This window comes from Mirounga leonina, unplaced genomic scaffold, assembly GCF_011800145.1.
Source record: "Mirounga leonina isolate KUSES-001 unplaced genomic scaffold, KU_Mleo_1.0 Mir_96, whole genome shotgun sequence".
NCBI lineage: Eukaryota > Metazoa > Chordata > Mammalia > Carnivora > Phocidae > Mirounga > Mirounga leonina.
The window spans coordinates 4,167,024-4,455,381 of NW_023270871.1; the positions used below are offsets into that span (position 1 = coordinate 4,167,024).

General features: G+C 37.9%; 3 protein-coding genes across 10 annotated transcripts in view; 1 reads left to right on the forward strand and 2 right to left on the reverse strand.

Moving 5' to 3' along the window:
* The first annotated feature begins 14,196 nt into the window (after positions 1-14,196).
* LOC118006407 (oncostatin-M-specific receptor subunit beta-like) lies at positions 14,197-64,069 on the forward strand. 3 transcript variants are annotated; one of them, XM_034999055.1, is made up of 18 exons: positions 23,895-24,086; positions 27,771-27,856; positions 32,858-33,030; positions 38,037-38,208; positions 40,632-40,907; positions 42,404-42,533; positions 43,317-43,468; positions 46,999-47,138; positions 47,697-47,847; positions 50,669-50,745; positions 51,676-51,898; positions 54,410-54,589; positions 55,683-55,787; positions 57,151-57,324; positions 58,097-58,264; positions 60,925-61,006; positions 61,488-61,560; positions 61,888-64,069. In XM_034999055.1, the coding sequence occupies exons 1-18, from the start codon at positions 24,055-24,057 to the stop codon at positions 62,440-62,442; spliced, it is 2,949 nt and encodes a 982-aa protein (XP_034854946.1). In that variant the 5' UTR covers positions 23,895-24,054; the 3' UTR covers positions 62,443-64,069. The 3 variants fall into 3 exon arrangements, with proteins under 3 accessions (XP_034854944.1, XP_034854945.1, XP_034854946.1); XM_034999053.1 differs by lacking the exons at positions 23,895-24,086; positions 57,151-57,324; positions 58,097-58,264; ... (1 more) ...; positions 61,488-61,560; positions 61,888-64,069 and adding an exon at positions 14,197-14,447 and having other exon boundaries at positions 55,683-56,359; XM_034999054.1 differs by lacking the exons at positions 23,895-24,086; positions 57,151-57,324; positions 58,097-58,264; ... (1 more) ...; positions 61,488-61,560; positions 61,888-64,069 and adding an exon at positions 15,183-15,268 and having other exon boundaries at positions 55,683-56,359.
* Positions 64,070-66,805: 2,736 nt separating this feature from the next.
* LOC118006405 (rapamycin-insensitive companion of mTOR) lies at positions 66,806-188,721 on the reverse strand. Of its 5 annotated transcripts, none has more exons than XM_034999048.1 (39): positions 188,628-188,721; positions 188,409-188,456; positions 147,336-147,433; positions 134,188-134,252; positions 133,222-133,353; positions 127,078-127,141; positions 122,928-123,054; positions 120,313-120,482; positions 114,410-114,477; positions 110,892-110,959; positions 109,868-109,950; positions 108,642-108,729; positions 107,293-107,383; positions 107,117-107,183; positions 106,900-106,980; positions 104,581-104,681; positions 102,434-102,599; positions 102,028-102,129; positions 101,865-101,911; positions 100,281-100,416; positions 99,686-99,885; positions 99,317-99,443; positions 98,573-98,737; positions 98,291-98,367; positions 97,542-97,620; positions 91,681-91,790; positions 91,140-91,227; positions 89,917-90,009; positions 89,458-89,564; positions 88,529-88,758; positions 86,006-87,014; positions 85,653-85,724; positions 82,132-82,309; positions 81,277-81,361; positions 80,027-80,146; positions 73,336-73,491; positions 72,916-73,039; positions 71,369-71,507; positions 66,806-71,259 (listed from the first exon to the last, which is right to left on the reverse strand). In XM_034999048.1, exons 1-39 carry the CDS (start codon positions 188,674-188,676, stop codon positions 71,185-71,187), a joined length of 5,085 nt encoding a protein of 1,694 aa, XP_034854939.1. In that variant the 5' UTR covers positions 188,677-188,721; the 3' UTR covers positions 66,806-71,184. The 5 variants fall into 5 exon arrangements, with proteins under 5 accessions (XP_034854939.1, XP_034854937.1, XP_034854943.1 ...); XM_034999046.1 differs by having other exon boundaries at positions 80,027-80,260; XM_034999052.1 differs by lacking the exon at positions 85,653-85,724.
* Positions 188,722-210,573: 21,852 nt separating this feature from the next.
* LOC118006343 (FYN-binding protein 1-like) overlaps positions 210,574-288,358 on the reverse strand; it is a 150,726-nt gene continuing 72,941 nt past the window's right edge. The window contains exons 3-19 of one of the 2 annotated variants that reach the window (XM_034998961.1): positions 258,128-258,254; positions 246,926-246,972; positions 244,475-244,494; positions 243,995-244,029; positions 242,910-243,030; positions 239,484-239,643; positions 238,838-238,982; positions 234,160-234,182; positions 232,855-232,921; positions 231,532-231,669; positions 230,048-230,073; positions 227,548-227,614; positions 224,949-225,039; positions 223,582-223,744; positions 214,542-214,575; positions 212,226-212,257; positions 210,574-211,436 (exon numbers count right to left, since the gene is read on the reverse strand). In XM_034998961.1, the coding sequence (XP_034854852.1) occupies positions 211,414-211,436; positions 212,226-212,257; positions 214,542-214,575; positions 223,582-223,744; positions 224,949-225,039; positions 227,548-227,614; positions 230,048-230,073; positions 231,532-231,669; positions 232,855-232,921; positions 234,160-234,182; positions 238,838-238,982; positions 239,484-239,643; positions 242,910-243,030; positions 243,995-244,029; positions 244,475-244,494; positions 246,926-246,972; positions 258,128-258,254 (1,319 nt within the window). In that variant the 3' untranslated portion in view covers positions 210,574-211,413. The remainder of the gene's footprint in view (positions 211,437-212,225; positions 212,258-214,541; positions 214,576-223,581; positions 223,745-224,948; positions 225,040-227,547; positions 227,615-230,047; positions 230,074-231,531; positions 231,670-232,854; positions 232,922-234,159; positions 234,183-238,837; positions 238,983-239,483; positions 239,644-242,909; positions 243,031-243,994; positions 244,030-244,474; positions 244,495-246,925; positions 246,973-258,127; positions 258,255-288,358) is intronic. The other variant, XM_034998962.1, reaches the window with a different exon arrangement.

Below are 288,358 nucleotides of genomic sequence, written 5' to 3' on the forward strand. Positions count from 1 at the left end.
CTTCACAGTCTTCCAAGTCAAACCATGGCCTCGGGGCATTGGTACGCACAGCCAATGATCTCCCAATATCCATCTTCCCTTCTTCCTTTTAGTGAAAAAACCTCCGATTTTTACCTGTGCCTAAAGAGAGACTAATTTCTTGGCTTCTCAAGCAGGTAGATAGGCAATTACATCTGAACCCAAGGGAGTCTCTCTCCCCCTTCCACCCGGTGGAGAAAGGGGTTAGCTGGAATGTTCTTGGAAGTTGGGTATTTCCCATGTCAGGGCTGCCCTCCCTACCCAGACCGCTCACCTCTAGACTGTAAATGAGAAGGAGATAAATGTAGGTTTTAAGTAAACCTCAGCAGTTTGTCTTAGGCTGCCCCTTATACCATACATATCGCTCTCCTTGGTGACAAAGGCTGTGTGGTCCAGCTGCAGCAGGACGTGCAGGACTGGCTTCACGATGACCACTGTGTCTGCTGCTCTGACCTCCATGATTTGTTCTCTCCTCTTATCGGCTCCTCTGACTAGAACAACATCTAAAGATGTTTCACATCTATTATGACATTTGGAGATTTGGGGGCAAGAATGAACAGGACTTGGTAGGATTCTTCTGGAAGCTTTGTCGCCTTGGAAACAATATACACGTTGTCCATGAGTTTCTGACATTGGCCTCAGTTAGCTTGCAACGATTCCAGGCTCTACCACTTAATAGTAATGCTATCTAACCTTTTTGTGTCTCCGTTATAAAATAGGTATTAGCATCACTGTACCTGTCTCCAAAAGTGGCTATGACAATAGTTTTAAGTGAATGCAGTTACATTATCTTACTTTTGCCTGGTTTAGGACAAAATATAGCCATTTGAACCTCTCCCTGGGTCTTGGAAAAGTCTGTGCCATTAGCTTCCCAGTAAACTGATCTCTGTCTACCTTACAGGGTCATGACAGGGTGACACAAGATAGACCCGGGGCCACTAGCCCATAATGCACATTTTGACCCCCTCCTCCCCAGACTGACAGAGAGCTTGACTTGGCCAGCTGAGCAAGGCTAGATTTCAGCCCTCACTCTTGCCCTTGGCTGGGAGCCTTCAGCATTGCAAAAACTCAAGGCTGGTTGACACACTGCAAGGTGGTGCGCTCCACCAAGTGTCCAGCCAACGGGGTGGAGTAGGTGGGAGCGAAATTCAAGTCGCCTTCTCTCACCAACTTGTGTGTCTCAGCATGCAGGAACTCATGCCTGAGAAGAGGGCAATTTTGGCTTCACACAAAGGCTCTGGCTCCCTGCCAAGTCCTGCACCCACTTTTCGCTAATAAGCACAGAAGTAGCTTAGAGTTGCAGGTGGCCCAGCAGATGACACAGGGGCATGTGGTGGCAATCCTGACAGCTGGCTCACACGCAGCCCTCTGCAATACGAAGGGTCTCTTCTGGGCCCCCTAGTCTTTCCTCCCAGGGTAACCTTCTGCTTACTTGCTCAATCTTGTAGAACCCACGGCCATTTCAAAGGTTGATCTGCACAGTTTCAAGGAAGTAGTTAGAAACCTAAGTTGCTCCAGGGAATTGCTTTACCAGTGTGTCCCTGTGCTCTATGGAGGGTCTGCACAAGACACCACTTTGGGGGATTTGGTCAGCTTCCGTGGCTGTCTGCATTGGCACACTGCTGGGAAGGAATGCCGGGCTGCACCACCTCGGGAACACCCTGACTTCATTTATGGCCAAGATGAGCTAGAGGGCTGTTCCTGGCCAGTACCAGAGCCTGGGGGTGGGGAGTGGGTGGCCAAGCATCAGTATCTGTGAGGTCAGACCTGTCTTTTGGCGCCAAGGTGGGAAGACAACAAATTCCTTAAGGAGCCTGTTCTCTAGACAGCTGGTGGCCACTAGAGGGCTCTACAGGGGTTGTGTCTCTGTCTCTGTCTCTCTCTCTCTCACCCCAGCGTGTCCGCTATGAGCTGAGAGGTTTACTGAGCCGCTTTGGACCTTACCGGGCCTGCTAAGGGATTAAGAGGGATGGTTATCTTTTACAGGTTAGGTTATGAAAGCAGAAGCGGGAGAGCAGATGCCTGGCTCACCACTACCACAACCCCCCCCCCACTTTATTTCTGCTGAGGGAGTTACCTGAGGCAAAGGGACTTCTTAGAAGCTCAGTTTCTCCAAAGTAAACATGTATTTAAATTTTTGATAATATAAAGGTTGACCAACTTATACTCCCACCAACAGCATTTGAGAATTAACTGTTGCCCCACACTCTCATTAACACTGGACATGATCAATCTTGTAAATTTTCCAACACAATGGGTTAAAAATACACATTGAGCAAATTTCCTTGTTTTTTAATGAACATCTATATTTTGTCTTATTTCTATTCTCTTAATGTTCCTTGCCTTGTATGGATAATAAAAAATAATATTTATTTTTTAATCCACAAGATCTCCCTGCTCAAAGGAAAAATGACTTTCATGTAGTCCTTTCCTACCAAAACATCCAACCATCTTGGCCTAGCCCTCATTCTCTCCCGAATATACTGTGGCTGTCTTCCTACAAGGACAATGCTCACCATGTAGATTGCTCTGTTCTCATAGTTTTGTGACTGAGCCTATCAATATGTGAATACTGTCCACTTTAGATTAAAACCACCTAAAGGGCAGACCTGGTTTGCTGATTTGCTCGGTTCAGCAAAATGTATACTATGTGGTAAGCGTTGTAATTGGCAAAGATAGGTTTCAGACTTGGCTTCTCCTTCCCAACACAATAAATCTAATATGCGATTCTGGTCACAGTTAATGTGTTAAACGGGATTTGGCTAGCATCTATGCTATGAGGAAAACTAAACACTAAAGCAGAGAGCTGCCCTCTGCTGATTCAAGGGAAAAAAAAAGGCTTACTAGCATCATGAGTTCAAATTCATAGTCTGTAGCAACTTATAAAGGAATCTGAAGTGTCAGCTCTGGTTTCAGATGCTCTGAGGATTTCTTCTCCACTTAGGAAAAAAAAAAGCCCTTTTTTTTAGATTATACAATTTTTTAGATTATACATATTCCTTTTCTTTCATATGATAACTGAGGAAAATCAGTCATTTCTTCAAAAGTATAAGAAAAATGACTGATAACCCTACCGTGTAAAGATAACCACAAATAACCTATTTTATATTTCCTTCTCATCTGTATAAGCATGCATACACATATATAAATATTATGTTTTCCGAAGTTAGTAACATAAGATTCTGTATCTTGCTCGCTTCACTGAACACTAGCATTTTCCTGTCATTAAATACTCTTTGAAACCTCATGTCTCATGGCTGAATACTTCACTATAAAGGTACGTCGTTAATTTATTAACCAAGTTCCTTCTGTGCCCAGACAATGTCTTCATGCCTTCCTGCTCCTGCTTCCTCTTCTTGGACACAGGATGCCTCCCTTGCGGTTCGGTTGGCACCATGTGGCTGAGGTCTAGCCAATGGAATATGGGAGAAAGTGGCCCTGGTCTTGCCTTCAAGCCAGTCTGCATCATCGTCCCTCCCTCTCTTCTCCTACTGCAGCAGTTCGGGCAGCCCCGCGTCCACGAGGCATGGCTATCACCGGGAAGCAGCCTCCATCCTAGAGGCACCACTTGTAAGAGGGGAGAACATCAACTGGCATCAGATAGGACCTGAGTGAAAATCAAACCTGTGTGTGCTCTTGCACACAGCCTAGGGGGGCCTTAGGTGAAGATAACGTAAGACCTGTAAGTTGTTCCCAACTTTCCAGTATTGTAAGTAAATAGCAACATCTTGGTTATTGCCAATTGTGTTGCTATAATAAGTAAGACCTGGTAGGATTTTCCCCCTATTTTAAATAAGCAAATAGTTATGATTAGAAACTCAGGTCTGTCTGTTCGTGATGGATAAAGCCCACAGTTGCCAAGCGTGGCCCAATTACACACTACATTCAGATCAGTGTGTCCCATTTTTGGGAGGGAGTCATCATAGCATTTTAAATTTTAATTTTTCTTGGGCGCCCGGGTGGCTCGGTCAGTTAAGCGTCTGCCTTCAGCTCAGGTCATGATCCCGGGGTCCTGGGATCGAGTCCTGCATCAGGCTCCCCGCTCGGTGGGGAGCCTGCTTCTTCCTCTCGTACTCCCTGCTCGTACTCTCTCTCGCTACCTTTGTCGCTATCTCTCTCTCAAATAAATAAATAAAAATCTTTTAAAAAATTTTAATTTTTCTTACTAAATAATATATTTATGTACACACAAATTCAAAAGATACAAAAGGGTAGAGTCAAAACTCTCCCCTCTGTTCCTCAGTCACCTAGTTCTCTTCCCCAGAGGCAATTAATTTGGTTTCTTCTATGTCCTTAGAGAGATTATAATTAATTACAACTTGCATGTAACAACCAAAATAAATAACAAATAAGGTCCCTTCTCAGTCAAGTAGGGCATTCTTTGATTTTTAAAATTATTACTTTTTATGGTGGATATTCCTGCTATAAACATTGGGGTGCAGGTGCCCCTTCAGATCACTACGTTTTGTATCCCTTGGGTAAATACTTAGTAGTGCAATTGCTAGGTGGTAGGGTAGCTCTATTTTAAATTTCTTGAGGAACCTCCATACTGTTTTCCAGAGTGGCTGCACCAGCTTGCATTCCCACCAACAGTGTAAGAGGAGGTTCCCCTTTCTCCGCATCCTCACCAACATCTGTCATTTCCTAAATGGTAATTTTAGCTATTCTGACTGGCGTGAGGTGGTATCTCGTGGTTTTGATTTGTATTTCCATGATGCCAAGTGATGCGTAGCATTTTTTCATGTGTCTCTTGGCCATTTGTATGTCTTCTTTGGAGAAGTGTCTGTTCAGGTCTTCTGCCCATTTCTTGACTGGATTATTTGGAGGGTATTATACTAAGTGAAATAAGTCAATCAGAGAAAGACAATTATCATATGTTTTCACTCATATGTGGAATATAAGAAATAGCACAGAGGATCATAGGGGAAGGGAGGAAAAACTGAACGGGAAGAAATCAGAGAGGAAGTCAAACCCTGAGAAACTCATGACTCCAGAAAACAAACTGAAGGTTGTGAAAAGGGAGGTGGGTGGAAGAATGGGGTAACTGGGTGGTGGGCATTAAGGAGGGCACGTGATGTGATGAGCACTGGGTGTTATACGCAACTAATGAATAATTGAACACTACACCAAAAACTAATGATGTACTACTATATATTGGTTAACCTGAACTTAAATAAAATAAATAAAAATAAAATTATTACTTTTTAAAAATAAAAACATTCATGACAAAAAGCCAGGCTACACAGACAGGTCTAAAATGAAAGCACAAGACTCCCTTACACACCACACCTCATTCTTAGACCTTCTCCCCAAGAAAAACCACAGTTACCGATTTCTTATAATCCTACTCAAACATTCTTATGTATCTATCTCAAAAACGTTAACAAATTAAATAGGTGCATAGACATACCAAATACACATTTCTGACTTTTATTTTTTTCACGTAAGTATATATCTTGAGTGTTATTTCCGTAGCAATACCTACAGATAGATTTCTTTCTTTTGAAAGGATAAATCATAAAGTTTTCCATCTTCTATTGGAACATCTTTAGGCTGTTGCTGGTTTGCTGCTATTACAATGTCCTATTTTCCCCCTAGAATCCCCCCATTTTCCCCACAATGTTTTTTTAATGAGTGTTGGAGTGTGTATGTTTGCGTGTGTGTATTACAATTCTGCAACTATGAACATTTGTAAGCCTAAATTTCCAGTCGCATAGAACATTCTGTCTTTCTAAGAACAGGGGAGAGCTTCAAAAGAAATTGTCATTCTTTTTCAGAAAGTTTACACCTTCATCTTTAGGCATCATTTTCCAAAAATTTTGAGGAAGACAAGTTCTTATTTTTATTTTTGCTACAAGATTTAATAACATTGCCTGAATAACATTTCTCTCCTTTTTGGGTGTTTCATCTTATTCTAGTCTAGCACGGTTATTTTGTATTGAATTTCAGCGAACATTTCTCCTAAAATGCCTTGGGTGTGTGGAAAGTACCTGAGCATTATTCCAAAGTGACTAAGCATCATCTGATATTTGGTAATGGACAAAATAATTGCTGTTGTGTTAGAACTGGATGAAGATGGTGACATTTGAGAAGCTGAGAAGCTTGAATACAGAAGTGAGTGCCTTTGGGAAGTTTTCATTTCAATCTAGGTGAAATTAAACACAATGGAATCATGAAGATGAAGATATGGCTTACTGTAACTCCCTCAAATAAATTTGTTTTTGGCATTTGAACAAAGTTTAGAGGAAATACAAAGGTAAGTTTGACCATTCCTCTTTGTTGCTTAAAACTCTGTCCTTTATATTATAGTGCTATTGATACGTATAAATCTTCATTCTAAAGTGATGTTTAAGACAACAGATTGACCTTACATGATTTCAGTAGGTTCTCATCAATTTCCAGATTGAAGTCAGAGGCAAGTATATTTCAATTGTTTTAAAAACTAGACTATTTCCAGAATATTTTATTGGAAAGAAATCTAACATGGCAAAGGAAAGGAGTTCACACAACTTTCCCTCAACAAGCTAGTCACTCAGCAGGTGAAAATACAACTACAGGAGTGCCACTTTTAGTCATTGATGGGTAACTCCTTCTTAAACGGACCCTCCTTCACATAACAATATAAAGCACGAGAAAAAGTATTTTTATTTTTTATTATTTTTTTTTAGAAAAAGTAACTTAAAAAACCCACATCTAAATCAAGTGGAGAATAACCAACAGCAGAAAGATTTTCGGGGTGGAGAGGGGTGGGTGTCAACACTTGGAGGAAGGGAAAGAGTCGGTTTCCTACATTTTATAACCTTTAGTCTGAGACTGACCCAAGTCTGTGTAGTCAGGGGGGTGTCTAAAAACTCTGTTAGAAAATACACAATATTTCTGGCTTAAAGAACCAGAGGTCAGAGTTTGGGGCAACCATACCTTTTGGAAAGTGACGGAGGAAATTGCAGAAAAGAGAGAGCTAGAGAGTTTAAAGTCTACATCATGCATAATATCTGAAACGTGCTTATGCAAGAGAAACTCAAAGCAGCCCAGCTAAGCCCCAAAAAACTGAACTCGGACTAGAGCTACTATTTACTGAAAGCAACATCAAGTTTGCAGCTTTCGTTTAACCATGTGAATTGTCCATTTAAAAAGAAAACCAATGCCATTGGCAGAATATAACAGAATCCAGTCTTCATAACATTAGCTTTACAATGTTCAGGTTACAATCCAAAATTACTTGGTAACACTTCAATAAATAAATAAGTAAACAAACAAACAAACCAGGAAAATGTGATCTGTTCTCATAAGAGAAACAATCAATGGAGACTGACTCCATAATTATCTAAATACTGGAATAATCAAGCAATGCTTTAAAAAAGCAGCAAGTATAACAACGCTCAATGAGGTAAAAGAAATATGCCCACAGGAACTAAAAAATAGGACGTATCAGTAAGGAAATAGAAAATATTTTAAAAAGAATAAATAAATAAAAATTCTAGAACTGAAATATACATCTTTTTTTTTAAAGATTTTATTTATTTATTTGAGAGAGAGAGAATGAGAGAGAGCACATGAGAGCGGGGAGGGTCAGAGGGAGAAGCAGACTCCCTGCCGAGCAGGGAGCCCGATGCGGGACTCGATGCGGGACTTGATCCTGGGACTCCAGGATCATGACCTGAGCCGAAGGCAGTCGCTTAACCGACTGAGCCACCCAGGCGCCCTGAAATATACATCTTTTAAACAAAACTTGCTGGATAGAATTAATAACAGAATGAAGATGGTGGGAGAGAAGTCAGCAAACTTAAAGATAATTCAATAGAAATTATCTAGTGTGAAAAACACAGAGGGAAAAGATTTAAAACAATAGAGGGGCACCTGGCTGGCTCAGTTGGCAGAGCATGTGACTCTTGATCTCAGAGTCATGAGTTAGAGTCCCACACTGGGTGTGGAGCTCACTTAAAAAAAATTAATAGAGCCACATGTGTATTTGTGACTATATGAAGAGATCTAGCATATTTGTAACTAGAGTCTCAGAAAGAGATGAGAAAGACAGTGGGGCAGAAAAAACATTTCAAGAAGTACTGAAAATTGCTCACATATGGTAAAGGACAAATTTGCAAATTCAAGAAGATTTGCAAATGCCAGGCAGGATGAATAATGACAAACAACACATTATATATACACAGTGATCTGAATAACTGATGATATATCAGAAACAATGGAGGCCAGAAAACCATAGAACAACGTCTTTAAATTGTGGAGTTAAAAACATCATCAACCCCAAATCCTATATCCAACAAAAATATCCCTCACGGATGAAATGAAATAGACATTTTAAAATAAAACCAAGAGAATGTACTCCAATGGATCTGCACTAAAACAAAAATGCTAAAGGCAGTTCTTAAGGAAATGAGATCAAGTGGAAAAGTAGATCTTTGAGAAGGACTGAAGAATACTGAGCAAGGTAAATATGTGGGTAAATATAAAAGACCATTTGTCCTTTTAATTTCTTTAAAATACATATCACATTGCAGGTTTTATTTTGTTGTGGATATAATACATTTTACAACTATAATGTAAAGGACAGGTGGTGCGGTTAAATGCACGTATTAGGTGAAATAGTACAATATTATCTAAAGTAGACACTGAAAATTAGTCTATATATTGTAATTCACAGAGCAAACACTAAAAAATCGTACAGAGGAATAACAAAAACCAAAGACAAATTAAAATAGAATTCTAAAATATATTCACATAAACCAGAGGGAACAAAAAAGAAAACATATAGTAAAATGGTAGGCTAAACCCAACCATATCAATAAATGCCTTAAACAAAAGTGTGCTACACACTCTCTATCAAATTAAAATGTAGAGACTATCAGATTGAAGTTTTTTAAGAGTCCCAACTACATATTGTCTGTAAGAGATGCTATTTAAAATATAGATAGGAATGTAGACTTATTTCAGATTAGGTTTGGCAAATAGCTTTCAAAAGTCCCAAAAGTTCCCATCAAATTCTCTCCAAGTACTATCCCCATTGTATTAATGCTCTATCCTTTAGCATTAACTACGTCACTCATATTTGCTAATTCTCATAAATGCGAGCCAAGAGAATAAAAGCAGTGATCTAAACAAACACATATTCAACATTCTCCCTAAGCCCATGGGGGGGAAAAGTAAAAGATCCAGAAAGTTCTCTCACTGTCTGGTTTCTGATGATTTCTAGAACACAGTGTGAATACAATTAGAATATCCAGGAGAGGGTAGGAGGTGTAAAATTGATCAATTAATCCATCAATCAATCGATCAATATCTAGTTCAAACAAAAAACTCTTTTAGAGCTAGTAAGGATAATGTTATCCCTCACTGAAATTCACTTAGCAGGCACTGAAAGGAAAGCAATTCATAATTAAGTAATTATAAGGAATCCCCTGAAATTATAAAATGTGAACGTTCCATGTGGTTCTCTAACACTCAACATCTTGCTTCGCCATTGCTGGGTCCATTTTATATATATGAAGCTGGAAGTGATAGATGTCTCTTAACTAACCAAGCTTTATGATGTATCAGACTAAAAAATTTTCTGGAGTCCTATTTAGTTTTTCACGAGAATACATTTACAAAATAGTATTTTCATTTCCATTAAGTTTTCTTAGAAACAATGCCAGTATCACCCACAATCATACTTTAAGCAGCAACATCATAGCAGCATACTTTATGACCTAAAAGTGAATCTTTAAAATATCAAATGTGATATATTGCCCCCCAAATAGAGAATTCTTATCCATGAGGGCAATTATGGATCAGCATCTCCTACTTACCTGATGAAGCCCCTTTCTTCAGGAAACTCCCAGTTCCTTCCAACTCCATCAGGGTGGTTACCAAACACTGCCAAACATGTAATTTTAGATATTTGTAGTAGTTGAACAAACAGAATCGTGATTATATTTCACAATTCACATAACTGATTTCTATACCCATACCCAGATCTATAGCTAGTGTCCCTGACAGTTACGGAGCTGTTTTTCTTCCAAGAAGTTGGATAGGGTAGGGGTACATCCCACTCGTGCCTTTCTATAATAGTTCCACAGATGAGACCTTCTGGTGGTTGATGGATGATGAGGGAGGATAGATCAAGGATCATTTCCTAGGTCTTTTGATTAGGTGTCTAAATTAAAGTCTGGGCCATTCACTTAATATAAAAGAATCACATGGGGGAAAGTGAAGTGTTTGAACTTGGACATATTGATTTTGATGTACAAATAAGGTAGCCTGGAATTCACATGAAATAACTGCAATCAAAGGAAGATTCGGGGTCATCAGTGCACAAGTGATCACTGAATTCAGGAGCATGGATATGTTCATCCAGGAGACTGTGGATTCAGAGAAGAATATCAAGGATGGAGCCCTGGACACAGCAATGTCTAACGGAAAACAAGAAGGCCAAGAAGGTGATGGGGAAGAAAGTCAGGGAAAGGGGGTTAGTGGCAAGAGTTGTGCTACTGAATTCAAAAGGAAGAGAGAACAGTGGGCAGGAGGGTCAAATGGAGCAGAATGAATATGCATTTTCCCAACATAATCTTGTGAATGCTAAACAAGGAAAGGTATTTCCCCTCTTAGCTTAATGCCTCTGGTATCTTTGTCTTTTTCATTTCAGCTATTTTCGGGCTAATTTTTAAAACTAACCTTCAGAATACGTATGTCATGCATGCTTATGTATCAGTTTGCTAGGGCTGCTATAATAAATTACCACAAATTTGGTGGCTTAAAAAATTTTGTTCTCTCATAGTTCTAGAGCCCAGAAGTCTGAAGTCAAGGTGTTGGCAGGGTGAACTCCTTCTTATTGAGTAAGGAAAGGGTTAAGTACAGGCAGGGCGAGACAGGAGGCCCCTGACTAGGCTCTGAAACTATTCCTGGCTGGCAGAGAGGCTAACGTAGAGTGGAACAAGAGATAAGTGAACAGGGGCGCCTGGGTGGCTCAGTTTGTTACACGTCTGCCTTTGGCTCATGTCATGATCTTGCAGGGTGGGGTGTCTTGGATGGAGCCCTGCATTGGACTCCCTGCTCAGCGGGGAGCCTGCTTCTGCCTCTCCCCCTACTCATGCACTTTCTCTCTCTGTCAAATAAATAAATAAAGTCTTTAAAAAATATATCTTAAAAAGAGAGAGAGAGAGATAACAAACCAGACCAGCTGGCTCTGGATGTTAGCGGGGTTTTTTTGTTTGTTTGTTGGCAACTACATTGTAACCACAGAAAATGACCAGACCTCAAAGAAAAAGTAAGCCATTAGGGATGCTATCTATAGTCTTTGCTCAAAGCAAGATGGCACAAGCATCTCAAGGCCACAGGCTTCCTGGTCAGTTCTTAATAAAAGACTGTCAGTAAAAGCCCACAGTGGCAACCCATTCGGGACCCCTCTCACTCTAGAGAGCTGTTTTCCTTTCCTTTCTATTCTCACCTTCACTTAATAGAAGTTCACTTCACTTCACTCTTTCGTGTCCGTGAGATTCATTCTTCCACTCCAGCGAGAACCCTGCGATCCTGCAACATTAGGGTCTCAGAGGGAGAATCTGTTCTGCACCTTGCTCCTGGCTTCTGTGGGTGGCCAGCAATTCTTGGCATTCTTTGGCTTGAGGCAGGATAACTCCAATCTCTGCCTCAGTATTCAGACAGCATTCTTCCTGGGTGTGTGCGTCCAAATTTCCCTCTTCCTATAAAGACAGCAGCCATTGGATTAATATAGTAGGACCTCATCTTAACTTGATTAAATCTACAAACATATTTCCAAATAGGGTCATATTCTGAGGTTCTGGCTCGACATGAATTTTTGGAGGACATTATTCAACCGAGTAGAATCACAAACTTACAGGTGCTATAGCTACTAGACTTTAGAAAGAGGGATAAATTTAAGCTATTAGAATGGCACACAAAATAAAGAAATTGTATGTGGGCACCTGTTGGAGGAGGTCATTGAGAGGACATGACCTCCCATTGACCTATGAATTGGACCTGGGGAAGCAGAGGTTCCTCACCACCTTCTCTGTCCTTGGAATGTATGTTCTGCCCACAGTGGAACCACTGCAAGGACACTACCTTAACAGAATACTGTGTTATTGAGACCATCTGGACTCTACGCTGACTGAACCCAGGTAAGGCTTCTACAGAAACTCTCAAGATTCTGGCCGGCAGGGGCAGAGATCTATTCATCTTGCTGCTGCCCAAGACAAGCCTTGTATGTGAGCTCCCTTGCTTATTAAACCTGATACCAATCTGGAGTGGTCTGCCTCTTTCTTTGGTCTTTCCTTCCCTCCCAGCATGGGGTCAGTTTTGAAAGTCACAGCAGGCGTTCCCAAGGTTGGAACCAACAGCATGGAATTTTTTGCAACTTAGTTTCCTTCCGTTGTAGTAGGAGCTCAAAGTAAGTTAAGACTCACTTTGTAAAAATTCTTCACACTCAATATTTTTTAATTTGGCATCACATCTGCTCTGAGACACATCCCCCAGAACTGTTTCTATAAAGAAGAAATTAAAATTTTTTTCACTCACTAAAACATAGAATCAGAAAGCTTTTCCAACCCTTTGGGATCTGGCCTGGTAGTTTCCATAGCCGAGCAGATGGCTAAACTAATGGACACTTTAAAACTCTGGAAGTAATGAGGTGTGGCAAAGGACCATACGTTTCTTTAGACAAAAGTACCTTCTCTTCATTTTCACCAAATATTTACACTGTACCATGGTCTTTGTGGCACCATTAGGTAGTAAATGTATTGAGGCCTAAAACAAAATTCTCTCCCTGGGGTGACACTGGAAGGAGAAAAACTGCACAACCCAGAAGTAACATTTGGGCTGATTCTGACATATTTTGAGCCATTCGGTCAATTCAAGAAGTGATTCTAAGATAGGATATGATTCACGAGCAATCCTTCTTAATCACTCCTGGGTTCCTTCCCCTCCTACAGTGCTTGGCTTTCATGATACTGTCCAGGGTCCCCAAACCGGACCAGAACAGGTCTAGCAAAGCTCCATGAATAATCCTCCAAACTATCAGGCATCCCAGTCCTCCAGACACCAGAACACCACCCTCTCTTCTCTGGCCCCTATCTGTCCTCCACTCTCTTGGGAGTTTCCCACCTGAAATCTGAAACTGGCCAGTACTTGGAGGGCAGGGAGCGACCTGGCAGAGACACTGGCAACTCCGGGGTGTAGGTGCAGTTTTAATAAGCAAAGGGAACTTAGGGAGGAGGCTCATCTTCAGTGCCAACAAGGTGAGCGCATCCCTGCATCCCTCTGCCAAAGCTTACAAGTTGATGCAGAGGCCTGAACTAGGCTTGCTCAGGTATACCCTGTAGGTGTTCTCAACACTAGGACACTACCTCAAGGCTATGACCGTGGTGCAGCCCCTGGGAGCCCAACGGGCAAGCAGAACCCACTTTCCAAGGACAGGGGAAGGGGTGAGGAGCCTCAGATTGTCCAGGTGCAGCTCAAGGGTCAACTGGAGGTCATGTCTTTTCCATGACTTCCCCCAGCAGAGCAGTATTAGGATGGTCTCCATTCCAGCTCAAGTCCACAGGGCCCTCCATAGTCCAACTCGTAATTATAAAGAGGCGCCAATACGTATTTCAAAGGCTCTGTATTTGAAATACGAGTTTCAAAGACTGGATGGCATTTTTTGAGAGGAAAGGCAAGTAGTAGCCTACATGACTCTTTTGTGAAACAAATGCTTTAGGACTGTTGCTACAGATGAAACTGTGAGACAGAAGCGTTTCTAGATAGGAGCGAGAACCAGGGTCTTAGAACTGTTCAAACACCTTTTAACTGCTCTGGCCGCCTAATGGACACACAGTCCGAAGTTTGGCAGGAGCGCTTGTCTCCTGCCCGAAGATTTTCTGCCAGGGAGCCCAGGGTTCTGTCTCTCGCTTGGGATCACAAGTGGCCGCGCGCGGTCACCGCAGCTCCTGGGTCCCGCGGCTGCCCTCAGCGTCCCGCCGCCTCGGGGCCCGCTAGCCCCGGCAGGAGAGGCTGGCGCGCGATGCTTCCCTCGGCCCCGCAGAGACTTCGGTTCCACTTTTCCTTTCCAGGCCTCTCCCACTTCCTTTCCCACCGCTCCCCGCCCGTCCGACCGCCAAGCCCGGGCCGCACCTCCGCGGTGTCGTCCGCCTCCCGCAAGGTCCCAGCCGATTCCCCCCGGGGACTCAAAGGGGGAGAATTCCTGTGGGTCCCAGGAGTGCCAAGAGTGCGCAGCAGGACGGGAAATTGCAAAAGTCCTCAGCCCTCTGCCCTCCCCCGCGGTTTTCCCGTAATGCCCGCCCCTCGGCGCTCGCCCCGCGGCTGATTCATAGCCTGGGCGCGGGGCCGCCCCTGCACGTCCACACCGGCGTCCGCACCCGCGGCCCCGCGCCGCCCAGGACCCGGCCCGGCCCGCGGAGCCCTCCGCCCGCCCGCGCGGGGTGAGTACCGCGGCCGCCCGCCCGCCCTCTTCCGCGCTCCGCCGCAGCCTTCCCCGCGACCCGCCAGCTTTTCCCCGCGCGCGGCCCTGGCGCGGCGCCCGGAGGGATCCCACAGCTCGGTAGCCCCTTCCCGGGGTCTGCCCGGCCGGACGCGGCGCGGCGCACGGCCGCCCGCCCGCCCTGCGCGGCGCCGCCTCTGCTCCGCGTTTGCTTTGGCTCGCGGTTCGACCTGCTCCGGGACGGTGTTCGGAGGGGTCCCCGCCTCTGGCCGGCCGACCCGCCCGGCGAGTAACACCGAAAGAGCTCATTCTTCCCGGAGCGCACGCTGCCGGGCCCGCCGCGGCGTTTGTACCCGGCGGGAAGTTCACGGTCCCGTCGCTGCTTCCTCAGTAGTCGGGGATGTTTATTGAGTTAAAATTCCCAAGTAACCCACTTTTGCCTCTCTCCCAACACATCGCCACGGGAGTTAATTGTCCCCAACCACCCCCGCGCCCCCTGAACGCCCCCCTAACGTTGCCTCCGCTGCGCGCTGTCCGTGATGTCCTTCCTTCCCGTCTGCGTTTACACCTGGAAGTGGGCGGCGCTCACACCGGGGTGCCGCCTGGAGATCCCGGGGGCGCGGTGCTGCGGGCAGGCACCTAGTCTCCTCTGCCACGAGAATGCAAGGAGCACCGAGCTGGCCTGTTGAGCAGCGGGAGACGCGGAAATGCAAGCGCCCCACCCCTCACCCGCATAGAGCGGTTCAGGAACTTTCCAAGACCTGGAGCGGGCCGCGGTGATTCCGAAAACGCCGCGTGGCCCAGGGCTTTGCCCCTGACACCGTGAGTCTTTTATTGATACTCCTGGGCCTGTCCTTCTCAGCCCGTCCGTGCCTGCCCGCATGCATCCTGCCTGCCTGCCCCGTGGTGGGAAGCGCGCGTTTGGGTGCCACTGAGCAAGGCCACTTGGTAACCGACAGGCTGGAAGACACTCTGTGAATAAGCTTATGCTCCAACTCAAGAGGGGTAAATGTGGGGGTCACTGTAGAGGATGCGATCGGAGTGAGTGTGGTATATTTGATTTGAGCTGGAAGGAAAGAAGCTTGGGGTATTGTGCCCGAGTCTAACGCTGACTTTGGGACTGGGCTGGAGTTACTCCTCTGGTCAGCCTTGCGCCGAATAATGATGGTTCACACTTAGATGTGGCCCAGGTGCTGTTCTAAGTACTTTACACATGCCAGCTCACATAAGCTTCACCAGTGAGCTAGGTAGTAGTTTTGTCATTCTCCTTTTCTCAGTGAGGATACCAGGGCCTAGAGAAGTTCAGTAACTTGTCTGTGGTCACACAGCAAACAGGTGAGAGTCAGGAATTGGCTCAGGCTTCTGCTTATAAGCACTATGCTGTGCCTTCCAACTCTAGGACCCTCTTTGGAGTGGTCCTGGAAGTGGTGCTCCATTACTGCCCTCCTTTGTCTCTCTCCTGGGCTGCTTTAAACTGCACCCAGACACCCTTGGGACTGAAGGGCCCCAGACTGAGCTGCGCCTCAGAATCTATCTTTTTAAAGCACTGGACTCCCACTTTCCTATCTAGAATCTTCAGGTCATGCCCAGTTTGTGTCTGCCCTGGTGGCATTCAGAAGTATTAGAAGCCAATAGTGGCGAGCTCACCGCTTGATATTTGATTGCTGGACAAGGTTAATTCGCAGCTGTAACTTGCCCCCTGGTGACTTACATCTTTGTCGCAGTTCTGCCTCTTGTTGTCCCAGCTAATGTGTCTGAGCGTTTTTGTGTCAAAGGCCAGCTTGACAGTGTCCAACAGGACTCAGGCCACGTGGGGGAAAATACTTTCTTACACACTGGGTCTCTTCCTTCTAGCCCTTTCTTTAACCTGAAAGACCAGGAGCACCTACACAGGTAGTGCGTGGAGGTGTACCAGACTCTCTGATGTTCCTTGTAACCCTTTTGTCCTGAAAAAGGAACCAAGTCAGGAAAACGACGATGGTTTTGAAAGAGAGATCAGTGGTAATATGCTTCCATAAGAGGGAGGACTATGTTTTCCTTGTGGGAACTGGGCTGGGGCATTGTTGGCTCCCTTAGAAGGAAATCCGAGTGAGTGTCCTCTTGCTCACTTACAGGAACAGTGAGACCTGGCCCTCCTTTCCCTGGAGAGGGAAACTCTCCTTGATTTCAAAAAAAAAAAGTGAAATGGGGAAAAATAAAACACATACAATATTGTGAGAAATATGCCTCCCTCCAAGCAGGCTTCTTTGTAGTTACATAAGGTGAGCGTTTCTTCCCCAGCAGCTGTCATTGGCTTCACAGCCTTCCTCCCCTTCTCATTTTAGTTCTCCAGTTGGCGCCGGAGCAACGCGGGGTTGGGGTGCCTAAAACCCCGCGTGTAACTTTGGTCTCCCCCAAAACTTAACTACTAGTAATCTACCGCTGACCAGAAGCCTTACTGATAACACAAACAGTTGATGAACACATTTTGTATGTTATATGTATGATATACTCTGTGTTTACAATGAAGTAAGCTAGAGAGAATGGGAGATGTTATTAAGAACATCATAAGGAAGAGAAAAGACACTTACAGTTCCATATTGCATTTATTGAAAAAAATCCGTGTATAAGTGGACCTGTGCAGTTTAAACCCACGTTGTTCAAGGGTCAAGGGTGCTGGTTTTTCAGCATTTATTTATTCCAGGTTGTCCGAATTTCATTTTTATGTTTTAAAAGTAATACAAATAATAACTGAATATGTTCTCATTCAGAAAAATAGAGAAGCATATAGAATGAAGTGTAGAACTACCATGGTCACTCCTACTCCCACTCAGAAGAGGAAAGATGAAGTTTGGTAAATAGCATTCTGAGATTTTATTTTGTTTTCTATGCATTTGCATAATAATGTATCCATACATATATCTTAATATATATAAATGAGATCTTACTATACATTGTGCAGCTTACTTTTTCATTTTCCAAGTCTTAGAGATTTTCCCATGTCAGTACAAACCCTTTTGTTAAAGGCTGCATGTTATTCTAAATTAGAAATATAATTTATCCATTTTTTTCCCTTATTGGACATTTGGATGGTTTAAAATTAGTCAGCATTGGCAACAGGACTTCAGGAAAGACTGTGCATTCATCTTTGTGTGTCGGCCTGAGTATTTCTGTGAAATAGAGTTCTAGGGTCAAAGGGTTGGTCCATTTTTCCACTTGAATCCTTCAAATCATAACACTGCGCCACCCCAGTCCTAATTTAAAATCAGTGCATGAGAATCTGTTTCTGTCATCCTTCCCATCAGCCATTATCTTTTTTTGTTTATTTAAATTTTCAAATCTGGTAAATGAGTGAAACCCAATATGGCATTTTAATTTGCGTTTTGCTGATTACTACTGCAATTTAATGTCTCTTAATGTTTATGGGTCATGCGTGTCTTCTGTGAATTACCTGTTCCTGTCTTTTGCTCGTCTTTCTATTGAGTTGCTTTTTCTGATTCCTGTTTATTGCCGAAGCTCTGTACCTATTCAGGATCTTAATCCTTTGTCTGTTGTAGATGATTTAAATATTTCTTCTAGTATGATGTTCTTTTTTTTCCCACCAGTGTTTTTTGTGGTAAAATACATAATATAAAATTTGCCATTTTAATCATTTTTAAGTATACAGGTCAGTGTTTTAAATACACTCATAGTATTGTGCACCCATTGCCAACATTCGTCTCTAGAACTCTTTCCATCTTGTAAAACTGACACTCTGTGCCCATTCAACATAACTCCCCATTTCCCCCGGGCCCCAGCCCCTGGCAGCTGGCATTGTACTTTCTGTCTCTCTCAATTTGACTACTCCAGGTGCCTCCTGAATGGATGAATCATATAGCACTTTTCGTTTTGTGACTGACTTATTTCACTTAGCAAAATGTCCTCAAGACCATCCATGTTGTAGCTGGTGTCAGAACTTTTTTCCTTTTAAAAAATGAATAATATTCCATTGTATGCATATACCACATTTTGCTTATCCATTCATAGTGCTTTTGTTTTAAACTATCTTTTGCTTCACAGACGTTTTAAATATTTGTGTAATCAACTCTGCAATCTTATGATTTTTTTACAAGATTTTATTTATTTATTTTTACTTTAGAGAGAGAGAGCTCGAGCGAGCAGTGGGAAGGACAGAGAGGGAGGGAGAGTATCTCAAGTCAGACGCTGCGCTGAGCTCAGAGCCCTCCACGGGGCTCAATCTCATGACCCTGAGATCATGACCTGAGCCGAAACCAAGGGTTGGTCGCTTAACTGATGAGCCACCCAGGTGCCCTGCAATCTTATGATTTTTGTGCTTCATCTGGCTTAGGGAGATCTTTTGCACCTAAAAATTATTTTGAAAATTATCTTATTTTCTTCTAATACTTTTATTGTTTTGATGTATACGGTTAGCTCTTTACAGTACCAGATTTTTGTATGAAATAAAAGGTAAGGATGTAACTTAATTTCTTTCTAAAGTTTTAGGCAGTTCACCCAACACCATTTCTTTAAGTATCCGTCTTTTTTCCAACTCACTTGAAATTCTGTTTTTATAGTAAAATAAATTCCTATTCATACAAGAGTCTATTTTAGGACTCTGTTTGGTTCCATTGATCTGTTTTGTCTCTTCTTAGCCCAGTACCACCCTGTGTTAAATGCTACAGCTTTGTTTTTATATCTAGTCATATATATTTGTTTTTTTTCCCAAAAAATTCTTTTAGAAATGATTCTCGTACATTTTCTCTTTTGTATAAGCTTTACAAATTGTCAAATTTTGAAAAATCCTTTTGGAATTTTTGTTAGGCTTTCTTGGGTTTATTTTATTTTATTTTATTTTTAAGATTTTATTTATTTATTTGACAGAGAGAGACAGCAAGAGAAGGAGCACAAGCAGGGGGAGTGGGAGAGGGAGAAGCAGGCTTCCTGTGGAGTAGGGAGCCTAATGCGGGGCTCAATCCCAGGACCCTGGGATCATGACCTGAGCTGAAGGCAGACACTTAACGACTGAGCCACCCAGGTGCCCCAGGATTTCTTGGGTTTATAATTGTCAAAAATTCTTTGTGCCTTAAAGTCCATTGTGGTATGAGCTCCAAGGATGGAGGAAGCAGTGTGAGATAGAAAAGTGCTGTGCTTTGGGGAATGACTCACCTGGTTTCAAGTTCTGGATTAACTATGTCAACCTATGTCAAAGTCACTTTTAAACTTCTTAGCCTTCATTTCCTCATCTATGTGCATTCTATAATAATAGAATTCTCTGTATTAGAATTCTATATATTAGAAATTCTATAATAATAGAATTTCTTCCATAAGACTCTTGTGAGGACTCAATTAACAAATTCATGTAAATTGCATCGCAAAGCCCCCAGCAGAGAGTTAGCATCCAATTTGTGCTAACTAGGGTCATTTTCATATTTATTTTCATATCTGACTATGGCCTCTGCAGTACACCTCGTCATAGAAGGAATTGGTAGATCTTTCCTTTATGTATCAATAGTATCCTAGGAGACAAAAATATGTAATAGATATCAAATATAGTAGTGCTTCTCAAACTTCAGTGAGCCTATGAAATCACCTGCGGATCTTGTTTAAATGCAAATTTTTGTTCAGTAGATCAAAGGTGTGATCTTAGATTTTGCATTTCTACCAATCTCTTGGGTGATGTCTTCATCCACACTTTGAGTGTCTATAGTCTTTCTCTGGTATTTAAATTATGCTGCTAGTGATACCACTTCCTGTTGGATTAAATGTGGTTGACAGGACTTGTAAAGTGCTTTCTTTTAATATTACATGCTAAAGAACTAAATTATAGTTGTGTTGTTTCCTCTCCTCTCCTCTTTCCTCTCCTCCTCCTCCTCCTCCTCCTCCTTCTCTTCAGACGCAAGAGGGTTAGTGAGAGCACTAAAAATGATACCAAAGTTCTAGTCTTAGATCTGAAATCATTGAGGCAACTAACTATCTGGATTATTTAAAACTTGTTTTAAGATGAAGCCAGCCACATAAAATCTATCCAGTCGGAGTATAAAATCTAAAGCCGACTAAAAGAAAAGCCATAATTTCAAGTGTCTTACCAAATAGAAAAATGTAAGGCATAAGGAACACTTGGGAAAAGGTAAGATAAGAAGAACCCTTAGAAAACGTGGAATCCGGTCCCACTGTGTGAGAAGTGGTAAATGAGCAGAAGTTGTGCCATCATGAGTAAATGTTTCACACCTCATATGATCTCTTGCTCACCTCTTTCTACTCCCAGGCTTCCCAATGGGGGACTTTGAACAAGGTAGCTTCACATACCTTAGTATGTTGGTCTATCAGAAGGGAATGGCAGTATGTTTTTCTACCCAGGACATTGATTACTTTCTGTATTTGAAAATGCTTTTTTTGGGGGGGGGGGATTAGCAGAGGGAGAGGGAAAGGGAGGGAATTTTAAGCAGGCTCCACGCCTAGTGCAGAGCCTGACTGGGACTCAATCTCATGACCCTGAGATCATGACATGAGCCAAAACCAAGAGTTGGATACTTAACTAACGGAGCCACCCAGAGCCCCTGAAAATGCAGTTTTCAAGTGCCTGTATTCTCTCAGGACCTGAGAGATCACATTTTTGTACAGACACACATGACGTGCTCATAGGCTGGTCCAGTACCTAAAAAATTCCACCCGTTTTTTAGGCCTGTTGGACAGCTTTGGGTTGGATTTGAATCACAAAATACTGTCAGCTAGTTTAGCCCTGTTGGGGTATATGGTTCAAATATGAAAATAATGGAATTGCAACTACTTGCATTCGTAAATGTATGTAAAACACACACATGTTTTAAAGAACTCTATATGTTGCAGAATTACATAACATGAGAGAGTTAACTGTAATTTCCCTCATCCTGCTCACCTCCTTTATCCCATCCCAGCTCTACATTTATAAGAGTTTGTAGTTGGGTGTGTCTTTTGGGGCCAGTTTGGATCCTTGAAGTAGAAGACAGCAAGGCAGAAATAGATATGCAAGAGATTTGGGGAGAAAGCCCTGGGGAAGGATGAACGGACAAGGGAGCGGGAGGAGGCAAACCCAATGCAAGGTGACAGGGAAGAGGGAAGACTGGGAAAGAAGAGCTTCCATCTGCAATGCAGTTCTGAGAATGTTTTGCCCAAGCCAATGGGGAGACTTCAATCAAATGGTGCCTATTAGAGGAGTCCCATATTGGGCAGAAAAGGTTTGGTTTGATCTTTGGCTGGGAGCAGCCTGCAGGGACCATGGGCTCGGGTGTGGATGTGCAGTGGAAGCTGTCAGGCAGCTACGTTCCTGCAGCAGATCCTTCTAAAGAGAGTACTAAGTGGCACGGTTGCACAGTTCTCAGTTGCACGGTTGCACACTTCTCTCCCAGAGGTGTTTGTGTGCATATGCTGTTCTGGAACTTGCTTTTTCACTCCGTATTTTTTGGATATTCTTCCACAGCAGCCCATAGATGTGTTTCATCCTTTTGACCGTCTCATAGTTTTCCTTTGTGGAAATGCACCATAATTAAATTTTCAGATTCTTTTTCAAGATATTTGGATTGTTTTCATTTTCCCTAAATATTAATAATACTACAATGAATATTCTTTAAAATACATAATTTTTGTGTATGGACACACATATATGAGCGTATTATCTATAGGACAAAATTCCAGAAGTAGGATTTCTGGATCAAAGGGAATGCACCCTGAAATTTTAATAGGTATTGCCAAATGATCTTGATAAAGTCGTGCTTTTTGACCTTGATAAAGTTGTGCTTTTCGACCATCAGTGAGTAACAATGCTTGCTTCTTCAAACTCTTATCAGTGCTAGGCAATAAAACCTTTTTAGGCTTTGCCAGTTGGACACCACATAGACACACATGCAGACATACAAACTACTGTTATAATTTACATTTATTTAATTATTAGTGATATTGTCTAGTTTTTCCTTATTCCCTTCTGGTTACTGATATTTCCTTTTTTGTGAATTACATATTCATATCATCTGCCGGGCTTTCTATGGGGTTGCTTATCTGTTTTTGATTGATTTCTAATTTCTAAGAGCTCTTTGTATTTTAGGGGATAGTAACCCTTTGCCATAAGTATTGAAACTATTGTTCCCAGTTTCTTTTTGGGCCAATTATAGCACTAAAATTTTTGCAATGTTCATTTAATCGTTGTACGATCTTTATTGCTTCTAGGTTTCATATCATGCTAAAACAGATTATACAAATATTCTAGTAATTTTAATGATCCTTTTACTTGTATTTATACCTTTGTTCATCTGGAATTTATTTTGTTGAGGGGAGTTGGGCAATAGCAATAATGATAAAAATTAACAATAATTGGATTTTCTAGGTATAGGTTCTCATAATCTCATTTAATCCTCATGCCAGTCCTATGAGGTAGGTTCTTTATTCTCATTTTACAGGAAAAGAAACTGAAGCCTAAGTGGGTAAAGTGCCTTGTCCATGTTGATAAGATTATTAAGTGCCAGAGTAGTGATTTGACCCTCAGCAGTCTTAACATCAGAACCCCGGGGAACTTGACTATTATGGCTTCCTTTTCCCACAAATGTCCAGATTATTGTTCCAGGGAATAATCTGTCTCTTCTCCAGTGATTTAAAATATTATTTTTTTAAAGATTTTGTTTATTTATTTGACAGAGGGAGACATTGCGAGAGAGGGAACACAAGCAGGGGGAGTGGAAAAAGGAGAAGCAGGCTTCCCGCGGAACAGGGAGCCCGATGCGGGGCTCCATCCCAGGACCCTGAGATCATGACCTAAGTCGAAGGCAGACGCTTAACGACTGAGCCACCCAGGCGCCCCATATTATTGTTAGCATATACTAAATTCCTACATATTCTTTGGGTCCAGAATATTCCTCAGATCGAGGTTTTCTCTTCCTTTCTTTGGTTTCCCTGACCACTGAGAGACTCAGCTTAAATGCTAGCTGGAGTCACAAGGTCCGGGAATCTTTAACTGAATACTGCTTAAGAAAAAGAAAGTGAGCTGTGCATAAGCCAATTCAGCCCCAGAAATAAGGGATGACCTTACAAAACTGGTAGAAGCACTTACCCGGGTAGTTTTAGACAGAGGGGGAGGTGTGCTTGAACCTTCCTTTAGGAGGAAGGGGGTGGTGGATTGGAGTGAAGCCCAACAGGTGGTTCATCCCATGCTATAATGGCAGGAAGGGCCCCCAAAGACAAATAGCAGTGCTCATAAAAAACAAATAAAAATAGATGGATCTGGGAAATGTGGGGAACATGCAGACCTTTGTACTGCCACACAGAAGTCTCACACAGGGAGCACACACCCCAGCACACGTCCCCGGATGAACAGCTTCTTTCTTTAAGCTAGTATTTGCATATGATGTCATGCAGCACCTAGCCAATTCTGCAACGTCTGGCAACACACCCATGTTCTTGGGAAGCAAATGACTGGTCATGTTGCTTCTCAAGGGGGTTATTTATGGTGAGGAAACTTCCCAGGAATAAATATTTTAGGAGTGACGGCACGAGAAGTGCTAGTGAAGAAGGGCAGGCTTATACCCGTGGCAAAGGTTGTCTTTGGTCGTGCGTGTGGTGTTTGCACCGAGGGACATTCGACTGTGTCTTCGTTTTGCGCAGAGATGAGATTTGAATGGGAAGTTCTACAAAACGAGTGGGTAATTTTTCTTTTCTCACCTCCCTTTTTCTCCCCAGAGAAGACATGTCAATGAAACACTATGAATTAGGCAGTATTTGGCAACAGAAAAAGTGGAAGGGCCTGAAAAGGAATCTATTTAATAAAATAAAATTGAAAGCAAAAAAGAAAGAATGTGAGAAAATTTGGTACAAATTTTTATTCATTTACGAGATACTTAACTGGGTAGCAACTATGTGCTGGGACGGTGATGGACAGTGGGGACTGAGATCCAGGCCTGTCCTCAAGCAGCTCGTCGTCCGGTTGGGAATGATGGAGATCTGAAAAATAGAAATAAAGAACCGAGTTGGGCTCAGGACTGGGAAGTGTGGGCGAGGCGGGAAGGTAGTTTGGCCTTTCTGAATCCTGCCACTTCATCCTCCCCTGCCTTCCTTTTCCCACTGGACCGCGGAAGTGGCGATGCTCGTTAGGGACAGCTGTGGAGAGAGAGCCTGACGACAGAGGGAGAGGGCGCGGTGGCCGAGCTGTGGAGGAAGAGTGGCCCCCGCCTGGAGCCCCTAAGTTCCCTGGGAGACCGGCCCAAGGAGCTCACAGCGCCTCCGGCACTGGGCCCTTGTCCTCCAGGTGCTGTAGGAAAGCCTAGCCTGGGGACGCCTGGGTGGCTCAGTCGGTTAAGCATCTGCCTTCAGCTCAGGTCACGATCCCGGGGTCCTGGGATCGAGTCCCGCATCGGGCTCCTTGTTCCGCGGGGAGCCTGCTTCTCCCTCTGCCTCTCTCTATCTCTCATGAATAAATAAATAAAATCCTTAAAAAAAAAAAAAGGAAAGCCTAGCCTGGTCCCGAATGTCATGGATTTGCAGAGCGGGGCGCAAATCGGCTGCGGACCCCGCGCATCTATCTGCGCTGCCTCTCCAGGCCATCATCTGGTCCCTGCGGCTTATTTATTTTTTTTAAAGATTTTATTTATTTATTTGAGAGAGCGAGAGCATGGTGGGGGGGGAGGGTCAGAGGGAGAAGCCGACTCCCTGCTGAGCAGGGAGCCGGATGCGGGACTCGATCCCGGGACCCTGGGATCATGACCTGAGCCGAAGGCGGACGCTTAACTAACTGAACCCCCCAGGCGCCCCGTGTTGCCTGCGGTTTAAAGGCTCTGTGTATGCAGCCAGGATGATTTAAACCCCTCCCAGGACCCCTCCCAGGGACTCCCAAGTGTGTGTCCGGCTCCCTAGCTCCCTTGGACATCAAATCAGTATCTCAAATTGAGCTTGCTGCAAACAGTCTAGCCCTCTCTAGAGCCCACGATGTCTGTTCTTCTACTTTCCTATGAAGGGTAATTTCCATTCTGCCAAGGGCTCAGGCCATTTTGGGGGCCATCTGTGATGGCTTCGTCTGTCACCCCCTGTCACGTCCTGCCGGCTCTGTCAGATCTCTCCTGAATTCCACCACTGTTCCCACTTCCAGTGCCATCACCTCCTTGCCCCCTGCAACACCAGTTCCTGTTGTTCCTTGAATAGGCCCCGCACTCTCCCGCTTTGCCTCGGGGCCTTGGCACAACTTGCTCCCTCACCCCCAGGTCCTTCACTGTGCTAGTGGGGAGCTCACCAGCAAAGAGCTGGTACCCTCGGAATAGGGCGCGGGGTAATGAGAGGCCCATTTACAGGGGAGGGGAGGAGGGGGTCCACACGGGCCATGCGGTCAGTCTCCTGGGCCTTGAAAGCAGCTGGTTCAGAGCCGTTGGTGGCTGTGTTCTCCCAAAGCATCAGGCTCGGGGTCATCAGGAGAACTGTTCATGCAGCATTTCCCAAAGGCTGACACGCGTGTCTCCAGACGTTCTTCCAGCTGCTGACTCATTCTGAAGCTAACCTCCTCAGATTCACAACCTGCTGAGTGGGAGGAGGTGGGGAAGGTTGGGACTTCCAGACAAGACTGTCCCCATGCTTCTCAGGGACTCTCCTGTGATCCCCAGACCATAGAAACAAGTCCTTTGTAAAGACTCCTATTTTTCGATTTTGTTACGTGACAACTTTTATTCTTTAATTTCTGGTTACCCTTAATTCATAGGTGGCTTCTAACTTGTAGTTTTAAGTTTCTCTGTCCCTATACATTTGTTTAAAGTTTGCGACATGTGAGATTTACTTAAACTCCAAAATTTGAAAAACATTTTAAGTAGCCCTTTCCTACAGAGAACACGAGGCCCCCTACATCACTCCCCAAGTCATCTGCTTTTCAATTTACAGGATGAGATTTCCTTACAGAGAGGCACCTTGCGCTCCTCAAGATAAGTCGGTGTTAGGATAGGATCCTGTACCCACAGACTAGGATTGGAAGGACGGGTCACTTGCACGCGGAGAGTCACCCCCTTCATGTTGGCATTTCCTTTGCCTTGCCTTTGGTTCTGAGCAGAAACGATTTTCTCTTGAATTCATTTTCTCCCTGGCTTCGATATTTCGTTGTAATAGGAGCCTATCTGAAGTTGTAAGTAGAGATTTTAGAGAGGTATGAGGGGCCTGTTTGGCAAAAATGGAGGTAGTGGAAAGCAGGCTTAAAGGGCTATGAGTAAAATGTCGTTTGCAGACTTTTGCTTCTGCTGGCAATTGGGCCCGTGTGTAAGCAGATTTGACTACTGCAGGATAATTTAATGGCTGGGTGTATTCTTTTTCTGTCTTCACTGTTGTTCCCAGTTAGTGGTGGGCAGTGAAAAGGGATGATCTGGTTCACTGAATTTCTGGCTTTTGATGAAGTCCGGGTGGCCGGACAGAGGCAAAATGGACTCTGAATGGTTTCATTGCCTGTCAATGGGATGAGTCAGACTTTGAAGTAGAAAAGTGAAACTCAGGGCTTCCCTTGACTAACATACTTAGTATTGAATTAAGAACGAATTAGCCTCCTTGAGGTCATCTAGGTTCACTCTTTGTGCCCTCAGATTGTCCGGTGGTCAAAAAACCCGATGAATCAGTGAAGCTCTTTGACCTGCCGTTTACAACCCTCCTCTAAAGTGAGGAAAACCGGAAATTATCTTGAACAATGAAACACTGCCTATCTCTTTAGGTGGAATGTGCTGGGTTTTCCTCGGTGAAATTTTAATGAGGGAGACGGAAGAGTGAGGGTGACTCCTCTATAAGTAATTCATTCAGATTTATCTCTTCTGAGACCATGGTCCACTTTTTTATGTTTCACTTCTGTTTCTTTGCTTTATCTTTCTTTACCAACCTTCGCTTGGTTTGAAGAAATTGGTAGGCCACTTCTCTGTTGCCCCACGGCCTCCGCAGCACGCAGCAGTGGGCATTCATGGCTCCCACATCTGGTATTGGGCGCTCTTGGCCGGCTGCTGGCTGACCTAGGCTGCCCCCAGGGGGGCAGCCATGGTGACTCAGTCACCATGTTGACTGTTGCTCCTTTTCCTCCTGGAGGGTAGCCCAGAAATGCTCTTTTCATGCCAAAGGTGGAAACACAAAGGAGCAAGCAGAATTATACAGGGTCCTTTGAGGCCTAGGCTCCAAGTGGGTACACCATGGCTTCTGCCTCTGCAAGTCACCTGGAGCAGGGAGATATACTCTTAGTTTGGGAGGCAGGAGGGGACGAAGAAGAAGGAGAGAAGAATGGGAGCCCTTAATACCATTGTCTACCACAATGGGGTCAAAGACACCTGCTCAGAGCTAAAATTAAATAAAATGTTCCTTCTGTGTAATTTATCTTTTTCAGAAATCCAGAACCTATGGCTCTCTTTTCAGTCTTTCAGACAACATTCCTCTTGGCATTGCTGTCCTTGAGAACTTACCAGAGTGAAGGTGAGTAGTGGGAAGAACAGTAAAGAAAAAAAATCACACAGGGGAAAAAATACAAGGTGATTGGTGCTTTGGGAGGAAAGTTGCACAAGTCTTTTCTTTGGAAATTACTTGGAATTGGTGAGTAGCAATGGCTTCCTTAGTTTTGACTTCTTGATAGCTCATTGTAATAAAGCCAAACCTTAGCTCTCATTTCCTGGCCAGTGCCCTGGTCATCAGGGCACCCGTGAGTGGATCTAATCCCGCAGAACTTCGTGGTAGATATGTTGTGAGTGGCCGTCTCCAGAGGAGTTCAGTCTGCATCTTGCCGTGTAGGGTTGAGGAATACCAGACCAGAGTTGGCCACTAGGTTTGAACAAGTTGTGATGTCCTTCAACGACATTCATTGAGAAGCGATTTGCTCTAAGACAATATGCCAAGTACTGAAATGCTGTTTATGGAAAAAAGAAATAGTATTTGTCACTTAGCTACTCTCCCAGTGAGGGTATTTTTCAATAAGTCATCTTTGTAAATACTGTCAATAAGAACACTTGTAAAATGTTTATAATGACTTTGTGTATTACTTTGAACCAGTTTGAAGGTACTCAGGCTGGAGTCTATTGGTTTATAAAGTTTGTGTTGCTCTCACCTGTGTTTAACAAAGCTTTACATTTTCCTCATTCTGTGTTGATTCTTTGCTGTACTTCCTTTGTAACAGAGAGTGTGGGCATATGCTCTCATAATTCTTCTCACAATTCCTTTCTATGGATTCATGAAAGTGATGTTTACAAGAAATACCCATAGAATTTTTCTGCTCCCCTTAAAACTCTGTGAAAAGATACTTGGAAATAAAAAGGAGATTTTGTTCTGTTAATAGCTCAGTTCTCTGCCTGGTGTTCTTTAAGTCTGGGTCTGTTTCTTTTAGGTTCCGGGCACATGAGATGATGCTACTTTTTTGGCTTCTTAAAATTTGTAGTTTGTTGATAACCTTCCATAATCTGGAGCTGAAAGATGGGAATTAGGACTTCTCATCTGTAGTATGTGTACCCCCCACCCTATCTATCTTACTTGCTAAACGTGACCCAGCTGGGCTGAGGGGGTGGTCCGTACCATAGGAAGGTTAGGTCCAGCTAGAGCCCCTGATTCTCAGACGCATTCCCCCAGCTCCAGGCTCTCCAGAAGACCCTAGGCATTACTGCCAAGCTTTTAGCACAGCTCACTTCCCTAGTAAAGTCTCATTATCTGACCCAATGACGATTGATTGTGTACCTTCTACATACAAGACACTCTGTTCTCAGAAGTTCCAGTGAAGAATGTACCCATTCAGCTTCTTTTATTTAGATCAGACATTCATTACCTGCTTCTCTCTCTACCAGTCTTTGTTTTTGCTTCCAGTTTTCTCAGCTAAGCATGGCTGCTTTGCCAAGTAATCCTGTCTTTGTCCTCACACCACTTGGATCTCTTGTCTCAATGTTTGCTGTATCTGCCAAATACCTGCTAAACCTCCACTCAAAAGAGTGGGCCCCTCACCTGATGACCCAGCCAGGCTCAGGGCTGAGACTCAGATTCAGATGTCCTGGCTTCTCCCGACCAATGAGACAGAGTCCAGACTCACTTTCAGTTAGCACTGGGCTCATAACTGCTTTCATCAGAGATCGTGACTATAGCATTTGGTTGTGTTTTCTTCCATTTTCTTGTGTAAGTACATGCAGACCAAGACAGAGATGTAAATAGGCAGATTTTTTTATAGAAGTGGAAGTATACTATATATACTGGGAATATTTATACTGTATATGTACCTATTAAACTATATATAGTTTAAAGTATGTATGTTGTATATAGTGTAAATATATATACTGGGAAATTATACTATAATATGTAAATATAAAACTATATGCAGGTGAAGTATGCATATTTTAGTATGTATACTTTAATATATACTTTTTAAAACAATACAACATATGGCGAAGGTTTTTACCTTTGATCTCAAATGTTCTTTTAGAAATAACCTTCTATTTAATGGCTGTGTGATGTCCCAACTTATAAATGAACTGCGGTTTATTTTTTTAAGTAGCGTTGGGGCCCGACAGAAAGCCTGGGTGAGGAAAGTGGGAAGAGAGTCTGTGATTAAACCCCGGGCTGTCTGATCACCCACTCCTCCCTATAAAAAGAGAGCTGGGCCAGGGCCAAGAACCCGGGGTTCTGGTCTGGTTGTGTGCACTTGGGAAAGTCACTTCCTTTTTTTTAAACTCCGTTTCCTCATCTGAAAACTGATGGGGTTGGACTTAAGAATCTGTGAGGTCCCTTAATCTCTCTGACTTTACCTTGACATTTCTCACTATTTCCCAAGGAAGTCCTCAAAGGAAGTCCTTTGCTTTTGAGCAAATTATTTCTGAGTGATGTCTCTCCCAACTACCTGAGTCACTCAACACTCGCTGATAGCATACGTCAATATAGAATTCCTCTTTTACCTAAAGCATCACACGGTAGCTTTCCCGAGCTTCCAGAAATAAAGTCGATTCTGGTAGTTGACTCATCCATTTAGCAAGCAGTCACTGGGTGTCTACACTGTGACAGGTGTGTTATTGGACTTGGTTTCACCCTTGTTTAGCTCACAGTCCTCCTGGAGACAAACCCAGACCAGGTTATTACAACACGCTGTGATCAGTGCTCAAACAGAGCTTAGAAAAGCAGCCCTGGGGAGAAGAGAATGCGAAGGATGAGGAGAGATGTTAGTGAGCTATTGCTTGTCGTGTTCTTGAGAACTTGTGGAGATCCTGGGTCCGTGTAATTTGAGGTCAACATCTGCTGTGGGGAAGTGTTGTGCCAAGTGCTGGGGACAAGAGTCCTTTCAAAGCTGTCTCTGCCTCAGCCTCTGCCCTCCAGGAAGTTTTTCATCTAGAGTGTAAGACCGACTGCGTCAAATTACTATCTAGACAAAATGGAATGAGGGCAAGGAGAGCCGGCATGATTTTGCAGGCACTTGGCCTTCTCTGTGCTGTTGGTTCTTATTAGTTATTAAAAACATTTCCTCCTATTCCATAAAGGATCTGCTCTTTCATTTCCCTAAACCTCCTTTAGTTAACTTTACATTTCCCTAAACCTCCTTTAGTTAACTTACATCTTAGGCTTGGAAGACTCACCCAAACCTCCTGACTGGTTTAAGGAGAGGATGAATAATGGCTATTGTCTTTATCCAAAGAGTTGAGAAATTTTATTCACAAAGGAGAAGAAAAATCTCTAACCAAATAATAATAGAAAGTGACTACCATGTTTTGGGCTTTGAGTGTTCAGAAATTCCAACTTCATTTAACTTTGTATGAACGGTGTCTGATAAATGATTCACTCTGCCAAAGCGCATTAAGAATCAGAATGCCAAAAAAAACAAAACAAAACAAAGAACAAAAAAAACAGGACTCAGTATGCCAATTGATTAAGTTTCAGTGGGAAATAAAACTGGAAAAATAACTGGTCCTCAGCCTTTTGGTGCAAATTGACCCCGAAAACTAAATTATGCATTTTGAAGTATCATCACAGTGGAGTGCACCAGGTATCTTAGAAGACTATTTCTTATAAAATCTAGCATATCATAGGGTTCTGAAAATAATGCATTGTTTCTGAAGAACATTTACAAAATACAGAAAAGTATAAGAAAAGTATAAAAGTATAAAAAAGTATTTTAAAAAGTATAAAAAAACTCAGCCTCGCCACCCAGAAATAATGAGTAGTAACATTTTAGTTTTACTTCCCTGTATAGCTTTCTTAAAAATAACCTAAGTACTTTAAAAAATATAAAATGGAATGCACAGTCTAGTGTGGTTTTTTTTTTTTTTTTAAAGATTTTTTATTTATTTATTTGAGAGAGAGAATGAGATAGAGAGAGAGAGAGCATGAAACAGGGGAGGGTCAGAGGGAGAAGCAGACTCCCTGCTGAGCAGGGAGCCCGATGCGGGACTCGATCCAGGGACTCCAGGATCATGACCCGAGCCGAAGGCAGTCGCTTAACCAACTGAGCCACCCAGGCGCCCCTGTTTTTTTTTTTTTAAGTGTATGGAAAACGTCGAGAAAAACATGTGATTTAAACTTGGCAATGGAGAGAGAATGAGTTGGTAGGATGATGGGTTCTCAATTTCTGTATCATTTGAACATTTTGATCATGATCATGTATATGTAAAAAAAATTTTTATTGAGGGGAAATTCACATAACATAAAATTAATCATTTTATGATTAAAATGAACAAATCAATGACATTTGGTATATTCAGAATATGCAACCAGCACTTCTGTGTACTTCCAAAGCATTTTTATCACCCCAAAAGGAAACCCTGTAATCATGAAGCACTTCCTCCCAATTGTTCCTCTCCTCAGCCCCCAGCAATCACCAATTTTCTTTATCCCTCTATGGATTTACCTATTCTGAGCCCCTGTGTCTCTCCAGCTGGGGTTCTTCCTTGAGCTAAGAACATCATCACAATTATTTTATTTCACACTAAGTGCCTTGTTGGTCTCATCCACAGACTTCAGTAAATTCTCGCCAGAGGCCTTTTAAGTTTAGTGCATTGAGATATTAGCAATCATGTCTAGAGATAGGGTATGCTCCCACTTTATAGTTATTTAGTATACTATGAAATATTGACTTTTAAGCAGAAAACTCATTTTCGATTTCCAGAAATATGAAGTTTATAGGCAAGAATCATCTTTATATAGCCTTACTAGAAATTTCTAAACCAGTTAGATCATCCAATAAAGTATCTTTTTGTTTTATTTTACTGTTTATCAGTTTATTAATAGCAACAATACACAGTGTATTGTTGAGCAAGTCATTTCACTTATTTAGGCCTTAATTTATCTACCAAGTGATTTCTGAATTTCCTTGCAGACTTCCAAGATGTCTAATTCTAAGACGCACATGTGAGCATTATTTTCCAAAACTAAACAGTGGTGATATTGACCAGTTTATTATCTGTGACTATTCAGTTGTGTTCCTATTAAATGTTATTTCATATCTTGTTTTTGGTCTTTCAGTCTTGTCTGAACCTTTGCCATGGGCCCCTGAATCCCTGAAAGTTTTTATCAATTCTACACATCAGTGTTTGCATTTACAGTGGAGTGTCCACAACCTTGCTCATCATCAGGAATTAAAAATGGTTTTTCAGATAGAAATCAGTAGAATTAAAACATCGAATGTCATCTGGGTGGTAAGTTTTTTTTTTTTTTTTTTTTGGCTCAACATTTAAAAATCCTTTTCTGACACCATGATTTTTCTTTTATAACATCCACAAAAATCCCAATATAGAAACATTTTAGCAACTCAAAATGGTTTTCCAAAACAATTACATTCCTGTGTTTTTATGGGACCAAGTAACATGACAGCTTTGGTTCAGTAGGTTGGATGAGATGTGTTAAGGAAATAGATCATTTCCTCATTTCTGCTCTATCCTCTAAGCAGGCAACTGGGCCTGTCCTTGAGTCCTAGATTCCCAAAATCCATGAACACCAACCTTATTTTTTCTCTTCCCTCTTTCTTCCCTGTCCACCAGACATTTTCCTAATAAATAAGATGTAATTGTTTGGCAACATTCTTCTTGCTGGTGTGGCTCCTGTCCGTTTCTTACCTTGTGTTTCATACCATGCTGAAATACAAGGAAGGTTGCATCTAAGCACTGTGGGTTCTGTCCAGCAAAGAGGTTCTTCCTGGCCCCACCATGGTGGGGAGTAAATTCAGATGTCCTTTGCTGCCTCACTTGTGGCTTTTTCTACAGCAAATTAAATAATGAAAATCCTTCATTTCCCAATCATTTTGCCTTTGAATTCTTCAGGATAGATTTTCAGGATAGATAGTTCAGGATAGAACTTTCAGGATAGATAGTTCAAACCACGGTTGTGTCCATTTAGTTGATGCTTCTCCATCTCATGCATTGAGACACTGTGGTGGTTTCTTTCAATTTCCATCTTATGGTCTGGGGAGCCTTAATAATCTACCCACACATCACGTTCATTCATTATCACGGGCTGTTGCAGGACAACACTGTGGAATGTTTTCTCATTGAAGGGGAACAGAGAATTTGTCTGGTGTGAAGGAAACATGGGGATGTGTCACTGCTGGGGACCTCCATTTGTTCAACCAAAGACCACTTTTCTCTCAGGCACTGGAAGCGTGGGCACAGGGATTCAGAATGGTTAGTTCCTTTAGTAAAGTATAAATGCTACTCATTTGGAAGCCTCCAGTTACTTTCCATATTCATGATTGCATTTGAGATCTGAGTGAGAGGCCTAAAGTAAGTATAAGTCTGACTCTGTCAATTTAGGATTGATGCCAGATCTACCATTCCACTCAGCCAAGAGTCGTTTGCCACAGTGAGAGTTGTTTAGTGTTCTGATTTTAAGCAATAGCATTGCTCGTGTACAGCTGTTCACTTTCCACCACCAGCACATCTACCCACTACTGGAACTCACACTAATCATTTTGTACTTACATTTTTTTTTTTTTTTTTAAGAGAAGAGACAGAGAGAGTACATGCAAGTGAGCAGGGGCGGGGCAGAGGGAGAGAGAGAGTCCCAAGCAGACTACATGCCCAGTGCGGAGCCTGATGCAGGGCTCAATCTCATGACCCTGAGATCATGACCGGAGCTGAAATCAAGAGTCAGACACTTAACCAACTGAGCCACCCAGGTGCCCCCATATTTTGATATTTTTGATGGATGCACTCACTGGTTGTTGATTTGGACCCAATAAAATATTGCACAAAGGTCATATTGAGGCTAGTTGTCTAAGAAAAAGAAGTTTGAGAAAAATGCTGGAAGAATTCATGAAAAACTAGTACTTAACACCGTTAGCAGAAGTAACGCTAACCCTAGACCAAGTGGATCCCATTGTTTATTTTTCTAACAGGCAGTTGTTCGTATCTGTTTTCACCTTTGATTCATGTAAGAGTTCTTTTTTCAGGGTGGAGCAGCTTGAGAAACCTGCTTCTGTAACCTCCTAAGGTTCGAGATCTTTGTGACTCGAGTTTTGCCTTGTCCAGTGTATTGTCCCCATATCACCTGGCCCAGCCTGACTGGGGAGAGGAGAAACGCAAGGCACAGAGAGGTGGGTTGTGCTAGTCAAGGTCGCCAACCAGGACGGTATCCTCCTTCACCCACATGCCCAGACAGGGTTGACGGCCACAGGTCATCAGTGGCCATGCCTCCCAGAGAAGCCCTTGTCTGACCTTCCCAGGCCTAAAGTCAAGGAGAGACGTGAGATCCCCCTCCAGTTAAGGGGAAGAAAACCAGCCAAGGGGGACTGCTTCTGTCTAGAGCACAATGTCCCTGTCACAAGGCAGTTCCCCGTAATGCAAAGCTGACAGTGCACTTTCATGCATGCTGAGAAGGGGCAGCTTTCAGGACTCCTGCCTCAGATGATCATGTGCCTAAACAAGCCAAGGAGGAGCATCCTGGTCCGAGTGCTTGCAGCCAGGCTGGGGACCCTGAGCCACCTCCCAGACGGCACGGGCCACGCAGAGGCCTGCTGGTAGCCCCCCGCCTGCCCACCTGCCCGCCTGCCCGCACCACATGGCCTCACCTGGGCCCGGTTCTGCCCTCGGCCTGTCCAGCCACTTGCTTCCTCATCCTGTTTGTGGCTGGAGGAGGCAGAGTGGAGTAATATCTCAGGCCCGGAAGGAGGCCAGGAGCCGAGTCTGCCAGGGATCTGTGCTCGCCTGAGGAACGAATCAGTGACCTCACTTGGACTTCTGTAGAGATGGAGGTGCCAACTTCTTGTGACTTACTAGTGTCTGCCAAATGAAACTTGCCACTTCAGTGAATGAAAACAGCCCAAACATAATTCATCACATTAAAAAAAAATCACTGAATTGATGCATTCAAGGAAAGTTTTATCTCCTCCATGACAAGGCTGTGAACAGCACAAAGCACAAGTTTGTGGTTAGACAGAAAACACACAAGTAGTGTCTGAGAAAAATAGAGCCCGCTGCCTATTAATGAACTGATGGAATCATTGAGCGCATAGTTTGAAACTGGGAGCCTGGGTGCAGCCATTATTCAAGGCGTAGGTCTGTCAGTGCTGAGCAGGAATGAGGAGATGCAACACACAGATGAGAGTGTCCCAAATGTGGGACGTGCAGTGCTGGTTGCTGACAAGGTGTTGTGGGCTTGCGATAAGGTTGGACCTTCTCCAGCAACTTAAGAAGAAGCACTGTTTGAGCCAAAATAAGAAAGAGGATTAGAAGCTAATTTAGAAGGGAGGGTGGAGAAGAATATTCTGGGAAGAGCCCACAGATGTGAGCTGAGGCCCCGAGGGAAGGGCTGTGAGCTCCCAGGCCTAAAAGTCTGGAGTACAGAGAGGCAGGCATGGCCCCAGGATGGACCACACAGGATGCCGGAGGTCATGCTCAGTTTTCTGTTTTATCCTGAGAGCCATAAAAAGAAGAGGAAGGACAGGATCTGGTTGGAAGTGTTTGAAAAGTCCCCTCTGGCTCACAGTGGAGAACAGGTGGGGAAGTTGGAGAAGGCAAATCATTACCAGTATGAAGGGGGCTATGGGGTGGGTCCAGTGGAGAGGGGCCCGGAGTGGCTGGTGACACTGGGGGATGACAAAAGTGGCTAAATTCCAGAGAGATGCAAGAGATAAAACCCAGACTGTGGCTTGTTGACAGTAAGGTTGCCATTATTGATATAGTTTCTGGGTTGGTTGGTTGGTTGGTTGGTTGGTATTTCTGCCCCCAGCAGTGCAGGCAGAAAGCACATGTCCTGGAGGGGCCCACCAAGGAGCCTGAGTGCCTGGAGCCAGGCAGGACGTGAAGAAGAATGAAGCCCAGTCCCCGTTCTTTTGGGGCCATGCTCCAGCCAGGGACACACCCCAACCACAGATGAAATGCCAACGACTACGCCCAGTGTGCAGGAGGCGGAGATGGGTGTGGCCTGGACGAATTCCCAGTGCAGAGGAAGTGTGGGGACACTAAGCCAGGGACACTGTGTGAGTCAACACTGAGGTGTAAAGGCGTAAAGCTATTCCCCAAGTGCAAGGTAGACCACTGTGTCCAGAGAGGAGATTGCTGTGAGTGAGAGGTGGGTTGGAGTCAGAATGTAGATGGCTGACAGGGTAAGGTATAAAGGAGCCATTGAAGCCTACTGAATTCGAGAAAGAAAATACCAGAACTTTAGAAAGATCAAGATGAAAGGCTGTGTGGAAGGGTGCCTGGGTGGCTCAGTTGATTAAGCATCTGACTCTTGATTTAGGCTCGGGTCATGATCTCATGGTCTTGAGATCGAGCCCCCCAGGTTGGGCTCCACACTGAGCATGGAGCCTGCTTAAGATTCTCTCTCTCCTTCTGCCCCTCCCCTACTCGCACACTCTGTCCTTCTCTCTCTCTAAAGTAAATCTTAAAAAAAAAAAAAAAATGCTGTGAGGGAAGACCAGTTGCAGTCCAACTTGGACAAGCTTCCCAAGAGCACAGTGTAAGACGTTCTTGTGTGCTTGACCTCTTTTGGGACTATAGATTCTAACAGGTGGAGCTCAAAGAAGAGAATATGGCCCCTTGGCCACCATATCTGCAAAGATAAGAGACCAAACCAACCAAACAGAAAACAAAGCCCAAGGGCCTCATGGAATCCTTCTACTGGCTTCTGAGAGCCACCGGTCCTCCTGGGTACCATGAAGGACTGCCCTCTCTACTGAGATTTGACCAACTTGATCTGACCATGGCTAAAAATGATTATTAAGAAAATACTCCTCAGTCGACCCTCCCCCCCGCTCATGCTATCTCTCTCTCATAAAAAAAAAAAAAAAAGGAAAAAAAAACACTCCTCAGTCTTGCTTATTTTTAAAGAATGACTCAATTAATTATCTAGTTTGCAGAAATTTTCTTAGCAGGCTCTATGTGACGAGTCCTGTGCCTACCTTCTGACTCTGATTTCTTCCCCCCAAGACTTGAGTAGCTTCAGTTTTCTCTCACTTGCTCCCCACAAGCCCCCTGGAATCAGAGAGCCGTAGGGGTGGGAGATGAGCTTTCAAAAGGCAGGAGGCCGTGGCAGGTCCTGCTGCGACATCAAACCGGGGGGAACTGGCTGGTTAGGGATGCACCGCACTTGCTCATATTTGGGAGCTGCAGTGGGCTCCCAGGTGTGTGCTTTGGAGTAACTCTAGTCAAGCCATTTTTCAGGATGGCATGGCTCCATGTTTCCAAGTTTTTCTCTTTCTTTCTAGGAGAACTATAGCACCACTGTGAAGTGGAACCAAGTTCTGCACTGGAGCTGGGAATCCAAGCTCCCCTTGGAATGTGCGAGACATTTTATAAGAATGAGGAGTGCGGAGGATGATGCCAAAACCCCCGAGCAGAGTTTCTGGAGCAATTGGAGCTCGTGGGAGGAAGTAGATGGTAAGAAGGGAGGTGATAAAAGAGTTAAAAGGTTGAATATTTAATATTATTTGGGGATCAATAGTCAAATCGTAGAAGTCTCTTTTGAGGAGACTGAGTAGAAACCGACATTATTTTTCTTTGTCTTCCCTTGGAACTAAAAAGTATGGGTGTGAAACTTGCCACCAGGAGATAGACGTCTATGGTTTTGCCTCAGAATTTATTCTTAGAGACAATATGCAAATTCAGACCATTTTGTATTTATTTTCCAAACAGGGGACCTGTGTTTATTATAGAATGCTAAGAGAACAGAGCAGGACATAAATTGTACATATGTTTTTATTAGAATAAGACAAAATGTGTCTTCATCTAGGGCAGAGGTTAGGAAGCTTTTGTGTAAAGGGCAAGATAGGAAATATTTTAGGCCCTACAGACCCTATTGGTCTCAGTCATGACTATTCAGCTCTGCCATTGTAACAGGAAAGCAGTCCTAAGCAATATGTAAACTAATGAGAATTGTTGTGTTCTAATAAAACTTTATCTACAAAAACAGATGGCAAGCTAGAAATGGTCCCTGGGCCATAGCCTGCCAACCCCTAGTGTAGAGAGAAGGGGTGAAATACGGAAAAACGAAATCAGGTCTTCATTTGAGTAATGAGATTATGGATAAATATGTTTTACGTATCTCTTAATTTCAATAATTTAATTTTGTGATAATTAAAGTCTAGAGTGGATTTTGCCACAGTTTATTATGCTTCATTTAAACTATAGGCTGGTTCCAAAGCAATGGCATTTGGCTCTCTCAGTTTATATGCCCTGCCAGATAATTGGAAATTCCTGCCGATAGAACCATTCCCTTGTTAAGTGTTTATACACCTCGGTTAAGTAAAACCGATAGCACATTAACCCGTGAGTAGCCTAGTGATTAGCTTAATACTGCTAATAGAATTAAATCTGCATTTTAGTCATGTTCTAAGCACTCTACATATTAATTTAGCCCTCAAATCAGCCCTTGGAAATATGTATTATTCTTGTCCCCACTTCACAGGTGAGGAAACTGAGGTACAGTTAGCTTAAAGAACCCATGCAAAGCCATCAAGCCACTAAGGGGTAGAGCCAGAATTCTAGCCCGGACCAACCTGGCTCCAGAGGGCCCCCCTCTTCACATTACATCCTACTGCTGACAGAAGAACACACAGGAAAAAAAAAAAAAAACAGAGACTGAAAAGACAGTAAGAGAGAGAACAACATTATAAACAGCTTTGATAAAATGGACTAGATTTCTCAAATCTATAACCTCCAAACTAACTCAGTAATGAATGGAAAACCTGACTGTTTATTCCTGGCCCCCAAACACTGGTTCTCAGCCATGGTTGCACATTAGAATCACCTGGGACCTTTAAAAAAGCCCCCCCCCCCTGCCCAGGCCACGCAGCAGGGGTGACGTCGGGGGGTGGGTGGCAGTTTCGGTGACCACGGCCGGCTGAATGAGCAGGAGCGATGCAGCCGAGGAGTAAGAGCAGGCCGCTCCTTCAGGGAGGCCGACGGTGGAGGAGCAGGTCCCCAGGGGGCGGGAGGGAGGCTTGGGGAGGGCGGTGAGTTGGCCTGAAATGGGAGACCCCTGAGGATTTTTATACACTGATGGTCATACATAAGGAGAGACGAGAGAAAAGGAGATATTTGAGTGACTGGCATTTCCGAGAAGGTGGGCAGAGATGTGGTCAATAGTACAGTTTAAAGATTAAGAGGGACGCGTGGGGGCACCTGGCCGGCTCAGCGGGTTGAACGTCCGAATCTTGCTTTCAGCTCAGGTCATGATCTCAGGGTTGTGGGATCGAGTCCCGAGTGGGGCTCTGCAGTCAGCGCAGAGTCTGCTTGTGATTCTCTTTCTCCCTCTCCCTCTGCCCCTCCTGCTCACGTTCTTTCTCTCTCTCTCTAAAATAAATTAATTAATTAATTAATTTAAAAAGCCCTAAAAAAGTGGGGGGAGTGGAGGGGACACATGGCTGCGCAGATAGGCAGACCTGGCCGATGGGAATGTGGCTTTGCCACCTGCTGGGTGAGTGAACTTGGGCTCAGTCAGTCCTACCTGTGTGGGTGACGTCAGGTGGAAAGAGATAACACAGAGCCTCCGTCGGGACTGCGGCCCGAGACAGCAGCTGTCGCCGTGTCGTAAGCAAAGGAGTAGTGACGCCTAATCCCAGGGTGACAGGACGCGCTGTCTTTGCAGTAAGAGCCCCAGCAGCATTTCGCCTAACAAAAGGAGCCCTTACAGGAAGGCGTGTTTGGGCAGGCACCGAGCTTTATAGGTTTGCCTAGAAATTTAGGCTCCTCTTTTCCCCAGCAGGTAGAAGAGGCTGAAACTATCATTGAGAGGGAGACCAGAGGGGCTGGTTTGAAATTTGAGTGAAGTTCTGACTGAGCTGTCTTTTTGTCTTTTTTAGTACAGAATTCTCTTGGACACGACCCATTGTTTGTTTTCCCTAAAGATAAGCTGGTGGAGGAAGGCTCCAATGTCACCGTTTGTTACGTTTCCAGGAGCCAGCAAAGTAACATATCCTGTTATTTGGAAGGCGTGCAGATGCAGGGAGAAGAGCTCGAGCCAAACGTCTCCGTGTTCAACTTGAATCATGTTGCTTTCATTAGGGAAACTGGGACAAATATCTACTGTAAGGGGGACCAAGGAGACAGTATAAAGGGCATCGTTCTCTTTGTGTCAAGTAAGTGTGCACATGCTCTGTGCTCTTCTCTTCTCGTTTCCTAGAATAGATGGAATTTCCTTTCCCAGAAGACAAGTAAACATTTCCATCCATGGTCTGGGTGTTCTTTTGTCTCCTGAGTCTTCTAGGAGAGACTCTGGAAGAGATACCCTGAAGCAATACTTGCAGGATTTCCTGTTGTTGTCTTGTCCTTATTGACAATTTTATTTCTAGAAACCAAGGTTATTAAAGGGGAGAAAGTTCGGGTCATTTCCTGGACCACTGGGAAGGGCCCTGTCTCGCCTCAGCCATGCTGGCAGGACTGCAAGATGGCAGAGCGGGGGGTGGGGGAGAGATGGCAGAGCAGGGGTGGGGGGGGGGGGGGGATGGGGGAGAGATGGCAGGGCGGGGGTTGAGGGGGGATGGGGGAGAGATGGCAGGGCGGCCGACCCCAGGGAGGCAGCCAGTGTTGTGCCCAGAAGACCTGGGTTCGAATCTTCTTCCCGTGCCCGGGCGTGCCAACTTGGCCAAGTTTCCCGGCCTCTCGGAGCCCGTTTCCTTCTCTGTGAAGCGGGCCGGGGACTGGCTGTTTGAGGGTGAATGAACAGCGACAGGCCTGGCCCCGACACGGGCGCCGCACATGCTAGCAATCCAGCAGATGGATCCCCGCTCTGAAGTGGGCGAGGAAAACGTCGGGTGCCTCGGTGGCTGGCGACAGGGGAGGGGGAGCGTTTTACCTTTTACGGAGGACTGCGTGCCCGTGCCCAGGGCCCTCCTGCGTGTGGTCAGGAGACCTGCCTTCCCCTGCACTGTAGGTAGGGCAACATCTGAGCCTGCTCCCTCCTGTCCCTCCTGCTTCTCGGCCCGAGGCGGGCTCCGGGCTCCCGCACCCTGCCGCCATGGCCCCCGGGCGTGGCCTCTGACCTCTGAGAGCCACGGGGACGCCGAGGGCTCGGCGGCGCTGCACGTTCCTTGGAACTCTCAGCGCCCTGCTGCCCAGCTTAGCAGTCCCCCAGTTCGGACTTCCTGGCATCCCAAGCCGAATGGCCCCGAGGCTGGCTGCGAGCCCCAGCTTCCATGCTGAAACAGCGGGCAACACTGACGTCGTTCGTTTGTTCGTTCATTCATTCACTCACTCACTCATTCATTCACTCACTCACTCACTCATTCATTCATTCATTCATTCATTCATTCATTCATTCTTCCGCTCGCCCGTCTGACAGTCAGAGATAGGTGTTGAGTGCCCCTAGCAGGCCCTGGGGGTACAACTCCCGGGCCGCACTGCAGACCACTGCACAGCTCCCGCCACCTGGCAGGTGAGGCCTCAGAAAAGAACAAGGGAAGGGAGAAGGGATGAGGTGCCTGAACTGAGACTTTCTGGTGGTGCGGGTGTGATGTTTTTATCATTCAGAGGGACTCTGTGGCCTCAGACCCAAAAGGAGCTTCCCGTTTTCCCTGTCTTTCAATAAAGGGATTTAACTCGGTCTTTCGTCTGTTTTTTTTCTTTGTACGGACAGAAGTCCTTGAGGAGCCCAAGGAATTTTCTTGTGAAACCCAGGACCTCACGACACTGAACTGTACTTGGGATCCCGGGAGTGACACTGGCTTGCTCAAACAGCTTTCCCAAAGCTATACTTTATTTGAATCGTAAGTTCGCTCCGGTTGCCTTCGTGGCAGATTCCTCCTTGTTTAAGGCGCTTGTGACGACAACAAGAGCCGCATTTAGAGGCTGGGGAAAATGTGAACAGATAGTTTACAACCACCCGGCCACAGTCAGGAGGAAATCTCCCCGTGGTCACAGCTGTACACAGTACAATACTTTCCACCTGAGTTTTGTGAAAAGAAAACGTCACATAAAAATGATAAGAAAGCCCGTTAATGGTGAATCTTGATGTGAACATGGTTACATCTGGTGATCTGGGTCTACCTAATTTCTAACTTTTTAAGAATATTTAAAATAAGGAGTTGGGCGCCTGGGTGGCTCAGTTGGTTAAGCGACTGCCTTCGGCTCAGGTCATGATCCTGGAGTCCAAGGATCGAGTCCCGCATCGGGCTCTCTGCTCGGCAGGGAGTCTGCTTCTCCCTCTGACCCTCCCCCCCCTCATGTGCTCTCTCTCATTATCTCTCTCTCAGATAAATAAATAAAATCTTTAAAAAAAATGAAATAAAATAAAATAAGGAGTAGTCTCACCCCCTCCCACGTTGGTGGAGGGGCACAGTCAGTGATTCATCGTTGTTACACATTTCGCCACAGAAATCGAAACTGTTGCAACAATATTTTCAGTACAGCATTTGTTGATGACGGGGGATCGACGCCCTCATGTGGCACGTAGGTAGAAAGCCACTGAGTGTGCCCTGAGTGTAGGGATACATCTCTGCGTTGACAGTGTAAACCCTGAAACTGTTGTTTTGTGTTTTATTTTTTTTAAGATTCTCCGGGAAAAAAACACTTTGTAAACACAAAAGCTGGTGTAGTTGGGAAGTAGCTCCAGAGTCCCAAGAGATGTATAACTTCACACTCACGGCTGAAAACTACTTAAGAAAGAGAAGTGTTCACCTTCTTTTTAACCTGACTCATCGAGGTGAGACCAGGGTCAGAGCCCGCTGTGGTTGCGACCTCATTGATGTGTGACACACTTGTGTGATCAAGGAAATGTTGTAGATTTTTGCCTAATTCACATCCTAAGTGAAAGTTTTAATACAGGGGCGCCTGGGTGGTTCAGTCCGTTAAGTGTCTGCTTTCAGCTCGGGTCATGAACCAGGGGTCTAGGGCTCCCTGCTCAGCAGAGAGTCTGCTTCTCCCTCTGCCCCTACCCCCTGCTCATGTGTGCATGCGCTTCTCTCTCTCTCTCCGCCTCTCTCAAATAAATAAATCAATCATTTTTTTAAAAGTTTTAATTTATAACTCCGTTGATGCCATACTTCTCTTCATGGATGCATGCATGGCCCACGGTCCCCTGTTATTTGTTTGTTTTGATAATGTAATAAGCACCTGCATGCTTACGACTCACCTTCAGACTAGACCTCTGACAGTAACTCACTTCATCTCCCATCCCACAGCCCCCCCACCCTGCTCCTTCCGCCAAGATAATTGCAGATTTAAATCTCGAATGTGTGTGTGTATATATAGGTGCATGTGTTCTCATTTCTAATGTCATCCTAAAAATACTATGTTTTTATTTTGATTGGTTTTAATGTATATAAAAGACATCAAGCCATATGTGATAATTTAGTAATTACTGTTTATGTGATATTAAATTACTGATATTGACCCTTATTATTGAGTATTGTTGTAGTCCGTTGATTTTCACTGCCGTGAAGTATTTCATTGTGTAAATCTATGGTATTCTGGTCAGGCATCTCCTTTGATGGTTTCTCAGGTTGTATCAAGGTTTTTTGCTCTTGGGTACAGTGCTAATATGAGCATTATGGATGCAGGACTGGCCTACATTTGTTTTCTGGAGTGTATACCCCAGAGTGGAATTGGTGAGGACATAGAGAATGTGAATGTGCAACTTTAGACACAAAGCCAGATAGTTTTCCAAAGGGGCTGTACTGGTCGTACCCCGGCCCTTGAATTCATACAGCCTCTCCACGCTGGTATGGTTGCCCTTTTCATTCTGTCCGTTTCCTGGGTCTACCATGGTATCTGTGATGGTTTTGATCTACACATCCCTAAAGCTGAATATCTCTTCCTGTGCTTTGACCACATGTTTTCTCTCTTATGAAATGCAGAATCTTTACATATGTTCCCTTTTTCTAGAATGGTCATCTTTCACCTTCTACATTCTTAATTCCTACACATCTTTTAGATTTCAGCTTAATCGCCATTCAGTCAGCCAGATAATGACAGAGGGCCTCCTACTGTAGCAGGCACTGGGGACGCGGCAGTGAGCAAAACTGGGTAACTGCCCCGCATGAGCTTGTATGTGAGAGTGTGTTGGGGGAGGGGAGGAGAGTGGGGAGTGGACACATACAGTATTTCAAGTACTGATATGTGCTATGGAGAAGGTCAACTCAGGTAATGTGGTAGAGAATGCCAGATGCCGCTTCAGTTAGGATGAGGCAGTTGTAGACTGAGACAGAAGCAGAAAACATCTAGGGGAAGAGCATTTGAAGCAAAAAGAATAGGATTTGAAAAGGTCATCAGATGGGAACAAGCTCTGGGTTGTTTCATAGTGCCCATACTGTGAGAGAAAGGAGATTGGAGAGTCCTGGACGGTCGTGCAGTAACTGGAACGAATGGGATGGTCTTAACTGGTTGTCTTAGCAGGTGTTCATCGGGACAGATGAGTGATGTGACTTACGCTACAGGAAAAGATCGCTCAGGCTGGGCTGTCAGGGCCGAGGGTGGAGACAGGGAGATGGTTGGGCGGCTGTTGCAGTCATCAGGCAGAGACTTCGCACCAGATGGCGTGATGCAGTTGGTGGGAAGTGGTCATATTCTGAATTCACTTTGGGATAGAGTTGGTAGGACGGACTTAGGGAAGGCATGTGCATTATAAGGGGAAGAGGAATTTAGGATGGTTCCTAGGGTTTTGGCCTAAACAATTGAGCTAATATTGGAACTATTTCCGGAGTGGGGAGGATATTGGGGAGGAGCAGCTCTGAGTCGGGGCATAGAGTTCTGTTTTGGCCGTGTCAAGTTTGAGATGTCCTTTAGATATCTCAATGGAGATGTTGAGGAGACAGTTGCATATAGAGTTTTGAGAGCGTGGAAGAAGTCTGGGAAAGAGAATTAGAATTCTGAGTCATCAGCTTGTGGATAGTGAGATAAAGATGAAGGCTCAGGATAGGGACTTCTAGAACTCCATCTTTTAGGTCAAAAAGGCCTTTTATAACTTCAGTGTGGTCACCCCACCTTCAATGTCACATTTAGTTCTGTGGTTATTGATTCATGTTTGCTCCCCTGTTGTTGCACTCTGAAGGCAGGTCCATGACTGGTTTCGTTTTCTCTCCCAAGTGACAATTTCTCTTTTTATCAGTGTGTTTGGAACATCTATATTTGACAAAATTATTAATATGGCTGGACTCAAGCCTACCATTTTATTATTTGTTTTCCATTTGTTTCCTCTGTTTTTTGTTCCTCTGATCTTCCCATACTGCCCCCTTTGGGATTATTTGAATTTTTTTTTTAGTATTGCACTTCAATTTATCTACTGACTTTTGCCTACACCTCTTTGTATTCCTGTTTTTTTCCTCTGGAGATTACAATATATTACTAATCTTTCACAGTTTTCTTAGAGTTAATATTTTCCACTTTAAGTAAAATGCAGAAGTTTTATAACCCATATGTCTTCCTTTACCCTCCAACTGCCTGCACAGCGATACTTCACATTCTGGTCTTCTCCAATCTGCCTGCTGATGTCTACCTTTCAGAGTTCACAAATAGAATATTTGAGAATGCTCCATGCACTGTATTGACTGGATTCAGGGAGACAGACAGAATGGGAGGTGCTTACTTTGTCTTTTCAAGACCTGAACCTCATCCAGTCCATTTTTCATTTTAGATATTATATTTTTTGGTTCCAAATTTTCATTTGATTTAAAAAAAAATAGTGTCTGTTTTTCTGCTGAGAAGTGTTTCTTTTCTATTCATTTCAAATGTGTTTACTGTTATGACCTGGATCTCTCTTAAAGTCATATGCGTCATCTTGATTGATTGCCTGTTGATTGTCTTTTCCCTTGGAAATTGGTGACATGTTCTGGGTTTTTGTATGTAGAATAATTTGGCGTTGTACCTTTGACATTGTTGATGTTATTTTGTTTAGACTCTGGGTTCTGCTATACTCTCCCCATGAGCCACTTCTCCAAGTTTTGATTCCCCTTCACAATCTGCCTTCTTTTGTTGAATTTTTAAGAATCCTTGGTAGTTTCTTCTTATGTTTTGTTCAGAATTTCTCATATAATTCGGTGAGAGAGAAAACTTTAGTCGGCTTACTCCATCTTAGCTATAAGTCTCATTTCATTTGCCATTTTTTCAAAAATAAACAAGAAAAAAATACCACTGAATAAATAAATGAAGACATGAACTGCTGTTTGCCAAAGTCTTTTTGGATTTATGCTTGAATTTCTTTTTACTTTGTTTCCCTCTTTTTTTTTTTTTTGACAGTGCACCCAATGGCTCCCTTTAGTCTGTTTACAGATGTAAGCACCACAAATGCCACCATGACCTGGAAGGTTCACTCCACTGGTAATTATTATACACTGCTGTGCCAGGTTGAACTCTATGGTGAAGGAGAAGTAACACAAGTAAGAATGCTGCTTATTTTTCTATTTTCAAAAATCTCTTTATGTCCTGAACAGAGAGACTAATGAATAAAACCTCTTTAAAATCTTATTTCTGGGAGAGGTGGGCGGGGGCAGGGATAACTGGGTGACGGGCATTAAGGAAGACACTTGATGTAATGAGCACTGGGTGTTATAGGCAACTGATGAATCACTAAATTCTACCTCTGAAACTAATACAAAATTAATTAACTAATTAATTAAAAATAAGAAAATCCTATTTCTGTGTGGGTTCAAATGGTAAGGGTAATCTGTTTAAAAATTACGGTTCATGAAATTAATCACAAACTTCAGAGTTGGGCAGAGGGCCTTAGAGATTTTCTTTTCCCAAAGAAGAAGTAGTCTTACCTCAAATCAGAATGTACCATGCTATGATTTGACTTTGCTATGAAGTATGCTCCTCACTACACCTGTCTTCTCTGTTCCTTCTTCTGCTTCTTTCTTCTTGGTTCCTTTTTTCTTTTCGTCTCTTCTTTTCCTTCCTTCCTCCCTCCCTCCCCCCCCTTCCTTTCTTTGAAAAAGCACAATGTTTCCGTCGAGGTGGATGGCGAGCAGCTCTTCAGTGGCCTGGAGCCGGACACAGAGTACAGGGCCCAAGTACGCTGTGCGAATGCCAACCACTTCTGGAAATGGAGTGAATGGACTCATCAGAACTTCACCACAGCAGAAGCTGGTATGTTCAGCTCCCTGCTCTTTAACTCAAGGATCTAAACTGACTCATGGGAGGTGGCTTGGTTTCCCTGAGAGCTTTTGATTGTACCCCAAATTAAGTGGAACATATTGCAACAGAGGCTGAATACCATCTTTTTAAAAAGAACTGAATTAAACGCTTAACGACATGTGAATGGGAAGACAAACACATCAAACATGCATCAATCAGTGTCCTTTCTTTTATACATTTCCTCTCTCATCTTTGATTTTGCCAAAATGGTTTATAAGCTACTGGTATTGCTGGATCCCCATTGGCTCCGGGGCTGTGTAAATTAGTGTAGACTTTTAAAATTAAGGACTAGGGGCAAACAGTAGTGTCCATGCCAAGGAAAGCATTGATCTCATACCAAACAACCTCAGGCTATGTGTGGACATGTAATGATATTTGGAAACTTCATTTTTATTGATATGTCGTTCATTCACCAACAGCGAACCGTTGAGTCCTCTCGATCATTCCTGCAGTGGGACTTTCCTCACCACTGGCTGAAACATGAGTTTTTCTGACAAATCACTAATAACCACAGCTTACAGCTCCAACAGGCCTCCAGAGATGAGCTGGCCCAGCCCTGCTTTCATCTCCTTCCAGTTCAAAACAACAAATTATCATTGTTGCCCAGTTGACAGAGGAGGCGAGTTGCGCCCGTAGATCGGAGAGACCTGCCTGGTCTGCAGAGTGCCTGAGGGGCAGAGACACCAGTCATGACAGTTATGGCGGCTGGCCCTCACTGAGCACCTCACATGGCTCACAGAGCTCGCTGTGTTTTTCTCTTTGACGCCTCACGGCAGGCAGGAGGCACACTGGGTAATCATCCTCGCTTTGTAGATGAGGACACGGAGGCACACAGGGGATCAGTGATTTCATTGGCCTCGCCAGTAAGTGACAGAGCTGTTGACGGTGACCCCCCACCCAGGGCCCCTGACTCCAGAGCTCCTCCCTTAACCAGAACCGGATTCTGTGTGTTCTGTCTCTCCATGATGTTATTACAGCCTTGAGATCTTGTTCATTCAAGTCCTGGCTCTTTTACTGCCAAAGGAAAACACAAAGTCTATGTGTTTACTTTATTCCACCTTCTCTTCGTGTGTGGTAGGCTGGCAGGACTCTTTCTGTTTCTCTTCATGAGGACTGGAGCTGAGGGGTGACGAGGACAGCTCATCCAAGCCTACACGTGGGTTGGTCACTGGTTGTGCTCAGCAGCTTTTTCCTCTCCGTGTCTGGTGTTCCCACCCAACCTCACGCCCCCCCTCTGCTCCCCGGGGCCTCCAGTAATTTTTTTCTAGAGGCATAGACTCCTCAAGAATCCCTGCTGTAGAAAAACTCTGTTCCTGACAGTAATGTAGTATCCTCCTCAGTTGTGTTTTATTAAAGAATTTTTACTTTAATGATACTGCTCTGCTTTTTTTTTTTCAAATTTATTCCAACATTATTACAATTAAGTGCAAAAGGAAAATGGCAGAAGGATAGAGTTTTTAGTAAATTGCATTTCTTTCAGTGCAAAAAATCTGAAAATAATAAATTTTGCTTTGGATAATAACAAGAGAATGAGATGAAGCTACTGGTGGTGAATCTGTATATGTGTGTGTTTATATATATATATATATAAATAAAATATATAATACGTATATATACATTTTACCTCTGACAACACTTTGCTGGATGCTGGAAAGGTCAATGTGTATGTGGATTAGAACCGTACTGCAGTGTAATCATAGTGAGCAGACAGAAATGGCACCAGTAGAAATACAGTAGAAACTGTATTGACCCAAATACAGAACACTCTTCTCACAAAGAAAGACTTACAAGCCAGCTGAAGATTTTGCATTGAGCTTAGAGTCCCGTGTCGTTTCTGAGTATTTCAGTAGGTTTTTGATTGATTATTGGCTTCTCCAGTGGATTATTTAGCAAATTGAAATCTGCTTCAATACATTTTTAGAAATATACGGTCATCTTTAAGTTGAGGAGAAAGTGTCAGCAACTAAAAAGGGACTTCCTTAAATTTCAATTATTGGGCACAGTAACTATATTTTTATAAACCAGCTAAATCTTTGTGTTATGGTCCAAAACAATTCTTCTTGCATTGAGATGTTTTGAATCAAATCACAAATCACTTGTCTTACAGTTTGCTGGTGATAAATACAGACTTTTCTAGAACAGTGTAGTCAAGGAATGAGCAGGTGCCCTGAGGGCCTACCAGGCAGGCAGCTTCCCCAGGCAGGCCGGGAGCTGGCAGAGAAAGGAGCATGAGGAGGAGGGGGTGTGGCCTTCCCTGTGGAGGGGATCAAGGAGGGGTGCCCAGGCGAGGGGACTGGTGAGAGGACCAGCCACTGCGAAATCATGAACACACATCAGAGTACCACCAGCCCCTAGGGCTCCCCGTTAGCGCAGCTCCATTGCAACATTCGCAAATGAAGCGAGGAAGTAGCAATGGTCTGCTGCTCCTAGACATTCAGCAAATGAGAAATTTACCTAACTAACCTCCTACCATGGGTCTAACTGATGAATGATTCCAAAATTTTCTGGTGGCTTCCAGAAGCTCAGGCTTGATGTTCGTAAGAGCTTTCGGTTTGAGGCAACAGACCTTTTGTCAAGCACCTACTATGTGCACTTAGTGAGGAGTGAACAGTGTGGCTGGGGACAAGTGGGGAGAAGTCACAGAGAGTGAAAGAGCGAGAAGCAAGCCTCAGGTAGCACGGGTCATCCTCACTTCGTTTGACCCAACTAGAAACAGGTTGTATTGTCCTGCATACATAGCGTGACCCATGAGCTTTCCTTTCGTTCATTTCAGCTCCCTCAGAGGCTCCTGACGTCTGGAGAAATGTGAAGTCAGTGCAGGGACATTCTGTTGTGACTTTATTCTGGAAGGTAATACGCACAGATTCCTCAAGCCGGATTTGCTTGGCACGGTCTTTCAGTGTGACACCGGATGCTGGTGCAGTCTGCGTTGGGGGTGGGGGATCTTAACGTGAGTCCAGTAGAACGTCTTACCCAGGGGAGGAGTCCCCACCCACACCCATCTCCCTGATGCTTGGACTGCTCCCCCTTGACCTCTCAGCCCGCAGGTGGCCAGCTCTGCATCTCTGAAACTTCTCTTCCGGCCTGCTCTAACTTTTGCAGGGCCCGGGGCATGAGTGTAAGTGGAGAAGCGTATACCATATTTAAAAGTTATTAATATTTAGATACTCACAATATTTACATATAGGAGTTATGAGTCAAGCTAAATTTAACGTAAATATATTTGGGGAAAAAAAGTAAAATCTATTTTGTCATTCTACCTTGCCCATTAAAGCCTTCATGGCAACCTGGAAGTCCAGGTTTGTGTTTGGAACTCTCAGAACCTCAGCTCATGTTTTCAAACCATATACAATAGTCCTGGGAGAGTTGGCCCCCAGCCATGCCCTCCCTGCCCCCCCCCTCCTTCCCACCTGCAGGCTGGCTGTCTCTGCAGGGAGCCCGGCACTCACACGAGGGCACAGTCCGTGTGTCCAGGCTCTGGCTACACCCGGGCAAACAACTGTTCGCAGTCCATTCTCAGGCCTGGGGGCGCACGCACCAGGGCCACCACCGTCTGCCCTTGAGGGGGCTGACTGGAGGGACAGGTCCTGGCAGTGGGCTTGGGATGGTGTGGGCAGGGAATTCTCTTGGACCTGGAGGATGGTCTAGAGGTGGCTGTGGGCTCCATGAATGGCTCAGAGCACAGCTGTGCAGGGACAGAAAAGATAAAAAAGTAATTATTCATGCAAACTCCTTTCAAAGGAAAGCCCATTTTGAAATGATGATCCTTATTTGTTTCAGCCACTATCAAAATTGCAGGCCAATGGGAAGATTCTGTTCTATAATATAGTTATAGAAAATCTAGACAGATCATCCAGCTCGAAGTTCCTCTCCATTCCTGCTCCGGCCAATGGCACCGAACTAAACCTTGACCAGTGTTCGTACCAAATCCACGTCACAGCTCATAACAGTGTGGGCACGTCCCCTGCTTCGGTCATCATAGTCTCTGGAGATCCTGGAAACAGTGAGTTTTGTTTTGATTCTCAGGGAAAGCATCGGTGATGTTATTAAGTAGGGATGGACAAACTGGAAAGGCAGTAACCCGGGGAGACAAAATGTCTAGCTGCCAAACACTGTTCGTCCTTTTCTTTCGGTCTCAGCACGGCTCCAGGTGTCCTGGGACAGCCCTCCTCGGTGTGGGAAGAGTGAGTGTTCAGCCGCAGCCCAGCACAGGGCTGCCCCGAGATTCTTCAGCAAATTCGGAGAATTCTCTCACGTTTACTCAAGTAAATGCAACACCAATAAGCCGTCTCCACCAAGAGCTGGAGTCGCTCTAAGCGTGCTTTGTAGCTTATGAAATGTGGGTTGCATTTATTGTAAAATATTTTGTCAGTCTTTGTCACCCGGAAAGAGCCCATGAGCATTGCCAGAGGTGATGAAAGGAGAACCGACTGGCATCATCCTTCCAGGAGGCTTTGCAGAAGCTGCAGAATGACAGATGGTGACTGGCTAGTCCCGTAGCCTGTGGGGCCCTGCTCGAGGGGCTGCGGCAGGCTGGGTGGCTGTGGTCTTCCAGGTTAGGCTTACATTTGGGTTACGTGGGCTAGATCGGAGGGCGGTGATGGTTTATTTATTTTTAGAACTATCCCGTGTGTCAAGTAAGAAAAAGAAATCCGAATCGTGGCGCCGAAGGAAAACTAAGCAGTTACTTCACGTGACCTTTGCTTGTCAAAAACTGCATTAGAAAAGAAAGTGAACTGATAGTACACCATATGCTAATTAATTGAATTTAAATAAAAAATGAATTAATAATAATAAAAGAAAGTGAAAAGTTATAATCTGTCCTCATCAGGACAAGATGAGGAAAAGTGGGCGTTTCTTTCACCCTGGGGGAGCTGACTGATAAAAGAAAGACTGCCTTGCATGAGGCCCAATCCAAACAACACTGCTGAGCACTTGGCTGTTGGGGGTCTTCTCTATCAAGCGTACTTTCCTTCCGCATACCCTGCCCTCAGACCTCCATACCTTCCCTTGTGAGGCTCTATCCGGCCTTCCTTAAGTGGCCCACATTCTTAAATCACCACGGTGGATAAAGGCACTGATGTGCCATGAGGCCGACTGTTAAGGTTAAACCAACTCATGCTAGAGTGTGAATGACTGAAGAAAAAGATTTCCTTTCTCCTTCCCTCCTCTGTCTCTACTTCTCAAAACATAATTTGCAATTTTCAAAAAGCAGCTTGATAAGAGTTATGATTGAGTGTGGGATGAAACTTCAGCCAGTGTGAATGAGTAAGGTGAAAAAATGTCAGCGTTGATGCGAAAGAGATTTATTTCTCTAAGGGAAGAAGACAAGGAAGACTTGTCGGTGGTATATACAGAGGCCTTCACAGAGAACCCTTTGTCTTACACCTAGAGCTACACGTTCCTTTGGGTATCCCCTAGTTATTATCTAGAACAATTAATAACACTGTGCTTTCACACCGATGTCCAGCTGTAATTAGGAGTGCCAAAGGAAATACAGGAGGCCCAGTTAAATTTAAATTGCAGATGAATAATGAGTAAATGTTTAGTTAAGTCTATGCCATGCAGTATTTGCTTCTCCTCGATTGCTTTTCTGCTGCCTGCAGGCCCCCTCCTTGGTCTGGCTCTGCTCTCATGCGAGTGACCAGCTGGGACCACTGCCCTATGAACAGTGGCAGGCTGTGAGGGCAGCCTCGGGAAGTAGGAGAAATTCTCGTCCCCCAAGGTATAGGGTGACTCTGCCTGAAATCAGTAGAACCGGGAGTCCACTGAGATCGTATCACTTGTTTCCAGCTGGAAACTACCCTGGCATATGAAATAGGTCGAGGTGGGTAGCCTGGGTCATGAGGACTGGGCACATCCCTACATAATCCAACTTAGTACATAGCCGAACTTCCTTTCTTTTGTCGTTCTCACTCAATTTCTACCCCTAACATCAAAGAAGTAGTGGTCCATGCAGGAGCAGCCGGCGTTATGTGGGGGAATTTAGACGCAATTATTCATTTGTTCAACAGAGATTTTTGGAAAGTACCAAGTACCAGACATGGGGGCAGCAACTTGTTGGGCAAAGGGAAAGATAGCCTGAAATATTTTAGGCTTCACAGATCACACGGCCTCTGTTCTATATCCTATATGCTTTGTTTTTTTGTACCTCTTTAAAAATCTTAAAACCCTGCTTAGCTCAAGGGTCATAAAGCAAGCTTTGGAGGCTGGATTTGTGCTGCGGGAAGTAGTTTGCTGACCCTTGTTTTAGGGCCTGAAGTCTGGTTGGGTCTCAGAAGATTAGCACAAGGGGCATCCAAAGGGCAGAAGTGAATATCTGCTGGGAAGTGAGAGGCAGGAAAACACCCATGAAAACGTTACCCCGCCCCCAAGCTTCTGTAGCCACGGAAGGGATAGGGCTCTTAACTGTTGGAGATAGTGCATGCTCAACCTGATTTTCTTCTTTAAACACTTTTTTTTAAAAACGTACAATTAATTCTATCTGAAGCATGGCTCTATTTGTAATGTATAGAAGAAGTTGAAGAAGAAAGAGTTAAAGGCACGGAGGATGGATTCTCTCTGTCGTGGAAACCCCAACCTGGAAACGTCACGGGCTACATTGTGGAGTGGTGTGACCGTCCCCGGGGCCCGCTCTGTGATCTCCAGTGGAAGAGCGTCGGTCCCACTACCACAAGCACAGTTGTTAGCTCAGGTAAGAAGAACCCTGCATGTTACCAGCTTCTTCCATCCACCTCTCAGCAAGTCAGCTAGGACCTCTGGACCATCTCACAGCTAATTTGTGCTAAATAATAATTTTGAAATGACAAATCCAGCATGGGTGCTAGGAGTTCATTTTACAGTGATGTGGCCTAAGATTTGGCCTTCAGTCTACTTTTACAGAGATTATCTGGACCTAAGCCTGTGATAGGTTTTCATGATTTTTATGAACTTATACCTCGAAATCAGTGGTCTCGAATGAACGGCAAAGGGGCATTATAACCCCAACTGTTTGGGTGCTTTTACAAAAGCAAAGAAATGTAGGGATTTGGGAGACATTTAGGACATAAAGTTGTAGGAGTCAGTCAACTCCTTCACTTTCAGTGGAAAATGTAGAACCTGACCTCTTACCTCACACACTGGAGTTGTAACTTCAAGATTGCTAGTTTAGCAAAGTCAAAGAAGCCTAGGTTCATGGCTTGAGTAGAGGGGGTCAGCAGCGCCATCTGCTGGGCGCAGGATAAAGGTGTGGGACTTAGCGTCCAGAGGGCGCCGGAGGCCAGGGAAGGCGTTCACTTGCTGTTGGGGAGTGAGGAAGTGAGGTGGCCCTTGGCTTGAGCAGTGGGCTGCGTGGCGGGGGCTGAAGGTGGATTGCAGAGGTGCAGGTGTGGGTGGGTGGGGGGAGTGAGGAAGTGCCAGCAAAGCCTTCCAGATGCTCAGCTTTCGTGGGGGCAAGAGAAGACAAGTTGCTGGGGGGGGGGGGGGGGGGGGGCGGCGCTTGGAGTCACAAGAAACTTCAAAATGGTTTTCTGTGTCTGGTTGAATTCCGCCCCGGGTTTCCTGCACGTGGGCATCCGAGAGCTAATGCTGGCGAGCATGGTGTAGAGGACAGTCCCTGCAGGATTCGCTGGAGACAGTGGAGGACTCCAAGGCCAACGGAAGCAGGGAAGATGGTGGAGATAAAGTGCAGAAACCCTAAGGAGGAAATTATTTAGGAGACACCAATTCATTTCTTATTCTGTTCCTTTTCAGAAATAAAGAGAATGTCACACTGTGTTACTGAAAATCTGTTGACCTTTCTTCCCTAGATGCTTTCAGACCAGGGGTCCAGTACAACTTCAGAATTTATGGAATTTCTACAGAAAGGGTTCCTTATTTATTAGAGAAAAAAACAGGATACTCCCAGGAACTGGGTAAGTTTACAGCATGTAATATGTCCATGGGCAGACTTGTTCAGAATGATCCAGAGATCCTAGCTGTAGATTTAGGTATATTTCAACACCTTTCCTAATTTTCAGCGTCCCATTTATTCTGGTAATTAGGTCTTAAAAAATATTTTTAATCATAAACTATAAACCATTTTCATTAAAGACAATTTATAAAATGTTATGCAAAAGAAGAAAACAAACTCATTGCTAATTTTACCACCCAAAGGCAAATATCCAGAGTTAATATTTAATGTATATCCAGGTATTCCTTTCTCTGTACAGATATACATTTTTAAATAAAAGTGGGATCTTACTCTATGCAGTTTTTGACTCATGTCACTAAATATTATTTAACTGCATCATTGCAAAGTGTTTATTTGCATGTGTCAAATCACCTGTTGGTGGACACTTAGCATGATTACGGTGTTTCTCAACTATAAACTATAAAATTCATCTTCAGGTGTCTTTCCATCTGCAATGCTCAGTCTCCTTTATCCTTAGCCCAATCTCTTATGCCGTCTGAGTCCCCATCATTTTAGTGAAATCTTCATCCATATCCACAATAATGGTTTTTAAATGAAGTGTTAGAATACTTGAGTCAAAAGGCTTTAGTTTCTCATTTCTTTTACAATTTTTTAGAATTTTGACCCATATTGTGAAATCACCCCCCCCCCCCGAAATTTCACTGTGATTCCACCAGCAACAGAAGGCAATTTGATCCCACTGAAATCTGGGCACCTGGGACCTCCCCTGCCTTGCAGAGATCAGGTCATGTCTCCCACAGCTCCATCTGTGGGGGCCATCTGAGGCCCGCCGGAGGTGTGTCGCTGGTGTGCATGTCTGTGCACACAGACTGGGTACACACACGCATGTGTGGGAAACAGGCTCAGGAAGCCTTCAGAATAAACACCCTCGGAGTATTGCAGTGACACTTGGATGGCTTGGCATTGTCACCACCCAGGAACTAGAGTCTCGAATACCCCCTTCGGTCTGTTCTCTGGCAGGGTCTTCTGTCAAACACTATTTAGAATTCAAGAGCACGGGGAAGTCTAAGAAACCCTTTATTCACTTTTCCTCTGGGTGACCTCGTGCAAGCTGTTGAGTGTCTCTGGCTGTCCCTTTCTTCACTTGTGAAAGGCCAGACTTGGACAGGAAGGTGGCTCAACTCCTTCCCAGCCCTCACAAACCATGTCAAGGCATGAATGCCCCAGAGAAAAAGAGAAAACCCCTGAACTTGGCATAAGTGCCTCCAGGTCCCAGACTTGGCTGTAGCTCTACTTTTAGTTTACGTGAGTGCTCGCAGCTACTTCCAGGTGACGACTCTCCTTACCCCGACTTCCTTTCCTAGCTCCATCAGACAACCCTCAAGTGGTCATGAGTAACCTGACCTCCCGCTCCTTCACTCTGAGTTGGAAGGATTATTCCATTGAATCCCAACCCAGTTTTATACAAGGGTACCACGTCTACCTGAAATCCAAGGCGGGGCAGTGCCACTCAGGATCTGAAAAGGCAGTTCTTTCAGGTGACGGTTTTGTTTGTTTACTCTTTCAAGACCTCACTATGCAAGACCACTATTAGAAAGGTGGCCAGGGGGGCGCCTGGGTGGCTCAGTCGCTTAAGTGTCTGCCTTTGGCTCAGGTCATGATCCCAGGGTCCTCGGGCTCCCTGCTCAGCTCAGCCTGCTTCTCCCTCTCCCTCTGCTGCTTCCCCTGCTTGTGCTCTGTAGAATAAATAAAAATCTTTAATAAAAAAACAAAACAAAACAAAGAAAGGTGGCCGTGTGTGACCATGGCCAGGCTGAATTCTGTTCTTGCATGCTTTTATGGTCCGACGTGCTCTTCAACAAATTAGTGGGCAAGATGGCGGGGGGCAGTACTGTAACTTACTTAAAACAAAGTGCTTGGTATTTTTGGAAGCATTTGAGTACCATCAGCTCCTTAACCTGCCAATTATGAAACTTTCTTGCTAACTCCTTTTTCTTTTTTTCTTTTGACCTTGTTAAAGGTTGTTACAATGTATTTTTCAGTCTCTCTCAAGCTCTTACTGTGTCTCGCAGATTCGTGGGCTCTTTCTGGATCACCAGCATCCCTTGTTTCGTGGTTGCTCTGCTTTGCTTGCCATCTCCTAAAAATTTTACCAGTGACCCAGAGTGATGGAATCATGAGTCCATTTTTGATTGGTTTAAGATGTTGACAGCGCTGAGTCAATATTATCAGTGCCCATCCCTGTCACAAGATCTCTCTCTCACTCTTTAATAATTATTTTTCCTGAAAATAATTTTTTTTGAATACCAGATGACACACTGTGTTGCAAATACAAAATTGACAACCCAAAACAAAAGACACTTGTCGTGGAAAACCTACAGCCGGAATCCTTCTATGAGTTTTTGGTCACCCCGTACAGCAGTGTTGGCGAGGGCCCCCATGGCGCTTTCACAAAGGTCACAACTCCGGATGAATACTGTGAGTTTTTGAATCAAAACTCTTCCCCTAGATGTTGCTGGGAAACTAACAGATTACACACACACTGCCCTGGGCTCTGTCGAGATCAGGAGTTTTTAAACCTTTCTTCTCGTTCTGTCTCACTCTCCAGATGAGATTGTTTCAGAAAAAAATGTTATACAGAATCCCACTACATTAACCAGAAAACAGTGGGGCCAATCTGACTGACTGACGACCTGGAACCTTCCTCTGGCCTGTCTCGGTGGCCCTGAGGCATGCCCTGGAACTCAGTCCCAAAATGGTTTGAAAGTCCCAGAAGGCATGGTTTCGTGTCCACTTCGGAAGAGCCCCAGACCCTCCGTCTAGAGGAGGGCGGGTGTTTTCTGCAGCCGACCTTCTGGCTGGTTTCCCTCGGTGGCGAGCCAACTGCTTCCTGACTTGGCCTTTCTGGGGGCAGTTGAGAGAGGTGTGGTAGGGTCGGCTGGGGATCGGGCAGGGCCAAGAGGTGTTCCTTCACCAGCCTGGTGTTTGCCGATTGGGGGGGAAATGTGAGATAGAGAGATCCATTTTTCCAACTGCGTTTGGCTTGGAAGAAGGAGAAAGGAGAAGGCAGGGAGGACAGCCCTGACGGTAAAGGCAGACCTCCAGCCAACAGGAAGGTGGTGGGGGAAGCAGATGGTGATGGAGGAAGAAGGGGAGAAGCGGGTATCACATAGCAGATGGTGGAAGACCGTCCTGCCTGAGAAACAGACCGGCTGAAGAGTCTGCTGCAGGTACCAGCGGGCCTCGGGCCCAGGGCGGGCTCCCTCCGGCGGCGGTGGGGCCGCGGGCGACGGGATGGCGGCGGAGGGTAGAGCTGCTGGCCTGGCACGCTGGCCACGACCCTGCCGGCGGCCTGGGGCCCTCGGTGCTGCTCGCTCCTCAGGTTTCCCAGGCCAAGGTCAGAACTCTTGGAGTCAGATTAAGATTTCAGTCATCGATTTCCATTATTTGAGCACTCCTGCTGTTTGGGGGTAGATTTTAAAACTTTAAATTGATTTCCAGCTGTTTTTATTCCAGCTTTGGTATTCATTTAGCTGGTAGGAGAGAGAGAGGGAGAGGGAGAGAGAGAGAGTGTGTGTGTGTGTGTGTGTGTGTACATATATATAATACAAATAACTATCTTTACCCCGAGTGTATTTTCTAGCTTTCATTTATCCCCCTTATTCATGCTAAACCTCCCTTAGCATTGGCTGTGTCCCTCTGTGGGTTATATTGGTTACTGTTAAAGAGGAGAATCCGCTGCTACATAATTGCAGCCATGACACGACACCCCGCAGTCGCAGTAACAACGTGGGCGGACCTCACAAATGCCGCGCACTGTGACAGAGCCAGGCCTGACGGCTGCTGCGAGCTCCCGCTACAGAGAGAGGCAAACGCCATTCTTGTTGTGAGCGCTAAGGCAAGGCAGTGGTGACCTTGGGACGGGACCATGATTGGATGGGGACCCCAGGCGGGCTCTCTGGGGAGCTGAGGATGGTTGTCGTCTTGACCGGGGTGCTGGTCACGTGGCTGTGTTCGGCTTGTGAGATTCTTCGAGCTTACTTTATGAGCACTTTTCTGAACGCAAGTATTGCATTTCAATAAAAAGCTTAGCAAAACCAGCCTGAAACTTGGAAACTATCATGGTTAGGTCCCCAGGCTTGTTCTCAAGTTATAAGTGCATAACTTAACCAAATCTTCAAAGCAATTGTAGTGGTCAAAAGTAGGGATCTGAGAGCCAGGTATTGTCTAGTCGGGTCAGGAGGAGAGCTTCTTTCCCCTCCCCACGGCTAGGGTTAACTGTGAGCCGGGTGTTGAGGTGCCTGCTTTGGCGCCCCGTTCCCGTTCTGCGTGTCCTTGCCTCCAGACCCTGTGCTGCCTCCTGGCTCTGCACTGGGCATCTACCCAGGCCTGCCCTCCCTCGCAAAAGGCCAACATTATCCACCACATCCCCATCCCCAAATCAAACCCCACTCCTGTGCAAGGGCACTTAAAGCAGCTACTAGGATTACAACTAATGCCAGCCCATTGGCCAAATACAGTCATGTGGCTGAGCCCCCAGTCAAGGGACAAAGTACACTCCACCCACCATGAAGCTTTGGCAAAGGTGGGGAGTATAATTCTAATACAAGGAGGGAGTGAAGAATTGGAAGTAGTGATCCAGTTTGTCAGAAGAGGGAACGAGGGGCGCCTGGGTGGCTCAGTCGGTTAAGTGTCTACCTTGGGCTCAGGCCATGGTCCCGGGGTCCTGGGACCGAGCCCCGCATCGGGCTCCCTGCTCAGCGGGAAGCCTGCTTCTCCAACTCTCCCTCTTACCCTCCCCCCACTTGTGCTCTTGCTCTCTCTCTCTCTCCCTCTGACCCTCCCTCCTGCTCGTGCTCTTGCTTGCTCTCTCTCAAATGAATAAGTAAAAAAATCTTAAAAAAAAAAAGAGGGAACGAATCCAAGTCATAAGGTGTTGACAGCAGATGGTCCCTGTGTTGGTTGGTTGGTAGAACCCCCACCCCCACCCCATCAGCCAGAATTCAGATTGAATCTTGCATAAGTAGACTTTTGAAGAAGAATAACTCCGTAAGATTAACTTCAGTCTTAAACTTACTTTTGTGTCTTTGAGGGGGGGAAAGTACTCATTAAAAATACCACTTTGTTTTCTTCTCCAGCCCCTATACTGATACGTGTCATACTCCCTATGGTTTTCTGCATTTTGCTCATCATGATCATATGCTACTTGAAAAGTCAGTGGTAAGTGTGTGGGGAAGATTTTTATCCAAGAAGTCAGAGAAAAAAAAAAATCTACAAAGGAGTGTAAGAAGCTAGAAATCACATTGAATAATGAGAGAAGGTGCTGAAAAGGCAAGGGACAGAGACTTAGATGAAAATTGTTAAACAGTTTTGCTTTCCAGGTCGATATATAAGGAAAACAATAGCCATTTGCAAACGACTGCAAAGCCTGTTCAATAACCATAGCTAATACTGGTAGTTCACGTACTGTGTGCTTGGCAGTATTCTAAGTGCTTTACATACAGCTCATTCAGTCCTCACACCACCACCCTGGGCACCGTCATCATCTCCACTGAATCAGCAAGTTTAGATATAAACATAGCCTGCCCAAGGTCACAGAGTTAGTAAGTGATAGAGCAAGGTTTAGAGCCCAGGAATCTGGCTCCAGAGTTCTCTTGGTCACTATATTGCAAAATTCAGTCCAATTTTCACTGTTTTCTAGGATGAAGGAGAAGTGTTATCCTGACATTCCAGATCCTTACAAGAGTAGTGTTCTGTCATTAATAAAATCCAAGGTAAATGCTGGGAAATTGTATGTATGCCATAATATCTATTAAAGACTAATCCAGGGTTGGGGCTCTAATCATACCTTTTGAGAACTCCTCAGGAAGATGCAACAAAGCAACAGCCACCGTGGCTCCCATAGCCATGAAATGGGTGAATGGAGCCTTGAGAGTTCTTCCATCAGGGGAAATCCTTTGGTTTACAACACCACCTCCTGTTAACTTATGACTAGGATGAAACACACACAAAAAACTGAAGCCTTGAGTGCATTTCACATACTTTGTATACTCTGACATACACACACACTTCATATTCACATGTTTTTTTGTTTGTTCCAGGAGAATCCTCGCCTAACAATAATGAATATCAAAGACTGTGTTCCAGACTCTATTGAAGTTCTAAACAAGCAGGAAGGCACTAGGAAGTCACTCACAGAAACTGAGTCTTCCAAGCCCACCTACCTTTACCTCCTTCCAACAGAGAAGAGCTACTCCGGCCCTGGGCCCTGCATCTGTTTTGAGAACTTTACCTATAATCAGGCAGCTTCGGACTCTGCTTCTTGTGGCCATGTCCCAGTAGCCCCTAAAGCCCCACCAAGTCAGCTGGCACTGTTGACATCACCTGAAAATTTACTAAAGGCACTAGAAAAAAACTACATGAACTCCCTGGGAGAAATTCCAGCCGGAGAAACTAGTTTAAATTATGTGTCCCAGTTGGCTTCAGCCATGTCTGGAGACAAGTTCAGTCCCCCCACAAATCCACCAGAGCCAGCACTGTGTTCAGAGTATAAAATGCAAATGGCCATACCCTTGGGTCTTGCCTCTCCTCCCTCGAGTGGGAGTAGCAGCCTCTCTTCCTTTACCCTTTTAGATGAAGGTGAACACTACCACTAATCAGTATACCCAGTTCATGCCTTTATGCTACATAGATGCAAAAAAGGAGCATCGCCGCACCATTCCATCACCTGATGCCTCGGCACGTAATTCCAGTGAGCGGTCACCGTTGGCACACGAGACCACTACAGTCTGGCTTGGTTTCAAAGGGCAGGAGCTATGGAACTTAACATCCCTTCTTGGAGCAGGCTTGCCGTAGAAATGGCGGGATCGTGGCAATAGGCTTACCTTGCTGCTGTCTGTTCAGGCTCACCTTTAGAACAGTAGACCTGGCACTTGACATGGGGATAGACCCTGCCCACTCAGTACTGGACAGGGTGCCTATGGTCCTAGAAGTTCAGTTTTTAGCAAGGAAATATTTCCATTAAGTTTTACCCGTATGTCTTATATTAAGGGTAAAGGAACTAGATTTAAGGTTTTAGTAAAGGCCACAGAAGATTCATTACCAGACCATAAATTGTCAATTTATTCTGGGTGTGTTTAATGAAAAAGTCACATGATGTTTGAGAGTAAAACAGATTTTAGACTTGCCTTGAAGTGAGAACAATTTGTAGTTCATTGATGCAGTAGAATGAACTCTTCTGGGCACACAGACCTTATCTGATAGGTAAAGCATGTGAATGATCAATAAGATCCCCACGACTGCCTTTCCATTTAGCTTACTACAGTTAAAGAGTGGGACTGCCAAGGAACTCTTGACTTAGCGTCAAGACAACAGCACTCCTACTTGGTGGACATCAGTCTTTGACCATAATTTTTGACAACTACCTCAGAATAGAAAAAAGAAAATGTTATTAATTCCATTCACATTTTATGGTTCCTCTTTTTTTCAAGAACTACTATATATAAGTGACCTGTTTTCATTTAGTACCTTTTGGTCTTTGCCATTGTCTGGGTCAAGAAAATACCCTGTCTCATTTATATTCCTATTATGCTAACAATGAATAAAAGGAAACTTCATTGTTGGACATGGTTTAGACATAATTGTAAAAAGCTATAGAGTGGGAAATGCTGTATCTGCTCAGCAGCAGCTTTGTCTCATTGAATCAATATATACAAATGCACCTGATGCATAACAGGTGTTCAGTACGTGCCCGTTCCTTTCTCTTCCTTCTACCTATCAAAGCTTTATGTTTATTTATCACATTTCTAAGCAAGTATCAGGAGTTTCTTGTTTGCTGTGCTGGAAATGACACCATCTAGGTCTCTGGTGCCAAATGCCTTGCACTGTGTCATCAACACCACACAACCAAGAGACCAAAAGATCCACATCTCAAGTAAGGTGGCTGCCAACTGGCCTAAATATACCAACACAAACCAGGGCTCCTGTTCAGACTTTTCAACTTTTTCCTTATGTAGAACTAAACCTTTTGCTGGAAAAACTGGTTATGTACTCCTAACATAGTACAAATGAATATCTCGATTAGTCTGATAGTTTTGAGAAGATTTTGGGGGCCAGTATTGTCATCATTTAGCCTCTTTGTTGCTTTCTCATGATATGTCAATGGCTGTGAAGACTGATTTGTAAATAGTATCTTTCATATAGATTTTCTTTTAAAAATAACCCATGAAAACTTGGAAGTCATTTTTGTTGCAAAAAGCCTAATTAAAATATTTCACCACTGCATTTTGTGTTTTCTCTACCTCAATGAAATGAGAATCTAACAGTGAGTATAGCCAATAAATCACCTTGTGAGCTTACTAAAAATGTAAATTTCTGGGTACCGCTCCACACCTCCTTATCAGAATTTCCATGACATGAGGCCTGAAGTCTATATATTTCATCAGCTCCCTCCCAGGTATTTGGATGCACACTCAACTTTGAGACTCACTGTCCTAAGTCAAATGATGTCTTTCTGAAATATAGCAACATACCAATAGGAAATGCTGGCCTACGTAACTTTATGCTTACAATATCACTATGACTACAGTTTTGGCTATAAACATCCCTCTCCCATGCCCATGACATCAAATACATTCATGTTTAAAACCTTAATTGTCAATACTATATGCCATCTTAACAGCATTGCTTTAAGAAGTGTTCTTCAGAAACTGAAATTTGTGGGGCCTCTGGGTGGCTCAGTTGTTAAGCGTCTGCCTTCGGCTCAGGTCATGATCCCAGGGTCCTGGGATCGAGTCCCACATCGGGCTCCCTGCTCCGCGGGAAGCCTGCTTCTCCCTCTCCCACTCCCCCTGCTTGGGTTCCCTCTCTCGCTGTGTCTCTGTCAAATAAATAAAATCTTTGAAAAAAAAAAAAGAAACTTTGGAATTTGTATTCATGTCAGCAGAACTATTAGGATTAAAAATACATTCCTGGAAAATTTCAAATGATACCAAAGTATAACAGTTTAACAAACCGTTACGTTTATCATCAGCTCCAACAGCTGCTAACTCATGGCTGTTTCAGCCCATCTATACCCTTTTCCACTCTCCCTCCTGATACTATTTGGAAGCAAATCCTACGATTTCACCTGCAAATATTTGTGTTTCTCTAAGCTCTACTTTTCCTAATATGACCATAATATACCTTTAAAAAGAATTTTACCTAGGGGCGCCTAGGTGGCTCAGTTGGTTAAATGTCTAATTCTTGATTTTAGGTCAGGTCTCAATCTCAGCGTCATGAGTTTAAGCCCCACATTGGGCTCCATGCTGGGCATGAAGTCTACTTTAAAAAAAAAAAAAGTCCCTAAAGCTAAATTAGTAATAGTTCTTTAAAAATATCAGGGTATTTTGATGGTGTGCAGGACTGGCATTAATGACCTACAAAGACCGCATCAACCTGGAGAGTGGTCCTTGGCATGCGGGGTACGGCGATCGCTCAGGCTGGGAGCAGGGACGTAGCCACACTGCAGAACCATGCACTTGCCAAAGGAGCTTGCTTCCATTCTAGCACCTACCTGACTCAACGCTGATTCTAGCGAAACTGATTCTCCACTAGAAGGTGTATTTATTGAGAAACTCAAGTTGAATTAGTCAAAATCTAGTATTTCTTCTAAGATCGCTGTGGAAAAGCTGGCTTTCATCTTAAAGAATCTACAAAACATATTAAACATTTTGCATTAAGTAGAACTTTAGAAACCCTTGAAGAGATACAACAGAAAAAGCCTTTAGAATTAGCAGTTAAAGGATTTACAACACAGTAACTAAGCACATTCCATTTAAAGTACCAAGCAAATGCAGTTGTCTTTATCCTCTAAGATAAGCCATTAAAGAAACAAACTTTTAGTGTATTTTGTTTTTTTTCTGAAGTAGTTGCTATGGTCTCAATGATTGTCCCCCTCAAAATTTGTATGTTGAAATCCTAACCCCCAAAGATGACGGTATTAGGAGATGGGGCCTTTGGGAGGTGATTAGGTCACGAGGCTGGAGCCCTCATGTACTTGGGATTAATGCTCTTAGGAGGCAGACCCTGCAAGTCTCCTTATTCCTTCTGCCATGTAAGGACACAACGAGGACTCTGAGACCGAGGAGAGGGCCCTCTCTCAACTGTGCTAGCCCTCTGGCCTCAGACTTCTGGCCTCCAGAACTGAAGAAATAGGTTTCTGTTGTTTGTAAGCTACCCAGTCTGGGGTGTTTTATTATAGTAGCCTGAATGGGCTAAGACAGTACTCTATTTTTGAGAACTTTTATATACCAAAGAGTCGGGTTTTTTCAAATGAAACAAACTTGCTGAAGTTTAGGTCCACATTTTTCAAAGATCAGCTGTCTGATGATGATTAAGTGTGCTTTTAGTTTATTTTGGGGCCAACTATGTTTTGTTGAAAAACATATAGAAGGCAATGGGAAAATGATATACAGAATTGTGCCTAAAGACAAATCTATCCAAACAAATCTATTTCTGAAAGTGAGACATATATTTTACCACATTTAGTCAACTATAACCTAGCTTTGACCTGGCTTTGATACTGAATTTTATTCTCCAGCCTTGGTAATTTCCCTTGTGGTATTTTCTTTTGCCACTAGGTGGCTGTAACGATAGCCTATCTGATCAGGACAGCTTCTTGCCTGAGAAATCAAATACCTTCCACAGAAACATCATCATCATATCATCATCACTTATATTGTATATTATTTCCTCAAAAAATTCAGAACTATTTTGTCTAAAGACAGATCCATTTTTTTCAAACACTTTATAATGATCTGAAGTTAAAAATAAAACCTGTAAAGCTATGTGTTTGATTAGATTATGAAGAATGTTTAAGGATATTTAAAAAACATCTGGAATAGCCACTAATGTATTACGAACTAGACTCTTATCTGTGGTACCTAAAAATCATTTTTACTGGGAGTCACATGTATCAATCTCTGTGGTACATAATTCAAATTAACACTGATTGTTTTAAAATTTCAAACAGAACACAAGTTTTAAGAATTTTAAGTACATTTTATTAACAATGTATCCCTTTGATAAGATTATGCTTCAGGAGGCTTTTAATGCCCTTGACATAAACTGTACACATTATACAAAAACAAGAAAACCACACACAAAAAAAATCAAGGTGAGCAAAACCATTTGGGGACAAACCTTCTTTAAATTATACACAACTCAATGAAATATTCTTACGGAAAATATATAAATACTTTTTCTTTCTATGTTACAGTTATACAATATAAATCAGATTTCAATGTCTGTTCAGTGACCTACAAACACCAGAACCTCCAAATATGTAGCAGCTTATTACTAAATAAAAAAAGAAGGATATCATGTGGCTAGGGAGCATTAAGTCTGAGATTTTTTTCACAATCCCTTACCACTTTTCAAAACTAATTTACACCATTTGTTTTACAATGCAGCTTCAGGGTTTCTGCCAGGCCGGTAATGGAACATTTTTCAACTATTATCTATGAAAAATTTTTATCGCCACCCCCCCTGCCCCAAGACTTTGTATTTTGTGCTAAATCAACCTATTTAGTGGCAAAATTACAAGGTATACTTTTTTGGCATAAATTATATTTTTCAAATTAAATGTTTTGTAAAGAAAATCAAACAAGATGTGCAATTAATGCATGTTGTGGCATAGCTATCCACCTACATTATAAAAATACTCAAGGGGGGGATCCACATTCCGTGTGAGTCATAAAAACCTACTATGAATGAAAAATACTTTGGGAACCTGGAACTAAAAGAAAAAAAGAATGTTCCTAGAAAGATTCTCAACAGATTTCAATATTGTCTGATAAGCACTGCTATCCATTTCACTAGCACGCTTTTATAATGAAACTCTCACTGTAGTGATACTCTTGAAATTAAGCTGGTGATAATGGATTTCCTGAATGGGGAGGCAAGGGAGACCTTTCCCAACGTACATTTTTGAAAACCTGAAATGTTCTTTTATTCCATCAGCTCTTCTCATAAAACTCTGTTAGTTCTATCTTTTCTTTTTTCCCATGTTTAATGGATTGTGAATTTTAGACACTGGAAGCATAAAACAAAAGGGGAAAACCTTAATTCCAAAGGACTTTTTCCCAAGGTAGTTTACAAAGCTGATCTCACACAAAATTAGCACCTCACTCTTACCATGCAAAAACAATTGCAGTTATAATTTGGATGACAATTTGATTAGTTTTTATTGCTCAATGATCTGTGCTTTAATGTGGGGATAAAAGGCATCCTCTGAATGGAATGAAAAAAAAATTTATAAAGAGCAGTAGACAAATCTAAGTAAGCACTGACACCTCACTGTTGAACACTTTACTACTGTAATATGCCCTGAAAAACTCAGCTTTAATTATCTCAAGCTCTGGATAAAAGAGCTGAAAACTATTAAAGCTACCATTTCAAAAGAACTTGTACACATGATGTTAGAATAACTAGTGTAAGAATGTATATCCCTCCAAAGAGCCTCTTTTATTAATGTTGCTGTCTTACAGAATGGACTTATGCTACTAATCTTTATTAGAAAAATTTTTATTAGGGAGACATCCCCCCTTCAAATCTACCTAGGCATAAATAGGAAATAAATGTATAAGAAATTTTAGACCATATTTAATTATTAACACTAATTTCTAATTTCCTTATTATTTATCAGTATTTACTTAGTATCGTGAAGCTGAAATCTGTTCTTGAAAAAAAATTTCAATTAGAAATGACAATTCACTTTACAATTAGATATTCACAGTTTACAACCAGCAAAACTGCCCAAATTCCTCCAATTATTCAATAATTACCAATAGTACAAATTTATAAGGACTAAGATTAATTCTAAAATCTTGAAAAACTACAGTATTGACATTATTTTGGTATTTTATAGTCTTGTAGTATCTATTATTTATAGATGACTTTCTCAATTATTTCTATTACCACTGACACCATTCCTAATCTTTTCTGCTATAATTTAGTATTTTTAAACACTAAGTTAATCACTTGGCACTGCATGTGAGCATTTTTCATCATAAAAGTCTACTTTTATACAGATGAGTACTTGAAAACGTATTAGACCTGTCAGTGAAACATGGATAAACCAAATAGCACTATACATTTAAGTATAGACATTTTTCTTAGATTACTGATAACCACAAAACTCTCTCTCTCCAAACTAAGTGCTATAGGCAATTATTACAATGTATACATACATGTCTTTCAAAGTAATAGTCAAAAAAATTGTTCAGGCTAATAGTAACAAAGACTTCATTTCAGGATGGATGAGTGAAGTGGGGTCCGGGATGGGGACAGTTGTGTGTGTGTGTGTGTGTGTGACAAAAAAGAACTGTTAACTTTTGAGGGATTAAACCACAGATTTTATATTCTATATTAACTGAGGTAGTGTTTAAAATCAATGTCTAAAATATGTCAACCTCATTATGAATAAGATTACTAAATTACCTCCTTTGGAGTTTTTAACCACTATTTGGTTCTCTGGAAGGCATTTTAATCATCCAAGACCAAAGACCAAGGTGACAGGCAACGTTCTTAAAAGTACTGTTAACATTTAAATAAACACTTGGGTTCAGTGATAAATTAAAGTTAAAAAAAATATTTTATTTTCACTTGGATTTTATGAGAGAAAATCTGAAGAACCACTTTTTAACATAAGCAGCAGCTTACAGCCCTTATCTGCTTTGTTATAATGTAAGTTGCTACACAGTGCATGTAAGAACAATTCACTGAAGTGCAGTCAAAGAGGTGTTATGAAGTGAGATGAAATGCTTCATCCCAATTGGAACTTTCAGTGCCAGTAAATTAAAAAACAAAACAAAACAAAACAAAAACAAAAAAACCTATCTCTGTGAGTTACGTTTTCTAGTTCACAGGGTTCTTTACAGAGATCTCAAAGAACAAGCCCGTTATAAAAAGGATCTGTACTATGGGAAAATATTAATCAAGATACTAGGACTGTGTCAAAGCTGATGTGCAACTGTAAAAATGGTATAAACAAATGAATTAAAAAAAGGGTCCTAATCAGTCCAGCTGGATTTTTTTTCTATTTATATATAGACCTCAAAAAAGATAATCCTTTCATTTACAAGCATTCTAATGGTGATGGCCATGCTATTTTTATATACAAATTTGCATATATGTTTAATTCCTGTAAAGATTTCCAAATATCTTTAAACATATACAAATTAAACACACAAATAAACAAAACCTTGCCCTCATCAACTTAACAACTTCACAAATATGATAAAGGCAATGACTGTACTGATAAACTCACCTATCACTGCATTTAGTTTGTGCAAAACAAGAACACTGATATAAAAAAATTAAATTACTGCTGCTTTAAAATTTGGTACTTAAGGCTTTTCACTACAATTTTTAATCGTAATTCAAGTTGCATTGATGATTTTTTAAAAAGGAAGTATGGCTCTTCTTTTCCCATGGAATGTGTAAATCGGAGGCAAACTTCTCTCTTCCTCAGGAGATCCAAAGTGTTGTTTACGTTCTTTTGCTTTAGGTCTCAATTAATAGTGCTTGTTCAAGTTCCTGTTTCAAATGGTGATATGGGAAGTTGATGAAAATGAGAAGTCCACTGAAAACATGTGCATTCTACAAATGGGAAATACTCTGAATTATAAAATGACGTTCTGATCTGAGTCAAGAACTGTAGTGAAAAACCTTAACTGGTTCAAATAGCCTCTAAGAACACATTGCCACAAAACTGAAGAGACAGAAAACAAACTGTTTGCAAGTCTAGTAACATAAAAATAACTTATAAGTCCTGGGTTGTTGAGGCTCTTCTTTTGCTTTGAGGTTACAAACCTCTGAAGTAGTGTTACAAATATTAAGAAAAATGTGGAAGGGCCAAAGTTCCTCCTCTAATACCAGCAGTTACAGCACACCCCACTGTGGGGCAGGGTGCAGCCTCAGAAACACTGATTCCTGGTTTCCACAAGTTAGTTAACAAACAAGGCATCTTTAGATTTACCCTAAAAAAAAGAATTCAGAAATAACTGTGAAGGGTGCTTCTGCATATCCTATTATTGTTCCACTGCTATTATGCTCTTAACATGAAAAAATAGAAAACCTATGTAGGTATTCAGTGCTTGGCTCTTGCATATAATGGTAACTAAAACTCTCAGAACTGTGGTAATGAGCAATGAACCCCCAGAGGGCTCAACAGGGAAAAGAGGAAGTTGTTTTGGTTAGGGAAGTCTGCAGCTCCAACTGTGCATGTACCAGTAATTGCTGGAACAGAAGATACTCCTGTCCTTGCTGCTCAGTCAGTCAGCATTTTCTGAGGCTTTTAGGAAATCCACAAATATGAATATATATAGTATTCATCTACAGACATCATAAATATGAGGTCAGGATTCAGCAGACGTATCAACTATAGGTTGCTTTGGTGGGATCGCCAGCACAGCCTCTGCTTCTTCATGCATCTAGGAGAGAAGTGGTAAACTGTGAACGACTTTCTAGTGTCTCCATAGACAGAATCTCTCTTTTAACTTAACACCAAACACAGAATTACTCTTGACAAATCTTACTTACTTGTAAAAACTGTACGTCTTGAAATAATTCTTGTATGAACCTCCGACACGGAAGTCTAAATGTGCAGTGTGAGAGCAAATGGGAAACCTCAGAGTAAAGGCAGATGTCATCGAACGTTTGAGGATACTTCTCCTTAATTCTAAAACCAAAGAAAAGACGATAGTGTGATTAACAACTATTAATAATGACTCACCTATTTTTCCATCCAAAATACACTTTTAAAATATTTTTTCCCTCCAGATACTGATCAGATGGCATATTTGGAATGATGGCATAAGAATATAAAATATTAAATATTCCTACCTCACACTTAAAACTAGATATTTTAAAGTTTGGGGTTATCTCTTAAAATGGGTAAAGCCCAAAAGCTTCTTAGAGAGTCAGAAATATTCTTTTTCACTAGCATGAGAAATTGCAAAATCTATTTATCAGCCTAGGATGACTCAACTATTTTCAAAATTAAGTTTGAAATATCCTTGACTGGGCTCTTTGTACCCTTCCACCTTCTAACAGTGGCTTTTAGCTAAGAGAGCATCAGGGGTGGGGTGCAGTGGGGTAATACACAGGCTAAGGACCCACTACTGCTGGAGCATCTGGCCAGGAGGTCTGCAGGGGGACCCTGCCATCTGTGTCACTGTTTTTTTAAAAGGTCCACAGGAGACTCTGAGCTGCATTTCTTTTAAGGGCTACACTACTTTTAATAGTGCAGATCAACGATGGTCATAGTTCAATGTGAATTTTCCTTTATCATGTTGCTATGATTTAGAAAAAAAATTAAAATTTTGCAACTTTTATTACAAGAAAGAGGAAAACAGGGGAAAAATGAAACCAAGAAAATACCACTTGTTTTTTGTGTAGGCCTGCTTTTCTCAAACTGTTCAGTCTCAGGATTCCCATACTTTCTTAAAAATTATAGAAGACCCCCAAAAGCTTATTTTTTGTGGTCTATAGCCATTGATAATTACCATATTAGAAATTAAAATTGAGAAAACTTAAGAATATATTTTATTTCATTTAAAAAACAAAACCCAGTACTTGTTAACATAAATATATACCTTTTTTTTTTCCTGAGAGACAGAGCTTGAGCATGGGGGGGGGGGGGGGGGGGGGGGGGGGGGGGGAGGTGGATCCCAAGCACTCTGCCCTGAGTGCAGAACCCAACACATGGGGCTCGATCTCATGACCCTGAGATCATGACCTGAGCCAGATGCCTAACTGCCTGAGTCACCCAGGCACCCCATAAATATTTGCATTTTAATGAAAAATATTTTCTAAAACTAAAAAAGCGAGAAGAGTGGTATTTTACATTTTTAAAGATCTCTTTAAAGTCCAGCTTAATAGAAGATTGGCTGGATTCACATACCTACTTCTGCGTTCACTCTTTGACCATATGCTATTTTGGTTGAAGTACGTGAAGAAAATCTAGCCTCACACAGCTATACCATGCAGAACTACTGATGTAAGCTAGTCTAACTTTTGAAGTATTTCAAGGATCTTTTCACCCTAAAAAGCAGAACAAAGAATACTCACGTTTATAGTTTACTTACGTTAAAAGCCCAGTTTCATGACATTTAGTTGAAACTGAACTACTCAAATTAATGACTAATCTCAGAACTTCTTTGCGAAGGAGTATACGGCACATTGGTGTATCATCTGGAATTGTTTTAACACCTAAAAAAAAGATGAAAATATTTTATCTTTATCACAATAGGAAATGATTACAACTCATGAGATTTGTTTTTAAATCTTACTTAAAGATCTCACATAATCTGCACATAATCTGCCAATCATTTTGGGAACAAAATTCTAATGGAAGAGGACAACAACAGTTGCAAGAGTTGGCTAAGTATACCTGACTAAAACGGACTTGTAGTTTTGAGACAATATCTATTAACGTTATCTATCAACAACAACAAAACTAAGTATAGTTTTATTAACAATGCTTGGATATAAATCTGAAAGCTTACCTAGCAGCAGTTCTGTGCTTTTGGTGCTGCTGGCTGAGCCTTCTTGAGACACTCCATCGCTGCATCCAGAAATCCCCGAAAACTTAGAAGGAACCACTTCTAAGGGGTTATGGATAGTCTGCTCACACCAATCAGAGTATGGAATGTCTTGAAGGTCTGAAGAAAAAAATCAATTATTTCTATTAAAGTATCATAATGGTTTAATTCCTATGCTTCATTATATACCATAGACGAAATGATTTCTTGTGATTTCTTTCCAGTTTTCAACAATTATTTTCCACGATGATCTTTAAATTTGGACTGCTCAGATAGCGAAATCTGTTGAATTCTAGAGACATTTATAAATTTTATTTTCTTAAATTACAAAAATAATATATGATTAAAGAATTCAAATAAAGATGTATATAGAATAAAACAGGAAGTTAGCGTATCTACCCCGCCCCATTACTCCCACCCCCACACTAAATACCTCTCCAAAGGGAAATACGATTAAAAGTTTGACATTTATCTTTTTTTTTTTTTTTTTAAGATTTTATTTATTTATTTGACAGAGAGAGAGCACAGAGGGAGAGTGACAGGGAGAAGCAGATTCCCTGATGAGCAGAGAGCTCAATGCAGGGCTTGATCCCAGTACCCTGAGATCATGACCTGAGCTGCAGGCAGACATTTAACCAACTGAGCCACCCAGGTGCCCCTGACATATGTATCTTTTAAGATGTTCTGCTACGTTAAATTTGTTTTTCTAGTTCTTTGGGTGTGTAAGTGGGATTATGCTATATTATTATTCTATGACTTGCTTTTCTCCCCATTTAATAATTATCAATATAAGAATTACACTTTCCTGAGCTTATCAGTTCATTCCTTAGAATTAAATTTACTACACTACCCAGGCACTGCTAAGGTACTCCTAGACGGGATTTTGAAATCAACCAAACATCAGTGTTGCTAAAGTGACATTAACTTTTTTTGATTTAAAATTTTCTTGAGCACTTACAGTGATCACAGCAAATGGGACATCACTGGGAAGTCTTTGGCTATCCTTTTAGGGAGTAACACTGGGCAACCTATAAAATCATACAACCTTAGTACTATAAGAAATATTGGAAATTAATTAAAGTTTTCATCTCATGAAAGAAAAGAGATTCAGAGAGAGGAGACACAACTCAGCCAGAAGATATGAGCTCTTGACAGATGGTCCAGTACTCTACTATAGCACGTTGTCACAGTAGAGAAAAAAAAAAAGCTCTATTTTTAAAACCCAGGAAACCAAACCAATGTCAATCTCTCCCTATGTTGTTTTCCACAGAATAGATATGATCCCTTCATCTTATCTCTAAACACTTCCTAGGATTACAATTTTCAAAATACTAAGTAGATAATACTTTGGTTCCTTGGAAAAGAAGATCTATAAATTTGGCATAGTTTTAAAATTTTGGTTATTAAGGAAATCATGTGCCTTTCAGGGACTTAAAAGTAACACATGCTACTTAATCATTCATTGACTTAAAAAAAAAAAAACTGCCAAAGATCTGAGAACTGAAGATGTACTTAAGAAACAGTAATGCTGAATAACCAGATAAGAGATGAATATGTTATTTTAGAATCAGTAGATAAGCTACCCAGAGACTATGATGACAAAGTATTTTCAGCACAAGGAGCAGTAAGAAAGTTATACCTCATTCAGTCAACATGTTTCTGAAAAGTTATAAACTACTGCAGCCTCACCTTTAACTTATGATGACTCCTAACATTTCTAACCTGTTAGAATCAGGTCCTATCTCTGAACATGTTAAGCGTTCTCATTAGGGAAAAAAACAAAAATCATTCCTCTAAGCACACTAGAACCATACAATGCATAAAAATCTGTGAAGGTGGCAGATGCAGAATAAAATGTTACCAGATATCTTATTCCAATAGCCTTTCCTCTGAGCTTTACATTTTTGAACCATTACCACCAGACCAGAAGTTTTAGAGAAAGAAACATCTTGTGTTCAAGTGTTGATGTTCCTTTAAAATGATCATTAAATAGCACAGGGATTATTTTTTAGTCATCTGCCATGAACAATATGGAAGTCTTTCTGATACACAAAATCCTCAATATGGTCTACAGGAATGCTTCTCAAACTTTATTGTGCACATGAACAACCTGAGAGTCTCATGGAAGCGCAGATTCTGATTCTGTGTGTAGGGTGGAGTTTGAGATTCTGTATTTCTGACAAGCTCTCAGGTGATGCTGATGCTGCTGGTCCATTGACCATACTTTGGGTAGCAAGAGTTCTGCAGGATCTGGTTTCTGCGTATCTCTCTAGGCTGATCATGTATCTCCTTCCCTCTTACTGTCTGAGCTCTACTCACACAGGTGTCTTTTTAGACCCTACCACTCCCCATGCATGCTCCCCTGAGAGAAGACCTTTGCTCAGGCTGTTCACTCTCTCTTCAAATTTTCTATACTCCATCTTCACTTTTTTAGCTTCTAGTCATTCTTTAGATCATAGCTCAATAGTAACTTCTTTAGAAATCTCTTTTTTGACCTGCCTACTTGGTTCTATTCCTTTGCTAATACCATGTACCTATTCTTGCTGGCACTTGTTACAAATGCGGTTATTATATTCACATAATCAACTGATCAAGTGATCAATCAATCCATTCTTCCATTGCTTTCCCCACTGACTGAAGCTCAAAGAGTTTAAGAACAGTGTTTTTTTTTCTCCCCCTCTCATAAATGTTTTTCTGGCATCTAGTTTAATGCCTGACCCACGGTAGCAGCGTAATAAATATTATGTTGAGGACATGAATGAATGAATGAAGGTTTGGCAACTTTTTAACCATTTGGCCTTCCTCCCCTCACACTTCTAGGATGGGCATCAGTAGTAAACTGTAATCATTTCCCAATTCAGAGCTCTTCTTCCCTGCTGCTTCTTACTCTAACACTTCACATCACTGGCCAGCCAGCCGAGAGGCTCTGACGGCTCTGCTAAGGTGAGCACCTTTCTGCCTATAGCACGTCTTTCACAAGTCCCAAACCTCCTGATGCTCTGCCTGATCACTCTCCCAGCTACAGGTCACAGATGGGTTAGAATTAGCTGTGACTGTCTTGTGACTAGGTACTTGAGGGGCTGGTTTCCCTATTTCTTGTTTGATAAAATAAGTAGAAAACAGTAAAGTAAAATCCATAGTAAGTACTTCATAAGTATTTGATGAATAAGGATACAAATGAAGAAGCAGAACTTGCAGAAACTAAAATATCATAAATGATGTAGAGCTAAATGATTTAAAACAGAATATTCTCTACTGTGTGCAATACATCAGAACAATACTGCCCAAACCTCTCACTCGCAGGAAATGACAATAATTACAACATGATGGGGCCCTGGACAGAGCTGTTCACAGTGGGAAGTGCCTAGTCCAAGGGTCTGTCCAAACCCAGGCCCCAGAGGCATGGAAACATTGAAGGAATTAATGATCTCAGCACACCCATATCCTATCTGTGGTGTATCAGCATGCTACAACTCATCAGTTGGAAAGCTCTGAATCAGAACACCAAGGAGAAATTTAGAAGAGTGACTCAGAGAACTTTGATATCACTAGATTTTTGAGTGTGGCTAGGTGATACCAAGAAAAAGTATCTACGGAAACACTTTACACACATATACAAACACATTATCAGTTTGAAGTTGCTAATATACATGGTCCCCAACTTATGATGCTTGGACTTTACGATGGTGCAAAAATGGTACACATTCAGTAGAAACTCTCTTGCTTCAAATTTTGAACCTAGAAATTTCCCTGGGCTAGCGATTTGCAGTACAATCCTCTCTTTGACACCGGACAGTGACAGCTGTCACTGCTCCCAGTCAGCCATGTGGTCATCAGGGTAAACAGCCAATACACACACATTCTGTTCCCAGAGAGCCATTCTGTTTTTCACTTTCAGTACAGTATTTAATCAATTACATGAGAAAATCAACACTTATAAAATAGACTTTGTGCTGATGATTTTGCCCAGTGTTCTGAGCACGTTTAAGATAGGCTAGACTAATCTATGTATATATTATATATATTATATATTATATATTACATATTAAATGCATTTTGACTTCAGATTTTTTTCAACTTAGGATGGGTTTATCGGGATATAACTCCATCATGAGTTGGGGAAGACCTGCATATGTCATTTGTTGAATCATACAAGAAAGCTGAATCTGAATCTGCTCTCACCAAAAACATATTGTCTACTACACAAAGCAGTATGCAGCTAGGTATTAGAAATACAAAAATGAAAAGACATGATAGTCCACACACTGAAGGAACTTAATGAGTGGAAGGGAAAAAAATAACCAACCAATAATGATTATAAGAGATCTACAAAAGGCAATGAGAGTAAAGAGGAAGGAATGTCAACATCTGACTTAGTGAGGGACAGCTTCACAGGTAAAATACTGACATTTAGGATGAGGTGGACCGGCCAAAGAGACTGACTGTGTGTGAATTTGTGTGTGAGGAGGGAGGAAGGGAAAGAGGGAACAGCAGGGAAAACTCATTTTTCATGCCTGGAATTATGAAATATAAAGAAATCTGTTGCATTCCTATACACTAATGAGGTAGCAGAAAGAGAAATTTAAGAAAACAATTCCATTTACGATTATACCAAAAATAAAATATCTAGGGAAAAACTTAACCAAGGAGGCAAAAGACCTGTATTCTGAAAACTATAAAACACTGATGAAAGAAACGGAAGATGACACAAACAAATGGAAAGATAATCCATACTCATGGATTAGAAGAACCACTATTGATAAAATACCCATACTACCCAAAACAATCTACAGATTTAATGCTATCCCTATCAAAATAGCAACAATATTTTTTACAGAACTAGAACAAATACTAAAATTTGTATGGAATGGCGAAAGACCTCAAATAGCCAAGTAATCTTAAAAATTTCAAGATACAGTACAAAGCTGAAGTAATCAAAACAGTATGGTACTGGCACAAAAACAGACTCAGAGATCACTGGAACAGAACAGAGAGGCCAGAAATAAACCCACACTTATATGGTCAATAAACCTATGGCAAATTATACAAGGGGGCAAGATTATACAAGAGGGGAAAGACAGTTTCTTTAACAAGTGGCACTGGAAATACTGGACAGCTACATGCAAAAGAAAGAAACTGGACCACTTCCTTGCACCATACACAAAAATAAATTCAAAATGGATTAAAGGCCTAAAGGTAAGACCTGAAACCATAAAACTGTTAGAGAAAATAATAGGTACTAATTTCTTTGACATTAACTATGGGAACATTTCTCTAGATGTCTCCTAAGGCAAGGGAAACAAAAGCAAAACTAAAAAATTATTAGGACTACACTAAATAAAAAGACTTTGCACAGCAAAGGAAACCATCAACAAAATAGTAAGATAACCTGAATGGGAGAAGATATTTGCAAATGACATATGCAATAATGGCTTAAAATCCAAAATATATAGAGAACTTACACAACTCAAACACCAAAAAACCAAGTAATCCAATTAAAAATGAGCAGAGGACCTGAACATTTTTTCAAAGAAGGCATACAGATGGCCAACAGACACATGAAAAGATGCTAAACATCATTCATCATCGGGGAAGTGCAAATCAAAACCACACTGAGATACCATCTCACATCTGTCAGAATGGCTAAAATCAAAACACAAGAACTAACGAGTGCTGGTGAGGATGTGGAGAAAAAGAAACCCTCATGCACTATTGATGGGAATGCCCTTTGGTACAGCCATTGTCGAAAACAGTATGGAGGTTCCTGAAAAAAATTAAAAACGGAAATACCATATGATCCAGTAATTCCACTTCTGGGTATTTACCCAAAGAAAACGAAAACACTAATTTGAAAAGATATATGCACTCCTGTGTTTATTGCAGCATTATTTATAATAACCAAGATATGGAAAGACCCAAGTGCGTATTCATAGTGACTGGCTAAAGATGTGTGTGTAGACACACACACACACACCGGAGTATTACTTGGCCATAAAAAAGAATGAGATCTTGCCATTTGCAATAAAGCTAACTGAAGTCATCAGAAAAAAACAAATACCATATGATTTCACTCATATGTAGAATTTAACAAAACAAACAAAGAAAAAAGACACAAATAAACAAAACAGACTCTAAAACACAGCAAACAAAACGGTAACTGCCAGAAGAGAGGTGGGAGGGGCCAGGATGAAAGAGATAAAGAGGATCAAGAACAGATTTATCTTGATGAACATACAGAATTGTTGAACAACTATATTGTCCACCTGAAATATAACACTGTATGTTAACTATGTTAGAATTAAAAAATAATTTAAAAAGCAAAACAGAATTGTTGTATCATTATATTGTACATCCAAAACTAATGTAACATTCTATGTTAATAATAGTGCAATTAAAGAAAAAAAAGACAACAGATCACACGAAGAATCTTGTGTGCTAGGCATGAATAGCCAGTAAAGAACTGTCAACAGACTAATCCCAGGGAATAGTATGAAAGATGAACTGGCAGGGGCCAAACTTGGAGACGAAACACTACCTCCAACCCTCCAATAGGGAAATGCTGAAGGACCGAACTAAGGCTGAGGTAGTGAGAATGGAGTAAGAGGGATGGTCAACAGAGGTGGGACAAGATTTGGAGATGGACATAATCACTTACCTGAATGACTACATATTGCACTTAGTTGATTACTGGGCTGGAAACCCAGAATTTCGATACAGACACAATAAAGGCAGTTATCATCTGTATGCTCCTGTAATCCAGTGTCTTCTGTACTTTCTAAAAACAGAGAAGCATCTGAATGGATTGAATTCATTATTTCCGTAAGACTCATCTGCTGTCGTAGCAAGTGAAAAGAGTTTTTTACAAGACCTCCAGTTCCAGATGGAAGACCTGTGCATAAGTAAATATGAAACAAAATCCGATAAAGATAGTATCAATGATACCTCTTTTCAAGATGTCTCAAACTATGTGAATTTTTAAATTAGGAAAATTAGAGAAGAAAACCAGAACTCTTTTTATGACTCGAAATCTTAACCTTAACTGAGGAGAAAAGAGAGTAATTTGCTTAAAATTAGGAAAATAAAGTTAGCAGATAAGCTTGTATTACTTCAATATAAAATTTTAAATGCAAAATGGAAAATTAAAATTATACAATTAAGACATAATTTCAATTATTCTCAGTATTTCCATAAAGAAACGTAATAATTCTGAGTCTATCTAAAGAGGTACTTGTTAGAAGAAAAAAAAAAAAGATTATGAAGCTTTAAACCTATGGCTGACATGCATATATTCATTAAAATCTTACTGTTCATAACAAAGAGAGATCATGTAATGCATAAGTACGTTTTTATCTCTCTCCTCTCCCCACACATCTGTTTCTTAGACCTTTGAGAATCAGCATTATAAATTTTTCATGCATTAGTTTTTAAAAACAGAATCAAATGATCTAGTTTTTGTCTTCTTGAGAGGCTGGGTAGAACATTTTCTTAAGACCCTCACAAAAATATATTGTGGTTTAGTTTTAAATGGGCTCAAACAATTATTTTGGCATAATTTTTAAATTGACCCAAAAGTAAGTATATCTGAATTTTTAATGTCATCCTACTGAAAAAAATTTTTTAATCAACTTTGTTTTAAAAAGAATTTTCTGGGGCGCCTGGGTGGCTCAGTTGGTTAAGCGGCTGCCTTCAGCTCAGGTCATGATCCCAGAGTCCTGGGATCGAGCCCCGCGTCGGGCTCCCTGCTCGGCGGGGAGCCTGCTTCTCCCTCTCCCTCTGCCTGCCTCTCTGCCTACTTGTTCTCTCTCTCTCTCTGTCAAAAAAAATAAATAAATAAAATCTTTAAAAAGAATTTTCTTTTTAATATAAAGAAGAGTCAGTCTCATGAGAACAGAAACCATGCATTACCTCCTGCCTCATGGGCAAACACTCTGGCACCTCGATCATCGTGTGGAGGTATGTTTTTTGTCTGAAAATAGGGAATATCCTTTACCTAAAACAGATAAATTACAAAGAAGTTCACTTTATGAATATTAGCAAGATTAAATGAAATGCAATTTAAATAGAATTACTATAGCACATGAACGTACAACAAAAAGTTCATGAAAGAAGGTTAAATTACCAAAATTTGATAAAATAACAAATAATCCTTAAGTTCTTATCTACTCTTGGTAATTTAAATATTAAAATAATTATTTTTAGAATTTATTTAAAATGTCTTTAGACTCCTGAGCAAATGCGGATTCTTTAGTACTATCTATCATGTAGGTATTTGTATCTCATGGGATTAGGACCACCTTATATGACTGGGCACATGTGGCTGTCCTGTGCAGGATAAATAGGTTCAAGGATTATTTAAAAAAAAAAGGAATATACTGTATACCTCAAACTTACACAACTTTGTGTTCAATGTCAAAAAAACAAAAAATAAATATTAAAAAACAAGGATAAGTCAAATGTGATTAAAAAGCAAAGTTAAAAATTCACTAAACTTCTAGAGAGAATATACCGATAAGAAATCAAACAAGATGCTGATTTAGTATGGGAAGAGAAGGAAGCATAATGTTCTGGGGACTTGGAAATACTAAATAAAAAAGTACAGAATAAAGTGAGAAAGGTGAAATAATTTTCATCATAAAATGTTTTTAAACAAAACTGCTTTAAAAAAAATTATCTTCTCCCAAAATAGTATTCACTCTAAATTGTAATTTCTAGTAAGCAGTTGTACAACATGAAATAATAGGAAAATAGAATTTATGATACCTGGAATATATCATTGATGTCTACTGGAAGAGCAAGACCAATATAGTCATCTGAACTACCATACGTTGCACTGGACACCATGGACCTCACTGAGGAGGATCGCTGCAGGGTATTTTGATTAATAGGACTTAATAAATCTTCTTTATCTAATGAAGCATAACTTAAAGCTTTCATGAACCTATAAAACCATAAAAAAAAATCCCACTTGCATTAGTTTCTTGATTTGTAATATTTATCATATAGAGGAATTACAATTTATTTTTTTAACTTCAAAAAGATAAGTAGCTAGCCAAGTACTAAACAGTGCCATCTTGTTTATTAATAGCATATAAACACTTGAAATCATTTAGCTGTTATAAAATGATATACAAAAGACCATCCATAATGAGACTGTTTGGAAAAACAACTACTATGGCCTCCCAGGTAAAAGTGAAAAGGTGGGCAATTAAGGTAACTTTCAATACCTAGAATTTAAAAAAAGTGTCCTCAGAAGTCACAGGTATGATCCAAGGACTATCTTCACAATCATTTCAAACTAGTAAATTTGCTATCATACAACTAAGGGCATGTCTATTAACTCCATTTAACATTATTTTTATGAAAAATAAGAATACTTATCATCCTTTGTGTGGTAATTAATGCTTTAGCAACAAGATTTATGTAACACAGAAGACACAAAACAGCAATGTTATCATTTGTAAATATTACAAGACAGTTTTATTTAAAGCACTGATATGTCTGCAATACACTCCTTACTAGTGACTCCATAATAAATATGGTATACTGATATTTCCTTAAGATAAAGGTTTCTTATTCATGCAACATACATGCTAAAATATTGACTAGGCACCTGCTTTGTATATACAAGGCACTACACAAGGCTCCACAGTTAAGGTACACTGGCATTTAGAAACCCAAGTCATTTAAAATGTAACAATGTAGCCTGATATTTAAAAAAGGAGTTATTTTATAATGCACACAAAATCCTTCAAAATTGTAGCTATTAAGATTATCATAGTTGGGGCGCCTGGGTGGCTCAGTCGGTTAAGCATCTGCTTTCAGCTCAGGTCATGATCCCAGGGTCCCGCATCCGGCTCCTTGCTCAGCGGAGAGCCTGCTTCTCCCTCTGCCTGCTCTGCCTGCCGCTCCCCCTGCTTGTGTTCTCTCTCTGACAAATAAATAAAATCTTAAAAAAAAAAAAAATTATCATAGTAAAAACCACTCCTAATTTCTGCTTAAAAGACTCCTAACTGAAATTGACAAATTTCATAAAATAGGTCAGTGGTTTTAAAATTAAATTGTTAAGCCTCTCTTATTTCATAAAACTCTTAAAGGAGTATTGGAGGTGGAGGAGGTGGTGGATACTTGCCTTCCCAATCCCTATTTCAACTGACTAGCTCCATTTTAATCTATTCCACATATTGGGTTTCCACAGAAATGTTTTTGCGAAGAGAGATTCTCTACTTAAAAAGCAACATTCAAAAAGCTTAAAACCACTGATCTAGTCCAAATTCTATTAGATGAGGCAACTGAGGCCTAGATATTTCAAAATTCATGAACTTTCCCACACAGATTCATAATAGTGAGCAAATGAGGTCTGCTTGGTTTTGTCCTGGATTGATGAAGTTTTGCAAAGCTACTGAAGTCTAGGCAGATGAGACATTACAGCATAATTTATGAAACCTTCTTCAAGTTCATTCACTCAGTGCCAGGATTAGAATTTAGGATTAAGGATTCCTATTTCAGTGTTTGTTCTACCATGTCCCAAGGAAATATCTCAGTGAGATACGATTTTTAAGACTGCTGGACTCATGCTATCCATTATACCATAGGTATGTATCTGCATGCCTACCCTTTTAATTTTATAAGAAAACAAAACAAATAATAATAATAGTCCTTCTCAGACTGGATTCCAAACTGTTATTTTGAAGTAAATTTGTAGTTAGCTTCCATCACTTTCATTTTCTCTGAACTAACCAAAGGTAAGAAGTAGGAATAGAAAGACTAATGCCGACACGGTTTTTCCTCCATGGAACCTGGTACACACACAGTAAGTACTAAATGCAATTTGAAAAACAAATGAAAGATTTGATGAACATAAAGTTCTGTTATGCCGTCACACCTTTGTACAAGCTGTTCCTGTCTCTTGACTGTTATTTCTTGTTTTTATTTTTTTCCCTCCCAGAAATTAAAACATCTATTCATCCTTTATGTAATGCCAATAACTTGGCATTTTACTCCAGGAGTAAAATTTCCAAATAACTTTCTTCTGGTCTAACAGAGAATATAGGAAATAAGATTCTAAGAACCCAGATTGGTTAGGAAATAAGTGATTTGGGGTAGCTGTCTTTTCTGGTCTATTCTTATGAATATTTAAACAGTACAACTCTTTAATCTATGCCTTCATCAATTTGGATAGAAACGGCCTGCTTCGATGGGATATAATCAACCAAATCGTGTGAAATCTTAACAGCTCTCTGGTGACGTTGCACTGAGCTGTACGATGGTGCAACTCCTACTGCTTACTTCGCTCGGCTACATTCCTTACTGCTCTGGCTGCTGCGGTGGTCTCGAATTTTCAAATACTTTGTTGTAATACAAAAGTTTCCTCCTTTGCTACCAGTTTTATCAGCTGTCCTTTCCTGTTATAGTGTTCCTACCAATCAGAAGCTTCTAATTGTTGCTCCCATAGGCCTGAAAACGTGACATCAAAGCTTGTTAGGATAAGTATCAACTTTGAATGTGGGTCAGAGGTATCTCTTCTGAATACAATTCATGAACCTTACTGCATAGATTGAGACTAGTGAGCTATTAACAGATTTGCCTTTGTTCTGAATCGATGAGGTTGCCAAAGATGGGTGAGTTCCTGTATGAGACATCACTGCATAATTTATAAAATTCTATCAAATGGGATATAATTTATTATCTGCTACAAAGGAACCCCTTCTACTAAATGCATTAGCATTACTGAAATAAAACTGCTTAATAACTTTTTAATGTTATTAAGAATTTGGTTCTGTAAAAGCCAAATGGGTTACATAAGGAAATAACTACCCATAATGCTAATGATGATGATATGTGTCAAGCACTATTCTCAGTATTTGACAAATACTAATCCATTTAAATAAATGGGAATTAATAACAAAAACTAAGTAAATTTTTAGAAGTATTTGGCCCAACAGTAACAACAACAACAACAACAAAAAAACAGGTACAGAACCTTTGCAACAACCAAATTTTACATTGCATATATTTTAAAGGTAAAATCAAAATTGTTTATTTTGATCAACCTGGTCACAATCTTTAGATATGGCATAGAAATTCCCTAAAAGTTCTTGAGCACAGGCAAATTGCTACTGCTGAATCCTGCAGGCCAATTAATTCACTTAATGTTCATTAGGTTCCTACTAAATAATCACAGCTACTTAAGACAAACTGAAAAGAATTTTACTAAAATTTGTAGTTACTTAAAAAATATAGTAATAATAAAGGTCAACTTTTGGAGCCTTAAATTGACCTACCTGAAAAGGTTGTTTGTTATTGTAGGTCTTAAGCTCCTGATTCCCCCGACATGCTTCTTTTTAAAATCGATCCTTGCAGAAGCGAGAAATAAAAAAAAACTTGTGACTTGTGTGTCCTTGCAAACCATAGATGTTTATTTCAGGGCCTAAAAGAATTTCTTTTCCCCCCTCGCAGCTGCAAGAATCCATTTCAAATCATATCGGGTAACTAGGAGCTTAGAGCCTACCATAGTAAACAATTACAATTGGTCAGTTCTGAGGCTTATGTAGATGTAAAACCTGTCTAGTGCTTTCCAGTTAAGTCTGTTAAAATGCAACCACTATTGTTCATTTTTAAATGTTCATTTGCTCACCTGCTTGGTGTTAACCTGGACTCAAAGCTGCTGGCCTTCATGGTGATGGTGTCGGTAAACAGCACATCTTTTGCTGGGGATGCCAAAGCCTCAGAATGAGATAAGGACGGATGCATTCTTTGTTGCTGCAATCTTTTCAGCGTAGCATAGCCAAAGGCGTCTCTAGAACTCGTGTAACTAAAGTTACAATCTGCTAGACTTTTAATCGTAGCAATAGAGGGTGCTTTAAGGGACTGTGCTCTTCTAGGAAGTGTGTGAGAAGAACCTGGAGGCACCAGGGACACGGAGTTTGATTTGGAGAGAGACAGATGGTTAGACTGTGGCGTCAAATAGTGGCTTGTCTTAACAGTTTTAGTACTTACCACAGTACTCATACTTCCACAGTCTGTGTCCACAGTCGTAGCATCGATACCTACTGTTTCTCGTGAAGGACTTGAACTCATTGAACTTATGCCACTTGTTGTAGTGTCTGTATTAAAACTTTGGCTACGTATCTTCATATGTGAGCTTGTTGAACTTTCTACGACTAATCTCTCTCGGCTTGTGTTTTCTCTGTGATTCTCTGTACCAAGACTCTTCGTGAATTTTAAGTCATTCTCTCCAATACTTGGAGTACTACCAGTGTCTTCAATGTGCTTATTCCCAACAAATGAAGTTTCTAATTGTAATGTCTTCTGTACTGTGGATATGGGTGTGAAATCATCACTATGATTAAAGTCAACACTGGGCTCCGTAAGTGTTCTGATCCGCCTGTTGTTTGTCTTATTTTCGGATGACAGTTTCCCTCCTTTCGGATCACTGCTACTACGATGTTTTTTATTAGGCAAAGTAAGCGAATTTAAGATACGATTCTTCACAAGTTTACTAGAAGCAAAGAAAGGGAATGAATTTTTATCCTTTATAGGTCCAGGTCGATCATAAAATGCTGGCTCTGTATCTTCATTGATGTCAAGAAAAAACGTACTGGTAGAGCTGCTGCCGAACCGGTCATCCTCCATTATGAACATACCTATGATCAAAGGATTGTTAATAAAAGCACATAAAAAAATGACGAAACAAAATCATGGCAACTGTTAGTGACATATTTCAAGAATATTTTGTTGAATAGTCATCTGGGAAAAAATTTTTTCAAAAATAAAGGGTTAAATTGCTGAGAAGCCACATAAAAAAAAAAAAGAACTTCCTGAGACCAAGTGTTTGAACTTAAATAAAATGTGAAATTATGTCATTATAAGGAACTTCTGTTATTTCCCAAGAAAAACTAAAGGATTCATTATGGCACAGTTTACATGAAGTGTTGTTTTTTTTTTTTTTGCTTGACTGTTTTAATGGCAGGGAGTTTCCAAAACCTCTAAATATTCAGCATACAATTAAAGGAAAAGGGAGATTTGACCATGGATGTTCACTCAGTTGGTACAGATTCTTGTTAATTTTTCAAATCACAATAGTGGGAGAAATTAATCTTATAAGAAATGAATTCTTAGTCTTAAAATATCTTTTATAGAACCAAGTCAGAGCATTTTAAATTCATGTTTAAATCAGTTAGGCTTATTTATTTTCCTTTAGGTACTAAGTAACTCATCTAAATTCAGTGTCTAACTCTAATAAAGAAAAAAGACTCAATCTGGGTGTCCAATGACATCTATGAGCTTTTATCCTATTTTTATTTTTAGCTTTTTGTTCAATAGTTATAAACTACTTCAAATTTATTTTGAAAGAAAGCAAAATAAAATCCCAAATAAACCTGCATAATGTATTTTCAGATTTTGTCAATTCTAAGATGCACGTTTTTCACAAGTAATTCTCTAAAATCAGAATGCATCTTGTAATCAGTGGTATGTCCTAGTTTAATAGGCAGTATTTTTTTCTTCTTTTTTAGTGATACATAAAATACTGGTGCATCTTATAATTCACAGCATCTTAGGCCTGGTAAAATATGGTTTGAAAAATGTTGCACTATCTTCTTAAAAAGAACCATGTCTTAAGTTTTGTACGACTAACAATATTTAGCACAGGGCTTAAAACCACAAACTGTTTTTTATTTAATTGATTTTTGATACTCTATCTTTTAACAGTTTCAATATTTAGTTTTAAAATTTAGCTCTTCTCTCAAAAATGAATATGTAAATATAGTATCTCTTAATAAATACATTCTGGTTCAACAATCTCTGTATCTGAAAAATGAGTGAAAAAGTATGTAAATGAAGGTAAGCAAATATTTACTTTTAGATTTTATGATAAGCAAAAAGGGGAACAGGTTCTTCTGGCACATGGCTTATTTTTTAACTCTGTCAGTAAGACTTTTCCGAAGGCTATTTAGAAAAGCAAGGAGAGAGAACAATGTAGTTTGGTGGCTATTACTCTCTGTTGTGAAAAGATAACACATTCTCCAAGACCACATTATTGCCAAATTATCTTAGAAAAAAGTAAATTAGGAATGTAACAAATACATTTAAATTGTGACATTACAAATACAAATGTTAATTTCAGCTAACTTTATATGATCTTGTCAACAATACTCACTTGATGGTGCAGATTCACTTTCACTATTATGTCTAGAGCTGGTTGACTCTGAGTTCAAACTCAGGGTGCTTGGGATAGATGAAAGTTCATTACAGAGTTGTTCTACATCATCTGGAACCACAGGCCACAGATGTTTGCGACTGTGCCTTACAGAATCCCAGCTGTGACATTTCAGAATATCACAGCCCTGTTTGGTTTTGGCTATGAGCCCAAGCACATATACACAGGTCCTATATGTAAAAGATGTAGTAATGACAGTTTATAATTCCAAACTGAGATTTCTTAAAGCAACCAAAATATTAGTTTGCTATATGTACATTTGAATTTTCTTTAAAAGTCATTAAAAATTGTTTAGCTTGTAGAAAAATGTATTAAAATGAGTTAGGGGTAACTTAGAAGCCATAAGTAACATGAACACCTTCCTAATATAGATAGTAATTACAAAGAAGTAGTTTAAAAGAACATAATGCAATCTTAGGGGGAAAATGACATATATTAACTTTCCTGGGATAAATCTGGAATATATGGGCTATTGGACTACTGCATATACACTATACTTTCACTGTTTACCAGTTACTAAACTTCAACATTATAATGATAAAAATGAAACAGTAACATTAAGCAAGGAGTTCCTTAAGATGTTTACTTTAGTGCATCTAAAAAAAAAAATTTTTTTTTTTTTTTTTTTTTTAAGTAAACTCTACTCCCAGTGTGGGGCTTGAAATCATGGCCCCAAGATCAAGAGTCGCATGCTCTACTGAGCCAGCCAGGTGAGCACCCCACCCTTTTCTTTTTAAATCTTATCTCATTAGGATTTTCAGTGAATTAATAGTTCTATTGGACTACTGAATCATAAAATACTCTTCCCTCACAGCCATTTGTGAACAAGAATATATACATTAGAAAGATTTGTGAGTAAAATAACATACCCTCTGATTGAAAGAACCTCACACTGCTTTGCAAGTTTTAGTATATCTGGAATCACATTTTCTTCCTGTAGCAAATTGAGACCCCAATTTGATGAGCCAATATTTCCCTGAAAGAAAAGAAATAACTTGTATCAAATATATTTATAAGAGTAACTCTTTCAAGAAATTTGGAGAGCTATCAAAAAATTTAACCCCATCTATGAGAGAGAAAAAAATGTGAAAAAAACCCTTAAATATGGAACTTTAGAAATTAATGCTCCATTTGTCTTAGAAAGAAAACTAATAGCTTAATCATTTATTTTTCAGTCTAAAAATATATTTAAAATGGGCAGAAACAATCTTGGTCTTAGAATATTAATCTGAGAACAAGTTCTAAATAAAATGATTTTTATTATTAATGGGAAAATTTTTAAAAAATCTAAAAATGATGAAGATTTTATAGAAGTGTTTATTACAAACCAAGGCCCAAAGAGATGCTTTCAGTTTTTTAATTTCTTCCCATTTATCCAAATCTGGTGTACGAACATTGTGACAGAGTTCGGTAATAATATTCTGGAGAAAGAAAAAAAAAAGAAAAACAAAGCATGAGTAACAATATGCTTTCAATGCATCTTAAAACCAAATTTTTAAGGTTTGCATTTAGTAATGTTTGCATATTTAAAATTCTAAAATAATTTTATGTAAACTTTCTTAAGCAGCATTAGCGCAGGGGCTCTGAGTTCCTATTCTGGAGTTAGCACTTTCTAGCTATGTGGTTTTGAGCAAGTTAGTTAATCCCCCATGCCTTGATTTCCAATCTCTAAAATAAGGATCTGTTTCATAAGGTGTAATGATCTAATCATTACATACAAAGTGCTTAACAAAGTACTTAGTACCTAACATTATAAAAATGTTAGTCACATTATCAGTTTTTTAAATAGAACATAATACTAGTGAATTAAAAAAACTAGTATGAAAGATATATGCTCCAAAAGTCTTCACAGGTTTAATATAAAAATAGGACACTATAGAGTACGTTTATGCAAAACTTTGGCTCCTGGGATGAACACTGATACAAAAATGAACTAAACTGCCAGATTACTAGAGTTCAAAAGACACACATGCAAATACTTCCATTTCTAAAATCAGAAGAAAGTCGCATTTATTGAAAACACTTAGTAGCAAGACATATTCACAGCCATACATTTGGTGTGCATATAATCAAAGAATAACTGCTTGACACTAAGCCTGTTATATTCCATGAGGTTTAAGGGAATAGTACAGACAGCAACTACACTTCCAGTTTGTTGCTCACCAAAGATAACTGAATCTGTATCAGGTTCAGTTTAACTTCCCAACAGGAACAATGAAGAAATTCAGTTTTTCGTATGTTTCTACTAACAAGATGAACTTCCCAATAAACTATAAAGGACAGAACTCAGACTTAAAGTGGCTTACTTTACGTAACAAATTAGCTATGCAAAAGTTGACACAGGGAAGTCAGGGAAAGGCATGCAAACCAGTGATCTATCAGGATTACGAACAAAGAATGCCTAAGTCGGTTATAAGATAGAGGGCTTTAAAAGCAATTATGCTGCTAACTTTAAGGCTTTTGAGTAGTTTTTGCAAAGGTAATACTTTAGCAATATTGAGATTTTTTTCTATAATTGTAGTTATTTAAAACAAGTTAATTATGTTTTTACCTGTACTTCCAACAAATGACAGCCTGTTTTGTGGTGTACCAGTTGTCCATAGAGGTGTACAGGCAGGTAGACATGAGGACGCTGTAATCTAGTATAATAAAGATGATTGATATACCTATTGCCTCATTTACAATATGCTAATTAAAACAAGGACTACTAATAAAGTACTAGGTAAAGATGTAATCTCTCGGCATACATAAAAATATGGAAGTGGAAAAGCGTGAGGATTTCTCTAGAAAAATAACAGTTTAGCTGGCCTCAAAGTAGTGAGTAATAGTAAGAGAGCTGAGACCAGAAAAACAGACTAGGGTAAAAGCATGGAAGGTATATAAATTATATTAGTAAGGGTATTCAGCATGTTATGAGTGCCACTGGAATTCTTGAGTGGTCAATGATATGCTTTAAGATTTTTTTCTTATGTCAGTGAAGGGAATAAAATCTCTAAGTACTCAGAAAATTTCAAAAAATAAAGATTATGAACTGGTTTTGAATTTTATATTAGAGGACAAGTTAATAAATTATTCCATTAACTAGACTCTACCTTTGGTTACTCCGACGAACATAGTTATCACCATCAATTGGCTTTCGGTAAGTAGTAAGTGCTTCATTAAGTTGTTCCTCAATCAAGTCAACATATTTTGAATTATATTCCTGGAAGATAATACTATCTTAATTGTATACAGTATCATATTGTTCATTAAATTCATAACATATTAGGTACCTACCAAATCTTAAAAGCATAAATATGAGAAAAATGAACATCTGTACAGAAAATTTAAAACATTTTTAAAAATGGTAGAACAAGGTATTATGAATGCAAATGCTCTATCATACCCAAAAGCTGCCTGCTTATACTCTTATCCCCATTTTCAATTATTATTTTAGAGTCCATATAAGTAATAGTTTTGTTTTTCATCTTAATTAAATCCCTTTCCCTATTAAATATGAACAAAAACTAGCCTCTTAATATTAAACCATAAACATATTCACTAGAAATTTAAAAAGGAAAATTAAATGAATTGTATCATTTTAGCACCTTCCGACATCTCTTTCCCCACTGATTTGAATCACCTCAAATGTAAAAAATGTTTCCAACTAAAACTTGAAAAACTAGCTAAATTCTTTAAACTGAAAGTCAGTCATACTGCCATCTTCATTGCAAAACATCTCCACTTTACTTTTTCCCTTTTATTTTTTAACATTTTTTAATTTAAATTCAATTAATTAACATATAACGTATTATTGGTTTCAGAGGTACAGGCCTGTGATTCATCATCAGTAATTATACTACCCAGTGCTCATTATATCACATGCCCTCCTTAACGCCCATCACCCAGTTACCCCACCCCTCCACCCACTTCCCCTCCAACAACCCTCAGTTCGGTTCCTATGATTAAGAGTCTCTTATGGTTTGTCTCCCTTTCTGGTTTCATCTTGTTTTAATTTTTCCTCCCTTCCCTTATGATCCTCTGTTTTATTTCTTAAATTTCACATATCAGTGACATCATATGATAATTGTCTTTTCTCTGATTGACTTATTTCGCTTAGCATAATACCCTCTAATTCCATCCACATCATTGCAAATGGCAAGATTTCGTTTTTTGATGGCTGTGTAATATTCATGTGTATGTGTGTGTGTGTATGTGTGTGTGCATACCACATCTTCTTTATCCATTCATCTGTCGATGGACATCTGGGCGCTTTCCATAGTTTGGCTATTGTGGACATTGCTGCTATAAACATTGGGGTGCAGGTGCCCCTTCAGATCACATTTCTATCTTTGGGGTAAATGCTAAAAGATCTCCACTTTAAACTGTTTAGAAGGAATTGGTAGAACCTCTTTGGAAAGCAATTTGGCAGTATGTATCAAAAATGTTACTTCACATACTTTTTTTTTTTTGAAGATTTTATTTATTTATTTGACAGAGAGAGACACAGTGAGAAGGGAACACAAGCAGGGGGAGTGAGAGAGGCAGAAGCAGGCTTCCCGCTGAGCAGGGAGCCCAATGTGGAGCTCGATCCCAGGACTCTGGGACCATGACCTGAGCTGAAGGCAGACACTTAACGACTGAGCCACCCAGGCGTCCCGTTACTTCTCATACTTTTTGGCTCAACAACTACACTTTTAGAAATTTATTCTATAGAAGTATATGTACAAGCATGCAAAGACATATGGAAGAATATCCAGCAAACACTGTTTACTAAACAAAAAAAGTTGGAAACAATGTAAATACAGGAGTGGTTATAAAAATTAAGGTACATTCACATAATGTACTATGCAGCCATCAAAAAGAACAAGTTAGATTTAAATGTATAGCTCTGAAAAGATCCCTCATATATACTGCTAAATGAAAAACTTATCTACACTTGAAAATAGAACTCATTTGTATTTTTAAATAAAGAGTATGTACATATAGGGGACTCAGTCGTTAAGTGTCTGCCTTCCGCTCAGGTCATGATCCCAGGGCCCTGGGATCCAGCCCCCCATCGGGCTCCCTGCTCAGCAGGAAGCCTGCTTCTCCCTCTCCCACTCCCCCTGCTTGTGTTCCCTCTCTCGCTGTCTCTGTGTCAAATCAATAAATAAAATCTTAAAAAAAAAAAAAAAGAGTATGTACATATAGATGGATAGAACATCTCTGAATGCTCACAAATAAACTATTACAGATATTACCTTCAGAAAAGACAGATTAAGGACACAGGGAGACATTTTTCATTCAAAACCATTTTAGACAACTTGAATTTGGTTAGTTACCTTAACTCCCTACTTCAAGCCTCTAAAAACGTACTTTTCCTTTTTTCCTTTAGGTTCCACATTTACTTTGTAATAGCAATATGAGGTTTTACTATTATCAGTGTACCATAATTATTACTACTGCTACTATTACCACTACACTACTACCAAACTCTCCTCTCTATATGAAAATCTTAGTGCAAAAAAGGCATATATTCTGAGCTTTATACAGGAGTAGTTATATTCCTGTGGCTAATCTTTTGACCAGGGGCATTCATTTGGAAAACACTAGCCAAAGGTCAGGGGTATGGTTTATAGCTGTGAAATGCACTGAGTTTCTAATGTGGGTTATCTTGAGGATTCTGCCCAAAAGGACCAATCTGGAGGGGTAAGAAAACCCCAACTGAGGGGTGGACCTCTACCTCCCTCTGCCTACCTAGGAGGCAATATAAGTAGGCAAGCAGAGGAGCCGCTGCCCTAGTCAAAGGAACTGAAAATAAAGAGATCCACAGTGGTGAGGTCTTTGAGAAACCCATGACAGTAACCCTAAAATAGAAGAATTAACATTTGAAATCTGCCACACTCAAAGCTAAATAGCCCAGGTAACAACTGTACCAACTGAGTAAGTCTGTTCTTGCCCCCCATGCCTCTTCCTCTTCCTGCTCCAAAGCTGAAGAAGCCCTAAACTGGCAGGCAGCTAGTAAATGGAGAGGAGATGAGCACAGAGCGTGATGAGATTAACCGAATCCTCCCTCCACTGTAGTGTTTCTATGTCTGTATCAGGCCTGGGTGCTCGGGTGAAGTTTTAAACTGAATGAGTGAGAATTTTTAATATTGTACTGGCCTGGATGTTTTATTACCTTGAAACAGAGACAGTCTCAGTTCATGCTGGCATGCCATAAGCTAGTGGGAGGAAACTGAATACAGTGAGCATGGGCTTTGGAATCAAAAAGCACCCCTGCTCTATTTTTAAGCTCTGTGACCTAGGATAAATTACTCCTCTAGGATAAAGCTTACTCTCCTTAGCCTCAAAATTTTCATTCACAAAATAGAAATAACAGAATATATTTCATAGGGTTGCCCTGAGGATTCAATGAAGTAAGACTTGAAATGGTAGACAATCAGTAAGTTAGTTCTCTTCCCTTTCTCCTTTTCTCTAATTCAAGAGGACTATGTTGTCTTTATTTTTTTACACCTTCCATTTACTGCCTAACTAACTGTAACTACAATTCAGCATCTGTTTGTAACTTTCTACTGAAAATGCTCTAGCAAAATTCACCAATGACCAAACTGTCAAATTCAACAGTTTATTTTCTATTGCTCATTTTATGTGACCTCTTTAACAAATATATATCACTGGCCTCTCCTTCCTGAAGCATCCTTTAGTGACACCATTCTCTCTGGCAATTTTCTCAGTGTCTTTGTCCTTCTATTCCCCTCATTAAACCAGAATGTTCTATAGGGAGGAATTTCCAGTTTTCTTTCTTTTTTTGTTCCTTATATCTTCCCTGGTGATCTCACTCATTTCAGGTTTCAGCTACTACTATATACTGAGGACTCCCAAACTGCGATCTTCAGCACATATCTGAGCTCCAGATCCACAATTCCAAGTATTTTCTGGATACCATCACTTGGTCATCCCACAGAGCAATACAATTCAACATATTCAAAACTCATTAACCTCATCCTGCAAACCACTTTTTATAATCACAATCTCTTTTTTTTAAGATTTTTAAAAATTTATTTATTTGAGATAGAGTGAGCACCCGTGAATGAACATCAGTTGGGGGAGGGGCAAAGGGAGAGGAGAAGCAGACTCCCCACTGAGCAGGGAGCCCGACCTTGGCCTCAATCCCAGGACCCCAGGATCACGACCCGAACAGAAGGCAGATGCTTAACCACCTGAGCCACCCAGGCGCCCCTGTAATCACAATCTCTTCATGGTGATCCACTGCATGCTCAGTCAATGATATCAGAAACTTTAAGAGTCAAGATGGACTCTTCATTCATTATATCCAATCTATCCACACCTCCTGTCCATCTTATTTCAAAGATGCCCAGAAAATGTATCCCTGCCTATCCAATCTCAGCACCATTGAAGTTCACATTCTTATCAATTCTTGCTTAACTGGTCTCAATATTCCTAGGCTTTACCTTTGATGACCAAATATCCATTCCTACACTCTGATCTGTCATGTTTCTAAAGCACAGCTCTGATTATGACTAGTCTTTGAACACCTATCATTCCCCCACTTCCGATAAAATTGAAATCCCTTGATGACATAATGTGGTTTATAACGCCTTCTATAATCTAGTTCTAACTTACCATTCTAGTCCCATCTTGCCACTCCTCACTTATCCTAGCCCCAACTACACTGGAATATAGCTTTCTTCACAAGTCTGAAGTTCCAATAATCTATACAGATTTATTATTCTGCACCCTCAGCCTTAAATACCCTTCTTCCAATTTATTTACTTACTCCTCAAGACTATTTCAAATATCATATCCTTTCCTGATCACACCTAACATTTCTTTTGCTAATTCTAATCCCTAAGGTAGAATCATTAACCCTTCCTTTGTGTTTCTTTATACACTGCACATGCCTTTGTTATAGCAGTTACATTTTGTACCTACTATGTGAAAGTACTGTACCAGATATGCTAAGCAACTTCCTAATATAATTTGTATAATAAGGTGACCGATTTTACCATGGTAATTTAAATAACTTCTATTTATGAAATAAAACTATTACATCTTATTTCAAGTCCCCAATTCATTAATTATTGAAAGACTTCATGCCTAAATTATGTTTTTGTTTTTAAAGATTTTATTTATTTGACAGAGAGAGAGAGAGAGCAAGCACAAACAGGGGGAGCAGCAGAGGGAGAAGCAGGCTCCCCATCGAGCAGGGAGCCGGACGTGGGGCTCGATAGCAGGATCTGAGCTGAAGGCAGACGTTAACCGACTGAGCCACCCAGACACTGCCTAAAGTATGTTTTATAGTTACAGTATTTTTAAAAGGTGAGAATTTCTTGTGAAATATGGTTCAGTATAGACAATATCATGATTGAAATGATGAAGAACCCAAAAATTATTTGCATTAGAATTGATTACCCATGGGTTTCTAAGATGCTTTGACAATTTATAATGCTTCAAACAAAATAAAATCACAGTGATGACCAACTAAAGAAAAGCTAGGAAGTTAACTAATAACAAGAAGTTTGTTCTCAGGTTTATGTCAAGAAGCATCCTAAAAATAAAGTTTAAAATATTTTATCTGCTTGGTACAGTTGTTTTACAATCTTCCTTCATTTAGGAAAATTGTTTTAGTTACAGCTTAAAAGGGCTATCATAAGGGACCCAAGAATAAGAATAAAAGAAATGATAGTAAACACGGTTAATAAATTATACCAGTAGATTATATCAATTAAACTGAAAGCAAAATTTCAATAGAATATACACAAAATCAATAGTTTGCTCTAAAATAATGTGGTTTAAAAAATGGATAAATATAAACACAAATACATAGAATTTAAGACTGGACTTCATATGAATGTTTAAATATTTAACCTCTTTAGCTTCAAGACACCAATATAAAAAATCCTCTAAATTCATAGATCTATTTCCTAAGATAAAAACATAAACTGAAGCTTACTCAACAGAAAGTTACCTTGTGCCATTTTTCCAATTGTTTTGCTACATAACCCCTTTCATTCAGATAGGAAAATCCTTTTGGAATGGAAAGAAATCTGTAAATTAAAACAAACAATAGTTTAACACAGAGTCTGACCACAACTGTTTAAGGAGTTAAACTATCTTAAGCAATACTATGTTTAAAGAGCTTAAAGACTTTAGGAATAGCTTCTTCCTGAGAGTAAAAGGTCAACTATTATTTACTGTAATTTCAAATACAAATAAATTTTCATAATCTTGCAAAAACACATGAATCCAATCACAGTAAAGAAAATGTCATGAAAATCATAAGGACACACAGAAATGTAAAGGAAACATTAAGGAAAACAATGAAAAACAATGAAACAACATTAAGGAAAACAATGAGTTTCAGTATTAAAGGATATCTAAGATTCTAAAATAGACCTCTTTCAGAAGTTAACACTAAACTTTTTTTTTTTTTAAGATTTTATTTATTTATTTGAGACAGAGAGAATGAGAGAGAGAGAGCACATGAGAGGGGGGAGGGTCAGAGGGAGAAGCAGGCTCCCTGCCAGGGACTCCAGGATCATGACCTGAGCCGAAGGCAGTCGCTTAACCAACTGAGCCACCCAGGCACCCAGAAGTTAACACTAAACTCTAAATTTAAAGTGTTTCCTATTTGGATTTGAATCCAACTTTAAAACACACTGCTAAAGAGAACACAACAAAAAACACAACTATAAGAAAAATTTACTTAACATTTACCTCAGGAGGAGAAGCAAACCCTTGTCTCCAAGGTGGGATAAAGCTGGCTTCATCTGAATAAGAGCATGAAGATTGGCCTAAAAAAGGTAATTATTAGGCAAATTAACAATTGCAAAATGATAGTAAATTATGTTTCCAAAACATCTGTATTAAGTACATTATAATTTCACATAATTTTCTATTAAAATTGAGTACTTTAATAATTAAAATTAATTTAATAATTAAAATACTTAAATAAAAATTCATGTCTAAGTATTTTATTATAAAATAATAAACCTTCACCTTGTCTTCACATGCTTCATCAAGAATATCAAGAGCTTCAGAAGAAATAGTTTTGTTTTTATCATGTAGCTGGGTCACTAGTAATTCAATTCCCCAATTATTGAAGAATTCAACATTAGCTCTCAATAATACTCTTAAATGTTTTGTTGCATACAGCCTGCAGGCCTACAAAGATAAAGGAAAATATAAAAACAAACAAAAAAACCCCAAACTTAATGGATAGCCTATTTGGACTTTTTTGGGGGACAGTTTTGCTACTTGAAAATGGCAGAAAAATTGGAATTGAGGGTCTAGCCCCTGATACATTTTCTTAGTACTAGTAAATATTTCTGTTTCAATCTAGCTGCTTCTTCCCCTTCATAGAAAGATATGGGTACTGTATACAGTTCCTTGGAGGAACTACTTTTATTTTTATTTTTTTTAAAGATTTTATTTGACAGAGAGAGAGAACAGGAGAGCACAGGCAGGGGGAGCAGCAGAGGGAGAGGGAGAAGCAGGCCTCCCGCTGAGCAGGGAGCCTGATGCAGGGTTCGATCCCAGGACCCTGGGATCCTGACCTGAGCAGAAGGCAGACGCTTAACCGACTGAACCACCAGGAGCCCCATGGAATAACTACTGTTTTAGAGTAAACTCAAATTCCATCCCATATTCTTAGAATTAATAATTAATTTTGCTTGGCTAAATTTTATGAAGTATTGAACTAACTGGCTATAAAAAATATAGTTTTGTTGATGTTATACTCACATCAGTGGCTGCTGTAAGAATTTTGGAAAGGATGACTCTTGCCAATCCATCTCTGCTGTAGTCCAAGCTAGAAACAGTCAGTTTCAGTAAGTGATCTTGGTTTTTCAAGGAACAGAGATTAAGGAGACTAAAAAGAAAAAAAAGAAAAAAGAAACAAAAAGGATGGAAATATAAACAAGCATTTCTGAAAGAAAGCATTTAGTGACAAATATCACATAAAAAAGAGTCACAAAGCCATCAAGATAACTAATTTTTTTGTATTTTAATAAAATTTACCAAATACATGTACACAGAATAAAAAGCATACCATTTCAGACTACATTAAAAATAAAGTTCAGGAATATACTGAGACAACCTAGGGATACTTACCATTGAAATACGCTGCATTTTTCCAGCATTTTGACTCCATGAGGGTGGCAAGAAAGTGTTCCAATAAATAAAAAGTAGTGTTGACTAAGGGTAGTCAATAAACCATTATTTTGAAGACTTCTTTCAGGTTTCATGCCAGATGAGGCATTGAGCCACTGAACAATATCTTTTACTAGATCTTCTAAGTATCCTTGCCCATCCTATAAGCAAATACATTGTAGTATTACTGGAAAAGCACTTAGTGACTATAATTAGAAAATTAACTTTAATCAAATCCAAAAAACGTAATGATAATGATGAAGTTACTAATAACAGATACCAATCACTGAGTATGTTTTTTTAAATCTCATTCAACACAATGCTGCATGAAGATTATATTATCTTCCATTTTACAAAGAGAAAAACAGGTCTTCTATAAGGCACATACGTTGTCCAAAGTCACATAACTAGCTAGTGACAAGAGTTAGGATTCAAATCTAGGTCTGGGCTCACTCCCTATGTTTCTAAATACAACTATGCATACTCAGAAATAAAAGGAAGGGGGCAAGTTCAATGAGAAACATTTGCTCTGGAAAATATTCAAAGTGCTTATTACCTCTTCGGACTCAAGAAGAAATTCTGTAAATTGGCAACCCACAACTGTGAGCTGCTTGGACTTGGCAAAATCCAGATCCAGGTTGGCATATAATTTACTGCTGGGCTTGTAAAAGTAAAGTAGTCTTCGTACAAACCTAAGAGCAAAATAAAATTAGCAACAAAGTAAGAAATCAAAATTACTTTAAAATCTTAACCATAGCTTAAGATATATAATATGGTTTTGAATGTTTTGGATTTAAGCCATTGGAGTAAATAGCAAGGAATAAACACATCTGGTACATTACACACACACACACACGCACACACACACGCATGCAAAAACAACAAAATAGCAAAAATCAATAAAACACCTTAATTGTCAAGAATAGCTTGTGAAATAAGAACTTTATGGTGAGATGCCTGAAAGAAATAGTAGAGAACAAAGATACTAGCTAGAAAAACGCAGATATACAACATAGCCAGAATTAAGTTTGGATAAATATGAAGACACCTGAACATAAATTTTCTTTTACTGTATTTTGTGATAATCTTTGTCCCATGACTCTATACAATAATCCTATACTGGATAATTGTAAGCAAAATAAATCATACTACAATTCTGTCCGTTTTTCACAATTAGGCAAAAAGCCAAGCACAAAAGCTGCAGGTAAAATTTAGGCAACTGAATTCATGAGTACTGAACACAATTTATATTTCAATGTTATAGCTTTCAACATTATGGGCTAAGCTTCCATTTAACTTAGTTCAGTTTAATTTCATGCACTACAATCCAATCCAATAATGGTGCCAATTCTAGGATGTGGAGAAACAAAGTTGAATGAGACTTCATCTGTTTTCAAGCAGTATGAAAAGTTGATGCTATGCTTCTTTATTCCAGTTTAAGTTTATATATGTTCCGTATAAACTTAATACAGATATTAAGTTAAATACCATGAGTAGATGAATACAACCAAATAATAATGTCAAGGACATAAAATTTTTCAGAAACATGAAGGCCCTCTTATTGAAGGAGATCAGTACTGGTAGTGGATTAGTCTAAACTCAGGATGAGGAAAAATGCACTGGGTACTAGAGAACTACACAGTAGCTTGAAGTACTGTGTATGCCATGAACCTTTGTATGTTTTATGAAAGGTATGGAGAACATCAACTTGGTTAAGGGAAATGTAAAGAGGAGGAAAAATGGCTAACCCTCCAAAGTCAGATGTAAATGCAAGTAGAAGCAGAATAGTAAAAATGGCCATCATTTTGGGAGGGAAACACTATGACCTTATTATGTCATCCTCATACCTTAGGGCTAAGATTACAACATGGTTGACATTACCCCAATTTGAGAAACTTTTATCTGAATTACTTCATTTGTTCCAAACTAAAACCAGAATATAGATAACTAGGAAAAGAATTAGTGGATGCTTTTAGGTTATAAGAGTATACACAAAAATGTATACATGTACCTACTGAATACTATTAAAATGTTATGCATGTATCTTTAAAATACCAATTATTACTTTTCACAGGTATTAGGCATAATATAATTCAAATCTAAGTTCTTTCAATTTAAATGCAAAACAGTTGTTACGTACCTGTGCAACTGTTCATCTTTATAGTTTCTTAGATTTACATTTGGCCACTAGAAAAACATAATATGTTATATCATATATGTATTTATCAATTCCCAAAATATAATTATGATGAATTACAATGAATAATAAAATGAAGCCATAACCAAGAAGTATCTTTTCATACCTTAAGAATGGTCCCTATAAGATTCCAATTCCATTCAAGATTCTCTTTATGTTGAAGGACTTGGCTATCTCTAAGGTTCATTAAAAGAGCTTCCTCTGTATCCTAAAATCATCAGAAAGTAATAAGGAAAATTAAGGCAAATTATCTTCACATTCAGAAGACTAAGTTCAAATTTTAAAAATACAAAGATTTTTCATTTAAGGATGAATTAGCAAGGCTTTTTAACTTTAACAAGTTATAAAAACATAGCTCTAAACTGCCTAGTCATTATAAAACTAGAAAGCCATCTGAAAATCCATAAGCATGAATAATAAAACTGCTAACTCAAACATGTAGATGCATATTAAAATCCATCAGTTAAAAATTAGGAAACTAAGTTAAAAATTGCGACGTTTCATGTCAGTACCTTAAGAACAAATATATCTTTCTGAACTCGGAGATACTGATCCCGTTTCTGGTGGGTTGCAATTGCTTTCTGAATAATGTGATCTAAATGAAGGCTGTAAGGTTTAGGTCCTCGTTTCTTCATTTCATGGAAGCGTTTTAAACAATTCAAGGCTGCACTGGCTCGCCTAATTAAAAAAAACTGAATTAATTCTGTAGCAAAGCTAGCATAATTTTAAAGAGATCACTTTGGTAAATTACTCCAGTAAAATATATAAATTCAAGGCTAGAGATTGTTATTAAAAAGTAAATTATTTAATCAAATTTGGAACCATAAAGGAAAAAAAATCAAGAACACTGCTGATTTGTATGAAGAAACACTAATTATGTAGATCCAACTAAATATGTATTTACTAATCTTGTCTTCTGTGTGGTGGGCACTTTTTGTATACTGGTTTTAAGAACTCCCAGAAAGTCAGAAACCTAGTTTTCTCTATTTTCTTATAGAACTTGTTTTTCACATTTAAATCCTTAAACCAGCTGAAACCGATTTTTGTTTATGATATAAGGCTGGCATATTTCATTTCCCCCCCACCATGTGGATAACTGATTCCAGTATCAATTTGTACAATCTCTATTTTCCCCCACTGATCTGCAACTGTTAATGGTATCCTTTTAAAACTTATTTTTAATTCCTTGTTCGTGGTCCATAAAAGCACAGTTTTCAACAATCTGGTAGCAATCAAGTCTCAACTCCAGAACTTCTAGTAAAAACAAATCAGATTTAAAATTTTAAAACCTTGAGATGCTCTCATACTGGCAAGTACTGAAAGTAAAGAGAGCTTGCTGAGCTAAAAAAACAAAACCAAAAAACCATTATAAGATTATTATTGCTGAAATTTTGAAGGTAAATTTGAATTCTTGATGAACCCTGAAATTCACGGCCATAATCTGACCCAGAGAGGTTAGGTCTACCAGGCTTTGGGAAATCCATTTTTCCATCATGAAACTACTAAAATAAAAACTGAAAGGGGACCTGGCTGGCTTAGTCAGTAGGGCATGCAGCTCTTGATCTCAGGGTTGTCAGTCTGAGCCGCACACTGAATATAGAGATAGGTTGCTTAAATAAATAAACTTAAAAAAAAAAAAAAAAAAAAGCTGAAAGCTATCATTACTAATGGAAGCCTAGAGTTAGAACTGAGATAATCCCTAGTAACTCTTGGTTTCGAATACAACTTCATTCTATTAAATAATAGTATATTTAATGGTAGAGTTAGAATTAATAGAATATTATTTACTTACAGTGAGGCCCATATGTGTACTTCTGAATTAATAAAGCTAACTAAACTTTTAAGAAATGTATACCTGTCAATAAAAATTCACAGTTCTGAATAGCTAATGAACTACATTTCACTAATATTACCAAAAAGAAGTCCAAATATAGATTTCTTTGATTATAATAGTTAGAATTAAAAAAAGAAAAAAAAAAAAAAAAAAAAGGAAGGAAGGAAAGGAAAAAAACACCCTGGCTTAGACATAATCTTAACCAAATGAAAAAGATTCCTATGAGGGTTTTCCAATCAAGCTTCTCCATCTTTACCTTGTAAATTATATTTTATTATTAGTACTGAAATTCCAGCAGACCTACAGCTGTATTACCATTCCTTTGTTTATAAATTCTGTTTGCAATATCTCCTTCAGATTTAAGAGGTTAGCTTACTTCAATGCCTATAGTATGGGTTACTAAACTCTAAAATTTTTAATCACACATACAAAAGAATACATTGCTACTTTGTGCTTTATTAACTTGAAATAGTTTAGACATTAAAAAGCCTGAGTTGCTACTCAAAACATAAAATAGTCCAAAAAATTCTCAAACAACATTTTTAATGATGTGGTAGAAAGTTTATGTCCTTATCCAGAAAAATGCTAGAAAAACTTGATTTTTCTAAGCTATAATACTCTGTAGCCTATATTAAATAATACTATCAAATTCTCCTCTCCTCTGTAAGGCATCCCAAAAGAATTTCCAAAAAAAAAAAGAATTTCCAAGCATAATCTATACACACACACACACACACACACACAGAATTTTAAAAAGAAGAGAAGGTCATCAAAATGGGTATTAAATATACCAGGCACAGTCTTTGCTAGAGCTCTGATACTTACAGTCTCTTTTCCTTGGGGATATCAAAAGATGCAGCCATATTCATTAGGGTTGGTAGGCAGTGTAAATGATGGCTATGTGAATGAGGAAGAATTGTATTTGCCTAAAATGAAACATAATATTTTTTAAGAGTTGACAAATAGAAATATTTTGTTATAGATTATCCATAGATAAAATATTAAAGGTTTTACTCATGAAATGATTCCCTTTCAAATACAAACTTATTTATCATAATTTATCTTACCTACTTTCAACAAGGATGAGACAGAATGAAGATACAGACTCATATTACATTAATAAAACTCTGAATTTTACAGATCCTTTATTATAACATTAAATTATAATTTAAGTGGTAACTTAAAATTAATTTAATTACAATTAAACTCAATTCTTAAATGATCTCAAAGGATTACATATCAAAACTTAGATCCAGTGCTATAATGTTACATTAATCCTGCTTTCCAAGCAAAATCCACCACTCAATCTGCTTTCTACCAATGAAGATAAGTAAATTAATTAAATGTGGAAGCCAGAAAATGAAAGCATAATAAGCAATGAACTAATACCACTATACTCAAAATGACCAGCTTTTATATTTCAAGGGAATCAAGAATTCTGGTCATGGAGGAAGGGAAAAATGAAATTTATAAAAAAGATTACTTCATAAAGAGCAAATAATTCTAGATATTGATAACCCTACAGGAAATGATATATCAAGAATTAAAATAAAAGGGACGCTTGGGTGGCTCAGTCAGTTAAACGTCTACGTTCAGCTCAGGTCGTGATCCCAGGGTCCTAGAATTGAGTCCCATATCGGGCTCCTTGCTTGGCAAAGAGCCTGCTTCTCCCTCTGCTTGTGCTTGCACACACGCATGCGCTCTGACAAGTAAATAAAAATCTTAAAAAAAATTAATTCATTAAAAAAAAAATCAGATCTGAAGGGATGTCTGGGTGGCTCAGTCGGTTAAGCATCTGTCTGCCTTCGGCTCAGGTCATGATCCTACTACGGTCCTGGGATCAAGTCCTGCATCGGGCTCCTTGCTCAGTGGGGAGCCTGCTTCTCCCTCTGCGTGCCTCTCCCCCTCCTTGTGCCCTCTTCCTCTCTCTGACCAAATAAATAAAATCTTAAAAAAATAAAAAAAATCAGATCTGAAAATCTGCAGTATTACTTAATTCTTCCATGGATGGACTGAAGGAGAACAGAGGATATGGCTAAATAATTCAATGGTAAACAAGACAGTTATCATTAAACTCTGTTTAATTCTCTTTACCTCACTGAGACCAGCTGTTATGTGGAAAAACAAAACAAAACAAAACAAAATAGTAGGGGTGGGGAGGCTGAAACAACAAAAAGTACTCTGTCAGTAAGAGAAAATCATAAAATAATTTTAAAAGATCTGCCACAAGGTTATTTCTTCCTTAATCAGTTAAAATGGTTTTTTTTTAGTATTCTATTAACGAACGGGTGATCTAGAAATAGGAATTCTATCCTGCAATCAGTTCTCCCATTGCTTGATTTGTTGGGAGTAGAGAATGGTCGGATCACTTTCTTAGCTCCTTGTTTCCAGAAGTTACTGATGTCATAAAATCAAGGCAAACCCCCCAAAAACAAAAAAACGAAAAAAAAAACAAAACAAAAAGAACTCACCTTCTAAACCTCAACTCACAAGTTTGCAGAGAATGTTTTCAAACAAGGAAGTTAAACTTCCAATTTTTTTCAGTTTTCTAAAATTCAGGCACTGATTGCCGTATCAATTCCACTGCTACCTGACTGAATATCTAGTTTTGTAATTTCTTGCTTATTAGGCAGCAGGTCTTTCTGAGATATATTAAGATTTATAGGACTCAAAACGTCAACATAAAAGTGAGTATAAAAATATTCAGTACTTTTTAATTTTTACATGTTCCATTTATAAAACTAGCTATACCATATATACGCACATACTATATATACATATATGTATAGATAGATACAAGGCATCAAGGGCTCTTTGCAATACAAACACTCAAAAAAAAGCAAATTTACTTTTTTTTTTTTTAAAGATTTTATTTATTTATTTGACAGAGAGAGACACAGTGAGAGAGGAAACACAAGCAGGGGGAGTGGGAGAGGGAGAAGCGGGCTTCCCGCGGAGCAGGGAGCCCGATGCGGGGCTCGATCCCAGGACCCTGGGATCATGACCTGAGCCGAAGGCAGACGCTTAACGACTGAGCCACCCAGGCGCCCCGCAAATTTACTTTTTGAGATACTACAAAGTAACATTATTTTATAAATTAAAACATTAATGGTATGAAACATAATCACAAGTTGCTCAACTTACCATATGTAAAAGCTCTCCTAAAAGGATGGTAGCTCTAACTGAGATATGGTCATCACTGTTTGTTATCACTTCAACCAAACCCTTTGAAAATAAAAAGAAAATATTATTCTTGCAAAATAGTAAGTAGGAACACATTTACGCATCATATATGCTTGTTGCTCTGAAAGAACTTTGTCAGAGAAAATTTAAAAAATAAAATAAGGTTTATAAGTCTTACCTCTAGAAGTCCATTACGAATAAATGCAGAGAGTATCAGTGCCAAATAATTATCCATGAGGTCTGGCCTAGAAATAAACACAGCACAGAAAAAGTTTAGATAGTGTTCAATATGTTACATAATTTAACATAAAAACAGCAATTGTAATAAATTTGAACTATTCCTCTAAATCCTACCTGGATCTGGCACGATGAGGAAGAATAGTTTTTGCCTCAGCTGCTACAAAGCCATCTGAAAGTCTCCAACTGTCTTGGAATCTGCCTGGATCTAAAATAGTTAAAATTAGGTAGTTAGAAGAAAATGAGAAATCACTAAAACACATCAGTTACCATCAGCTAGTCAGGCTATAAATAATGTTGTAAAATGTTGGTTAAAAAAACAGACTGAGGGGCGCCTAGGTGGCTAAGTCGGTTTAAGTGTCCGACTGTTGATTTTGGCTCAGGTCATGATCTAGGGGTTGTGGGACTGAGCCCCACATAGGGCTCCTGGCTTAGCAGGGCGTCTGCTGGAGATTCTCTCTCTCCCTCTGCACTGCCCCTACCCCCACTAAAAAAAATAAATAAATCTTAAAACAATGTTTACAAAAAAGACTAAAAAGGCATACAGAAAATAAATGATTTACCGATGTACACAGATCTAAACTTCTTTCATTTTGGGACTTAGGAGTCATTGGCTAAAATAAAATTACAGCGAGAATTAGATAATCTAATTTCTGTCTTTGTCCATTTTTCTACTAATTTCACAGCTCATTTGCAATACCTAGGTGATGATATGAGGTTTTACTTTTATATTAATTTAATGTTATGATGATGCAGTAAGAAAATGGTATGCAGCCATCAAAGAAAACGAAATCTTGCCATTTGCAATGACGTGGATGGAACTAGAGGGTATTATGCTGAGCGAAATAAGTCAATCAGAGAAAGACATGTATCATATGATCTCACTGATATGAGGAATTCTTAATCTCAGGAAACAAACTGAGGGCTGCTGGAGAGGTAGGAGGTAGGAGGGATGGGGTGGCTGGGTAATAGACATTGGGGAGGGTATGTGCTATGATGAGCGCTGTGAATTGTGTAAGACTGATGAATCACAGACCTGTACCTCTGAAACATATAATACGTTATATGTTAAAAAAAAAGGAAGATAGTAGGAAGGGAAAAACGAAGGGGGGGAAATCAGAGGGGGAGACGAACCATGAGACACTATGGACTCTGAGAAACAAACTGAAGGTTCTAGAGGGAAGGGAGGTGGGGGATGGGTTAGCCTGGTGATAGGTATTAAAGAGGGCACATATTGAATGGAGCACTGGGTGTTATATGCAAACAATAAATCATGGAACACTGTATCAAAAACTAATGATGTAATGTATGGTGATTAACATAACATAATAAAATAAAATTAAAAAAAAAGAGAATGGTATTTAATATTTAGTTTAGTACTTTGCCTTTGAGGGATTCTGTGTATTAGCTAAACCATCTTAAAAATCACAGTATATGAGTAGATACAAATGGGCTTCAGTACTTACCTACACTGAGCAGTGCTTCTATGAATTCTTCAGTCACAACAGGTAGAGGAAGACGAAATATATCATAGAGCACTTCAAGCAGACCTCGCTGCAAGTGCAAATAAATACACTTCATTTATTTTTATGGAATGAATCTTCCTTTAAATTTAAAGATTTAAAACAGATGTTTTAAATGTCCTATTCACAGAAGAAAAACTGATAAAAACAGAACTCTGTATTTCTGAAACTTGCCATCTCAGGCCTACACTCAAGAAGAGATAACTACGGCGTGCTTACTACATACATGATTTAATCTTTTCAATTAATCTCTTATTATCCCCATTGTAGTACATATGGAGAAATAGATTTACAGGTTAAACGTAACTTGCCCAAGGTCATGGAGCTATGAAGACTAAAATCAGGAGTCAAAGCTCAGTGGGCCAGACTCCAAAAACCATGTTCTTTCACCATCTGTGAAGTAAGCAGTCAAGTGAATTGCCCCAACCTTTAGTTCCCTGCTTATAGATCCTTCCATCTATAATCATGTCCTTCCATTTCCATGGTCTAAAGGCCTTTTCAGTTCACATTTTAAGCAAGGTACTCCTAGCTAGTATTTTCTTAATATTTTTCAACTCCAGGTCTGGTTCAAATAAAAAAAACAAGAAAAGTACAAACTATTTTTTTGAACACAAAACAAAAACATTTAAGTGGAAAAGAACCACTGAAGAGTTCATTTTTTCTCTCCAATTTCAATTTGTTTTAGCTATTTAATATAAATTGCTATGTACTAATAATTTAGGACTATATCTAATAAATAAGCATATAAATATTAACAACTCAATTTTAAAGAAAACCATCACTCATATTAGAAAAACATAAGTTAGAAAGCATAAGATACATAAATACTGTATTTACTTTTTACTAAATATATTTCTCTATTGCTTCAACCTTTTACAATGAGAATGCCCTTTTCTGTTTGCATTTTTTAATGAATAAAACATAATTTCATATTTTAATCCAGTTTTTAATTCAGCCATAGTTCCTAACAACATCACTATTTCAAATTATTTCTATTAGCCTCAGGGTTCAACTAAGTAGTAAATATTCATTAACGTATTTTTTTCAATGCTCTATGATACAGATGAATAATTCATGAGGAAAAAGCAACACCTAAAATAACTTTTTTTACAATTAATTTCCTCTCTTAAAAGTCTGGGAATGAAACAATTAGAGTAACTTTTGCCTACCCTTATTTCCATATTTGGTATACAAAGTACTCCAATTAGAGACTGGATCCCAGAGTTGCCAGGTTTACATAAATTAATAATACCTAAAGAGGATAAAAAAGAAAAAATCACTGATTTAAATTTCAAAAAAAAAATCTATAGCAATGTATTCATAATATAAAATCTGTGGTATTTCTCCAGATAACTCCAAAATTATGCTCTTATCTGGTTATAAAGTAACATTTCCCTACTGGCTAGAGATTATCAGTAATTTTATCATTTAAATTGCTTCTTCTGCTTGTTGCATACCCAAAAAAGTTCATCAATATGACTGCCTACTACTCCTGCTTGCTGATGTCTCAGGGTCAGAATACTGGAGAGAGTAGGACAACGTTCTGTCTCTCTTACCTAATACCTTCTTAACCTAAAATGAAGTGAAAAAATCTGCTTGGCATTTGTCTTTTGAAATTTTAAGTGGGAGAATTAAGTCAAACAATTTAAAGCACATTAATATCATGTCACAAAAGAAGATATGTGAATAGCCAATAAACACATACAAAATATTCAGTATCATTAGTCATTGGGTAAATCTAAGTAACATTCACAATCAGATACCATCACACACCCACCAGTATGGCTAAAATGTAAGAGGACATGAAATGCTGGCAAGGATGCAGAGCAACTGGAACTCATATACACTGATGATGGGAGAATAAAATATGTAGGTATTTTGATAAAAAGTCTGGCAGTTTCTTATAAAACTAAATATATATCCACCTTGTGACTCAGCAATTCCATTTGGGTATTTACCCAAGGCAAATGGAAAGCTCATGTCCACAGAAAGACTTTTTAATCACCCAGGTAAATCATTAGCACATTGACTTACAAATAGTAAATTTTAGTAATTTTGTACAAATCCCTCTCACTCTAATAATAACATACAAAGTTAAAACTAGGTTAACATCTAAATTAGATGCTGCAAGAGTAATTTAACATTTGAAAAAATAATCAAGTTTTTCTTATTAAGCAGCACAGAATAACTTACCTGCCCATGACCGGAATGTTGCTATGATTCCCATTTTACTAGCTAGAAACCTCGCTTCTCTGTCTTCTCTGGGGGGACGCGCACAAGGGGCAGAGATCAAAGAAATTAAATGTGAAAATAAAAAGTGAGATATTCCTCTACTGTATCAGGAAAAAAAACTATCATTAGTTAACATTTAAATATTTGCATAGGAAATAAAACATGTTAAAAGAAGAAAAAAGGTCAGATCTACCTCAAAGAAAATTACCCAATTATATGCTGACCCCCACCCCAATTTAAAATTCCCAACATAGTTTGGAGCGCCTGGCTGGTTCAGTCGGTAGAGCATGTGCCTCCTGATTTCAGGGTTGAATTCGAGCCCCACACTGGATGTAGAGATTACTTAGAAAAAGAAAGTAAAAATCTAAAATCCCCAACATAGTTTAAAATAAGTTATAAATTCCACTTTTCAATTTAGTTCTACTTTTCCTGCTCTTTCTGAAAACTATTCTTAGATACCTCATTAACACCTTTAATTGAGCACTACAGACAGCACCGCCCTATTTATCAATAAGCATCCTTGTCAAAAGGCTACCCCTTAGCAAAGAAAATTACCTCTTACTTTTACCACATGTATTCTTTTTTTTTTTAAGCTTATTTGTTATCTACATATGTAATCTCTACATCCAATGTAGGGCTTGAACTCATGACCGCAAGATCAAGAGTCACATTCTCTTCTCACTGAGCCAGCCAGGTGCCCTACCACATGTATTCTCTTGACTTGAAAATTCTTGCCCCAAACTTATTTCAGCATTTCTTTTTTCTTTTTTTATTTCAGCATTTCTAACACGCAAGCTCAACAATCCATATATTCACTGATATTATTAAATAACTAGATATTATCATCACCAGCTATTTTTTTCTAATTGTGTATCCAAATATCTCACCGTTCTTTCTTATGCAATAGTTTATGACCATTAATCAAGCAATAGAACTATTTATATTCATTAAGTATTTTCCACTGGCTTATGGCCAGTATCAATACTTAATAGCAATCTTATACTATTTATGCCACCTCCACCACCTCCATTCTCTCAACTGTCTTTTTCTGTGCTAGCTTTTTGTCTTCTCTAATAAAGTCCTTAACAATTGTGAGAATACAGAAATCCAGAGAACTGGGAAAGAAAAAACAAGAGGGGGTGGATTAAAAAAAAAAAAAAGAAAGAAAATCAAGTTAAAGAACAGTGAGCAATCAGTCTGCAAAAGAAAAATTAAACACTTAAAAGGACATACTAACAAGCCACACTAAGCTCTACAGCATCAAAAAAGTGAGAATATAAGAGAAACTAAAATGAGGAGATGGGGTGGTAGAAGAAATGAGCATTGGACAATTATGGGATAAAGCTTTCAGTGCTCCTTCTCTTAAAAATATTAGTGACAGGGGCACCTGGGTGGCTCAGATGGTTGGGTGTCTAAGGCGCAGGTCATGATCTCCAGGTCCTGGGATCGAGCCCCACATCGGGCTCCCAGCTCAGCAGGGAGTCTACTTCTCCCTCTCTCTCTCTTTGCCTCTCCCCCTGCTTGTACTCTCTCTCTCAAATAAAGGAATAAATCTTAAAAAAAAAAAATGTTAGTGACAGGAGTGCCTGGGTGGCTCAGTCGGTTAAGTGCCCAACTCTTGATTTCAGCTCAGGTCATGATCTAGGGTCATGAGATAGAGCCCCGCAACAGGATCCAGGTTGAGCATGGAGCCTGCTTAAGATTCTTTCTCTCTTCCTCTGCTCCTCCCCCCTGCTCATGCTCACTCTCTCTCAAAGGAAAAAAAAGAAAAGAAAAGAAAGTGTTAGTGACATACTTACAGTAACTGCCTGGTAATCCATTCTCTAACCTATTTAATAAATTTGTAGTATTTTTAAAAAATCACTCCATTTTCCCTTGTTCCCTGGCCATAATGTACCCATGCTCCAGAAACTACCCATACTCTAGGAACTAAATGAAAGTAAAGTACAGAACCAAACAGATAAGGAAGGATTTTGGTGGAATGTACCTTCCCCCTCCAACTCTAAAAAATAGCCAGGCTCATCTCTCACTCATCCTGGTAGGCAGAATTCTAAAAATGTCCGCCATCCTCTCAAGATTCCATGCCCTAATCCCTGGGTCCTGTGAATATGGTATCACTGCCATGATTGTGACTAATTTAATGTTATATAGCCTGGCAGACCTTAAAAGGGAGATCATCTGGTAGGCTTGATCTAATTGGAGCTTTCACTAGCTAGTGGCAGAAGAGAAAGAGAGATTCAAAGCGAAGGATTTGAGGAATTTCTGTTCTGTTTGAAGACAGAGGGAGCCACGTGCCAAGGAAAGAGGGTGGCCTCTGGAAGCTGAGAGTAGACCCTAGATGACAGCAAGGAAACAGAGACCTCAGTTTTACAATAGCAATAAAGTAAATTCTGCCAACAACCTGAATGAGCTTAGAAATGGATTTTTCATCAGAACTTCCAGATAAGAGCTATGCCAGACTTCTGACCTACTGAACTGTGAGCTAATAAATTGATGTTATTTTAAGCTGCTACATTCATAGTAATTTGTCATGTAACAGTGGAAAGTGCATTTCTCCCATCAATAAGGAGAACGTTAAGCGTCATCAGGAAAGCCAAGACAGGGGCCTAAGAATCCCAAATCACAACTTAGTAGGGGTAAGATTTGAGAAGTCTAAAACAAAGAACATCTATTTTGATTTCTTAGCTCAGGTCATGGAATGTTAGGGTATGATCAGTCCACAGTGATATAGAAATGATTAAAGATATAAAACCACTATTTTCCATAAAAATGAAAAACAACAAAAATATCCCCATTTCACAATATTCTAAAACTTAAGAATTTTAAATTATATACTATCTATCAAATAAGTGCTTATGTCTGCAATCCAACAATCCTACTAGAAAAACACTTCACAGCACATTTATTTTAATAGCACCATCTGCAAAATCTTCACAGATACTACATTAATACATTGATCCCTGAATCAATCTATAGTTACCAGAATACCTCATGAACATGTGCTTTTCTCTCCAAAAAGATACTGAAAATTACCCTGCTTCATTTCTGGAAAACAACCTTTACCCCATCTCCTTTTATTTCCCCACTAACCTCCAAAATTCTACAGAATATATCTTTCTGCTTACTCAGTTTAAGGCAGCTCTTTATTCTACTCCCTGTTGTTATTTCATTCTTTTAGTCTCTCAATGTAATTATGCTAAAAATACATACAATAGAAAAATAATTAAAGATCTAGGTTTCTACTGCAGCCTATCTTACATTATTTTAAATAAGCTTAATTCTGAGTCTTTCAATTTCTCATAACTTATTTTTAATTTTTTAAACCACAGCTAATTATGAGAACCACAACATAACTATGAAATAGGAAATTTGCTTAAACTCACATTGCTCTGACTCTACATGCCATCAGGCAAATCTAAAAGCTTGAACAGCAACATACACACCTCCTTATAAAATTACTAGGAACAAATGGTACTTACTTGAGTTGTCCTTCAGCTGTATCTGGACTGTGTCTGTAGTGAAAATCAGTATAGGGTGCTAAAATTCGCTAATAAAAAAAAGGAGGAAAAGAAGAAGGAAAAAAAAGAGTCCTTATTATAAAACACATTCTTCCTGTAACAAGCTAAAATTAATTTCTCTATATCTTTATTGGGTATGCTGTTTGAAAATTTAGTTCTTCAAACTCTTCATCAAGGAATATATGAGTGATTTTTTATTTTATTTTAAGATTTTATTTATTTGACACAGAGAGAGAGAGAGAGAAAGAGCATGAGCAGGGGGGAGGAGCAAGGGGAGAGGGAGAAGCAGGCTCCCCACTGAGCAGGGAGCCAGATGCAGCCTCAATGCCAGGACCCCCGATCATGACCTGAACTGAAGGCAGACCAGACTGAGCCACCCAGGCGCCCAATTTGAGTGATTTTTTTAATGTACAAATTGAATTTCTGAACTTTTAAATTGAGGTATAACATGCATATAAAACAGTGCACAAACCATGAATGTAAGGTTTGGTGTATTTTCTCAAACTAAGCCCATTCCTGTAACTAGCACCAGATGAAGAAAACATCAGCATCCTTAAAGCCTCCTTATTCCCTCTTTAGATTCAGTCACTACCTACCCCAAGATTATTATCCTGACTTTTAAAACTATGACTCAGTTTTGCTTGCTTTTGAACATTACTAAGTGGTTCTATTTTATAAATTACCTTCTCCTTTCAGTGCTAGTATAAAAAAATCCAAGTTATTTGGTGTATTGTCCTTGTATTCAGCAATCTTGCTAATAAAGTCACTCATTTTAAACTTTTAACTACTAAATCTCATTTGCCAACTCTCCCGCCGTGCCTACTGCATTACTGTGGTCTAATTTTTAATATTAAATATAATTTAAAATACATAAGACATTATTAAAATTGCTTTTGACAATCAGTATTCTTTTATATTTAATCATATATTTGCCTTTTCTGTCATTATTCATTCCTTCCTGCATTTCCTTGTCTGTCTTAGATCATTTTCCCTCTGACTGAGGACTCCCTTTACTCTTTTATTCTTTGTGTGTCTCATTTTTTAAACAACAATAAATATTTATTATCTCATATGGTTCCTGTGAGTCAGGAATCTATGAAACAATATTTTCTAAGTAACCGATGTAAGATATTACAAAATCATGCATAGGTAAAAGATCCTACAAAATCATGCATAGGTAAAAGATCCCTCACAGGAATCCTGTGAGGCTTAGCTAGGCAGTTATGGTTTAGGGGCCCTCATTAAGATTGCAGTCAAAATACTGGTCATGGCTACAGTCACCTGAAGACTTGACTGGAGCTAGAGGACCTGTTTCAAGATGGTTCACTCACAATGTGCTAATTGTCAGCAAGAGTTTAGCTCCTCCTCACAGGTACCTCCCCTTGGGCCATTTTAGTGTCTTCCTGACATAAGGACAAGTAATCCAGGAAAGAGTAGTGTGTGTTTGTTTTTTAAGATTATTTATTTATTTATTTGACAGAGAGTGAGTGATACAGCGAGAGAGGGAACACAAGCAGGGGGAGTGTGAGAGGCAGAAGGAGGCTTCCCGCAGAGCAGAGAGCCCTATGTGGGGCTCAATCCCAGGACCCTGGGATCATGACCTGAGCTGAAGGCAGACGCTTAACAACTGAGTCACCCAGGCTTCCCAAGAGTAGTGTTTCTTTACATTCTGTTTGGTCTTTTTTTTTCTTAGTCTCAAGAAAGCTTTTATTTTACCTTTGTTTTTGAAAGACATTTTCTCTGGGTTAGGCTGGCATTTTTTCCTTTCCGTGCTCTAAAGATGCCACTTTACTATGTTCTAGTTTCCATGATTTCTGCTGGGCATCAGCTATCAGACATGTTCCTTTGAAAGTAATATGGTTCCCCCCCCCCGCCGAGCTGTTTTCAAGGTTTTTATTTATCTTGGTTTTCAACAATCTTACCATGATGTGCCTGTATGTTTTCTTTGTATTATCTTATTTGGAGTTTTGTGAGCTTTGGGAGCATGAAGTCTCATCAGTTTTAGAAACAAAAGTTCTGGCCATTGTCTCTTTGGGTATTTGCAACCATTTTCTCTTTCTTCTCCAAAGACAAAATTATGTTTCATCACCTTTGTTGTGTTCTATTCATCCCTTTCTTTTTCCTCTCTGTGCTTTACCCTGGATATTATTATTGACTTTTCCTCTAATGTATTAATATCTTCTTGTCCAAGATTAATTTTTCATTGAGTTCAGAATTTCATGTATTATATTTTTCAGTACTGGAACTTCCATTGAAATCATCTGTGTATTTTTTTTTTAATTAATTAATTTATTTGACAGAGAGAGAGACACAGCGAGAGAGGGAACACAAGCAGGGGGAGTGGGAGAGGGAGAAGCAGGCTTCCCTCAGAGCAGGGACCCCGATGTGGGACTCGATCCCAGGACCCTGGGATCATGACCTGAGCTGAAGGCAGATGCTTAACGACTGAGCCACCCAGGCGCCCCATCATCTGTGTATTTCAATTATCTAGTCAAATTCTCCATTATTTTCTTTTTTTCTTCATTTTCCTAAACAAATTAAGCATGGTTGTTTTATTTATTTTTTTTAAAGATTTATTTGAGAGTGAGAGAAAAAGAGAGTATGTGAGCAAGCACAGGACGGGAAGGGCAGAGAGAGAGAGTGAGACAGTCCTAAGCAGACTTTGTGCTGTGGGGCTTGATCCCACAACCCTGAGATCATGATCTGAGCTGAAACCAAGAGTGGGATGCTTAACCGCCTGTGTCACCTGGGCACCCTGCATGGTTGTTTTAAAGTCTTTCTCTCTAACTGCACTATCTGGATTACCTGTGGGCATGCTTCTATAGAAGGTTTTTCTTTTGGGTGTTTAGTCAAATGGTCATATCTTTTTGCATGACATTCAATCAAATTAATAAGTGAATGTCGGACACTGTGAATATTATAAAAGGTTCCAAATGATGTTACCTCCATCAGAAATGGTTTATCCTTTCCTCTGTTAGGTAGAATGGGGGGGGGGGCTGATCATCTTATCCTTATCACCAACTGTGTTAAATTGAGACTACATTGTAATTTTGAGAAGACTGAGTATACCTTTGGTTTTCCCGTGTTCTCATGTATAGTCTTCCAGGGCTTTCAATAGAGAGCTTAGCAAATATTTTTCTCTTAGCAATGAGAAACTGGTAATCTTTTCTACATATTTCTTAAGTTTTGAATTTAAATCTTAGCTACCCATCCAGAAAAGCTTCAGAATTTGGGATATGTCAAGAACAAGAAATCAGCTATGAAATACCCAGTTTTGTCATTTTAGTACCATACAAATGCCAAAAGCTCCTTTGGTTTTTCTGATCCCAGCAAAGGCCTGCCGGGATTTTCAGTTTTTCCAATTATATATTGATCAATAAATGGCCCCGAGGAAAAAAGAAATTGCATATAACCAGTGTAAATTCACTACTTCTTTCGGGCCTTTCAATTGCTGCCCATGGCCCCTCCTAGAAGGCCTTTGCATTCTATGAACTGGGGACTACAGCATATTCCACTGTGCTTTCCTCAGGTTTTGACATCTTGGCTTTTGCCCTGCACAGTCTTGTTTCAGCAAATACCTAAACGGGTACATCAGACTTAGTCTAGGGACTTTTCTTATCTCTAGGCTTACCATACCTGCATGACTGCCAAATACTCTGGTCTACTAGGCCCACATCATGTTCTTAGCCTTTAGCCTGTGCCCCAAATCTGCAAATGCCCCCAAGGGCATCTGTAGATATTCAGGGCAACTCTCAAAGAATCTTCCCTCTAACAAATTTCACTCTCTCTGGCCCTTACTGCTTTCACAGCTCTATACTGCTTTAAATATATGACTTTCATAATTATCCTGCTTTTCTAGCTTCCATAGCAGATGCTATGAACTACCTTATTCTACTCTGAAGTGTAATTTTAAAAGATAATAGTTTTTAAAAATTAGTATAAAAAATTACAATTGATTTACAACCCTTACAGACTGTCTATTCTGGTAACATTATATTATATCCACACATTTTCCTGTCTGAGGTCAAAACATATTACAGATAGCAGAAATAAAAGCCAGGGTAAATTTAAAAAGGGATTTTTAAGAGGAGGAAGATTTGGGCCTAACAACAGATACAGCAGCACTGAAAATAGTTCCTTTGTATGGAGAAATGGAAATCATAGTATGAATTTGGAATCAAAATTTGTAAAATATAATTAATAAAAATGAGGACAATGTTCTCTTAGCAGACTATATAATAAAGATGATGATATTAAAGTTGATGATGAAGAATAATATCCAAGGTAACCAGTATTTGCTGAATATTTACTATGTGCTAGGTACTGAAGTACCTAGATTAGAATTTTATGTAGATTAGAATTAACATATGTAAAGAACCTGGAAATACTCACTCATTATAAGCATTACATGAGTGTTAGCTGGTGGTATTACTACTACTATTATTATTATTACTTATTGTTCACAATAATTCTTTAAGGTGAAAACCATGACCTTCATTTTACCTAAGGAAAAAATGGGTCCAAGAGAGTCTCCTAACTTGTCCAAGTCATAAAGCTAGTATGTCATAGCGCAAAAAAATCAAAACCAGATCTGTATAGCCCAAAGTCTTTGCTCTAAATCACTATGCTATTCTGGGGGGATCCTGTTAAAGGAGAAAAGAACAAACATTTGTGGTTTTAAAGAAATAGATATAAGCAAAGACACTACTGTATTTAAATGCCTACCATATTCTTTTGAGTTTTTTTTTTACTTAATAAAGGCTTTGCTAATCTGCTTTATAATTACATAGGAATAAAAAACAGGCCTACACATATTATCTTCCTTTATTGTAGTCATCTCACCAATCCTAAAATTATAGTTCTACTTGATTAAAAGAAAAAAAAAACTTACACTAAACATATGATAAAATATCAAAAATGCTAGTTTATTCCCAATGGACTCCCATAAATAATGACTGTATTTGAAATCACTTATTGAGGAGAAAATTGTACTTATTTATTAGTTAATGATAAAAGCTGTCACTTTTATAATCTCAAATACTTCTACTGGCCCTAATAAAACCAGAACTATAAGATTTAAGACAAATTTCATAAAATGATTTAGACATACACGCTAGAGAACAATACTATACTTTATACTTTGCATAATTTCATACCCAAATATAAACAAAACCTTGGTTTAATCTTACTCTGAATGGCATCTACAATGGACAACAATGTAGTACATTCACACAGAAAAACTGTAAGATCAGTTTGCGGTAATTCTGTTCCAACCTCTACTCCACACTTTATTATAAAAAAGAGTACGTAGCAGTCTTATTATTTCAGACTAACTGTAAAAAAACACTGAATTAGTAAAAAAAAAAAAAAAAAATTAAACTGTAGTGTATTTTAAAAAGAAAGATCTGTATTCTGTTTCTTTCAAGTATATATGGTCATTAGTTGCTAACAAGTGCTTCTAGGTTCAGAGACTTTTAGCATGGGTTAATAAATAAATAGTATATAATGAGCGGGAGCTATTCACCCAACGTACTAAAGTTCTTAAAAAGAAATGGTTCTCTTAAATAAGTAGGTAAATGTATATGCAACCTCACTTGTACTTTAACTGGCTTAATAAAGTTTTCACAGATAATAAAAAAAATAAACTTCACTTTACATGTTGATGAACGATTCTTGAGAATAATATTTTCAATTCAGTCCAAACTGAATAAGCCATAAAATATTGCTGGGGATAAGTCAGTCTTAATTAAATTGTTTGATAATTAACGTTGTGCTGCATCTATTAACTTAAAAATTTCAAAGTAAGACTATGTATGTATTTAAAGCCATCCTGTAAAACTAGAAAAGGATATTAAAGTTCCTACCTCTAATTCTACATCAGCTCGCACATACTGTCGGGTCTTTGGATGATTAAGGAGGTGCAAAATTGTAGTAATGAGGGCTTCATTTATTCGACTTAATTGGCAATCGATCACATTTTTCAGGATGGTGTTTAGTCCACCTCGAAGGGCCACCACCTCTGGATTCTGAAGTGCTAAAACAAAAAAGAAAAACTTAATAAAGTATATAGGGGATAAATAATAAAAAGTAATCCAGAAATCTGGGATTTTATCTTGAAACAATTTCCTTTCTGACTTGAAAAACTTTCTAGTCAAAGACATTTAAAACGTGGATAAAATGTATCTAATAAGAGTCATTGAATATACTCTTCCCAAAACCCAAATTTTTTTTTTAATGTCACTGAATTGCTTTTTTATATCCTTTGTCCATATTTTACTGAAATGGCTCTTCTTTCCTATCAATTGCAAGAAGTTGCTCATTTAATGTGGCTATATTAGCCGTTCGTCTATTTCAAATCTTTTATCTGCTTTGCAATTTAACTTTAGATTTTAATCTCGGATTTTAAACTCAGAAATTCCTCCCTTACTTCAAAGATCAGGCATTTTCTGATCATGCCCGCACATACAACTGTGTGCTTTAAATGAGTTCATGATTATACATTCCAGTTTTCAATCTGTCGGGAAAGTGAGTTTAATCAATTTAATTTAATGTTTAATCAATTATCCCAGCATGCTTCCCAAACTGATTTTATCCTTCTGGTATACTAAAGTTTTCTATATACCAGAGTCTGCAACTCAATTCCTTTCCATTTTTCTCTCTTAATAACCTAGCTTAATAGTTTTTGTAAAAATACATTAAAAAAAAAAAACCCTTTCCCTTCCCTTCCATTATTGTTTCTCAAAAATGTTTTCATGGTTGGATCTCTCGTGTTTATTCTAGCCTAACTTTAGAATTAGGTTTCTTCTGTTTTTTTCTAAATTGAGGTATATATAGAAATTTATGTAGATTAGAATTAACATATGTAAAGAACCGGGAAATACTCACTCATTATAAGCATTACATGAGTGTTAGCTGGTGGTATTACTACTACTATTATTATTATTACTTATTGTTCACAATAATTCTTTAAGGTGAAAACCATGACCTTCATTTTACCTAAGGAAAAAATGGGTCCAAGAGAGTCTCCTAACTTGTCCAAGTCATAAAGCTAGTATGTCATAGAGCAAAAAAATCAAAACCAGATCTGTATAGCCCAAAGTCTTTGCTCTAAATCACTATGGATCACTAATCCATATCACTAATGTCTAAAATACAGACATTAGTGTATGGTAGTGTACCTGTGTATGTTTCTCTCCAAGTAACATAGATTATTTTAAATAATCAATCTTGTTCTCTAATTAGGACTCTTAATTTCATTGTTGCTTTCCTCCTGCTTACCTTAAAATTGATTTTTTTTCCTTCTTTTTCTATTTCTTGGGCTTATACACTTATTTTCACTGTTTTTTGCTTAAGTATAAAAGCATTTTATGATAAGAAGTTAACTCCGAGTATAGCTTTCCAAGCATCCTATACACTGACATGTCAAATTTATATTACTTTCAAAATGTTCTTAACTTTCCGACTTTGTCTATAAATCAATATGTACTGTGAACAGTACCTTTAAATCTTCAATAATAAGGTTTGATTCTCTGAAATTTAGTTTATGATTTTGTTATTGTTTATTATATCAAGAGTGAATGTAACCTACATCAGCTCTACTTTTGATGGGAAAAAAAAATCTTCTCTTGTCATTTAAAATTATATTTTTTGGTTTTAAGTGAGGTTGAACTTTTCAAATTTGTTGATTAGCCATATATTTCTTGAGAATTATTTATTTTTCCTATTTATCTGTATATAAATAAGTTATTTACCTATCATGTTTGTACATTTATTTTTTGTTTGTTCCAGCACTGCATGTTTTTTTGTCTCCTTATAATAGAATCTATAGCTGCTGAAATCTGTTTATTTCTTTTGATAATTCAAGACTCCTTTTTCTTACAGTGATCAGATAAATGCTCATCCATTTTTTTCCGTTTTTCCCCATTTAACTCTAATCCTTTTGCATTTAGATTTTTTTTTAATGTATGAGTTTGTTTTTTTTTTTTAAAGATTTTATTTATTAATTCATGAGAGACAGAGAGAGAGAGAGAGAGGCAGAGGGAGAAGCAGGCTCCCAAGGAACAGGGAGCCTGATGCGGGACTCAATCCCAGGACGCTGGGATCATGACCTGGGCCGAAGGCAGACGTTTAACCATCTGAGCCACCCAGGCGCCCTGATAGATTGTTTTTTAACCGACATTAAGATATTGTGTGGTTAACTAATGTCTGAGAACCAGACTTAAAGCAATTTTATTCTAAACACTGGAATTTGGACAATTTCTATATTCCTATAAACAAAATTTTTCATATCTTTGTAGCAATAACTAAGAATTCATTCATGAAAGGCATTTTAAAATGTCATATTCTTATATTCTTTCTAAAACATTGTATTTTTATTACTTGGAGAAAATTCTGACCCAGTTCACATTAAAAAATGTTACATTCTTATATATACACTTCCTAAAATGCTTCATTTTTATTACTTGAAGAAAATTCTGACCTAGTTCACATATAATGGCAATGCATGCTCGGACCATTCTGTCTCTTTCCTGAAGTCCATCATTTCCAACTGCTATTAATGAGTTGGCCACCGAGCTAGGAAACAAGGAAGCATTCACAGTAATCATCTGTAACAGGGAGGAATCAGAAAAAGAAGTTATTTACTTCATAATACATGTTTAAAAGCTATTTTGTTCAGATTGAGGTGTTTATAACCATAGAACATTTATAAGATCCAGGCATCAAATTTAATCTTCTTCTTCATATGAACATTTCAAAGGGTTACTATAATGAATAACTGATGCAATAAATGTTAATACTTGTTACTATGGAAAAATGTTGGCTTCTTTTTCTAATAGTTCAGACTATAAATCAATTAAATGACAAGATTTAATGTTTCTGAGAGTCTAAGCTCCTCTCAAATAGGAACTATATTTTATACAACTTTTCAGTACCTAGACAAAGGAAATCAGTGGTAAAAACAGCTGTCAACACGCTTACTGTACTATTCCATTCCGGACTCTTACCCATATAATCGCCACCAAGTCCTGTCCTACCAATTTACCTCACTATCCATATTCTCTCTCCCATCAAACTCTAACTTGGGTCCTCATTCTTTCTCACTTTACTGCAACAGATGCCTAATAATCTCCCTATCTCCTACCACCACTTGTTGCTATGCCAAAAGGTAAAGTTAGTAATCCATAATCTATTTTTAATACTTCAAAAAGTATGATGCAAATAGTGTATTTCTGGTGACAAAACTTTGGATGAATCTTACTTTAAATGAAAAGTTTAATTGGCAATAATATATTTGGAATACTGAAAATAGCTAACATATCTTCAGTGTGGAAATTAGAAAGAAAACAAATTACATAGTTAATGACTAATAAAGACTGGTAGATGAACAATGTCAAAATAACAGGTCTCTCGAGTAGGGATAATTAATTTGTATTGGATGTTACTGGATTTATAATCCTATGTATCAAGGGCAAGTGATTCCCTAAATGAATCCCTTTCAACTATAAAAAATCTGTGTTATGTTAATCTCTTACTACATGAATAAAGAAATAATATATGAGGAAAATTGATGGTTAAATTAGGCAGGCAGTAAGTATAATTTCAATTGGATAGAGTAGTAACAGCTGAAAAGTGGGAAAATTATATAGAAAACGAGAGAGACAAAAACCAAGAAGGATTCCCTGGATTGGAGAGAAAGGGAAAAAAAAAAATCAGAGACACTGAAAATGAGCACACAAACAAAAAATCTTCCAAATGAATGAGACAGGAGAAAGAGAAGGAAAAATAACATGAATTTCCTTAATTACTCATCGAGTAAGTTATCCTAAAGCAACAAATGTTTCTTCCTTTTCTTTAAAATAAAGAAGATTAATACTTTAATAGAAAAATTTAAAACTTTTAAAATGCATACAAAAAACCCCCACAAAAACACAGTGACCTAGCCATTATAATATTAACATTAATTTCTACTAGCTCCGTTGCCAAGATGTTGCTGAAAAAAAGAAATATGTGCTTTGGTTGTTAAAAATACTACTGAAATTACAGTTCCTCTAACCAATAGAGGCCGCTATTCATTCAGCAAGTATGCTTCCCTTTTAACTCTATCTGCTTTTAGCTAAACCAAGGAGGAACCCTGCACCACAATTCCTCTGAGTCTACATCCTACCATCAGGTATAAGCAATTTTCCTGCTCTTGGATTCACAAATGATATCTGTCTCAAATTAGTCTGTATTTTAGAAGATAACAGAAGAAAACAATATTTTTGTAATAGCATTACTAAATTGTTAAGGGTCTGTTTACTTTTACTGGGCTATTTTATAAACTAAATTGTATCATGCCAAAACATTTTACAAAACTGAAATAAAATATTTACTGAATAACTCAAAGAAGCTGAATTTAATTGCTTGAATCTATCTGGAATAATGCAATTTTTAGGGCAGCAATTTTCAAAGTTTGGTCCAGGAAACAAGGGTCTCTAGGATATTTTCAGAGATTCTGTGAAGTTAAAATTATTTTAATAAAATACAAAGACATTATTTGTCTTTTTTACTCTCAGTCTCTCAGAAGTATATACTGAAGTATACCAGAGGCTCTACTGAACATGAAATCACAACAGATTGAATGAAGAAGCAACTATGACAATCCAGCTCCTACCTTCCATCAAGACAAACACTAAAGACATTTGCAAAGATCTAAAATAATGCCATTCTGTTAAGTTTCTTTCGGAAAATATATTTTTACAAAAATATGTTTATATGTGATGGGTTGTTATTTTTAATATGCTAATATATATTTTAATTGCTCACTTATAATTCCTAGTATGATAAATATTGACATATATACACCTCAAATAGCCAGAAAGTTATTCTAGGTTCTTCAGAAACAAATTTTATTTTCTTATCTTGAATTCTCAAAATCATGGCAGTAGGAGAGACTATGAATAAGTAAAAACCATAAATCTAATTTTTAAATTTAAATTTGAGGAGTCAAATCACAGTCCCAATATGACACTTTACCTACCACAAAAATATTGTAATCTATCTTCAATATCACTCTTACTAGAATTGTAGATTTCTTTTAAGACACTCATCCATTTACCTCTTCCTTACTATGCTCACCTGTGGGTATTATTACTAACCCCAAGCTGGACAATTGGAAGAAAAAAGAAAAAGAGGAGATCTAGTTAATGTACAAATTCAACACTCTACCATTCTGAAGAATGCACTGAGCTCAAAGATGGGTAAAGAGGAGAAGGGTTAAAATTTTTTTTTAAATACTTTAATTTTAGATGTTTTTACATTAAAACAACTATATACTGCATACGTCTCATAAATGGTTAGGATGAAACATGAAAATATTCTTACATAACTGTGTCCTAACCAAGTTAACTCTTAGTTAATTGTTTTGCCATTAGGGCATCACATTAAATAACAACAAAAAATTCCCTGAAAACCTATCATTGGAAGCATTAATGGGTTATCCCTAACACCCTTTATTGCAGAATTTAGATTCTGACCTGTCCTGTACAACAGTCTGAACTGCTTATTGAAACTGCCTATGGACTATATCTAAATTCGTCTTCAAAACAACCAGCTTGTAACTCTTTGCCACGTCCATTTAATGGCATTAACTCCAAGCATGCAAATAAGAGAAAAGTAGAGTGGGGAACAAGTAATCCTTTTTCTCTAATAACATATCAAAAAAGCAGTAATTTCATTTACATGATTACTAAGGGAAGAAATACAGTAGTTCTTCCCTACTCCTTTATCCATGGGGGATATGTTCCAAGACCCCCAGTGGATACTGAAACCACAGACAGTACTGAACTCTATATATAAACTATACTAAAAGTCCTGAAAGTCTTACCAGGAACATAAACAATTAACATATATTTTGTATATGTTTTATATACTATGTTCTTACAATAAAGGAAGCTAAAGAAAATCGTAAGAGATAATACATTTACAGTTCTGTACTCTATTTACTGAAAAAAATCTATATAAGTAGACCCATCAAGTTCAAAGGTCAAGTATACTATTTTTTACTGTACATACAGATCTACGATAGAGTTTAATTCATAAGTTAGGCACAGCAAGAGATTAATAATAAAATAGAACAATTATACTATAATAAAATGTATATGAATGGGGTCTCTCTCTCTCTCAAAATAGCTTAATGTACTGTACTCACCCTTCTTGTGGTGATGTGAGACGATAAAATGCCTATGTGATGAGATGAGTGAGGTGATGATGTAGGTATTGTGACATAACATTACAGATCTTCTAACCATATGGCAGAAGGAAAACCACGGTAACCAAAACTCTGGGTAAGAGGTGAGGGTGAAGGGGGAGGGGGGAAACTACTGTATTCTTTACAGTGAATATTTTATTAAAAAATATTGTCCTAGCTGTACCCAGTCGCATAGAATAATTACACAAAATATTTATGCTCACCTCTAAGCTTAACAGACCTATTTACCTCATATAATTTTATCAAACAAAAATGTTTAACGAAAATTTAGCCTTTAAATTTTAATATAAAGATTTCACAAAACAGTCTAAATCTAAAAATGTAAAATACTTAACATAAAAACCAAAAATCTACCTTCTCCCTCAGGCATAGATCGTACCTTTCTGACTAATCGAAGTGCTTGTGTCCTCTCTACCTCGTTGCTCTGCTGTATGTCAATGCACCTAAATAATACACAAAATATTAAGTTATTGATAAAAATCTTATTAAACAATTTCTTTGTATAATACCACCAGATCAGACCTATCTTCATAATGTTAATATGGTACTTTAAAATTTTAACATGATTTTAACACCAGCAGACATTTATTTAATTAACTTACATCCAGTTCTGATAAATATTTGCTATAATAAAGCATTTCAAAACTATTTCATTTAAAACTCCAGAAAAGAATATATTTACAGAATTATATATATCAATAGAGAAATAATAAACATATTTATAAAGCCAAGTATCAGAAATCTACTGAAAAAAGAATTCACCTATCTTTGATAAAAATCTGCAATTTTATAAAAATTGTGAAGAAAACATTTCCAGCTTATATTTTAGTTTAAATGTGATTTTTAGGGGCATATGGGCGTCTCTGTCGGTTGAGCAACTGGCTCTTGATATCAGCTCAGGTCTTGATCTCAGGGTTATGAATTCAAGCCCCGTGCTGGGCTTCACACTGAGCATGGAGCCTACTTAAAAAAAGTGATTTTAACCAGGGCCTACATTTTATATATTATGACTATGTTAAAAGTCTCATATACTAGCCACAATAATTCTATTTTATGAAATATAATTTAATATGTAAATGCACGTCAAAAATTAATGCTCAGATACCACTTAACTGACATTTTTCTGTAAAACTTATTAAATTACCAATTTCTTAAGTCTTTGGTTTATGTAGCCGAATAATTAATTTTTACTTATGTTTAGGTAGTTCACTATTCTAATCAATTCATATAGTTTGCTACTCAAAAAGCATTTCTTCTATCTGAATACAATTAAATCTAAAACAATTTTATTAAGAAATGAACAATTCAATTTGTGGCCACATCAGAGAGGCTGGATCACACCACCCCTCTAGCCAAAAACAACTGTAAAGGGTAAGCAAAATATATTTTTTTAAATTTTTATTTTTCTTAAGATTTTATTTATTTGACAGAGCGAGACCCAATGAGAGAGGGAACACAAGCAGGGGGAGTGGGAGAGGGAGAAGCAGGCTTCCCACTGAGCAGGGAGGCTGATTCAGGGCTCGATCCCAGGACCCCGGGATCATGACCTGAGCCGAAGGCAGACACTTAACGACTGAGCCACCCCGGCGGCCCACAAAAGACTTTTTAAAAACTGTTAAAAGGGCAATGGATAATAATCCCTGGAAAGAGATGCACAAGCTTCACATCCAACCAGGCTTTGTCCCTAGGGGCACTTGTCAACAGTTTTAGGGGAACAGAGTCCCAACAGAAAGCAAAAGTCTTTCTGGACTGGAGAGACAGGTTGAACTTTAGTGCAGCCAATGTGGCTGTGACTTGAGGGGAAAAAATTCCAGAGAAAAGGAAACATGGGAAAGTGAATGCAAATCTTCATGCAAGCTCCTCTCCAAGGCACTTGCCAATCTCTATGTTGTGCAAAAACAAAGTAAAAATCCAAGGAACCAAACAAAAAGTTAATGCCAAGAAGCTAAGGAAGTAAGCAGAAATTTGAGCAGGTACGTAACTCTCTAGATAGATGTTATAGCTCAAGGCTCGTCAAGCTGAAGAGGTTCTGCTAAACATTTACAACTGTCATTTGAGATCCCAAAGAACCACTCCGTAGATCAAAGAAAAAGCTAAAACTAAACTTTTTAACAAAATCAGTGTGATAAGCCAACTTTCTAGAATAAATAAACCTTAACTCTCTTAAGAGGAAAACAGCATGATCCAGAGCCAAAGATTTTGAATATGCAATATTCACATCCAATCATGTAATAATATGAGGTATGCTTTAAAATAAACAAAGGGTCAAGTAACTAAAAACCAAGAAAAGAAAAAGACAACAGAAATAGAACACAGGTGATTCACATATTGGTGTTGTCTTAAGAAGGCTATAAATCACTATGATAAATATGATCAAGTAAATAGAAGGAAACATGGTGAAATAAAGCAGCGACCTAGAATCTTTAAATAAGAGTAAAACAAATGATAGAAATACAGTAACTGAAATTAAAAATTGAAGAGAATGATTTAATAGCAGGATGGAAGAAAAAAACAGGTGAGTAGAAAGTAAACACATTAAAGCACAAAGATTAACAACAAAAACTGAAAATACAGTAAGAACATCAGAGACATGTGGAAGAGTGAACAGATTCAACACTATATAGCTATATAGCTGGAGTATGAGAGGATATGAGAGAAGAATGAATGAATAGAACAGAAGAAAAACTTTAAAGTAGCCAGAAAAGAAAAAGATACATCACTTCAAAGAAGCAATAAGAAGAGACTACTTACTGTTCACCAGGTTAAAAAAAAAAAAAGTCCAGAAGACAATAACCTATTTAAAGCATTAAAAAATAGGAACTAGTCATAAAAACAGCCTTCAAATATGAAGGCAAAACAGAGGCATTTACAGACAAAAAAAAAAGATGATAGAATTCATCTTGAGTATACCATCACTAAAAGAAACAGTAAAGGAAATTTATTAAACAGAAAGTGATGCAAGATGAATAAAAATGTATAAATGCAAGAAGGAAGGATATTGGAACGGGTAAATAATGTAGGTAAATATCAACAGTTCCAGTTTAGGGGTACCTGGGTACCTCAGCAGGTTAAGTGTCTGACTCTTGGTTTCGGCTCAGGTCATGATCTCATGGGTTGTGAGATGGAGTCCTGCATGGGGCTCCACACTCAGCAGGGTGCCTGCTTAAGATTCTCTCCCTCTGCCCCTCCCCCCATGCTCTCTCTCTCTCTCAAATAAATAAATAAAGCTTTAAAAATATATAACAATAGTTCCAGTTTAAAACAATAACAAAACTATCTTGTAGGGCTACAAATATATGTAGAAATAAAAACTATAGCAATAATACAAAAAACAGAGGGAAAATGATATAAACTATAAGAGTTTTCCTAGATTGTTCTGGTTGTAATAAAATACTAAACCTTAGTATCAAGGATATGAGTTGTAATCTCTAGGGCAACTACTAAAAGAAGAGAAGACCTTATAACCAAGATATTAATAGAAGAGGAAAAGAAATTCTTGACTATTCCAGAAGAAACAGGAGATACATAAGAACAAAGAACAGATACGACAAATCTCAAGATACAAACTCAAATACATGAGAAAATTAACCACAAGATGAACAGACTCATAAACATACAAATCATTACACTGCATAAAGCCCACAGACCATGCATATAAAAATCCACTAGACAGTCTAAATATTCTACTTAGAGGACAAAGACAGTCAAACTAGATTTAAAAACAAACAAAAAACCTTATGATGTTTTTAGGCCAGAAACTTTAACGTAAGGACAAAAACAACAGAAAGTAAAAGGATGGTAAAAGATCTATCCTGCAAGCCCTAAATCAAAGTGAGTATAGCCATATGAATATAAGATAATATGAACACTCATAATAAGAGAAGTATTACTAGGAATAAAAAGGGACATTTCATAACTATAAAAAGATTAGCCCAATGTGAAGGTTTAACAATTCTAAATATGAACGTAGTAACAAAGCTTCAAAATATATAATGACTAAAAGGAGAAAATCTGAATAGTACTATATCTGCTGAAGAAATAGAATCCATAATCTTAAAACTTCCTTAAAAAGGGATGGCTGGGTGGCTCAGTAGGTTAAGCATCTGCCTTCGGCCCAGGTCATGATCCCAGGGTCCTGGGATTGAGTCCCACATCAGGCTCCTTGCTCAATGGGGAGCCTGTCCCTCTGCCTGCTGTTCCCCCTGCTTGTGCTCTCTCTCTCTCTGACAAATAAACAAATAAAATCTTAAAAAACAAAACAAAACAAAAAAAATTCCTAAAAAAGAAAACCCTATGCTCAGACAGATTCACTAGTGAATTCTACTAATCATGTAGGAAAAAAAACAATACCCATCTTACATAAATTCTTCCAGAAAATATAAAAATAGGGCAACATTTCCCTAGTTGTTTTACAAAGCAAAAAAAATCCTGATACCACAACTAAACAAGGACATTAGAAGAATGGATAAATATAGGCCAATACCTCTCACGAACTTAGCTACAAAAATCTTCAACAAAATATTAACAAACCAAATTCAATTAATATTTAAAAAGGACAAAACACACAGTTAACATGGGGTGTTTACTTTAGGAATGCAAACAAGGAACATAAATCCACAAAAAGCCTACAGCAAGTATCATAAATAACACCAAAGTACTGAATACTTTTAACCCGAGTTCAAGAGCAAAACAAAGTTGTCCACTATCACTATTTCTAGTCAGTGTAATATTCTAACCAGTGCAATACGGCAAGAAAAAGAAAGATACAAGGATTGGAAAGGAAGAAATAAAACAGTCATCATTTGCAATTAATGCTATGTACACAGAAACTCTAAAATAATTTTTAAACAATTAGAATTGAAAAGTGAATCTAGCAAGATCACTAGGTAAGAGTTTAGTATCCAAACCCAAAACCAAAAATAAAAACCCACAATTCTTTTTCTATATATTAACAGCAAAAAATATGAAAAAGAAAAAATTTAACTTACATTAATACTCTCATAAAAAATATCTTAGAATGAACAATAGCAAGTATGTGCAAGACCTCTGCACAGAAAACTACAAAATACTGTGGAAATTAAAGTTCCAAATAAATAAAGGCTTAGAATAGTCAATGTTATTAAGATATCAATTCACCCCAAATTAATCTTGAACTTCAATGCAATTACTACTAAAATCCCAGAATGTTTTAAGGAAATGGATAAGTTGATTCTAAAATTTATATGAAAATGTAGAACATAAAATAGCCAACAGTCTTAAGGAAGAAAAATTGGAAGACTTATACCAACAGATATTAACATTTACTATCAAGTTGCAGTCATTAAAACAGTGAGAAACGGGCAAGAATAGACAAACTAAAAATAATAGGGAACACAAAAACAGATCCATACTTATCAGTTATCTAGTTTACAACAGAAGTGTCACTAATCTAGACACAGAGGATAATCTTTTCAATAAATCCTGCTAAAATGTACTGCATATCCATAAAAATAAAAATTATCATGACCTAACACCTAATTAAACATATATAGAGGAATAAAACCTTTTAGAAGAAAACACAGAATAGTATCTTCCAAAGAGTCCAAGAGCATTAACTACAAAATTGGATTTTATTAATTAGGAAAAGAGAAAAGGCAAAACAGACTGACTTGGAGAAGATATTGTCAAGACATATACCTGAAAGGAATCATATCTGGAACATTAAGAACTCCTATATGAGACAGGCAGATAATCCAATTTACAAATGAGCAAATGACAAGGAGGATATTCAAATAACCAACAAACAAATGAAAGATGCTTAACATCATCACTACTCATTAGGGAAATGCAAATTAAAACCACAATGAAACTCACAGTGAACACTACAGCAGAAAGTCTACAATTAAAAACTAAAAACAAGTGCTGATGAGAATGTAGAGAGCCTGGAACTCTCAAACATTGTTGGTAGGAATATAAATCGGTACAATCACTATGGAAAACTGGCAGTATGTAGTAAAGCTAAACAGACATAAACCTATGACCCAGCAGTTCCACTCCTACATATATACCTAAGAAAAATGAGTGCATATGTCTACCTACAAGAATATTCAGGGCAGCTTTATCCAAAATAGCCAAAAACTGGAAACAACCCAGAAAATCACAAACAGAATGGAATAAATTATAGTCTGTTCATAACATGAAATACTACACAGCCTTAAAAGAAAAAAACAACATGGATACATCTCTGACAAATAACACTGAGGAAAGAAAAGAATAACCATGTATTTTTCCGATATATGATGCTCAAGAACAGGAAAAACTGGTTTATAATGAGAAAAGGCAGAGTAATGTTTCCTACTGGTTGAAGACACAGGGGAACTTGACTGGGATGTAGAAAATACTCTTACTCAGGGTAATGGAGTACTTGGTTGTATATATCTCTAAAAATTATCAGGCTTTACACTAAAAATATGTACACTTCACAATAGGTATGTTAAAACTTAAAACATAATTTTAACAACAGAGACAGCTCTAGGAAAATTACCTTGCTATTAAATAGTCCACTTTCAATTTTAGCACCTTCTGCAGAATACTGGAGTCTTGGATGAGATATCGAAGAGCTCGCAGGCCTGCTGCCCGCACTTCTTTTGCTTCATTCAATAAAGCTAACCGCAAACTGCATAGAAACAAAAAAAGTTTTGCTACATGAGTTTCAAATACACATAAAATTATGGTACCAAATTCTCCCTCAGTTGCATTAAGCAAAACTACTAGTGATTTTATATATAAAAATCATTCACTATAACAGCCATGGAACTTCACTAATATTGTTATTTTTTAATCTGTGCTGCCTTAGCACATTCTTACTAATCAAGAAAATGTTATTTTATTCTACCTTCTGTACTTTATTTTATATAAACAATGGGAAATTAAATATGCCTTTGTCAAGGTGTATCACATATGCCTCTACAATCTATTCTCCTCTGCCTACCTGCTTCCACTCCTCAATGAATCACTGGTTTAAATCAATAAATATTTTGTGACAGTAGGCACAGCTATATAAATTTTAATTCCCAAGCACACCAAAAAGATGGCTATGAAATTATAACATTATGTCTCTGTTGGTGGACTTGAGAAAATAAAGTTTGCCATAAGCACACTTTGTTTTAAGTGAGGTCTAGAGATAATCATACAGGTTCTTCTTCTTGTTCTTAGGAAAATTTAAGAACTTTTGTTCTGTGAATTTCATGTTTAATTTAGAAGTTTAAATTATAGAAATCCAAGTATTTCCCATCATTAGCTTTGATTCTTTATATTTGATAATTACAAAGCATCAGTAAGAACAACAGGATAACCAAAAATATTGGACATCTTGAATTTTTCTAATGTTCAAACAGCTGTTTCTACAAAATCAAATATAATGTGTTATACTATCCTTTTAGTTTAAAATTACTAGAACTGAAATTACTAAAACCCAGAGGGGTGAGGGAGGGAACTAAACTATACTTACCAAATTATGATATCCTCATAGTTAAAACCCAATTTTTCTTCACTATGGCCAATATCACAAAGAAGCTGTCAGAAAAACAAAAGTATATGAATATGTGTTATGTATTTTTGTCTGTTTATATTTACATTACTTTTTTAGACTGAAAAGTAAGGTATTTTTCTTTAACAAAATTCCAGAAAATATATCTACTGTTCAAATATGCATATTTATTTCTATCGCCTTATTGTTTTTGTTTTATTTGACCTGCCAGTTTTAGATTTCTTTAACCCTCCTTTTTGCTGTCATTTGAATCAACCAATTACTTCTTATTATTCCATTTCTCCCCCCTCAATAAGTTTACTATTTTAAAACTATTTTTTAATGGTTACCATTGAAATTACAACATACGTTATTAATTAATCACAGTCTAAAGAGAAACTATTACCATGTCCTCAACAATGCTAGACTCTTGACACTTGAACCTCATTTACTTGCCTCACCTTTCACTTTACTGATGTCTTTTTCTCTTTCAAGCCCCATGAAACATAATACTGTTATTTTTATTTTGTTAATATTTAGTCAGTATCAATTTATATTTATCCACAAATTCACCTTTTCCATTATTCTTCACGTTAGTGGTATCTTAATGGGATATTCTTCCTTCTGTCTAAAGAATCCTCAGTTTGTTGTTGATTTATTTTATTGGTGTTTTCATTTATTTAATTTTTAGCCAAGGTTGCTGGTAACAGATTCTTTTGACTTTTGTTTGCCTGGAAATTTTTTTTTTTCACTTCTGTTTTTGAAGGATATCTTGCTGGATTTATAGATTTTTAGGTTAGCTGCTATTTTCTTAAAAGCTTCAACATGGTTTCCACTGTCTCTATTGAAAAGTCTGATATCAGTCTTACTATTAGCTCCTTTGAAGGTCAGATCCTTTTTCTCAGACTCCTTTCAAGATTTTTTTTCTTTATCTTTGGTTTTCAGCAATCTTACAGTTCAGGTGTGGTTTTCTTTTTATCTATCCTGCTTAGGAAAAACAGAAATTCCTGAATCTCTGGGTTGATATATTAGTTTTAGAAAATTCTGTACATTCTCTCTTCAAAATTACTTCTGCCCAATTTCCTCTCTTCTTTCTGGAATTCAAATATCAGATCCTTTTGTGTATACTGCAAGTCTCTAAAACCTCTTTTGTATTTTCTCCATTCTCTTTCATCTCTGGTTGGATATTTTCTATTCATTTGTCTTCCAGTACAGCTAATCTTCTATGTAGTTTTTTGTTTTAGACATTGTTTTTTCCCTTCTTGAATTTTCATTTCACTTTACACATATCCAATAATAAAAAATCTTCTTTTTTACCTATTCTCTCCAAAGTTCCTCTATTTTCTTGACATACAAATCATACTTTAAATATTTAAAGTGCTATTATCTAAATGAATGTGAATGATGTAGACCATCTCTGGATCTGTTTCTACTATGTTTTTCTTTTTGTTGTAGTCATGTAGTCCTGCCTTTTGGTGGATCCTGTAATCTCTCTATATAAAAACTTGCAGAGATTCCTGATATTATCTTTCTCCACAGAGGATTTATCCTTCTCTTTGTTAGGTCACTGGACAATACTAAGTACAGATAAATTGCTGCTCTGATAAGAGTCTACCTCCAGTTTTTCCTTTTCCTCCTTGTTCCCCATGTTTCAACTGAAAGCTTGTTTGTTGTAGAGGGGATTAGTCCCAAGAGGATGACAGATCTAATTTTTGTCTTAAAAAACACTACAAGCTCCACCTTTATTTTCAAATATTTTTTGTTTAGATTTTTAAGTTAACCATCTCAGATAGTCTCAGGAATTCAACAAACGTGGGGAGCCAAGAATCTTCTTATACTAGATTTCCCCTAGGTCTCCACCAAAAGGTCTGTGCTGTTTTTTCTGTCTTTTAGTAACAGTACTCCTGGGCCTAATCTGAGTCCCTAAGTTTTCTGCCCACACTCTACACTAGCCAGTATCCCTTGGCAAAAGTTGTTGGAGAAGTTAAGTTCACCTCCACAAGATTCTTCCTTCTCCGAAGCTTTGGCTCCTACATTTCTTGTCCACTGAGCAGTTAGTTTCCTGCTACCTTCAAACAGGCTTCCCTTGTTTTCATTAAGAACACTGATCTAATGCTAGCTACTTCTCTCCCACCTGGAGGGAAAAGTTATTTGAAAAATAACTGGATTTATAGATTTGAAAAATATTGTCATTTGACAATATTGTCAAAATGATTCAAAGCTTACCAAAGTGAAAAGTTATTTGAAAAATAACTTTTACCCAAAAGTTATATAAAAGTTTCTCAAATTATTTAATGGGCTTAACTGATATGGATGAAAGAGAAGATTGATCATTTAATTAACACTGACGAATCAGAAGGGATTCTAAGTGCTATTATTCCTCAGTATGAAGTTATGAACATGTTAACCAGACAGAATAAACCAACCAAAGTGGCTATCACATCTGTCTGTGAAAAGAATGGACCCAAGAATGTATTTCAAAAGGTACAATACTGCAGAAAAAAAAGATAATCCTATCCTACTGGTAGGTTCCTTGTAAAATGCCCTATCCAGTTTCTTCTTTAGAAGCAAAAGAAAAAAGAAATGTTCCAAACAGAATAGGTAAGGGGATCGGAATAGAGTAGCTCTCAGATACTGCAATAATTGACAGCAGAAAAGGAGACTATACAAAGGATCACTTTGTGTGGTAAGAAAATGCTGTGTAAATAAGCAAAACAAGCTAAAAAGCTTTTGTGCACAAGTCTTTATCCAAAATGGTTATACTGCTATTCCTCTAAAATCCTCAAAATTCTGAAATATGATAAACAAAGAAGCTTTAGACTAAACTTTCAAATGGTATGAAAATTTTTTGTTATTTTTATTGCATTTTGTTGCATAATGTAAGTACTTAAAAATGGGGGATGAGGATTTTTTAGACATACATATAGATTTAAAATAAAATGTAAGATTTCCTATATTTGAGACAAAAGAGGAAAGTTTATATATCTCTAAAAAACCAACTGCATACCTAAAATTAAAAGTTTAATAACATAGTAGTCAAAAATATTCGCAAAATTATGATAAGCAAAGGTTATGGCCCTATATTAGTTTGCTGGGGCTGCTGTAACACATACCACAGACCAGGTAGCTCAAACACAGAAATTTATTTTCTCATGCTTCTGGAAGCTAGAAGATCAATGTAGCTTGACAGAGGTCCTTTGTTCTGAGGTCTCCTGGGTTCTCTCAAGTCTTTATATGGTTGTTCCTCTGTGTGTATCTGTGTACTAATCTCCTTTTCTTATCAGGAAACCAGTCACATTGGATTAGGGATCACCCAAATGACCCAATTTTACCTTAACTGCCTCTTTAAGGGCCATATCTCCAAAATACATACACATTCTGAGGTACCGCAGGCGAAGGCTTCAACAAATGAATTGGGGGGACACAATTCAGCCGTTAACATTACACACTCATATAGCAAAGTAGGGCCTACAACAAGTAGGCACTTATAATGTGAAAGGCCTAAACAAATTAGGGGAAGGTTACTGAGGAGAGGCCAAGAAAATGTACTAAGAATTTAATGAAGAAACATAGTTGATAAATAAACATATTTCCTGTTTCCTAAAATCTTAACCAAATACACTGAAAAATACCATTTGAAATAAAGCTTACCAAAGTGGCAAGAAATTGCTTTTTAACATGATTATACCAAATAAGACAACATATTGTCAGTGGGATTATAAACTGAAAAAACATTTTGTAAAATAAATTGGAAAAATGCCCTAGGGCTGGGATCTACTTTTGGTGATTTATACCAACAAAATAATCTAAAATGTAGAGTGGGTTGTACATTATTTATAATGGTAAGGAACTGGAAACAAAATGTTCAAAAATGAGCAAACTGTGTAGCCATCAATATTATATAATATTTAAACATGAGGAAAAACAGGCATAATGTGCTGGTAAGAGAAGGAAAAAATTCTAAGAGATATATATATACACACACACATATATATATATTTTTTAAAGATACATTTTTAAAAAATCTATACATCAAAATTTTAACACCAAAAATGAAAGTGCAATCACAGGTGATTTATTTTCCTCTCTGTGCTTTTCTGTATTTTGGAAATGCTTATAATGAGTATGTATTACATAACCTGGGGATGGTTATCCATATTTAAAATTCATGAATAGGAACAGAAGTAACATTTATTCACTATAAGTCTTGTTAATCCTAGAAAATAGTATTTTTGTAAATGAAGACAAATGAGTCTTAGAGATAGTAGATAATATGACTTCCCAATGCCAAAAGCTAGTAAGTGGTAAAGCCAGAAATCAGACCAAACTAGTCTGAGTCCAGAGCCCACTGTGAAAAATATTATAATTCTGTATTAAAATTATTTACAAAGGGGCAAAGGGAGAGGGGAGATAGGATATAAAAAAAAAAAAAAAAAAAATAGGGCGCCTGGGTGGCTCAGTTGGTTGAGCGACTGCCTTCGGCTCAGGTCATGATCCTGGAGTCCCTGGATCGAGTCCCGCATCGGGCTCCCTGCTTGGCAGGGAGTCTGCTTCTCCCTCTGACCCTCCTCCCTCTCATGCTCTCTCTCATTCTCTCTCTCTCAAATAAATAAATAAAATCTTTGAGAAAAAAAAAAAATAACTGAACATTACTATCTTTATTTATTTCTCCAGCTTCAAAAGCCTCTATGATTCTAAAGTCTGGAGAACTGCACTCTGGTTATATATGAGTAAGTGAAATTATTTTTTCCAAACAGTTAACTAGAAACACACATAACAAAAACTGCCCATTTCAAAGGATCAAAACACACATAAAAACTATTAACTATTGAAACTATTAAACATAATTTAGTATTTGAGATTTCCAGGTATTTAAGATTACTAGCATTGTCAATGGTACAATATTTAAAAAAAAAAAAAAAAAGAACTGCTTATCATGTATCATGACCACTTATACCTTGGACACACTCCAACTCAAATTTAATAGAAAAATGAAGCTTAGAATTTGTTTATATCAACATATAAAATATTGTGTTTTGGGATGCCTGGGTGGCTCAGTCATTTAAGCGACCAACTCTTAATTTCAACTCGGGCCATGATCTCCGGGTGGTGGGATGGAGCCCCTCATTGGGCTCCACACTCAGCATGGAGTCTGCTTGAGATTCTCTCTCTCCTTCTCCTCTGCCCCTCCCCTGACTCACACTTGCCTGCACGCTCACTTTCTCTAATAAATAAAATCTTTAAAAATATATATTGTTTATTTATTTATTTATTTATTTATTTTTAAAAGATTTTTATTTATTTATTTGACAGAGAGATAGCGAGAGCAGGAACACAAGCAGGGGGAGTGGGAGAGGGAGAAGCAGGCTTCCTGCCGAGCAGGGAGCCCGATGTGGGACTCAATCCCAGGACCCTGGGATCATGACCTGAGCCGAAGGCAGACGCTTAACGACTGAGCCACCCAGGCACCCTATATTGTGTTTTTAAAATGGGAAAAATGTTACTTCTTGAAACAATGATTTACATATCAACTCAATTTCTAAAAAAGGCAGTATTTCCATTTTTTGCTACAGTAGCAATGGATGTCCAGGTCCTTGTAGAAAACTGTAGATTCAGGGAAACAGTTTGGAAACTGTAACCCACCCTCCTAGACACAAAATATATGACTGTCCACCATTTAACATTTGTTAGAGTTAGCAGTTTTGATGAAAAGCTAAAAAAAAAAACAAAGAAAACAAAAAACCTCAAAGTTATTATTATGATCTCCAAAATTCACATTTTGAAAAGTATTTTGAAAGGAGTATCATTTTCTTCTTTTGTCTCAAAGCTTAGGAAAACTTATATTTTATTTTAGATCTATATATATGTATAAAAAATCCTCATCCTCCATTTTGCAAAAAGAAAAAACAGTGCAAGATAAATGTTTCAACTGCAAGAAACATTTCTGAAAAAAATGCCCACTCAGAAACTGGAAGGTCACAACAACCAATTTTTGACAAAACATAGCATATTTGTCACAATCAGTGCCTGTTTTCCAGGGATAGTAACAGATGTTAGGACTATGCTTTCCGTGGTGGTTAATTAATGCTTTTAAGTTATTAAAATGTAACACTGCCTGCCCTATCACATAGGTATGTTATATTTAGAATAAAATCATGGATTATGTTTGGAAATCATTAAAGACCTTTCAAAATATAAGAATTAGCAACCTAACAGTCACTTAATATGCAAAATTATTAGATATCACATTTTTCATTGGGTTTCTGTTACTCCCATCCCATGTGTTTTTATGACTATCAGTCACAATGCCTAGCTGAATGTGACCAAAATGACAGTTCATGTAGAAGATGGTAAGAGAGAGCTACCCTCTCCTTTTATGATTAAAAGCTAAAAGGATGATGTATCTTAGCCAAATGGAAAGTATTTCAGAATAAAGCTAACTTAAAGAAAAAATAAAGCTAAGAAATGGAGAGACAGAATACAATTAACTTTTTTCAACCCTTGGGTTGTTTTACCTGAAATTCGGACGCCACATTTGGTTTCCCTCATCATGAGAGCAAATAACTTTTTACTTTAGTTCAGTTAAATCAAGTTTGTTGAATTTGTTATAAGACTTTCTTAGAAAAACTAAAATATTTAAAAGGGGCAATCAACAATATTATATTCTTACAAAGGTAAAATAGAAGTCTAAACTACCTCTAGGTAATAAAATGTCTGAGATGCTTATTAAAATTATTAATTTTTTAAAAATATGATGATCAATTAAAACAGGACAATTAGGGGCGCCTGGATGGCTCAGTCGTTAAGCGTCTGCCTTCGGCTCAGGTCATGATCTCAGGGTTCTGGGATTAAGCCCCGCATCAGGCTCCCTGCTCTGTGGAAAGCCTACTTCTCCCTCTGCCACTCCCCCTGCTTGTGTTCCCTCTCTCGCTGTGTCTCTCTCTGTCAAATAAAAAAATAAAATCTTAAAAAATAAGTAAATTTTATAATAAATAATAAATAAAACAGGACAATTAAATGATATTCCCATTTTATTCATATTGCTCTGAAGGTTAAATGAATAGTTCTCACAAATAACTAATAGATAGAATAACCCAAACTTAAAAAAAAAAAATCTTATCACAGATAAGAATTCCACAACATGGTCTTTTCAGAGGGCATTTTAGAAGCAGGTTTTAAAATAGAAAGTACAAATGCTTTTGGCTAAGAAATCACACTTCTAGGGGCACCTGGGTGGCTCAGTCGTTAAGCATCTGCCTTCGGCTCAGGTCATGATCCTAGGGTCCTGGGATCAAGCCCCACATCGGGCTCCTTGCTCAACTGGGAGCCTGATTCTCCCTCTCCCACTCCCCCTGCTTGTGTTCCCTCTCTAGCTGTCTCTCTCTCTCTGTCAAATAAATAAAATACTTAAAAAAAAAAAATCATACTTCTAAATTCTATTCTGCACAAGAAAGTACACGAGTGTTACTATACATTATTTAAAATAGCAAAAAGAAGTAGGAAAAACATTTTTTAATGGTGGAATGACTAAATTATAGTATATGTACATATGCATATGTACAACTATGCATATATTTGTAAACATACACAAATGTAAGTGTGGATACATCTATACAAATATACCTATGTACACACATACATGCAGCTATAAAAAAGTAGTAGATCTATATGTATAGAAAAGGAAAGGATTCTATGATATATTGGAAAGCAGAAAAGTTCAAACTATGAGTCAATATATGTCATGATCTCATTTTAAAAAAACCTTTGTGCAATTGTAATAAATGGTAAATAAATTCAGTACTCTTTCCGTTTAGCTCATTTAATTCTCACAACTCAATTAAATAAACACACACACACACAATCATACCAAAGAAAGATAAATACTTTCTAGTGGTTACCTCTAGAGAATGGTACTTTTGTCACAGTGGGGAGGAGGATGGGAAGGGTATGTGAGAGAGGACTTTCACATTTTACCATAAATTGTTTGGTGCCATTTTAATTTTTTATATTTAGCTTATGCTAGTTTTGAAGTTTTTTCAATACAGAACAAAATAAAGATTCCTTTGGAGCTTTCAATATGAATATAGGAGATTAACTGTAGGAAAAGAGAACTTTTAGAATGTAAAGAGCTGAAATACTGTCATCTTTAAAAAAAGCAGGTCTTTAGAATACAAGCATGTTGTCAGTTTTAAAAATAGGATACTAAGATTATATTCATCAGCAGTCTGTTATACACATTACTTTATCTAGTGAAATGATGTCAGAAGGCAAGCATGGGTGTGTGACATTCACATGGTTATAGGATCACATCACTAGCACCCTCTCTTCATACTTTAAAAGGAAGTTTTAATTCTGCAGATGAGGTCTACTCTATACAACATTTTAGCCCCACTGATCTACTAAATTAAGTTAATCCTAACAACAGGCTTATATTAAATAACAAAACAAAGAGTAGTACAACAAAAACTCGTATTTAAAATACAAAATCTTCTCAATGTAATATAAAGCCTTTAATTAAACACTTGCTATATGCCAGGCTTTGGAGTAAAAAGGAATATAAGAGTAGAAAAAGAAGTACTACAGATTTGTGTTTAAGAAACTCCGTTTAATAAGATAGTAACCCATGACAAATAGTAACAACAAAAGGATAAAATTTAGTAGACACACATAATCTGTTAGGGGAACACAGAGAAGGGTGACCAACTAATTCCTAACTAGTCTAAGTGGTATCAATTATTTTACTTATTTTCTTATTCTATAGAGATACATATATTCTATAAAGATTTCTTGTTCTATAGAGATATTCATAGAAATTTCTGAGAATTTCTAATTTTACTCTATAAGGACATGAACTTACAGATTTTATAGAAATACCAGCTATGTAAATGTTTATGAACCTAGCTCTCCACCAAAATGGAATTCAAAGATACATTATATTATGATTAAATTTGGTGAGCATTTATTTTGCACTAGGTATCTGAAGAAATTTTATAATAAAATCTACTGACATTTATTTACAGGAGTGGTTCTTAGCCAGGGGCAATTCTGCCCCCAGGAAACATCTGGCAATGTCTGGAGACATTTTTGCATATCACAGCTGGTGGAGGTGTGCTACTGGCATCTAGGGGTTCTAGCAGGGATGCTGTTAAATACCCTACAAATGGAGAAGACAGCCTCCTAAGACAAATAATTAGCTGGTCCATTATGTCAGAATTACTGAGGCTGAAAAACCCTGTTACAGTAATAGCTTACTAATCTGCAACTCGAACTATTTAGCAGACTCATGTCCTTAGAGTCAGCCAAAAAACCAGAAAAGTGGCAAAAAATACTTAAGCAAACAAAAACAAACCCCAGGTTGAAAGGCGCTATGTTATATGTTATGAAGTACGTATTATATGCCAGGCACTACAGTGAGACCTTGCCTCTAAAGGCATCAAGATTACCTGAGTAAAGAAATCTGCCAAGACTGCCTTGCTAGTTAGAGCTGGACTGTAAGTCTCCATCTACTTGATCTAAAGCTCATGCTTTTCCCACTGTTATCACGAGGCAGCCAAACCGATTTTATCAAGTCCAGTGTTCACAGACTTTACTAATGAGAGAGCCCCTCAGACCCTGACTCAAGGTTTAGTTCCTCATATTGTAGATAAATTCCAGTAAGTCTGGTTTTCTGGTCTTTAAATCCAAAAATAATTTATAATAGCAAATAAAAGGGCTGCTATAAGCTGGTACAAGGGCCAGAGGGAAACGTGAAAATTATAATGACAGGATATAGCAAAACAAAAAACAAACAAGAATACAAAAAGCCCCAAAGCCTAGGGCCTTTATTAAGGAGATAAATCATTCTGTACTCTACAGGGCTACAATGGGGGAAGAGAAGGAGAGAGGGAACAGAGAAGGAAGGAGAAATCAGGGAAGGAGAGAAAGGGAAGGGGTTAGAGATAGGTGAAGAGAGAGGAGATGAAGAGGAAGGGGGAAAGAAAGAAATAGCAGAGCAGGAGAGAGTGAAGGGAAGGAGAAGCTGGAGAAGAGAATGGGAGAACACAAATCAAGGAAAGACCAAGTGAAGAAAACAACTTAGTGAAATACTGTGGGAAAAATTCAAACAAAGACTGAGAGAAACAAGGAAATGACCCTAACCCAAGAGAACCTGGGATGGAGACAGAAATAAATGGAGAAGACAGAAGGGAAAATGAAAAGTGTCCAAAAGATTCCTAGAAATAAATGTTTAAACTACTCCTATTCCAAAAAGTCTCTCTCTATATATGCACTGTCCATTATGGTTGGTATCTACTAGCCACGGGTTGCTATGAGCACTGTAAATGTGGCTACTCTGAATTGAGATGTGCTATAAGCATAATATATACACTTGATTTCAAGGATTTAGTATAAAAATGTTAAATATTTCATTAATATTTTATATAAATTACATCAAATGATAATAACTTACAATATACTGGATTAAAGAAAATGTATTATTAAAAATAATTTCACATGCTTCCTTTTCCTTCCTTTTCCTTCTTTAATGTGGTACTAGAAAATTTAAAATTGTATTTGTGGTTCACATTATATTTCTACTGGAAGGTGCTGCTCTAGATTTTTAATATTGCTTTAGGATCCACACTAGTGCCAGAGTGATAGTAAAAAAAAAAAAAAAAAATCACTGCCATCCTTACATCCATCCCCAACTTTCAGAATTCCAGCTGGTAAAAGATGTGGAACTACATATCTAGATGTCAACCTGACTATGACAGGAACCATGAGTTCAAACAGGACATAAACCTATATTAAATTGTTTTTAATGGCTAAATCTAGGCAGGTGGTAAGACTTACTAGACTTGAGTGAAGAATGGTAAGATAAAACTGGGAAGTTTAATAGAAGGGAGTGAAATGAGGATATACAATTTACAATCTTGAAAGAATTTTGGGTCTCAAAGACTTGACCTTATCTGACCAGCACACTGAAGCATGCATTTTAAGATATTGATTACATTCATTAAAAAATGGAAACATACTGAAAATAAGTCAATCAGAGAAAGACATGTATCATATGATCTCACTGATATGAAGAATTCTTAAACTCAGGAAACAAACTGAGGGTTGCTGGAGTGGTGGGGGGTGGGAGAGATGGGGTGGCTGGGTGACAGACATTGGGGAGGGTATGTGCTATGGTGAGTGCTGTGAATTGTGTAAGACTGATGAATCACAGACCTGTACCTCTGAAACAAATAATACATTATATATTAAAAAAAAAAAAAGAAGATAGTAGGAAGGGAAAAATGAAGGGAGGGAAATCGGAGGGGGAGACGAACCATGAGTGACTATGGACTCTGAGAAACAAACTGAGGGTTCTAGAGGGGAGAGGGGAGTTGGGGGGATGGATTAGCCTGCTGATGGGTATTAAAGAGGGCACGTATTGAATGGCGCACTGGGTGTTATACACAAACAATGAATCATGGAACACTACATCAAAAACTAATGATGTAATGTATGGTGTTTAACATAATAAAATAAATAAAAAGAAAGAATTGTAAAAAAAAAAAAAAAGGAGGGGCGCCTGGGTGGCTCAGTCGTTGAGCATCTGCCTTCGGCTCAGGTCATGATCTCAGAGTCCTGGGATCAAGCCCCGCATCGGGCTCCTCACTCTGCGGGAGGCCTGCTTCTCCCTCTCCCACTCACCCTGCTTGTGTTCCCTCTCTCGTTGTGTCTATCTCTGTCAAATGAATAAATTAAAAAAAAAAAAGGAAACATACCTAGGGATATTTTTGAAAACTCTTTCGCAAGCACCTATTCAATGTTTTTCAAAGTTGTTTTAAAAATATCACTTTCTGGGGCGCCTGGGTGGCTCAGTCGTTAAGCATCTGCCTTCGGCTCAGGTCATGATCCCAGAGTCCTGGGATCGAGCCCCACATCGGGCTCCCTCCTCAGCGGGAAGCCTGCTTCTCCCTCTCTCACTCCCCTTGCTTGTGTTCCTACTCTCGCTATCTCTCTCTCTGTCAAATAAATAAATTTTGACTATTCCAAAACTTCACTAAAGAAAAATAAACAAATATGTACTTGCTTCTTTAACTATGAAAAAAAAAATCCTAATCTATTTATATTTATTGTACATCACCATATTGAAAAAATTTTGTTACATAGTGACTATATTCTCATCTCCTTTTATTTCTGTGAAGCAAAATAAACTCCAGGCCATAGTCTAATTTAATTAGTAGACAGCAAAAAATTAAACATTTTGGAAGGATTAAAGAGTGCCACTCAAACTTTAATGTACATACAAATTCACCTGAGAATCTTAATTAAAATGTAGATTCTGATTCAGTAGGCCTGGGGTAGGGCCAAACAGTACATTTCAAACAAGTTCCAATGTGACAGTAATGCTGTTGGTCTATGGGTCACAGTTTTAAGGGGTTAAAATATATAATTAATCCCAAATTTAAAATGTAGCAGAACAGTGTATACTGAGGAAACTAAAAAAAAAAAATTTCCCAAAGGAGCCATTCTGTTTCCTCTTTATGGCATCACCTCAAATAACAGGCATTTTAGTGTTTCCAAGAGTTGGCTGTCCGGCATTACCACGTTCAAAAACATACCAATCTATCTATCAAAGTCAAGAATTCTTGGCTTCTAATAAAATTCAAGTCAATATTTATTTGGGACGAGAGCCCCTGCATTTATCCTGGGCTCTAATCAAGACCCAAAAAATAGAATTAGAATATCAGGGAAAAGAGAGAGGAAGTTTTAATATTTCTCTTGGAATAATGGTTATGGCTATGAAATGCAACACACACATGTACTTACATACAAATGTTTATCATCTATTATCACATAAAAATGAATGTTAAAAAGGCAAAAGAAATATATCATGTTAAAAACAGTGAAGACCTGATGATGGACTTTTTAGTGACCTTTTTCTCTCTATTATTTTCTGAACCTACCAAATTTTCTACAAGCACATAATACTTCCATTATTCAAATACACTGAAACTACTAACACATGACAAAATCCATGAGAAGTAGCAGAGGAAAGCACTAATATTAGGTGACTACTCAAGAATTTCTTGTTAATGATAGTTAAAAAGCATCTGAGATAAGTATAATAAGGAACAAAGAATTTTAGATGAGTTACTTACCTTAGTAAAGTTATTCAGATGGCCTAGTTTTCTCATATTTGATACTCCTTGCAATTTGGCCACATTTTGGAGAATCTCCCTTAAGTTGTCAGAAGGTTCTAGAAGAAAAGACAAGACAAATTAGCATAATTTTAGAAGAGTATTTTCCTAACCAAACACATAAAGCATGCAGTATTAAAACTCCACAACTTTGGCTCTTGGTTTAAAATCTTGTTCTCTATCTCAAATCCATCTACTTAGGTGACTTCAAAGTCCATGTGGATGACTCATTAAATGACCTTCACACCTCTACTCCACTCATACCTATGGTCCAACTCTGTGTATCATCACCTGGAATTATTTAACTACTAAATCTTAAATTTCAATATCCCCACTATTACTTCTTGCTACAATATACAACAGGCACCAAAAAAACTGTCCAATACACTCCAATCAACCAAAAAAACAGGACAGAATATATGAAATTACAGTTCTCAAAAAACACAGGACCTCAGGAAGTAAAGAACTGATCCCTGAGAGGTGAGAAACACACAAGTGTTCCCTACAATTGCCCCAGCTAACTATCTTAAGAAAGTTTCCAGGCCTTGGTGCTGACAGGTGAAATCCAGGTAAATAGGCCAAGTTTTAAAGACAGAACTGAGTCCAAGAAAACCAAGAATTCAAAAAGAGAACATTACACAGAACTCTGAAGATCTGCAAAGGGACCCCTCAGGTAGTTGGTAGAGCAATGACTGGTGCATGTGTGTGAAGAAATTAACTACTCAAAAGAATTAAAAGGAAAGTACCCTCTGTTCACACAGGACAGAGAGCAGTGCCTGTTCCTAACAGCCAGATTAAAAATCTGTACAGTTCACGTGGACTGGTTAGAGTATTCAGAAAAGTCTTGGCTAAGTAGTGGGGAACAATCAGATACAGACTAAACACTTCTTTTATCCCACCTAATAAATCTTCAAAGCAAGACTTGAAAGAAAGTATTTCCAAGTAACTAAACTGTGTCTCAGACCAAAGGTCAAGATTTAAAGAAGTGAAAAAATATGAAGCACCTAACAAGGCAAAAATTACAATGTTTAGCAGCCAGTCAAAGAAGCAGGAAAATATGACCTATAAAAAGCAGAAAAATTAATCAACAGAAAATGACCCAGAACTAACATCGATGTTAGAATTAGATAAGAACATTAGAAGTTTTTATAACTATAGCTTATATGTGCAAAAACTTCGGGAGAGGCATTAAAGGTATAAAAATCACTCAAATTGAATTTCTGGAGATGAAAACTAGGTCTAAATGAAAATATACCAGATGGGAATAAATGCGTAACAACTTTTATAGAAGGTAAACTTGAAGACAAAGCAATTGAGATTATCCAAAATGTAATATAATACAAAGAGAAAAAAGAAATAAATGAAAAGAACATCAGTGAACTGAAGGACTTCAAGTAGCCTAACACAAAGACAAAATGTTTAACTGGAGTCCTCAAAGGAAAGAAATGGGGGCTAGAAAAATTACTTGAAGAAGTAATGGATACAAACTTTTCAAATTTGATGAAAACAAGCCAATAAACCCAGGAAGTTCAACCAACCCCAAGCACAAAAACATGAAGAAAACTAGACCACAGCACATCATAATCACATTACTCAAAGCCACTGGCAGAGAAAACTTTACTTAAAAGGAACCATACTAAAAAAGACAAGTTATATGGAGAGGAGCGAAGAAAAGGTTGACAGTAGACTTCTCATGGGAAACAAGGCAAATGAGAAGACAGTGGAGCAATACCTTCAAAATACTGAAAGAAAAAAAAAAGTTTAAAAACGTGAAAAACAATCTTAGCTCACTTGCTTTACAAAAACAGGCAACAGCCAGATATGGCCCTGTGGTCAGTAGTCCACCAACCCCCCTGGAATAGAGTGTCAGTTTCCTCAGGTTGCTACAAGCTATTTTTCTATTCATATATTCAGCATCCCATTTGTTTAAACAAAACGAAAGCACAAGGTAAAGAAGAAAAGAGTATCACATTGCTGATATTTTAATCTAAGAGCCATTATGACTTCGAGATTTTTATCTGTTAACACAAAACCAAAGAACTATTTGTTTTGAATTACTGTTGTCCTCAGCAAATGAAACTGCATTGTCCTATTTTACATTTAGCTCGCATCTGCCTATTTCCCTCCATTCTGTTAGACTGGGTGTTAGCCATGACAACCACAAATTGGTTAGTGCCAAACCACTAAGCACACTACATATCCCAGCTATTTCCAAGCACTTTAAAATTGCTACATACTGAGATCATTCATTTGATTTCAGAGCATCTCCTACAAATTTTGGATATATATTTTTTAATTCCAACGTAACTCAATCTAATTTTGAATGTTTTAGTATATGTCTTTATAATTAGTGACTCTGAGGTTATCTTAAAAGTGGAATTAAAAAAAAAAAAAGATAGCGGGGGGGAAGAAAAATGGGGGGGGGAATCGGAGGGGGAGACGAACCATGAGAGACTATGGACTCTGAAAAACAAACTGAGGGTTCTAGAGGGGAGGGGGGTGGGGGGATGGGTTAGCCTGGTGATGTGTATTAAGGAAGGCACGTTCTGCATGGAGCACTGGGTTTTATACGCAAACAATGAATCATGGAACCCTACATCAAAAACTAATGATGTATGGTGATCAACAACATAATAATTTAAAAAAATTAAAAAAAGTGGAATGAAAGCAGCTCATCACTGGGTAGAATCCAATTTCACTAAAAAGAACTGCAAGGGACCATGAAGAAGTCAATGTTAGTATTTAGTAACATTTTTCACTATTATAAATGGTATCTGGAGAGATTAAAGAAAAAAATTATAAGTAAGCCAATGGTGTCAAAATGATTTAACTGTATTTCAGAACTTCATACAAATTTTCTAACAACCTTCAAGGTAATTTACAACCTACAGCAGTTTACAAAATCAGAGTTAAGATCATTAAAGCCAGTGTGAAATTCACCTACTGGAAACGTATAACCTAACCAGTTCACATCAACTTATAATTAGGTTTTCAACCACCAAAGCTTCACTGAAGTGATCACAAGTTACGATTATGTAATGATCTGATAGGACCAACAGTTAAGATCATTAGTCTGAAAAGATTTATTCTTCACAAAGGTTTGTGGATTTCTAATTATTGCCTATTTTCTAGGTACAAACTGTAGACATTTTTGAAAAACCACAATCTTGCTACAAAAAATCTCGTATCTGAGTTCATTCACTCAACAAATAATATTTAAACATCTATTACAGTTAAGCACTATTTTAGGTGGTGGAAATATATCAGTGAGCAAGAGACATCCTTCTTTAACAGACCTTACATACAAGTGAAAGAAAACTGACAACAGCAACAAAAAAATTTCCCTGCACACAATCTGAAAATTGACAGGTGGTGAGAAGTCAACATTGGATCAAATGTTTGCCTAATGAATAATGATATAAAATGAACTCAACACTAATAATACAGGTATTACAGTTGTCAATCTAAATCAAAATGAACTAGCCTTTCTCCTTCCTTCCCCTTCTCACCCCCTTTCTCTTTTATATAATCAATTCCCAGGAACCCCCAACTACTGGACAACTTTCAAAGTTTCTTCATAACACATTTGCTGGGGGTGCCTGGGTGGCTTAGTCGCTAAGCATCTGCCTTCAGCTCAGGTCATGATCTCAGGGTCCTGGGATCGAGTCCCACATCAGGCTCCCTGCTCAGCAGGAAGCCTGCTTCTCCCTCTCCCACTCCCCCTGCTTGTGTTCCCTCTCTTGCTGTGTCTCTATCAAATAAATAAAATCTTTATCTTTAAAAAAACAAACAAACCATATTTGCTGAAAAACAAGCTGTTTCCTCCCAGAAACTATGCTACTTCCCAGACCAATGAGGGCCATTTTAGATGAAATACTATGTAATGCTCATGTGCTACGATGTTCCCACGGAAATAACAGGTTAAAGTCCCTGGAAATGAAATGAGAAATCCCTGGTTTCTTCCTTACCTGCTAAATCAGGAGTCTGCAAACTTTTTCTGTAAAGATCCAGACAGTAAGTATTTTAAACTTTGCAGTAAGCATTTTAAACTTTAAACTCTGTTGTAACTACTGCTGTTGTACCAAGAAAGCAATTGTAGAAAATACATAAATGAATGAACGTGGCTTTATTTCAAGAAAGCGGACTTGGCTCACATAGTTTTGGCTCTGTAGTCTGTCAACTCCTGTACTAGATAATCAGAACTTACACTAGGATGAGTAGTGGGGAAACTGAGCACAAAGTGGTTTTTACTGGGGGTTGGGGAAGATGGGAAGCAAAAAGAAATTTAGGAAAAAGTTTACCTCTTTTTATTTCTTCCTACTCTCACTTAATGTTTCCAATTTAGCTTCTCCAAAACTATCTACTGATAACAGTGTTATGTGAGAAGTATAAAGCACAAATGAGATAATCAGGATATTCTCAGAAGCCTTGATGTTTAGGAAACCCACAACTGCCTAAGGGGAAAAAAAACTGCGGCTAGCTGGCTATGATGGCAAACCATTCAAAAGCAAGGAAGCAAAACACAAAAGAACTAGTAGAATTACAGTGGCTCTTTTCCTCTTATTGTGTAGCTTTTGAGTCCTGAGTGTTCCTGATGACTCTCTCTGGGGGTAATGAAATAAACAGTCAACTCTAAATATCTAGCAATTTAATATTATATAAGCACATATGCATATACATATACATACATGCAGAAAAACACCAAGAGAAAACTACAGTAGGCAGACCTTTTATCTAGATCTATATCTGTACAGACACATACATACACACTCCTTCCCCTCCAGCTCAAGTCTCCATGTAGGTGCACACGCAAACATATATGCACAGGTACATACAAGTATGTGTCTATATTTGTGAGTAAACATGATTTTAAAATGTTTTCAATATTTACTGCTTTGTAACATGCTGCAATAAACTCTATAGAAATACCTTTATCTGTCAATAAATACAAAACATAAAAGTGACTTTTAAATAAATTTAGGTTCAAGTACACGTAGTAAATTAATGACCAAAAACTACCAGCATACAGCTATTTGGAAGTACTGTAAAGAACAATTATGGAATGAAAGCTAGAGTCGAATCTAGTTTATTCACCTTATAAACCATATAGCCCTGGCTAAGTCAATCTCGGGGGCATCCATTTTCTCCTATATACAGTAAAAATACTAACTACTTACCTTGAAAGCACTGTTACAAGATGTGAGGTGCTTTTAGCACAGTGCCTAGACCATAACAAACACCCAATAAATAGCAGCAACTATAATTAAAAGTTACTATTTTTTAATTTAATTTATTTATTTTTTTAAAAGATTTTATTTATTTATTTGAGAGAGAGAGAGAGCACATGAGAGGGGGGAGGGTCAGAGGGAGAAGCAGACTCCCTGCTGAGCAGGGAGCCCGATGCGGGACTCGATCCAGGGACTCCAGGATCATGACCTGAGCCGAAGGCAGTCGCTTAACCAACTGAGCCACCCAGGCGCCCCACTATTTTTTTAGTAAAAACAATTTTTATGAATCATGTGAAAATTATGTGCTTAGTCCAAGCAAATGTTTAATGCCTATGTTAGTGTGTTTATTATTTTTTCTTAAGATTTTATTTATTTGTCAGAGAGAGAGAGAAACAGAGCACAAGCAGGGGGAGCCGCAGGCAGGAGGAGAAGCAGGCTCCCCACTGAGCAAGGAGCGCAATGCAGGACTCAACCCCAGGGCCCTGGGGATCATGACCTGAGCCGAAGGCAGGCGGTTAACCAACTGAGCCACCCAGGCATCCCCATTAATGTGTTTAAATTAATGAATTTTTGTTTTATGTTTTAGAGCATTACTTTTATGATCCAAGATTTGCTCATTTTTTAATTTTTTTTTTTTAGATTTGCTCATTTAAAAAAAAAAAAAAGGATTTTACTTATTTGACAGAGAGAGAGCACAAGCAGGGGGAACAGCAAGGAGAGGGAGAAGCATGTTCGATCCAGGACTTGATCCCAGGACCCTGGGATCATGGCCTGAGCCGAAGGCAGACGGTTAACTGACTGAACCACCCAGGTGCTCCAAGATTTGCTCACTGTTAAAGTAGAAAGTGTTATCATGTTATTTGCCTTCTTGATAATTGCAAAGAGGAATGAGAAGTGGGAGCAGAGCTGAACAATATTTTCTGTGATTTATTTGTGCATATACATGAAAAAATGCTGTAAGCAACAAGCTATAAAGTAGGGTGCATAAAAATTTAATATAACAAAATAAATATGACTACATAAATCTGATATGACTTAATGTTATCTTTAATATTATCTACGATTGCGAACAGACATAAATGATTAAAAGTATATGGGAATTACTATAGTTGGTATTACCTTTGCAAAAGCCAGCAGCAAATCTGTCCCCCTCCACTAGCAAAGACAATGGGAGTGCATCTTCTCACCCTTAATCACAGATCCAAAAGTTGAGGAAGAACTGCTTCAAGCTCTAACATTTCCTAAAACTCTTTAACAATTATTAATATCAAAGAGATATAATTTAGTAGGGAAAGGATATACCCCCCACTGATGGCATCCCGGGAAAAGGACTTTCCTTTTACCTCTAATGCAGAGGAATTCAGAACTTCCAGGAGAGCCTGTTTCACCTTTGGATTGCACAGTAGAACACTTTTTCTTATACCAATGACAAAATATGCTCCTTTCTAACTCTCATCCATTTGTTCTCGTGTAACCATATGGAATGCAAAACAAGTATTATCTTTCCTCACGTACTGAAAATAATCATGTTTCCTCTCTGTAGCAGGTAATAATCTTCTTTTAATCCACTGACATATTTTAAATATAAATACTGTAGTAGAGATGTGCAAGGAAAATCTATTACTACTGCCAGCAAATCAGTTTAATTATAATCTTCTTAAATGTTGGGTTTATATACTAAAAACTGAAAGTTTTCATAGAGCTGTTTTAAAAGAAAGATGAAGCACCTCTTGAGAGGGAACGATTTGGATAGAGGCAGGGCTACATGGTCAGCAAGATGACACTAGGTTTCTTTAGCCTGGCCTACCCTCTGTCTAGCCAACTTAGGGAAGAATCCTTCTCATTCTTGAGTCTGGCTCAGATGTATAAAGGTTTTCCCTAATCTACAAGCTCCCTTCTTTATGTTTCCATGACACATTCTTCATACCACTACTGCAGCAGCTATGACAGTATATCTATCTGATCTGCCTGGCTTCAAATTTACATCTATTGTTTCAATGTAATTATTAATACCACCTCCTTTCACTCTGCAAAATATCCCACATTGCATTATAAATGATATTACTCTAAGTATAGTTAAACTCCAGCTATCGTTAATAAGATTTTCTTACACATGGGGTGCCTGGGTGGCTTGGTCAGTTGAGCATCCGACTCTTGGTTTCGGGTCAGGTCATGATCTCAGAGTCTTGAGATCAATCCCCATGTTGGGCTCCCTGCTGAGCAGAGAGTCTGCTTGGAATTCTCTCCCTCTGCCCCTCCCCCTGCTCGTACACACACACACACACACACACACACTCTCTCTCTCTCTCCCTCTCTCAAATAAATTGTAAAAAAAAAAAATTTTTTTTTTTTACAACTAGATCTGCATTCTTTCTTTTTCCCAGAGAACAGAATAGTTTTGCTGGGTTCTTGTTCAAATGTCCTACTTGCATAATAATGATGGCAGGAAGAGGTGAGGTGACTTCTGCTGATCTGTAACATTTTGAGACTGTCTTCCCAATGACCCAGGGATTCAGATCTCTTCCCTTCCACTTCAATTTTGGATTGTCTGAGTTACCTCACCTCACACTTTTCTCTTACTATTTATTCAAAAAGAACTTTCTATAATTCCAAAGAACTGCTATTTTGAATGGTATCAAGGGAAAATGATTTATATACTAATGTGGAGGGGAGGTCCTTGTTAAAGGCTATCACTTAGTACCTTTGACTGGATAAATAAGTGACATCTACCAGTTCACCGATGTGATTGGTTCACAATGCTAGGAACAAAAACCATGTCTTTAATTGGTTTACTACAAGCATGTCATAATACACTGTAACTGTAAGATACAGGCCAGGATTGATTAAGGTACAGAATATGAAACATAGAGTCACCTGGAAATAGGTAAATGATTCATTTGAACAGAACTTCTATTAAAAGATGTATGAATACCTCTGAAACTAATAATACAATATATGTTAATTGAATTTAAATAACTTTTTTAAAAATTAAGATATATAAATATACAATCTTAATAATTAGAATTATATATTCTTTTTTTTTAAAAGATTTTATTTATTTATTTGAGAGAGAGAATGAGATAGAGAGAGCATGAGAGGGGAGAGGGGCAGAGGGAGAAGGAGACTCCCTGCTGAACAGGGAGCCTGATGCCGGACTCGATCCAGGGACTCCGGGATCATGACCTGAGCCGAAGGCAGTCTCTTTAACCAACTGAGCCACCCAGGCGCCCCTAGAATTATATATTCTATAATCTTTATTTCAAATCATAATTTTGAATAAATCCTTAAAAAAAAACTGGGGCATCTGAGTAGCTTAGTTGGTTAAGTGTCCAACTCTTGATTTCAGCTCAGGTCATGATCTCAAGGTCATGAGATCATGCCCCAAGTTGGACTCTTGTGCTGTGTGTGAAGCCAGCTTGAGATTCTCTCTCTCTCCTTTCCCACTCTGCCCCTCCCCTTCTCACACTCTCTCGCTCTCTAAAAAATTTTTTTTTAATTTTAAAAATTAATGTCTTAAAATTAAATGACAGACTATTCTTCCCAAAGTTCCCAAAGGAAAAAAAAATTGTAACATTAAGATTATATAATGGGAATATAGTAGGAGAGCACAGGTTTCCCCACTAGATCGAACATAGCCATTTTACTACTTATATAATTAAAAATATAAATGTATTCTATAAAGGATAGCTTTGACCTATCCTGGAAGTAGTTCTGTATTTAGCTTTCTAACTTTTACTCAAACACATTTCAGTGATCACTATATGCCATGTACTGTGCCAACTGCTAGGCTAGGAATATTGATAAACTTAAGATATGGTCTCAGCCCTGGAGATCAAAATTAAATGAGAAAAGAGAAGCATGTGAGCACTTATATCCTATTAAGGTTGGTAATAAATATTATGGGAACAAAAGAAAAGAAGGGTGCCTGATAGACTTCACTAGACAATAAGACAAGTGAGAACAGGAAACCTGTCTTTTTCACACATGCAACCCTGCCCTCTGACACAATGCCAGGCACATGGTGGTTTCTCAATAAATACCGACTGAAAGAAACACTGAAAAGGGGAGATGTAAGATGGAAAAGAGTAGTATGTGAACATACAAACATGAAAAAAAATGCTATTTTCCTTAAGGAACAGCAAGAAATTCTATATTCCCAGAAACAAGGTGATAGGGAAGAATAAAGGAAAAGGAAGATGCATTACAATGGCCTTGTAACATATACTAAGAAACTTAGGTATCTTTAGGCAAAGGGTAATTACTAAGGAAAACATTTATGCAAGTAGATGGCATAATCAGCTCTGTGTTTTAGAAAGACAACTTTGGAAAATAGACTGCAGGGAGGAGAAAGGCAGGTATAAATAGATGTTACAAAATCTTCCATGCAAGAAACTTCATCAGTAATGAATCAGAGACAATAAGAAAGGTAGAGGATTAGAGGAAAGGGAGGGAGAAATCAAGGATAAATCCAGGTTTCTTAACTGGGTAACCTGATGTATACTATTTATTAATACAGAATCCTAGAGCAAGTATAGATTTAGGGAAATTTTTTTATCATCTGTAGTAATAAGCATATGCACCAAAAACGTAACAGCAAAAAACACCTCATAATGTTATATATTAAAATGATAAGACAAAATAACTGGGTATTTCGCCTGCATACAAAAGAGACTTACAGCCCAGTGGTTTTCAAACTTGTGTTCCTAAGAAATACATGAGTTATTATAAGAAATATTGATTCCAGAGCTAAGTATGCCTAGAAAGGGACCCATAGTAATGTGCATTTACAGGAAGCACCCCAATGATCCCCATACACACTAAAAAAATTTTTTTAAGTATTTATTTATTTTAGAGAGAGAGAGAGTGAGCACACGTGCGTGAGTGGGGAGAGGGGCAGAGGGAGAAAATCTTCAAGCAGACTCTGTGCTGAGCAGGGAGCCCCAACTCAGGGCTCAATCTCACAACCTCAGATCATAACCTGAAGTCAAACAAACGACTGAGCCACCCAGGTGCCCCTCAAACTCTGTTTCTTGATCTAGGTGCTGATTTCACAGGTGTGTCACTCTGTGAAAATTCACTGAGAATATACATATAAAATATTCAGTTCTCTCAGTATAATTCAACAAATAGTTAAAAAATAAAAACAGATTTGTTGTATTATCAGATATTACAGACATTACAGGAATTTGTGACTTTAACTTTACTTTTCACAATTTGGCATTTATAAAAAAGAAGTCCCCACCTCAGAATTCTGAATATTAAAATACAAGAATTTACAAGAAAATACTATTTTAGGATAATAATAGCTATAGTACAGATATATGTAAAAGAGGAGCAAATAAAAAAGATCATGTTGCATTAAAATGTTATTTATTTTATAACTTTGAGGACCCAAAAAAAAAGTATTCCCCTCAACTTAACCAAAATGATCTTGCTATTGCTTTGAAAAGGAATCTAAGAACAAACTTATAATACAATTAACAAGGTAACTGTTTTTGCCCATTCAAATTTGTCAAATATAAAATGTTTTAAATGAAAGCACCTAGAAATATAAAAAAGAAAGAAAATGGTAAAAATTCAAATTATTTACCTTCAGAAAATCACCTTCATAATCCTTCTCTGCTGCTCTCCCCACACTTCCAAGCACTGTATTTATATTCATGGCAGTCCTAGAAACCATGTTCCCAGGTTGCAATAGTTGGATAAAGAACTAAAGCCTAACTATTTACCTTACCTAACAATCCTCTAATCATTCCATCATTATCTATTTTTAGATGGTAAATGATCTGTGAATTTATAAAGATTTTCTGGTAAAGATGATTCAGGTTTGAGTTAGAAAATGAAGACCAGGGGCACCTGGGTGGCTCAGTCGTTAAGCATCTGACTTCGGCTCAGGTCATGGTCCCTGGGTCCTGGGATCGAGCCCCGCATCGGGCTCCCTGCTCGGCGGAAAGCCTGCTTCTCCCTCCCCCCCCCCCCCCCCGCTTGTGTTCCCTCTCTTGCTATGTCTCTCTCTGTCAAATTATTAAATAAAATCTTAAAAAAAAAAAGAAAAGAAAATGAAGAGCAGCTTGATAGGAAAAAAAAAAGTATGAAGTGGTTTCTTAGAAAAATTAGACATTGGTGGAATACTTGGGCTTATACCACAGTTATGAAATAATTGTGGTAGAGAACTGTACCCAAATTCACAAAGCACTTTTACTTTGTGCACAAGTACAAAGTATACACAAGTATATACAGTACACAGAAGACATTCACCAGTCTACGGAAGTGGCTGTCATTCCAAGATTTCTTTGTTATGACATTTTACTGTCATTTTTTTGGCAGAAAAATATGAAAAATACTGGAACTAGAGCATTTTCTAAGATAGTAAAATTAACTAAAAGCAATTACTATATAAAGATTTTTTTAAAAAGATTTTATTTACTTGACAGGGAGAACACAAGTAGGGGGAGTGGCAGAGAGAGAGGGTGAAGCAGACTCCCCACTGAGCAGGGAGCCTGGCTTAGGGCTTGAGCCCAAGGTACTGGGATCATGACTTGAGCCAAAGGCAGATACTTAACCGACTGAGCCACCCAGGTGCCCCCTGTATAGAGACTAGAATCACTGGATGTTGTGCTACAATTACTATGTCTTAATCTATTATATTTACAAAGATACCTGTAAAAATTATTAGATTTCCACAGTCCCCTAACTAGGAATCTTTTATTATATGAGAAAAATCCTGTTTGCCTCTGAAACAATTCATTATATAAATGAAGCCTGTAAAAGAATAGAAGAGCTGAGCCTAAAGGCTGAGACAATTAATTGTGATTTACACCCAGTCTATTAGAATCATTTAGAAGTTAGTTGTACATTTTGCTCGTACAGCTACTTTCATGTTTGTTTTTCTGTATGCAACATGACTATTTATAGTTCAGATGACTTGTCTGACAGGTGGCTTCTATGAATGTAATGAAGGGCTTCCCTCTTTGAAACTAATAAAGAAGCAAAAAAGTACAAATTCACTTTGGAGGCAGGACACTTAATTTAGTGTGGGTTAGAAATCTGTTACAATGTTATTATCTAACATCTCCATTTGTATTCCTGTTCTACCTTTTATCTCATTCTAGTATTTCTACCATTAGTTATTCACTGTTTCTCATTCATCTCTCTTTCACTAGCTATTTTTTTTTTTTAAGATTTTATTTATTTGACAGAGAGAGACACAAGGAGGGAAGGAATACAAGCAGGGGGAGTGGGAGAGGGAGAAGCAGGCTTCCCACGGAGCAGGGAGCCCAATGTGGGGCTGGAGCCCAATGTGGGGCTCGATCCCAGGACCCAGGGACCATGACCTGAGCCGAAGTCAGACGCTTAACGACTGAGCCACCCAGATGCCCCTCACTAGCTCTTTCACCTATCTTTAAAAAAAAAAAAAAAAAAATGCTTCTGCCACTGTTTTCCATTTTTGAAGTGACATTACTTCTTTCTTTCACCAAATCTCTCTGAGATTCAAGTTAATTAATTCTTACCTCATCATCTCCTAAACTTCACCAATCTAGCCCACTGTTCCACTAAACTTGCTCTCAAGTTTACTACTTGCCCAATGCAAGGGCTTTTTCTCAGCTTTTCAAACTCCCTGACTTTTCCATTATAGTACTGGCCAGTGATAGCCAAATCCACCTTCTCTCCCTTGGTGTCTGTAATCACACTGCCTTGGTCTTCCTTCCTATTTCTCACTGTTCCTTGTGTCCCTTAAAGGTTTGTATTCCTCCTCCTGCTTCATCATATCCTTTAACACGACCTGAAGTTCTATCTTTTGCCCTCCCATTTCTCTTCTCATTGTCTCCATAACTCTAACAAATTCAATTTTCATTGAATAATGCCTCAAAATCTCAATTCTGGACTTTATCTTCAAATAAAGCACCACAGCTCAGTCTTATGTTTGGTCTACCTCAAATTTATCATGTCCAATAATCTCATTCATCCTTAACAAAAAAAACTTCCCAAATTTCCTTTTTCAGGCAATAGTAATACTGTCAGAACTAGGAAATTACATCCAGGGAGTTACCAAATATCCCTGAGACATCTTAGTGCATATATCTTAAGCATTTTTTTTTTTACCATCCTCACCATTTTTTTATTATTATGTTCAATTAGCCAACATATAGGACATCTTTAGTTTTTGATGTAGTCTTCAACGATTCACTAGTTGTGTATAACACCCAGTGCTCATAACAAAGGTGCCCTCCTTAATACCCACCACCCAGTTACCCCATCCCCCACTCCCTCCCTTCTGTAACCCTCAGTTTGGTTCCTGGAGTCCAGAGTCTCTCATGGTTTGTCTCCCTCTCTGATTTCTTCCCATTCAGTTTTCCCTCCCTTCCCCTCCATGCTATTCCTTATGTTCCACATATGAGTGAAACCATATAATTGTCTTTCTCTGGTTGACTTCTTTCACTTAGCATAATCCCCTCCAGTTGCATCCATGTCAATGTAAATGGTAGGTATTCATCCTTCCTGATGGCTGAGTAATATTCCACTGTATATATGAACCACATCATCTTTATCCATTCATCTGTTGAAGAACATCTCGGCTCCTTCCACAGTTTGGCTATTGTGGACATTGCTGGTGAATACTGGGGTGCATGTGCCCCTTCTTTTCACTACATCTGTATCTTTGGGGTAAATACCTAGTAGTGCAATTACTGGATCATAGGGTAGCTCTATTTTTAATGTCTTGAGGAACCTCCATACTATTTTCCAGAGTAGCTGTACCAACTTGCACTCCCAACGTGTAAGAGGAGGTTCCCCTTTCTCTACATCCTCGTCAACATTTGTTTCCTGTCGTGTTAATTTTTGCCATTCTAATTGGTGTAAGATGTATCTCACTGTGGTTTTTGATTTGTATTTCCCTGATGACTAGTGATGTTGAACATTTTTTCATGTGTCTGTTAGCCATTTGTATGTCTTCTTTAGATAAGTGCCTGTTCATGTCTTCTCTGCCCATTTCTTGACTGGATTATTTGTTTTTTGGGTGTTGAGTGTGATAATATATCTTGGATACCAGCCCTTTATCTGTAATGTCATTTGCAAATATATGTTCTCCCATTCCGTGGGCTGCCTCTTAGTTTTGTTGACTGTTTCCTTTGCTGTGCAGAAGCTTTTTATCATAATGAAATCCCCAAAGGTCATTTTTGCTTTTGTTTCTCTTGCCTTTAGAGACATGTCTTGAAAGAAGTTGCTGTGGCAGGTGTGGAAGAGTTTACTGCCTATGTTCTCCTCTAGGATTTTGATGGATTCCTGTTTCACATTGAGGTCTTTCAACCATTTTGAGTTTATCTTTGTGTATGGTGTAAGAGAATTCTCAATGGGAAAAAACTGAGAGCTTCTCCCTTAAGGTCAGGAACACGAAAGGGATGCCCATTCTCACCATTATTGTTCAACAGAGAACAATAGAAGTCCCAGCCTCAATCAGACAACAAAAAGAAATAAAAGGCATTCAAATAGGCAAAGAAGAAATCAAACTCTCTCTTCACAGATGACATGACACGTCATGTGGAAAACTCAAAAGACTCCACCCCAAAATTACTAGAACTCATACAGCAACTCAGCAACGTGGCAGGACACAAAACCAGTGCAGAGAAATCAGTTGCATTTCTATACACTAACAATGTGACTGAAGAAAGAGAAATTAAGGCATCAATTTCATTTACAATAGCACCAAAAAGCATAAGATACCTAGGAATAAACCTAACCAAAGAGGTAAAGGATCTATACTCTAGAAACTACAGAACACTTATGAAAGAAATGAAGACACAAAGAGATGGAAAAACATTCCATGCTCATGGATTGGAAGAATAAACATTGTGAAAATGTCTATGCTGCCAGAGCAATTTATACTTTCAATGCAATCCCTAACAAAAGACCATCGACACTTTTCACAGAGCTGGAACAAACAATCCTAAAATTTGTATGGAACCAGAAGGACCCCGAATCGCCAGAGGATTGTTGAAAAAGAAAACCAAAGCTAGGGACATCACAATGCTTGACTTCAAGCTATATTACAAAGCTATGATCATCAAGACAGTATGGTATTGGCACAAAAACAGACACATAGATCAATGGAACAGAACAGAGACCCAGAAATGGACCCTCAACTTTACGGTCAACTAATCTTCGACAAATCAGGAAAGAATATCCAATGGAAAAAAGTCTCTTCAATAAATGGTACTGGGTAAATTGGATGGCCACATGCAGAAGAATGAAACTGGGCCATTCTCTTAAGCACTTCTTATATTGACTATCACAATAGCATCATGTTTTATATATTACTAAGTTCTGAATCAGTGATTTGCAGATATTACCATATTTAACATTGTTTAAGGTTTTATGGTTAAGTAAAATCATTTCTATACACCAAAGAAGACACAACTTACCTAAAATTAACAAAACAAAAACATACTGGCTAATCTGGAGTCCCATGCATGAAAGGAACAAATGAGAAATTGAGCAGTAATACACAACTGAGTTGTATAAGTGTAAACAGGTCCTCTAATTACAAGTTTACTACTTGTCATTCTTCCCTACATTTCACTTGAACGTGCATTAACACCAATAATCAAAATCTAAAAGGAAATTTAAAATTCTCTTTGAATTAACCTTTAAAAGCGTTGAACTACTACAAATGAAACCCATATAATGCATTTCTTAGGTTACACCGTGCATGAACAGGAAGTTTGAATATGATCCACTAATTGCTAATATTTTTATATTCATTTATGCATTCTGAGAATGCTTTTGAGACATATTTGTTTCCATATTTCCACTAAAGGACCATGATGTTTCATGTGAAAATCTGGGGTCAGACAGGATTAGGAATTCAAATATTTTTATTTCAAAATGTAATATTTACCAGAGATGCACCATCCCCAGAAGGGTTGGAGGCAGCACTGCATACTCATCCACAGGAATATTTTTTAGGTGAAAAATATGAGTAGACACATTGAGATAATAAAAATTCTGGTCAGGTTTTGTTGCCAAATGAGTTTCGATCAGGTTAGGTTTTCTCAGGTCTAGTTATTCATCAAAACAGTTTTCATTTTCAGAGTTTTGGGGTTTTCAAAGTTTTTGGTAAGAGACTGTAGGACTGTACAATTAATACTACCAATATTCCAAACCTTGCAATCTTTTCTACAGCAGTCACTGAAACTGTCACCTTTTCCATGTTCCCAATGACATAAAACTGTAGCAATACTGAGGTATAAATTTAGATGTCTTTATTCAAGCTTGATAAAGTTTAATAAGAAATAAACCACATCACTCCAGAAATAACTACGGTTTGTCCGCACAGGGAATTTAACCATCAACAAAAAAATTTTCCCATTATTCAAAATAAAAACATCTTGTTTAGGATAAGAACACTAATAGAAAGAAGGACTTCTAGCTTTCAGAGCAACTACCTGGCTACCAAAGTACATCTGAAAACTACCAACCTGGGTACTACTCAAATGCTATTTATTAGAGATGCCGAATGTTGGGCCCTCCTATACCTACTGAATCTGACTCTTCATTAAAACAAAATTCTCAGGTGCTTCATTTGTACATTTAGGCAGAAAAAAGTTAACCTAGCAGGCCTAACTGCTTTTCCTTTAAAAGGTCTGCTTAAAGCGTTTAAGGGGTGCCTGGGTGGCTCGGTCTGTTAAGTGTCTGCCTTTGGCTCAGGTCATGATCCCAGGGTCTTGGGATCAAGCCCCACGTCGGGGTCCATGCTCAGCAGAGAGTCTGCTTCTCTCTCTCCCTCTGCCCCTCCACACCACTCATGCTCTCTCTTCCTCTGTCTCAAATAAATAAGTAAAATCTTTAAAAAAAAAAAAAAAAAAAAAGGTCTGCCTAACTTACAACGTTGACCCTTGGCTGGAATCTAGAAACAATTATGGGGAGGGTTTCCACCACCCTATCTGATGAGAGTAGCTCACTGGGCCTAAACTACTTATACAAACAATATGGTTTATGCTAAATACCAGATTTCCTTCTGTGAGTCTGGAATTTTGTTACCTGCCAGGTGAAAGGTGCCTACTTGACAAGTCCTCATTAAAGAACCTGAGGAAGGGCGCCTATGTGGCTCAGTTGCTTAAGCGTCTGCCTTCGGCTCGGGTCATGATCCCAGGGTCCTGGGATCAAGCCCCGCATCGGGCTCTCTGCTCGGCGGGGAGCCTGCTTCTCCCTCTCCCTCTGCCTGCCACTCTGCCTACTTGTGCTGTCTCTCTCTGTCAACTAAATAAATAAAGTCTTAAAAAAAAAAAACCTGGGGACTGAGCCTCTAACAAACTCCCTGTTGGACAATATTTCACTTGTTCTCATAATTTGTTGCTGGCCACCAGGAGAAGACACTAGAAGGTTGCACCTGGTTTCCCCTAACTTTACCCAATGTACCTTTTCCCTTTGCTGATTTTGCTTTGTATCCTTTTCCCATAAGGAGCCCTAGCAAATTATCAAACCTGGGGTGATCTTGGGGCCCTCCAATACAACATTAAAGTTTGAGAAGCACTGCTCTAGAGCTTAAATGTAGGACTTAAAGACTATGGCTCATTTCTTGGGCCAGTGCAAGATAAGAAATCCATCTTGTACGGGGCGCCTGGGTGGCTCAGTCGGTTAAGCGTCTGCCTTCAGCTCAGGTCATGATCCAGAGTCCTGGGATCGAGCCCCTCGTCAGGCTCTCTGCTCAGTGGGGAGTCTACTCCCTGTGCCCCTCCCTCTGCTCGTGCTCACACATTCTCTCTCTCAAGTAAATAAATAAAATCTCTAGGGAAAAAAAAAAGAAATCCATCTTGTACAAAATCAGACCTTAGAGAAGACTACTCTCCTAGGAAAAAGTGTGAATTGGAAGAACATGCATCGGACAGAAGTAGATAGCAAAGAAAAATACCTCTGGGTAAAGCTGAAAACAAAACAAATAAAAAAAGATTTCCCTGAGGGCGCCTGGGTGGCTCAGTCGGTTAAGCGACTGCCTTCGGCTCAGGTCATGATCCCGGAGTCCCTGGATCGAGTCCCACATCGGGCTCCCTGCTCAGCAGGGAGTCTGCTTCTCCCTCTGACCCTCCTCCCTCTCGTGCTCTCTCTCATTCTCTCTCTCTCGCAAATAAATAAATAAATAAAAATCTTAAAAAAAAAAAAAAAAAAAAGATTTCCCTGAGATTTTGAAGCCACTGTACAAGGCTTTGGAACTTAGATGTATGTACTCTTTTGCATGGTCCAAAAAAATCCAACATGAGAATTTTAATTTAAAGTAGCCCCTTGTTGAATATACAACGGGAAAAAATCTCTTCAACAAATGGTGTTGGGAAGACTAGACAGCTACATGCGGAAGAATGAATACGAACCATTTTGTTTCACCATACACAAAAATAAAGTCAAAATGGATTAAAGACCTAAATGTGAGACCTGAAATAATAAAACTCCTTCATTTAGGAGTTTAGAGCACAGGCAGTAATGTCTCTGACACTGGCCATAGCAATATTTTTCTAGATATGTCTTCTGAGGCAAGGAAAATAAAAGCAAAATAAACTATTGGGACTACATCAAAATAAAATGTTTCTAGGAGTGTCTGGGTGGTGCAATTGGTTAAGCATCTGACTCTTGGTTAGCTCAGATCATGATCCCGGGGTTGTGGGATCGAGCCCCACATTGGGCTCTGCGCTCAGCATGGAATCTGCTTAAGACTCTCTCTCCCTCTGTCCTTCCCCTCCCCATTCTCTCTCTTTATATGTATAAAATAAATAAAATAAATCTTAAAAAAAAAAAATAAAGTGTTCCTACACAGCGAAGGAAATAATCAACAAAACTGGAAGGCAACATTTGCAAATGGCATATCCAATAAAGGGTTAGTGTCCAAAATATATAAAGAACTGGTACAACTCAACATCAAAAAACCAAATAATCCAATTAAAAAATAGAAGAGACAAACTTATTTTTCCAAAGACATGCACATGAAAAGATGCTCAAAATCACTTATCATCAGGGAAATGCAAATCAAAACTATAATGAGGTATCACCTTACATCTGTCAAAATGCATAAAATCAACAACACAAGAAAAAAACAAGTGGTGGAGAGAAAATGAAACCCTCTTACATTGTTAGTGGGAATGCAAACTGATGCATCCACCAAGGAAAATAGTATGGAGGTTCCTCAAAAAAATTAAAAATAGTACTATCCTATGATCCAGTAACCACACTACTGGTTATTTACTCAGAATATGCAAAAACACTAATTCAAAGGGATACATACACCCCTATGTTTACTGCAGCATTATTTACAATAGCCAAACTACGGAAGCAGCCCAAGTATCCATCGATAAGTGAATAGAAGATGATGTGGGTGTGGGTGTGTGTGTGTGTGTGTGTGTATAATGGGATATATATATGTATATATAATGGAATATTCAGCCATAAAAAATGAAATCTTGCCATTTGCAACATGGATAGAGCTAGAAAGTATATTATTAAGCAAAATAAGAGAAAGAAATATACCATATGATCTCATTCATTTGTAGAATTTTTAAGATTTTATTTGTTTGACAGAGAGAGAGAGAGGGAGCGAGCAGCACGAGCAGGGGGAGTGTCAGGCAGAGGGACAGAGGGAAGCAGGTTCCCTGCAGAGCATGGAGTCCAATGCGGGGCTCAATCCCAGGACCCTGGGATCATGACCTGAGCTGAAGGCAGATGCCCAGCCGACTGAGCCACCCAGGCACCCCTCATATGTAGGATTTAAGAAACAAAACAAATGAGTAAAAAAAAAAAAAAAAAAAGGAGGAAAAAAAAGAGAGACAGAGACAAACCAAGAAAGAGACTCTTAATTACAGAGAACAAACTGATGGTTGCCAAAGGGGAAGCAGGATGGGATGATGGTGATTAAAGAGTACACTTATCATGATGAATAAAATAAAATAAAATTTTTTAATTAAAAAAAAAAAATAAGTAGCCCCTGGCCTACCATACCCGCAGGCAGTAGACAAAGCAAACTCAACCATCAACCAGCCCCCATAACACCCTTAGCCTGGGTAACCTAACAAATTTAAAGTGCACAAGCAAAAATCACAAACACAGAAGGAAACATGAAAATAAGCCATTATAAACAGAAACAATAAACAAAACAATCTAAAAAGACTTGAAATATTAGAATTATCATATATATATATACAAGCAATAAAAAAATAATGTTTTACATATCTAAGGCAGTGGGGGGGGGGGAGTTGGCAAACTTGTTCCATAAAGGGTCAGACTGTAAGTATTTTAGGCTTTGAAGACCATCCGATCTCTGTCACAACTACTTAACTTAGCAGGTGCAGCACCAAAGCTGTCATAGACAATGCTTAGATGAGCACGGCTATGTCATGCAGCATTTGAAAGCCCTATCTGCCAGATTTGCAAGCCGTAACTTACAAACCTCCAATTTAAGAAAAGGAAGGAACGAAAATATAAGATTCAAGAGAGCACTTATTTAAAAAATTACAAACATCCACGCAGAATGTTTTGAAATAATTATCATGATTAAAACAAAAACTCGGGCGCCTGGGTGGCTCAGTTGGTTAAGCGTCTGCCTTCGACTCAGGTCATGATCCCAGGGTCCTGGGATCAAGTCACACATCAGGCTCTCTGCTCAGCAAGGAGCCTGCTTCTCCCTCTGCCTGCCGCTCCCCCTGCTTGTGCTCTCTCTCTTTCTGTCGAATAAGTAAAATCTTTAAATAAATAAATAAATAAATAAAATAAAATAAAAACTCAATGGGGGGGATAAACCAAATAAACACAGCTGAGGGGAGAATTAACTGAAAGACATATTCTGAAAATATTATACAGAATGTGGCCCACAAGAGAATAGGAGAGGAAATACATGAAAGAGCTTAAAAAAACAAGAAAGATAATGAGAAAGCCTAACATACATTTAATATGAATTCCTAAAGGAAAGAAAAATGCAGGAGATGGAATACTCAAAAAGTCAAATACCAAGAATTTTTTGGAATTGTTCAGACATGAAATACTCAGGATCAGGATGCCCAATAAATCCCAAAGTAGGATGCGAATAAACATGTAAACTTATTTTATTAAAAATGTTTAAGGGGCGCCTGGGTGGCTTAGTCGTTAAGCGTCTGCCTTCGGCTCACGTCATGATCCCAGGGTCCTGGGATCGAGCCCCGCATCGGGCTCCCTGCTCCACAGGAAGCCTGCTTCTCCCTCTCCCACTCCCCCTGCTTGTGTTCCCTCTCTCACTATGTCTCTGTCAAATAAATAAATGAAATCTTTAAAAAAATGTTTAAAACTAAAGCAAAAAATTGTTAATACAGACAGAAAAGACAAATTATCCAGAAATAAAAGCAATTTGATGGACAATTTGCTTTTTTTTTACACATTAAAAACATAAATAAAAATAATCAAAAGTGTATGAATCTTGTATGAATCCTTATTCAAAATGATATCTGTAAAAAATGGTATCTGTAAGACAATCAGGAAAATCTGAACATTAGCTGAATATTAGATGAGATAAAGAAATTACTGTTACTTAGTTGTGTTAATGGTATTGTAGTTATAGATTTTAAAAGTCCTTAGCCCTGGGGGCGCCTGGGTGGCTCAGTTGGTTGGGCGACTGCCTTCGGCTGAGGTCATGATCCTGGAGTCCCGGGATCGAGTCCCGCATCAGGCTCCCTGCTCAGCAGGGAGTCTGCTTCTGCCTCTGAACCTCTCTCCTCTTGTGTTCTCTCTCTCTCAGATAAATAAATAAAATCTTTAAAAAAAAAAAGTCCTTAGCCCTTAGAGATACATACTGATGTTATCTACAAATGAAACATTATATGCCTGGGATTTGTTTTAAAATTATCCATGAGGTGGAGAGGAGGATATACAGCTGAAATAAGATTGTTTATAATGGCTGAAGTGGGGTGAGAAATACATGAGGGTTCCTATACTTTTTTCTCTACTTAAGTCTATATTTAATAATTTTCATGATACAGTATACAATGAATCATAGATCACTACATCAAAAACTAATGATGTATTATAGGGTGACTAACATAACATTAAAAAAAAAAAGCTAATAATCCCAAGTGTTGACAAAAGTATGACTCAGGAGCAACTCTTAGATATTGCTCCTATGAGGATATAAATACAGAAGATACATAGACATACACAGATAAATAAATATATATAATATAAGCAGTGATTCTATTACACCAAGTTATATAACCTAGAGAAACTTAGATAGGAGTACCATAATTCATGTATAAGACCATGTTTATAATTATTTATAATAGCAAGAAACTGCAAACAACCCAAATGTCCATGATCAAAAGAATGGATAAATAAAAACATTGGCCCTCTAGATTTTTACCTAAGCACTTGCCAGATACTATTTAATATCTAAAATAACCTTGCAAGATGCACAATATTATATCCCTTCCCACATATAAGAAAATTTAGGCTCAGAAAATTAAATAGTATGTCAGGTATTTCCCTGCAATATTATGGAGCAAGAATTTGAATCTAGATCTCCCCTGCTACAAACACAGTTTTCATTTTACAGTAATAATTAGGAATGTATATTTTCAAAAAAGAAACAATATGCTAATCTAAGCAAAATAACTTAAATTGGTATTATAAAAAATATACAGTACTATAAAAGTAAACAGTAGTTAATTCAGACCTGTACAAATTACCAATAAGGTTGGAAATAATTTGCAATTCCTATTTTATGTGTATAAATGTGTGTAAACATACAATAATAAAAACAACGGGGGGTGTTTCTGACTGGTTTATCTCAAACAACCTGCTTAATATTATCGTAAGTCTCCTCAAAGCACAGTAACAGTTGATCTACCTTCAGTATATACAGAGCCCTTTTCTTTTTAAAAAAGTCTCACTACATTAAGTCATCTCTAAAGTGTCTGCCAACTAACTCTAGGTGCTTATTCAGCTTCAGCATTAAGCTTCCACACCAGTAAAGTTCAACGACACTAGTTCATAACCCATGAAGCCTTTCTTTAGTGCAAAGCCTGGCTTACACTTACTCTCTCTCTGTCAAATAAATAAATAAAATCTTAAAAAAAAAAAAATTAAAGAGAATAAAAGTAAAATTAACTTCTCCCACAAATAAAATTAACTGCTCCCATTCCTGCATTTTCCCCATTTCTGTATACTTTTTATGACAGATTCAACATCTAAATGAAAGCATACAGCAACAGCAGCAGGAAAGTGAAATGAACAGATTCATATTTTACAGAGGTCAGGGAAGGCTAGTAACTCCCTTCTCAGCCTCCTGACTTGCCAGGAAAGCTTATCTATCCAACCAGTCTACATTTTTTGAATGACAAGTAACTAATTTTAAAAGCAAGGTCTGATTGATCTTGTAACCTCAACCTTGAAACTTCAGAAAACTTAGCAGAATACTGTGCCTATTGTATATAGTCAGTAATTAACTGAATGAATAAATAAATTAATGAATATAGCATTTCAACTCACGGTCACAAAGAACTGTCATTAATGACAACTCAGACATTATTTGCTAACTCAAAATACTAAAGTGATTAGGTTTAGACACACATTGCTTACAAAGAAGTGACCTATTTTAATGCACCCATCCTTTCTACAATGTTGGTTTTGTGGCTTTCTCCTCTGAATACTGAAGTCTCATGTGATTCAAAATGGATATAAAGTGAAAGTATTAATTCATTCACTTATTCATTCAATTAACATTGATTTAGTGACATGTGCCATGCACAGCCTTCTCCAGGAGCCTCAGTCCATTATCCACAGAACAACCAAGAGCTATCTTTCTAAATAATCAGATAACGTCACTCCCCTGCTTAACCTTCTAATAGCTTCCCTTTGCAAGCATACCACAATCTCTAGTCTCATACTCTCCTCTCCCCCTCATTCAACAAGCACTAACCATTATTTGTTCTTCCCTTATCTCTGGGCCTTTGTACCATATTCTTCTACTTGAAAGTAGGCCTTCCCCCTATATCTTCACTTTATGCCATCTCGTTAGTCCTGAATCAACTAAGTATCATTGCCTCAGAGAAGCTTTCTCTGACAATCCCAACCACCACTCAACTCCCTTTCAAATATCTAATTGCACATTATTCAGAGCATTTATTAGTACTTAACATTCTGTGTTCACATGTTTATTTTTTTTTTTTTAAAGATTTTATTTATTTGAGACAGAGAGAATGAGAGACAGAGAGCATAAGAGGGAGGAGGGCCAGAGGGAGAAGCAGACCCCCCGCCGAGCAGGGAGCCCGATGCAGGACTCGATCCCGGGACTCCAGGATCATGACCTGAGCCGAAGGCAGTCGCTTAACCAACTGAGGCGCCCTCACATGTTTATTGTCTGCATTCTCCCCCACTAGAATATAATCTCAGGGACAGAGACACAAACTTTTTCACCACTGAATCACCAGGAAAGAATGGTAACCTGCACATAGTAAAGGTCAATAAATATTTTTCAACTGTGTCTGAGGAAAGCAGACATGAACAAATTATCACAATGTTATAAGAAAGGTAACACAGAAAGTTTTATATAATAGAAAAGCCCAAAGAAGGAAGACGCTGAACCCACTGGGGATATTAAGATTAACTTATGTGGAAAACTTGTTGCTAGCTACAGTAAAGATTGGGAGACGATAGCACTAGAATGGAGAGAGTAGTTGTGAAGCCAATGCACTCATCCAGGAAAGTAAATGGGAGCCCAAATAAAGGCAGAAATAAAAATAATTGGGACACCTGGGTGGCTCAGCCGGTTGAGCATCTAACTCTTGTTTTGGCTCAGGTCATGATCTCAGGGTCATGAGATGGAGCCCCCAGTCAGGGTCCACACTCAGTGAAGAGTCTGACTGGAGATTCTTTCCCCCTCCCTCCCCTTCTGCTCCCCCCACTATGCACTCTAAATAAATAAATACATAAATAAAATCTTAAAAAATAGTAATAAAAATAATAGGTCTAACAGTTTTCAGAGATAAAATCATCATCAGACTGGGAGCAGATCTGATATGTAGAATAAGGACAAGGAATGAGGCCAGGAGGTCTCTTGGGTATCTGCTTTGGCCCCATTAAAATACAGCTCTTAGCACCGATGAAATATATAGAAAGGTTTTTAGAACAATAATTATTAAGTTTGAAACACAGATATGTTGATATAAGTGACCATATATGGTCAAGATGTTGAGTAAGCAATCTGGAGCCCTCACACTAAAACATAAACTTGACAGTCACTTATTCTACCAATAAATACATAATGAAGTACATACAATGTGATGTTCTAGGCACTAAGGATACAATGTGATGTTCCAGGCACTAAGGATACAATGGTGAACAAAAAAAAGTGTTCACAAAACTTATATTCTATGGAAACAAATAATAAATAATACTGTAAATAATACTGTAATGGCAATAGTGACAAGGGCTATGGAAGAAAAAATATAAAAGAATGGAAAGTGAGGGAGATGGGGGCTACTTTAGATAGAATGATCAGAGAAGGCATCACTGATAAAGAGAATTAGACGAACTGAGAGAGCAAGCCTCCAAATATTGGTGGAAGAACAATTCAGACAGAATATAACAGAGGTACAAAGGTTCTGGCTCTGGAAAGAGAGTATGAGTAGGAATGAATGGCAAGGAGGCTGTTTTGCCAAACAGAGTGAGTAAGAGGAAAAGAGGAAATGAGATTGTTATAGAAGGTACCAGGCATTAGATTACAATGGGAGTCACCACGTATAGTGAGTGGCAGCGTATTTCTTAGAAAAATTATCTTGTCATACACATCCCAGTATTTAATACGGTGCTGAGAATATAGCAGGTGCTCAATGAATTCTTTTCAAATCAACAGTGAATAAATCAATGAATGAATTCCCATTATATATAACTACAATTAATATTTGACCCCCAAAGGACAAATCAGATAGCAATTTAAAGGACTGTATTATAAGCTTAAGCAATCTTCAGAAGCAGAATTTTTAAAATCTTTTTAACAGTGACATCACCACTAGAAAGTACATATCATTCCAAGGGGACTGCTTAAAGGAAACTTCTACTTCAAAGTATATAATTTCTAGATTGTCTGCTAAAACAACACATCATTCGATAAACCCTTCACAAAATAATCAAAATATCATTTTAGACCAACCTCTGATCGTGTTGGACAGCCAAGAGTTTACTACTTCAGTGCTATTCTAGGAAAAATCATTTAAAATAGTTGGGGAAAAAAAATGATGTACCAATATGTACAAGAGCAATAAGTAATATAATCCTGAAAAACATAGTTCAAAATATAGATTTACTGCCTTTTGTCATTCCTAACTAATAGTATCAAACAAGCATTCACTCAGAATTCACCATTAAAACCAAGTATTTTTTTGATAGCTAATAATCCATACTCAGTGAACTAAACAGTCTAGACTCAGAATCAGCAAGGATCTTCCAAAGTTATTACTACATTCCCACTTTCAGGGAATTCCAAACTCCTTGTTTTCCATACTTCCAGAGTAGATGCATGAAAATTTAAAACATTCTGAATATTTAAAACAAAGTGATTATTTTAAAAATTATCATTTAAAAAATGCACTTCATCAGAAGCTTCTTCACCTTCAGTATAGTGAAAACTTGTTTCACTTTCACAATTACTCTTGCTCTTGCATACTGAAATAAGTAAAATGTTCTTTAGTCTACTAATCTATGCTAAGCCCATATTGCTAAGTTGCTTTCAAGTATTTAATCAATTTCCTATGCAATACTCAGTTCTAATTTCTTGGGGACAAACACCAAGAGATGAGCAGTGGAATCTTTTTCTATCAAAGCATCAACTCTCAGGGGGAAAAAAAAGCCCTAAAATCCAATGATTAAGTAAAAACAAAAACAAAAAAATCTTTAACAATTTTTATTTTAAATCAGGGAACATAAACCACTATCAACTACAGCAAAAGACAAATGTAGTCCATTTCTATAGCATGTCCTTTTATATTAAAGAGTCACAAGAAGAAAGACTAGAAATAGAAAAAGAAACAGAAACCAATGAGAGAAATTGAGAAATACAGGGAAAGAGAGAAAAACAATCACTCAAAAACACTTTATAACTATCAATGAGGTCTTAGATGTCTACTAAAAAAATCACATTACTTTATGACTCCCTCATCTGTGAAACCTAAAGCAGGATTATACAAGAGTTCTAATGGTCCCTTTTGAGCTCTTAAGAAAGAGAATCATAAAAGACATTTAAACATTTATGCTCCTTCAAGGAGAAGCATTCTATTTTATACTCTAACAACTTTTCAACTTTGATAAATACTTAAAACTGTATGTTGTAAATCTAAAATATTAACGCATTGGTATTTCCACATGAGCATATTATTTGAGGACCAAGAAATGTTTATCATCCTCCTTTTTTTTTCTGTAGAAATACTAACCAATTTCAGTAATCATTCCACCAATTTAATTAGGTCAACACAAAACTTTTATTGGATTGGAATTCTAATTTTTCCAATTTTCTTTCTATACTGTAGCTTTGAGCAGTTTATTGTGATCGGATTATACTTTTCCTTTAAACAACCACTAAGAAAAAAAATTCACCTATCTAGATATGTTGACTACAACCTATTTAAGCAAAAGGTCAGGCCTAAGAGGCAAAAGACTGAGATATTCAGAAAATGATTTCATTTTTTTTTTTTTTAGGATTTTATTTATTCATTTGACAGAGCGAGAGACACAGCAAGAGAGGGAACCCAAGCAGGGGGAGTGGGAGAGGGAGAAGCAGGCTTCCCGCCAAGCAGGGAGCCCGATGCGGGGCTCGATCCCAGGACCCTGGGATCATGACCAGAGTCGAAGACAGACGCTTACGACTAAGCCACCCAGGTGCCCCTGATTTAAATTTTTTAAATAAAGTTGGAATTAATGTCATTATTCCAAAACTTATCCACTCATATAAATCCACTGCCCATTCAAAAGGAAAGAATCCATCCACATCATGACATACCTGATATATATAAGCAGACTTAGATTAAAATAATTTTAACTCTACATACAACATGGTGATACAACATAACATTGGGCATATGAAGTTAGATACAAAAGAGTACATACTGTATGAGTGTATCATAGAAAGTTCAAAAACAGGTTAAACTAATCTATGGTATTAGAAGTCAAAATAGTGGTATCCTTCGTGTGGGAAAGTAGTGCCTGGAAGGAGACAGAATGGGAGCTTCTGAGGTATTGTATACTCCGGGTTCTGATTATCCATGTGTTCAATTTGTCAAAATTTATAGGACTATACAATTATGACAAACATTTTTTGGATCTGTTTTCTTTAAATAAAAAATAATTTAATAACATTTACTGCTCTCACTTTATTATGCATTTTAACATGTAAACAGAGAAGGTTTAACAACTCCACAGTTTTCAAGGCCCTCAGTAACTTACCCCTACCTTACAAATCCAATATGAATACTGAAATCTATATCCTTATTATTCCTCTCTCAGTAAAATGTTTAATGCCTTTATTCATGCTCAATTCCTCTTCATTTAACCACATCCTGCTCTTTCAAAGTTATAACATCCCACTTTCTTTTATTTTTTCCCAGCTCACACTTACCTTTCCCTTCTCTCATCTCCCTTGTTTTAAACAACCACTAAAGAACACCTAATATCTATAGGTATTAAGTATAGATATGTGACAAATTGTGCCAAAATTGTAATAAATATTTTACAAACATTTTATTCACTCAAGTGTTATTTCCAGCTGAGATGAGAAAACATGCTCAGAAAAAGTAACTTGTCCAAACTCAGAAAACTTCTAAGAGGCAGGGTCAAGATTCAAATCCAGATCTGACTCTAAGGCCCATGCTCTTAGCTACAGAGCTAGACTATCTCTATCTTATGCAATTAGCATATTATTTAATGTTATTTTGTCCGTATTAGTCATATTTTATACCTTAGTATCTATCTTTATATAATCCTACCATCCTTGCTATATACATATATACTAACTCCATCAAGTCATACCTCACCTACCTTGAACTATGCTATGAGGCAATGCTATCTGGAAAGCAACCAGGATATAAAAGTAAGCATACCAAAAAATGGCAATAAAGACTCAAAGTATGTATCATCACCAAGTTTATTCACTACAGATAACATATATTATTGACAGCAGGGGTCCTTAATTCTTCCTAATCACAACCTATTTATATTTATTTTCCATATAATATTAACAAGTCCAGTTATATAGTTTCTATTTTATAGCACAGTAAAAGTAAAAAAAATAAAGGACTGCTAAATATAGGAATAATAGTTGCAATGTAAAGTGATAGTTGAGTATAAGAAAACAGCACATTAAGATCAAAAAGAGCAGTCCAATGTCACACAAGGTAGTAATAAATTGTCCTCCCCCTACCTCCAACGAAATAATCGACATTCATAATGACCCCAGCCAAAGAGAAAAAGTTAAAATGTAGTTGATATATTCTTCTTATTAAAGGAGAGAAATAAGCAATAGTTATAGAAATAATCATATCAAAAATGGCTAAAATGTACATTTCAGAGCTCAGCCAATAACCTGTTTCTTGAGGACTCCAAATCAACATTACTATAATATATAGCATACTCATTTAACCACTAATTATTCCAGCAATATGGCTTATCCTCTACTGTATTTGTTTTTAGAAAGATTACAAAGGGTTAAGTGCATGGGTTTAGAATCAAAAACAGTGAATGGGATCTGAATCATCGTACCTCTCTCTTTTACTGCCAGTATGACCTTGGGCTAGTTAGGCTCCCTCTGGCCCCACTTTCTTCATCAGTTACATAAGGATATTAAAACATATTTTCTAGAAATGTAGGATGACTAAATTAGATAATTTAAGTAATGTTTTTAACAGTTTCCAACATATAATAAAATTCAAAATATGGTAGCTGCTATTTTTTGTAATCAAAGACCATGTCTTCAACATCTAACAACCAGAACAATGCTAGACACATAGGCAGTACTCAGTAAGTAGCTGGTAACTGGCCTGTACGAGCAGAAAAGGGTAAGACTTTCTAATAGCACACACGGCAGTGCCCAATGTGAATAAACCTACTACTTTTATTTGTAAATATTTATAAAATAAAAATATGAAAGAACTAGGATCAATTACTGAGAAATGATTCTTTTATTAAATTTTGGCTACTTTGATATAGGAATTTCATTAACAAACTTAGCTGCTCAGCAAAGAAACAACTTTGAATAAGCTACCTATCAATGAAAGGTTTGAGTGATGATGGATGACATCTGTCAGATACTATAGAGAAGATCCCTGTTTTGAATGGTAGAGCTAATAAAATAACTTCTAAAGTAGCTTCCAAATATGCTTAAAAATAAACATAATATGTAGAGACACATACCTTCCCCAAATGCATTCATATTCAAGTATCCCAAGTGAACATTTACTTGCAATATAATTACTCATTTTAAAAATAATTACACTTTTTCTCTACAGTACCTTTAATACAGAAACAATTACTGATGTAAGTGAAAAATTTTTCCTAGGACTCAAAAATAAGTCTAAACTTTTTAAATAAAACAAAATAACTATCAGAAGAAACAATAACATAGCAAAAGGCAGCCACCACAGTTTATCCAAATTTTTTAACCTTCTCCTTTTTTATTTCCTTTTAAAGAGTAATCAGCATTGGGGCACGTGGGTGGCTCAGTTGTTAAGCGTCTGACTTTGGCTCAGGTCGAGGTCCCAGAGTCCTGGGATCGAGCCCCGCACGGGCCTCCCTGCTCGGCAGAAAGCCTGCTTCTCCCCCTCCCACTCCCCCTGCCTATGTTCCCTCTCTCGCTGTGTCTCTGTCAAATAAATAAATAAAATCTTTAAAAAAAAAAAAAAAAAGAAGAATCAGCATCTTTTTAAATGTCTTCCATTTCGCTAGGTAAAACAATACTATATATTTCTGTATTCAAAACAATGTTGAAACATGAACACGTAACACTGAATTCTCCCATGACAAAAGGAGAAAAAGGTTATTTTAAGGTTATTAAAATACACAAAGTGATTTAAACATTTTTAAGACTATACTAATCTAAAATTTAACTCATTAAAAAGTTGTAAAAACATGTTGAGAATTATTCTTACATGACATATGAAATCTTACATAAGAATTAATCTGACCTGCTTTGTACCAAGTTATGCCATTCAAAAGTAACATTAGAAATTACAAGCTACAGCAATAAAATTAAAACACAAGTCATTCTAAATAAAGTAGAAAATAGCTATTTGTATTCAAATAGTCCATTATCATGATTTTATGCTAATCATGTGATAGATATGATTAAAAACTTATCCACAACACATGGGAATAAAACGTTCCACAGTATTCCACCAGCCACCTCGTCACACACAAACTGCCATATAGCTAAATGTTAAGAGTTCACAGCTCACCTACCTCCAACCACTGGAGTCTTCTCACTCTTTCTGCAACTCTATTCCCTTCAGTTTTTCTTTTTTCTTTTTTTTTTCTTGGGGGAGGGGGCTGGTGGTGATGGTGGTGGTGTGGTGAAGGTTAGGGAGTATATTATACGGAATTATGAGTGGAGAAAAAACAGGGCAATTAAAAGTTTTAGTATATGAGGGATGAACATTAAGCATGGAAAGAATTAGCAATACTATCTTAAGATGTGATTTCTCGAAGTATGAAACTACAGATAAATATATATAGGTGCACACATCTAAAAGGAGTTAAATACGCTTTTATCTGGCAAGCTGTTCCTTCTTAGTAACTAAAAGTAAATTACTTGGCAGTCTTCTTTGTTTACAGCTTCTGTGTCTCTTCACTCTTTATTCATTATAAGAAACACATGAAATTACAGTGGATTCTGAACAAGATCGCTAAAATCCCTGCAAGTGGCAATTCAACTCTCATTTTGCTGCTTTAATATAAGCAATAATTTCCCCAGTATACCCTTTACCCAAATAACTAGAGGGCTGGGTAGGTTGTCAGGATTTAGCAATGAAATATTCCATATTTTTTAGAATGATTTTTATTTCAAATATTCTATCTCACTGTGAGGCCACATGTTTAAATTCTGAGTTCAGAAAATATGGTCATTTTAGTGTGGAAAATAACAAAAACACTACCCATCTCATTTATAATCTCTATTTCCAAACTGCATACATCTTGAAGTAAGTTTGATAACAAATTTACAGAGCCCTTTGAACATGCAGTATTAATGAAGGGGAAAGGAAACACATATATTACAAAACAATGGAAGAAAAAAAATCATTTATACTTGGATTTGGAATAACAGCCAAGCATTTATATACTCATAGTCACAAGCACACAATTATTTCACAATATGCCTAAAAGCTCTCAGTCCAGTCCTGCATTACCTTTAAAGGCCAGAAGAGCCCTACTTTGAAATATAAATAATCCTCAATAATTATGAGTTATATAATCACCAATTTTCCTCAACATTACCTTCAAGTACTGAATAATATGCCAGAAGTGTTAGTTCACAAAATTAAGTTACAATTTTTTTTTAAAACACTGATCCCGAGTTCTATCTATTCAAATGCTACCCTTTAATGCAAAAGTCTGACAGGTGTCAAGACTTCTATGAGGTCTTCCCTCTAAGCCATTCCTTACCTATCTCCTTTCTTTTTTTTTTTTCTGAATGCCTTCAGTTTTTGATTCCTTTAAAAGGACAATTGGCAGGTTCTTCTTATACTGCTATCTTACATTATGCCCTGATACAGGTATATCCCAAGATATGCCAGAAGCCAAGAATTGTGCCTTCCTAATTCACAATACTTAATAACCCAATTATATAATATATGGATCAAAAATATGCTGACATTAACAAACCACTATAAATCCAAATCTTCAAAATATTGGAGTAAAAAAATGGCAAAGTAATTAAAAGAGCCAAATTCTTGAAAATCCAGGTAATTAAAAAACTGTCTTGTGTCTTTCTTACTAAACTCAACTGACTCCATAAATAGGGTATGTTCAAAGCCTCGGCATATCCTCAAATTTATATTTTATATAAATTTCATCATTACCAGGTACGTTGCTCAGTTTATGCAATCTGCCTGGCTCAAAGACTTTGTAAAAGGAATTTTAAGAATGTACTTAAGTTTAAATTCTCTTTCAATCCTCTGACTTGGGATATATGTTATGTTTATCTAGTTTTACACAATTATTTTCAATTTAGTTTGGTATCTGTATAATTTTAGAAGTAAATTCATTGTAGAGATAAAATTTTAAAGTAGCTATTCAGCTTTAACCTGGCCACACTAACAAAAAAGCACAGATAATACAAAACAATGGATGAGCCAAAAAGCATTAACAGTCAACTCTCAATTATTCGCATGTGGATTACCTAATATATATTTTAACCTATTTATGTTGGCTACTCTAACAGTATTTGCTCAGGAAATAAAAATTGATGCTAATAATTCACTTAAAAGAAAAGACACATCAATCTATTGTAGGGGAGGAAAGAATATAAAATCTTCCCAAGCCACATATAAATAATGCTATTTAGATTATGTAATTTAGCGCTCTTCCATCATTATTCACCTTTTTATTAAGTGCAGGTAAATGAGAGTGGACTGTATTTAGCTTGGTGATAGTCAGAGATACAGATACACAGGCATGCAAACCATTCACTCACCCCACTGTGCTTTTCACAGCCCTATTTTCAGTAGCCTGAGACCTGGGAGGGGGAGGAGGCAGCAAGTCACTGCAGATGATCACTTAAAAGGAAATTGAGAGTTGACTATAATTTACATTTAAAGTGCTATGAAATACCATCACTCCTACATGTATTCATTACTGTTTATGGGAATACTTCTCACAGTGATTTAACAAGGCTGTAATGCTTTCTTTTTAACCTTTCAATATCCCAGAAACATGGTGATAGCTGAGGATCACAGAGACGGAAGGTGACAGTGCTACACGTGTAACGGAGTATGCATTTTAGAGATCCAGGAAACTGAAGCACAGAGAGATTAAACAGTATGCCAACATCATCCTTAGATTAAGGAAGAGTAGGACTGAGTTCTCCGGACACCAACTTCAATGCTACAGTCTCACAGTTTCTTCAACCAAAACTCCCCTCTTGGCTTCTGAGATCATAGTCTTGCTAGTTTTCTTCTCTTGGCCACCTTCTTCTCATTTTTTGATTCTTATGCTATGACACTCTCATCAGCTCATCCTCTAGCCCTCAAATCTTTAGCTCTTCTCCATTTACATTCTTCCCTGTCTCAACGCCCTATGCAGAGAACAATCAGATCACAAGTTTAGAACCCATTCAAGTATTTGCAGCTACCTTTTATACATCTCTGATTGACTTAATCACCTGAAATTCAAAGTGCAAAGCTAAACTCATTATCATCCCTCCAAAATGGATCTCTTCATTTCATGGCACCATCAATCTCACTGTCCCTCAGGACTGCAAACCTAAAATGTTCTTTTACTTCTACTCTCCTTAATGCTGTACCCTCCATTTCCCATCTCTCTCTCCATTCTGACATTCAATAAGTGCTTCAGTTATTATTATATGATAGATGCTGGGGAAGCTTAAGATCCAGTGAGGGAAAAACAACTGGACAAAGAACTTAAGGCAATGAGAAGTGATATTTAGAAAGGAACAAACAAAAGTGGAAAAGCAGAGGAAGAAGCAATGAATTCCCACTGGGATGATTTCTAGAAGTTGCATTTGACCTAGACCTTAAAGAATTCGGATTTCAATAAAGAGTACTGAAAATGAAATTCTAGGCAGAGGAAACAACCTGCACAAGGTCAAGTAAACAGAAACTGCATGCCATATGCAAGGAATAAATCATTTTTGTCTAGAGCAGATTCTCAACCAGGGGTATAACACAATCTCCAAGGGGAAAGAACAAATATGGGGAGGTAGGTGCTTTGGACTTGCGAACTTTCCCCATGCCCTCTGAAAAGCACTGTGTGTAAAGAAGGAAGAGAGTGTCTTACACAAGTAAACTCTGCACAGAGGCTGACAGAACAGTATGATTAAGACAGTACAGAAGATAATTTTGGAATAAATCATAAAAGGCCTTCAATGCCAAGTTAAGAAACCTGGACTTTATTCTGTGAGCAAAAACGAGCCAGGGAAGTGTGAGTATGAGTGTGTTTTGTTTTTTTTATTTAAGGGAATGGTAAGATCAGATCTACATTTCAGGAAAATAATCCTGGCAATCGTATAGCAGAGAAAGTGAAAAAAAGGTGAAAGAAAAGATTTTACATCATCCAAATGAGATAATAAAGATGTGAACAAGCCCAATGACAATGGAATAAGAAAGACTAGATTCATTAGATATTTCACAGGCAAACTGAAGGAACATGGCACATGAACAAAGATAAACTGTAGGTCTCTAGCTTGATTATTACAGAGGATGGTGGTGGTAACTAAAGGGTGAAAAGGGAATATGCTTTGGGGTGCAGAGTTTTACACATCAGCCTTTTCAGATGAGTAGCAGACACATAATGCTAATATGTTTTGCAAGCTTAAAAGAATGAGTCTGAATAAAAATGTAATTATCATAACCATTTCAGCACATGGATTTTTTTTTTTTTTCAACTCATGGATTTTTGAAGCCCTCAGTGAAAAGACTGTTCAGGTACATAGCATATAGCACCGTAGGAGAGAAGAAAAGATCAAGGACAGAACCTTAAGGTCCCCTCGCTTAAGGAGCTGGAAGACCAGGCGGGAACAGAGAAGGAGCAGCACGAGAGGTAGGAAAAGCAGCAGGAGAATATTTCACAGAAGTCGAGTAAAGACGTGGTTTCAAGAATAGCGAAGCGTAGTGCCGACAAACGCATGATCTGCAGTCAGTCGCTCACTAATCCTATGACCCTGGCTGAATTACTTACCTGAATTTCAGACCTTTGGAATTTTAAAACCTATATCCTCATCTGTAAAAGAGGGATAAAAAGAGTACCTCAAACAGTTATTAAAGATTAAGTGAGATAACATATTTTAGAGCCTGGAACAAAACTATTAATACAGTAGTAGTTCTAAAACAGAATGGGGAACTTAAAAATGCCTATGAATTTTGCATGAGATTACTAGCATCCTTTAAAAAACTATTTTCAGTACACGGGGAAAGCTGTGCTTAGAAGACTATAGTCGTTAAGGAAGAAAGCTACAGAGTGAGGATGAACTATTCTTTCCTTAGAGCGGATGGAAAAACAGCTACTTTGTAATCTTCATCTTTTATCTTTCCACACCTCCCACCATCATCCCATGCCTGGGATAGTACCTGATCCATATGAAGGATACAACAAATGATTACTGAACATGAGAAAACTTCCAATAGGAAGGAAGAAATGAAGAAAGGGATCTCAGTTCTACAAAGAATCTTAGAAGAAACAGTATTAGGAGCATAAAATTCCTTTCCAGGTTAGCCTTGAAAAGGAACAGAGATTCTGTTTATTCCCTGACTCAGGGAACCAGAAGATAAGTATGTATAAAATATAAAGGGGAAAAGACAGGCACACCTGGCTGGCTCAGCAGGTAGAGCATGTGACTCTTGATCTTGAGGTCCTGAGTTCAAGCCCCACATTGGGCACAAAGGTTACTTTAAAAATTAAATAAAGGGGAGGAGTCAAGGGAATTCACATTAGACAGCTTTAACCTTCTTAATAAATATAAGTTCTCTGCACAGTGTAGGAGTATTCCAAAGTCAGTTTGACAATCTGAAGAAAACAAATTAGTTGATTACTCCATCTCAATATATATGGACCTTCATTTCTAACTCCAACATCCTGGTCTAGTTCCCCACCATTTCTTAGATTACAGCAGCAGCTTCCTAAGGCAGCTCCTTTTCCTGCTGACTTTTACCTTTCCCAAGGTGTGGTACAGTCTCTTGCGAGCCCATGTTTCCTTTCATTATGTCTACCACTATTCTCATGAGAAGTCAACCACTCTGAAGCTGCCTCTAAACCTCTACCCACCAAACAATTCATCATTTTCTCCTCTAGGCTACTTCTGGGTCCTTGTACAGTTGGTTACTTAATTTATCATTCCATATTGCAATCACTTTATTAATATCTGTTCCAGTAAATTCCTGAAAAGGGGAATAATATCTTCCTTATCTTCATTCCTCCAGCACTTAATTCAGCATTTAGTAAATAATAGGCATCCAGTCAATGTGTGTTTTGTCTAACTGAAGTCAGCGATTAAACAACATAAGTAATCTGCTCACTAGATAAAAATCAGAAAACAAAAAGTAGTGTTCAAATCTGCATCATTCAGATAACCTTCCTTTTCTAAGTATTAAACAGCAACTAAGACAGTCAATTTTTGTATTCTTTCTAAAGGAAAAGGAAAAGAATTGGATAATAAAAAAATACAAAACTCAATACTTTTAAATAAATTCTAATAGTTAGATTTGAATACAGGTTTGTCCATGTCCTGAAAATTCACTTTGAACACAATCATTAAATTACTGTACAGTAAGAAGGACTTACACAGGAAGAATACTCTGTGTCTTTTCAAGTTATTCAGTACCAGAAATGTACTATGAGACTGATTAAAAAACAGGCTATCCTTGCAGTGGAAGTGACTAAGGGAAGCATTTTGATTTCAAAATAGATATTGGCATGCAAAACAGAGAGAGTATTTAAATTATATCAATAGCAAGTATCAGGGACTTTCACAAATTAAGTAGAGTAGTTGTTTGAACAAAACTGAAAGCAACAATCAGCAATAAGTTTACTGTGCGATCTACTGCAATGAAGTTCCTAAACTAGATCAAAATTAGTCCACCAACAATTTTTAATTGAAGTACACTATGTATGAACTAACTACCAAAACCAAAGCACGTAGAACTCTCCTGGGCCTCAAGAAGCTTGCAAGGCTAGCCAAATCATTATTACTAAGAAATTTTCTGGAGTCAGAGAAAAATTCTAAGGTTCTATAAAATAAAATACTACATTATATCTTAAGTACATATAATACTCTTTGCTTAGACCTAGTTTACTGGTAATCTCACAGAATACTTCTTTACAGTTGTTATACTCAAGAACTCTACCTCAGACAGACTATACCCAATTAATAATGTCTCAAAAAAATGAAAGCCTCAATACCGTAATTCCTCATTAACAAGTTTATAATGTTCAAAACAACTGAAATATTTTAAATGCGATATAAATAATTTTTATTTCATACTGTGGGATGACAACTACATTTAGTTAACATCACTCACAAAATTATCAGCTCCTGTACTGAGTATTTTAAGCATTAGTTCATTTACTTCTCACATTCTTAATAACCCTTTGAAGTTATCTCTTTGAGATGAAGAAACTAAGAGTTAAGCAAGGTCAAATACCTTGCCCCACATCACCTAACTATTAAGTATCCCAGCTGAGATTGCAACACAGAACTATCCGACTGTACAGTCTGATCTCTTTTCACTATACATTGATGGTTCCTTTAGGAATTAGAACCACCATTACCTCTACTTAACAATGAACTTTGTGAGATAGCTACACAATGAATTTCTCAAAGGTTACATAAAAAGAATTAAAATGAGAGCAAACACTGCCTTCGCATTAAAAACTTGTAGTTTTGGTTACCCCAATCTTTATCTAAAATGTACTGTAATCCAATCCACAACCAGCTGCCCTTCAGCAGCAACCCAGACTGCCCTACAGTTCTCAAACTATTACTAAAGTGTAATTCCTTGTGAACTTTCTTCAGGTTAGAGCCACAAGACTTCTTTGAGCCACAAACCTTCTTTTAATAATGAAATGTCTGTCAGAATAGCAATTCCTTGAACAATAATAGCTTCCCTATATTATAAATTACTTTTTTATTCTCATATAGCCTCTCTTACTTGCATATGCCTTTTGCAATCAATTTCACTTGGCTGTGTATATTCCAAACTAAACTATATTTTATCAGTGCAAGCAGAAATAGCATTTTTCTGCTTGCTGCATTATCCTAAAAACACCTATGGACAATGGTGTTCACAAAGTGCTCAGAAAATATAACATTTTAAATAGTAAACATACAGACTTATCTGTGCACTTGAATAAGTTTGAAGTAAATCAAAGGTATCAATTTGTATATTTTTTAACAAACCAAAATTCTGATACCAACCACAGAAACTACTATATATATAGGAGCTCAGCAAACTCAACCTAAAGCACAAATATAACTTATTTCTAGCACCACATCCAAACAAGCTTTTAATGAGAAAATTAAGACAGAAGATCTATCTAATAAGTGCTCTTTAAACCATCTAAACACATACGCCCACACAGAAATTAAATCACCTAATAAAGTACATCTGTTACAGAACTCAAATACTAATTTTGAACCCTGTGGGAATTTTGTTTTTGTTAGGAAATTTACTAGAAAATCTTTTCCCACATACATCTTATATAGATTTTTCATGTGTGTTTTATATAGTCACGTTTCCAAACTGTTACACAAAAGTCAAAAGCTTTACATCTTCTACACTATCTGCTGAAAAAAGTTCCAATTTAGTGCAGAAACCCTCTGCCTGTTAACACCAGCACTTCATTCGCCCAACAAAGTCCCTGAACTTTCAGAATAAAATATTCTTACAAAAATGTACTCTTGTAGCTAAACAAAAAGTAGCTGTTTAGTTTATAACAGTTTTCTTACACTATGAAATACAAAATACAACAAATTAGACAATGCACTATGCTTTAAATACCAGAGATGAGTCTCAACAATGAGCCCGCGTCTGACAAATACTTTAGATAAGTCATTACGTCAAGTAGAACATAGGTTAAATTTTTTAAATTTTTAATGAAATGTTTACGACTTTTCTTAACTTCCCGAAGTGTTTTTCAGATCTCAAAAAGGAAACTGACTGTACAGCTGAACCAGCTTACACTCTATGCTACAGCCGGTGTGAAATATGACTTCTTCGGAATCAGTAGACCAAATCCTGTTTACCGTGGAAGAAAAAAGAAAAACCTTGTATATAACTACTGTATCTCCGAGATATTGTCGAATAAACTCCAGTACGGTGACTAAGAGAAGATTCACTGGCCAGTAGCCGGATTAGATCCTTAAAAACACAACCGCGGGGTTCGCCCAGTTCCGAAGGTGTAAACAAACCCGTCGCCACTGCAGAAGGTAAACAATGAACCTGCAGCGAGGGTGAGGGGGCGGTCTTTGCCAACTACAGTCCCAGCCACCCGGGAAAGGGAAACGGGAATGAACTACAGCGCAAATCAGACACTTAGCCATAGTCACCCATTCTAGGTTTCACTACCGAGTTATCAATGCTGCGGGTCCCCCAGGGCGGTGGGCAAAGAGAAAAGCAGTCACGCAGGCAAGCAAGAACCCAGCAGGTCCGGCTTCTGCTCGGGGGGACGGGGAGGGCAGGATGTGGTCGCTCTTCCCTCAGACATCCTCCGGCAACCTAAATAACAGCCTCTACCTCCCGCCGGCCGCCTCCAGGCGAATGGCTGCACGAGCTCCAGGATGGGAGTTAAGCCCTCCCTCGGGGGCCCAGAGAACCCAGAGGGTAGCCCGCTCCGCTGGGTCCTGCTTGGCGTTCCCCGGCACCCGCCGCACCCACAGGCCGGGAGAAAGGCGCGGGGCGAGGCAAGCGGGCACCGGGAAGGGGGATGGGTCCCGGGAGGCTGCCCGGGGCTTGGCTCCTGCGGGCCAGCAGGCGGGGCTCGGCTCTGCCTCCCGCACCCCCGCCAGTCCCGTGCGGGGCCCGCCCCTGCCCCCGGCCCCCGACCCCCGGCTCCTCCCCAGCAGCGTGCCGTCGCCGGCGCCCGCGGCGCCCCGCGTTACCTCGGGTCAGATCCAGCGGGACGTTCTCCTCGCCGCTGTCATTCCGCCCTGCGCGAAACAGACACACAGCTCCAATTAGGATTCGCTCGCAGGCCAGCGGCGGCAACCCTGGCTCGGGCCAGCGCCCCTAATCGCTCCCCCAGCCCAGGGCCAGGGGGAGGCAAGGGCCAGGGGTCGCGGGCCCCAGGCGGTGGGGAGTGAGGGTTGCAGCGGGCTTACCTCGTATTCGGAGGTTCTTCAGCGAGCGGCCGCGGCCGATCGCCGCCATATTGACGGGTTTCAGTCACAACACCGGAAACCTCGCCCAATCGCGCGAGAACCCCTTCCCCTCCCCGCGCGCCGCGCCCGCCCCCCGCGGCATCTCCCCCGCCCCTTCGCGGCGGCAGGCGGCGGGTGGTGCAGGCTGTACCCGGGGCGTGGAGGGAATGCGGTGCAGACCCGGGGTGTCCGTGGGGCTCGCGGCGTGCGCACCCGTCCGCCTCCCTGGGAGCCCGAGGTCGCGGCTACACGCCTAACACTTCGAGAGCAAGTCGGCCGGGAGGCGGCATTTCCCACGAGGGGAATCCCATTGATGGGAGTTTGCAGCGTGGAGGATGATGCTTCCCCTCCAGTGCCGCGGAAACTGTAATCAGAGCCGCGGCGAGCCGGGAGGAGGCCGGGATGCGGCCGCACGCCACCTGCGGAAACCATCCTGCCCCATTCTCCTGCTTGCTTTCAAGCCCTCCCTTCCTTATCAGTTAAAACGATGTTTATTAAAAAAACAAGCTGCGCTTGTAACTCAAATCCCTTCCTAGAGTCGCTTTGCTCCAACCAAGTTAACATGTAACAAAGTTTGTTTTCCACCCTCGTTCTGACCACCGTGCTAAGCAGCCTTGCACTTGATCTTCAAAACCGTACTTGGCCAGGAGAACTTCTCTAAGAGGAAGTGGTCGGGGGGACGTTTCGCTTTTGACCGCCTGGCGCAGGCCGGGAGAAAGGAGTTAAGAAGCCGGGAGTGCGAGGTGGTCTTCCCGGGCGGTGGGTGAGGTTGTTCCCGCGCACGCGCGGGCGCCGGGAGGCCCGGGGAGAGGGTTTCCTCTGCCTGGGAGCAGGCAGAGGAGCTGAGGGCTGAGTCGGGTTTTCTGTCTGTGTAGCTCTTGAACACTGGCTAATGTAGATGTTGTGGGTTAATACTTTTTATACATAAACCTAATAATCATTAACTGTAGAGATTGCAATTCTAGAAACTGTTTTTACCTAATTAATATATATACACCTGGCCTCTGACCCAGCAACTTTCTCTTAAAGTAGACTAGAGAGAGGCTGAGTGTTGTGCCGCCTCCTGCTCCTCGACTGGTCTTTTTATTACGTGAGACTGGAAGTTAAACAGTGGAGATCTTGCTTTAACCATCTCTCTTGTCCCAGTTAATGCAGTGTCCAGCATAAATAAATGTTCAATAAATAATCGGATCGATGAGTAAGTGCCTTGGATTCCTTTGTTACAATGCTCTTTTTTGCTGTTAAAAAAAAAAGAAAAGCAGTATTGGAGATAAAATTGCCGTTGTTAATAATAGTGAACAATTGGGAACAAAGATGACCAAAGGTAGGGGTTATGCAAATTATTACAACGGTTAAAAACGATGTAGGTCTAGTATATTTATAGAAAATTAGGTTCATGATTTTAAATCAAGCAACAGATTACAAAATTCCCTTTTTTATACGTTTAAAATACATATAAATTAAAATTATACGTTATAAAATATTTTACATATCTGTGTACATAGAAAAGAGTCTGAGAAGATATACATCAAAATGTTAACTAATTTTTTCCCCTTCAGTTGTGGAATTACATATACGGTTTTTGTTCTTCTTTGCTGTCTATACTCTAAATGTCCTGCAATTAATATATATATCTAGTGTAAAATAAGTGAAAGTTATAAAAAATAAAAGCAGTATACAGTAGCATCATCAGGAAAATAAAAGAGGAACATTGTTTCCTTAGGAGACTATCCTCTGTCCATATATTCCAGATCCTTTTCTTATTAGGTCTACAATCAGGTATCTGTTCCTGATACTGCCCTTGTATTCAGTGATGCAACACAATTGGAGCACTTTTTAAAAATGTCTCCTGACATAACCACTAGTAATTTTGATAACAACAAACTTTGCTCTTGCTCTTGTAGCTTTTAGGTCTTGGTGCAAATTTATTTATTCTAGTTACAACCTAAGGCAAAAATCACAAAATTTGAGGTCTCGTTGGGACATTAAAAATTTGCATTTCATCCTTTCATGTATCACATTTCACCATTTTAGAAAAGTAGAAATCTATCAGTGGAAATTCTACCAGATTCTTAGAATTGTTCCAATTTTCAACCAACCCTTTTTATCCTATTTTTTGTCCCTATTTATTCTAAATTAACTCCTTCCTAATACAATTTAATTTCATCTTCTCTTTCATTCTTTCATGAAAGTTGAGTACAACTGATCCACTTTTTAAATTACTTAAGGTACATGAAAGCCTGAATCTAATAACCTTTCATCTTTGTAACTATACGTTCCTATTTAAAGATCATTATTCAATTATTCCAGCTCCTTGAGGAGAAAAAAAAAAAATCATCTTTCCCCAATCTTAGAATGAAACTAGTTTTTCTTCTATTACTATCTCACTTAAGTGGCTGTGTTCTTCACATTTGTTGTTAAGGTGAATAATAGGATTTCTGGTAAAAAGAACAAGTTCTTAGTGTTTGCAATTGACACTCAACTGGGAAGTAGGAGTTTAGGTAAATTTTAGTAAAGAACACATTTCACAATGTTGTATTTGCTTTTTAAACAATACATTATTGATTCTAGTCGGCTTGTTATTTGTTAGAATCTCTAAGTTATCTTCTATACTTGCCAACAGCTAGCCATTCCTCCTTTTGAAACTTGTTTGTCTTCCTTGTTTATTTTAGCCCACCCCTATGTTTTACTCATTTTGTTTACATCTTACTACTTCTCCAATTTTCCGGGTCATTTTGATTCTAATCTGGTCATTGACAATGTGACTTCCTCTTCCTAGTTTTCATTTCCCAACTAGGTTTCATTTGCTGTGTGAATGAAATGTCTTTTCTCATAGTATGAGTCACTGATAAAAAATGTTATATGAGATTGGGTCCAGGACCACACCTCTGAGAGATAACTGCTTGATTCTGAAGATAAATGACTATACTGATAATCACTATCTGGGTTCTATTCTCTATCCTATTACACAAAGTTAATAATTCTAGTTTATAAACCAAATTTTATCAGTTTTGGGTACAGAGATAATGTTGAACAGAAACAAAGCCTTGCCAAAATCTTAGTTCCCTTTATCTATCTGCCTGACTACATAGGCCATACGAAGATAAAGCAAGTAAAAAACCACATTTGATGGTCTGTTTTTTGGTAATTTCTCTTCATAGTTAAACCATACATTTAAAATCTAGATAAAGAACATTAAAATGACAGGCAATGGACTAAAATCAAACAAATGTTGTAATCTTGCACAGTGTTGATTATGAAGATTCAGCCTTGGTCTTGTTTGCCTCTTAGCATTGTTCCTTTAAATTTTAATCTCTGTCTCAAAATAGCAGGAAGTAGCCTCTTAGTATTGTTCCTTTAAATTTTAATTTCTGTTCCAAAATCTCTTGTAAATTTCATTTTAGAAAAATTCTGTAAGGTATAAAGGCACTCTATAAACAGTTTTAAACAGAGTATGAGCCTATGTTTGTGAAAGGATACATATATTAAGAAAGTAAAATTTGGAAGGGTATTCACTAAAATTTCAACAGTGATTTTCTCTGGTTGGTAGAATTTTGAATGGTTTTTATCCTTTTCATTTTAACTTTTCTAAAACAAATTTTTACTTATATACTTTTTTTTAAGAAAAATTACTTTAGAGAAATTTTTCTGGCTATCCTAAATCACAATGATAAATATCTCATTATAATAATGTGCTCAGCAATGGACCTACCAAATTATTTGTCTGTGCATCTCATCATTTAAAAAAGAACATTTGTGCACACACTCCAATACATATGTATTTACTCATTTTTTTTTTTAAAGATTTTATTTTTAAAGTAATCTCTACACCCAACATGGGGCTTTAACTTACAACCTTGAGATCAAGTGTCCCATGCTCCACTGACTGAGCCAGCCAGGTGCCCCTACTTTTTTTTAAAATTAAGTAAGACATAAAACATAAGGATGAAATAAAAACGGTTAAAAGTAAATTTTAATGTTACTTTACTAATGACACTAATAACAATAATGGGGCTAAATATACTTTATTATTTTTAAAATTTCTTGTTAAATACTTTGATATAGTAATTCAAAAGTCCAATTCTAAGAAGAGTTTATTTGGATGTTGGGTTTTAGTAGCTGAAATCTCACAATATACCAAGTTTTTTTTTTAAATGGAAGAACTACTTTACTGGCTGAAGTTTCTAAACCATAACGCTTGTTTTTGAATTCCACAATCAATTATACAAAGTTTTTTTTTATGTAATTTGGCTAATAAATGTCCATCTTTCCTAATGTCAATTCATTTTATAGCAAACTGGAAGGCATAACATTTAGAAATGTTTAGCAAATGATTTAAAAATGGTTTCAAAACTCTTCCCCCGAAAGATTTTAAATAGGTTAAAAAGCTGTTTCCGTGGTTTTTAAGTGTGTAGATATAAAAATTTATATAAGTGATGCATTTATATTTTCAATTTTTTCAGGAAAAAAAATCACAAAACTGTGGAAACGTTTCCAAACACTTATTTTCTAAATGTTCCCTCCTCGCACAAATTTCTTTTGAAAAGTAGTAAGATCTGGGGTGTCTGGGTGGCTCAGTCAGATAAGCACCTGCATTTGGCCCAGGTCTTGATCCCAGGATCCTAGGATCAAGCCCCATGTGGGAGCTCACTGCTCAATGGAGATCCTCCTTCTCCCTCTCCCTCTGCTCCTCCCCCTGGCTCGTTCTCTCTCTCTTTCAAATAAATAAAATCTTTAAACAAAACAAAACAAAAGTAGTAAGATTCTTAGTTATTGTTACCACATTTACCTCGAAGGGAAAGATTAGATTCAATATTTTACAAAATCTGATAGACAACATGTACTAGAAGCCACCAATCATTATGAAAAACGGTTTACCACTAAATAAATATCAAACATCTTCATGGTACAAAAGATTTTCATAGTCACTTCCTTTCTCTTTTCAAGGTGTACGAAAATTAAATTCTATTTTCAAGATTTTTATTATATAAAATTATCACATGTGGTACTATCTCTACTCTTCTGTGAATACCTTTTAAATTTTTATTTATAGAAACTACTTCATTGATTTTTCATAAAATATTGCCTTTATTAAGGAAGTTGTTTACTGATAAGGATACATGTTCTTTAGTACATCTTTACTTTAGTGGCTCAGAAAAAGCGTAGAGATTTGTGTATTTTCATTACTGAACAGAATTCAGCCAATACCATAAACTAAGCCAAGTGTAGAAGCATCTATGCTTCTATCCAATTGCACAGTAAAGTTTCCATAATGCGTTTTTGTTCATATATCTTTTTCTTCAAGTCTTCGGGTGTGTTTTTTTTTTCATTCATTTTTTACCATAGCAGGAAATGCCACTATATTTCCCACTGATATGTACCTTTTTGTCTGTTGCTAAGAATAAGTTCCTCTTTTTCCAAAGTATTGGATTCAATACTACATCACGTCTCACATCATTGAAAAAAATAGAGAAAATTATCTTCATATTCTGAATGTTTATTTTTATATATTTTGCAAATCACATAGCTTTATACTACCATTAGCTAACATCTCAAAGAACAATATACACCTAGACTCAAGTAATAGTAAAGGATAATCTACATAAATTCATATTTTACGTGACCTTAATTTCCATTTTAAAAAATTATGGCTGACATTGTGACATCTGATTTCATTGCCATTGCTTTTTTCTTGTAATGATATTGATAAAATGTTAATATCAGGAGTAAAGATACCTGAGCTTCCATATTTTAAAACTGTGCTTTTATTACTTACAGAAGTATGTAACTTTTGTTACATACCACAGTTTCTTTGCAATATTCTTTCAAGCCAAGTTTCCATTTGATAAAGGGTAGTTTAAAATATGCCCCTTAAAATATGGATAGTTAAAATATGCCCCTTGGCTATATATCTAAGTGGAAAAAATTTTCAGCAAAGTGTTGTAACTCCTCTGAGCTGCAGAACTCCCAATCTTCCCTCAGGATACCTTCTGTGACTCATGCTAATTTTACCTACAAAAGCTGACCAAATGACTGCTCTGTTGTTAAATCTGCATAATATATATCAATAGTTTCTTTTTTTCTTTTCTTTTTTTAGCTGAAGAAAATCTCCAAAATTCCTCCACCAGAAAACAAAAACAAAACAGTATACTAAAATTAGAGGAACAGTGTGAAAATAGAAAGCTGGAAAAGCAGAGTTATCTAGAGGGCAAATGCCAATTGCATACCCATGATCTGAGACCGAGGCTCTACCAGAGGTAGAAAAACAAAACATGAGACTTCTGCATTAAGCCTAGGATCCTAGAAGTGAACCAAAGTGGACCCAGGTTGTAGTGCCCCCTGGCTCCCAGCAGTAGCAATTACAAATCCTTTCTAGAGAAAAGTATGCAGGACATCAGCTCCTAGGCTCTTCACAAATTAAGATCAAATAAAAGTTCATACTCAGAGATCATCAAACTCATAGGAAAAAGTCACCATAAGGAAGAATCAGTAGAAATAAAAACTATAACTCATGGACTTCAGATACTGATGATCAGAAACCGAATATAAAGGAACTGTATTTGAGATGATTATTTTTAATGAAGAATTTCTGATTTCATCCATGATGAAGAATGGGTATTAAATTCACTTTCCCATAATAAACAACTATACATTTAGACAAAATATGTGAACAACTGTTTTTAGGCATTGGACAATAGGTAATGCAGCACTGTGACCTTGAAATAAAAGAAACAAACAAGGTGAACTCCGCAATCTTTCTGGCTTTTTGCCTGGGGATACCTTTCAAAACACAACACAAAACTATGGAAACCAAATAGAGAACGGCTGTCTCGTAGGATGGAGGATAGAAAGATTGAAGTTCAGACATAAGGAGGCAATTGAAATTTGAGGGGCAGAATACTAGAGAGGAGGAACCTGTACAGAGTAGGAGCTCCAGAAATTTGTATATGAATCCTCTTGATTAGTTAGCTGAATTTTAAGATGCACAAGTAGAGGGTGAAATTCTGGAAGGCCTGTCAGAGAGCAGCTCTCGGGGGCTCCGAACTAACTGAAGGTTCCAGAGGTTGGTGGAAGATTGCAAAGACAATAGAGTTCTAACCAGTGAGTAAAGAGACTTTGGTAAACACCCTGAGCATTCAGTTAAAAACCCCCAGAAGGCTATAATTTAAAGAAAGGTTTGCATGGAGACCCCCAAACTGTCATAACTTAGGGGAAAAACTACACTAGCCTAAAATAAATGCTACTATAGACATATCCAAACAAAACCTAAAATCAAGTCTCAACAAGATCAAGCTGATCTTCCAGTAAATTAATGAAGAGGGGAAAACCCCCCAAAAAACTCATTAAAAAGCAAACAGCAATAGCCAAACTCTCAAACACATAGCATTTACAATGTAAAGCATATAATAAAAATTGTATTAGATGTGAAAAATCAGAAAAATGTGATTCATCATCATGAGAAAAAAAGTCATTGAATACAGATCAAGAAATAACACAGACATCAAAATTAGCAGAATTTTATAAATATGGTTAGAGATTTAAGAGAAAAGCAGGACATAAGTAGTGATCAAATGGGAACTCTTACTAGAGAAATGCGTACTGTAAAAAAGAACCATGTAAAAATTCTAGAAATAAATAAAAAATACAATATAAAAAACGTAAAAATCCACTAGATGGTGGCATATTGGACACACAAAAAAGGGGAGGTGGTTACTGGATTGAACACAGACCAATAGAGAGAATGCAGAAGAAAAAGACCAAAAAAAAAGAACCATATTTAAAAAAATCAAACAGTCTGAAATATGTGTGATTGGACTCCTAAGTGAAGTGGAGAGAGAGATTACAGCAGAAAAAAAGACTTGAAGAAACAATGGCTGAAATGTTCCGAATTTGATAAAAAATTTCAAGACACAGATCCAAAAAGCTGAATGAGTCACAAACAAATAACACAAAGAAAACCATTCCCAGGCATATAATAGTCAAATTGCCAAATACCAAAGATAAAGAAAAACATCTTTAAAGTGATCAGAGAACAAAAGGCAAATAAACTACAGGCAATAATAATAATTACTAATGACATCTAGTCAGAAACAATGCAAGCCAGAACTCAATCAAATGACAATTTTAAAGTGAAAAAAAGGGAAAGAAATACCTATAATCTAGAATTCTATATCTGATAAGATCAATCTTCAAAAATGAAAGTAAAATAAATTTTCAGATTTTAAAAAACTGAAATAAATTGTCATAAACAGATGTGTTTTAAAATAAATATTCAAGTTCTGCAGACCAAAAGGGAAATAATAGCAGATGGAAATGCAGATCTACATGAATGGACAAAAAAAATGCAGAAAATGGTTTATATATAGGTAAATAAATTATTAGCTAATTTCTCATTTAAAGCAAAGGCAATACAGTGTATTGTGTGTTTAAATTGTAGAAGTGAAATGCATGACAAAATCAGAGTGTTAAAAGGTTCTCATATTATATATGAAGGAGTACAATATTAGTTCAAGGTATGCAATGATTGGTTAAAAAGATATACAAATAGGGGCGCCTGGGTGGTTCAGTCGTTAAGCGTCTGCCTTCGGCTCAGGTCATGATCCCAGGGTCCTGGGATCGAGCCCCGCATCGGGCTCCCTGCTCAGCGGGAAGCCTGCTTCTCCCTCTCCCACTCCCCCTGCTTGTGTTCCTGCTCTCGCTATCTCTCTCTCTGTCAAATAAATAAATAAAATCTTTAAAAAAAAAAAGATATACAAATAAATTGCTACTTAGGAAATTTCTAGGAAATTCCTACATTAATTACCATATTAAAAGTAAATTATACACTTCTTAATTTCAAAACTTACTACAAAACTATAGTAATTAAGACAGTGTGGTATTGGCATAAGGATAGACAAAAGCAAGAAGCAGATAGATGGATAGAAGACCTGAGTAATGCTATCAACCGTTTTACCTAACTGACATTTATAGACACTCAACAACAGCAGAATACCCATTCTTTTAGAGTGCAGATGGAATATTCATCAAGATAGACCACAATCTGGGACATAAAACAAATTTTAACAAATTTGAAAAATTGAAATCATATAAAGCATGTTTTTGGACAATAACAAAATTAAACTAGAAATCAGTAACACAAAAAGATCTAGAATAGTCCCAAATATTTAGAAACTGAACAGCAAAAAGCATACTCCTAATTAACCCATAGGATAAAGTAGAAATTAAAAGGTAAAGGAAAATGTATTTTGAATTATATAGAAATGAAAATATAACATACCAAAATGTTTGGCATGGAGCTAAATCAGAAATGAATAGCATTAAATGCTTATACTAAAAAAAAAAAAAAAAAAAAAAGAAAGTCTCAAATCAGTGGTTTAAATTTCTACCTTAAGAAACTAGGAAAAGAGGGGCGCCTGGGTGGCTCAGTCGTTAAGCATCTGCCTTCGGCTCAGGTCATGATCCCAAGGTCCTGGGATCGAGCCCCGCATCGGGCTCCCTGCTCAGCGGGAAGCCTGCTTCTCCCTCTTCCACTCCCCCTGCTTGTGTTCCTGCTCTCGCTATCTCTCTCTCTGTCAAATAAATAAATAAAATCTTTAAAAAAAAAAAGAAACTAGGAAAAGAACAGCCAATAAAATCCAAAGCAAGTAAACGGAAGTCAATAAAAAAAAATGAAGTCAAAAGCTGTTTCTTTGAAATAACTAATTGATAAATCTCTAGCCAGACTGATCAAGAGAAAAGAAAGAAGATACAAATCACAAATATCAAAAGAGAAAGATAGGATATTACTATGGAACCCTACAGATATTAAAAGGACAAAGGGGAAAATTCCTTTAAAGATACAAAATACCAAAGCTTATTCAAGAAGTTATTTTGTAGGTATTAACAAAATGATTCTAAAGTTTATATGGAAAGATAAAGAGTGTAGAATAGCCAACACAATACTGAGGAAGAACAAAGTTGGAGGATCCACATTATTTATTTTCAGGATTTACTATAAAGCTATGGGGAAGGCAGGGTAATTTTAGACATAAGTTAATTGAACAGAAATAACGAGCTCAGATCTATCTCTCCACACCTGTATCTATATCATCTCTACCTCTATCTCTGTATCTATTTATAGCTATGTCTTCAATTAATTTTTGACAAAGCTACAAAGGCAATTCAACGTAGAAAGGATAGTCTTTCTTTCTTTTTTTTTTTTTTTTTAAAGATTTTATTTATTTGACAGAGAGAGCACAAGCAGAGGGAGAGAGAGGGAGAAGCAGGCTCCCCGCTGAGCAAGGAGTCCGATGTGGGACTTGATCCTAGGACCCTGGGATCATGACCCGGGCCGAAGGCAGACGCTTAACTGACCGAGCCACCCAGGCGTCCCGAAAGGATAGTCTTTTAATAAATGGTGTTGGATCACTTGGATAGCCACATAATAAATAATGAGCCTTGATCTACACCCCACACTCTATATAAAAATTAACTCAAAATGGATCATAGACCTAAATATAAAACCCCGAACCACAAAAGTTCTATGAGACAACAGGAAAAAAATCTGTGATCTTGGGTGAGGTGAAGATTTCTTAGATATGACACCAGAAGCATGGTCAGTATGAGAAAAAATTGATAGACTGGATTTCATCAAAAGGAAGAATTTTTGTTTTTGGAAAGACAATTTTTTTTTTAAGATTTTCTTTATTTATTTGACAGAGAGAGACACAGCCAGAAGGGAACACAAACAGGGGGGAGTGGGAGAGGGAGAAGCAGACTCCCCGCAGAGCAGGGAGCCCAACGCTTAATGACTGAGCCACACACGCGCCCCAGAAAGACAATTTTAAGAGAATAAAAAGACAAACTACAGACTGAGAAATTTTTTTTAATTGAGGTATAAGTGACAAATAAAAGGATTTCTACCAGCAAGCTGACTAATAACACCTCCCTTACCTCACAGATTTACCGTTATAATTGTTGTTATTGCTGTTGAGAATACTTAAGTTCTATTGTTTTAGCGAATTTCAATTACATAATATGGTATTATCATCTATAGTCATCATATTATACATTAGTTTCTCAGACCTTGTTCCTCTTTTTAAAAATTGAATTTAAGTAATCTCTACACCCAACGTGGGGCTCAAACTCACGACTATGAGATCAAGAGTCACATGCTCCATGGACTGAGCCAGTCAGAAATAAGTTATTCCTCTTATAACTGAAAGATTGTAGCCTTTCACCAGCCTCTCTCTATTTCTCTCACCCTCCAGTTCTTGGCAATCACCAACCTACTCTCTGTCTCTATGGGTTTGGTTTTTAGATTCCACATATAAGTGGGATCTTACAGTATTTGTTTTTCTCTGTCTGGGTTATTTCACTTAGCATAATGCCTTCCAATTTCATTCATGTTGTTGCAAATGATAGGATTTTCTTCCTTTTAAAGGCTGGATAATGGGTGCCTGGGTGGCTCAGATGGTTAAACGTCTGCCTTCAGCTCAGGTCATGATCCCAGGGTCCTGGGATCGAGTCCCGCATTGGGCTCCCTGCTCAGCGGGAGCCTGCTTCTCCCCCTCTCTCTCTCTGTCTCTTAGGAATAAATAAATAAAATCTTTTAAAAAAATAAAGGCTGGATAATAAATATTATTAGATGTATAAAGACACTTAAATTGTTTTTATACCTTGGTTATTGTGAATAATGCTGCATGAACATGCGAATACAGGTATCTCTTTAAGATAATGATTTGTTTCCTTTGGATATATACCCAGAAGTGGAATTGCTGGATCATATGGTAGTTTTATTTTTAATTTCTTGAGGAACTACCATATTGTTTTCCATCTTGGCTGTACCAGTTTACATTCCCATCAACAGTATGCAAATTTCCTTTTTTTTCATATCCTAGCCAGTATTTCTTATCTCTTGTCCTTTTGATAAGAGACATCCTAACAGGTATGAGGTAATATCCCATTGTGGTTTTAATTTATATGTTCCTGATGATTAGTGATGTTGAGCATCTTTTCATGTACTTGTTGGTCATTTGTATGTCTTCTTAGGAAAAATGTCTACTGACATCTTTTACTCATTTTTAAATTGGGTTATTTATTTTTTGTTCTGTTTTGGGTTTGGTTTATTTTGTTTTGTTTTATTTCTTTTTTTGCTAGTGAGCAGTATGAGTTCCTTGTACATTTTGGGTATTAACTTCTTATTAGATATGTAGTTTGCAAATATTTTCTCCCATTTCATAGGTTGCCTTTTCATTTTGTTGATGGTTTCTTTCGCTGTGCAGAAGCTTTTAATTTTGATGTAGTCCTAATTGTTTATTTTCCTTTTTATTGCCTTTACTTTTGACTGATGACAACATGGCACAGGGAAATTTTTAGAAGTGATGAAATGGTTCTATTTTTTATTTATAGTGGTGGTTATATGACACTGTGTGTTTGTTAAACTTACAGAACTGTATATTTAAAGGGTCAAATTTACCTGTACATAATTTCTACATCAGTAAAAAAATGAAAATAACAAAAACCATTATTCCAAGGGATAGAAAATATATGGAGTGTAGTATGAGAAGGTCTAACATACTTTAAAATAGGATTCCCAGAAGGAAATAATTGAGAGACTAAAAAGATGCAATATTTAAAGAGATTATAGCTTACATTTTCTGGGACTTGTGAAAGACAAAATTAGCAATTATGGGAGGGAAAATATATGCCAATCAGGAAAAATAAAAGGAAATCCACACCTAGACACTATATAGTGAAGACAAAGACAAAGAAATCTTAAAAGCAGTTGCAGAAGAAAGACAACCTACAAGAACCACAATTGGAATAATTGTAGTCTCCTTTGCAGATGTAATAGATGCCAGAAGACAGAAAAATTATCTTTAAAGTGGTAAACAAATAAAACTGTCAACCAAAATTTCTGTGCCTAAAAAAAAATCTGTCTTTAAATAATATGAAAAATAAAGACATTTTTAGATAATCAAAAAATGGCAGTGTTTACCTCCAAATGACATGACTATTGAAGCTTTCATTATATGTATTTCAAGAGGAAGAAAATGGCCCTGGAAAGATAGACTGAAACATAAGAAAGAGTGATGAGTAAAGAAATTGGTAAATCATGTAGACACATTTAAGCAAATATAGTCTACATTTAATAATAATATTTAAATATTGGGATTAAAAAGGTAAGAAAATATTGGACAGTATTAGCTTGCTATTTAGGAGTGAGTGATCTTAGTTAAATAATTCTAAAGCTCTCATGTTGTTTGAGGGAGGGGTTAAGTAAATGATCAATCTTAGATTTTGTGAAGTATGCAGAAAAAAATATACGAAGAACCACTAAAAGAAGAGCAACAAAGTGTACAGTATAGAACGTGCATGTGAGTGAAGTGGGGTGATGGGAATGAACGAAGAAAATCAAGAAAGGAAGAAACAAATCAGCCTCCAAAAAAGACAAGAAGGAGAACAAGGACACATAGGAAGAAACCTAACAAATAGGAAGGACAATGTAAAATAGGAAACAATTCTAAATATGTATATTTAATTGTGAGTTTATCAGTTAAAAGACAGAAATTGTTAGATTAATTTTAAAAATCCAACTGTATGGTGTTTCCTCAAGATACACAAAATAAAAAAAAGTTAAAAATGAAAAGATAGAAATGATATATAAGATGAAAGACAGCTCAGTAGCTGTATTAATATCAGAGAAAATAGGCTAAGTCAAAAACCGTAGTTAGTGATTGAAAATGTCCCAATATAGTGAAAAAAGCCTTAATTATAAAGACTTCAAATTACAAATTCATATGTACTTAATAAAATAGTCTCAATAAGTGATAGAAATAGAGAAATTGACTTGTAGCCATCACAGTGGGAGATTCCAACACACTTCCTTAATTATCATTAGTTTAGGCACACTCCTCTCTTGATGAATACTATTCAAACTTGATTTTCTTGCAAAGAGACATATTGAAAAGAGCAAGCACAGAAGTGGAAGTAAGCAGGATTCCCTAGAAAAGAGTATCAAAAAAGTAGTTTGCTTGTGTTTTTACTCACCGTCAGTGTAGAGATACATCTGTCAATTAAGAGAGGAGCTGTAGGACCATGGCTCAGCCAATGTTAAAAACAAAGGTCACAATCTGTGAGAGTCCATGTTTTCAAAAGAAGGAAAAATCTTTACATGGTTGGCGCCAGTGGTTTTCATAACTTATTTTAGAATTTTCTTGAAGGTCCCTCTATAACATACATTCATGAGAATCTTTAAGGAAGCAGTTTGTAAGTGGAATAACATTCCCAGATGGAACTATCTGTTTCCATTCTACTACAGTACACTCTTTCTTTCTTTTTTTTTTAGATTTTATTTATTTATTTGACAGAGAGAGAGAGCACAAGCAGGGGGAGCAGGAGAGGGAGAGCTGAGCAGGGAGCCCAATGTGGGACTCGATCCCAGGACCCTGGGATCATGACCTGAGCCGAAGGTAGACTCTCAACGACTGAGTCACTCAGGCTCACCCTCTTTCCAGATATACCTGGGAAGCTGAGTTAGTAACCAGAAGGTACTTGGTCAACATGGAATCAGATAAATGATTTTTTTTTGGAAGAATATTTTGCTACTTTACATTTTCACAAATTATGTCTAATATTCTGCATGAACTTTGCTGAACTAACTTATGTTTTTACTTTTCTCTTGCTAACTCCTTTTTTTAAAAATTTTTTTTTATTCTTATGTTAATCCCCATACATTACATCATTAGTTTTAGATGAAGTGTTCCATGATTCATTGTTTGTGCATAACACCCAGTGCTCCATGCAGAATGTGTTGCTAACTCCTTCTAATAGTAATTTAAAAATTACTGCCACAATTGTGAGAGTTTAAAAACTATTATGAATTCTCTTTTAGTACTATATTGATGCTACTGAAGTCTAAACTTTTATGTAAAAAGTGCTCAAAGACTTGGTCCAGTAGCAAGCGATGCTCAGCAGGAATATAGTGGAAATAAACGCAGGGGTGCAGTCCTAGGAATGAGTCTCACAGCAGTTGCAGGCATGAATGGAACCTCGGGATCTGATACACAGTTGGCTTTGCATATTGTGGAGAGGGTTAGCCCTGTCAAAAAAATGGCTTGGAGGAACTGCTTCTCTGAGGAGAAAAAAAAGACTGTTATTTCCAGATGGGTTCAAAGAATTTAAATATGCTGAGCGAAATAAGTCAATCAGAGAAAGACATGTATCATATGATCTCACTGATAGGAGGAACTCTTAAACTCAGGAACCAAACTGAGGGTTGCTGGAGTGGGGGGTGGGGTGGGAGGGATGGGGTGGCTGGGTGATAGACATTGGGGAGGGTATGTGCTATGGTGAGCGCTGTGAATTGTATAAGACTGTTGAATCACAGACCTGTACCTCTGAAACAAAGAATACATTATATGTTTTAAAAAAAAGATAGTAGGAAGGGAAAAATGAAGGGGAGGAAATTGGAGGGGGAGACGAACCATGAGAGACTATGGACTCTGAGAAACAAACTGAAGGTCTAGAGGGGAGGGGGGTGGGGGATGGGTTAGCCCGGTGATGGGTATTAAGGAGGACACGTGTTGAATGGAGCACTGGGTGTTATACGCAAACAATGAATCATGGAACACTACATCAAAAACTAATGATGTCATGTATGGTGATTAACACAACATAATAAAATAAAAAAAAAAAATAAAGTGAAAGCAAAACTTTAAAACTCTTGGAAGGAAATATAGGATATCTTCATGAGCCGGTAAAGCTAAGAGTTTCTTAAGTAAGACACAAAAAACATTGGGCAATACCTATTCAAGGGGAGGATGTGGGTATTCTACCATTTAGCAGTTCCAATCCTGGGCATATGTCATAGAGAAACCCTCATACACCTGGGGAAATTCCAACATGAATGTCCATAGTAACATTGTTTACGATAGCAGAAGTTGGGAGCAAACTAACATGACTTTTTTTTTTTTTTTAAGATTTTATCTTTTTATTTACTTGAGAGAGAGAGCACGTGAGTGGGAGGAGGAGCAGAGGGAGAGGGAAAAGCAGACTCCCTGCTGAGCGGGAATCAGGACCTGAGCCAAGGCAGATGCTTAACCGCTTAACTGCTTAACTAACTGAGCCACCCAGGCGCCCCCTAACATGACTTTAGTAGAAAAACAGAAATATCTGCGGCTTCTTTAGTAATAGAATGCTCGCTACACCTTTCCCAAACATAATGAGAAGTGACAAAAGCAGGTTGCAGAAAAGCACATACGACTAAGATATAAAAAATTAGTAATTGAAACATTTTTTTTTTTTTAGTAATTGAAACATTTTAAAAGATATATACATATGTAAGGGAAATATAAAGAAATACAAAGGAATGAGAAACACCAAAATCAGGTACTGGTTTTCTCTGAGGAGGAGGGAAGGAAGGAGTAAAACTGTGATGACATACACAGGGATCTTTTAATGTACTCATAGTATTTTATTTAATGAGAAAATTAATGTTTGAAAGGTGACTGAAGGAAAATACAAAGCTTTTATGTTAATATTATAAACTGAAAAATAAAACATTCACTAAAGTTTATCTTTAGAGACTAAGAAAGGTGAGGGGGAATTTATGATGAGCACAAAACTGTCATTAACTTATGGTCATAACTCAATTTCACAGAGCATTGCCCTGTTTGTTCACCCACCTTATACACCAGATGAGGTTCTAAATGGTTTTAGGCTGTTTGTAAAAATTGAATCCATTTTCAAAGGATAAACATTTATGATCTTTTGATAACAAAGATATTACAAATAAATTTTTCCTAAGTACTAAAGGCAATTTGAAAGTGGAATTCCTCCTTTTCTGGCATAATAATAAATCTTATCTAATACAAACCAATGAAATAAGGGTGGAGCCTTATAATTTACTAGTTTGAAGGTTGATACTACTCTGAATATGTAAATTCTGGTATGTTAGTTAAAGGGTCAGTCACAATACGTTGTTACCATTTTTTCCCTGAAGTTATGATAGACTTCACAGCTCATATTCTCTAAATTTAACATTAATTAAATATATATATTAGTCTTACAAGTCTCTCTCTTGAAACTGGGTTCTGTACCTTATTCAACACTAACATTTCTGCTTGTCGTCTGCATCATAATGAAAAAGAGCCAACAATTTTCCTAAATCCTGGTTTCTTTGTATCTCACTAACAATTATCATTATCATTATTTAGGAGTGGGGAGAAGTGTGTATCATACACATGGAAGACAGGATATCACAATAACAAGATCTTGAGCATGTTCATGAAACTTGGGCAAAGCATATGTCACATCTAAGTCTCATTTCCTCTGAGCCTGACTTGATAGGGTTGCTATAAGGTTTAAATAGGACAAGGCTCATAGCACTCAGCACAGTGTCTAGAAGACAGTAAGCACTCAATAAATGCTAACAGATGGTGGGCATGACAGTGAAAATGCAGCACGTATAAGGAATTGACTCCAATACTGAGATTGGATGATTTTACCTTTTGAATAAACAAGTGAGATACATAGAATAGTAATAAATAGACTTATAATGAACATTCATCTTTCAACCGCCTCTCAACATACTTACCAGTGTACGATTGGTGACTTTAGGTGACATTGCCACTGAAATGATTCAGGACGTTGACAGGACCTTGACAAGCCGGGGCAACCCCTTAATGATGCGGAGAAGGCCAGCTTTAGTGTTTGGTCCATAAAATACACGCTTTTATGTCCCTTCCTATTTGATGAGAAAGCCCACTATTTCTGCGGGAAATTTACTTCTGATCTACCCCTGGTAACTTTTACAGGCAGGTGCACCCAACCCTCAGCTGCTGTAAGAATTGGTTGCTGAAACTCACAGCTGCACCTTACTTCAGAGAATGTCTCTCAGCCCAAGAGGCAGTGTTGCCCACAGACACAGACACATAGGAGATTGAGGTTGGGAGAGGAAGCCTCCGGTAACCAGTGACTGCTGATGGGGAGATACAAGCCCAGCTCCCTTGCCTCAGGACAGCTGACTCAATGGAGCCCTTCTTCCCCCCCCCCCCCGCCCCAATAGTGATGACTCTTGTTTTATAAACATTTTAAAATAGAAATGTTTGTCCCTTAGTCCAAAATTTTGTCTCAATAGAATCTTAGGATAATTTTCAGTTACCAGATTTAGTCCTCAACTGATCATTTCCTTTCTTTCTGATTCAATCTTTTTTTTTTAAATATAAATTCAATTAGCAAACATATAGTACATCATAAGTTCCAGATATAAGAGTTCAATAATTCATCAGTTGCATATAACACCCAGCGCTCATCACATCATGTGCCCTCGGGGGAATGGGGTAATTCAATGGAGCCCCTCTTGTTCCAATTCTTTCTTCTGAAATCAGGCTAAGCATAGGCTGCAGCTAGATACACATCTTTGCCCAACTTCTACCCCTGTGCTATCCGCTTCCTCATTCTTACAGGTTTTTTGTTTTTGTTTTTTTTTTTTCCTGCAGAGCCCCCTCAACAAATCCCTCACACAAGAATTCTAGTCTCAAGCTCAGCTTCTGGAGGACCCAACCTAAGATACCTTCTGAGTATGTCTATTTCTGCAGTTATGTTACCATTAGGAGAGATTTTTCTATTGTTTTTCTTCTAGACAAATTCACAAAAACTTTTAATACCTTGTGGTTTTGGTTTTCTAGACCTGTACATTTATTTAGATCTTGGAGGTTAGTAACCATGATAGCTTACTGCACCTCTTTTAGATCTATACATATTAAAGACAAGAAACCAAAACCAAAACAAAACAAACAAAAACAAAAAAACCACAAAAAACACACAAAAAACACAAACCTCTCGTCCCCTGAGGCATGTGGGTGGCAACAGCATTTCAGTGCTTTTCTTAACACAGCTTCTACCATATAGGGTGAAGCTCTAACAAGCATATCATGTTAACTAAAGAACAATAACCTCAATTTCACCCTACCTTAAAAAGTTTTACTTTCAATACCGCTCCTACAGAGGTGATGAAGAGTCAAGCTTCCGTATCTGACGGCCTGTGTAAGATCATGAGTTTGAAAAGGAAGAGATAATTTACATGCCTGAATAAAATTCTTCATGAACTTAATTGAAGTTTTTGAAAAATATTACATCATTTCAAAGATCTGTTTCTAAGAACTGATATAAGAAGGTGGTCATAGACGGTATTTCTGTCTTCTTCTTTGGTAGTAAGAACCTGTCTGCCAATAAATAGCCTGTATCAGCTATTGAATATTATTCTCAGCTGGGCAAATCCCAAACCATAATTTGACTTTAAATTTCTATTCCAGGTCATGGCATTTGCATCCCATCAGGTGCTGAGGAGTTCGTGTGCAGCAAGCAGCCTTAGTTTTTTATGATTACATTCCTCCTAGACCTCTCAAGGGCATTTGGTGCTTCTAACAGAAATGCAATCTGGCTGTCCTAGATAGTAAATGAGGTTTGTCCATCACTCACCCCCATGAAAAGGTTCCTCATTATTGGCAAGTTGGAGAGCTATAGTGTGGTCTGTGCTTCATCTGATTTATTTCCCATGATAAATGGCTGACATTACAAAAAAATGGAAGAATGTATGTGTGAGAGGAAATGGGGAGAGAGTCAGGGAAGGTTGGAGGAGCCCATCAGAGAGTCTGACCCTAATGTAGAGGGGGTGGCGAGGAATGTTGGGAATAAACATCTCAGAGTACTATGCAAGGTAAGGAAGTTTTGGCAAGGCAGTCGGGGAGTCTTCAAACCACAGCCTGCCACCTGAGGTCTTCTGTATCTTTCAGGAAAAGGACTGCCGTGCTTAGTCATTGGCTAGGAGCAGTCTCTAGGAAGCCTGGTGTTGGCATAACTGTGGAAACAGGATTCAGAGTGTAGAAGGCAGGACCTTTGCTGAGTTAAGCTTCCCATAGTTGGGGGTCTGTGAGGTGTAGTATTCTCCTCATGCCAAATGCACCCTACCGTTTTAAGACAATGGAATGAGAAAAGGAAGATAGAAGATAGAAATGGGTTGTAGTTTGAGGGATGTTTGGATTCAAGGCAAGGCTTTCTGTTGTTTTTTGAATGAGAAGAACTTCAGTATGTTGTAAGCCTAGAGGAGGGAATCTGCACAATGGAAGAAGTTAAAAAAAAAAGGAAGAGAAGAAGGGAATGGGGGAAAAGTTGGGCAGGGACTTTGTGTGTGTGTTCGTGTGTGAGAGAGAATTAGTTAATTGTGAAGGAAGAAGATTTCAGAGAAAGAAAGAAGAAGAACTTGGATAAAGGTAATGGCTTTGAGGAGTGACATCTTATTCCTTGGGACAATGTCTGAACATGGGTTAAGGTTAAACGTTGTTGGAAGTTGAAGGGAATTGTGCTTGGTTATTTCAATTTCATTCAAAATAGGAAGAAAAGCATGAGGGACACTAATGGAAGGTTCAGTCTTGAACAGGAAGTACTCCATCCTCTGAGGCTGAAGCAAAAACAGGTAAGATTGGGCTTAGAGAAAGACTCTGCAGATGTGGGACCAAATTATGGGAGAGAAAGTTTGATGACCTCAATTTCTTGATGAAGTAGGAGGCGAAGTTATCTGCTGAAGGTATTATTTATTTGTAGCTCTTCTCATGTGACAAAATTCCATACATAAAACTATAACAGAAATAATATTTAGTATATTAAAATTAATATGTCAAATATGTCTTTTATATTAAGATGATTATCTATTACATAAATCTTTTGTACGCATGTCTGTGTCTGTTTCTTGGTGTATAGCCCAAAACTCTAAAATATTCTCTTGGTTTAATTTGGAATTTTAAAAACTGATAGTGTATTGAATTTATGTTTTTCTCAATCAGGAAGTAATAACTGGAGATATACTGTCAGTGTATTATGTATATTTGCTACCAAGTTTAACAAAATCAAAAATACTTTTGAACCATGTAATTTATCTATTAAAATAATTTCATCATATTAGCATTTATTGGCTTAGCCTATCAAAAAGTAGACATCAAAGTATTTCATAATTGGAGGGGGACTTTGACATCATTGGTTTCTAATGTGGGGGCTTAGACTTCCAGACTCTATAAATTGAGCAATAAAGGTTGATGGTTTCTTTTCTTTCTTTCTTTTTTTTTTTTTTTGACGATCTATTTTCAAATTTTAACACACCAAATGGAAATCACACTTTACCCATATGAAGGCTGAGGTTACAATGATTTGAAATGATTTCAATTCCGTGGGCCACTCTTCAGAAGCTCCAATGGGCCTTTGCAATATTAAAATATGGAAAATGCATTAATCATTATTTAATCAATGAGTTTTAAAGATACACAAAGGTTTCTGAAATATGGGATTTGGGGTTGGGGGAAGGATTGTAGAAGTTTGAGGTAACTGGTCATAAAAATGTTGGGAAAAACTGATTTTGTCTAATCCTGTAATTTGCAGATGAGGAAACTGGGAGGTTACCCAATATCACATCATGGTTCATTAGCAGCAGAGCCGGCTTTAGGATTAGACTATTCTTGAAGTTGTGAAAAAATTACCTAACATGCCATTTTCTTGGGTGTTAGGGTTTTGCATTTTGTATCATGGTCTTTAGTGTTCTTAGCATTTGGAATCCAAATGCTTCACATTTTGTTTGGAGTTGCTTTGGGAAAGAGTATGTATGAGTAGGAAACATTCTAGTCCAAACAATTAGGCCAACTTTCCAGTAAAGTGGTTAAAAAAAAGTTCCACAGAAGTAACTGAAGAGCAAAAACCTTCAAAAGAGTCTTCATAGTAAAGAGGTGCCATAAAAGCCTAATTAATTTCAAAGTCCATCTTCCATTCTTCATAATTTTAGGGTAATCCTCATTCTTATCTACTCTAGTTCCAACAGTACTTTAAACAGAGCACATGATTAAACTGTTAGCGGAAGAATCTGCAAAAAGAAAACTGATTTTTGACTCTTCTACAGTTTCAATCTTAAGTGTGCACACCAAATGCATACATTCTTATCAAATACTTAACATATATTCACAATTAACAAACAGGGACAATCTTTATACACAAGTTCGGCTACCAATGTAATTTTTAAAACATTGATCCCACCAGCAAGAGAGGAGACAGTTGTGCCCCTTTAAAGATAGATAATTTGAATAAAGAATATAAGATACAATCATAATTAGAGGTTCAGAAAATAGTTTTCCTTCTTATAGAATGTTTTAGTATTTTCTTCCTTTTATTTTTTTTAATTTATCTTTTGACAGAGAGAGAGACAGTGAGAGAGGGAACACAAGCAGGGGGAGTGGAGAGGGAGAAGCAGGCTTCCCGCCGAGCAGGGAGCCCGATGTGGGGCTCGATCCCAGGACTATGGGATCATGACCCGAGCCGAAGGCAGACGCTTAACGACTGAGCCACCCAGGCTCCCCTTATTTCTTTATTCTTCCTCCTCATATTTCTTTAGACAACACAGTCATTTCTTCTCATTTTTTTTTTTTTTTTTAGGGAGGGGATGCTGTCTACTGATGGTCTAAAAGAAGCGCCTTCATAACTGCAGCTGAGGCAGAAATGGAATATTTAGTAATTCTTACATCTCTTCGATGCAGTCTTCCAAGATGTTATGATCACTTTCTAAGTCCAAAGTTTCAAAACTTCATAAAGATAATCAGAATTGTATAACAAATGGTAACAAGTAGTTGTGTGCATTCATTTTCTATGATATCCAATCACATGTCCATTAAAACTCAGACTTCGTTTTGGCATCAAATGTACATAACAGAATGAACAAGACCGAGACCTAGTCATTGTCATAGATGCAACCTGAAAAAAAAAATACAAATTTCAATAGAGTTATACAAAACACATAGCTTCTAAGTGTTCCAAGGTTAGAAACGTGGGTGATTCACACTCTCCCAGTTTAGGATTAAAAAAAAAATGTAGAATTGGCTCACTTTGTGAAAAAGTAGTTACATGGAAGACCATATATGTATTTAACTTTCATTGCTCAGTATTTAATTCTAATGAAGTTTCTAGACAGATTTATTCTTTATCAAAATGAGACTCAAGATTATTTTATCTGGCACTTAATTAAACATACTTTTTGGTAGTTATCCTAAATGAGATTGAAGATATTAAATATGAATAAGAACCATAATTTTAAAAGGAAACTAAAAGGCCACATGAGTAACTCTATGTGCCATTTCAGATGAGATTAATTTTTTAGATTATAATTTGTAAATATGTGATGCTGAAAGAATACTAGTGAGTATTATAGGTTATGAAATAAGTACCTACTAATTGGTCAAGTATACATATTTTTGTGGATGAAAGTAATTCGTATTAAGATTAATGGTATAATGAAAAATTCACTATTTTCATACTTCTGTTTTCAAAGAAAATAAATAAGATTCTTCCTTGATTTCCAGTCATGTGCAAAAATAATTTTCTTAAATTATACCAGAGCATTTACCTTTCCTAACATTTTCAAGTGATTCAAATTCTGATCAGATTGGAAAGTTCTAATTAATCCAGCAAGCTATTTTTAGTATTTGTAAGAGCAGTAAATTCACTGTTAATTGTTTTCGGTGGTGGGTGCCATGTGAGACTTACCATCAGCAATATCATCATAGATCTCTCCATCACTGTAAATGTAGAAAAAAATTTTTATTTTAAAGAAAATATCTTCTTAACATTAAGGCAATATTTAGATTAAAAAGTTAGTAATATGATTTTATGGGACACAATTAAGCATTTAAAGGTGAGAAGTTAAATGTGAATTTATAAATGGGAAGAAATTTCATGCTCATCTGCATCATCTTTTATTGGTTTAACCTAATTCTCTGTTCTATTCTAAAGTAACCAAAAAACCCACAACTTATTCCATATCATAGACATATGGAATAGTGGAAACATGCCTCAAGAGCATACACCATGCTTTATTCACCTTTAGATCCAACCGTGAGCCTAGGACAGAGCTGTATGTTGTAAGAAGTGCTTATTGAACTGAACAAACTGAAAAATCATGGCACAATACTCCACTTGGGGCCCTAATGGAGGCTTTTTTTTTTTTTTAAGTAATGTCTATACCCCACATGGGGCTTGAACTCAGGACCGGAGATCAAGAGTCACATTGTCCTCTGACTGAGCCAGCCAGGTGCTCCCCTAATGGATTCTTTGTATTTGTTAATAATCAGATTTATACTTTCACTTGAACTTCAAATGTTGAATGAAATAGAATAATATTAAAAAAGAAATAGAATAATATTTGGCATAAGAAATGGGTGCATTATTTTTACATGTTTCTAATTAAAATTTCTAAATATTAATTATAAAATACATAAATATTAGTTTCAAAATGAGTAGCCAAGATATGGTTAGTGTGGTGATTCTTATGTAATTCTAAAAATGTTTATGGTTATAGGCTGCATGCATAATAATAGCTCCGGCTACTTTTACACATTTTGGTTGTACTTGGTCCTGAATCTTTGTAAAATATTCTGCTCTCCACACCTTACCCACCGAGTCCCTCCGATGTACGAGGAGATATAATCATGAGTAAGACACAAGCTTTGATTTTAAGAAGCTTATAATCTAATGGAGGAGAGAATGACATACAAGTAATTAAAATAGAAATTTTATAAATGGCGAATATGGCCTTGAAATGTAGATTACAGTCTCAAAGTTCAGTGACTAGTGTAAGGTGACTATCGCCTTGACCAGACCCACTTTTGGTTCCAGTACTATGTCTGCTTTCATCATGGAAGCAACAGCAGGCCCTCCAAGTTGCTGCCAACTACGGCAGATGTTGTGAGCTGCCTATGTCTTCTGTTTGGATCCTTTCTCTGAGATTAAGGGAGGGTTGGCTACTGGAGATCTGGTACAAATGCAAAGAGGATAGATCTTGCTATCATTCATTCAATACACATTTATTAAGTATTCACGTCAATAGATAGTCAACCAATAATTACTTAGAGTATACTTTCTAAATTCTCTCTCCATCACCCTGTAATAATCACTGATGAAGCCACGTATTCTTTCCCTGAAATTTTATCTTTCATAGAAAATAGAAAAATAAAAAAGTGCCTTGCCTACCATTGTGATTAATGGTCTGAGAAAAAGAAAAGTATTATGATTATTTTTATTTGACTCTTTACTAGTTTGCTGACAAAGCACTAGCATTGAGTTGTCTCTTTCTGATTGGTGTCAGGTTGTTTATGGATACAGTTTGTGAATCTTCCTTGATTTTTTTATTATGCAGAATTTTGTAAATCTTTATGTTGGCATATGACCTGATAACGGAGTTCACTTCTTGCACTGATATACTTGGAACAGAATCTTACAGCGTTTGAGTGGGACTCTCATAGAACACTAGTACCAGACCGTGACAATGTCTTATTCATAAAAATAGAAGAATCATTGACGACTATCTTTTTTCTGGCATGCTTCCAAAAAGGCAACTTAATGCTCTACTCTGCCTAGTAAAGAAAAGCCCTCAAATGGCGGCCAAATTACTAACAGGTGACATTAGCACCTACTGTGTAGACACTAATTGGCCCCTGATTAATTCAATTCCACCAACTGCCAATAATGAGTAATGAAAGGCAAAATATTAATGAAAGTGTTAGTGGTTTTCCCCTGTCTCCAATGTTTGCCACATCTGTCTTCAATGAATGTTTATAACTATGAACTGTATATTCATGAACGAGAAGGGTTTTTGTCTATTTAAAAGAGTGACACTTTAGGAAAACCTTAACTTTATTATGGGTACATAATGACATTGGTATTGACATTAGGATAGCATATTGTTTTAAAATTTATTTATGACAGTTTAGTAGATTATATTATTTAGATGTTATTAGCAATCTTTCTTAAAGAAAAGCATAGCATTCTTTTTGCAAGCATAGTAGTAGAAGAAAATGAACTTACTTGTCTACCAAGTAACTCCGAAGGACATAACCATCTATGAAAAAAAAGAAAATAAATTTTATTAATAGTACAGAATCTAATAATCTTTACTGTTTCTTTTAAGAAAGTGAAATAGAATTGAATATTTAATGTAATATGATATGATATAATGTGATATACTGAATAATTCTATTTCCAAATATGACCTATTTTTCTTTTTTAAAGATTTTATTTATTTATTTGGGATAGAGAGAGCACAAGCCAGAGGACAGAGGGAAAAGGAGAAACAGACTCCCCACTGAGCAGGGAGCCAGACGCCGGGCTGGATCCCAGGACCCTGGGATCATGACCTGAGCCGAAGGCAGACGCTCAACCAAATGAACCACTCAGGGGCTCGGACCTATTTTACTTATTCATGTCCACTTTTCCCCCCTTCTTTTCTTCTCCTTTTCTCTCTATTTTTTTCACTGTCTCCTACATGTCTCTTTTCCTCCATTTACAACCTTTCCCCTTAAAGAGAAACAAATTACCTTCTCCAAGCTGCTGCAGGTCCTAGCACAAGGCTCTACCAAATTTTACTCTATTTCTTCATGGTGTTATCCATGAGACCCAGTCCTAGGGAGAATTTATAGTTTCTCTAAATACAAAAGTAGTTCGTAGGTAGGTATTTCAAATACCACCAGATCAAAGCCTTAACTTTTAAAATTCTATTATATTGAACAGAGTCAAAACTGTTTTCAACTCCCCTTTCAGATCAGCAATCTTGTGATTACTTGGGGGAGTATGCATTCTAAACGGTCTCAAAATAATTCTCACGTTCAGTGTGGAAGGTCTTCCATACTGCTTTTGCCATTTGACAGAGTGTCAACATGTGCACTTTCATCTTTCATGAAACAAGTCATTATTAGAAGAACACATACCAGGCATTCTAGGGATTCCCCTATTAAATAGGAAATAGACCATATTTTATGCAAAAAAGTAAAGGTTATCTTTGCCTCTATTGTGCACAATAATCCTAAGAAAAAATTCAGACTATTTTTCTTGAGAAAATTTCTGCTGACATTTAATGAATATTACTAATCTTCGGAATCATTAGTTTTGTGTTAGTACCTAAACACTACTGTATGTTTGAGATTAGTAGCATTCATTGCCTTGTCAATACAGCCTCTAAATTCCTTCAGAGCCAATCTATTGGTCTTGGTCCACTTTAGATCTAATTTTTATTAGACTAAATGTGTAAAAAATTATAAACCAGGAAGCTCGTAGGCAAAGATTAATACAAATGATAATAAACTTACTTAAACATACTGATGTTATATTGCCATTGATTTAACATGCAAAAACATTTTTTTTAAAAAGTGGGATCATACAAATGAAACTATAGATTGAAACTTAAGAAAACAAACTTTCCCCTGAAATATTCCAGGGTAAAAAAAAACTCCACTGAAATATTTTATCAAGAAATTCACCATTTTTTAATGAAAACTTTTTAAAATCCTATTTGGAAAAGGAAGAATCAAAGTTATCTTTGAATTCCTGTAGTATGGTAATAATGAAGCATGTGTCAAAATGATAAAAGCACAACAATGTAATATTTTTCTCAGACTCTGAAAAATTAGACCTCGTTATACCTTCCTTTTTTATTTCAGTTAAAGCAGTAGCAAAAATTATTAATGTAAGAACATCTAAAAATTAATACCCTTGGTTGCCTTTGATTTCACAGTTCTTTTATTCATTTCATGTTAACAGACTTCTAAAAAATTTAAGGTATGTATCATAATTTAACCTAATTTTTAAAAGGGGATAAGCTCGTCTCTAAGAAATTTAATTCTACGTGTGTCTCTCAAAAGAGAAAAATCTATACAGATAACAAGTTTTTAGAACAAACTGTGGATTTCTTGTCATGGTCCCAATAACTGAAGCCTGTCTTTACCTGCGCTGATGTTTAGAGCTAAAATAAAATGTGAACACATCTCTATAGACAGTAATAGTCCAAACTTTTTTTGTTTCCATTAGTTAAAATTGGTGGCTCTTCTTTTCTTTTGAATATTTTTTCTTAAAACAAACTGGGAAATAAAAGAATACAATAATAAGTGTTCCCATGAGATATTCATGTTTAAATTAATAATTTAAAAGTAATGACGTAGATGAGTTGAAGCTTTTGACAGTGAAGGAAATCTCTGTGAGCTGTTCAGGCTTTGTAATGTGTCTGAATTAAAATTAGAAGATAAAAAATTAGAGAAGTATATAAGAAATTAAAGCTATTGCCAGAGACTGGACTTAACTCCAGCATCAATATATTCTTGTTTTTTTTGGGCGCCTGGGTGGCTCAGTTGGTTGAGCGACTGCCTTCGGCTCAGGTCATGATCCTGGAGTCCCAGGATCAAGTCCCGCATCGGGCTCCCTGCTCGGCAGGGAGTCTGCTTCTCCCTCTGACCCTCCCCCCTCTCATGTGCTCTCTCTCTCTCTCATTCTCTCTGTCTCAAATAAATAAATAAAATCTTTAAAAAAAATATATATATTCTTGTTTTTTAAAAAATCTTTAGAAGATTTAAAGAAATAAAGAACAAAACAAAGAGAATATAAACATCATTTTTGGCAATCAACAGTGTTTATTTTCCTTTGCTTTTAAGTAATCTTTTGAAAACTCATCTATGCTAGAGGCGCCTGGGTGGCTCAGCCTGTTAAACGTTTGCCTTCGGCTTAGGTCATGATCCCAGCGTCCTGGGATCGAGTCCCGCATCGGCCTTCCTGCTCAGCAGGGAGCCTGCTTCTCCCTCTCCCCCTCCCTGCTGGTCCCCCTGCTTGTGCTCTCTCTCTCTGTCAAATAAATAAATAAAATCTTAAAAAAAAAAGAGAAAATTCATCTATGCTAAAATTGTGTGGACCTGGATTAAGTACCGTCTATAGTAATTAAGCATTAAGTAGTCCTTTACATGAGCAAGGTTAATAACTCATGATATACAGCTTAATAGCCTGTCTTCACAAAATTATTTATAAAAAATATATTTTAGATTCTCAAATGCCTATTATATTTCCTCCTGTATCTTGCCTATTCCGGAGCTCTAAGGAATGGCTTTTCCTTTTGTTGGATGCTCTGCTATAGATGTTGCTTTTGTGGATGAGCTACATAAATGTGAATGATGATGAATATTGCTTAAGAAAATGTATCAAGAAGATGCAGTGTGGGATGGTACTGTACTGCTCTATTTTAGTTTCCTGAAATGATGTGATAATTTGGGGCTCATTAGCTATAAAATTACTATCCTATAGCATTTTTACAGTGTTAATGACTTTTTAATACAGCATAGATTTCGCTGTCTAGTGCCTTTAAAAATCTCTAAAACCTCATTCTATTAAAAGCATGATTGATTCATGACAGTGTTGAAAAAAGTGACCCACCATGAATTTTTATATTTTATATCATCTTCCCATTATAGTTCCTAGAAATAATTATTTTTGCAGTAGAAAAATGATCTCTTTGCTTCAGTGTTCCATGTACATCCGTCATAAGGCATATTAATGAGAAGTACAAATGAAAGAAGCAAAAAAGTCATCGTGGCTCCATGCCATGTAGAATGGGTACCATGTTTACTGTGGGTGCTGGCCCACCAGGGATTCTCACATGAATTATCATTGAATATGAAATTGAAAGTTTTATTTGGAAACTAATATGAAATTATTATTTGGAAACTTCATATTCATACAGCAGGGCACAGAGGCTTGAAACAAGTGTTTTGAAATATGTGGTGGGATAAAGCTAATTCAGAAAGTAACACCCATCCCCCATATGAGCCAGTTCTCAGGACTGATTCACCTTTAAGAAGGGTGTCATGAATACAAAATTATGAAGGAAACACAAAATCGTCTTTGGAAAAATTGAAAATATCTTCATTCTAATATTTTCAAATTTCTTGCTTAATAAAAATGACAACTTTTGTTATTTCTTTATTATTTCATCTGTCATGAGCAAGTCCAGAAATAAAGTTCAATTTACTCAATTTGGCCTCATGCAGGTTAAAAACAATAAAATCATGTTGCACAGATTTACCCACACAAGTGGAACAATGCCTGACTTCAAGGGAACCTGCTCATAATATAACAGAAAGAAAAAAACAAAACACAGTGTAGAAGACTAAATATAAATTATTAGCCTAGTATTATAGAAATGTTCTCTCTCTTTGTCTTCTTTCTCTCTGTCTCTTTCTCCTTCCTAGGGCTTCAAATCAGAGGACTTTTAAAGTTTCTGAATTTAAAAAATTTTCTTCAGTGAGCATATGCTGTTTTAAAATTGAAAACAAAATTATTTAAGCAGAGAAATGATTAATTGGATTTGAGAAAATCCAATCTTTGAAATTCCCTTTCCTTGATGCCTGAAGAAAATGAGTACATTTTAATCACAAATAATTCAGTTCATGTTTCCTTCCACACTTATTGTAGAAAATTTTGCTCCAGTGACAGGAGGTGGGGAAACCCACAGCTTATGAGACATCGAGTTGTGGAATACGCTCAAATATTAGCAAGAAATTCTAAACATCTGGGGATGTGCCAGAAATACATAGTTAAGATCTCAACGCCTCTGCGATATGTGTTTCCACAAGCCAGGGGGTGAATTGATCAAATGTGAGAATGCTTGTAATGGTGGCTTATACTCAACTCCACAATGGGAAGAAATTATTGTTAATGCTTTTGCCTCTAATTTCCTACCATTACAAATTAAGTTTAAGTAAGCTATGCTTGCTTTTCTTTGATGGATTAAGGAATGGAAAGTAAGGAAAATGTTAAGGTTACCATGGTTTTGGACTGCAAATGCCTTTACAGCTAAGCAGATGTAGAAATGAGGAAATGAAACATTTAAAGGCTCCTAAATGATACACAACAAGCAAGCCACATCACTAGGACTAAGAAAACTTCTGTCTTCTAACAAGTTAAACTATTCTGCAGACTTCTTCCTGTGCGTGTCTATATGTCAGACTTTCATCTGGTTCTCCAACTGCAATTTCCAAATTCTTTTTTTTTTTTAAAGATTTTATTTATTTATTTGAGACAGAGAGAATGAGAGAGAGAGAGCACATGAGAGGGAGGAGGGTCAGAGGGAGAAGCAGGCTCCCCGCCGAGCAGGGAGCCCGATGCGGGACTCGATCCAGGGACTCCAGGATCATGACCTGAGCTGAAGGCAGTCGCTTAACCAACTGAGCCACTCAGGCGCCCTGCAATTTCCAAATTCTTACATTCAATTCAGTAAGCCCCGAAAAAGGTGCCAAGCACCGCAGGATGTATCGGCAGCACAATGTTGAGAACATTTCCGTGAAGTTACTCTCAAGCTCAGAGTCTAATACGAGTAATAGATTGATAAAATAGGAAGGACAATTCCAGGGACAAAAGCAGTAGCATGGTGGGGCCGGGGAGAGAGAAATTGTGATGGGTGACTGAGGAGTAAGGAGTGGATGTGCTTCCAATTTTAGATGACAACTGGATTGTTTTTAGTAGACAATTATGGGCACTGGACGTAGAATAAAACAGCATAGAAGGATGAAATAGCATAATTTATTCAGGGAATGACAAGTCAGTAGTATATATTTTTGGAGTGGCAGTTGCAGATGGGAAATAGTAGATGGGGTTGAGGCTAGATCTACAGGGTTTTATGTACTAGCGTAGAGATGCTTTTGTTTTTTTAAAAAATGGTATTTGAGTAACAGTGTGGCAGGTGGATTGGCTGAGAGTAAGGGTAAGGTAGACATATCATTTGAAAGGCTATTGCAATAATCTGATGAGAGAGGGTTAAATCTACACAACAATTCTCCCAAATCCTATAGAAGTTACATGAGTGATGGATCAGAGATTAGGGAAATTAAGAATGCCAAGGATCCAGTTCAAGGAAGGAATAAGCAGGAGGTTTAGAAAAGTTAAGAAAAGCAGGAGATTTGGCAAAATAAAATTGAAATTAAGTGGATAGGATCATTATATTTTGGAATAAAGCTTAACATGAAAGGCAACAGCAGATGCTCCGGGTGGCCTTCCCATAGACCTTCCCCCGCTACCATGTCAGTGCCTTTTGGCTCACCCAACTTCCAAAGGACAGCACTAGCAATTTTTTTAAAAAGATTTTATTTATTTATTTGAGAGAGAGAATGAGATAGAGAGAGAGAGCATGAGAGGGGGGAGGGTCAGAGGGAGAAGCAGACTCCGCACTGAGCAGGGAGCCCGATGCGGGACTCGATCCCGGGACTCCAGGATCATGACCTGAGCCGAAGGCAGTCGCTTAACCAACTGAGCCACCCAGGCGCCCAGCAATTTTTTTTTTTTTAACTGATCACTTTTCTCTGGCTTCCAGAGCTCTTTGTCAGCTAGCTTGGTATCCCAAATGGCTCGCCACCTGCCCAGGAGGAGGCTTCAACTCCACATGGACAGGAGTTGATGTATCAATACCCCAATTTGTTTCCCATTGGCTGTGATAACACTGCCTCTCTGAGTTCTCAACGGGTATAAGCTCCAATTATCTAAGTGGCAACTTTTTCCATTACAAGGTTTTATTGACTGCCTTTCCTTTCCTGTCTCCTTTTCCACTTGCTCATAAGTGATTCCCAGAATCACCCCTAAATGGAGAAGCTAAGACGAAGTCCAGAGTCCAAAGAAAGTCTTTAAATAAACAACATCAGGTATACAAGCCCTACTGATAGAATCATCAGGTTTCCATTCTGTTTGAGATGGACCCCAAACCACCTAAGACTTGAATTAGTTATCAGGGAGCTTGGGACTTGTAAAGTGCATTGGTACTGTGCCAGGAAAAAACTGATAAAAGTTACATGGAGCCATTGCTTGTGATCTATCAGCATTTTACATAATGTTCGCCCTTCTCATTTTTAACCAGTGATAGATTTTAAGAGGGCAGGAGCCCTCCAGTATTCATAACAGTATTCAGAATTGTTGATGTCCAAATAGGAAATGATAGCAGATTACAGAATCATCCCTGAGTAATTACTGTTTTTCTCATTCTTAAGGTCTACTGGCTCCTAGAAAGATAAGGGTCTCCTCCAAATTTCCGTTTCTGGTGCTGCATCCTCCTGCTCATCTATCTCCATACAGGTTGTTGATGAAGCCATTTATACCCTTGTTACTCGAGAGTATGTTCCATGGGCCAGCAGCATCCATCCCCTGGTGGCTCAGTAAAACGCGGAATGTTACACCTCACCTCAGACCTACTGAATTAGAATTAACATTTTTGACAAGATCCCCATGCGATGGGTGTGCACTTTGGAGTTGAAGAGCATGGCTTTAGATGGGCTTTGTTGTGAAAGACAAGAATCTCAGGACAGCAGGGCAAGATCGGTCTGAAGCTTGTGCGCCGGAGAAAGGGCCACAGGACAAGGGTACTAGGACAATTCTCTCTTGTAAAAAATGTAATATAATTTGGAACGTGGAGGAAAGAAAACAGGTTCATTTAGCTCCTCACCTCAATCAGCCTCTATTAGCAGCGTAGCTTAGTTTCTCTTATTTACATAATTTTTTAACCTGGCTGTAAATCCAATCCCACATTAAGCAGGCTTCGTATTTCTCTTACTATTGTGTCGTGAGAATTTCCTCACATTATTATCATAGTCATCGTGTAAATATTCAATCTGGTATAATAATCATAACCTATTTAACACTTTCTGAATTTTTAAACTTTTTAATATTTTTGATGGCCTTTTAACACATAGAGTTTTTCTGCATGTAAAGCTATTCCTTGGGGTACATCCTCACAAATGCTAGTCTGAATGAGGGCTTTCTTCGTCTCCTGGAGCACTGTTTACACATTATCTCCAGTGACCTTTGAGGCTTACTACTACACTACCCGTGTCTTTTATCCTTTGTACCCACATTTCATTTTCTCCTTTTAAAAGCCAACCACACCTCCTCCATGATAACTTTAGATCCATTTCCCCAACCTTGAGTCACCGGTTTTATTCTTAAAACTCCCATTTCAGTTCCTGTCCCTGAGTCACCTTCCTGTCATTAAAATTCGACTCAGAGTTCATGTTTTCCACACAGACTAACCAAGCTGATGGGGGCAGCCACACTGACTCTTTGCTTTTAAATATAGGACACATAATTTTGAATGGCTCTTCCCTGGACTTTAAATAAAATAAGCTTCTTGTTAAAATTTGACAAGAACATTTCCATCTGTCGGTTTTAATAGCCGATAAAGTCAAAGAAGACAGGGACTCTCTTGTATTCATGTGGAATACGATGCTGTATGAAGGCGTGCACTTGTGATCAGTGCTGGGTGATGTATGGGAGTGCTCACTCATTATATTTTGCTCCTGGAACTAATGAAACACTGCACGTTAACTACACTGGAATTATATTGAAATTAAATTAAATTAAAAAATAAATACAGGAAGCATAATCTTGAATTACTCTTCCCTGGACTTTAAGTGAAATAAGCTTCCTTTTCAAATGTCACAAAAACATTTCCCTCCATCAGTTTCAATAGCCCATAAAGTGGAAAGAAGACAAGGGACTCTCTTATATTCATTTGGAATACTATGTCGTATGAAGTGTGTCCAAACAGGAAATGAAAACAAGTAAGTGTGCAAGGTAGGAAGACTGGAAATTCTAGATGTGCCATGTGCTATATGATTTCAAAACCAGGCCAGAACAAGAGCCACTCACTCCTTCAGCACACCGCTTCTCACTCTCGTGTACCTGAGAATAAGCTAGGGAAGGAGTGACGATCCCAGATTCCATCTGACTCCCCAGAACTCATAGTGGATCAAGGGCGGATCCAGGCAACCGTGATTTTAATACACAAAGGGTTTTCTGATGCTGGTGGTCTGTGGGGCCGCATTTGAGAAGTACTGATTTGGTATTACCTTGGCACCACAGTGCCAAATACAGCAGGTGGGAAATGAAAAAGGATTCAAATAAAATACATCAATTTCAGCACAGCAAGATCTCTAGTTTCTTAATGTATTCCACAATTCAGAAAGCACAGACAAAATGAAGTTAATGATCAGAAAAACATGTTTGATTATTAAATCCTGGAGTGCTGTATCGATGAAAGTAAGCAGTGACTTACATTTTCCTTCCTCATTTCTGCAAAGAACTTTTGTATCATCAGTGCTTTGTATAACTTCAAGAGATTCACCAGGCTTCACCTGCAGATCTCTGGTGCCCCACCTTTTAGAAGTTAAGGAGGGTGCAACTTTGGTCGAATACAGGACTCTAATTTCACCATCATACTGGAAAAAAATAAAGAAAAACATTTTTATTATTGATTGATGTGTATTATTAAACGAATCCATTTATTGACAGATGTACTAAGAAAGCCTTTGCTAAATAAATAGTTCCTTGTTTTAAAAAAATAATGTAAAAACATTAAAGAAAAATTTTTGAGGGAAAAACCACTCATAATCTCACCAACCTAATATAATCACTATTTTTAAAATTAAAAACATCTTTTAGGTTAAAGGTGTACATGTGTTGATTTGATGTACTCATATATTACAAAATGATTACCATCATATCTTTAGCTAACACCTCTAACACCTCACATAATTTCCACTTCTTTTTTGTGGTGAGAACATATAAGATTTACTCTCTTTACAACTATCAAGTATATAATACAGTATTCTTAAGGATAATGACCATGCTGTACATTAGACCCCTAAAGCTTATTCATCTTATAACTGAAAGTTTGTACCTCTGACTAACATCTCCTCCATGTACCCCACCCCAGCCTTTGGTAACTATCATTTTACTTTGTTTCTGTGAGTTTGGCTTTTTTAAGTGATATTATAGAATATTCATCTTCCCCTGTTTGACTTACTTCACTCAGCAATGACCCTTACGGGCTATCCATGTTGTCACAAATGGCAGGATTTCCTTCTTTTTCGTGGCTGAATAATATTCCAGTGTATGTATATGTATTTGTGTGTGTGTGTATATACATATAATCTTTTTTATCCATTCTATTTTTATATTATCTTATTATTAAAGTTCAAAGAACAGCTGAATTTAAATGATTATTGCAGTATATGTATTGTGCATGTATGAGAATTTGCTTAATTTGTTAAAGGAATAAATTCAAATGTAAAGAAAATTATATAGAAAATAAAGGAGTTAGGATGGATAACTGATACTGATAATTACACTTTTTTTTTTTAAAGATTTTATTTATTTATTTGAGAGAGAGAATGAGACAGAGAGAGAGAGCATGAGATGGGGGAGGATCAGAGGGAGAAGCAGACTCCCTGCCGAGCAGGGAGCCCGATGTGGGACTCGATCCCGGGACTCCAGGATCATGACCTGAGCCGAAGGCGGTCGCTTAACCAACTGAGCCACCCAGGCGCCCGATAATTACACTTTTAATACGTGCATTTTGGTACTTAAAAATCATTGGTTTTTTCATTACGCTTTGAACTTTGATATCTAAATATGACATACTTTAAACTTTTTCCTGAAGTCTTTCTCTTCTTTTTCCTGCTTTTTTAGCTTCTTGGGGTCTTTTTCTTCTGTCTTAGCCTTGGCTCCTTGACTAAGATGGCAGAACACACATAAAACAACATTTAGCTTAGTTTAAAAAGAACAGCATACAATAGAGACTTCATCCATAACATTACAATTTTGTTGAATTTTGTTTTTAATTAATTCCTTTTCTTAGAAATCTAGTACATTCATTGTAATAAGTGATAATATTTCATAACACAAAAGAGATTCTTCAAAATAATACAGATTATGGTTAAAATGGAAGTGATTATCTATTATGGTGAACCATATAAAATTACTGAGGTATAGTGTGAACGTGGTTACGTATCAGAGGTTTCATATGATTCAACCCACCTATTGTCGAACTCTCTGTATTTTTTCAAACCTTCCTAGATAATTAAGTGGCTTGGCCAATATCACAGAAAACGCTTTATGAAAAAGAACATTTTTTTAAAAATTGATTTTTATGGCTTGAAAAGTTTATCTATGTGTCAGGTTTTCATATCTACTTAAAATGGAGCCAGAGTAACATTTTATCTCATAGATACCAACTAGACTGATGCGAATTGTCATAAGAATAAGCCTATGATAGTGATTCTTCAGCCCAGCCACATACAGGATCATCTGGGAAGTTTTAAAAAAGTACCAATGCCTTTGTCTAATTTCTAGAAATTCTAATTAAATTAAATACATTCTAATTAATTAGACTGAGTGGGGTCTAGATACTGACATATATGTTTTAAAGCTCCCCAGGTAATACTAATTTGCAATCAAGGCTGAGGAACATTTGCTAGGGTTCACTGTGGATGTTAGGGAAAGGCTGGGAATCTCTGAAGGAGGGAATTTTAAAAATCAGAATTTTTTGTGAATAATGAAAAGTTCTAAACACTGATTTTAATTTTTATCTAGATTACCTACAATAAAGTTTTGTTTGTAACTGATATATTTAAAATGTTTGATTCCTAAGCTTTGAATCTCAGAATTTAGTTCATTTACTGTGAAATGAATTAGCACAGTGTCCTGCCTTGGGTTCTGCATCCTGCCTCAGTATCTGCTTTGTTACGGTGCTCTGGTCAGTAGTGGATTTGCAGTCCCAAATTAGCACTTTGGAACTATCAGGATATACATGCATGTTAAAAATGGCCCATGAGCTCCCTTTGAAAATAACTTATTGAAGTTTAGTTTTAGTTTAAAATAGAATATTATGTTAGAGAACATAAAATAGTCTTAAACTCTGAAAATAAGCAGCAGCAAAGAAAATGGTACATATCACATAAAGTTTAATCAGCCGGGGTTTATTCTACTTGAAGAAAAGGTCCAGTGTGTAACTGGGTTCCTAGAGAGCTGTTTAATGGAACGTGGTGACATTTTTACAGTAATATAAAACAGAAAAATGCATTAAAAAATGTCAGGGATAGAAGTGACTTCCCAGTGGTGAGGAATTTTCAAACCTAACATATTACTGAAGATTAGATTTTCTTTTCAGAAAAAAGAAGGATTCTCTTTTCATCTTTCTTGTTTGTTGTGCCTATAGAACTTGATCCTGACATAGAAATGATAGCATATTCTCTCTTCAGTTTCTTTGATCTTGATACTTTCTCTTGTTCAGTAAAATTAACTTAACAGTGTTGGTAAAAAATAAATACTAAATAAATAAACACTCATGCATTTTTGCAGTATTGCTCAGAAGACGCTGCATATTGTCTCCCATTTGTGTCACTTTCATCCTTTAACTAATCAAGCTCAAGATCTTTTTATTCACCTTTTTTCCTGAGAAAGCTACAGAGGTATTCTTGCTTTTATACACCGTATGTATCAGCTCATCTCACATGTTTATTGGAATATAAAAAAGCATCTTGCCATGTTATTTTCTATTTCAAAAGAGGTTTCAAATGGTACTCCTTTTGTACTAACTGATCTTAACATTTTTTCATACAGTTTTATCCTAAAATTAAATTGAAACCTTAGGTGAGCTGAAGAATGTCACTATTCACCCCTAACTTTTTTTTTTTAATTTGAATGGAACCTTTGAGAATCTGATGCTTTTGTGAAAAAGAGATATGGCAAAGTCCTTTGAAAACACAAATCATCTTTTTTTTTTTTCCCATAAAAGGAAAAAATCTTGTGGAGGACAGAAGAGATTTGAAGAAGGTAGGTGAGGGGTGAGATATAAACTAAGAAGTGTGTTCAAGACAAAAAAGCTTTTGGGAAAAGGGTAAAAATAAAGGGAGGAGATGAATCAGTGAGATCAGTTGTGATCAGACTCTCAAATATTTTCCCAGTGAATGAGTACATGAAGGGATAAATGAATGTAGACATCAGTGAGTCACCAGGCAGAGAATAATCAGGAGCAAAATACCCTGGGGAGGGGGCAGCGGAGGAGGGGGATCAGGGTCTTCCACCCACAAACCTAGCAGAAACTTTAGAGCTGAGATCAGAGAGAGGACAGAGTAAACAGGATCAAACACAGTAGATGTACATGCCTTTGGGGTTTTATTCTAGTTGAATTTTCTTAAGCAGTCGGATTTTCATCTCAAAATGAGAACATTTTACTTACCTCAGCTCTGCTGGTGGAGCAGGGAAATCAGAGGCATCCACATCATCATAAACTTCATCTCCCATGTCTAACAAAAGGCAAAGTATCAAATGTTGAGACACTTTTAGTTTGAATTTTGATATGAGCATCCGATGATGTTTTTAATATAAAGATTGTTTTGAGGACAACAAAATCAGTTTTCCTGGAGTCTCTATACATTTCTCCTGGAAGCATTGTCTGTTCCTTGAAGGGGAGAGGTTTTTCTCTCCTTGGATATCTCTGCTAAATTTCCCTCAAAACAAAAACAAAAACAAAAACAAAAAACCAGAGACCGTGACTGTAACTAGCATTATCAGGATAAATCTCCCCAAACAGTGACTGAGATTATTTGCAGATCCACGCATGTGATGAATGGCAGGATTAGTAGATTGCTGACAAACAAATCAACATTACTGGCCATTGGCAATAGGCTGTAGAGATTGATTCTTAGGGGATTTGGGATGCTATGATAATATACATTATTTATATGTCTGTGTCTTTGTCTATGTCTGTCTATCTATCTATCTATCTATCTATCTATCTATCTATCTATCTATCTATCTATCTTTCTACCTATCTATCATTCTCTTTTAGTCACTGATCTGTCCCTCACTGATTTTTAACTTATAGTAGTATTAGGTGTGGTACCACCTTAAAATGGAAAGAATATTCCTATTAATAAGACATGTCTGGTCCATACCAGCAGGTATTGAAAACCAGTGTTGGTGGGAAAGTGGCCATGCCCTTAACTGGGTCAATGGCTTTTCTAATCCGTAGATACTTTTCTTTCATCTAGACCTCTTGTTAATAAAGTCAGGAGGATTGCGCCCTCTCTGCACCTATTAAGTTGCTCCACAGCAAATTAAGCTGAAGAGATGAGCTGAAGAGAGTACAAATGTTTTAAGGAACGATTATCATAGAAAGTTTAGATGCTCTCTGTTAGCGGCAAGGATTTAATTTCCTTTAAGAATTCCTCTCTCTCTCTGTATATATGTATAGAGTACATATATATACTATATATTTTCTTAAAGATTTTATTTTTATTTGACAGAGAGACACAGCGAGAGAGGGAACACAAGCAAGGGGAGTAGAAGAGCGAGAAGCAGGCTTCCTGCAGAGCAGGGAGCCCGATGCGGGGCTCGATCCCAGGACCCTGGGATCATGACCTGAGCCGAAGGCAGATGCTTAACGACTGAGCCACCCAGGCACCCCACATATACTGTATTTATATTACATACATACGTGTCTGTGTGTGTGCATTCTCCTCCCACTCAGGTAATTAATTTCACAGCTATGTGAAGAATCCATAATTAATATTATAAAAAATATGACATATCATTGGTTTCCAAAATGGGAAAAATTACTATTCCATACACATGTACTTAAAACACACTTGAGAACAAACCAAAATTAAAACAAAAAAAACCCAATTTTTTTTTACTTAACTGATCACATTTGTTTCACTTTATACTTACCCTCTGTGGAGCTAAATTTCTTGAATACTTTTTGAAAATTATAGATTAAGATATAAACTCATCATCAGTTATTGATTAATTTGAATTAGTGCCTTATGTATTTTCAAACTGATAACTGAAAACGAGATCAGATAAACAGTCTGGAAGAATAGATGATCTGTGTGTTTAGTTTTCTCTTTCAACTTATTTATAAATCCAGACAAACTTTTTGAAAACCTCTGAATATTCCTGTGAGACATTTTATTTTGTTCAAAGTCAGTTTAAGAAGAATCTTTGAAAGGTCTATTTCAGCAGGGATAAAAAAAAAATAAGCTGATCAAAATTGTTCAAAGAAGAAACGGTTTCACATTTAGCAGTGGAAAGTTTTCCAAAAACAATATAAATTATACATTCAAAAAAATCAAAGAAATTTAGATTTAGAAGAGACTTGGTGTCATATAATTTGGTACATTTTTAGAAATCCTTATGCATAAGCCCAATATATCAGGCTTGACTGAATTGGGGTAGAGGAGACATGAGAAATATTGGTGTCCATCCCTGTCCACTCCTTCCTTTCTCCATAGTGACCCCTATGATGGGGTGAACATTTTAAAAACCATCAATATTAGGGACACTGGGTGGCTCAGTCCAGTAAGCGTCTGCTTTCTGCTCAGGTCATGATCCCAGGGTCCTGGGATCGAGTCCGGCATTGGGCTCCCTGCTCCGCGGGAAGCCTTCTTCTCCCTCTCCCTCTGCCTACAGCTCCCCCTGCTTGTGCTCTCTCTCTCTCTGACAAATGAATAAATAAAATCTTTAAAAACCATCAATATTAAAAATTTTCCTGTTCCCACTATTTAACTGTTGAGAAGCTGTGGCCCCCCAAGGAGAAGTTGCTTGACAAGGTTACACAAGTTACTATTTTCAGAGTCAGGACTTCAGTCCAGATACCATGACTATATCCAATGCTTTCCCACTACCCCATCGCAAGAAATGAGATATAAAATATATAATCAGTTTTTATTACTTACCTGATTGTTTAGGAGGAGAAGGGAAACTAGAAAGAAAATGAGAACACAATTATAATCAGACCAATATAAACACAGAAATTGAGCCCTTTTATTTAGGAGAGACATGAAGAAGTAAGCCTGGAGCCTTGTGAAGGCTAATTCTGTTGATGGTCATTCCTTTCTCATCTCCATTTCTCCACTGAACCTCAGTTTCTGCCCATCAATCTGGAATTTCACAAGACTTTTTTTTTTTTTTGAACTCCAATGGTGGCCAAAAAAGTCAAAAGTCAAGGCATTCAGTGGTTTATTTTGCCCATAGCCATTGGACCAATATTTTCAGATTTGTTCTATGAGGTTTGGGCATATTATCAAATCAGAGTAAATTAAATGGACTCAATGTTTTGAAGTCATTCTGGCATAGCTCAGGTCAAAACTTTTTATTTGACTTAAAGAGTAGAAATAGAGGGCTGAAATGAACAAAGGTCATAGGATTCTTTGTATGACCATGTTTTCCCAAACAGGAGAATGGTGAATAAGAGAGGAATATCCACTGAAACTGGGGAGGGAGAGCTTATTAATAGAAGTGATCTGAAATCAGGATTGGGTGGCATTTAGTTGCAACAGAAAAGGACCTTTGCTTTTATTACTTTCTGAACTTCAAGCACACACACAAGCACACATCACTAGAAGAATGGTGCACAGTTACGCTAAAGTGCGAGAGGTCATTGGTTCAAATGATTGAAAATCAAAATTAGGATGTGTGCAATTGGAACAGGAAAAATAATCTCTGCCTTTATTTCTAAGTAAGGTCTGCATTTGAATAATGGTGCATCAAGAGAGGATTTGTTAAGAAAAAAGAGGATTTGTTATGTTTACTTACAATTTTGAGTGTCTTGCTTACTAAGTGTTGGTTTTAGGTCTCACAAAAGACTTAAAATGAGGAATTCTATGTGGACTTAACATTTTATAAAGACTTTAGTGAAGGATGAGAATCTACTGAGTTACAAAGACTTTAAATACTGTATTTAGAGAAAAGAAATTGCAAATTGTGTCCTTTATTTCTGGCAAGCTAATTTGTTAAAAGAGAATGTGTATTTTGAAGGGTAGTCACTATAAAATATTATATAATAAAATGTGGCATTGGAATTGTGAGCTTTTAGATATGATGTTGCAGTGAAAAAAAGTTCTACTAAATGAAGAGTGTATGAGTATGTAAAGGTGTGTGTGTGTGTGTGCATGTGTGTGTTCTCTGTGCATGTTTGTAGGGAAGGCAAAATATATCTTTGAACCATACGACAATTTTTGAATATTTTGTGTTCCTCTTATGTAAATGCATGAGTGTAAGGGTGACACCGTAAATGAGGCTAAGATGACTAATGGAAAATAATGTTGAAGTGACTTAAGCCTGTCAGAGTTTGGTTATTGGTTATAAAATATTAGTAGCACTTGATTAAATTATTATTAGTGTAGTTATTGTGCACTGAATTTGGTTGGTTGACTCTTACGATGAACCTTCATTATTGTCTGACTCAGGGACTTTAGGTTTCTCTCGTATACTTTTCCTTTTGTCATCTTTTCCCTTTAACATCTTCAAAATCCCCCAGGACCACGAATTACTCTTCTCTTCAACCTGTAGCGTGGAGCTTAGGAGCATGCAGGCATTGAACAGAATGGAATCATTGGTGGAATGTGAAGACGTTTGGTGGACATTCAGATTTTTTATAATTTTACTGCATTGATCATTCAGGCAGCAAGTTACTCATTGTATTCAACGAGATGATGCTTTTATGTTTATAGGCCATGGTCTTTGAATACTGCTGCTACTAGGTAAGTAGTAGGTGAGTTATTTTTTCTATTTAGTGAAATTTCTCTTGGTTTTAAAATAGCAAGCTAAGTCAAAATTAAGTTTTAAACATCAGTTTTGCATTATTTTATGTTTAAAATATGTGACAGATCTTAAGTACATGACAGATCTTAAATTTTAAAATACGTCATTACAAAAGTTTAAAAACCAGAGAATTAAGCATTCAATACTGTTTTTTAAAAATTTTTATTTTTAAATTTAAATTCAATTAATTAACAAGTAGTGTATTACTAGTTTCAGAGGTAGAGTTCAGTGATTCATGAGTTGTATATTAACAGCCAGTGCTCATTACATCACATGCCCTCCTTAATGCCTGTCACCCAGTTACCCCAGCCTCCCTCATACTGGTTTTGCCAAAAATAGCATATGGTTTCATTTTATTTGGATTGTCTAAAACTATGATTATTATACAGAGGATAGCCATGCAACTGATAAACTCTCCAGAGGTTATTGATTGATAAATAAATGATTGGGAAAAGTTTGAAAAAAAAATCTGTAACAGATAATTCTTTTTCATTTCACTTCTTTTGACAAAGTTGTTGAGGTTCTTCCAAATAATATACCGCTTCACTTGAAGTGTGGCACAATTATACTTTCTGACTTACTTCTGCTATTAATTAAACATTCAAATCGTTATTGGTGTTGTAATAAAGAGCACTATTTTTTTGCTTTTTATTCTAACCAAAAATCAACACTAAATTTCAGTATGTAAAAAATTTTCAAGAAAACAGTTCACTAGGGGGCGCCTGGGTGGCTCAGTCGTTAAGCGTCTGCCTTCGGCTCAGGTCATGGTCCCAGGGTCCTGGAATCGAGCCCCGCATCGGGCTCCCTGCTCAGCGGGAAGCCTGCTTCTCCCTCTCCCTCTCCCCCTGCTTGTGTTCCGTCTCTCACTGTGTCTCTCTCTGTCAAATAAATAAATAAAAAATCTAAAAAAAAAAGAAAACAGTTCACTGATTATTCTTACCCATCATCAGCATCTTCCTCTTCAATCCCATCATAAATATCATCATCTGGGGGAGGTGGGAACATCCCTTCATTTGGATGGTGGAGGGGGAAAGAATCTTCTGTTAATTTTATAATTTGGTCATGTAACAGTCACTCAAAATTTGATAATAAATCTGCCTTATTTAACTCCAGAAAAGTCCCTGTTCCTTATTAACCATTTAATTAAAAAATAACTTTATTTTCCCACTCTCACATAGGTAGTAGGTAAATTGCTTTGTTGATTATTTATAAAGGAATTCTTAGAGGTGAAATTTAATAAATATATGAAGGATGATAAAGGGCACTGTGCATTGGAGATAAAAGGAATAGGGGAGAATAAATATGAGAAAAAATAAAACCGAATAGGGATAGAGTTAAATATTGTGGAAAAGAGGAGGTGATAAAAATTTAATTAATAGTGAGGGGACATTCAGAAAAAGATACTGGTCAAGATATAAGCAAAGAAAAACAGAATGAAAGGTGAATTTTTGAATTTTGGCAGTAGCTCTGATTAATTTAATCAAAGTGATATTTTAAGGGGCGCCTGGGTGGCTCAGTCATTAAGCGTCTGCCTTCGGCTCAGGTCACAATCCCAGGGTCCTGGGATCGAGCCCCGCATCGGGCTCCCTGCTCAGCGGGAAGCCTGCTTCTCCCTCTCCGACTCCCCCTGCTTGTGTTCCCTCTCTTGCTGTGTCTCTGACAAATAAATAAATAAAATCTTTTTAAAAAAGTGATATTTTAAGAGTTAAACCCTTTGTTGTAAACCCTCAGGATCCTTGCTATTTGACAAATATTTATTTAATAAATGTTTATTGAGTACCTCCTCTGTGCAGAAATATGTACAAAGAACTTGAAATCTGACTTTTAGGATGAGAATTTTAGCACTGAAAGTTATTAGTAAAATACCTTTATTTTGGTGATGAGAATATGAGGAGTCTTTAGGAGTCATAGTTAAGGTAACCATATAAATTGTCCAAATAAGGATACTTCTAAAAGTGAAGGGGGATGCTATTAATAATTGTGCTCAGACAACTGGCATAAATCAAGAGTGCCCTGAGCACACCGGAAATAGTGTCACCCTATGACCCACAACAAACTTGGAAGAAAGAAGTGACTTGTTTAGGGTCACTCAGTGGGCAGGACTAGAATCCAGGTCATTGGCTCCCAGTCCAGTGGTACCACATTAAGATCCTCCTCATTACTTGCAAACAAAAGCATTTTGTCATTAATATAGACAAAAATGGTGAAGACTTGAAGAAACTGCTGATAAAAGTGTGTGGCTTACCTCCACTTCCACTCTGACTGTGGCTAGGAAAAAAAAATAAACAAATTTAATTAGCGTATGAGTTATGTAGCTATCCCGAAGAGAAGTACATATATTGAACAGTTATGCAAAAGAGAAATAACACTGCAGTTCAAAGTTATCAGGATGTTCTATGTAAAGAAGAAGAAACATTGTTCCTTATCATAATAGAAACAAGGCAAGAAACAAAACAAAACAAACCTAATAAGAATCCAGTGATTGTCAGTACTACATAAAGTTTTCAAAACAACGTTACTGTTTGCTTTTAACATTTCCCGAGGTAGTTTTTAGATTATACATCATTGCATCATTCCATAGATAGATTTATGAAAAACAACCAACCAACCCACAGTAGTATTCCCGAAGTCATATAGAACCATTATTACATTAAACTCAATTCTCTTTTTTTAAAAAAAGATTTTATTTATTTATTTATTTATTTATTTATTTATTTATTTATTTATTTATTTATTTATTTGAGAGAGAGAGCGAGCAGGAGCGGGGGAGGAGAGGCAGAGGGAGAGGGAGAAGCAGACTCCCTGCTGAACGGGGAGCCCATCCCAGGACCCTGAGATCATGACCTGACCCGAAGGCAGATGCTCAAACGACTGAGCCGCCCAGATGCCCCCAATTCTCTTGTAATATGTTATAGCCACAGCATTTTATCTTAGTCCAGTAGCAGTATATTCTTTTTTAAAGAGAGAATTTCTAAAAAGTTGAAATCTTACTCATGAAATCTTACTCTTTTTTTAAAAAAAGATTTCTTTATTTGAGAGACAGAGAGAGAGAGCGTGGAGGGGGGCAGGGAGAGAGAGGGAGAGAAACTTAAGCAGGCTCCACACCCAGCACAGAGCCTGATGCGGGGCTCAATCTTCCGACCCTGAGATCAGGACCTGAGCCAAATCAAGAGTTGGATGCTTAACCGACTGAGCCAACCAGGCACCCCCGAATTTTATTCTTTTTATTGTAAATAGTGTGGCCCTCAATTTTCTAAATCCATATTGCTTGTATTTCTTATTTATTTCTCTAACATTCCTTATTTTCCCTATTTTATAATCATCTGGTTTCTTGCCTGTGTCTTTCACTAAAATGTGAGTTCTGCTAGAGCAAAAGAAGAGTAGATTGTGAGAACTGGGAAAATCTCAGAAGTCAGTTTTAATCCTTGCATTTTGCAGAAATGAAATGGAGGCTCTGAGAAATGAAGTGACTTGACCAAACCCACTTGTAATTAACAGAAGAGCTGACATAAGAACCGCAGTGTCCCTCCTTCCTCCGTAATGTTTTTTTGTCTTTACTTCACTGCACCCATTGAAACCATCATTTTTGCCCTTTGGATAATCTGCCAGCAACAGATATTGGTCTGGTATTACAGTCATGCAGTATTAAGTGTACACTCACATCTGATTCCTCAACCTGGAAGTCAGAATAAAAGAAATGGGTCTGACACAGATCTACAGTTAATTTAGAAATAAAACATACCTTGCTAATGGAACTTGGTAGAAAAACAAGCTATAAACGTCCTAATATGTAAATAAGGAATTGATTTTTGATGAAGTTCAAGTATATTCTCCACTTGCTTACATACTGTTTTCACATTCATTTTGTCTGACACTTCCCTTGGAGCGTGAAGCAAGCAGTTAGAATCATGTGAAAAATTGCAATTTTGGTTGGCTGCCATTCTTGGCAAATACATGTCATCTTGGAGATTGTCATACCAATTCCCCAAGAACGGAGTTTTAATAATCAGGACCAAAGTTGCCACACATTATTTTATTTTTAGAGCAATTCTTCAACTTCTTATAAATAGTCTGTTTGGAATACAAGGCATTGACCAGATGAAGTGGAGGTAAGGAGAGGAATGTGCCAGAAAAGAGAAAGGAAGGAAAAGAGGGAAGGAAGAAGTTTGAGGACCATGCAGAGAAGCAAAGTTTGTTATGTGATGAAGTATTTGCATGTATAATTTCCTTTTCTTCAACGTCTCATATTTATTACAGAAATTGCTTTAGTTGAGAAAAAAGGGAGAAGGATAGCTGTCAGGACCTGTGCTTTTAAGTCTCCTGTCTGCTCACAGAAGTTGAAGTGCACAGTCAGCTCCCCCTACCCTTGGAGCCATCAGGGAAGAGCAGGTGAAGCATGTGAGGACCCAGGAGGCATCTAGAGAAGGGGAAGGAGAGGATAGTGCTTTCTCCTACTCTCGCCAGGGCAAGCTGCCGGCTGTAGTCAGCATCTTCCCTTGTTCTACTAAGGACAAAGCCTGTTCTGTTGTGGGATCTCTCCCGGCAGCAGCTGTAGCTTCCAAAAAACCAAAACCAAAACAAACCCAACATCAGACTTGTGTTTTCATTTTCTCTTCTTTCATTTTCTTATTAACTATGCCTAAGGGTGACATACATGTTAGTAACTATTGTGGTGCTATATTTGCTTCAGATATTGAGCATTAAAACCGTACACCTCCTCTAACTCCATTTCATTAAATAGGTTCTTTTTCTGCTACATGCTTACTAATTAGAGCATGTCCTCTAGGGCTGCAGTATCTATGGACTCCAAACAATGGAAAAAGTAATAGTATTAGTTTGGGGAAATAGTTGCCTATCATGATTAAATAATGCTTCATTTTAAGAACATCATTCCTTTTCATGGATTTATTATTTTTTCCGGAGTGTGTGTATCGTAAATATGTGTGTATTAATATTCCTGGGATTCTTTAATCTCAAAATAAGAGAAAAGCATTTTTTTAAAATAAATAAAACATAAAGCATAAAGTATATATGCTGCAGATAGGCAGAATGACATAGTCATGTACAGAAAATTCTGTAAATCTCAGAATATGGCCTTTTAAAACTCTGACCTCAAAACTGACATTTATAGACTCCCACACTAGGTCAGAGAGTGTTTCTGATTACTAAAGCTGATTTATGATCTGTAAACTCCAGTGCATACATTACGTATTTTGATATATGTTGCATAATTTATGGCATATTTACCATAAATTATGCAACATATATCAAAACATGACAAGAAGGCATTGCAGGCTATTTAGAAAGACAAAGCTGCCAGAAAGCAACACAGCAAGTTTAACTGATGACATGAAGTGAACAACTATGGGAAGGAAACTGCATTCTTCATACATTTTATAAGTATATTACTATTTTGGTCATTTTACGTTTTAAAAATGTTTGATAATTGAAGCAATATTTTTCTTTGAAATGTGAGTTATGAAGGATGTAGACCCCATTTTTACCCAAGTGGAGATCCAGTGCAGATTATATGTTTTGAGATCATAGTGGATGTTTCCCAATTCTACAACAGCGGCACAGGAAAACAAGGATTCCTAACTGGGCTGGAGATTTTCATCCTCTTTTCCTTCAACTTGAAGGGGTACGGCTTTACCCAGAAAGGGAGATATTGGAGGAAGGAAGGAACAAAAGGAGAAGGAAAATAGAAAAGCCAAAAGGGGCAGAAGGGACCAGGAAGGTCAGAGCTGGAAAAAAGAGATAGAAAAGGAGGGATGGAGAAAGGAAGCAGAAGACTGAGAAGGGAAAGAGGAGAAGGAAAGGTACATGGGAGAAGATGGTGCCTCTCCCCTCCTGCCTCCTCCCAGAAAGGATGTCTTGTTCTGTTCCTCTACCCCGGGAAGGTGTTCCTGTGACTCCTACTGGGGGAATCATTCCAATCTAGTAGAATGAATGGGCCATGGAAATAAAATTGGACCCGTCGTTGATTCCCAGGGGTCATAGTGAAATGAGCTTTTACTTTTTTACTTTTAAAAGCAAAGTAGAGTTTTATTAAAAAGCAATCTTCTGGGGCGCCTGGGTGGCTCAGTCGGCTAAGCATCTGCCTCCAGCTCAGGTCATGATCCCAGGGTCCGGGGATCGAGCCCCACATCAGGCTCCCTGCTCAGTGGGAAGCCTGTTTCTCCCTCTTCTCCCAGCTTGTGCTCTCTCCTGCTATCTCTGTCACTATCTCTCTCTCAAATAAATAAATAAAATCTTAAAAAAAAAAGCAATCTTCTTTCTGTTATCTTTTCAAATAAGAACAACAAAGGGGCGCCTGGGTGGCTCAGTCATTAAGCGTCTGCCTTCGGCTCAGGTCATGATCCCAGGGTCCTGGGATCGAGCCCCACATTGGGCTTCCTGCTCAGTGGGAAGCCTACTTCTCCCTCTCCAACTCCCCCTGCTTGTGTTCCCTCTCTTGCTGTGTCTCTATCAAATAAATAAATAAAATCTTAAAAAAAATAAGAACAACAAATATATTTAGATTCAGAGATTTTAGAGCAAAAATTTTCATATTTTTAGAGCTGAATTTTATATCTCATGCTCCATATTTTGCAAAGTCATATTTACTTTAGGCATAGCCCTAAGATCAAATCAGAACGAATATTAGAAAACTGTGTTTCAGAATGACAACGCATTTGGCAAGACCTGGCAAATGGCCTATTATTTTTTAAGTAGTATTTGATACACACAGCTGAAGAGTGAAATAAAAGACTATGGAGTTTCAAGTGACCTTTCACCCACACTGAAGTATCTGTAATTGTAAATGGTAATTTACTGATAGTGAGCAGTCGGAAACACGGAAAGTAAAATTCTAGGATCTTAAAATAAATAATGTCTGACAAGACGACAGTCTGATCTGCTTTACAGTTTGCATTTGCACATACCTGCTAATATTATCCTGCTCTGCAACATCATCATATACCTCCTGGTCATCTTCAATAGCTCTTGATGAAAGAGCACTGAGAGATGTTTTCTTTCGTTTCAGAGAATCATAGTCAATCGCGACAGCAGTTGTTCTAATATAGCCATCTACCAACAGGAGGAATGATTTATGGTCAGATAACTGTAGTTTCAATATCTCAAAGTTTTAAATAAAATATCAATTGCAATTTGCTCTTTAAAATTTTCCTACATTTCTTTGCATGCATTTCTGATTTATAGACTTCCAACGTAGACACATTTGACTGGACTTCGTCGAAGTCTTAGGCCGTCGTGGTTTGCAGTAAGCTTAGAGTCCACTTCAAGGATTCCAAAGTGATTTACATGATTCATCCCCCCCACCAACCCCGTTTAACATCAATGAGGAAACTAACGTCCTTTGTTCCTCCCTGGAATAATATAAATATTTACATTGCTCCCCACTAAAACAATAATGCAGATGAGGTAAAGATGGAGCCATCCTTGTCATTTTAAATTTTCCTATTTTTGTCCTCTCTGTTAACTACTCCTAACTTAAGAGAATTTGCATATTTAATATTGTCTTTAAAAAAAACCCCAACACTTCGAAGTTGTAGGAAAATTTGCACTCACATGACCCCTTTGCCGTTCTGCCCAGCCATTTTCCTTCAGGGTTGTCTGTGATGCGGATTATTTCAATTTGCTCTCCTTGCTTGAAGCTCAGTTCATTCTTTCCTCCTTTGACATCACAGCAAGCTTTTGCCTGATGGATGACTTGAATAGGGCCTGTGAGCTGCAAAGAGGGCCAATAATCACAACAGGCTTTCTTACTATTCAGAAAATCTTTTAGGAACCGAGTTTTGAAAGACGATAGGTCCATGACCTGCCAACCAGCCTATTTACAACATTTATGGGTTTGAGCTGGAAACTGGGGATGAATGTCATGCACAATGCGTGTTCTTCTAAGAGGGGTGAGGGGAAAATCCGAGGTGAGGCAGGACAGCAAGGAACAGGTAAGCATGTGCTTGGGGTCCAAGAGAGAGTAGCAGTGATCTGTTGACCTTAGAAGCCTGTGAAAGGCTTGCAGAGGAAGCCACTAATAACTGAATACCGCTTATGTACGACAATACATGCTGGGTGCTATGGTTTTTACGGGATATGCTGGTGGTCCGCTTGGTAGGTGGAAGTTTTTTTCCATCTTTGAATTGTATGGTTATTCTGAATGTGCTCTTCAGACTTCGAACAACAAAGGGGAGGTAAGGAGGTGGTGGTGGGTTGTACTTGTGGGAAAAGCATTTTCTTTGTTTTTTTCCCAACTTTATGGTGTTGTCTATCTGTAAACTCAGAGTAGACATTACCTGCTATAAGCAAGATAACATTTTATTTTATTTTATTTTATTTTATTTTTTTTTTAAAGATTTTATTTATTTATTTGACACAGTGAGAGAGACAGCTAGAGAGGGAACACAAGCAGGGGGAGTGGGAGAGGGAGAAGCAGGCTCCTGGCTGAGCAGGGAGCCTGATGCGGGGCTCGATCCCAGGACCCTGGGATCATGACCTGAACTGAAGGCAGACACTTAAATGACTGAGCCACCCAGGAGCCCCAAGATAACATTTTAGAAATAGCTTTGTAAATAAAAAAAATAGCGAACAAATGGTATGCGAGGTTTTGAAAATAAATATCCTGGACAGTACAGTGGTTTCTTCACAGCAGGAGAATATAGAACTCCCCCCTTATCTGTGGTTACATTTTCTGGGGTTTTAGCTACCTGTGGTCAACTGCGGTCTAGAAACAGATGATTCTCCTTCTGACCTATTGTCAGATCAATAGTAGCCTAATTCTGTGTCACAAAACCTAAGTCATTCACCTCATTTCATCTCATCATGTAGGAATTTTATCATCTCACATTATCATAAGATGGGTGAGTGCACTACAATAAGATATTTTGAGAGTGACAGACCACATTCAATAACTTTTATTATAATATAGTGCTACAATTGTTCTATTTTATTATTAGTTATTGTTAGTCTCTTACTGTGCCTAACTTATAAATTAAACTTGATCATAGGTATATATGTAAAGGAAAAAACAGTGTATATATAGCGTTCGGTATTATCCATGTTTTCAGGCATCCACTGGGGGTCTGGGAATGTATCACCTGTGAGTAAGAGGAACTGCTGTAATCTAGTTGAGAACATGAATCCTGAACTCCTAATTGCCTAATCCTAAATTTGTATCTTTTTCAACATAATTTCTTGGATCTTTTGATATGCAAATATGCATTGTGATTTTTGAAGTTCATTTTATTGAACTCATGATGTTGTGAATTGTGACATATCATCAATTATGTACCACTAAGAGAGAAACAGCTTAATTTAAATTATGATATGCCAATGATGTTAAGATGCATCTGACTTTCAGAATTTGAAAATGTGAAATGTTTTATGTCATAGATTTAATGAAATATGGTGCTATTGTAAGGTCTCACATTTATTTAATTTCTTTAATTGTAACATCTTTTAACATTTTTGTAGAGGGAATATAGCTTGTGAAGTCCTAGTCTTTACAAACTTTGAGTTCATATTTAGTGGTAAGATTTCCATACCCTATTTTTTTCTTACTAAAAAATACTATTTGAATGAAAGAATGAAACAATGCAAAATTGATTCCTCCAAAAGAAACACAGAAAAAAACTTCACCTAATTCCCTCAAAATTATAAAGTCCCTTCATAAAATGTGTTATGAAAACTTTTGTTTAAGAAATTAATTTTTCATATTTGCCACTTGAAAAATATGAACATTGGTACCCATACATCTGTATGAGTAAAATGTCTTAATAGTCATGCTTTAATCTTAATTTTACTTATATATATACTTATATATATATATAAGCTTATACTCTCTCTATATATTATATAGTAAGCTTTTTCAAAATTTAACGAGAACCTTAGCAGATATAGTGTCTTATGTACATTATTTTAATTAATTCCACAACAAACTTTCAGGAGAGGTATCATTTATTCTCACTTTAGAGAACAAAAACCAAAAAAGAAAAAAAAGAATAAGAATCTGAGGTTTAGAGAAGTTTAATAATATGCCCACAATCACATAACTCATATGGGCAGTTGGAATTTAAATCCACGTCTGTCCAATTGACTCAAAGCTTTATGTTTTTTCCAGCATCATGCTGTTGAAACTTTGTTTTAGTACAATAACTATACTGGGGAGTTATATAGAAATCAAATTTTTATTACTCAAACCATATATTAAATGTTCCAGAGGAATTAAATGTTTAAAGGAATCTTGACATGAATCCTTTTTATAGTGAAGAATAGTTCTGTAATTCATATAATCACCTTGAATATAGCTAACACACCAGACCTGTGCCAGATGTCATCAAAGATGGTGTAATCAAGAAAGGCTAGCCTGCATTGGGGGTAGTAATAGGAGTCATACAGTTAGAAGTCAGAGATCAGAGAAGAGAGAGGTCAGAAATCCAGGTGGAAAAAGAGGGATGAGAAAGAGTGGGTTTCAGAAGTCAACATGTACATAAGCTAAAAATAAAGGCAAAAATATGTCAGGTCTAGACAACAGCAGTTAGAGTAGTTCATAGCAGCTTTATTCTGAGACAGGTCTGGGTCATCCAGAGACATTTGTGTCCCTTGCACCATTGTGATACATGCCACAGGGATATCTGTGTGTGTGCTCTAAGCTCATAGTATAAGCCGGTTAAGATCAGATGTGAAATGATGAGAGACAAGATGGGTTTGAGCAACTGAGTATTCATTCACTCAGTCACCATAAAATTTCCTAGGGGCTCACTAATTCTAAGCTGCCATATTTTATTTGGACTTTATCATATTACATTTTTAGTGCAGGGATAAGGTAGTTTATTGGGCAAAATAATTACTGTTATGAAGGTAGTTACTTTTTTAGGAAATAACAATTAACTAATTCTCCCACCATGTAAGTTTTCAAGAATGGTGCCCCTTTTGTGTGAAAGTTATAAAAAGAGATCATTCTTTTTTTTTTTTACCCATCAGTAAGCAAGCTCTTACTTTAAATTTCTTCTTTATTTCTTGTTCTTTCTTTTCTCGCTCTTTCTGTTCCTTTTTCTCCAACTCTAATCTCTTCTTTTCCTCCTTTTCCTTTTTTTTCTCTCTTTCTTTGGATGCTTCTCTGTGGATACAAATTGTTAGGTTGTTTGGGCATTTGCAAGCATTGATGTGTTACAGCTCACATATTCAGAGGTTTCTACCCACAACAGAAAACAGTATCTGACTGTAGAGATGAAGGTAAAAAACGAAGGGTTGTCAAAATTCCTGGGTGTGTGAGATTGTTCTTAAATCCAGTAGGAGGCATACAAATGAGGATACTTTCCAAAGGCTCTGCTTCCCCTCACAACCTGTGCTAGCCAGTGGGAGACAGTGCTTATCAAGGCCCTGTTCTTGCTGCATATTGGCATGAATACAATCTTTCTCTCTCTCTCTCGCATGCACTCACAGGTACAGGGCATGAACATGAACATACATGCAAACCTTAGCTCAAAAACTGTCGTCAGAATTGGTTGTACAAAAAGCAGGTAGAGAAAATTAAGATATTTGAATCAAAAAAAGAAAAAATAAATTAACACATATTTCTCCTTTCCCTCACTTTCCAAGAAATTTGTTAGTCCTGGCCTATCCAGAAACCCATTTTGGAGCTATTTTTAACATCTTTCTGCCTTAGCAGGTTGAAACTTTGCCATCTGGTGCTGTGGTAAATTATTTCTCACAGTACCCTTGTGAGGGGAATCACTGTCTAGGTGGGGAACTTGTAACATAAAGATAAATTCATTTGCCCAGGGACACAATGAGAACAAGAAGTCCAGATTCCTGGCTCAGTGATTCCTGGCCGCAGTAGCTGTGGGTCGCTGGCCTCTCACAGAAGAACATTTTTAAGAGTCCTCCATAAAATTCTTAGACAAATAAAGAAAGAATCTTTGGTCCTTTGTATTGAAATAAAGGTTATCATTATATGTCAGTCATTTGAACAATAAAGCTTTCCCCCTTAGTGTTGAATATCCATCCATTCTCCCTCATAGAAATCATAATATTCATTTTAGAGGGATGAAATCATGGTAAAAAAAAAATGGAGCTCATACATGTCTTCATATGTTTCTCCTTCACTGTCTTGTTCCTGTCAAGGAAAACATTAATAATAATTAATATTAATTACTCAAAAAGGAAACATACACATATTACTTGATCAAATACCTAGTAAAACAAGCATAAATTTAAGTGTATGTAAACTTGTCTTGTTTAAAATATATATTTTTTTTCTTTCAAGAGATAGACTGGAAGAGTAAGCACAAAAAGATCTTTTTTTATATTCTGCTATGTAATTCAGATGTCTAGCCAGACTCAAGTTTATGTGCAGTGCTACAAAATTCCTGTGAGTCAGTTTAATGACTGGTGTTTAATGTCTCAAACATTTTAGATGAAGTAATATTATAAATGAAAAAATATCATTATTACTCATAAAGGTTTTCATTTGTTGGTTTATGTCAATAGAACATGAATCACAGTAATTGTTAAATATTTAGTTAAGCTGTATAATATCAGAAGGGGAAAAAAAAACTGACCTCATCTGGATTTCCAGGACCTAAAGCATTTTAAAAAAAGAGTAAAATTAATATATTTTAATTAGAAAGCACTTTAGTACAGAATTATTAGACATAATATATTCAAAACAGTTCATAATGTAACAGAACTTACGCTTTATCAAAGATATATAAATACAAAATAGAATATGTGGCTTAGATCTTTACTATGGCCTTTTTAGTACTTGTACTTTAACTGTAAGATCATCTCACTGGCTTTCATAAAATAATGCAAAGGCCAAAAAATAATGAAGACTTTTTATCCTCTTTATGAAAGGCATGCACATTTGGTTTTATGGGCTTGTGTGGAACAAAGGTATTATCAGAAAATCACAACAAGTTTGCACTTTTTGACTTATTTGTTCCCAACGATTTGGATTTATATATCAAGCAAATCAAGTTAATTAGGTTTTTTTAAAAAAGATACTTTACTGGGGCATCTGGGTAGCTCAGTTGATTAAGCGGCTTACTCTTGGTTTCGGCTCAGGTCGTGATCTCAGGATCGTGAGATTGAGCCCCGCATTGGGCTCCAAGCTAGGCATGGACCCTGCTTAAGATTCTCTCTCTCTTTCTCCCTCTGTCCCTCCCCCCGGCTCACTCTCTTTCTCTCTCTCTAAAGGAAAAAGATTCTTTGCCAGTTCATATCCTTTGACCACTTTTGTCTTGGAGTTGATATCTTTTTCTGGTTGACTTGCAAGAGTTCCTATGTTTTTCAGATATTAATCCCATGTCAGTTGCAGTTCAAGTGTTTAGGGATATCAACTAATTATTAGATATTAAGACATAATCTAGAGTAATAATAATAAAAACAATGTGGTGTTGGTATAGAAACACATAGACCAGGGGCGCCTGGGTGGCTCAGATGGTTAAGCGTCTGCCTTCGGCTCAGGTCATGATCTCAGGGCCCTGGGATCAAGTCCTGCATCAGGCTCCCTGCTCCTTGGGAGCCTGCTTCTCCCTCTGCCTCTCTCTCTCTGTCTCTCATGAATAAATAAATAAAATCTTAAAAAAAAAAAAAAGAAACACATAGACCAGTAGAATAGAGCAGAGAGCTCAGAGACAGATGAATAAATTTATATACACTCTTATAGACACAGTTATTACACACACAAACACACACATATACATACATAGACACACAGCTATACAGTTGATGTAGTATAAAGATGGCATTATAAAAGATTGAGAGAATGATGGATTTCAAAGTATGGTAATGGGAAAACTGGTTCCACAAATGAGGCAGTAAATCTGGGTTTCTGCTAACTCCTCCAAGGTGGACTGCAAAGACATCAAAGACTCAGATATTAGGGATGAAGTTCATAGAAGAAAATAGGAGATCATATTTCTATTTTTTAGGGATAGGACTTCTTAACTAAAACTTTAAAACACAAGTTACAATGTGATAATTAATTTGATTATATCAAAATTCATTTATGTTCAGTGAAAGACAGCTTGGGTGAGAGAAGATAGTTGCAGTGTCTAAAGTATCAAAAGATATTTGAATCGAAAAAAGAAAAAATAAATTAACATTTATTTCTCCTTTCCCTCACTTTCCAAGACATTTGTTAGTCCTGGCCTATCCAGAAACCCATTTTGGAGCTATTTTTAACATCTTTGCACTGGCAAGTTACAGAAGAGGAAACCACAAAAGCTAATACACAAACCAAGTACTCAGACCCAATAGAAGCAGAAATATGAAAATGAAGTGAGATATCATTTTATACATATAAGACTTGAAATTGGAAAGCTGAATAATACCAGACATTGGTGAAAGGTAAGCATCTTGGAATTTTCATGCCCTGCTGATGGGAGTACACACAGATGCAGCTTTCTTGGAGAGCACTCTAGTCCTAATCAGTCAAAATGAATATTCCATAGCTTATGAACAGCCATTCCACTACTGGATATATATTTTAAAGAAAGTCTCTCAGAGGTCCACATGGGAATATGGACAAGAACATACACTGAATTATTATTTGTAAGTATCAGTGAATTGGAAGTAAAATGCAAATGCATAGGATACATACCGTGGGGTACTGTGCAGTAGTTAACAAATTAAATATACATATAGCAACATGTGTGGGCCCCCTAAAACACATTATGCTGAGTGTAAAAAAGAAAAGAGTAGAGTGAGCTATAACATAATGTTTATGTAAATTGAAATATATACACACATATAAGAGTATGCAAAGAATATGTACAAACAGACACAAACACATTAAATATATTAGGATATTTGTCTCTGGTTGGAAACAGAGAGAAGGGAATGGGTCATGGAGGTAAAAGGGAATACATACATAAGTAAAACAAGAGAGGGGTCTTGCATGGACCAATGATGACAATGACCCAATAGTGACCCTATCAGAATGAATAACTCAAATTTCTGTATCTGAGGTAACAAACACATAAATAAAACATCTTTTTGCCCCTTACCATCAGAGAGCATCATACCATCTTGACTTTCTTCATTTACAGGGCTTCTAAAAACAAGAAAGAAGAGAAAGTAAAAATGGAGCAAATAGATGCTCACCTTACAATGAAAAATGAAAAAGAATAAAAGGATCATTTTTAAATTATTCTTTTTTCTTTAATTTCTGCTCTGATTTAAAACATCAGAAGTTATTAGAATGGGCTTTAGCCTCATATTTATGCTGCTGTGGAGGCAAAAACATGGAGAATCAGGGACCTTGAAGACAGTTCTGTGTATTCATAGTGGACATGTAAAATTAATCCATTGCTTCAGGGCAGTAATATGTTTTCTGTGAAAATCGCAGTATATCAATACTTCAATTCTGGGATTCTGAAGGTATTTGTTTGTTTTTATCATATAGATACCAAAGAGAATTAGTTCTAAACCTTGACTCCTTCTTTCCAGATGTTTTCCACCTGGCTTTACTTCTGTCATTTGTGGCTTGGACTCCAAGGTGCTTCAATCCAAACCACTTTACTCCAACTGCTCTTAACAGTTATCAATACCTGGGCCCCACAAATCCCTAATGATTTATGCAACCATCTAGATTTTCTATTTTTCTCCTCAGGTTGATTAACATAGCTGGAGAAAATTGCTATTTCACTGATTCTTGATATTACAAATGGCATTCAGTCTCAATGTTACCCTCAACACTATTCTATAATAGTGTTCTATAATATACTCATATACCTTTTCCTAGTGAATCTTTTCTCCCATCATCCTTCTCAATGGCTATTCAAAACCTTCACTACTTTCTGCAAATCTCTTGTCCCTCTCCTCTCCCCTATAATCATATGATCTTGTTTCTTATTTCACTGATAAAATAGCAGTTATTGGATGTGAACTCTCTTAAGAAAATATATTCCTGGGTGCCTGGGTGGCTCAGTTGGTTAAGCGACTGCCTTCCGCTCAGGTCATGATCCTGGAGTCCCTGGATCGAGTACTGCATCGGGGGTCCCTGCTCGGCAGGGAGTCTGCTTCTCCCTCTGACCCTCCCCCTCTCATGTGCTTGCTCTCTCTCTCAAATAAATAAATAAAAATCTTAAAAAAAAAAAAAAGAAAATATATTCCTTTAACCCAAACTTATCCTTACCTTCTGTCAAATTTCCTTCCACCTGTGTTCTGAATTCTATCTAAATTATCAGCGTTTTACCCCCTTTCTCTTCTCTGTTCTGTGTGTCATCATATTATTTATATTATTATTATTCCCCTTCTTTCACTCCCCATTCCTAAATATCTCATAACTTGTGTTCTCCCTTAGCCCAAGTTACTCTCATTCATAAAAGCCAAATTCTTCTCTTTACCTTTCTAAATCCTCCACATTACCACAGATAGTCCTCCTTTTCCCAGCCAAAGTGGAGAAGGCTGTCTGTGCTCACAGACTTGACTTCTTTTCCTCTTGCTCAATTCTTCATGACTACACTCTGGCTTCTATTGCCAATCCTTTGCTGAAACCACTCTTACAGGACTTACTTACCAAATCCACTGGACACCTCTCAGCCTGCATTATTGTGTGATTGTTTTGTGGCCCTTAACAGTATTGGCCAGTTTGCCTTCCTAGAGTCTTCTTTGTTTCCGTAAGAAATCTCTCCTGGCTCATTTCTTGTCTTTGTGACCACCATCCTACAATTTCCTTGGTGGGCTTATTTCCCTTTCACTTCCCCTTTAAGTGATGATGTTCCTTTGTGTTCTGGTCTTGGCTTCCTTTCTTTTCCCACTCTACATCTGTCCCTGAAAGGTCTCATATATGCCTACAGCTTTATTTGTTCTCTTAGTGTTGGTGACTTCCATTGATATCTCCAGTGCAGGCCTCTCTTCTGAGTTTCAGACTCATATATACACATCTTTACTTGAATGTCCCACAGCCAGTTCTATATTAACATTGCAGAAACGGAGGCTGCCTTCTTTTATCCCAGCATAAACTTGTTTTTCCTACTAAGTTTCTTATCTTAGTGAATGGGACTGAAGTTCCACATATCCACCTAAGCCTCAAAGTCATCCTTGTTTCTCACTCTTCTTCAGTTCCACATCAAATTAATCATGTTCTGTCAGTTCCATATATTTAATGTCTCCTATAATTCACTTCCTCCCTCCATCTCTTTCCACTTTCCTGCTAGACACAAGGACAGAATTATATCATCACTAGCATGGACTCTTGCAGTAGCCATCTGTCTCATCTTCTAGTGATGAGCATTGCTCTTCATCTTCTCCACCCTTACAGTCCCTTTTCCATATTGCTGCTAAAATGATCTCTCTAATGCAAAATACGATTATATCACTCTCATGTTCATTACTCAAGCCACTTAAAGAATTAGGAAAGAGTGTTACTTAAACCCAACAGATGCTGGTTGCAAAACTAACCCCACTTGAAGAATGTGGGCCGGAAGTGCCTTGCTATCCCTTAGACCAAAAAACAAGCTCAGGGTACACTTGTGGCTCAGGAAGAACTGCCATAGACATACATGTTTCAGTCTCCAGCTGGGATGGGTTCTTTGATTGTGTCAATGTTGAGTGTCAATGGCTGCTCACATCAAAAAAGGAGTCAACCTGACATTACAGACTTCTGATAAAAGAATACACCACCATCTAAGAAGTAGTCTTACCAAAAAAACTAGAATTAAATTTGGTTAAGTCACCTCTACCTGCAACTACCAACTTACTGGAAATACAGAGGAGAGAGGAACATGAAAGATATCCTCTACGGAAGCACTCAGCAACATCTAGACTGTGGTTAACTATAATGCCCACAAACAACTTGATTTCTTCAACAAAAAATTGTAATAAATAAATAAAGGGATAGAGGGTAGACTTACAGCTCGAAAGAGAATTGCAAATGTATAAGTCAATGAAAATGTGTAGACTTTATATGGATTCTTATTCAAAAAACTTAAAAAGAGACAATTGGAAATTTGAACATGGACTTGATTTTTATATTAATATATAGAGCCTAATTTTTAGGGATACTTACTAAAATATTCATGAATAGAATTATATGTATTTGGTATTAGTTTCAAAATAATATGAAAGAGGGAAGTGAGTGGGGGTATTGATGAAACAAGATTGGTGATGAATTTATAATTGTTGAAGTTGGTGCAGGGGACATGGAGGCTCATTATACTATTCTCTCTGCCTTCTATTTTTATTTATTTATTTATTTATTTATTTTAAAGATTTTATTTATTTATTCATGAGAGACAGCGAGAGAGAGAGGCAGAGGGAGAAGCAGGCTCCCATGGAGCAAGGAGCCCGATGCGGAACTTGATCCCAGGATGCTGGGATCACGACCTGAGCCGAAGGCGGACGCTTAACCATCTGAGCCACCCAGGCACCCTATTCTCTCTGCCTTTTATAAAATTTTTCAAAATAAATATGCTTCTTAGAAGGTATAAGAAAAATCTCATTGCAAATACAATTAGAATATTTAAGAGAACTAGACATGCTTTGATAGATTTATAAGAGTCATTTAAGTTTTGGGGAAGATTTTACTTAGTGCAGTTATTAAATTTGTTCAGTTAGGTTTTTGAAATGCTTAAAAAGTTCAATATATAGATTTATCCATGCAACGTAAAACATATAAGGGGGTAATTAAAACTAAATTTTTAAATGTAACTATCCATTTGAAAGAATTTAACCTAAGTTGTCCAATCATTAGTCAAAGATCCCACTGACAACTATTCTTATTTAAATAAAAATTACTAGATGTATAAATAAGATAGAAAGTTATGGGAATTTAAGTACTTAAAATAAATTATTAACTTTGCATTATTAACTTTAATGAATTGAGTATTAATTAAAAGCACAAGATGTAAATACCTTAGATGTCAAAAAAACCTGACATCCTACAGAATAAAATCTACAGCCTGTTTCATGATATACAAGGTTCTTATGACCAATCCTGTTCTTTTTTTTTTTTTTTAAAGATTTTATTTATTTATTTGTCAGAGAGAGAGAGAGGGAGGGAGGGAAAGAGAGAGGGAGAGAGAGCACACAAGCAGGGGGAGTGGCAGGCAGAAGTAGAAGCAGGCTCCTCATTGAGCAAGAAGCCCGATGCGGGACTCAATCTCAGGACCCTGGGATCAAGACCTGAGCCGAAGGCAGACGCTTAACTGACTGAGCCACCCAGGTGTCCCTCAGTCCTGTTCTTTTACAGTTTTATTTTTCATATATCCTCTTATATCATCTTTTTTTTCACATATTAATATTGACTCACTCTCTGAACACTCTGTTTCTTGTTCCTCTGTTCTTAGCCCACTCTGTTTTCTTTCCTAGAATAATCTTTCTCTTTATCATCCCCTGTTTGTGGCCCTTCTTAATCTTTTAGCCTCTCCTGAAACACTCCTTTCTCTGTGAAGTCATCTCCAACGCCCTAGGCCCACGCAGTTGCTGCTTCTATGTGTCATACATTGCTCTATTATAGTGATTATTCTGTATCACTATAATTATAGAGTAATTACTTGCATGGCTCTCTTTCTACTACGAGACTGTAAGAGACTGTCACTTTGTTAGTTAATTTATTATTATGACTGTCATTTTTAGAAAGCTATTAGGATAATTCCAGTCATGTATAGGACTTTGATTTTTTTTTGATGAATTAATTATGTCCCAGCAATACTAAGAAACTAAATTAATGTTTGTTATTAAAGTGACTTGTTTATGATCATTTTTGAAAAAGAGTATTAGTCAAAAAGACTACTGGACTTGCAGTTTATTTCCTAAAACACTTGAGAGAGTAACAAATAGTTGCAGAATGGAGAGTATCTGCATAGCACATTCATGCATATGTGGCTGCACGTTTATAGAAATCATTTATTACTTGTAGATAATGTTTGCATGCACACATTGATTCATGGACCCAACACAATAGCATATAAATCTTAGTTTACTTTTAGAGCTCTGAATTCACCATATATAACATGAAAATGTTCAATAAATAAGAAATCATGTAAGAATGATAGTGAAGAATAAAAGGGAAAAAGATGAGGAAGAGAAATAGGTGAGTGTCATAATAAATTGAGATTAAACTGTCGCCAATTATTAAAAAAAAAAAGTGTTGCAGGCATTGAGAAAAACTGCATGAAGATACAGGCAAACAATGAAACCAACCACCTGTCACACAGACCTCAGCAGAGGGGGAGGTCAAGGAGAAGAAAAGGAAGCTTATCAGTTGTTAGAACAGTGTATCTGTTCAGGAGGACCTCTCACTGGTTCTTTGTTTTTACACGGTGGTGTGTAGAATTACATAGGAAAGACAAAGTCAATTCAATATTACGACTGCCATTTTTAGAAAGCTATTAGAGCTCTATTTCCTGGCTTTTAAAGATGTAAAGCTATTGACCTTTATATCTTCTTTGCTATTCATAACTTTAATTGTTGGGGTTTTTTGGTTTTTGTTTTTGTTTTTTAAAGAAGAAGGGCAAATCTAAGTGTCACATGAAACTTGGTTCTATACTTGCTGTTGCTGAGAATAGAATCTTACGACTTTGTGAACTTTTCTCGGGAACATATGTTCCTGTATTGAATGCAGGAGAACCTATAAAACTCATTTCAGCCAATGGTTTCCAAATGGAGTTAGGTTGGGCCCCTTGGAAGTGCATATGTGATAGGGCAAGTCTCAAATTCCAGACAATGTTAAGTATTTCTAATGAATGAGAGGGTTATAATGGTAAATTCTTTATTTTTGTCTGATTTGAGAGCTCCCCAAATCTGAAGCTGACTATGAATGACCTCATGGTAAGAACTGTTCAACCTTGGTCACTTCCCAGTATTTATTATTTCTTATTAGTTCACTTTTCCTGTCTCGTTACTATTAATAACCATGGAATTTGTTTTGTACACCAAAATATTCAACCAGTGGTTCTGTTTTCCTATGAAAAATTAGTTATACTGTTAAAATTATAATTAATTTTTAAAGGTGGTGCCAAGAAACGTGTTACACTAAAAGATGTTGATCTGAACACTAATAGTGATAAACAAGCTCTTTCGACGCGTTTCAGTTTCTCTTCTGATGTCTGAGTAACACAGCATAAAATGTAATTAGTTGACTTCTGACCACTAGGTGGGGAAACAATACAATTTAAAATAAAACAGAACTTTGGCCTCACCCACTTTATTTTAAAAGATGGTTATTATTTCTAATTCTCTTCTGCCTCCAATCTTTTACATTCTTAAGGCATCCTGATCTGAATGATGTCATTACCTCTGACTTCTGGAGAGGCAGGTGATTAAGGCCACCCTATCTCCTGAAATTCCTTCCCTGATACCAATTAAAAATTCCTTTCTTGCCGTAAGCAATGCAGACTCTACGCCCTCGGGAAGACTGTAAACCTTTCAGTTATATATTCCTTTGGCAAGCCAGTCCCTCACCTGAACACTACTTCCCACTCGCTCTAGTCCTTGTTTCAGGAATTCTGCCCGCGTCACCATTAGAATTTTCCCTTCTTCATTGGATCTTTCTCATCGGCATACAAACATACTGTTATTTCTTCCGTCTTGAAAAAACAACTCTACTTCACTTTTCCCATCAGTTACTTCCCCATTTCTCCTTGAAAGTGTTATCTATAATTGGTCTTTCCAGTTCTTCTTTCCTGTTCCTCTCATGTTATTTCAGTCAGGCTTGCATCCCAAGTCCAGGATATCTCTCCCCCACCACTTCCATAGTCTTCCCTTTATTTGGTCTTAGGGAATACTACATTTACTTGGCTTCCAGGATACCACACCTTTGTTTTCTTCCTATTTTATTGTTTGTTCCTTTTTACTGTCCCTTGTTCATTTTTCTTCTCCCAGGCCTAGTAGAGTTGGAGTGCCCCAGGGCTTGGTTCTTCTCTCTAGTTCTACTCTCTTCCTTGGTGATTGTAACAATCTCATGATTCTAAGTGGAGAATATATGCCTATGACTCTCAAATTTATATTTTAAAACCAGAACTCTCTTCCAAACTCTTCGCTCCTGATACCCAATTGCCACTACAATAACTCCACTTAGATGTTTAAAAGACACCTCAAGCTTAACCTAGCCATGCCTTCCTGATCTTCCCCACTCCCAAGTTTGCTCAACTGTACCCTCTCCCATTTCAGTTGAAGGAAACATCATCCTTATATTATAGTTGCTCAAGCCAAAAGCCCTGGAGCCATCTTTGATCCCTGTTTCCCTTCACACCCCAAATCCAAATTCTGTTGTCTCTACCTTCAAAGTATATTCAGATTCTGGACCCCTCTCTCCACCTCCACTGCCACCATCTTGATTACAGCCACCTCTATACCATGCCTGCATTTCTGCAATATCTACCTGACTAGTTTTCCCTGTTTCAATATTTGTCTATAGTCTCTTTTCATATAGCTGTTCAGGTGATCTTGATAAAACATAAGTCAAAACATCACTGCCGTGCTCAACCTTTTTCAGTGGTTACCACTTCACGAGGAGACACAATCTCGACTATGACTGGCAAGGCCCTATGTGAGCTGAATCTTTTCCTGCTATTCCTTCCCTTGCTCACTCTACTCCAGCACCAGTTACCCTCTTCCTAGTCCTTGAACATTCTAGGCATTTGTTCTGTCTGCTCTCTCTGCCCGGAATGGTCTTGCTTAGGACATCTGCAAGCCTAACTCCCTCACTTCCGTGAGTCTTTGCTCAAGTATATAACTGCCTATAAAGGCAGCCACTCCCCCCCCTTTTTTTTTTTTTTAAGATTTTATTTATTTGACAGAGAGAGAGACAGCGAGAGAGGGAACACAAGCAGGGGGAGTGGGAGAGGGAGAAGCAGGCTTCCCGCAGAGCAGAGAGCCCAATGTGGGGCTCGATCCTAGGACCCTGGGATCATGACCTGAGCCAAAGGCAGACGCCACCCAGGTGCCCCTACCCTCCCCTTTCTTAAAGTTGTGACATGCTATCCCCAACCCCACCCTCCCATTACACTACCTAACTCTGCTCTCTTTTCTCCTACTTGGTATTTCCTACCATACTGTTTCCTTTACCTGTTTATTATTTTTATTCTTTGGGTCTCTTGCCCCCTGTTTTATGCGGGCAGGGATTTTTATTTTGTTCACTGATATTTCCTGAACTACTATTACAACAGCACAAAGTAGTGGCTCAAAAAACCCCAATTCTTGAGTGAATGTAAAAAAAATCTATTAGAGCTTGACCTGAGAGTGGCATCTGACCAGAGAGGGGAGGAATGGCATTTGCAGGCTGGCGGAGGGAGCATGCGGAAAACACCCATGCGTGTGTTTTGAAGGGTGGTGGCATGAGGAAAAGCACAGGAACGCCCATATCTCACAATTTTGCTTAAAGATTACCCCATAAATTTCCCTCTCATATAAAATATAAAATTTTGAGCCTGAATATCAAGAGTCATTTTGCTCTTGTTTCTTCTTTGTGTCTTATCTGGCTTCCCCTACCTGGGGGAAAGTTTCTAATTGAGCTATTTCGTGATTTTGGAATTTATTTGAGCTCTCTGATGGGAACCTGAAAGTCTTTCACTATACACCACAGTTTTACTTAAAAAAAAATTGTAGATGTCCCTTAGCTTTCATTCCCTCTATTCTCTCCATCAGACAATTGACTTTCAGATTCCCCAATTATTGTTTGTCTAGGCAATATAACATCCCCAAAGACTCCTGTTGCTTTTCATCTTTCTTCTGAGAGTATGAATTTTGTGGAGTCAGGAACTCTTAGATGAATCTGATTTTCTAATTAGGAGTTCCTAATAAGATGGAAATAGGGATGAGGTAAAGTTTATTACAATTGGTGGATTTTGCTACTTTCTGATGAAAATGATGTTACAAGTAAGAATGTGGGCCTAGTTGGTTGTAAGGCCCTTTTCAACTTTGCAAGAATTCACTGAAAAGCTGAGACTTTGACTAGCATCCTTATGAATTTGTAGTACAGGCTATATGACTGTTCTTAAAATCCTTTCTTCCATCTAAAACTTTTTATTTCCCACCATATCATAATGGATTCTGGGGAGTAGGCTTGCAGAAAAGGGTTACTATAGTAGGCCTAAGGTGCTAATTTTAGAAGAATCTGACACCAAGATTGGCCCTTGGCTTGCATTTGGGAACTCCATTTCTAAAAAATTCCCTACACTGATATGAAAAGTTGCCTAATTGGTAAGAGTGCCTTGCTGTGCCTAGACTGTATAAACCATGCAAATTTTGGTGAAAACCTCCTTTCCTTCTAGAGGTCTGGTATTTTGGTAGTGGTTAGGCTGAAGATGCCTATGTGACAAACTCTCAGTAAAAACTTATCTCTACCGGGCTTCCCTGGGAAGCAGCATTGCACATTTCCAAAGCTGGAGAAAGGAGCATTCTCAGTGTGTCCCTCCTAGGCATCGAAGGACAGTGTCACTGTGATAAATCTTAGCCGTGAGTACCACTACATGCTGGATCCTGTGAGTCCTTTAAATGAATCCTCAAACATATGGTGGTCTTGGGGACGCCTCATAAGCAGAAATAGAGCCAAATATTCCTTTCTCCACAGTTTTCAATCAAACAATTATCAGTCTTCATGTCTTATAAATTTTCAGGGATTCATGCTCAGGGTATTTATTAAAATTTCTCACTAGAATTATACAAGACTGAAGGCAGTAGCTGGGATAGGGTCACATAGTAAAATCCAAAAGTACTAAGATCATGATCTAGTCAGTTAAATTGGTCAGACTAGGAAAAAAGGTTAAGAAAAAAACAATTTAATACATGTGAAAGCAAAATAACTTCTAGGAGTTGGGTGTATATAAGAACACATGTTAATTATTTTAACTAAACAAATATTTATTTAGCACTTACATGTTAGTAGGCAGATGGCTTAAACTCTTACTTGGTAGCAAGATATCATGGGGTATTAGAGTCTTTTAATTAGAATTCATAAAATCAAATGCCTGGAAGGGCACACAGTTAACATAAATGCACGATGCAGGCCACAAACAAGGTAATTGCCCCTAAGCTGCTCTAATACTTTCTAGTTACTGCCTTTATACCTCAAACAAATGCAATGAAGTGAAACACAGTGTTGGCTACCTATGACAGATGTGTTTTCAACCCCTGCTCTAAATTGTAATCATCATCAATAAAAGAAAGCTGTCAATCAGATATTGATATTAATAGATTCTATTATATAGATTATGGATATGAAGTACTTTTAATGTAAAGAACACCAGTCTGGTAGGGGATTGAAATGGAGGAAAAAAAATGTGGCTAAATATTTTGGGATATTGCTTATTTGTAGTTAAGGAGAATCATGTAAAGCAATTTTCTAGAAGAAAGGGAAGACAACAGTCTAACTTGCCATAAGGATCTATACTTGCCATTATCCAATGTCTTTTTAAAATGACATTCATTCTATCCCAACCTTGTGCCTGCTTTTTCCTTAACCAGCTATTCTGGTAAATCATGGGTAAAGATCCCATCCATAGCACCCATCCAGTTTTGACATTTCTAAAAAGCACCATCTAAGAAAAACAAGAGCGGACTTGAATAAAAGTTTCCTGTTTTTTTTTAACACACAGCCAAAAATCTGAAGATTGAGAGAAAACCTGTATTTTTTACTTAAGGAGGTTATTTAGCAGAGTGGTTAAAAGCACACATTTACTTTGGACTCAGACTGACATTGCTCCAAATTTCTACTCTACATTCTTGTGTAATCTTGGAGAAGTTACTTAGCCTCTGTAAATTCCCATTTCTTCATCTGTGAAATGATGAAAACACTTTCTACTTTTATATGTAAAGTTCCTAGCGTGTCATAAGTAGTCAGTAAAATATGGTGGTGATGATGGTGGTGATTATGATAATGGGGATGGTGGTGATGATTACGATGGGGATGGTGGTGATGATTACGATGGGGATGGTGGTGATGGTAACGATTATGATAATGGTAGTCATGGCGGAAGAGATGATTGTAATGCTAACCTGAAGAAAGCTTCAAAATATTTAAAAGGCAGTGGAAATTTTTTTTCAGATGAACTTCTAAGGGAAAAGCTGCTGTAAAGACAGATAAACAATACTGGCTGAAGGATATGGGGGTAGGAGAGCAGCCTGCTCAGCCATCCCTCCTCCTTCCATCTGCCGACATTTGTGGCCCCAGCAGTTTCCCATGGAACTCCAGCATTCAGCCAAGCAGAGTCTGAAAATCTATGGCAAGAGATTGACAAAGAAATGGCAAGATAATCTTTACTTACTTTAGATCTAAGGGAGGTTTAATGTTTCTGGGAGGTAGACTTGGGACTGGCGGTTGGTTGGCTGGATGGGGTGGTGGAGGTGGTGGCAGGGAAGTAGTTGAGTAAGACGTTTGGCCTTTGCTGGTACCTAAGAAGCAGAACCAAAAATACTGTGAATTAAGATAAACCTTCAAAACACAAGAGCTGGCTATTCCAAATATGCAGAAATGAAGATCTTAAAAATAAAAATGCAAGAAATGCATCCTGTTAAATTAATGCTTTAAAGAGTCTAATATTCTAAGTATCATAGAACATGGCATTTTAAATGTTCTATTTTTTCAGATTTATTGAGGTATAATTGACAAAATTATAAAATAGTTAAATTATATAACATGATGATTTTTCTCTCTCTCTGTATATGGGTTTGTTTTTTTTTTGAAAGGTTTTCCCTCCATTGAGTTAATCAACACATCCATCTCATGTATTTATCTTTTTGAGGGGGGGAGGATGAGGACACTTAAGTTTTAGTCTCTCAACAAATTTCAGTTATATAATATATCATTAACTATAGTCACCATGTTTTACTTTAGATCCTCAGACCTTATACATCTTATAACTGAAAGTTTGTACCCTTTGATCAACCTCTTCCTATTTTTCTCACCTTAGCTCCTGACAACCATCTTTCTACTGTTTCTATGAGTTTGACTTTTTTGTTTTGTTTTTTAGATTACACATATCATTGAACCATGCATTTTTTGTCTTTGTCTGGCTTTCCGGCTTATTTCACTAGCATAATACCCTCCAGATTCATCCATATTGTCAAATATTACATGATTTTCTTTTTTCTTAAGGGTGAATAATATTGCATTTTATATATCTACTACATTTTCTTTATCCATCTGTTGATGGACACGTAGGTTGTAGGTCATATCCATTCCTTGGTTGTTGTGATTAATACTGCTATACATACTGGAGTAGAGGTATCTCTTTGAATAATTACTTTGTTGCTTTTTGATATATACACAGAAGTAGGTTTGCTGGATCGTATGGTAGTTCTACTTTTAATTTATTGAGAAAAGTCTATACTGTTTTCCACAGTGGCTGTGCCTGTTTACATTCCCAACAATGTATACAAGTGTTCCATTTTCTCCACTTCCTGGCATTTGCTATCTCTTGTCTTTTTGTTAACATGTGTGAGGTGATATCTCATTGTGCTTTTGATTTGCATTTCCATGATGATTAGTGATGTTGATAAACATTCCTTTTTCTGAGATAGATAAGTTCTTTAATTCCCACTATTAAAAGGAATTTCTCTTACCTTGTTAAGAAAAACCTTAACTATTGGTTGTTTTTTTTTTTTAAAGATTTTATTTTATTTATTTGACAGAGAGAGACAGCGAGAGAGGGAACACAAGCAGGGGGAGAGGGAGAAGCAGGCTTCCCACTGAGCAGGGAGCCCGATACGGGGCTCGATCCCAGGACCCTTGGATCACGACCTGAGCCGAAGGCAGACGCTTAGCGACTGAGCCACCCAGGCACCCAACCTTAACTATTGTTAAATCTAGGTGTAGAGTATACAGGCGAAAAATTGCATAATAAAAAATTTAAAAAAAGAAAAAGAATTTCTCTTACGTTTTCTAAGCTTTTGTAAACCACAGTTTTAATATTCCGGATTTTGTGAAGAAGTCTACATCAACTTTAATCCCACATTCATTTTGATTTTAAAAAGGTAGATGATGTTTCATTGGACTCATTATTTTATAGAGATTTTTTTTTAAACAATGTTTTTTTTTTTTAAAGATTGTATTTATTTATTTGAGAGAGAGAATGAGAGAGAGAGAGAGAGAGAGCACATGAGAGGGGGAGGGTCAGAGGGAGAAGCAGACTCCCCGCCAAACAGGGAGCCCGATGTGGGACTCAATCCAGGGACTCCAGGATCATGACCTGAGCCGAAGGCAGTCGCTTAACCAACTGAGCCACCCAGGTGCCCTGGACTCATTATTTTAGACCAAAGAGGTGTAGTTTTTGTGTCTGCTCTCATAGGTAACACATTTTTCTTGTTTTCAATGACTTCCTTGAATCTTTAATGAGAAGATTTTGTTTCAGGTATGATTTCTTTTTTTTTTTTTTAAAGATTTTATTTATTTTTTTGAGAGAGAGAGAGAAAGCATGAGAGGGGAGAGGGTCAGAAGGAGAAGCAGACTCCCCGCTGAGCCAGGAGCCTGATGTGGGACTCCATCCTGGGACTCCGGGATCATGACCTGAGCTGAAGGCAGTCGCTTAACCAACTGAGCCACCCAGGCACCCTCAGGTATGATTTCTAAACATTGAAATGTATTAAACAACCTCACAAATAAATCATAGATATAGTAGAGATTATAATATAAAGACAGACAGAACTAAATAAATATGAATCAGCCATAACCCCATCACCCAGCAATAGCTACTGAATTACATGTATTTTGAAACATTTTAGTGCAAACATATACTTTTACAGCAGGGGAGTAAAATGGAACCATTTGCTATTTTGTTACCAGTATTTTTATTTGTTTCAATATCATAAATATCATTCTGGGTTAATCTAATTATAATATTTAGTAACGTGACAATTTTTCCTTAGGCAGCTCTACCATGATGAAAAAAAACCCCACTAAGGCTCTAATATTGGATATTTGTATTAATTCCTTTCCTTTTAGCTGTAATAAGAAATGTCTTAGTCTTTCCACATATTTAAAGTTTTTTCTTAGAATGAATTCCATTAAGTGGAAATGCTGGGTCAAACAACATTTTTTAAGACTTTTGATACAAAATATCAAATTGTCTTCCAGAGAAACATCAACTGACAACTCCATCAGCTAGTATATGAGAGTGATTTTCACATATTTTTGCCAACATCGGCATTATTATGCTTTGAATTTTTCACATTATTATGGAAAAAATTCTACCTTTTGTTTTAATTTCATTTTTATCAAAATATCAATATCAAATACCAAAAACTTCCAATGTTTTAGATGTTTCTTTTGCATTTACCTTTATACACACACACACACACACACATATACATATAGCTACTGCTTGAAAAAATTATTGATTTTCTGTTTGGTAGATGTAGATTTTTGCCCTCTTCCCCTTCCTTTTCCAATGTAGCAAAAGCATAACTTTTTTTTTTTTTGAATTAAGTCCATGTTCATTGTTTTCATTATTATGACTTGGTAAATACTATTTTTTGTTGAATGAAGCAGTGTACTATGATTACATTTCCTTTCTCATTCAACTTACTGTTTTCCTGGAGTTAATAACTGTCTTATTTTGTCATTTGCAAAGATTTTTCTTTGGAACTCTTACTTCCCACAATTTCCAACAGTGCTGTAAAATGTCTTTAAGCATTTTCTACAAAACCAAACCTGTCAGATAATGAATCGGTTCCAGGATACCACCCTTGTCCACTTGCTCTAATGTGACCTGGCTGCTTTTAAGGTCTGCCACACATCTGACATTCTGAGATTTCTTTTTGCCGGCATCAGGGCTCTGATATATTGAGAGAACACATTGTGATAGAGTCCAAGATCTGGAGCCAAAGTGCCTGAGTTTAAATCCTGGCTCCACCACTTACCTGCTGGGTGACTTGGATAAGTCACTTCTCGTTTCATCTGGAAAATGAAAATCATAATAGTGCCAGCTCATAGGATTGCAGTGAGGACTTTAGACTTAACACATGTAAAACATTTAGGACAGTACCTGGCATATAGTAAGTTGAACATTTTATTTTTTATTCAACAAATGTTTATTGAATGCTTACTATATGTGTCAAGTTCTGTTCTAGGCACTAGGATACAAAAGAGAAAAAACAGATACAAATTTCTGCTCTTATGGATTTGGGGAGATAGATAAAAACTAAAAACATATAATAAGATACATATAAGATTGTGAGAAGTGCTATAAATGGTGGAAAGACTATGTGATGGTAATACTGTTGGCATCTCTTCCCTACTCTGCATTCAGTGGCCTCACTATGTAGATTAGAACGTGGGCATAATGGGATTATTTAGATCCTGGAAATAGACAAGAACTACAAATTTCAGCTTTATTCTTTTTTTGATTGTTAGATTTAAGAGAGTGATGGAGAAAATGCTTATAATACAGATTAAATTTAAAAGTGTGTTGTTTCTGTAACTATTACATGGTGAATGGCATAAAACATTCAGGAAATATTTTCCAGTATTTGAAAGCATTATACAACTCAGCAAAATAGTCACTCACAGCATTGGCAAATGAGTGAAGTTCTGACATATATCTTTGTTGTTTTACATTCATCTTGTTAACATAAATGAAAATAGCAATCAACATTCAGGTTCGAACTACACTCATTCCTTAATTGTAACCACAGGTTGGCTACAGGTAAAAGAAATTGGCAAAAATCAACAACTGGCTCTGAGGAATTTTCAATAAAGAGTATTGTTTGGCTTATTCTTATTTATATATTATGCTATGCATCTTTTATATCAATAAAATTTATTACATGTATGGATACATACATAACACACATATACACAGTTTGTCTTAGAGAACTAGTTCAAAATTAACCAGCACACCATTGCTTATACCTAAAAAATTCATAGGTTCTTTTGGCTATCTCATGAATAGAATGTCTCTGTATCTCCTGGCTTTGCTTTGACCCTTTCTGATTTTATACATGATGCATTGGATTTATGTATGTCGCCTGGTTTCCCTAAATATGAAGTTTGTTTTTCTTGTCCTCCTAATTTGGGGGCAATTTTTTTGAGAGGAAAAGGGGTGCACTCTTGAAAAAAACATTTCTTCTTAATTTTACATGTTTCTGAGCACCGCTGAGGTCAATTTTTTCATCTTCATCATGTTTTGTTTTAATTGTATTATCTATTCAAATCCTTTGCCTGTTTTTAAAATAGTATTTGCCTTTTTGTAGTGACTAATAGAACGTCTTTATTGAGGGTATTCATCTTTTTGCCACTTACGTGGACAAACTGAATGTAGTAATCGGGCTACTTTGGCTTCTGCTTCTGGCTGTTCATACCAAAAAAACCTCCAACAGCAAAAACGAGAACCCCCGCCCCAAACCAACCAAAAAACAAAACAAAAACCATACCATGTCTCAACCAATAAAACCCCAAATCTTCAGAACCTTTGAAGGAAATACAGTACTTTACTGTAAGTTATCTTAAAGGGTCAGTGGCAAGGTTTTAAATGATATATACAAAAAGCTTCTTAATTCCTTCTAGATAGTTCTGCCTCTTTTCAAATTTTTCATTTTGGTAATTAGTAAAAATATTACCCCCTCTCAGGGAGACAAACCATAAAACACTCTTAATCAAAGAAAATAAACTGAGGGTTGCTGGAGGGGAGGTAGGTGGGGGGATGAGGTAACTGGGTGATGGACATTAAGGAGGGCACGTGATGTAATGAGCACTGGATGTTATATAAGACTGATGAATCACAGACCTGTACCTCTGAAACCAGTAATACATTATATGTTAATTAATTGAATTTAAATAAAAAAAATGAAACAACAATGACAAAAATATTACCCTCTCTCTTCATCTTCTTTTCTTACTATTCCAGTCCTCTCACTAGTACAGAGTTTTAAAATGTACTCAGGCCCTGCACTGCTGACTCGTGAAGCACCTGCTGGGTGCAATGCTCACAGGAATTGCTCATCTTCTCTTTGGCAGCTATTTTTGGGGAGGGGTTGAGGTAGGGAGAATTAGTTCCCCCACAATTCTGATAAATAAAATTTCCCAACTGTTACATTTATGTTAGAAATATTTTTCCCATTTCATTTTTGTCATCAATAAGTTAAGCTTTTTTGATATTTAGGACTTACTACTTTTTCTCTAATTCAGTGAGTAAATTCTTTTATATATAGTTTCTATCACTAGAGTTATGTTTGGGAATGCCTTCCCTACCCTTAGAACACATCAGTATTATTATTATTATTATTTTTTTAAAATATTTTATTTATTTATTTGACAGAGATACAGAGAGAGCACAAGCAGGGGGAGTGGGAGAAGGAGAAGCAGACTCCCCTGCTGAGCAGAGACCCTGATGCGGGGCTCGATCCCAGGACCCTGGGATCCTTGGGCATGAGCCAAAGGCTGATACTTAACTGACTGAGCCACCCAGGCACCCCCATTATTATTATTTTTAAAAGATTTTATTTTCAAGTAATCTTCACACCCAATTGGGGCTCGAGCCCACAACCCCAAGATCAAGAGTTGCACGCTCCACCCACTGAGCCAGCCAGGCGCCCTGAGAACACATAATTATTAACCTTACATTTTTTTCTACTTCTTTTGGACTCATTTTTTTACATTTAACTCTTTGAAATGATTAAAGAATTTATTTTTGAGTTAGGTGTGAGATCGTGATCTAGTTTTACGGTTTTTGTTGCTGTTGCTGTTGTTCTTAGATCATTAAGTGTCCCTGCACCATTTATCTAATGAGCTATTGCTTACTGACTTGAAATGCCTGTTATCCCAGAATACACATTAAAAATCCTAGTGAATATGACAAATGAAAATAACACCCTATTTTAATTTATAAATAATACAGTCTGATAGATTCCTAAAGGATTTGAAAGCTGTACTCACAGGGAATAAGCCACTGTGAGTGGAAAACTGTTGTCTAAACAGAAGAAAAATGTTTATCATCCACCTGTGAATTATCTTTTCATGGAAAAGATTTGGATAAGCCAGGGGTGTTACCATATGAAAGTGATCTAAGGCCTGGAAATTACAGACATGTTTTGGGGAACGATGAACTGGAAACACTAAAAACTGACTCACCACCAAACCCCTGTAGTACTCTTTCATCTTGACATGGGCATATGAGATTTTCTGACAGGGCATCTGTGCTGGGCCCCTGCTGTTCTGCTTGTCTGGTATCCACTCTCCTTTCCTTAGTTATAATAACTTGAGCTACCCAGAAAGGGGGGTGCTTGCTTTCCCACTGGACTTGGACCTCTGAGGAGCATTCCCACCGCCCCACCCCCCACCCGGCATTGTCAGCTTCTGTCTCACCACCGCCAGGGAAGAGTCTGCCTGAGGATGTGGCAGAGCTGGGGGAAGGCACAGCTAAGAGACAGAGGGGGACTGGTTGGATTTTTTAAAATAATTACCTTTGGAAACTTGTCAGAGGTCATTTGAAAGGCATAATGAGGTACTAAACTAATCTTTCAAGTGTTCCTCAAGCTTGGAGAACATAAACTAAGGTGTTCCTGTGTCACACTAGTATTTAGCAGTGAAACATTTTGCTTTGCAAAATCTGTCGTCACTTTCAAATACTATAAGGGATATATTTGCATGTATACAAAATCATTCTAAGGAAAAGCATCTCAGTTTTTGAGAAAAAAAAAATCCAGGAGACTCACCTTAATGTAATATGATTGGCTTTAAAATCTCAATCTGGACTTTATAAAGTATGCTAAAATATAAATAATAATATTGGAATTCTCAAAACCAAAAATCTAGTCTGTTGTGAGGGAAAGAAGAGGGTGTATATTGAATTATAATAAAATAAGTAAAGAAGAAACAGAAACACTAAATCTATAGGAAATTTCTGGGATTAATGATAACAACGTTAAGTAATCTTTTTTTTTTTTTTCTGCCAGGCATCATTCTAGGCATTTTATATATTTAATCTTATTTAATCTTTATAACAACCCTCTGGGGTTTATGTTCTTATCTAGTTTCCATTCGATAGTTAAGAAAACTACCCATGTTCAGAGAGTTTGTAAGCAATAGAAACTTAACTCTGGCTGAGTTTGAACCCTAGTCAGTTTCTTATGATGTCTACGCCCTTTCTGCTATGTTCTGCTGCTTCTCAAGGAATGAATGTGGACATTATTGGTAAGTTCCAGTGCAAATGTTAACACACTTTCCAAAGGTCTGAGTGTAAGTCTAGCTTTTCTGATTGATACCTTTCCTCTTAGTGTGATTTTGTACAACTATTTTCAGTTTTACGTAGGGCAGAACTAGCTCTGGAGACGGTAAAGTAATTCTGAAGCATATACTCACATCTATGGATGTTTTAGATGCTAAATTTATAATTTATATCAGAATTTGATTTTGGAAACCAGGTAGCAGGAAAGTAGGCATTCAAGAGCTAGTGGAAAATGGGCCCTTAAAGGTAGGTGACTGACATAGGCTAGCAAGGAAAAAAAGTCTCAGGAAATGGAATTGAGGAATTTGAAATGCAGTCATAAAAGGGATCAGAAGATATGAACTAAATAAAGGAAAAAAGTTTGGAGTTTAGTGGGCATCAAGAATTAAGGATGTAAGTTGAGAGACAACACCCCAAACAGATCTACCATGAGTCTTATCCCCCAGAGCTCAGGAGGTGTTGTGTAAGTGATCTGTGGCTTTAAAATACTGGATCTGACAAGACCATTTGGAATTCCTAGAAGAATGGTAGGATTGTGTAAGGGGTATGGGCCTCTCAGTGCACGGAGCTGCTCTCTTGGATGGTACAGGACAGCTCGGTGGTGGTAACTAATCAGGTGAATTTGCAACTTACTACCCACTCCCATCCCAAGTCAGAATCCTAGAACTGTGTTCCTGGACATTTTGACAGTAGTTCAAGGCTTTAAGAAGGAGATACGGGGCATTTTGCTAAAAAGTCAAGTGGGAGCTTGACTTACATCTTGCTGTAAGCTTTGAACTTCTACCAGAGATGTAATAATTTTAATAATAAAATTCTTAATCATAATAAAAATGTGACTATTGGCAAAAATAAGTGAGAACTGACTATTTTTGCATAAGAGACAGTTCATACTGGTTACAGGAAAAATGGGGAAGGTTGGGAATGAAAGGGAGAGACACAAAAGCACGGAAACAGCTCTCAAGAATTTGGGAGGTTACCAACATCTGATTCAATTTTCATCTTTTCTTTCTTTTTTTTTTTTTTAGGATTTATTTATTTTAGTGGGGAGGGGCAGAGAGAGGGGGAGAGAGAGTCTCAAGCAGAATCTTAGCTGAGTGTGGAGCCTGACGCAGCGCTTAATCTCAGGACCCTAAGATCACGACCTGAGCCAAAACCAAGAGTCGGATGCTCAACAAACTGTGCCACCCAGGTGCCCCAACAAATTTTCATCGTCTTTAATTTTGGAACCTCAGAAGAGGGCCCGCACAAGTCAAGTGCCCCTGCTCAGGCACACCTGAGTGGGTGCCTGATGGTTGGGATGCCAGCATCATTTTACTAGGAAGAAACCACTAGGTAAGGGCTCTCCATGAGTCAGTGGTGTGCAGGGCTCTCTGGTTCTGTAAAGGGCAGCTCCAGATTCATTGAAACACAGGCTGCCCAAAGGGGTGATATTTTGTCAGGATCTAAAACTCTCCAAACATAAGAAATAGAATTGAGGGGAAAGAAAAAAAAGGGATGAGGAGAAGATGAGGGGATTGCTAACTTTGGTTTTCTTGGGATGTCTTGAATTGGGCCAAGCATTAGAAAACTTTGATTTTACCACCAGCTCTATCACCAGAGTTCTTTGTCTTCCGCAAATCAGTTAACTAACCTCCACCTGGTTTCGTTTTTCCGTCTGTCCCGCCTGGTAGTAATATGATCTCAACTACTCAACAAAGGTTTAAGGATTAGATGACTGATACGCATGAAAGCATCTTGAAAAGTCCAAAGTGTTGTATAAACATAATAGATGATCCCCCAAGGATGAGAGGTGCCTCAAATAAAATCATTATTAAGTTATCTTGACTTAAGATATTTTGAAATCATTTATAAAGTTGGTCGTTTATTTTTTTTAAGATTTTATTTATTTGTCAGAGAGAGACAGAGAAAGCACAAGCAGGGGGAGTGGCAGGCAGAGCGAGAAGCAGGCTCCTCGTGGAGCAAGAAGCCCGATGAGGGACTCGATGGGATCATGATCTGAGCCAAAGGCAGACGCTTAACCGAATGAGCCACCCAGGTGTCCCTGTTTATTTATTTGGGAATTATTACATGCCTGCCCCAGGATTTAGCCATTGAACTGGCAACTTGGAATAGAGACTTTTCTTTGGGCCTGGGTAGGCACACGGCTATTGCCCATCCAAAGGGAGAAGCTCTAGCAGCTGTTGGGCATTTCCAGAGTCCCTGACTGGTGAACTCTGCACAGGGTAATTTGTACAACAATCTAGGTGCACACTTAACGGGACCCCTAGAGGCTGCATACCCGTGCACACTCATTTACACATAACCGAACACTAACTCTCTCAGGACCAAGTATCCCTGAGATCTGATCACGATTACTATACTGGTTGTTTCAAAACTCCCCACATTTCTGGACCTCACCCATGCCTTCCTCTTTCCCCACAGATAACTTTACCTCCTGTTTTACTAAGAACAGGGAGAGCACTCCACTTGACCCTCCCTGCTTACCCTTCATTCTAACTTATTAAAACCTCCTTATATCTTGCTCGCCCTCCTTTTCTTTGCCCCTGATTCTCTGGAAAAATGTCGATCTTCCTTAGTACTAACTGGCATTCTTGGTTCTTATCAGTGTCGGCTTCCTTATGAACCCTGCTCTGTTAACTATTAACTCCTTTACTTGCACCGAGCAAAATTATTTCTTAAGCACTTACTATGTGCTGTGGATGGTGTGTTTCATCTTTCAGGAGCATGTTTCACCTTAAACATGGTCAATCTTCTCCACTCCAAAGAGACACAACAATATCCTTTCTTACCCTTGTCCCCCATTCTATTACTAGCTGCTTTTCCTCCTTCCCTTTACAGCCAAACTTCTTAGAACAAAAGTCTATATTGACCACGTCTGTATCTTTATTTTGCTTGAGTGGCTTCATGACACAGAGCAAGGAACGAATAGGTTTTGGGAGGTGTGGGTTTGAGTTCAGACTCCACTACACTTATGATAACCTTCACTTGCTTATTACTCTGTTTGGGGCCTTGAGTAAGTTGCTTGATCTCTCCAAGTCTTTGTTTTCTCATCTGTGAAGTGGTCCCATGCACCCCCCTTATAAAACCACCTGAGCGCACCGTAACAGTCAGTACCCCTCTTAGCTATGGCTTGAGCTGGCTACATCATCGATACGCTGCAGTCTACCCACCTCGACTGTAAACAAACCAAAACACCTTTCCCCCAAACCGATCATGCCAAGTCCTGGTTCTGTTAGGATATCTTAGAACGGCTAAAGAATCAGGAAGTTCAACCTTAAATCCTTGGAACCATCCCATTAGGTACCCAAACAAACATTACTTTCACTTTCCTGATTCCTAAACACGCCAGAACCAATTGCAACATGGGAAGAGGAATGGTTTGGTAGCAGGAATAGGTGCGCTGGGGTCACTCAGACTTCGGTTCGACCACTGATCCCAACCAGCACTAGCTGTGGTACACCGGGGAACTTACTTCGCTTCTTTGGGTTTCTGTTCCTTGCCTGTTGCACTGCGACTCTGGATTCCTAACTTGCAGGATGGCTGTGAGAATGAGAAATAGTATGTGGGCCTGCCCAGCATAGAGCAGGTGTTACGAATTATGAATTATCCTAGAGCCTGCAACTGTTGTGTCTGTTCTATATGGGACAGGCTCTTAGTAAACCTCTGAGGGCACATTTGTTTCCATCTGTGTAGAGAGAATAGGATAATCATACTCTAGCAACTTAAAAAAAAAAAGTCTTCTAAACTGCCATTTGTGCCTGAAACCATATGCTAATTGTCATCTATCTGACCATTCTGTGGAAAGCAAGCTTCTGAAAGGCCACCTGCCCTTTTAAATGTAGTGTGGTTCCACTGCCTTATCCACAATGTTAACACCCATGTGACCTAATGCTGCTCAGAGAGCTCTCCATTCATACACAGAGCATTTACCGGTGGTTTCTTACACTAATTTTATTTTCTTTAAAATTCGCAAAATTAAGTAATTCATCAATCTATTAATCTATTTATTTTTTTCCTGGTTACACAGTAAACTTCTGAGGGTGGGTCTCCACTGTCAGTATCTGTGTGGACCCCACACTTCACCTCTATTGTACAGAGTAGGGCATTTAATGTTTCACTGATTTGGACTTTCTTTTCCTTTACTCTTTTCCCTTTAGGAAAAAAAAAGTTAATTTAAGACAGTTTATTGTAAAATAAATATATACATGGTAAATCATTTAAGAAAATACAAGAAGGAATATTGAAAAGAAAATCTCACATTCTAGATCCCATCCCTCAGTCCCCACTCCAAACACAACTGTTACCAGCCTTTCAAGAACTGTACATCTTTCAAGAAATATTCCATTTTTTTTTACATAAATGGGGCTATGGTACATATATTATTCTGTATTTTGCTCTCTTGATTTAAAAAAGAGATTGGTCTATATTGGGACAAGTAAGGCAATCAAATTTTTTTTTTTAAAGTTGTGGAGCACTTCATGCATTATATTTACCATAATTTACTTGACAGTCTCATTATTGATGGAAATTTAGGTTATTTTAAAAAACTTTATTGAGATATAATTCAATAGATATCCTAGTTTAAAGTGTACAATTCAATGGTATTCATACTTTACAGCTGTGCAAGCATCATCATAACTAATTTTAGAACATATGAAACACCCCCAAAATAAACACTGTACCTATTAACAGTCACTCCCCCCTATTCCTGCCCTCCTCTCCCTGCCTTAGGCAGCCAATAATCTCTTCTGGTCTCTGTAGATTTGTCGATTCCGACAATTTTGCTTTAATAGAATCATACAATATGTGGTCTTTTGTGACTGGTTTCTTTCACTAAATTGTTTTTGCAGTTCAATCATGTTGTAGCAGATATCAATACTATACACTTTCTTTTTTATAGCTGAATTAAAACCCACTCAGAGAGCTCTCTATTCATACACAGAGCATTTACCGGTGGTTTCTGCATGGATACCACACCTACTTATCTATTTACCAGGTGGTGGATCTTTGAGCTGTTTCCACTTTTTAGCTATTATAAATAATGCTGGTATGAACATTTGTGTATAAGTCTTTTGTAGACATATGTTTTCATTCCTCTTGGATATATGCCCAGAGTAGAAGTGTTTGACCATTTGAGGGACTCTAGGTTGTTTTTATTTTTGATAATTTTGGATTATTAGACAGTCACTATTAAAAACTCATTCTTGTACCTATGTCTTTGCCCACAAGTGTATATACATCGGTAATATCAATTTTTAGAAAGAGGAATTGGTGAGTCAAAAAGATGAAACGTTAAAACAATTTGGTAAATAATGTTATTTAGTAAGTATTACCAATTTATTTGTCTTCTAGCTCAAGAGGAGAATACCTGTTTTACCATAACCTCACTAACATTGTGCATTATCATACTTTTTTAGTCTTTAACAATACTGGTGGGTAAAAAAATGATATGACATTTTAACTTGCATTTCTATGTTTATAAGTGAGGCTAAAAATCTTTTCATATGCTTATATGACATTCTATTTGTGTGTGTGTATGTATGTGTGTGTCTCCTATATATAGAATATTAGAGGTATGTCTAGCATTCTATTTGTTCAAATTGTTGAAAAAATGAACACTGTCTCTTTTATGATTGGTGTTTGCTCTGATACAGAATATCATTTACAATACAGGCACATAAGGAGATATTGCCATTTACGTCTTAAAATTTTTCAGGAGATCCCCAGCAGCCTTCAAAGGTAGGACTTGAAACTTCTGGGTCACAGTCTTAGAACGCCTAGTTTTACAGAATTTTTCCTTGCCCTAATTCAAAGTCATTTGTTCTTATCTTCAAAGGACTTGTAAACCCGTAGCGGATGGGAAATTTTGAAAACCAATGTAGTTGAAAACAAAGCACTGTAACTGTATTAGTAAGAAAAACTATTTTGAAAGCAAGCTGCCAAGAAAATTTTGGCCAGCTTAGAATAGTCCATCAAAATGGAAAGAAAAGTAATACTGAAACGTCAGGGTTTACAAAGATAATTAAAGCAGAAATTAGGATGAAGGTAAAGAGGTAGAGATTAAAACAATATGATGATCAACTAGAGAAAAATAAGTAAAGAAAGGCTTCACTCTTAAACTTCTCTATGTCAGACCTAACTTTAACATTCAGAATCTCTGAATATTTTTTTATTCTTTTTTTTTAAAGTTTTTGTTTATTTATTTGACAGAGAGAGAGACAGCAAGAGAGGGAACACAAGTAGGGGGGAGTGGGAGAGGGAGAAGCAGGCTTCCTGCGAGCCCAATGCAGGGCTCGATCCCAGGACCCTGGGATCATGACCTGAACCGAAGGCAGATGCTTAACGACTGAGCCACCCAGGTGCCCCTATTCTTTTTATTCTTAAAAATTCTTTCCCCTAATCACTTTGTTGACTACTCACTTGTTGTCTATATAATCATTCATATAATTATATGTAATTATATATTAAATGTCAAATGTATTAAACATACATTGTTCTTATAAATGACTTTATTTTCAATTCATAAAATCACATGAATTTCAAATTACTAGGCAGTAAGTTGATAGAACATTGCTGACTTTTGAATCTTTCCTTTTTGTAAAGAATGTAAAATATCATTTTAAAAGAAAAAAGTTGGTATACAAGAAACATTTTTTTTTGTCAGATGTTCAGAATTTACCAAGTGCCTCTTGCTTTAAGGTAGAGCATATTTGGGCAGAAGACAATAACTGTATTTCTTTTTTTCAAATATTAAAAGTTGTTTTAAAAGTATATTAATATATGGAAGCAAAGAAAGTACTAAAACTTAAGTTTTAGAAATATTCACATATGAACTGATTTATATGTTGAAGGAATAGTGAATGTTCTTCACTATGATTTTAAAATAAAATCAATATAACCCAGAAATATGACATTTATGAACGGGGAAGGAATAAACACTGATGCTGCAGAGACAATATCGCAGCTTCAGAATAAGAGCAAATAGAGGACTAATTAAAGCAGGTGATTCAAACTCAACTGTCATTGGAAGCCAGGCAGGAAAATGCTTTTGTACACTGAGCTGGAAATGTGACTGTGGTCAACAAGAGACTTGTGTCCTATCTCAATGGGGTGGCTACTGAGGGGTTCTAGCCTGCTGTAAATATGTGAAGAACAAATCCAGATCTTTCTATGAAATTTTCCAATTTTTGAATGTTGGCAACTAGGTAAGCAAAACAAAGTAAATAAACAAAACAGGGGTGCCTGGGTGGCTCAGTTGGTTAAGCATCTGGCTCTTAGTTTCCACTTGGGTTGTGATCTTAAGGTCCTTGAATTGAGCCCCCTCAGGCTCCATGCTCTACGTGGAGTCTCCTCAGGATTCTTTCCCTCTTCCTCTTATTCCCCCACAGCCCCTCCCTCCCAACAAATAAAATCTTTTTTTTTTTTTTTTTAAAGATTTTATTTATTTATTTGACAGAGAAAGACACAGCGAGAGAGGGAACACAAACGGGGAGTGGGAGAGGGAGAAGCAGACTCCCTGCCGAGCAGGGAGCCCGACGTGGGACTCGATCCCGGGACTCCAGGATCATGACCTGAGCCGAAGGCAGTCGCTTAACCAACTGAGCCACCCAGGCGCCCCCAACAAATAAAATCTTTAAAAAAATAAATAAAACAAGCAAAAATCCAAAAAACTCTGCACACCAAACAAAGCATATTTATAGTTATATTAATTTGTGACAGTAACCTTTTATAAGTTAAGAAATAGGAAGTGCCATAAAGAAAAGTTTTATTAAGGGAAATTGCCTGATCACAGGTTCATCCAGGAAGACAATTTTTTCCCGCTAAAGCTATACAGTTTGGAAAGGGGTAAATTAGACCATCAGACCAGGTAGAGAGTCATATGAGTCCAGGAAAGAGGACCAGAACTGCCAAGAAAGAAGGTAAATCTTCCCTGTAGCACCTGACAGAACAGGTGTTCTGGCGAGACCTGGAAGGAGGAAGCACTGGAGAGACAAAAGTGACTGCAAGCCAGTGTAACTACAAGAAGCACACCTGTGTAGGCAGATGGGTGTACAGAGAAGGTATTCAGTTCAATTAGTGTTTCCCTCTTCCACGACAATGACGATTATTGTCATTGCTATTTTTGGAAGATCACCTAGGTAAAAGAAAGGAGGGACTCTGAGCCCAGACATAGCACAAAAGCATCCGATGATCAGACAAGAGAGCGACATAAAAGACCCAGAAGAGAAAAAATATATTTTTTAAAGATTTTATTTATTTATTTGAGACAGAATGAGAGAGAGAGCTCATGAGAGGGGGGAGGGTCAGAGGGAGAAGCAGGCTCCCCGCTGAGCAGGGAGCCCGATGCAGGACTCGATCCAGGGACTCCAGGATCATGACCTGAGCCGAAGGCAGTTGCTTAACCAACTGAGCCACCCAGGCGCCCCGAGAAAAAATATTTTAAAAGCCATAGAGAAGCTCCTACTAGAGGTGTGATGTTATGCCATGTTCTCCCTCTTCTTTCTTAAAAAAATAAGCATTTTTTTTAAAACAAATAATATATTAAATACTTCTGGAAAAAGTTTTATGACACAGGCTAAGTAAAATTTCACATGACTTCTCATGTCCCATTCTGTTCCTCTTCCCAGGGGTAACCTTTGTTTATCTTTGCAGAACTTTTTTTTATGCATTTACGCACCTATGAATGTATGCATAGAAATATCTAAAATTAAGACCCCAAATATTCCTGTACTCTGAATATCACATTATATTTACTGGGCCGGTGTCATTCTTTGTAATTGTGGCAGTGTGTTGTGTGAGCAGGACAGTCCATGGTTTGTTTAGTCTTTTCCCCCTTGACTACTAACAATGCAGCAGTGAGCACCCACACACATGTTTCTTTGTGTCTGTGTGGTGGTAGTCTTCTAAAATAGATGTTTAAAAGTAGAGTTGCTGGGATAGAAGGACTTGCGCATTTTCTATTCACATAGGTTCTGTCAGATTGTCCTTCAGTGGGGCTCTCTCACTGTGGACGAGCTGAAGTTCTGTCTCCTCATAACCTCCCTAACACTGGACATTTTAGCCATTTTTCAATTTTGCCAACACAATCACTTCATCTTTCTGATCCTCTGCTTAATCTGTAAAATGATAAAAATCCTACAAATTGTGGGATAGTGTTCACTTTGAACAAACCTCCAATGTAGTTTTTTGCAGGACTACAATAAAGGGGAGCACTTAACTCAGATTACTGATAACGCCTTGTTCAGGGGCCTACAGTTGCTTTAGAAAACCAGAACCATATTGAAAGAAACCCTGGTAAGTTAGAGAAGTCTAACTACAATGACATTAAACAGAAAGAAGTACAAATTAATTACTTAGTGACAAAAAATTAGTACGTGATGGGGAAAGATCAACTATGTACAGCAATCATAGAAAAATGTTTAGGGTACTCTTGTAGCATAGCTGAAACATCAATAAATTATATAGCATATTTATTTTAAAAGCTAAAGTGATATTTGATATTTTAGAATCTTCAACTGAAATATGACTCCTAGTTCCTGGAAAGAATCATATTTTAGGATCTTATTAAATTGTCAGAATTCAACTGTTGAAACATTTGTTATTAGGCTGCCTATTGAACTTAGATCTATGGCAGTAGTTTTCACAATTTAGGGTGCAGAAAGATCACTTGGGTGCTTATTTAACAAATAGATTCTAGAAACCCATCCTTAGAGATTCTGATTCAGTGCTTTTGGAAGGGGCTCAGAGGTTTTCTTGCTTAGAATCTCAGGGAGTCCTGATGCATGCAGCCTATAGACCACATTTTGAGAAACACTGGTTTTTTTCTTCTCCTTTAAATGAAATAAATTGTGAAACTCAAGTCAGCTAATGCTGAAATTACTGCTCTGGTAAAGGTTTAAAGTATAAAAAGATCTTTAGGTAGATTGTTTTAAAGAATTTAAAAAAAGGGGGCACCTGGGTGGCTCAGTTGGTTAAGCGACTGCCTTCGGCTCAGGTCATGATCCTGGAGTCCCTGGATCGAGTCTCGCATCGGGCTCCCTGCTCGGCAGGGAGTCTGCTTCTCCCTCTGACCCTCCTCCCTCTCATGCTCTCTGTCTCTCATTCTCTCTGTCTCAAATAAATAAATAAAATCTTTAAAAAAAAAAAGAATTTTAAAAAAGAACCTGAAGATAGCATTTATCCATTTTCTTCTGTAGTACAGGACTGTATTTTTAATTATGGGCCCAGTACCAATAGCTTTGGCATCACCTGAGAAATTAGAAATTCAAATTCTCAGGCCCCATCCCAGATCTACTGAATTAGAGACTCTGGGGCAGGGGCCCAGCTATCTGTGTTTTAATAAGTCATTCAGGTCATTCTAACACACACTAAAGTTTGAGAATCACTGGTCTAGAATAAATGGTGGTATACCTTGTCATATTCAAAGGTCAACATAAAAACTTAGAAGACTGTGAAGAGACCGGTCACTTTAAGTAGTCATTGCACTACTAAGGTGTGCAACTTGTTGCCTGAAATGTAATATTATCACAGCCTCTCTTTCTTCAGTCTTAAAATGCAAGTTGTTTATTTTTGACCCTCCATGTTACTGCATCAGCTACTAGCTGACACTTCCAGTTAGTACTTCATTCTCTGAGAGTTGCCCTTTCCACAAGAACCAACCTGGCACGATCTCACCAAAGTTGAAGTAAGAGAACTCGGTGATTATGAGATGGGAAAGGCCTCATTCAAGATGCCAGAGCACTACCTCATTGGTAATTGGATGAATGGGGAAGTGACAATGAGGAGTGGAGGGTGATGCAGGCGATAGGGAAAATCAGAAGATGACTTTAGCAGATGTGGCAGATTGAAAAGATTGGGGAAAGGAAGACAAAGTGATCAGGAGAAATCTTTAATATACTGCTTACAGAATACCGATGACCAGTTTTCTATCCAGAAAGGGAATGGAACCAGGCAAAGTGGATTCATCATGAAGGTAGAATGCCTTTGACCTTGTACCCTATACCACTTATGGGGCAAATGGCCAAGGAATAAGAATCTCTGTTCCTAAGGACAGAACCGTAAAACTGTAGGACTGAAAGTTCTTATGATTTTACTGTTCCAGTGCCCTTCATATAGTTTGGCACAAATAAACCTGTTGATTCTTTATGAGGACATCTTCCTGCTTCCACATAGGACTTAGCAACACAGAATAAGAGAATCACTTTGACTTAGGATGACATCGCGTAAGATAACTCTTAAAAATGTCCCCCATTTTGATCAAAGATAAGAAAAATGAGGCCCAGATAAGCTGAGTGATTCACTAAAGGACACAAAGCTTAAAATCATGAGATTCAGGGGCTAGAATCCTATTTTCCTTATTCAAGCCTTATATTCTTTCTACCATCCCATGAAACCAAAAATAGTGCCATCTGTCTCTTATTATCTCCCAGTCTCATTTGTTTGAAAACCCTAAAAAGATAAAAGCTAAACGTCTTCCTTTGTGAGTTTTTTCAGCATTTCAGTGGTGAAATAACTGAAAAAAAAAATAGATGCTATTCTCTAAGATGAAAGGAGAAGCTAAGGAGAAACTAAACAGAAAATCAACAATCAGTACACTAAGGGCACACATTCACAGGTAGAACTCTTCCCCCCATAAAGAAAGATTTCCCCAGGTGTGTTGTTTTGTTTTTGTGAAGAGGAGTATCTTAGTATTTCCCAAAAGTCATGGCTATGTGTGTGCATGTGTGTGCTGAGGTGACGATGGGGGGTGAGCAAGATTAATCATTAACTTCTTGGGCAGAAGAAGAATTGTTGATAGTCAAATCTCTGAGCTGGGGGAAGGAAAAATGGCACCTGGGGTGGGAAAAGAGAACAGAGAGGAGATTTACCCAGGTAGACTCTACATTGACTGTTCAGCCTTTATGGAGAATCCAAGAAAACATCAAAGAAAGGACCCCATTGGTGGAGCGGGGAGTATGTCAACAGCATGTGGGTTAGCCGTCTACTCGACAGAGTTCTGAGAAGACTCCAGTTAATGTATGTGCCTGATAGAAGCCGTAGCTGGGCTGGATTGAATCAAGACTGTTTGGAGATGAAAATGGCTGACAAGGGCTGGAATGTGGGGGTGCCTGATGGTTGTAACTTGCTGGGGGCTTCTTTCGACCTCAGTGAGATTAAAAAAAATCCTGCCTCTTCTGGAGATTAAGAGAAGAATGACAAAAGTTTGCCATGAAAGTATATGGAATTGCTGCTCCGTAACTTCATAATGAGCTCAACTGTTAGGGCTAAAAGAAAGCCTTTTTGTGTGGCTTTCTTGCTGTAGGATGTTTCTAAGAGGTTTAAAACTGAGGCTTATGACTGCCCACTGCTCATCCTGGCCAGCCTTTATAGGATGCTGGGCAGAAAGGAATCTTTGGGTGCATCTGCTCATGGTTCCAAGTGCGGGTGGAGCTGGACCAGCTTCCAAGGAAGCATTTGGAATTGGCGGTGGGGATGGGGGAGGAGAATATGTTTTTGGTTGCTACAATGGCTAGTGAGTGCCACTGGCTTTTCAGTGGCTAGAAGTCAGAGGCAAAAATTCCTGCACTAAGCAAGATGGTTGTGTTCAATGAGGAATAGTGTGTCCCAGATGGCCAGTGGCCTTTCAGAGAACCAAAAAGCTTGTTTTATGTATGAGTGAGATCCAGAGTTTACATGCTCTAGAGGCAGGTGCAGAGCACAGATCAGCTCTCTCTCTAAATACAGCAAGGCAGTGTCCCTTCCATCAGAGCTCATTCTGCTGCCCCATAGTGGCCTCCTCATAGCTGTCATATTGTATGCACAGAATCCTAAGTCATTTTTATATCCACCTAAGAATAGCATGATTTGAAAGTCATGCTGCTTCGATTATACTCAACATCATCCACAAAATCCATACTTTCAAACAACAGAATATTTAATAACTCGCTGCTTTGGATGATCATATGTCTTAGTCTTCCTTTGGCACCAATTATCATGAGTGGCTTTACTTTAAGAGTGCCCATCTTTCAAAAGATGAATGCTGTTAATCTCTCGAGACAATCATAAATGGTGGGAAGAGAAACAAAGATAGAAAATTGGAGTTTTTCAGAAATGAGTTTTTTTGTTGTTGTTGTTAAAAGTAAAATAAAAATAGCAACACGACTTCTTGATTTTCTGATTTAAGTCATTTCACGTGCTAGTCATTTTGGTTGGCCTCCCAAACCCATTGTAACTAAGATGGTGTAGGCAGACTGGGTGGTTACAATTTCAATCAGGCATTAGGCATCCATGGAGGAAAGCAGTTACCTTAATTCTCATATGTATAGTATTTCTGACATTGAAACATGTGGACTCTGTCTCAGGAATTTTGCCCTGGCAACCCTGGAATTTAACTTTTTTTTTTAAAGATTTTATTTATTTATTTGACAGAGAGACACAGCAAGAGAGGGAACATGAGCAGGGGGAGTGGGAGAGGGAGAAGCAGGCTTCCCACTGAGTGGGGAGCCTTATGTGGGGCTCAATCCCAGGACCCTGGGACCATGACCTGAGCCTAAGGCAGGTGCTTAACAACTGAGCCACCCAGGCACTCAAGGAATAGAACTTTTTGACAGCTGTCATTATTTCTAGGCATTCAGGGCCCATACTTACTACTTCAGAACCATCATCCTAAATTTAGTAACACTACACAGCGGCCTGAAGGCTAGGGCCTAGACACCTATCTGGTTTTCTGGGGGCTCTGGCTAACCTTCAGAGCTAATTGTTTTGTTGCTGCCTTCTTATTACGATGTCCCTGCTATCCAGAGAAGTTTATATTTCTTGGGAATTAACAGCCAGAAGAGGATTATAACCTTCAATTTCACAGATCTGTAGAGCTGGAAGGCCCCTTAGGGGTGGTGTAAGTCACCCTTCTCATTTTGCAAATGAGAAAGTGGTCAAAGAAATGACCTGTCCAACATCCCCCCAAGCTGATAGAGTTGGGCCCCAGATGGAATCTCTCGACATTTACCACAACTACATTGTCCCATTTAATAACCGTGGGCTGATTAGATTCACTTCCAGAGTCCTCCAACAGCTGGCTGGTGTAGGCTTAGGGAATCACTTAGAAGGCAAAACCATTTCCGCCCCCAGCAAGTTTTTCAAACTTTGTAATTGCTTCACTTCAAACTTTTGAACCTCAAACTGTATATGTAAAAGGGTGCCACCCCTTCATCATCTCTCTCACGTTCTCGGGGTTGTACGTGCGCGCACGTGTGTGTGTGTGTGTGTGTGTGTGTGCGCGTGAGATAAGGAGCCTTGCTGCTCTGGCTCTGAATAACAAAGTGGCTGAAGCTGTTAGAAGCTGCCAGAATGCCCACTTCCTACTTGACTGGTGACATATTTTTTGCAAAGCTGTTCTCACTCGGCTTCCCCATCTCAAGCAAATTAAGATTTAGAACATGACTTCAAGTTCCGTTTTATGCTGTTGCCACTCAGTACAGTAAAATAACTTTTCTCGCAAACACAAAATATTTTTTTCCCCCACCGGTGAATTTGAATTGTATTATCTGTCACTCTGCATTTACCTCATACAGAATTTTCTCCAAAATTAGTTCCCAGGAACTTTGGTCCTGCTGAACTACTTTGAGAGAGAAAAAAAAAAAGTTCTGTGGTCAAATATGATTTGGAAATTGCCACAGCTATACTCTCATTTTCGATACTCTTAATGCCCAGTAATGTATCAGAGACCTTACAGGAAATAATGAATTTAACTTTGCTTAACCCAGGATTTCCCAAACATACTTGAATTACTTTTCCCCTAAAACGTTATTAACATCTCGCAGAACTCAAAGTAGATGGGCAATTCGAGATAGCATCTAACCTTTTTATTGAACATGTTCTGCATACCTCCCAGGGTTCCAAGCACTTTACGGGAGTGACATTTTTCTAAGGCTCAAAGATCAGAGTACATATTCAGACTGTAGTCAAAAGGCTCAGGGTTCAGTTTTGGCTACATCTCTTCATAGTTGCATAATGTTGGCTAAATTACCTAATAATCTCTGAGCCTCAGTGTCTTCATTGCAAAATGGAGAGAATAAGAATAGATCGATATAATGTGGGGAGAGGAGAAAAAAAGTACTGGTAGGATATCCAAGTAGAAGAACGGCAATCCTTAGGTTTTTTAACTGCATCAAGATTAAAAAAAAAAACACAACAACAGAATTCCTATCATTGTGTTTTTGATAACAGTTGAGGCTAATTTTTTTTTAACCTTCTAAGAATTGCATCACCGGGTGTAACAGAACAGGCTTTTCCTCTAAATCTTTTAACACAATACAATAGTTTTTTGATTGGTACCTGAAAATTTTTTCATAATCTTGGGAAATCCCTTATTGTAGGAAACATGTCATCTTGTGGAACACATAGAAAACTTGCTGGATTTTAAAATCTTCCTGGCCCTGACTCTCAGTGGGTTGGGGCACAGAAAACTTTGTAAGTTGTTTCTCATGGAAATGTAGGCTAAACGCTGGTTTCCACATTAGCGAACAAGAGTCTTTTTAGCTCAAAATAATAACAGATAACCTTTGTAGAGTGCTTTCTAGGTGCCTGGCACTAAAAGCTCAGCTTATGGAAGTAGTCATGTAATTCTTCAGGAACTGCAGAAGGTAGGTAGCAGTATTGTTCTCATTTGTAGGTTAGGAAACAAGCAAATTCTGAACTTGCCCAAAATCTGTCAGCTACTGAGGGCTACAGATGGGAATGAAATGGAGCCAGCCTGGCTCCAGAACAGAGACAGCTGACCACCCTGCCCCAGCCCCCATGTCGTAGCCCGACAGACAGCAGGATTGCTTTGCATTCCTGTGGAAGAGCAAGAAACATGGGGTAGAGTAAGAAAAAGGGGGGAAAAAAAGAGGAGTTTTTTTTGTTTCTAGAGGACAGGAAACAGTATGTGGGGTTTGTCTTTTCAGTCACTTTTTACTTCCCACACTTTTTTGGCCGATACTCTCAAGTTACAGACAACTGTGCTTTGGCACTGTCTAGCTCTCACTTCTGTCGAAACCTCTGCACCTGCTCCTGGGCCCCTCTCCTGGGCCTCTCTCCTCTTCCCTCACTGGCCGGGATGATGCCTACTCTTGGGGCTCAGCTTAGGGGTCAGTTCCAACAGGAAGCCTTCTCCTCAGACTCTCCAGGAGTCCCTAAGTCTCGCAGCACCCAGAACCTGTGCTCACCCTACCTTAGCACTTACCAGGGCAGTACAGATACCCGCTGACTCACTCCTCTTACACGACGAGCAGGAGAGCAGAGATGCATCTGTTGGATCCCTAGGGTCTGGTCCGGCACCTAGCACATGCTTGGTGCTTAATGACGATTTGTTACCATCCACAAGCGCACCATTCCCCACGGGTCACCATGTCCAAAATAATGATTCCCCACCTACAGTTACCTCTATCTTTGGTCACCATGTCCAAAATAATGATTCCCCACCTACAGTTACCTCTATCTTGTGCATAAATAGGACCATTCTATCAGGCCCTATCATGCAGCTGGAAGAAAGGAGGAGGGGTGTGTTTCTACTCAAGCTTTGCCTCTCTTGTCCTACTCCCATTTTCCTGTGCCTCTTCACTCCTCCCAGGCCTTCCACCAACACTTAATTCCTATTTCAATCCTCCCATCCCCATGGGTGATGGGGGCATCTTTTGCAGCAACGCTGAAGAGCATATGGAGGTTGGGTGTCGACAAAGACTGAGGGAAGTCCCTATCGTGACACTGACCAGTCCCAGGAAGATGATGTGGGCAGAACTCTCACCACAACTATGGTTGTCTGGCCAGCAGTTCTGACCCTTTAGGGGCAGAACACATGACAGAGAGAAGCAGCGATGTTATAACAACAGACGCTTTTGCTGCGGGGGTCTCCATGAAGTGGCAACTGCTGGTAGGAGTTACCCACTGAAGGCTGGTCCAGCTAATACTGAGTGCAGCAGGGGCAGAAGGCAATGGGAGAGAACGCCTTCTACCTTCTACCTCTCCTGCCTCTGCTCTGATTACGTTATAATTATGTGTGAGAAACTCTCATGCTGTCGCCATCTTATAAGCCAGGTTATATTACTCTACATTTTCAATGTTTATAGCTATATCATCAGCATAAAATCTAAGACATTACATAAGTGGCTATTTTTCTATATGTTTTTGAAACAGAATTTTAGATATTGGCTTACTCAGCCACTCACTCATGTATTCAACCAGTGCTTGCTAAGCACATAGTACAAAGGTTTTCTGCTGGATGCGAGGGGGCCTGAGAACGAGTAGGGCAGGGTCCTTGCTTTCATGGAACTCACCATACACAAGGGTTCAGGTGCAGAAATAACTAACAACATATAGAATGTAACTGGTATGAAATTGCAGGAAATGTTAACTCAGTTTTGGAGATGTAGCTGAGGTACCAGCAGGTCATTAGATCAGCACTGTTCCTTAGAATGATGGAAATGTTTAGTATCCGTGCTGTCATGTGCTATAATCACTAGATACAGATGACTGTTGAACATATAAAATGTGACTGGTGTAATTGAGGAGCTGAATTTTACATCTTATTTAATTAATTTCAATTTCAGCAGCCCCTGTGGCTAGTGGCTACCGTATTGGATAGTGCAGATCTAGATAATAGTCTATCCGACAGAAATGTAAAAACTGGGAAAAGCACTGGGTCCCAAGAAGCAGGCTGATGTGTCAACAATGTAGAGAGAGAACTGAAGCTCTCTATGATTTCCAGACCCTTGTAACTACCTGCCTATTTGACATCTCAAAGACTCTTCTAATTGAAGCTGTTCAAAATAAAAATCATGGTCCTCCCACATAGCTAATCCATCATTTTCTCATCTAAGTATCTCTCAGATCCATCCTCTTGTCCCATCTCTCCTGCCACTTCTCTAGTCCAAGCTCCTGCCTGGATTACTGCAATGGTCTCCTATTTCTTTGTACTGTCTCTAGAACAATCCTTCCCAAATACCAAATCTGACTAGATCACCCTCACCTTTAGGCAAAAGCCCCCAAACCTGGTTGTGGCCTACCACATTTGGCCCCTGCCTACCTCCCTCGTCCCATCTTTTCCTGCTTTTATCCCTTTATCTCCACTGCAAACTCACCTTCCTTTGTTCGTTAAACCATGTGGTTGTGAATGAGAGCAGGTGGCATGTACAGATGCCTTTAACATGCATGTGTGTGTGTGCGGTGTGACCAAATATTATACGCCACTGTCATTTGGTTTCACTAAAATTTGAGGAAGCTTCCAGAGGCACTGTGCAGGTGCCTCTAAGAAATAAAAATAGCTGCTTTTATTTAGGCCTAAGATCTATCTTGGTTCAACATAGGTTTTGATTAACTAGAAGGCTTTCAAAGAGACTCAGATCATGGACATCCTTTGAACTGGGTTAGTGTGACCGATGCAGGTACAATGTGGGAAAACAACATATTTTAGCGCTATCTTATCCCTTCTTAACTAGGTCATCACAGATCCAAATCAGAGTGAAGATAAAAAGCTATAACTTAAGCTCTTTGACGGTCAGAGTCCTTGTTATGTGGGTGATGTCAAATATTTGGTAAAATACAGTGTCCGGCCAGAGGAAGAAGAGTGGATTAAGAGAAGACTTTCTTCATGCCACTATTTCCCCCTACTAAAGTTGGCACTTCGGTCTCACTTTTGTGGTATTTTTTTTCCTTTTTTATTGTTATTATTAATTTTTCAAGGTGTTTCAGGAAAATTTCATTATCCCCAAATGTTGTTCAGGCAGAATTGTCTTCTTAGGAAAAAGGAGACATGTTGTAGGCAACCTTTGCTCTAAGCTGAACTAAGCTGAAAAGTTTGTCTTCAAAGGTCCCCATGCCTCCTCTTGGCATGTTTCCCTTTGTAGGTACTTTCAAACTCTGGTCCAGGAAGGAAAGTGATTGTATCCAAGAGATCGTTAGTCACAGCTGAACATGAATTTAATCTATGCATTTGATTTGTGAGGACCTGTCCTAAGATCCTTGCCTCTCACAGGAGGACTGGCTGGGATTCCCAGTGTGATGGGAGAGCGAGTGCTGTCCAGGAGGCTTCTAGGATTCTACACAAGTCCATTGTCAAATGCCAGCTTGAGCAGCATGTCAGGCCAGCCTGGTGTCTAGGACAAGATGGCCTGGAATGGTTCAGAGCAACCAACTGGTGTACAGGATGTGCTTTTCCTTGATATCTCCATCCTCCCATCCCTATCCCATGCAGGCTTCCTTAAGGCAAATGAGTTACTAACACTGCTCAAAACAATCTGTTCCTGACTTTACGAAATATAAAATAGTATGAGCCACTTAAAGAAGGGCTGATCTGAGTTAATTTTTTCTATTGTCACAGTGCATAAGAATCTCCTGGACAAGTTATTAAAAATGGAGCTACACAGGCCCTAAAGCCAGCAGTTATGATTTAGCAAGGGGGTTATGGTGGTGATGGAACTGGGCAGGGGGAGGGGGCAACAACATTCTTAAGTTTTTAAAAGTGCCTGAGCCTATTCTGGTGTAGATGGTCCACAGGCCACAGTGGGAGAAACAATGCCTTGAGAAACTATGGGGAAAAAGAAAATTTTATAACAGGTGTCAGGTGAGATATTTTGAGGTGATGAAAATTTACTTCATCTAATGGCAAACCCAGTTCTATTTAGCAACTTAAAAGAAAAGCCAGGTTTTTAATTATTAGAAAGAACAAAGTAATATATTAAAAACTAACTTTCTAGGCTAATTTTGTGACCATATCAGAAAATGTGATTATATTTTTCACAAAACTGTCTGAAGCAGACAGTTGCCAAAATTTTGAGATGAATTATAATTTAATGAATTGATCAATGATGCCTGAAACATTTTGCAATGCTGTACTTGAATAGAATAACAAAAAGTTAAAATAATAAACTGTTCAATTATTTTAGCCAAAAGAAAGTTAGGTGAGTTTTCTTCTACTGAGAAGTATACCTATCTAATAAAATCAATGTTGCTGACTGTTTAAATCATTTTAAGTTACTAAAATGTGAAAAATTGAAAACAAAATTTAGATGGGTTATTTTGATGAGTTTGAATGAGAAAATTCTAAACTATTGGGTAATATGTATAATTGATACAAATTTCTCTTTTTTCTGTTCATTCACAGGCTAGGGAAAGGTTAATTTTCTTGCCATTTCAAGAAAATTCCCAAAGAATTTTCACATTGGATGATTAGTCCATTTGAAAGGAAGACTAATTTCATATTTGTAGAATATTCTATTAAATATGCTACCATTATTGAAAACTGGGCTTTTCCTTTAATATTCTCTGTTGAATCAAGATGCTGAAGTAACTTCCATCAATTTGCTGGTGTAACAAAAAAAATCTTCAGTAAATGTATGTATTTCTTGATGGTTCACTCTTTGCCCCCAAATTTATTTTAATGGTGTTATAGAGAGATACTTGCTGGGTATATGTTTTGAACCAGTGCATTCTCCGAAAAGGGAGAGATAATGCACAACCTGTTGTGACCTAGTTATAAAAATTTATAGAAATCACCACTATCTCATTTATCAAAAGTTAATTAATCTCTATCCCCTGAACATCTTTTAACATCAATTTATATATATTTTTTCACTAAATGGAAAGCACTTTAAGTAAAAACAATATTGACCCAGCTTTAGTTGACTTGATTGCAGATTATATTCTGTTAGCATTTATACAGTAAGATTCCAGACTGAAGAGTATATAACTTCTAAAATTCCAAATAATAAATTATATGTCATTTAAAGCACTCAACATATTTCTCAAAGCTCTTTCTTTAGGTCTTTTAAATCCTCAGAGATAGGTAAAAGTATTCATTACATATAAACATTGTATTTCTTGTAACATAGTTCAAAAAGGGGAAAACCCTATACAATTAGCTTCTTTAGGATATTTGTCTTATTTATTGTTACTAGGTGCAAACTTGACACTGGTATACACACATCAACAGTACTTATGGATGGCTGAATTTTTCAGGTTTTTGGCAGTGTGTAAACCCAAACCTTAGATGATTCCTTTAAGATGACCCATTAGGTATTTTTCTGGTATTGATGCTTTACAACTGTTGAAAGTATTAATGTTTTCCCCATTAGATACATGATTAAAAGTTCCCGGTCAAGATGGCAGGCTGACTATATGCTGTAGTAAGCTCTGCTCACCCTAAATTTCTAGAAATGCTGGAAAAAAAAAAAAGGTGATGATAACAAATAAACAAGCAACCATAAACATACTGGAAAACAAGAAAGTAAACCCCCAGTGGACTACAGGCCATGAGGAATCCTAAAAGACCAATTTATCTTATTTTATTTTTTAAAAAAGATTTATTTATTTATTTTAGAGAGAGAGGGGGAGAGAGAGAGAGAGAGAGAGCAAGCGAGCGTGAGTGGGGGGAGGGGCTGAGGGAGAATCTCAAGCAGACTCCTGGCTGAGCACCAAGCCCACATGGGGCTCAATCGCAGGACCTCGAGATCATGACCTGAAGAATCAGATATTCAACCAACTGAGCCACCCAGACGCCCCCCCTAAAAGACTTAAAGAGAGATTGCCTCAAAGAGGAAACAGAAGCCCAATGAGAAGACAAGAGAGAGGGCCATTAAGACTGAGAGCTCACCCAGAGTGCTCTCTACCCAGAGATGGAGAATGCTGGGGGCAGGGAGGGGCCCAGCAGGAGTACTTGGGGGAACAAAGCACGTATAGCCAGGTGGTTGGACTTCTGCACAACAGGAATTGAGAGAATAATGACGAAGCTGAACAGAGCTCCAGCCACTGCAATGTCCAGGAGGGAGGGGCCATCCTTGGCAATGACTAGCCAGGAAAGCGCTCGCTCAGCCACTCTCTCACTCCACTGAACTCAGGCTCTTCACTCAAGCCGGCAGCACAAGCAGAAACAGCAAACCATCTAACTGAATCTCCACTACCACACGTGCACAGATGAAGAAGCTTCACACTGAGGAAAAGCCGGTGCCAAGAAAGGAAGACTTGAGTCAACAAAAAGTAGAACGCACATCGAGAAAGAAAGAGTGATGTGGCAAGAGAGATGCAAGGAGATATTGCACCTCAAAGGATCAAGTTGATTCAGTGATAATGAAAATCTTTTATGTGTATTTAAATAAATTAAAATGTGATTTAACGTCTGTGAAAACCGGCCGTCGTTCTTTCCGGTATTGATTGATTCCTGAGGCAGCTGCTGCTGGCCACCATCTGTTAATCACCTGTTTTTCTTTTTTTAAAGATTTTATTTATTTATTCGAGAGAGAGACAGAGAGCAAGTGATGAAAGGGGCAGAGGGAGAGGGAGAGAGAGAATACCAAGCAGACTCCATGCTGAGCGCAGAGCCCGACT

Bases quoted from the DNA above. Each gene is read 5' to 3' on its own strand.
- LOC118006407 (XM_034999055.1), top strand. From the start codon at position 24,055: ATGAGATTTGAATGGGAAGTTCTACAAAACGA. The intron at 24,087-27,770 runs GTGGGTAATTTT...TATCTTTTTCAG, and splicing joins TGGGAAGTTCTACAAAACGA to AAATCCAGAACCTATGGCTC. The intron at 27,857-32,857 runs GTGAGTAGTGGG...TTGGTCTTTCAG, and splicing joins GAGAACTTACCAGAGTGAAG to TCTTGTCTGAACCTTTGCCA.
- LOC118006405 (XM_034999046.1), bottom strand. From the start codon at position 188,676: ATGGCGGCGATCGGCCGCGGCCGCTCGCTGAAGAACCTCCGAATACGA. The intron at 91,791-97,541 runs GTAACTTTCTGT...ATTATCTTCCAG, and splicing joins AATTGGAAAAATGGCACAAG to GAATATAATTCAAAATATGT. The intron at 87,015-88,528 runs GTGAGTATTGTT...CTTTGATCATAG, and splicing joins AAGTGAATCTGCACCATCAA to GTATGTTCATAATGGAGGAT.